The sequence below is a fragment of the Takifugu rubripes genome, chromosome 5 (assembly GCF_901000725.2).
Source record: "Takifugu rubripes chromosome 5, fTakRub1.2, whole genome shotgun sequence".
Taxonomy (NCBI): domain Eukaryota; kingdom Metazoa; phylum Chordata; class Actinopteri; order Tetraodontiformes; family Tetraodontidae; genus Takifugu; species Takifugu rubripes.
The window spans coordinates 9510618-9766565 of record NC_042289.1 but is presented as its reverse complement, the minus strand read 5'-3'; the positions used below and the strand labels follow the sequence as shown (position 1 = coordinate 9766565).

The 255948-nt window shown below is 44.5% G+C and overlaps 31 protein-coding genes, 1 long non-coding RNA gene and 2 other non-coding genes across 60 annotated transcripts; 14 read left to right on the top strand and 20 right to left on the bottom strand.

Moving 5' to 3' along the window:
- Window positions 1-8511: 8511 nt before the first annotated feature.
- ppap2d (phosphatidic acid phosphatase type 2D) lies at window positions 8512-21252 on the bottom strand. Its single transcript, XM_003964739.3, has 6 exons — window positions 20678-21252; window positions 12660-12817; window positions 12292-12578; window positions 12102-12159; window positions 10242-10418; window positions 8512-10028 (listed from the first exon to the last, which is right to left on the bottom strand). The coding sequence occupies exons 1-6, from the start codon at window positions 20889-20891 to the stop codon at window positions 9924-9926; spliced, it is 999 nt and encodes a 332-aa protein (XP_003964788.1). The 5' UTR covers window positions 20892-21252; the 3' UTR covers window positions 8512-9923.
- An 11001-nt stretch (window positions 21253-32253) lies between these two features.
- tmed1a (transmembrane p24 trafficking protein 1a) lies at window positions 32254-34681 on the top strand. The gene is made up of 4 exons (XM_003964738.3): window positions 32254-32574; window positions 33083-33180; window positions 33256-33442; window positions 33546-34681. The coding sequence occupies exons 1-4, from the start codon at window positions 32398-32400 to the stop codon at window positions 33762-33764; spliced, it is 681 nt and encodes a 226-aa protein (XP_003964787.3). The 5' UTR covers window positions 32254-32397; the 3' UTR covers window positions 33765-34681.
- On the bottom strand, window positions 33845-56750 carry dnm2a (dynamin 2a). 4 transcript variants are annotated; one of them, XM_029836546.1, is made up of 21 exons: window positions 56278-56750; window positions 50681-50754; window positions 50376-50525; window positions 50018-50221; window positions 49183-49281; window positions 48955-49115; window positions 48726-48868; window positions 48263-48398; window positions 47757-47824; window positions 47078-47216; window positions 45165-45251; window positions 44237-44307; window positions 43277-43328; window positions 41984-42016; window positions 40027-40137; window positions 38470-38579; window positions 38244-38355; window positions 37997-38158; window positions 37593-37816; window positions 37260-37523; window positions 33845-34548 (listed from the first exon to the last, which is right to left on the bottom strand). In XM_029836546.1, exons 1-21 carry the CDS (start codon window positions 56436-56438, stop codon window positions 34518-34520), a joined length of 2592 nt encoding a protein of 863 aa, XP_029692406.1. In that variant the 5' UTR covers window positions 56439-56750; the 3' UTR covers window positions 33845-34517. The 4 variants fall into 4 exon arrangements, with proteins under 4 accessions (XP_029692406.1, XP_003964759.1, XP_029692405.1 ...); XM_003964710.3 differs by lacking the exons at window positions 33845-34548; window positions 41984-42016 and adding exons at window positions 34906-37016; window positions 42194-42205; XM_029836545.1 differs by lacking the exon at window positions 33845-34548 and adding an exon at window positions 34906-37016.
- Window positions 39817-39915, top strand: mir199-3 (microRNA mir-199-3). The gene has a single exon (NR_105309.1). It is a non-coding gene; the product is annotated as a microRNA mir-199-3 (primary transcript).
- A 194-nt stretch (window positions 56751-56944) lies between the features above and the next one.
- On the top strand, window positions 56945-60520 carry qtrt1 (queuine tRNA-ribosyltransferase 1). The gene is made up of 9 exons (XM_003964737.3): window positions 56945-57234; window positions 57326-57394; window positions 57519-57657; window positions 57793-57987; window positions 58265-58403; window positions 58517-58592; window positions 58704-58813; window positions 59071-59155; window positions 59418-60520. The coding sequence occupies exons 1-9, from the start codon at window positions 56947-56949 to the stop codon at window positions 59568-59570; spliced, it is 1254 nt and encodes a 417-aa protein (XP_003964786.1). The 5' UTR covers window positions 56945-56946; the 3' UTR covers window positions 59571-60520.
- A 163-nt stretch (window positions 60521-60683) lies between these two features.
- kcnt2b (potassium sodium-activated channel subfamily T member 2b) lies at window positions 60684-85358 on the top strand. 5 transcript variants are annotated; one of them, XM_029836540.1, is made up of 30 exons: window positions 60684-61430; window positions 68828-68907; window positions 69239-69341; window positions 69606-69668; window positions 70365-70413; window positions 70742-70801; window positions 71493-71567; window positions 71812-71895; window positions 72273-72367; window positions 73146-73326; window positions 74438-74602; window positions 75148-75284; window positions 75720-75783; window positions 76292-76400; window positions 78535-78643; window positions 78762-78818; window positions 79422-79574; window positions 79653-79906; window positions 80236-80554; window positions 80631-80736; window positions 80816-80988; window positions 81420-81491; window positions 81625-81759; window positions 81843-81954; window positions 82141-82242; window positions 82359-82442; window positions 82508-82636; window positions 82858-83203; window positions 83949-84033; window positions 84130-85358. In XM_029836540.1, exons 1-30 carry the CDS (start codon window positions 61342-61344, stop codon window positions 84245-84247), a joined length of 3708 nt encoding a protein of 1235 aa, XP_029692400.1. In that variant the 5' UTR covers window positions 60684-61341; the 3' UTR covers window positions 84248-85358. The 5 variants fall into 5 exon arrangements, with proteins under 5 accessions (XP_029692400.1, XP_029692404.1, XP_029692402.1 ...); XM_029836544.1 differs by lacking the exon at window positions 68828-68907; XM_029836542.1 differs by lacking the exon at window positions 69606-69668.
- A 677-nt stretch (window positions 85359-86035) lies between these two features.
- LOC101076716 (C-factor-like) lies at window positions 86036-87958 on the top strand. Its single transcript, XM_003964735.3, has 6 exons — window positions 86036-86233; window positions 86380-86434; window positions 86553-86740; window positions 86823-86984; window positions 87078-87188; window positions 87771-87958. The coding sequence occupies exons 1-6, from the start codon at window positions 86090-86092 to the stop codon at window positions 87882-87884; spliced, it is 774 nt and encodes a 257-aa protein (XP_003964784.2). The 5' UTR covers window positions 86036-86089; the 3' UTR covers window positions 87885-87958.
- On the bottom strand, window positions 87642-90380 carry LOC101076486 (tripartite motif-containing protein 35-like). The gene is made up of 7 exons (XM_003964734.3): window positions 90318-90380; window positions 89566-90221; window positions 89318-89413; window positions 88993-89223; window positions 88887-88909; window positions 88694-88812; window positions 87642-88585 (listed from the first exon to the last, which is right to left on the bottom strand). Exons 2-7 carry the CDS (start codon window positions 90109-90111, stop codon window positions 88026-88028), a joined length of 1575 nt encoding a protein of 524 aa, XP_003964783.2. The 5' UTR covers window positions 90112-90221; window positions 90318-90380; the 3' UTR covers window positions 87642-88025.
- Window positions 90381-90520: 140 nt separating this feature from the next.
- Window positions 90521-94032, bottom strand: gipc1 (GIPC PDZ domain containing family, member 1). Its single transcript, XM_003964708.3, has 7 exons — window positions 93749-94032; window positions 92825-93368; window positions 92559-92744; window positions 92225-92405; window positions 91993-92105; window positions 91834-91915; window positions 90521-91762 (listed from the first exon to the last, which is right to left on the bottom strand). The coding sequence occupies exons 2-7, from the start codon at window positions 93122-93124 to the stop codon at window positions 91611-91613; spliced, it is 1014 nt and encodes a 337-aa protein (XP_003964757.1). The 5' UTR covers window positions 93125-93368; window positions 93749-94032; the 3' UTR covers window positions 90521-91610.
- A 1459-nt stretch (window positions 94033-95491) lies between these two features.
- On the bottom strand, window positions 95492-98501 carry dnajb1a (DnaJ heat shock protein family (Hsp40) member B1a). Its single transcript, XM_011604047.2, has 4 exons — window positions 98416-98501; window positions 97986-98334; window positions 97121-97704; window positions 95492-97041 (listed from the first exon to the last, which is right to left on the bottom strand). Exons 2-4 carry the CDS (start codon window positions 98194-98196, stop codon window positions 96811-96813), a joined length of 1026 nt encoding a protein of 341 aa, XP_011602349.2. The 5' UTR covers window positions 98197-98334; window positions 98416-98501; the 3' UTR covers window positions 95492-96810.
- A 1931-nt stretch (window positions 98502-100432) lies between these two features.
- tecra (trans-2,3-enoyl-CoA reductase a) lies at window positions 100433-104977 on the top strand. Its single transcript, XM_003964733.2, has 11 exons — window positions 100433-101036; window positions 101731-101782; window positions 101857-101901; window positions 102031-102134; window positions 102970-103085; window positions 103259-103364; window positions 103463-103535; window positions 103622-103665; window positions 103779-103836; window positions 103921-104009; window positions 104580-104977. Exons 1-11 carry the CDS (start codon window positions 100869-100871, stop codon window positions 104751-104753), a joined length of 1029 nt encoding a protein of 342 aa, XP_003964782.1. The 5' UTR covers window positions 100433-100868; the 3' UTR covers window positions 104754-104977.
- A 444-nt stretch (window positions 104978-105421) lies between these two features.
- samd1a (sterile alpha motif domain containing 1a) lies at window positions 105422-111523 on the bottom strand. Its single transcript, XM_003964732.3, has 7 exons — window positions 111030-111523; window positions 108209-108551; window positions 107888-108027; window positions 107712-107775; window positions 107120-107201; window positions 106854-106965; window positions 105422-106626 (listed from the first exon to the last, which is right to left on the bottom strand). The coding sequence occupies exons 1-7, from the start codon at window positions 111387-111389 to the stop codon at window positions 106480-106482; spliced, it is 1248 nt and encodes a 415-aa protein (XP_003964781.1). The 5' UTR covers window positions 111390-111523; the 3' UTR covers window positions 105422-106479.
- Window positions 111524-112307: 784 nt separating this feature from the next.
- Window positions 112308-125718, bottom strand: prkacaa (protein kinase, cAMP-dependent, catalytic, alpha, genome duplicate a). 4 transcript variants are annotated; one of them, XM_003964705.3, is made up of 11 exons: window positions 125468-125718; window positions 124884-125379; window positions 118250-118311; window positions 117585-117713; window positions 116663-116761; window positions 116503-116585; window positions 116291-116417; window positions 116122-116217; window positions 115494-115616; window positions 115181-115345; window positions 112308-114944 (listed from the first exon to the last, which is right to left on the bottom strand). In XM_003964705.3, exons 2-11 carry the CDS (start codon window positions 124927-124929, stop codon window positions 114819-114821), a joined length of 1056 nt encoding a protein of 351 aa, XP_003964754.1. In that variant the 5' UTR covers window positions 124930-125379; window positions 125468-125718; the 3' UTR covers window positions 112308-114818. The 4 variants fall into 4 exon arrangements, with proteins under 4 accessions (XP_003964754.1, XP_011602348.1, XP_029691781.1 ...); XM_011604046.2 differs by lacking the exons at window positions 124884-125379; window positions 125468-125718 and adding an exon at window positions 123191-123902; XM_029835921.1 differs by lacking the exons at window positions 124884-125379; window positions 125468-125718 and adding an exon at window positions 123204-123881.
- Window positions 125719-125909: 191 nt separating this feature from the next.
- asf1ba (anti-silencing function 1Ba histone chaperone) lies at window positions 125910-128625 on the bottom strand. Its single transcript, XM_003964704.3, has 4 exons — window positions 128226-128625; window positions 127666-127781; window positions 127109-127285; window positions 125910-126867 (listed from the first exon to the last, which is right to left on the bottom strand). The coding sequence occupies exons 1-4, from the start codon at window positions 128332-128334 to the stop codon at window positions 126676-126678; spliced, it is 594 nt and encodes a 197-aa protein (XP_003964753.1). The 5' UTR covers window positions 128335-128625; the 3' UTR covers window positions 125910-126675.
- A 1322-nt stretch (window positions 128626-129947) lies between these two features.
- crb3a (crumbs homolog 3a) lies at window positions 129948-133160 on the top strand. 2 transcript variants are annotated; one of them, XM_029836375.1, is made up of 4 exons: window positions 129948-130247; window positions 130489-130658; window positions 131768-131814; window positions 131918-133160. In XM_029836375.1, the coding sequence occupies exons 2-4, from the start codon at window positions 130580-130582 to the stop codon at window positions 132125-132127; spliced, it is 336 nt and encodes a 111-aa protein (XP_029692235.1). In that variant the 5' UTR covers window positions 129948-130247; window positions 130489-130579; the 3' UTR covers window positions 132128-133160. The 2 variants fall into 2 exon arrangements, with proteins under 2 accessions (XP_029692235.1, XP_029692234.1); XM_029836374.1 differs by having other exon boundaries at window positions 130485-130658.
- Window positions 133150-136101, bottom strand: tubb4bl (tubulin, beta 4B class IVb-like). The gene is made up of 4 exons (XM_003964702.3): window positions 135893-136101; window positions 134919-135027; window positions 134662-134772; window positions 133150-134569 (listed from the first exon to the last, which is right to left on the bottom strand). Exons 1-4 carry the CDS (start codon window positions 135947-135949, stop codon window positions 133512-133514), a joined length of 1335 nt encoding a protein of 444 aa, XP_003964751.1. The 5' UTR covers window positions 135950-136101; the 3' UTR covers window positions 133150-133511.
- A 912-nt stretch (window positions 136102-137013) lies between these two features.
- Window positions 137014-139714, top strand: LOC101075806 (zinc-binding protein A33). The gene is made up of 6 exons (XM_011604044.2): window positions 137014-137589; window positions 137791-137886; window positions 137975-138205; window positions 138285-138307; window positions 138377-138495; window positions 138589-139714. The coding sequence occupies exons 1-6, from the start codon at window positions 137218-137220 to the stop codon at window positions 139125-139127; spliced, it is 1380 nt and encodes a 459-aa protein (XP_011602346.2). The 5' UTR covers window positions 137014-137217; the 3' UTR covers window positions 139128-139714.
- Window positions 139715-140411: 697 nt separating this feature from the next.
- On the bottom strand, window positions 140412-141365 carry LOC105416467 (G-protein coupled receptor 183-like). The gene has a single exon (XM_011604072.2). It carries the CDS (start codon window positions 141363-141365, stop codon window positions 140412-140414), a length of 954 nt encoding a protein of 317 aa, XP_011602374.2.
- A 2715-nt stretch (window positions 141366-144080) lies between these two features.
- On the bottom strand, window positions 144081-149708 carry LOC115249900 (uncharacterized). Its single transcript, XR_003888515.1, has 3 exons — window positions 149612-149708; window positions 147844-148771; window positions 144081-146393 (listed from the first exon to the last, which is right to left on the bottom strand). It is a non-coding gene; the product is annotated as an uncharacterized lncRNA (long non-coding RNA).
- On the top strand, window positions 149195-173871 carry gcgra (glucagon receptor a). Its single transcript, XM_029836464.1, has 14 exons — window positions 149195-149476; window positions 164513-164653; window positions 165087-165183; window positions 165675-165782; window positions 165874-165968; window positions 166088-166182; window positions 166398-166539; window positions 167105-167264; window positions 167368-167428; window positions 167640-167709; window positions 168912-169000; window positions 169076-169220; window positions 169956-169997; window positions 170074-173871. Exons 2-14 carry the CDS (start codon window positions 164600-164602, stop codon window positions 170437-170439), a joined length of 1524 nt encoding a protein of 507 aa, XP_029692324.1. The 5' UTR covers window positions 149195-149476; window positions 164513-164599; the 3' UTR covers window positions 170440-173871.
- Window positions 173872-184528: 10657 nt separating this feature from the next.
- trnaq-cug (transfer RNA glutamine (anticodon CUG)) lies at window positions 184529-184600 on the bottom strand. The gene has a single exon. It is a non-coding gene; the product is annotated as a tRNA-Gln (tRNA).
- A 2661-nt stretch (window positions 184601-187261) lies between these two features.
- mrpl12 (mitochondrial ribosomal protein L12) lies at window positions 187262-189629 on the bottom strand. The gene is made up of 5 exons (XM_003964701.3): window positions 189429-189629; window positions 188398-188596; window positions 188246-188308; window positions 187984-188124; window positions 187262-187810 (listed from the first exon to the last, which is right to left on the bottom strand). The coding sequence occupies exons 1-5, from the start codon at window positions 189485-189487 to the stop codon at window positions 187694-187696; spliced, it is 579 nt and encodes a 192-aa protein (XP_003964750.1). The 5' UTR covers window positions 189488-189629; the 3' UTR covers window positions 187262-187693.
- Window positions 189630-189696: 67 nt separating this feature from the next.
- Window positions 189697-191127, top strand: LOC101075363 (methyltransferase-like 26 B). 2 transcript variants are annotated; one of them, XM_029836324.1, is made up of 8 exons: window positions 189709-189841; window positions 189928-189937; window positions 190000-190202; window positions 190324-190486; window positions 190564-190623; window positions 190697-190764; window positions 190836-190914; window positions 190989-191127. In XM_029836324.1, the coding sequence occupies exons 3-8, from the start codon at window positions 190003-190005 to the stop codon at window positions 191034-191036; spliced, it is 618 nt and encodes a 205-aa protein (XP_029692184.1). In that variant the 5' UTR covers window positions 189709-189841; window positions 189928-189937; window positions 190000-190002; the 3' UTR covers window positions 191037-191127. The 2 variants fall into 2 exon arrangements, with proteins under 2 accessions (XP_029692185.1, XP_029692184.1); XM_029836325.1 differs by having other exon boundaries at window positions 189697-189937; window positions 190324-190456.
- A 99-nt stretch (window positions 191128-191226) lies between these two features.
- On the bottom strand, window positions 191227-197921 carry hgs (hepatocyte growth factor-regulated tyrosine kinase substrate). 5 transcript variants are annotated; one of them, XM_029836323.1, is made up of 20 exons: window positions 197719-197921; window positions 196864-196948; window positions 196654-196729; window positions 196478-196570; window positions 196068-196191; window positions 195920-195972; window positions 195728-195796; window positions 195470-195594; window positions 195123-195207; window positions 194600-194698; window positions 194290-194385; window positions 194159-194197; window positions 193919-194083; window positions 193609-193819; window positions 193356-193528; window positions 193140-193280; window positions 192834-193017; window positions 192628-192764; window positions 192373-192555; window positions 191227-192298 (listed from the first exon to the last, which is right to left on the bottom strand). In XM_029836323.1, the coding sequence occupies exons 1-20, from the start codon at window positions 197753-197755 to the stop codon at window positions 192182-192184; spliced, it is 2292 nt and encodes a 763-aa protein (XP_029692183.1). In that variant the 5' UTR covers window positions 197756-197921; the 3' UTR covers window positions 191227-192181. The 5 variants fall into 5 exon arrangements, with proteins under 5 accessions (XP_029692183.1, XP_029692182.1, XP_003964777.2 ...); XM_029836322.1 differs by having other exon boundaries at window positions 195123-195234; window positions 197719-197920; XM_003964728.3 differs by having other exon boundaries at window positions 193609-193822; window positions 197719-197920.
- A 1407-nt stretch (window positions 197922-199328) lies between these two features.
- cldnk (claudin k) lies at window positions 199329-200366 on the bottom strand. The gene has a single exon (XM_003964700.3). The coding sequence runs from the start codon at window positions 200220-200222 to the stop codon at window positions 199575-199577; it is 648 nt and encodes a 215-aa protein (XP_003964749.1). The 5' UTR covers window positions 200223-200366; the 3' UTR covers window positions 199329-199574.
- Window positions 200256-204233, bottom strand: btr02 (bloodthirsty-related gene family, member 2). Its single transcript, XM_011604040.2, has 8 exons — window positions 204087-204233; window positions 203027-203299; window positions 202876-202953; window positions 202561-202809; window positions 202337-202484; window positions 202239-202265; window positions 200989-202166; window positions 200256-200383 (listed from the first exon to the last, which is right to left on the bottom strand). The coding sequence occupies exons 2-7, from the start codon at window positions 203294-203296 to the stop codon at window positions 201622-201624; spliced, it is 1317 nt and encodes a 438-aa protein (XP_011602342.2). The 5' UTR covers window positions 203297-203299; window positions 204087-204233; the 3' UTR covers window positions 200256-200383; window positions 200989-201621.
- A 163-nt stretch (window positions 204234-204396) lies between these two features.
- LOC105416466 (GTPase IMAP family member 6) lies at window positions 204397-205723 on the bottom strand. Its single transcript, XM_011604070.2, has 2 exons — window positions 205602-205723; window positions 204397-205451 (listed from the first exon to the last, which is right to left on the bottom strand). The coding sequence occupies exons 1-2, from the start codon at window positions 205618-205620 to the stop codon at window positions 204430-204432; spliced, it is 1041 nt and encodes a 346-aa protein (XP_011602372.1). The 5' UTR covers window positions 205621-205723; the 3' UTR covers window positions 204397-204429.
- A 930-nt stretch (window positions 205724-206653) lies between these two features.
- On the top strand, window positions 206654-210287 carry rsad1 (radical S-adenosyl methionine domain containing 1). 5 transcript variants are annotated; one of them, XR_003888594.1, is made up of 11 exons: window positions 206654-206940; window positions 207094-207227; window positions 207306-207510; window positions 207587-207952; window positions 208080-208143; window positions 208222-208369; window positions 208748-208802; window positions 208892-208995; window positions 209136-209300; window positions 209652-209752; window positions 209970-210287. XR_003888594.1 is itself a non-coding variant. In XM_029836881.1 (10 exons), the coding sequence occupies exons 1-9, from the start codon at window positions 206818-206820 to the stop codon at window positions 209278-209280; spliced, it is 1344 nt and encodes a 447-aa protein (XP_029692741.1). In that variant the 5' UTR covers window positions 206654-206817; the 3' UTR covers window positions 209281-209300; window positions 209652-210287. The 5 variants fall into 5 exon arrangements, 3 of the variants coding, with proteins under 3 accessions (XP_029692741.1, XP_029692742.1, XP_003964747.1); XM_029836881.1 differs by having other exon boundaries at window positions 209652-210287; XR_964558.2 differs by having other exon boundaries at window positions 206655-206940; window positions 209136-209752.
- Window positions 210288-210589: 302 nt separating this feature from the next.
- On the bottom strand, window positions 210590-212039 carry rasd2a (RASD family member 2a). The gene is made up of 2 exons (XM_003964727.2): window positions 211348-212039; window positions 210590-211266 (listed from the first exon to the last, which is right to left on the bottom strand). Exons 1-2 carry the CDS (start codon window positions 211844-211846, stop codon window positions 210752-210754), a joined length of 1014 nt encoding a protein of 337 aa, XP_003964776.2. The 5' UTR covers window positions 211847-212039; the 3' UTR covers window positions 210590-210751.
- Window positions 212040-214305: 2266 nt separating this feature from the next.
- Window positions 214306-222608, top strand: epn3a (epsin 3a). Of its 5 annotated transcripts, XM_029836338.1 has the most exons (12): window positions 214307-214621; window positions 214734-214784; window positions 216042-216794; window positions 218247-218365; window positions 219209-219292; window positions 219910-220005; window positions 220358-220441; window positions 220716-220824; window positions 221039-221182; window positions 221258-221323; window positions 221399-221635; window positions 221723-222608. In XM_029836338.1, exons 3-12 carry the CDS (start codon window positions 216197-216199, stop codon window positions 222010-222012), a joined length of 1827 nt encoding a protein of 608 aa, XP_029692198.1. In that variant the 5' UTR covers window positions 214307-214621; window positions 214734-214784; window positions 216042-216196; the 3' UTR covers window positions 222013-222608. The 5 variants fall into 5 exon arrangements, with proteins under 5 accessions (XP_011602339.1, XP_029692198.1, XP_011602338.1 ...); XM_011604037.2 differs by lacking the exon at window positions 214734-214784 and having other exon boundaries at window positions 214306-214621; window positions 221042-221182; XM_011604036.2 differs by lacking the exon at window positions 214734-214784.
- On the bottom strand, window positions 222567-224349 carry arl16 (ADP-ribosylation factor-like 16). Of its 3 annotated transcripts, none has more exons than XM_011604033.2 (5): window positions 224096-224349; window positions 223804-223859; window positions 223610-223729; window positions 223411-223526; window positions 222567-223279 (listed from the first exon to the last, which is right to left on the bottom strand). In XM_011604033.2, exons 1-5 carry the CDS (start codon window positions 224211-224213, stop codon window positions 223114-223116), a joined length of 576 nt encoding a protein of 191 aa, XP_011602335.1. In that variant the 5' UTR covers window positions 224214-224349; the 3' UTR covers window positions 222567-223113. The 3 variants fall into 3 exon arrangements, with proteins under 3 accessions (XP_011602335.1, XP_011602336.1, XP_011602337.1); XM_011604034.2 differs by having other exon boundaries at window positions 223804-223863; window positions 224096-224331; XM_011604035.2 differs by having other exon boundaries at window positions 223804-223873; window positions 224045-224240.
- A 9-nt stretch (window positions 224350-224358) lies between these two features.
- Window positions 224359-226209, top strand: fn3krp (fructosamine 3 kinase related protein). Its single transcript, XM_003964697.3, has 6 exons — window positions 224359-224597; window positions 224696-224847; window positions 224951-225042; window positions 225139-225221; window positions 225562-225684; window positions 225762-226209. Exons 1-6 carry the CDS (start codon window positions 224457-224459, stop codon window positions 226098-226100), a joined length of 930 nt encoding a protein of 309 aa, XP_003964746.1. The 5' UTR covers window positions 224359-224456; the 3' UTR covers window positions 226101-226209.
- Window positions 226210-227054: 845 nt separating this feature from the next.
- tbcd (tubulin folding cofactor D) lies at window positions 227055-244257 on the top strand. Its single transcript, XM_003964724.3, has 39 exons — window positions 227055-227517; window positions 227601-227651; window positions 227726-227823; window positions 227916-228017; window positions 228405-228551; window positions 228703-228758; window positions 229116-229248; window positions 229949-229994; window positions 230907-231039; window positions 231349-231485; window positions 231559-231619; window positions 231716-231790; window positions 231868-231962; window positions 236160-236316; window positions 237045-237102; window positions 237191-237220; window positions 237468-237553; window positions 238016-238096; window positions 238183-238256; window positions 238375-238492; window positions 238563-238623; window positions 238710-238732; window positions 238857-238888; window positions 238968-239030; window positions 239120-239193; window positions 239370-239451; window positions 239546-239664; window positions 239753-239844; window positions 239947-240087; window positions 240686-240769; window positions 241003-241161; window positions 241294-241432; window positions 242290-242411; window positions 242520-242597; window positions 242678-242764; window positions 242841-242928; window positions 243200-243306; window positions 243375-243459; window positions 243543-244257. Exons 1-39 carry the CDS (start codon window positions 227334-227336, stop codon window positions 243558-243560), a joined length of 3576 nt encoding a protein of 1191 aa, XP_003964773.2. The 5' UTR covers window positions 227055-227333; the 3' UTR covers window positions 243561-244257.
- znf750 (zinc finger protein 750) lies at window positions 232033-235520 on the bottom strand. The gene is made up of 3 exons (XM_011604032.2): window positions 235408-235520; window positions 232969-234179; window positions 232033-232889 (listed from the first exon to the last, which is right to left on the bottom strand). The coding sequence occupies exons 2-3, from the start codon at window positions 234162-234164 to the stop codon at window positions 232355-232357; spliced, it is 1731 nt and encodes a 576-aa protein (XP_011602334.2). The 5' UTR covers window positions 234165-234179; window positions 235408-235520; the 3' UTR covers window positions 232033-232354.
- Window positions 244258-255948: the final 11691 nt, after the last annotated feature.

Here is a 255948-nt window from a genome sequence, read left to right as displayed (position 1 = left end):
TAGCTTGTGCTAAATTATTTTGTGCATCCGAGCGCGAAGGCCTCGTTCATGAGCAAACACACTCCCATACGCAGTTCTTCTGTCATATGCATGTGCATGTATAGTAACATGATGAGCCATAGACCCGTCTGCCCACCCCCTCCTTACATGTGTCCCCTCCATGAAACTCCCCAAGAGAGGAAGCTTCAAGGCCTTGACCATTCAATCACCCTCTTTAAACCGCTAGAACACTAACACTGAAAGCACAACGCACCACATACAAAGCCCTACACAGAACGTGACAAATACTTTGTGTTACAGTGTCGATCGGTGAGGTGAAAAGAAACCGTTGAGGCCGGTGCAAATTTGTGTGCATATATTAAAGTGAACACGGAAATTCTCAGATCAGATTTGATCAGAATCAGTTTCCTGCCAGTAAAATAAAGCAACACAGCCAACATTAGGCGTTACAACAATGTTGTAAGAAAAAACAAATAAAAATATACAAAACCATACGAAAAATTATCCCGGCATCATTTAAAAAAGAAGAAGAAATGTATCTAATTGATAAAAACAATGACGAGATATACAATTAACTTTATTTTAAAGTTACAATTTTGTGTAAATATGACATATAAATCCTATTTTGATCACTCTGTGCGGGGGTGCAGTCATGTAATGTAGGACAGTGATCTGCAGCGGAAAACATGACTGTTTACTGCCCCCGTGTGGTTAAATGCTGACACGGTAGGATCGCGGCATTCGAGTTTTAGAAATGGACTGAACGATTACAATAACCACAAATAATAGATGCTCATTCAAGCATCTGTTATTATAATTAGAACATTTTACAAGGAAGGAAGGAACTCTAATTTTTTTTTTTTTAATTAAATCAGCCCTGGTTACATTTTTCTTTAAATTAACATGGAATTCATAGACGCAATGAACATTTTCAAGGTGATATTTGACCAAAACTTTAACATAAAGTTGTGTGATAAACTTTCTACTGTGGAGAGTGAAGGAAGACGAAATAAGGATGAGATAGACTCCAGCACAGGAACAGGAACAGGAACAGTTTGTGCTCACCTCCTGAACAGCCTGCACCAGGAGAAGCGCCATCATTCAGGCTGACCTTTCACATTCGATTGTATCCATGGGGAGAGAGCAATTTGGATAGTTGCTTCTGACAGCTGTCAAATAGCAGTGACACCTCAGTGGACTCGGACTTAAAGCAGAAAATGACAGAGAGCAAAAGCCTGATTTAAAATGGCTGTTTTGTTTGAACCACAAATATTCTCCTGATAAAGAACAAGCTGACAAGGAGATAACTGATAATCTTCGCAACCGTCTCTGCATGAAATGAATGATTATATTAGAGGCTCTGCTGCTGTCTGGGTTATGCCACTGTCACACTCTGGCTCAGAGGAAGGACACCATATGGAGACCACTCGTGACAGTTATATCATTAAATATGTGAGAAAATTAAGCTCACTAATCCCCAACTAAAACTAGGAAAATAGGAGGAGAGAGCAAAAGACTGCTTGAGCACCAAGATATAGCTGAGCAGTCACTCCAGGTGTCAACCATCATGTCTAACAAGCCACTCTGGATCCTAGCAACCAGCCCTAAACAGGAAACAGGTCCTGGGGCCTTGGAGCTGACACAAAAACAAATGCTTATTAAGCAGTCACGGCCCCAAACCACAAGGAACCTTTCGTTAAAACAACACCTCATCTAAATCAGTGAGCAGAACTAAAGCTCACCTTTAGTCATCTGCATTCCCCCAGCGTCCAACCCGCTGTTCAGACTGCTGGAGATGATATTTCCCTGCAGCCCAGGGTTCAATGCTACAGAGGCAGCTCAAAATGACAAATCAAGGCTGCTATTGCAAAGAAAAAGCAAACAACTCCGATGTTTTTCACAAACCATCACTTGTAAACATGCGCGTGCTGTATTTTATCTTGCTTCATGCAAACATCTTCAACTCCACATGGAGCAGGAGCAGATGGTGCTTCACCATAATGATGGAGGAAAGATGCAGATGTATTTAGCTTCACTGAGCTGTGCTAAAAGTTGCTGAGTGTTAGCTCAGACGGCCGGGTTGAAAGGAATAAGATAATTGCCGTCACTGAAGTAAGATTCATTTCCTTGTTTTCGATCTCCTCTTTTTTCCCCCTCGAGCGCGTCAGTCTTTTCACGGATAATTTCCCGTCTAAAACTTCCAATCTTGTAATAATGCAGGCAAATGCACAGCGATACACACTCACAAGGCTTAAACGCACTTGGAACAGATGTGGATTTATTTGTTCAGAAGAAAGTGTGAAGAGAGCAGAAATGGGCCTAAAGAGTAGGTCTGGCCTCATTCCTCTCCCTCTCCTGTCAATAGGCAGAAATGGATGTTGTGTAAACAGTGACGCAGGTAAAGAACTCACCTGTTGCACTACGTCATTTTTACAGGCGGAACCTGTGCTCTTAGTTTCCAAGTTTTATTTTTTCTTTGTGCACTCCTTCACACATTTTTACATAAAGACTTACTCATCGTGTCATGTATCTAAGTGGAATAACAGTGTTTGCCACGGGAGAGCTAGCCTGATCACCACAGTTCAACCCTTTTAGCACCACCTACTCGTCTTCTTTCGTGTCTTTATAAAGGTTTTGAACTGCTGGAGCACAACTGTGACTGTGGGAACACGGAGGCAAAAAAAACAGCAACACTGATCTCACCACAGGGGAGCGTTGTCCTATGTAAACGCTCTATATTGTAGTTTTAGAGAGCAAACACAAGGGGAGGCCCTCCTCCTGCAGGTCACAGAGGCACCGCCGAGGGGAGTTTAATAAGGAAAGACTCACCATGAGCCTTTAATTCCCTTCCTTCTAATGTGGTCATATAAACACCTTGGATAATCAGCTCACAGGCCAGCACGTCTTTGTAGCGGCATGTTTGTTAGAGCATTTCTGTGCTTTGGTGTGTATTTATGTCCTTCTGTTGTCTTTGGTGGGCGTGGCCAAAGAATGGCAGCTTTCCTGATGGATTCTACTTATTAGACAGAACTTTGAGACCCAACTGGGGAAGAACAGAAGCATCTGAGTATTAAAAGAGGCCTCTGTTATTCCTCCCCCCATACACACACATGCACGCACACACACGCACGCACGCACGCACACACAAAGTGCGGGGATAAAGCACAAGCCGCCCTGGTGCAGCACGCTTCATTTACACTGCATCTTCTCTGCTTCACTGAGAAAACACAGACCATCATCTGTGTCACTCAATACGGGTCTGTGTCTATCTCTTTAGCCCCTCTTCCCCTATCTGCCCCATTCGGCCTCTGCTTTGTGCTTCCATGCCCCTGTGAATTCCAGGAGTCCGGCAGGATATGCTCCCAAAACACACTGCCGTGTTTTAACCTTTTCAGAAAAGCTTTCATTTTATTCCAGTGTCGGTAAATCAGTTAGCACTGAAACGGAACCTGTTTACGGTGCTAATTTGTGGCTAAAATGGCAGCAAACACGACTGGCACAGCAAACGGACTGGGCTCTGCCGCCCAGACCTGCTGGGAAGTTGTGTGGAAGCGGACTCGTTATATCGGTTGATGCGGTTTCCATAGATATCAGGTGACGGTGGGTGGCTTGGCTGCGCTGTTGCTGTTGCTGTTCTTCCTCTCAACGGAGCTCCTACATAAACAGGGGGGAGCAGCAGTGACGCAGAGAAAGCAAAAAACATACACACACAGCCATGGCCAAGGCCCACACTTGTAATCTGTACCAAAGAATAAATTCCAAAGAGTCTAAACAGAACTGTCAGAGTAAATAATTGGAAATCTGCCTCTAACTGCTTCGCTTGTCTCCTCTGGCCTGGTTTTGTATGACAATAAGAAGCTGTCCTCTTGTCTCAGCGCCACACTTCAGCGTCTCCTCCTCTGTCGGTGAGGCTGAGGGTGTCTAACTCACACCGTCATTCCTGCCAGTTTGAAGACAGTTGTGGAAAAACTGAAGAATATTTTAAAATTTAACAGCCATTAGTGGTTTGGAGCTCAAAAATGGGGGTGCAGGATTCAGGGGTGCGTGCAGTCAAAGTCGAGAGCGACAGCAGGAGAATCTTGAGTAGCCCTGAAACAATAGCGGGACCCTGATTGGCTTCAGTTCACGTAGCTTCGCTGCGGTTTTAAAAATGAAAGCCTGTTGAACCAAAGCAGTTTGGAGGGGGCCAGGGGTGAGGCGGCTTTCTCACAAACGGTCCCACGTTCACATCCTGAACCATATATTTCCCATTTTCTCTGCAGTTAACACACAGGGCGTTCTCCATCTGAATTATTCATCCGGAGAGAAAACTGCAGGTCTTTATTCCGCTTTTATCAGAGACGGGATGGAACCACAGCTAAGAAAAGCATCATCAGCAGGGATTCTTTCAAATAATGTAATAAGAGCAATCCTTCATTCAGAGTGCAGCACCAAAGGAAAGATGAGTGTAGAAAATATAGCCACGCATGCTGGGGCTGTTATGGACACATTGTTCTGTGCAGTGGGCTCAGTGGGAAGCCTGGAACTCCCACCGGCACAGGCTGGATTTCACTGAGGGACATCTACAGCACAGGAAACACACAAACACAAGGCTGTCTGCACAGAAAACACATCCAGCCTGTTTGAGATCTTTCTACATTTAAATATGTTCCATTATTAAACAAGAATTTCATGTTGATCGCCATCTCACACAAGCAAGTCAAACCACCGTGACTTGATCTTGCTGATAAAGTCATTCAGGACAAAATAAGTGACTCACTACATTCAAAAACACCTCTCCTAAGGCATGGATATCCAGACACACACCCAGGCCGGCCTGTCTTCAAGGCCTGTGACACTGTGTGTGTAGTCATGGCTCCTTGAACATAGTAGTTTTATAGAAGCAGCCAAAGTCCGAGCCCTGCATAGCAGACCTTATTCACATGGTGCTTACGCTCATGTTGCGCAACTTGGACGGCCTGTTTAATCTGTTTTCCAGCTGAGTCTCCTGAGAGGCATCTCTGACAGAAAACAAACCTCTCTGTTCTCTGTTTCGGGCTCGGCCTCCGATTAAACTTTTGCAACTTGGGCCTCTTCTTGTGCTCCCCACTCTCCTGCTCGCACCATTTCTCGCACCCCCCCCCCCCCCATGTCGTCTGTTCCTCCACTCGTCTCTCTGTGCTCTCCTTTGCCATCATTTTCTCTGCTGTGTTTTTTTTTTTCCACCACTCTCTTCGCCCCCCCCCTCCTGCGATTCGTTGCTAGGGGAAGTCTGAGTATTTGGCCGGGCGAACCCGGAGCGAGCGTGTCTCGTTACAGCAGTCCTGCCTTCTGATAAAGCCCTGCATTGTGGTGGATAATCCCTCACAAACAATCAGGATTTTTATGCTGTGCCCTCTGTTATTTCTGCAGCCTCGCACACAAACATGTACACAAGCGTGCGCACACACAAGTGCTGGCATGCACTACACACTGAGCGGACTCGTGAGAAAGTATGCAAGAAATTTACATGAAATCACCCGTTTGGGTAAATTTGGCGGCGAGCTGCTTTCTGCGCGTACAGCATTCTTTCATTCCCGGCAGAATTCATAACTGCCGCACCGACGGCTGCGTGGAGATGGGAGCTGCCGCAGCCCTGCGACATGTCCCTTTAGTCAGAATGGCTGTCGCTGTCCTGTTCCGCTCACGCAGACCTTCTGCAGCTATCCACACTTGGCTGAGCTCTATTGTTAAACAAACAAAGCCTTGTGTTTGGTGGTGCTGCGGATCAGTGGGTCAATCAGGCGCTCACCTGAACATCTGGAGCTGGGGTGGAACGCTTCCTGAGGCAGGTAACAGCATTACAACCTGTTTCACAGTTATTCTGAGCTGTCATAGCAAAATTAACAGTGGGTCCAATTAGGCGGTTCTATTTGTGGTACTCAAGCTGAGTGCTCCCCAAAAAAAAAATACTTGGATTTATAAAGGATTTAGCAAAGAATTTCACAGAAGCGGCCTGAATTTCGAGATGTTTACAGCCGCTGTTATTTCAATGCGGACTGTTTTCCAGGAGGAAGGCAGCTGTTCGATGTCTAGACAAGTCGAGGCCTCTGTGGTTCCGTGTCTGGCGCGTTCTACCTGTCACTGTCGCAATTCCTCCTCTTCCAACAAGAGGTTTCCCTTCACCAGCTTTTCCACTGCCATCATCTGTCATCGGAGTCCGGGGAAGGAAAAGGAGAAGCGTAATTACAGGACGGAGGAAACCACAACTCAGCATCTTAGGTGTTAGCGCGTGACTGATGTTCAATTATAGACAATCATTGTAGGCGAGGCATCACAGAATCTGATGGAGGAAAATGACCACATGTTTACCAATGTTTTGAAGGCTAGAATAAGAAACTGGGCTTTTTGTTGTGGCTCAGCATATTATTACCTGCAATCAGTTACACGGGACAGTGGTTTGATTACTCCGTTGTTGCCTTCAGCTAACACGTGCATGGAATCTATCAGCTCTTTTAAGTAGAAATGTATAGGTGGATATACCTCAGAGGCCCTTCCAGTTCCCTAAAACTTCCTTCTATTGTCTAAATATCTGCTGTGTGACCTCTGCACACCAGGCATCTGTGTACTGGTGGGACACGTGCACACCTTCCCTGTTCAGACCGGTGGGTTTATTTTAGTAATAAGGTGGCTGTGGCCCTATTCCATGCTGCTATCACATTACCGCTGCATATGACACCTCGCGACTCTTGTTTTTGCTCACCTAATCTTGTTTTTGCATTCCAGTCTGCCCAGAGCAGCTCGCTGAAGTTATGAAACAAACAAGAATGCACACATGCACAAGAGACGTCTCCCATGCTTTAGGCCATACAATATAAGCAAAGCGATGCCATGTCTAGGTCCTTGAAGATAAGCTCGCCTTTATTGAAGAATGTATGCTTTTTTTGTTATGGTTCTGACGTGCACCTTCAACTGTCAGCTATATATTATCTCTGCTATGCAATGGTGTGATTAACAGGTGGACAATGACAGAAGAGTGAACATCTGACATCACAGGCTAACTTGACTCTGAACGCCAGGTCTAATCAGGTAACCTTTCCACCGATGTATCTTTCAATGCAAGTAAAGGAGCTGTGACCTTTGACACAGGTGCCTTCTGATCTCAAGTCTCATATGATCTTCTAGCTTCTCCTGTGTCACGTGCACGGACTGCATCAAATAGAATGGATGTGTACGAGTGTTGCGCAGGTAGATACTGTTCACCCTGTATGAGGAGAATGACAAGCGGCAGATCACAGCTATTTCCATTTGGCGGCGATTTTAGCCCCGTTATCAACCTGCAGTTTCCATCTGCTGCTCAGATCAATTCTGAGGTTGATGTTGGCACACAGTTAATCCCAGAAGAGCAGAGAGAGAGAGGAACAGGAAAACAAACGGACTCATCTGACCAGGACCAAGCAAACTAATGCCTTTGACAGACCCATATCAGGACTCAACAGCAGCTTTTGCATTCACTGATTCTCAGAACTGTGGGAGGTTTAAAACATCCGCAGCAGAAAGCCTGCACTGGAGCATAGTAAAGAGCCCAGTAATCCCGTTAAATTCTATTAAGAATTGGACACAATTGGATAAGAGGCTAGAAGAGTTTCAGAGACTACCTCTGTAATGCCTCAGAGACCCGCGGTGAAAAGCTCTTACTTAACCAAAAATCACCCCCCCCGACCACCAAAATTCAATCAATTGCTTCAAGCAGTTTTTACTTGCTATTAACCAAAAATCCGTATTGAATATTGTGAAGATGCTAAGAGGCGCCACGTTTACACCGGTAGCCTAATCGCCTGAATCGCAGGTTGTGGCTAAGCTTCATGTGCTGTGGTGATGTTATCCTCGTCAGACAAAAACACGCCTGTGTGATACAAGTGTCCTTTCCTCTGACAGGCACAGATATGGAGGTGAGCTACGTGCTCGCTGTAGTGCACTTATCTGCACATCTGACCTGCTATTTGTGCACCTGCCCAATTTTAATCAAAACCTTACAAGGGCCTCCTCTACACACACACACACACACACTGAAGAGTATGAGCTGCAATAACCTTCACCTTTTGAGATACTAGAGCAAACAGACTAAATTCAAACGATCACATTAGCCGAGCTGCTGTTTATCTGCGGCCTGTGTAAATACAGCGGGGCCCTTCTCCCCAGACCTCGATAATCTAAACATCCAGAATGTGTCCTCGCTTGTCGATCCCATACGGGGCCAAAGGGCTTAGCGAAGAGGACGCGCGGCGGTGTAAACCAGATGTCATGTTTGACAGGGTGTGCAAGCGCGCCGTTGTACCTGTCGCTCCGCTTGTTCAAACAAACCCAAACGTGAGACAGTAACAAAGAGGCCCTCATGGAAGGATGAGGAGCTGTCACATGGGGCCATGTGCTGCTCAGGAAGGACGGATCCTCTTACAGTATTATGAAACATAACAGCTCTTAATGCCACGACTGCGTTCCTCACCCCTCCCCCTTCTGTGTAGAAGAGGACACAGAAAATGGAAAGTTAAAAATGGTCAACATTCATTTTATTGGTTTGGTTTCTTGAGTACAGTGGTTATTTCAGCCTTTGTGGCATTCACAGACAGAAGAAACAAACAACAGTAATTGGGAACACAAAAATATAGCTTTCTGATAATATCTGTGGCTCAGTCTAATAGTTATAACAGACAGAACAGTAACTCTCCGTACCTGATCAACTCAACGGTCAACACATACGCTTAATAAAAACAGTCCGACGCTGGAACTAATACTTTTGAAACTCTGCGTGGTTTATAAAATGGAAGAGCTATTTACATTCAATTTGAATATTTATCATTTCAGACAAGGAAACAAAAACAGTTGTAGTGTATAAGTCTGGCATTAATAAAAAATAAACACTGATTATTCAAACTTGTGATAAAATATAGTGTCGATTATAATTACAATGCTCCATTATAAAGGTTCAAGTGCTATTAATGAAGATGAAGAGCAGGGCCGCCAGACCGGCGGTCCTCTCAGAGTGGTTGTAATCAAGGTGCAGCTCGGAGTATAAAGGGGGGCGTAAAGGGTAAAGTTTACAAAATTCAGTCAAATCTCTACCTCTGATACGAGTGGTTAGGTCAGACAGTCGAGGTGAGGGCGAACAATCAGACTCTTTTGCATCACTTCCTAGTTAAACAAAGTGGGGGATAACTTTGTAATACAGTATAAATACATTTTAGGTCATACACATATAAGGTTTTAACTGATTCAGAGCAGTGTGACTACAAAAGGGGCTCATCGGGCCACTGAAGGTAAAGATGGCGAGAAGTTGAAGCCAGTGCTTGTTCCTCATAGCAGCTGTAACAGAACAGTCTTCACATCTGAGGTCTGATTGGTTCAGTTCACAGCTGCTGGCCGATGCTTTCTGAGCTGCGTAGACGATCAGAAACAAAGAACAGCTTGATGGTATCTCTCCCTGCCTCGCCCCAAACCGAAGAGTGACCAGCTTTGTGCTGTCGGCTAACTGGATACAGTGACCACAAGCTACCATCACACAAGAAAATGAGTTCAACGTGGAAACTATCGACATTAGCAGCTTCTAACAATCGTTAAAAAGAAACGTTTTTTCCCCACACATACACACACTTTTATAAAAATAACTATTTAGCTATATAACTATGCAGTTCTTTATGTTGGACGGGTTCGACTTTGAGTCAAAATGTGCTTCTTTTTTATTTCACGTGTAAATGTTTGAGCCTGTTAGCTTTCTGTGTGAATGTCTGCATCCATATTATTACGCCTAAAAGAGCAAGCATGTTAGATTGTACTTTTTCACGTAATTGGAGCGGTTCCCTTACGTCCAGACGGACGCTACTCCTCTCTCCTTTGCTATCTAATTCTCCCTGTCTTTCTGTCATTTGTCTTATCCCGATGATTGTTGGAATAATGGCTTGAGCCTGCTAACAAACTGTTTGCTGGCTTGATAATGGACTCTCCAAAGACGTGCTAGTGGGAGACAGGTCTGGACGGGTGCAGGGTTTAAACATGGAGGAGATGTAGAAGGCCTGCAGGCAGAAGCAGAAAACATGTCAGGGAACATATACAGACCACACAGCATCATTTGTTCACTGTTTATCAACGCCACAAAGGATCAGTCTGAGGTAAAGAGGCAAGAGGCCGATTGTTTAAGCTAACGTAGTTAACAGAGGTCACACCCAAACAAATCCTGTGAAGACGGAGATAAACATTATTTTAACACAGTGCGTTTTGGAACGTACCACCCAGTATGCAGTGAGCCCCCCTTGGATGAAGCCCGTAAGGACGTCAGACGGATGGTGACGGTAGTCAGAGATGCGGGTCAGGCCAGTGTAGATGGCAATCATGACCAAGAGGAACTGTATGAGTGGGCGCAATAGGCGTGCTCCGCGCCACGACAGCCGCGCCTGCAAGTAAAACTGCAAAAAAAGGGATGTGTTAATAGCCTTACGATTAAAATATGATGTCATGTTTTGGTTTTGCTTTTAACGTTTTAAAAAGGTGCATGTTGAGTCAGTTAATACTGTCTATCTTTTTATTCTATCCACCAATGCTGACCCTGCATACACTAACGCTACGCTAACACTAGCAAAGACAGAGACCTTTAGGCAAAACACTGGCCTCTCTGCTACCAAGAAGGGAAATTGAAGCTTGGCACTGGTCCATCAAAGCCATCAAACCCCCATTTCCTCCTTTTGTTCATCTCCTGCACCAGTGGGACATTGAAGCCTGGTGCAAAGCTGGAGTCACAAAGCAAGTGTGATGCTGCTCTAAGAGGTGGCAGGTGCTCTGTTTGGACCCATCGGACACAGGGGAGCATGCGGGCCACATTCCTGCAGGGAGGCGAAGCCCCCCCCTAATGCAGGTGTCACCCTTCCTGCCTTAAACACAAGCAGCTGGCCACAGTCTGGGAGGCATGTAGCTACAGGTCTGACAAAACTCTCCGGGTCTTCTACAGGATGATCTAATTCTAGCTGGCAACAAACTGAGTCTGTATTTTCTCACAACAATTAAGTACCTCAGTACTTCAGTTCTCACTCTCCAGCAGCACTTTATCCTTGTATTCTCCCTGGCTTTTCTTTGTCTGTTTCACCCCAGAGAGCAGCTGATCTGGACACTCCTAAGATAATGTTTCATTTTCCTAACTCATTTGCATGTTCACATATTAAACAAGTTATGCTCGTATAACATAGCAAACAAAGTGTCAGTTACCTCAGATTTAATGATGTGAAATGCATGATGAGCATGATAACAAATTTGTTTTCCTGTCTGAAACTGTTGTTTCTTTCCCACAATGCACCAGTGGCCACTAGGCATCGCAGTGTGAAAGAAAGAAAAAAAAAAAGATGAAGAGATTGGGGGAGGCGGTTGGGGGGGGCATGAGAGGGTGTCTCTTTCTGAAAGAAGCCTGTCGATCTCTCAGCAGGCACATTAAACCCTCAACCCTCCTCTCACAGACCCATAACAAGGCTTCCTCTGTCTCCTTACTCCCTTCATCTATTCAAGTTCCCCACGGAAAACATTCTTCCTTGCTGCCCCCCCCCCCTCCCCTCCCCATCCCCCCTGTCTGTCAGTTTCACCAGCTTTCATTTTGATGCCTTTGGAGACTTGAAGCTCTCCTCCCTCCTGGTCAGGAAATGGAAACCTACAGTATTTAATAGCCTGTGCATCAACTGGCATTGCATTCTTTTTAATTATCTGGTAAAAGCGAGGGTTTCTGCCTCTGGGGAATTTTATTTGGTCTCAAATAATCAAAAGTGGGAGGTGTAAAATGACAATAACAAAGTAATTCCACAGCACATCAGATAATGAGGACTGGGCTGAGAAGTGGAGGGTGGAACATGGAAGGTGTTCTAGTAGGAGAAGGAGGTGCCAGGACACCTTCAAAGCACTGCCGAGATGCTCTTGAGCAGGTTACCAAAACCCCCAAATGCTGGGGGCCGGCGACTCATCCAGGGGGGTGCCCATATGCAGTGGGAATAGGCTCCAGCACCGTCGCCGTGACCCCGGAAGGGATAAAGTGGTCAAGGACAAACATCAGGTGAATACAAAGGTGCCTCTCCTGGTTTGTGAGGGTCTATTGATAAGAAGGTGTGACTTACTGCCAAATACAGCATGGTATACATCGCAAAAGAGGCGTGGCCAGAAAAAAAGGACTTTCTGAAAGAAAGCATGGACAAAACACAATGATGCAGGGAGTTACACATCAGCACATCTGCAAGATGCCAACTTAAAAACGTAAATCTGCACCTTTAGTAAACAGGCCTGACTATAGCTCACAAAAGCACACACCTTGCTTCCTCCACCAGCTTCTGCTGAGGCTGCCTGCAGGGGGCCTGAGCCACGTAGGTGCCGGGCGCGCAGTTGATGGACGCATACGTGATATTACAGACGGAGAGGAAATTGGGTCGCAGGCGTCCCACGCTGAGCTTCGCCATATTGGTGAGAGACTGGCCCACGCAGCAACCAAACAGGAAGCTGCCCAGCTCTTTGTACAGGCACGACACGTAGAGGTTCCGAACGAAGGCCCGCGAGTGGACGCCGCGGAATCGGACCCGGTAACATTCACCCAGTGCAATCTGCGAGAAAAAGGACGAGAAAGTGCACAGTTACGGCAACAGCTGGCCAAAGACACAGCGTTTCTTCCATCATTGTCTCACCGTTAGTCCAGTGATGACTATACCGCCAGCAATGAGCAGGCCGTCGGGGATGGCCTCCCTCTCCACGTAGGGATAGGTGATGCTGGAATCTCCACAGAAGAAGCCCCGTCGGTATGGAGTCACTGCCTTCAGCTCACAGGCAAAGAATGGGATGGAGGCTGATGAAATGTATAGGTGACAGGGAGGGGTGGGGGGGGGGGGGGGGGGGGGTGTGCGGGTAAAAACAAAAGATGGCTTGATGAATGTCTGTGGTATGTGCAACGAAGAGATCAGCGAGATACAGAGATGCTCCGGTCTAAGAGGAGCGCGGCGGGAGCTGCTTTAAAGAGTGTCAGTCATGACATGAATTCCAGATTCCCGCGGGTTGAAGCATTCCGCACACGATTCCAGGAGAGGATCGGGGAGAGGAGATGACAGGCACAGACGGGGAGAGGAGTGTGGCAGCGTCGAATTAGAATGAAGAAGGAGGAAGAACATATGAGGCAGGATGTCACGCACAAAGGTTAGAAAAACACCGCGTCAGACGCTGGATTCCATTAAACAGTGGAAGCCAGTGAAGTTCAATCAATCTGACTCGACTTTAATGCTCCGACATGTGCCCTTGTTCTCATTCCAAGCTGGTCAATAATTAAAAGAAGGCTTTTATCAGGTCAACGGGAGTCCAGGGCTGCGAAACTTGCTAGTCATTGCCGTTACACATCGATAGATTTTTGGTTTTATGTTAAGCTGCTGTAAACTGTATTTGGACCAAAGTTGGGTCATATTAACGAGGTACGACGGAGGGGTCGTGTCCCCCCCCAGGGTTGAGCTATAAGTATTTTACTTTGTATTGCACTGTAAACTGAAAAACAACTGTTTAAACTGGGCCAGCTCCATTCCACTGTCCCTTATCCCATGTCCTCTTGTCACCCCACGGAATGCAGAGAGGACTTGGACTAATGATTAACCAATGCCTTTTCCTGTCATCCCCTCTGGTTAGTTGGAGCGTGTCCAGGACAAAACAGGGTTCCTTCCAGAGATTCTCTGGCTACGTGACGGAATAGTGCACAGGATACAGACTTAAGAACAGGCCTAAGGGACTCAGAGACAATTAAACACTCAGCCTCCGAAACAATGGCAGGCAAAACATGTTTTTCAGCATCTAACTAGGTGCATGTGAAGATGTGCTCACTTCTTCACTTTATTTTTGGCATTACGTTTACGTACACCCTCCTCAGACTCACTCACTCGTTGTAGAATCTAAGAGCAAAGAACACAGCCGGGGCCATGCAGCAGAGATGCAAACACACCGAATGGAGAAATATCCCGAGGTGTTCGGGAGGGCGCGGTTGTGACCTGCAGTCACGCCGTCCTGGCAGAAAGACGAAACACTGATAAGGCCCAGATCAGAGGGGCCTTGGTGAGACGGTGAGGCAAGGAAAGAGAGATGGAAGCACTTTGCAGGCAAATGTGCTGCAGTGACAATGCTGCTAAGGGAAGCGGAAGAGAGACAAAACCTCCCACCTGCAGATCACAATCATCGAATTAAGATGCTTCCCTTTCTACACACAGCAAAAACCAACCCGGTGTTCATGTTGTGTACAGATGCTAAAATGTGAAACCCTCACATGTCGCTGCAAACGTCTCCTTGCGAAATGCGCTTTTGATTGTGTTTTGAGATTTGGCTCTAATGTTGCGCAATAAAGTACGGCACTTGACATTTATTGAGCAGTAAATTTCTTCAGATGTAACTCTGGTTGTCTCCATGGCGAGCAGAGATGTTTTACTGCTTCATTCACCATCCATTAGGAGGCTTCCCCATGTGTTCATCGGATTCCCGAAAGGCCGGACCGCAACAATCAATACTTTGCTGCACTCACGGAGCTGTAATGGGCAGATTCTCCATTACAGACATTCTCGAGTTTTAGAGGAACATCGACTTCTTAAAGGATAATTTTCAATTCATGTTGAGGGACTAATGGGAGCCATAAAGGGCTGAGCCAGATAGACGCTTATTTTATGACCCCGGGCCTGCCAGTATGAGCTTATGTTTTCCTATTTCTGCATGAAAGCAAATGTGGCACTAATGGCTAAAAACCAGGGATCAGTCTGCAGCAACAAAACTGTATGCAAAGCTTCCCCATAAACGTTTCCACCAAATGGACCTTGACCTCGCTACTATAAATTACAAGATCTACACTTACAAGCTGTGTCCCTGCCAAACTCTATGGTGCATCACCACAACAAGACCCCAAACATCCCAGAAACGGTCGCAAGTAAACCAGCGCACCTGGCCGAGGCGTGCACGCCAGCGAGAGGGCGAGGGCCAGAGGAGCAAGAGGAGGCGGAGCAGAAGGCCGGCTAACGCAGCCTGGCAAAACCGCGCTGTTCACTGGGCCTGACACTCAAAGCAGGAATGCTTTCAAACAGTCAAAAGAAAGAAAGGGGGAAGAGGGGAGGGAGAACGGGAGAAAGGAGAAGAGGAGGAATGAAAGCGGGGGGAATATGTGCCTCACTGTGAGAAACCGTTCTGGTTCTAATTTACACATCTATGGCCGGAGCCCAGAATGAGCTGTGAGAACAGAACAACAACCAAAAACAGGAAATAAAAAAAAAAAGTGTGGTTAAAAGAGGAGTGAGGAAGGAGAGCAGGCTGGTTGTTACTCATTGACATCACACTGGGAAACATCTGTTGATCAATACAGCCTCAAATCACCTAGTGACAAATGGGGCGAGGGCTGTGATCCAGAGATGATAAAAAAAAGAAAAGAGAGCGAGAGATGCGACAGAGGTTCCTCTGCGAAGAACAGCAGACGGAGGCAATTAGTGGTGTTTCAGGAATGTGAAGGTCAGAGATCCAGGTTCTGCTGGGACCCACTCTGTAAACATGACCCCACCCCAACCAGCAGAATACCCCTCAATACACACACACACACACACACACACACACACACACACACGGACAGACCTAAACTCACATATGCACCAAAACCACACTGGGAAGCAAACAAACCCAATACACAGCAGCCAGGCTAATAGACAACCAAACAAACTACCGCCAACACCTCAAAGGCAAGTTAACTAACTAAATAAAGCCCACAGAGGTAGAGCGCTCCACGCGCCACGCTCGCTGTCCGTGACCCACATTAACGTGCATACGTACATTATAGATTAGTGTGGCGGCGTGCCTTCAAAGCTACAGGCAAACCACAATCAAGGCCACGGCCCGCTCCATCGCTCGCGCAAAGGTTGGCTGCATCGCCGTTGGTCTTTACCAGAACGGGAGGAGGGGCAATTCATTACAGCGCACGTCCACGTCGGGGCTGCGGCTCTGGAAAGGTCTGAGCCAGGACGCGGCGCGGCCACGGCACCCTTCAGAGGTGGTCCGACCTCACTAGGCCCCTCGCCACCTTCCATGCTCCAAAGTTTCACAGGCCTTCTGTTTTCTGCCAAGTCAAATTGAAAGGAGCGTGCACTGTAAAGCCTTACGTGTGCACGAATCTGGGGCTGGCCTCGGTGAACCTGGAAGATTATTGGTGCAATTTCTGTCTACATAAGCTTTGGTTTGATTCACTGAATAATTACTCAGTGAGTCAGGTCTTACAAAGTCAAGCAAGTTAGCCAAGACATTCATGCCTCACCTGCCTGAGTGAAGAGGCAGTCTGAGAAGAACCATCAGGCAGGTTTGAGCACATTTAACAGAAAAACTGTGAGACAGACCCATTTCAACAGGAAGTGAAGTCATTCACACCAAGGCTATGATTATATCTGACAGCCATTTGCTTCTGCCAAAGCAATTACTATTTATGTACGTGAGTGTGTGAATAATCTTGGAATCTGAGTCTGCATGTTTATTCATGGTGGCCTCCTTCAGCGTGAAGAGCTGAAAGAGATGAGGATGATGAGGGTGATGGCTCAGCAAACCTCTAGCTTCAACCATAACCGGCTGAATAATTCATGGAATATTCTGTTTTGTCTGCCCTGATAGCAGCACAAAGAGGCCAATCAATAAAGAACAATGCACAGCAGACAAGGCGCCACAAAAATCTTAAATCTCAAGAATGCTCAGCGACCCTGATGTGCTCACTGGCTCCGACCTTTGACCTGATTTTGGAACGACTAAAATAATGAATATGGCTCCATGCGCTGAATATCACTGACAAGTTGTAAAACCAATGAAATTACAGAGAGAACCAACGCCAAGCATGTGTGGAGTGACACAGAGCACCCCAGGCAGGTTCTGGGTCCGCACCTCCTCTGTCACAGCTGGCCAGTGGAGACATGCTTCCCACGGCTGTTTCTGTTCTCTCCACACTCCACTGACCTGCTTCCTGGAACCCTGTTCTGGAGTTCAGGGCATCTGTGGGGAAGTCTAAAGTGGGCTGTCTGTCTCGGAATAAAGGGGGCCCGCCACTCTGGTATGTGTTTTGGAAACTTTAAAGGCGCTCTCAGGTGGTTTTCTTCTGCTGTACAGGTAAGGGCGGAGACACCGGGATGCAGGCTGCCTTAGAACGATGTGTGGGCTGTGGTCGAGACATCAGAGGGATCGCTTAGCGTGAGACGGGATGACTGCTGCAACGCTGAGTATGAAAGCAGGTGAGGTGCACGGGATGACTTTGTTGGGCCGTTTCGTCTGGCAGAACACATCAGAGTTCAGTTCTAGATTAGCAGGAAGCAGGAGAATGAGTGATGAGGGCTGCAGAAGGTGAGATGAGACAGGCTGATAAAAGACACGTAAGGACGGCTGACTGAGCCGCGGCGCCAACAGGAGAGCAGATAGAAGGAAGGAGTCATTAGCTCTCCGCCTGACCGACACAAGGTTGGGTTACAAGCGTATCCAGAATCAGACAGATACGGGACAATGGTGGGAAACCTCTCCAAATCCATGCTAGTTAATGAGCACTGGATAAGAGCACCACGTACACCTTTGGTCCTCATTACGGCTAATACCACTGGACCTCAGAAGATCCAGCTGCCTCATTAAAAATAAATTCTAATCTATTTGCTGCACATCTTTCCAAGAATGACGTCCCCTGTAGGACGTGAGGAAACAGCTGTGGACAGGATTCCCTCAGGCACTGCTGAACCTCACCTCTGACCCCCCTACTGTATATCCTAAAGCCCCCTCTCTCGTTTCACACACCCCATTTGCCCCCCCACCCTGGAGCAGTACTGGATCTCACTAGCCCCTCGGCCTTCAGGTAAAATTAGACTCTGCATTAAGCTGATGCTGCTGTGCTAATGGGCGGAGGAGGATCTACTGACAGCAATATGTGCGTCCCCATGCAGACGTGTGCTAATGGATAAACCTCTGTAGTCCTGTTAAAGGGGAGCGGGACACATTAAAACTTCAGCAGGGGAGAAAACATAGCAGCGCTTCCTTTACTAGCTAATGATTCGACTGCGGCTTCTTAATGCCGCTCCGCCTGTCAGCCGCAGAGTTACTGCTCGCTTCCCAACTCCAGACTGTTTTTGATCAAAAGTGGCAGCCCTAGAGGGGGTGTCCACGTTAGCAGCCACAATATCACATGCACAAAGACACACGTGGCTGCGCACACATAAATTCACACGCAGCGGTCGGAACTTCCTCCGCACACCAACATGCTGCGACACGTCGGGGCTGCCTCGCTCACTTGGCAGCCTTTCTAAAAGGAAAGAACAATAAATCCTCTCCGTTAAACAAGACAACCACATGACACACACACACACACACACACACACACACACAGACCTTGCAGGTATACCTCAGTCCCAAAATAGAATTTATCTAAAAAGGTAGGAGGAACTCAGGGAGGAGCAGAGATAGGAAAGATGGAGCCGTTTCCCCAGTCAGATCTACGAGGCAGATACAGGTGCTCTGGTTCTAGCATGCTGCTTCATGCTGCTGGAACAAAAACAACCACAAACACTAACCAGAAATCCAATCAAATCATATATGTTTAGAGTTTCAAGAAATGACCTTAATAGAAAAGCTTCTTCTTCTTAAGTCTCACATTTTAAACACATCTAGTATGAACCCATTTCCCAGTTAACCTTTACAGGAAGGTTAAACGCAGTGGTAATTATGATATCCTTCCTCCACTGTATAAGTTAACAGCAGGCTCAAGTGTTGCTTCCAATTATTTCCCAATTGCTCTTAAAAGAGTCAATAACTGGTTTTATTGGGGTGGTGAAAGACTGCAGGACCACCTGGGGAGCAACAGCAGAGCCTGGGGGGGCCTGTCTGCGCACGCTGGGCTGATGTCATAAACAACTTCCGAGCTCTGGCACAGCTGGACCCTAGACCCGGGCTTTAGACCCAGGGGTCGATGGTACCTGGCGAAACACAGCAACTCCTGGCTCAAGCACGAGCAGCAACGCCTTCGTGCACGTCACTGGAGCACAAGAGTCTGACCACGCTGAGGTTTTGGCTCACTTCCACCATCATTTCACTCATCCCGTCCTCAAAACTACTAATGCTCAGTCATGGTGCCCCCGCGCATCAGGTGCAGCACATGTGCAGACTGTGAATGAGGACTCTGGAATCTCTCTACAGCTGATAACATAATTAGTAATGGATGCTTCGGGGTAAAATTCCGCAATTCCTCAGCACTGAATGAGCCCTTGTAAAGATGAGTAATAGCAAGAGTTCAACTGTCTGGGGATTTATGACAGAGTTTCTCAGTGAAAACTGTGTTTGGCTTCCAGAGCAATAAGATAACGCTAGACGAAATGTACATATTTGCACTTTACTGCAAATATTCAAATGTGTGGCTTGAGCCAGAAGCTGCTCGGAACAATTAAAGGAACAAGGTTTCCCTTAATTGTTGTCCCATTGTGTACAGGTACAGGTACACAATGATCACAACAATTAAGGGAAACCTTGTTCCCTTCGCAGCTTCCAGTAGTGTATATATTTATATACTGTAAAGCACGCATATCCTCAGATGAGTCAAGGTCAGATCTCTGTTAACTCCCTTGATGGCCGACACAGCAGAGAAAGGCAGGATGCAGGCAGGGCCAGGAATCTGTAGGTAATCAATCAGCTAATGGGTGTTTCCAGCAGCATGTGTGTGACGACACGTTATACTTTCCTGTGTTATTCAACAGGGCTGTGGTCCCTATTGACTGTAAATAGGGACATTAAAGAAACGCTCTGTAAATCCAAGGTGAGCGTCTAAAACTAGAGAACCGTTCAGGCGACTGAAGATCCTAGTTTCAGAACTGGCGAGGTTGACCTACGGTCAGCACCTCCGTGTTTGGTGCTGTAATCGGGGTGGATCGGGACAGAACCTGGAGGCAGCTTCTGCAGTTTTTATGCAGTTTTTATGCAGATCCACTGGCTGTGGCTGAGCTGGGGAAGAGGCTGGCATCTGTTTGTCTGCCAGAACCAGTCTCAGGTGATGCTGACGCTGTCACATGACATCATCAACATGTGACATTTAACAGTGTTCACTTTCATGCCTTATTAAATATCAGACGGATATTGGAGGTGCCACAGCAGGCGAAACTGGATTTTTTTTTATTATTACCACAGAGAAGCTTGTTATAAGGTGGCCCCAGTTGTTACTAACACACGTTATTACCATTGTTTATTCTATAAACGTTGGCGGTTAAACTTACTGAATCCTAGGTCACCCTTACAACGATCATTAATTGGTGTTCCAACAGACCAGACCGGATTAAGGGGTCAGTGACAGGACCAGCACAGGACGTTTTAAACCGGATTCCCACGTTCCTCTCTGGAGACCTTTTGGAGGGGGGTTACCATGGGAACAGATGAACTTCAGGAAAACTCTGCGTTTTAAGTCCCACGTGAAACACACTTTATACCTGATTTTTTTCCAGGTTCCTTTTATAAAACTTCCTGCTTTGCTTCTCCGGAAGCCTGTTTTATCCGTTACAGTGCATGTTGACACGCGTGCGCGATCAAGGACCAAACAACCAGGTGCAGTACAACAAATAATATCCAATATTGACTTATGAAGGCCGCATTTGCTTTTGGCCCAGAAGCCAAAAACTTACACATGGAACTTTAAAAGGAAAAAAAAAGTCCTTACCAATACACAAACATATTACATCCAATCCGACAAGCATCTTCCTCTTGGTGCAAAACGAGTTTTCCTCTTCAGGTTTGGCAAGAAAATGTTTTCCAGCGCCATTCTCCTTCCCATCTCCGGCTCCTCCGCTGTCAGCTAACCGCAGCTGGAGCTCCGCGTCCCGGGGCAGCGTGTCGCTGTAGGTGCCGGTGCCGGTGGAATTCAACTTTTGCATGGCTTCGGCAAATGGACGTTCACGGCAGCTTTTGCCCAAACTAAGCTTCTTTGTAAATGGCTGTCGTCCAAAAACAAATGTTCCAAAGGTTTAGTTCATCCGTCGGCGGTGCAGCAAATCCATGTCAGAGCAAGTTTGACAGCAGCAGAACAGACTCGGGTCAGCCAGCCGCTGGGCAAAGTTCTGCTGCGCCTCCGTCACCAAAGCAGAGGCTGCTGTTATTTAGGAAGCAACAAAAACACAAACATTCGCCTCAACTTTAACCCAGTTAAGCGTCTCTGCCAACTTGTTCCAGGAGCGTGTTGAACTCTAGTCTGTTAACGTCCCGCAAGAGCCAGTGTTCATGCCTCCGTCAAGTTAAAATCCATTAACGCAGTATTCGGTTGAGGGACTTTCAAAATAAAAGCATCGGTGCCGGGAGCCGCGTTGAAGCATCGACTTTGGTCGCAGTGGGGACGAACTTCCGGCGTGGCTTCGACAGTTTCTGGAAACCTCCGCGGCAAAAATCAACCGAAATCAATATGTAACTGGGACTCACAAAAAGAGATCTGTCAAGTGTGCTGAATCGAACACGTTATGAGTCAGGTCTCCTGACCCAATAAAGCGATCCCACCATGGAAGGACGCGTCCTACATACCGTGGGGCCACTTTCGAGCCCCATTGGCACAGCAGATGTTGTCTGCACACATCCACACAGGAAAATATATATATAAAAACACATTATGACAATATTTTAACAATCAGCGCAACTTTCCTTCTTTTATCCCTATTCTAAATGGGTAATATTGTACTAAATTCGGAATTTTACTGATGCCATTGCTGTAAGGGAGGGAGGGGAAGTAATTTTATCCTGTTATGGTCTCAGACAGGGATTATTTTTAAATGCAAAGGGCCCAACACAGATCAGCAGTTCGATTTTTCCACAATATTGATGACTAATTAATTGATTTCTTGACTATAGCAGCTATATGTTCGATCAAAAACTTGTGATTTTTAAGCGCACTTGGCTTCTTAACCTTGTTTAGTCCCGTAAACTACTAAAAATGATATTACGAAAGTTTACTTGATTGTAATATTTGTGCCTTTAAGACCCCGTGTACTGCGAGTTTTACTGCCACCTGGTGGACAGATACAGTCACATCACGTGAGGGTGTACACAAGCCTTCATTGTAAAATGTAAGGCGCTTGAATATACTTTTATTTTCCTTTTTGAGAAATTGCTTACAGTCGATCTAACATGTTTGCCTTTTTTGGATAAATCTAATTCCAAAATGTACGGCAGACAATTCCGCAGTTTAAATTTTTGTATAGATATTTAATTTTCAAGGGAATACTGAAAAAAATCAAATGCATTCATAAATTAAAAAGTCACTTTCACAAAATCAATAAGCTGTCAGGGGAAATCGTTTTATAATATAAGTGCAGTATAAACTGACGCCACTAGGTGGGAGCACTTAACAACACATGTAAACCAGAGCCGAGCGAGAAATGAAGGTTCCTGAAAAGGTTTTATGTGTTTATTGGATAATGTAAACGTGGTGACTCAGATATGTGGGAAAATAACCCAGACTCCCTTCTGCACCACAACCACAACACCTCCCAGAGTTGTCTGCCTGAGACATAATCTGGAGACATGACCGACAGCTCAGTGGTGACTGTGACTCAGCTCTGCTGATGATGCTGTGTTGTGCAAATTGTAAAAAGTTTCAGAAAGTCAATGCTCACTGTTGTAGTCCGCGCCGGAAAAGACACCTAAAAAGCCCATCTGGACCCTCAAGAAAAGCTTCTAAAGGTCTCTCTGCCTGTGAGAACCATTAATGTGACTGTACCAGGAACATCAGCTGCTCAATATTTTCCCCACAGTGAAGCCGGGTGGCGGCAGTGTGGAGCTGTGCGGCCTTTGACAGGGTCACTGGTCAGGCCTAAGGGTGAACTAAAAGTTGTAGAGTAGAGGAGTATTCTAACTTAAAACTGAGACGCTCAGAGACCACTGTAAATGTCGTTAGGAGCTCCAGACCTGAGAATGGCTGAGGGGCACCATCCAAGCAAACAGAGCCCAAAAGGATCAGCACAGAAGGAAAGCAGGTTACCCTCAAATCCATAAAGTTGTATCCTCTAATTGATTCTAAAGGTGCTTCAGCTTTTTGGTTTTCCTATTTAACAGAACATCAAACATGAAAGAAGAAGGAAACTGGAACAAGTCTTATCCGGGCTGTAACTGAAGGAATGTTTTCTGATATCGAGGTCTGAATTGTATCATAGCTGTACAACTGTGGGTTGTGTAAATGCAGCCTAAGGTCATTTCTGATGTTTCTGCTCCATCGGGATAATCCATATCCTGATCAATTAACCATCTGATTAGCTGCACTTTCTACAGAAGTACATTTATTTCTGGTCTTTTCCACTCTTGCTTTTGATTGTTCCAGTTTCACTTTTGTTACGTGACAGATGTTGATCTGGGTGTGTGTGTGTGTGTGTGTGTGTGTGTGAGGGTGTGGGTGTGTCTGTGTGGGTGTGGCTGTGTGGGTGTGTATTGTTTGGAAACATGATACGGAGATTTAGCCATTCAGAATTTTTCCCTCGCATCACTTTCTCTTTTGCAGATGACCTGGAACATCCTCCGTCTTCGTAACGCTCAGATTTATCTGATTTTCCATCCTTCTCTGCTATCACACACCGCTTTTTCTGCTGTTATTATCATAAAGCCCACACACTCCAAATCACAACTGCATCAATGGCACTTTTAATTCATTTAAACTGATGATGATTAACGATAAATCACGTGGTGCCGCAGTCCGAAGACCCCCAACCCCCCCCCAAAAAACCCCCAAAAAACAGGGAAACCTTTATTAAGTTTCCATAAACATCTCCTGTACATTTCTGAGGTTTCTCATCTGTTGCACATAAAGAATATGGCGCTCTGCACAAAGCGTCTCTGCTAAATAAAAGCAGGTCAGGACATGTTGGGACACGTCTGTTTCACCACCAGTCATAAAGGTAAGCATGTAAAGGTGTCACGTTTTATACCAAACAATGACAAATAACCTCAACCAGAGTCCATCCTGTTTTGCTGCCATCAAACTTTCCCCAGATGGAGAAATTGAAACCGCATTTGACCTCAAAATGAAAATTTGGGCCTGTGAGGGTCAACAAGAGGGCAGGAGGCTCAATGAGTTACCCTGAAAATCGCATCGTGACGCCTTCGTGTTGGTTACACTTCCATAAATTCTTCAATAAGTCGATATAATTCACTCCTTCCTTTTCTGCCTAGTAGTAAATCTCGTTTCTCTGTTTTGGGTAAGTTGTGGTGAGTCGGATGAAAACGGGCCAACCCCCGGAATGAGGATCTGCTGTCTACCTGCTGCGTCTATTTTCAGAATGTATTTAAGGGAAAGTACCACCTGGATTCCTCTTTGCTGTCTTGCTACTCGGGGTACAGCAGAACACAGCCAGAATTCACAGCGTCACATGCACACTCTGCACTCAGGAAGCAAGCGCACACGCACACTGCTTGTCACTCGCGGCAGAACAAACTCGGCTCTTCACTGTCAACTTTTTCTCCGTCTCACTGAAAATGCCACGGTCCAGTCAGGATTGCCTCATCCACGTCCTCCTGTGGTGGCTCGTCCTCCTGTCTATAATCCAGGTCGCCTTCATCAGCTTCTTCTTCGCAGCTGGACAACGCGAAGTGGTGAGCCCTCTTCCATTTCTCTTCACACTGAAGTCCCGTTTGACTGGCAGCTCCTGGTCAGCACTGTGACGGAGCGCTAACACACTCAACTGTTACTGTTAATGAATGGAACATCTGTGCTGCAACTGGCACTAGAACATCTGGGCAAGCAAATCTGTTCTTTCTTGTGGGTTCGGTAGCAGCACAGCTGGAGAGAGCACAACCTCATTGTGGTCTGCACATGCTGACATTCCCGTAAGCGCTAACACCTGAACAAATACCCGACATTGAAGAAAAAAAACACAATGCAACACAAGAGTGTGTAACGGTGGAGATAAATCAGAGATAAGTCCAGAGGTTTGGTGGAGCCCATTTACAGAACTTACAGGCAGTTGTTTTCTCTGTTTTTCGACCTCAGGCTAAGAGCAGCATCACCGGAGGGCCTGAAAGCACACAGCAACCCCTGGTGGATAAGTCCACAACAGTAAGACTCGCACAGCGTGACAGTTTGTGTATTGGCTCTAAATCGTTTGTCAGGCGATGAACCCACGCGGTCTTGTGGTCTGGGTCTACTCTTGTCTGGGTCACGTACTGTGGATCCCATAGTCAAACCGCTGTTCTAAATTGTTGAATAAAAAACATAGCTGTGGCCTGAATTCAGAGAAAGGCAACCGTACAGAGCAGCTGTCCATTTTTCCACTTATGACAGGGAAGGATCGACTCTGCTCTAGATCTCCTCTGAGATAAATGTGCTTCCTCCTCTTTCAGCTGCCTCCACCCGACCTGAATTGCGCTTTGATCAAAGGTCAAATGTTCACCTACAAGGCTCTTAAAGGTATCAAGCTTGTATTTTCTTTGGCATAATGCTTTGCAAGACAGATGACATCACAATCCCCAAATGGCTGGAAACTTTTCCGTTTGATGTAAAGCATGTGGAACATCCCTGAATTAAAACAAAAACACTAATAGCGAATGTTCTCATCTTCAGTAAACGGCAAAATTAAGTGGACAGCAAGACATTCAACCAACGACCTCATCGAAGTGGACACGAAAGGTTTCAAAATCGTGGAGGCTGGGTATTACTTCTTAAACCTTCAGGTGACTCAGAAGACGTGCAATCGAACGAGAGGACCAGAACTCACCGTCAGTATCGAGTATAATGACCGGAAACTCCTGCTGGGCAAGATCAACAGACAGACATGCAGCACAGGCCTCCTGGCAAAGGTGGAGGCGCTGGCTCGAGGAGCCTTCCTGGAGATCACTGAAATCGCAAGCGAAGACATTGACGACAGTGAGGCTCTCACCCACCTGGACATCATCATGCTCCAGCCCAGGGCCATGGCCTGATGCGCAGGCTCCTTCAGCCGGCCTGGAAAGTAGTGGAATTGTTTCACGTCGACACATCACTACAAGTTTTCTGATGGAAGAAGAAATTCAGCGCTGAAAACCCACCCGATAAGTTCCTTTCGTTGGCTCCTTTGTTACCAAGTGCATCTTGTGGCGTCCCTCTCGCTCCTCCCTGAGGGGGTCGCGCGCAGCTCCTTGTTGCAGTCTCATCGTACCAAATGAATGTATTCATCTTGATTTGACACAGTCGTTGGCAGAACAGTTTTATTTGCACAGCAATATGCTACCAGATGGTCGGTTATGTATTATGTCATGTTATGTATTTATTTATTGTTCATTTCACTTGAATTTTCTATTTCAAAAAAAGCACAAAATATGGATTGTATTGATTTAAAATAGCAACTCCACGGTCAGGTCACCAAACCAATGATAATGTTCCAATACTGCTCACGACTTACTGGGATGTATTTACACTTTACTGCAACAGTAAACTCTGTTTTCTCATTACTCAGATTGTAGAATTTTGATGTCCCCAGTTGATAAATTCTGAATTAAAACCTGTGAGATTTCCTGGAGCAGAACTCCACACGTCTTTCACTACTGCCTTACACACTTTGACAGGTGGAATTATAACTTTTATCAATGAATGTTAGAACAAGATCTGCTTTCCTTACAGAGAAGGTCTTTTTTTTCTTTTTCTTTTGGGCATTTCGGTGATTGTCGCCATCAACGAAGCACTGCTTTTGTTCTTGGAATCTAAATCCAACTGACTGCAGATAACCCAACCTATGGATTCTTCTCACGCAGTTTACCAGATTTTCTTGTTTAAACCCTCCAACTTTTTATCGTGTTGGATTTTGCTTGATGTTTATTTATGATTTGGTACAATTGTTTCAAGGTATTTTCTCCTGTTCTATGATGATTTAATTGTGTAGTTGCTGTCTGAGGTCATTGTGGTTTCTTGAGCGTGCGACAGTGCATGAAGAGTTATGTTATGGTTTTCTTGTCTGTCTGTTTTAGTTACCGGGGTACATCACCATGGCAACACACTTTTTGATTAGTCATTTATTTGGATTTATTTTCTTCTGACACCATTTGGTGGTTGTTGTGTATTTGATGCATATTTAAACAATCTCAGTTTCAGGGGCAGTAGTCGTTTTCTCTGGAGAGATTCTTCAAATCACTTCAGTTTCATGTTTGATTGTGCTTCGACTTTCGGCGGTTTTGGTTTTTATTTACGTCTCACCTGGTTTTTTTCGTGGGGGTGAAGGGTTTACTTAAATTATTAAAATCTAGAGTGATAAATGGCTACTGATTGACTGATGTATTTGGAGCTCACTTTGAATTAATAAAGCCCACTGAATGGCCTCTGCTCTGCTAATTGCGAGCGTACTGCTGACGTCGCAGTGTGGTGACAACATTGCTCAATCTGAACGTGATTGTGACTCATTTTCAAGACCCTCAATGTGAAAGTGAAAGTGAGAATTCACGAGACACGACAGACCTCTGAAAAATGAGGATGTCAGACAAAACAGACCGAATAAATAAAGAACTAAATCGACTAAAGTGCATCACAGGAAAAAAAAGTAGCACATCAGTGTTTGTGAGTCATTGCAACCAACACGCATATGTTCCATGTCACCAGGGTTTCATCTTTTCCTAGCAGCTGCAGTATTAGTTCCGTGTCTTGTATCACTCATATTAGGAGTACCGCAGCTTTCGATTACCCCTGAGAAAAGTCTGAAACATGCTACCACCCACATTCTTATACGAGGCCGGTTCCACGCTCTGATTCTCTCTTCTTAATGTCATGCATCCAAGATTTGTGGTGGTTTCTCTTAATGGCACAATGAAAAAGGTCATCGTGCGTTATCATAAAGGGAGTTTCCTTCCAACCACGCTGATTTTATCCTCCTTCCTGTCAATATGTGACAAGTTTGATTTCACGTTTCCCAGGAATTTAAGATATGTGGGTTGAGTGAGTCAACACTCATCAAATGGTTCCCTTCGCCCTTCAGATTCATCACTTCTTTCAAGTCTCTTGTGCGTGGAGCGTTGTCTCGACATGCAGATTGTTCAAATCTGTGTGACACCCGTCATGAATTTGAGGTTGACTCATTTTCCAGACCATGAAAGTGAGAAGTTAAGGGAGAACACTGAGATGGCAGGACTGATCGATGACTGTAGTGGTGCCCTCCCTGCAACATGCTTCAAATAAGCAAATTTCAGGAGCTTTATTTACTTAAGAAACATGAGCGGGAGAAGAGTTATATGTACTGTATGTATGCTAATTTCCCTGATGGACACCCCCTAAAGCAGGGGTGGGGAACCCCCGGCCTCCGGGCCGTATACGGCCTACGAGACCATTTCTACCGGCCCGCAACGCAATAAGATTTTTATATTTTATATGTGCACTTATACAGTGGGACCGTTCGCTAAACTCCGCGAGCTGCGAGTAGCAGCAGTAGCGTATTTTTGCCTTTCGTATCCTGAAATTTCTTTCGTAACAAGAGGAAATATTTTACCGTTTTCTGAGATAAAACAGACGGTTATGTTATGTCCGAGTCAAGGTCAGGGTCAGTGAACACAGCATGTGATGTACGTAGTGGGCTGGACTGATTGACACGGACGAAAAATGCGTAGCGAAACACGCTAAACTCGACGAGTTGAAAGGACAGATGAGTTTGGATAAAATTAACGCTCTTCGCCGGAGTTTGGAGGCTCAACAAGCAGCTTTCACACGACCATGTACCGACAGAGAGAATATTATGCGTGCAAGTTTTGTGATGAGTGAATTAATAGCCACGAAGCTGAAACCTCACGCCGAAGGAGAGTTCGTGAACGCGCCTCGTAGCCGCCGCTGAGGCGCTCGCGCCGGACAAAGTAAAATTGTTTCAAAGCGTGAATTTTTTTTCGTGAATAACTATTGAACTAAGACATATATAGTTATGATTCCAGTGACTAACGGTATGTTTTTATGGTCAAGGAATCTAAATATGTAGTCAAAGTATATGTGGGACTAATATTTATGGTGGAAATCACAATATGCCAGGAATTGTTGCGCTTGGCGGAGGTCTGCGCTGTCCGAGTGATTTCTAGTTGTTATTATTATTGTCTTTATCTTTCTTTCTTTTCATTTATTTTCTTGATTATCTTGTTGTATTGCAGTTTTTGTAAGTAGAGGCCTCGAACAGGCCCTTACGGGTCTCTTACCTCAACTCTGCACCTCTTTTTTTTATTGTTTTGTATGATCATGAAAACATATTTTACTTGTTTGTCATTTTATTCTATTTTGTTTGGTGGTTTTATATGCATGTGTGCTAAATAAATAATTCAAACTCAAATGCAGCAATCATGAGACTTAGTAACACAGTGGTTATAGACTTTTTTTTGCGTCCCTTTGCGTGAATAACTTCAGAGGTTCGGGGAAGTTTTGCTGGACATCCCCACCAACATGTTCACATGCACTGTGCATTTAAAGCACCACTCTCACCCAGAGCTCGCCCACCTCCTGTAGCAGTTCCATGAAGGACATCCTGTTTAGTTTACAAATATAAGCCTGTAGGTTTCTTCAGACACAGCAAACAGTCACAGCTCTGCACGCTGATGTGGTTTGAACGAGAATGACGCATTCATTGGAATAACATGCTCGTATATAGGTGTGCTATACACACGTGGTCCCTCCCACCCATAAAACATAATGACAAAAGTCCTACAGAGGTAGGTTCAGAGCAGAAACTTTGTGTGGTTTAGTCTTATGTCTCTTTGTGGTATTGGAGCAAGTGTGACATGTGGTTATAGACTGACTGGGTGACAACACTTTCTGACCCACTGGCACCACTCAGTGAAGGTGAAAGCACCATGTGCATGTTCACACAGAAGCTTGAAATAAACCTCAGATGAATTATTGTAAAATACTGTATATATAATCTTGTACAAAATGAAACACATGCATAAATAGTGAGGATTTGGATTTTCTTTCTCAGTAGAAATATAAGGGTTCCTTTTGGTGTGTTATTTTCTAAAGTCAATCTTATCAAGTTTGGAACTGACGACCTTTACTTTCACTTTTTCTAATGCTGCTCTGCATAAAACACGCTCACCTGAAGGTTTATCGGTCCGGTTAAAGCCAGGATACACACAATAATCTAGGAATAAATACCACATTTGCTGAACAAAGAAACACCATACATCATCTATGCACCGAGCTTGTTCTTTAAGTTCAATGATTTATGCCGTAGAACTTGGAGATATCACTCACTTTAACAAACAGGGCAGGTGAAACACGATCAGATTTCTAGAACTGGACTGGGGAAATGTTCTACCATTCAATAGGAAGACGAATTCCCCGACACAGAGCTCGTCACTGACAGCACTTGAGCAGTGAATACACCCACGTCTGAGACAGAAACCTGGCGACAGAAGTGTAAAAAAAGCCTTCCTTTTGATGGAAAACGTATCCATCGTTTTAAATCACCTCGTGATAATGAGGATCAAAGCTCTAGGCCTTCACTTCAGGTCCGAGGTGCATCTCAGATGAGTAATGAGGACAGCATGAAGCACTGCATGGATCGGTTTGTACTAATCATTTCTACAATAAGCTCTCAACAATAAGCAGAAACGACTGTGGCTTCTTCGCTGCCCTCACCTGTCCGATGTGCAGCTGGTTCAGAGACAGAATAAGTCAAGTGGGAGTAAATCTCCCTGTTGGAAGGACAGACATTGGGATGTGGATTTCATCTATGGTGACATTTACCAATGAGGAGCTGGAAACGTTCCCCAGGTCAGCTCAGATGATGACGAGGGGCCATCCTGCAACAGAAATGAAAATAGACAATGTCCAACTTTATGTTGAGGCTTTTGTGGGCGCACGTACAGACAGAGGCACGGTCGTAATGGACGTAAACATAAATAACGACTGTTTTCATGTCAGTGACTGTGTTGCTGTTGTCAGTGGCAAAGGTCTGACGTTGGTGTAAAGAATTAAAAAAAACTGTTTCACAGTGTTCAACAGGAAACACATCATTTCCTTTCTTGCATACGCCTTTATTTGTCAAGCAGTGTAAAACCAACAATACGTTTCACCCTGCTCTGACGTCACATCTACTGTTCCACTCACGAGCTTCTAAACTGGCAGGAAACACTCGGCACAGTTGACCAATTACTCTTAAAATTAGATTAAACACATCAGATATGAAGATTTTAAAAAATACTGTAACCTACTGTGAGGGCAGGTACAGATTCAGCTGTTCGTACTCACAGATTGATGTCGGTAGAAAGAGAAGATGAAGAAGTGTTCTGTGTCCACACCATGGAATGCCAGGCTGACCTGTGCAGACAACAGGGTCTCTGCCCCCCTGCAGAGCGTGGCCTTTTGTCCAGCCTCGTAGGCACTGGGGGTCGGGTGGCACCGCTGTAGGGAGAGCATACATCTACCAGGCTCTCCAAGAGAAAAACAATGCAGTTGGTTCTGCTGGTGGGTGCTCGGTACTGATTTAACAGGGTCTTAGTCATAAATGGGGGCCTTATCATCATGGGGGTGTGAGACAAGTCGCAAAAGGGGTGTGCACTGCTGCGGTTGACTCAAGCAGGGAGTAGAACCACATCATCACTAAAAGCATTTTTAGAGGCTCTCACAGATGCACCCAATCCCTGATTTTTGCCATGAAAATCATTTATTTGGAGAGAAATCATTAGGTAACTAACAAGAAAGTGTGACATGATGGATCATATCAAGATTAGCTTGTGCTTCTATTTTTAAAAACTATTCTGAGGACTGCTTTAACAAAAGGAAGGCTTAGCAGATTAACATGCAATGGTAATAACATGAGTTTTCCTTTAGTTCCATTATCATAGTCCCACACCATATGTATCAAAAAGAAAATATTAGACATCCTATCTGAAATTATGTTGATTTGAGTTTGTTTTGTGTGTCTTTCTGATAAACTTCTTCTAGTTACTGTATTTGCTTTTAGAGCTATGCAGCCTTTGCTGGAATGGATACACAATCAACATGTGAGGATGATGGCTGAAAATGTTAATGCCTCTTCATGCACTTGCCATTCATAGTCAAGGCCAGGTGGCTCACACTGCACTGGTTTTACCCCTACAGGATAGAAGGCAACATAACATTTACAACTATTTCTGGGGGGAAAAAAATCCAAGATAGTCCCTCGGAGAAAGCAATGAGCGCCTAATAAGCCAGTGGAGTTATACACCTGTTATCATTATCTGAGGTGCTGTAAATGTTAAGTAGGCGCCCCTGCACCTTGTCACAGACCTTGTCATAACACTGTTGTGTAACAAAGGCGGTGACTCGACTCAGCATGCGGGTGGAGGAACCTGCTTGTGTAGACTGTAGAGGGATTTTCAAACCACCTGAGCATGACAGCGCACAATTACAGTCATGCAGTTGTATTTCTTTGCTGCACCTGTGTAACATAGAAGCTATTGTTGTGGAATAAATGGACTTTACCTGACGAGTGGAGGATGATGAGTGTATCCGGAGGGCTCTGCCTGCTGGCGTGCTTGATTCAAGCGGTAGATTCAACTTCGGGTTTGCGGCCCAATCAGCTCATGGATTTTACATTTCTCTTACCTGCTGGAGGCACAGAGTGTTTTTTCCAACCCACCTTGAGGAACAACGGCATAGAAGTTGAATATCAGGTAAATTAAAAAGGAAAAACCTTTTGGTCGGATAATGTCTAACTAACAAACAAAACAGCCGGACTTTGGAATTGTCCCTAGAGAGATAAGGGAAACTGTAGCTGATTTGAAAGGTAAGAGGTGAGGCAGGACGGTTCAGGCCTCCTGTACATGACCTCTTGACAGCAAAATCAGCAGAAACAAGTCTTTAATGTATAAAAAAGGAAAGGAAATATGATCCTACTTTGTACGACCCAAATCCATGTTAAAAGCAATAACTCAGCAAACCTGGGACTGAAAAGCCTGCTAGCGTGTCAATGATCACTGTGTTGCTTCTTCTTGTTAACTCACCGTTTAAGTATTTCTGCCCCCCTCTGGCAGCTGGAGGTACAGCCCTGAGCTCTGTATTCAGATTTATTTTGAGCTTTTACACTCTGACAGTGTTTCTACACACCTAAGCCTTTCAGTTGTAATCAGGGCGATGATGTATCAGCTTCCTGTTAGAACTAATCCCATTTTTGTCTAACAGGTGATAGCTGGGTCAGGCCTGGATGTGACCTTTACCCTCGTCTCCCCATCTGGGTACAACCTGGCCTCTGATTTCAGACGATCAGAGGGAATGCATATGTGGGCTACTATAAGTATACAGTAACTTCACTTTCACTATGAATATCTCCTCACTACAGCCCTTTTCTCTTGCAGAGTGGATTCCACAGATGAAGGAGATTATCGGCTATGTTTTGAGAACAAGTTCAGTAAAATGTCAGAAAAGATGGTCTTCTTTAAGGTGATTGTTAGCGATGCAGATCGAGGACAGTATGAGTGGGATGAGTGGTTGGAGGAGGCCTTGCCAGACAACCTCCTGGATTATAAACTACAGGAGATCCGGGTGAGGATTGAGAACTCCCCTACATACCTGGAGCATGGACATCAGGAGAGAAGTTGAAAACTCTCCTGACCCCTTTTGCTTTCATTTTTTCCTCCATCTGTAGGAGAGCATGGACTCGGTGTACCTAAATATGGAGAGGAGTCGCCAGGTGCTGTCCGGTCTGCGAGCCTTGGAGGCGAGGGATCGTTATCTTCTAGAAGACAACCTTTGGAGAGTGTCCTTCTGGTCATGCATCAACCTTCTTGTCGTTTTTGCTGTTGGCGTCATTCAGATCGTCACCGTGCGACGTCTCTTCCACTGTCCACAACACGTCCGGACATAGCCGCCGCTACCGGCTCAAGTAATAAAAATCAAACCCAAACTAATGCATTTAGGGAGCAAAGAGGATTTTAGCAGCTGTTCAATTTTACACTTCTGAAAGCTTGATTTATTGCATTTGTATTGTGGGAGCTTTTACATTTCAAGTAGTGAAATGATAAATTCCAACACCTTGAAAGCTGCACTTTCAGTGAAATGCTGTTTCCCCCCCCCATTAGAAACATTAGTACCCGAGTTTCGTCAACCTACTCACACACCAAGTTAACGTCAGAAATCTCCAAGGTAGAGTCATATATCTATATCTCTCTCTATATATATCTATAGATATAGATATAGATCTATCTATCGATATCTATATATATATATTGCAGCTGAACCGATTTTGTGATGAAGCAGCACATAAATACACAGATTTCTGACATATGTTCAGCTAAATCAAAATAGGCAACGTGTATGAATAATAAAAACAATATTCTGATGACAAACTTTACAACATGGCACTTGGACTAATGTTCAACCATTCAGACGACTGGATAGTGGGGTAGTGTGTTAGAAACTCAGTATCTTTACCTCAACATCTCCAATAAAAACATTTAACTCATAATATTTCCTGCCTGGCTTACTGTTAAGCCTCAAAATTTAAAAGGGAAGCATGGTTACTGCCGTTATTTTTCAGAGGCAGCTGAAAATAATCTAGTCATTGTAGTCCCGGTGTAGCCATAGGTTCGAAGTCATTCCCACCGCGCCCTGGGCAAGGTCACCACTGGTTTCGACGGGGAGCTGGGCGCCTGTTCAGGAAGAACCAACCAGCATTAATATGTAACCTTTTCAAATGCACTTTGATAAAAATTACAAACAGGATGCGCTGAAACGGCAAGAGCACTTGCTCTGAGAAAATAAATAAACTTCAAGACATTTCTCTGGAAAACTGATTCAGAAGATTTTCTATAGAGGTCTTAAATATACGCACGACTCTTTTCCCTTAATGGAATATGTTAATCATAAGCAACCCAAGGATTCCTAGACTTCCTCTGTTGGCTTTAATTGTCATAAAGAAGGAACTAAGAGTGAATGACAGCTACCCTATATCAGTAGGAAAAAAAGAGGAAAACACGAGACACAAAGAAACACCAACCACCAGACAGTCCCTTTTATTGTACACACCTTTATTTACTCCATTCTAAATCACTTCATGTTTAATCAAATCAGTTAATTGCTACCGAGGCACTTTATGCTGTCTGCAAAACAAAGAAACAAAGAAACAAACAAAAAAAAGGTTTCTGCAGGTTTCCAGCCACAGGAAGAGGATGAGACAAGATGAAAACAGAGGGAGGGTTTCCCCAACGCACTCTTTTACAGAACAGATGTCATGTACACTCGGGGCTTCTCAAAGACGGGCTGCAGTGACAGCGCAGAGAAACCACACACGCTTTCAGAAAAATCCCCTTGGAATTTAAAACCTGATGTTTCTACTGATGTTAAATAAATAGAATTTGCCCCGTCTGCAAATGTCACAGCAAGCCAGTCCATGAGAAAAATCACAAAGGATGGAAAGGAAAATAATCACACACACTGTATCCAGAGTCTGTAGTTGGGATAGATTTGTTTATTCATTCTAATGGGACTCATTTGGTCTCACATCAATCGTCTCTTTCGGGAACAGATAATTCAAGACAGTTTCTCTAGACAGAGTGTGCTCTGAAGGTACAAACACCACCACCTGCCCACACCTACAGCTGAGGAAAGGCTTCACCCTGCTTTACCAGTTCACCCATAGATGCCAAAAGTTGGCTTTCCAAAATAAACTCTCCCCAGAAAGCAATGACATGATCGCAAAATCCAACCTAAAGTGCCCCCCCCCCCCACCGCAGCATGATGGACAGTTAATCCTTGTGGAAAACCCCAAATAATAGTTTAGGGAATGCTTGGGAGCTGCTGTACAGAGCAAATCATCTCATGACACGACAAAGGTCTGGTTTAAATAATGCTTGAAGAGAAGGAAGAGATCGTACAGCACAAAGCTGCGTCAGGAATAAACGTCTTTCTGATCAACATGATTTTCCATTTGACAAGTGCTCCCCAGTAGAGACAATTATCTCCAGATTTGAATGCATGGAAGAAAAAAAAACCCACAAGACAAAAAGTTGATCCAGTTCCCTGATGTGTAATACAGCGGGCAGGCACCAGAAACATTGCTGTCCTTGACTTTTATGCTCCGACAGGGAAGAAAACCGAGGTATTTTTTGCTCTGGATTACATAAAATCAGCTGATGTTGGAAAAAGCCACCAAACTGTCCAGCCTAGGTCCCAACGTGACCAGACTTGAGGGCATTCAAAAGCCCCAATTTTGTTAATTTAGACACGTTTGTTACCTTAGCTGCTACGAGTTTGTGCATACTGTTTTAGTAATGTCATGAAATATACTGTTCTATGTGGCTGTAATAAGGCTTCATGGTAAGTGCTTGAACTATGACGATCAAGGTGACTGACATCTTTACACTGGGAGATCTGGCTGAAGCGTTTCTATGGCGATCATGTGACCCTTCCCTGTTTTCTCCTGCTTTCATTTTTTTCTCCCTTGATTTCATTTTTTTAAAGCTACACTTATGGTCGTGGAACGCGCCACCCAAAAAGAACAAAAATAAGGGGTGGGGAAATTTTAAATCGACATCACCAAATCCTAAAAGTGAGTACAAGATGTTTTGTTTTCAGTATGAAATCTAGTTAGAAAATAAAAACCCAGCAACACATGAACAACAGGATAAATGTTTTTTTTTAACAGAGCTTTGGGGTCTGGGTCAGTCTAAAAGGGTAGAGGCACAGGAGGGGAAGACCAGCCCTATTATATTAGGGTTATTTTAAGAATTGTCTGGGAACCCTGATAAAGGAGTTACTAATTAAAATGAACCCACAGGGACAAATCATTTAAATGCATCCTATGGACTTTCATTCTGCATGATACACCCAACCTGTAGTTAATTGTACTATTCAAGTGAATATGAGCTTTCTCTTGATCACTTGCAGTAATAAAGACAATAATAGCAGCTTAAAAACACATAATTGCGGCTATACAATGTGCATTTTACATGGTTATCAGTTGGCCTCTCCCCTCGAGCCCCTGCCCCAGCCTTCACTGTGCAGCTTAAGAGAAACGCACACACTTAAGTGGGCTTGGCTACAGGTTTAGTCTAGCAGGGAAGGCTCAGCGGGGCGGATAATGGTGGGCCGGTGAGAAGGTGCACCAGGAGGTCTCCGGCTGCAATGTGGAGAAAAGGTAGAGAACAAGGAGTGAGAAGAAAGACAGTACAGAAACCAAAAGAACCCAGTAGGGAGAAAATAGAGGACAATAATTAAATAAGAAAAGATAAAAGGAAACAAATAGGTAAAACAAAACCATGAAGATCACTGATGAGAAATTACGCCTGTGTCTATTGAAAAAGGGCGATGCAGCAAAAACATAACCACAGAAAAATGAATATAGACGATGATAAAAGCATACCTTGGTACACCAGGGGGGACACGAGCTGGTCGAGATGGGATCAGTGGGGGCGCACTGAAGGGATCCTGGCTGCTGTTAAAGGCATTGATGGGTGGCCCGGGTCGAGATGGGATCGGGGGTGCACCAAAGGCGGGCGAGGGGTTCAGAGGAGTTCCAAAGGAAGGAGAAGGATTCATAGGAGGTCCCGGTGTTGAGCCACGAACAGCAGGCGGACGGTTCGGGGGTGGGGCTGTTGTGGGGTGTGGCCTGCGCTGGGGAGTTGGGCTGCAAGGAAAACATGATCAAAATGAAACTGGCCACCAATACGGGCCTCAACTAGTGCTCCTCCCATACCTGGTTTCTGGAATCCAGGAATTATTTACAGGTGGTGGTACTGGCAGAGAGATGGTATTGGCACTGATGTCACCAATAATGTGCAGTGCCTCCTTGAGTGCATGATACATGCGTAACATTTCGTCCCGCCGCTGGGCCTGGTCAGCACTCTCCTCCATCAGGCTGTTCTGATCACCAGATGAGTAGAGATAGGCGGGTAGCTCGGAGTGGATGAAATCCTTAACCTACAATGAAGATTATTAGGGACACAATTGGAGGCGACATCACACAAATAAATGAATAAAGCTCAAAAGAAAAGGACAAACGCTCCTCAGCGCAAACGTATGCCCGACTAAAAAATTTGCTTGATTCAAATGGCCTCCTTTCTCTATGAAGAAAATACAGTGCACAACAGGTGGGCTCACATTGTTGATCATAAGGTGCATGATGGTCTTGGGCATGAGGTCCCTTATGGATTTGTTTATAATGCCGGTGTAAGAATCCACCAGGTTGCGGATGGTTTCCACCTGCCGCTCCAGCTGAGGGTCCATGGAGAACGTGTCTGCAGGGACATCTTCATTGTCGACCTAACAGAGACAATGTAGAAATGCAACTTAAGCTTAAGCGACTTATTCCCAGAGGGGACAACGGGAGCATTTGTTCATTTCATACCTGGTCCTTCTCTGGATAAACGCCAGCCCGAAGGAACGATGCTTTCCAGCTGTCCACATCTTCCTGAGAATCACAGGCCAACTCTATTTGACGGAGGTCTTTATAAACGTTCCTGAACACGTCAACAAAACACAAACCGATTTGGTCAAACTCACTCAATGCATGTGGCTCAAAACATCGATGCTTAAAAATAAGCAATAGATTTAACCATGAACTCAACCCTGACCTCTGCTCTGTGTTGAAGATGGCAAAGATGTGCTTTGTGGACATAAATCCCTTCTCCACATCTCTAATCTTCAGGTTATCCAGGGGCAACATGTACTTCTTTTCTTTCTCCTAATGTGGTACAGAGAGGAAAAGTATGGATAAAAAGATCCCACAGCAATATAAGACTTACTTCGCAAAATAAGCAATTATATACACTATGTATTGGAGATGGCGCAAACATGATATCTGGCATTTTCTGTGCGGATTGAGATCACAAACACGCTGGTAGGGTGGAGAACTATGTGATGACTTTTGGAGATAGAAGAGAGATTTAACAGGAGGAGCATGTAAGATGGGGCAGGGGTGCCAGCTTTGTGTGTTGAGCAAAAACATCTGGTCTCATTTATGTTAGCATTAACTCGGACCACGGCATAAGCCAGCAGTTACAACATCAAGTATTCCCTGTCCCTGCCCCCACCACACACACGCATACAAAGCCTTGCACTTTATTGAATGTGGAAAAAGGCAAACAAAGATAAAGACCCTGAGCCTTAACAAGCTAATAAATGCAGGCAAATCATACTAAAATCAGATGTGGCTAAATGCCTATATGCAAAAACACACTTGTGATAGTCTGACAAATCCCCCCCACCCCCTAGAGAAAAACACCCCTCGGCCCCCGTAGCAGACTATGATTTCCTGCAAATTCCAAAGTCGGTCCGCGGCTGGAACATTTCAGCCTGCCGCCACGTCACCTTGACTCAACCATCCGCCGTCGCTCTTTTCACTTTGATTTCCCTCCATGTTAAAGGTAACTGCTGTTAAATGTATTAATTCCTGTTGCTGCTTAGAAACAGTCCCTTCATTGTAAATGTAAACGATCAGCTCTCCAAGATGATTTTACTTAAATGTGGATACAACTAAAGTCTTAGGATGAACATCAAATGGAGAGTAAAGGGCTTAGAACATGATTCATAAATAAGTGTTCTAAATGCAATGGCTAATCAATAACACTATGATTCCTGATAATTAATGTTCAATAAATCAGAAAAAACAAGATTTGATTTTGCTGAAACTTGACATGAAACAAGAATGTGCGTACAGTTCAGTTGGGAAGGACGATAATTTGACTGCATTTAAATTCATTTATCAAATGTTTCAGAACACAATATTATGAGAGAAAGCACATTTAATATAAATTTGATTTAATATTCTTTAAAAATGTTTTCAAATACACAGCTTGTTCCATAACTGAAATTGTTGTGTGGTAATCTTTTCTCTCCGTGTCCTCTGTCCTACTGTCCTAGGGTAGTGACCTGCAGTTATCATGACCTGATGGTCCTTCCTCCCACCAGAGTCCTCTTCACTCCCCGTCCTGCCTGCCCAGTGTTCAGACTACCTGTTCATCAGACTAAAGCTGAACAGTAGTCTGCACATTGGTTAAGCTGGGTTGGGACACACACGCCTACAACCATTGAATTTATTGGGGTATTTTCATGGGACGCCATCTTCAGGGAGTCCTGTGGGGTGATTTCAGCTAATGTGTAAAGTTGGGAATGAACAACCCCTGTCTTACCTCCTCATCTTTGTACCAGGACAGGGACTCTGCAGTCAGGACAAACCAGTACTCCTTTGACCCTCCCTTCATGATGCTGATGTTGATCGTTAGCCAGCCCTTCCTAATCACCTGCAACGTAAGAAGGAAATATAGGAGGTCTAAAAGGCTGATTAGGAACAGAAAGGAGGCGGATGGATGGAGGGACAAGCCCTTTGCTTTACATTCTTTTGACACGTGACCCATCTTGTACCATTAGGACTGCAATGTAAAACATTTTAATAAAACCTTACCTTCTTACCTGGTAGACGACTGTAATTTTAGTCGTTATTGTTAATATGATGTTAACCCTTTTTTGTCTGCAGCGTCATTGTTAGTGAGAAAAGACAGCACATTACATAGTAACAGCTAAAGTGTGAAAGATAGAGCGGCAAGTACCTACAGCTGAAAATATAGAATAAAGCCCTCATTCGGAAACGTAACTTTTATATCAATAAACAGGACAAAATAACAATAACAACTGGAACTAAAAGTCATGCTAGACAGGTTACATACACTTACAATGAGCATGATATCTTGGCCACCCAGGGACTAACAAAGGTGCTTAGAAAAGTCCAAATGACCACTTTTTCACAAATTTAATTACCGGTAAGTTATTTGGGTGAATACCGAGACTTTTTTACCAAAATGTTTGCGGGTGAGTCAAATTTATCTAAATGAACTTTTTAAACTGGGCCAAGAAAGATCAGTTAAAGATCACCATGAAAGCAAATCAGGCTGTAAGATTATTACTTGTAAATATGGAAACACCACCTTTACCTTTTAGTCTATTACACTTGTGTTCCATCAGTGAAAATTTTATTCTGAAATGAGGGCTGCCAGGATACACAGATATCATCTTTAGACAATGTAAACTATCAAGCATGACTGTGTATGTACAATTAAATCAGGATAAGCCGGATTAAATTAAGAGGGGTTGAGAGGTGGCAAAGAGAATGTTAAAATCAGATCGTGTTACATGTGAAAGTGACGGCATTGAAACTGCATACATTAATTCTAATTGGTTAATTAGGCAGAGGGCAGAATGTACATCCAGAGAGGGAGGAAATGATCACAGAGGCTGTGTCGAGAAAATCACTGGTGGAAAATGGCAACGTTATGGAAGAGCTCTGTTGCACTCATTTTTTTCTTTTGACACAAAAAGCCTTTCAAGGTCAATTGTACAGGATGCTCTTGTGTGAGGTGGAAGCGTCACATCTATCTGATCTCTCTCTTCCACTCCCCGTCAATTAATAAAAAAGAGAGAAATTAGTTGTTTTGTTTTTTTAAATTAGTATTAGTTCAAAGACGCTAACACATAGAAACATATCACATAAGAGCTAAAATGGTGCTATTGCTTTGTCAAAAACTGGTCACCTATATTAAACGTACCCATACATTTTGTAAGAGCATTAAAATTAAGATTGTAAAATGCCATTAAATTTGCCATTAAATATGCTAGAAATAGGTTTTAATTAGACAAAGTGAAATTGAAAAGGCAGATGTGCTTTCAGTAAAAAAAAAAAAAAAATCTATTTTTCCAAATACAATGAATTTATTGTAACATGGGTTAAAAAATTAACGGTTCCCCATCCCCCCTCATTGTGTTGCCACTGACATTTAGTACAGTTGTAATCAGACAAACATCGGAGTCACCATGCATAAGGTAGCAGCAGGAGTAGAAACCATTAGACATTCAAACTGATGCCATCCACAGATGATGCCAATTCCATTTCTCTGGTCTCAATAATATATGTGGAGAAAGGGCAAAATGTTAGTAGCAGATGTGCACAATTAGATGTAATTACTGTCAAATTTAATTTAATTTATAGAGGAAATCCCTGCACAATGCTGTTTAGACAGTTACTAATTACTGGTAACTGAATGCAATGGTCTGGAGTAACAATTGCCATTGAAGTAACGTGTCTGAGGTCTCTACCTTCTCCTCATAGACTTCTCCTAGTCCTCCAAGCTGCAGAGAGGTACAACAACCTGTTACCATGAACCAGTCATTGTCGTTATCTTATTACAGTTTGTCTTCTCCGCCCTGTGCACATTGGCTGACCTGTGCCTGTTGGCCTCAGTTCTTCAGCATGGCTTACCCTTGCTGCCCCTGGCAGGGTGTGGATTAAATCTGTTGGGTACTTACCAGAATCTCACCCTGCAGTAAATGGAAGTGGTGGGAAAGTAAAGCAAATGGGAGTGTACAATGTGAGCAAAAAGGAAGGAGAGAGCAGGCAAGTAAGGATGACGATCAGGCAGTGGAAAGGACAGAAGAAGAATGAAAGAGGAGATAAAGAATGGGAGAGAGGGTGGAATTATAGGGTAAGAGATTGAAATAATGATGAGGCAGGCAAAGAATAGAGAAGGGGAGAGGGAGAGAGACAGCAATAGAGTTATAGTACATGCAATTAGAATTACTTCAAGAATAACACAATTTGGTCATATCAAATTTGTTGCTCAGCTGAAAGCATGGTCCATGCAACATTTTCAGCTTCAATACAAAAGGTGTTTGTGTGTTAATAGCAAGGTATCAAAACACCTGCGTGAATTTTGCAATAAATTTTTTGTGCTCTAAAACATGATCCCAACACTACATGCAAAAAGCAACTGTTAATAGCCATGGAAACAAATGCTTGTTTCAGATAGAAGAGAAGCAGTGTCGTCTATGGCCTGGCTTTAAACTACCTTTTCTGAAAGTGCCATAGCTTAAACCAAGCAGGCCTCTTATGGGTGCTTCAGGAAACCGATGTTATAAAAACAGAATGCACTTCAACAAATGTGACCGTAGTGCTAAAGCAAACAAACCAGCCATTAAAGGAAGAGCTTAATGTAAAATTAACTCCATGTTTGTAGCCAAACATTACTTTACGCTTTTAAATTAGAAAAAAAAAAAAAACCCAAAGGAAAATAAGATAACTTTTCCTTCTTATTGGTCTAAATTTCCTATCATGCTAGTTGTTAACAATAGAACAAATTCAGCGATAAAAAACACCGTAGTGAGGAAAATGCCACCTGGTCTTCCAGTTTACCGTAATACAATTGTATTAGATTTGGTATTGGAAAATCAGGCATAATGCACCTTTCTATCAATTTAATCATGAATTCCAACAACTTGATCAGTTTCTATTACCGGTATGTGTAAAGTACTTTCTTGGAATTAGAATTATAGAAGGGACTATGTAAAACTAGGAGTTGGCATGAGCTACAAAATTAAATGAAACAAACATACCTGGTTGGGTATGGCCCGTTTCTTGTTTACAGCAGTGCTCCTCTGCTGGGCACTGCCATCACACAAAGACAGAAACAGCAATTAATATGGGAAAAAAATGATATGAAAGTATTTAACTCCACTTAATAGTCTATAGAGACTAATAATAAATTGCTTTCATTTGTGAGATTTGAGGGAGACGCTGTCAATTCTTGCAGATACTGTAAATACCTCCCTAAAATCTTCATTTAGCCCACCTGTTGCTGCTGTGCCCTGGAGGGCTACCATCATCCAGCCTTCTGTAGTCAAGACTGAAAGTGATGTCACGAGAACCATTAAACAGCCCTCCAACATATTACAGATGTTCATATTCCCATGCAGAGGCGGAGCAGAATCCCCACGCATGCACACACTAAAAACTTGCTTTGTTATTTGGTAAATGGCAATAGCCACACAAAAGAGGGCTCCACTCAACTGCACGCTACTGGCACGGCTACTCTAGAGATTACTTGAATAAAGACACGATAGCTAAACCAGAACAAAACAAAGGCGTGAAGCACCACTACAATACCTGCAAAACACAAACTGACTTTATCCGTAGCACAGCTGCATGCAGGGAAGGGTGAGGATCTAATGTGGCCTTTAGCACAGCAGCATCCACTCCCCTCACAGGGAACATATGTTCTAATGAGGCAGAATCACTACCTGGCATGCCACATCACACTGATGCACAGCAGCTTACAACCTGTGGCAAATTACTATTCAAGTCCTACTTTGATTCAGTTACAATGGAATGTTGCAGATTGTGGGAACTTTCTGAAAAAGGGCAACTTAGTTTCACATGTATTACTGTTGATGAGGCAGAGTTCTTTTGGGACAATAACTAATCAGTCCACGTACAATGTGTAATTATTCAAAATCACGGTGCCTTCACTGAGGTGTAAGCTGAAATAACAGTGCTGGAGGGAGGACGCTACATACTTAGCAAAGCCAATGAAATCTTCATGATTGGTGTTGATGTAGGACAGTTCAATGTCAATCAGCAAAAGAACCTGAAACAAAATATGGGAAATCGTGAAAGGAATGAAAAGGTCTGATTAAATCACACTTGCAGAATCAACACTTACTGGCTGGAAATGTAAAACAAGTGAACAATATGAGGTAGGCTATATGGATTTGAACTGGATATCCCTTACAATTTTTCATAATAAATAGTTGATATTCATTTGTCATAGGAGCTATGGCTCACAAAATGAACGAAGAACAATTAGTAATAAAATAAACTTGTCTATCTTCATCCGGGGCCGGGTTGTGGAGGCAGCAGCTTAAGCATACTGTAGATGCCCAGACTTTCCTCACCCTGGAGACTTCCTCCAGCTCTTTCCTGGAGAATTCTGACGCGCTCCTTGGCTAGCCGAGAGACATAGCCTAGCTGGCCAAGAGGCATCCAAAACAGGTGCCTGAGCCACCTCAGGTGACTCTTCCCAATGCAAAGCTGTAGCGGCTCGACTCCGAGTTCCTCCCAAGTAAATGAGCATCTCACCCTATCTTTAAGTGAGCGCCCAACCATTTTCCTTTTGTTCACTACCCAAACTTCATGAACATCGGTGAGAGTGGGAGCGTAGACTGACGGGTAATTCGAGAGTGTCGCCTTTCCGCTCAGCTCTGACTTCACCATAACGTTCTGGTACATGCATAGCTACAGAGACTGCACCGATCTACCCGTCAACCCCACGCTCCATCTTTATACCAGCAAGTCCTACACCAACCCAGAGAGGGCAAGCCACCCTTTTCCAGTCAAGAACCATGGCCATTTATGAACGGCTTTTTACATAAAATGGCCAATAGTTATTCTACAACACAAACTGTATTGTAATGATTATCATGAATGACTGTTCTAACACGTCACCTGGTCCTTGGTCTTCCCCTCTCTTTCTCTCACGTGGGTGGTGACAATCCTCTCAGTCTCTTCTCTGAGTCTGGGGTAGGAACCGAGCTAAAAGGCAAAACAAATCAAACTGTAGTAATTAATGGAGAAACAAATGTGCAAACACATGAGCTTGAGTTTAGTATGACTTACCACTAAGTATCAGACAGAAACAGGAGAGTGAAGTGAAAATAAGTACAGAACAAAGAAAAAGGGAGAGATTGTCAAGTGACATTTCCGTGTCACACGTTTAAACACCTACAAACTGGCACGCAGAAGAGAGACACAGATGTGCAGACTTAAATGGAATGGCAATGTGTTTCTACAAGTTAATGAGGATCAGCCAGGGATTACTTGGTTAAGAAGAATCTGCTAATTTAGGATGTTAATTAGTGTAATATTTAATTGAAAGATGTATGAGAAGAGAAACATTGTTTTACTTTGTGGAGTCATCCCTACCTGATAGTGGACTTTTGCTAAGTACTGATATTCTAAAGAAGCTTAGGAAAGAAAAATGTTGGGGTAAAATGCAGGGAAAGAGTGAGTGGCTTACTATGCACCCCACTCCACAAGATGGCAGCAGAAAGCAGTTGCTATGGAAACATTCTACTAACGCTGTCTCTGCATCCCCAGGCTATTAAAATCACCTCCCACTGACATCACTCCTTTTTTTTCTAGGTCGTCAGCTAAACGAATGCCACTATTCTGTGTGGGTCAGAAGGAGGAGCTCAGTCAGGTTGATCTCAGCCCACTCTCAGACCAGATTAGGAATTCGTTGCAAATTGGAGGTTGGGAAAAGTTTTTATAGCTGATGCTGAGATCAAAAAACACATGGGAGCTCGCAAGTAACCATGTTCTGAATTCCTGATGTTACTAAAACATCAATGAATATTGTGGATGATGCGAACATTTTCCAAATGGAGTCGAGGTGGGACACAACAGGTTCGAGGCAGTAAGCATGGAGGGCAATGATGGGGCTGAATTTATTGAGGTGAGTGTGTGACAGAGTGACACTGACAGTACAAAGAAAAGGATTTCCTTTTCTTTTCATGCCATCTTTTTTTTTTTTTTAAAGTATGTCCCTGGTTACCTTAACGCCACATTTCATGACGAGCGTGGTGAGCTCGGACACCACAAGGTCCACACATTTGAGGCTGGGCTCTTTGAGTTTGAGGATCTGCTTTTTGACAATCGCCTCAAACGCCAGGTCAGGGGTGAAAAGCCCCGTTCTGAAAGGCCAGGGGGTCAGATTGTATTCACGTGGTGGGTAGAGGGGAGCAGGTAGATATTAAGGGCAGAGGAACAAGAGGACAGCCAGGAAAAAAAGAGAAAAGGAAAAGAAAGTCTTTCTTCAGTTAGTGGGTTGTCGTCAACAGATCATTTAAGCAACAAAGAAGGACAAGTCACAGGTTTTTCACATCCTCTTCTTTAAGCAGCTGTTCTGAAACTGGGTGAAAATGCACAGAGACAGACAGCCAAACACACAAAAAGTGAGAGATACAAAGAGAGGACTGCAAGTGTTTACAATTCAAGGCCAAAATTCTGACTTGAGTCGTCCTCGTGTTTTTTAAGAGTTATGTTATCTGAGGTGTGAGACCTGTAGCTTGTCCAAGAAACATCAGAGATGCATGGAAAGGTTGAGTTCCCATAACATCTACACCAACACATCACCTGTTAAATCACTCCACAACACCACAGCAATGCCTGCACAAGGGCCTGAGTAGGACATCAGGCAAGCTGGACAGAACATTTTTGGAAGAACTGATCTGATTAGCAGTAATGTGTAGATATTGAAGGAAGTTATTCAACTAATGTTCTGTATCAGAATACCCTTTGCCACACCCAAAACTGCCCCTGCCCCATCTCTCTGTTGGGTCAGGAGACACCTGCAGTACCTTGCTGGTGCACTGCCTGACTGTGTTGATGAGCTCCTGAATGACCAGATCGACACATTTGAGACAGGGAGTTTTCAGCTTAACGACCTGCTTTTTCACGATGACCTCAAACGCCATGTCTGGAGTAAACAGCCCCGTTCTGAGAATCCACGGAGAGACACAGACACAATGACACACAGATGGACCAGTTAAAACATGTGAACAAAAAAAATGTGTTAAAGAAAAAAAACAACTAAAAACAAAACCTTGATGATTAGATATACACAAAGACAAATGAACAGTTTTTGGGCAGTCAAAAAAAAACAAAAAAGACATACAGGTGGGGGAAAATGAAACAAAGGCGTGTCGTAAAATGAGATTTAACAGGACAGGTAGCAGTGTGACACATATTAAAACATTAGGTAACTATATTGGAGAAACCTTTGATAAGACAGGGGTTTTGGAGCAAACCGGAGCGTTAAACCGAACAGAAGAATCCCACATAAAAACAAAGCCCAGATAATGAAAAAAAGATTGCATTTTTAGCCTGTGGCTGCAAGACACAATTACAAAAATTAAATTGGGGTGCAATAGCGGCATCTCAATTCATAATGCAGGTTGATATTACATGAAAACCAGAAGACAAATTTCAAATTATTTGTGTGTGGAGGCTTCCTTTGTCTGTGTTCGTTCCACTTGCCTGATACCATGGACATTCTTAATTGCATGACTGATTTCTCGCCTCAACTCCTTCTCATCAAACACAATCTAGGAAAGAGGGACGAGATAAAAGAAACAATGATTTAATAAATCTAATGACATGTCAGCCTTTCCAACGGTTGCCATTTTTACTTAAGATAAGAGGTTGAAAGATTCTCGAAGTAGCTCTGTATTCACATTTTTGTTTGGACAAACTGACGTGGCAGCATTCTTCGTTAAAAAGGCACGACATGTAACATTCATTAAGACACCTCATGACACATTTTCCACACAGAGCAGTGTTTATGCCTCTATTAGATTTAACTTCTCTTGTGACACATCTCTAACCCAGAAAATGTTAGAATTATGTTCCATCAGCCTTAAAATTTCATTCTCGCCAACTGCCAAGTCAGAAGGAAAAATACCAAAAACTGTAGATTTAAGGAAAACAAGCTCAGAAAGACAGAACTTGAAGACCTGGTTTCCACTCCTTGACTACACACTAACCTTAAACAGTTCAAGGGGAAAGCGTTCATGGAAGATACGGTTGATCCTGGCACCACCCAACAGCTCATTTGTGTCCACTTGGTCCCCAGAACCCTCAATGCACTTCTCAAAGTCCACACCAAACTGTTGGACCATCCTGATAATGACCAAGCAAAATAATTACAGCTCCACTCAACAGTAGTAAATAAAACTATTTAGTAAGCAATTGAAAGTGATCAGTGTTAATGTAACCTCTAATATATATATATATATATATATATACCTCAAATATATGATGGCAACTTATTTTATTTCTATATTTCTCTTTCCTTAGTCCTAACTATGAGATTTCAACAACCTATGCATCGCTATACACCTAAAAGAAATCACAAAGTGGGGTGATCCTTGGAAGCCATTATTTCTAAACATGATCAACAGTAAAAGCATGAAGCACTTGTAGACAACAACAAGCAGTTACACTCACTGCAACAAGGCCTTGGTTTTGCGTGTTGGGTCATCTGGTCGAAAGTTCTTGTATTCCTCCACTTCCTTCTCTAATGACAACAGCTGACTCTGTAGTTTACTGCGCAGACCCGGCAGGGTGTCCCTAATGTGGTTGGTTAGTTGCTACAGGAAAACAGATGCAGTACAGAATAAATAGAATCATAGGGTTATAGGAATTCAAATCCGGAAAACAAAAAACAGAACAGAACCTGGTTAAGTGTCTTTTGTAGATGCGGCGTTCCCATACGCTCTGCTATATGTCTGTAAGCAGGATGGGAAAGGAAGAACTTCCTCTCTGCAGCCAGAGCCGCACGAATGTCCTTCTTCCCATCAATATCTTTCTGGCTGCGGTTCACTACGCCAATGTAGCCTGCGCACAAAAAGGGTCATACTGGATGCCCATAAACACTTAATTTGTAATTCTATATAATCCTCACCTCTGCGTAGAGGCAGCAACTTGTTTTCCAGGATTTCCTTTGCATCAGTGCCTTCGTCCATCAGGTCCAGTTTTGTTATCACACCAATGGTGCGCACACCTACGCAAGAGTAACTAAATGAGCTCAAACTGATTCGGTACCTCCTAATACAACTACAGTGGGACCTCTACTTACGAAATTAACTGGTTCCGGAAGTTGTTTCGTAACCTGAAAATTACTTAAGTAGAGACGCGTTTTCCATGTAAATGCCCTAATCCGTTCCAAGCCCCCAAAAATTTGGACATAGTTTTTTTTATAAATATCATAAAAATGCATTAAAACATGTAACAAATACATGTTACAATTAGATTACCGCACAATAAATGTAGGAATTCAGTGCAAGGCTTCTCCAGGAACAAAATGTACTTTATTACAGGCTAATCTTACATTAGCCGTCATTACTAGCAACGAACGTTAACACTTGTGGTAACACCGCCATCTAATGGAGAAACATACCAACACCCAAAATATATCCCGAAGATGACGAAGAAGACGCTGGGATACACACAAACTTGTAGATATTGACGTCCCTCCTAGCCAATGGGATTACAGGAAGATGCGATAGCCAATGGCAGAGCAGCTACAAGCATGTTTGCGTTCACTAAACTCCGCGAGCTGCGAGTAGCAGCGGTAGCGTATTTTTGCCTTTCGTATCCTGAAATTTCTTTCGTAACAAGAGGAAATATTTTCCCGTTGAGACGTTTCGTAACCTGAAAATTTTGCATGTAGAGACGTTCGTAAGTAGAGGTCCCACTGTAGTCCTTTTACTGTAATGATCAGGTGTGCTCATCTTTACCCTGCGGGTCCACTTCCTTGGCCATCTTGAGAGCGTCAGAGTTGGCCAGGTCAGTGTTAGCTGGAGTGACAGCCAGGATCAAACAGCTCTCCTTGGTGATGAACTGCAACAGCATGTCTCTAATTTGGTTTTCGATATCTATGGGCTGGTCTCCGACAGGGACCTTGGTCATTCCCGGGAGGTCAATCAGGGTCAAGTTCAGCACTGAGTCACACAGACACAAGTAGCAAATAGTACAAATGTATAAAATAATAAGAAAATCTGTTAAGGACTGATAATAACATTGTCTGGTTGTGTATACAAAATGCCAATGTACAATAGTAAAGTATACAAGAGAAAAGTAAAGAAAGTCTATTACCATTTGGGGAGTAGACCCTCAGATTAATTGGGATGGGAGAGATGCCTTTGTTGGAGCCTGTTATCCTGTCAGTCTCTGCCTCAATTTCTGCCCGTACTTCTTCGAAGTCCACAAACTTCTTTCCTTTGCAGTGTAAGAACTCTGCATATTCTACAAACAAAAGAAACGCAAAGAAAAGCCTGAGACATGGTGAAGATATGGTGCAAATGAAATCAAAGAGATGATTGGCAGCACATCAGAAAGTCAGCATAGCTTGAAAGACTGGGGATGAGCATATAGCTGTGCAGAGGACTGTGGACTCTCACCTGCATTACTGTTGACCAGCTGCAAAATGAGAGGTCTACGGGTAACGATGCCTGATCCTCGTGGAAGGAAGTCCCTGATTATCACAGAGAAAAAGGGGAAGACATTAACCACAACATGCATGCATTGTGTAAAGACTAAAGAATAACAAAATAAGGAATTCAGCCCACAAGTTGCTCTGTGTGACCTCGAATTAATTAGGAAGTATTGTAATTTCACACCACCTAAGTGTGTAATAGACACATTAAATGTGTCCTTCATCATTAGATGAATTCATTACAATTCAGTTTCATGCACATGACAGACCAAGTCCGTAAGGAAAAACCTCCCTATGTCATGTTGAGGACACCATTGCAACATTTATGGGAATTTGCTCTTTACAACTGAATCGCTTACACTTATTTTCATAAGTATGTTTTGATGCAGGTTTTTAAAAACTGGGAAAAATATTCACACCATTGGCACAATCCAGAACGAAGCCTTTGTCTTGGTATTCATTTGAAATCTTTTACTATTTTTCTAGACACAGCAGACACGACAATTAAGTCCTTTGCTAAGTTACATATTTAGCTGGTTTGTAAGTAATTTACTTGTGTATTTTGTAATTGCCCAAAAATAGTAAACATAGCAACTAGCATGTAATCATCATCCAAATCATCGTAGTATCAAGTATGCAACTTGCTTATCTATTATACTTTTGCACAACACAAAGGTTCATGTCTCAATCTAGCATTGCAGATGTCAAGTCTAACATGACGTGACAACATTTTAGTTAAGATTGACATTATTATAGCATTATTATAGCTGCTTTCTTCATCATAGAAGACTGCAATAAGATGGAATACAATGGCCAGTTCCAGAGTGATTTACAGCACACTAATAATGTCTCTCTCATGTCATTATCCTTTTGTTTGTTAAAGTTTTGTGTAGGAATTTTAACCTACATGGCAGTTTTGATCCCTCTTACAAGCCTCCACCCATTTTTCTTGCTTTCCTTCCCAATTCTGAAAGTGTCTCACATCTGGTGCTAATTACCACTCACAGTCCATGAACATCCATGTTCCTCCTCTAATACTGCAGGAATGAATGGGCCTAGGGATTCAATCCAAAGTTTGTTCTGAACATTTCTAACTTAAATAAGTTAAAAGGAGGAATGATAACACTTCAAACTGCCTGCTCTCCACAGACTACAGTGGAATGATGAAACAGTGAGGAACATTCTGGTAGTCCCTTACATCAGCAGAAAATAATGGGTTTGGGGTTCAGCACTGGTGCTGTGCCATGCACATGTGGAGCAGACAGGCATTTGTCCTCGTCCTGGACAGTACAAAACATTAGACTACAAAGTCAAACATGTGAGCTGGTTAAAACAGTTAATACAGGAACACATTTTCATACCGACACCTAATTAGATATTCATCTGATCATCTGATCTATTTACAAAAGAATTTATTTTCTGCATATGTAAACTTCCATTTTTTTCACTTTCTCATAATAGCATGAAAAAAACCAATCTAGACCTATTAGATCAGTATAAAAATAGTGGAATATTGTTACAATTAGCAAACGTCACAAAATAGCAAAGTGGAAAAGCAGTTCATGTCAAAGCCTCCCTTTATTACCAGTGAAATTAAGAATGTTGGTTCAATCAGAAACATATCGAGCCTCTTTTTATATGTGATGCAACACAGGATAAAGAGTAATATTCTTTCTTTGGTTGATGTTTCTGATTCTCTATCAATCTAAATAAACACTTTTTTTTTTTAAAAAAACCTCTTCCTGGTATGACACTGTGCACGTGTAAAATTAAACCACTCAATCTTCTTAGACATAATTGGATAAAAGGCAGTAGAATAGTGAAAAGAAGCAAGAGTCCAGGACTGCATTATTCATGTGCTGTAAATGATAGACGAAGCTGAGCAGATTGTGTAGCGCGTCATCCATAATGGATGACTAAGCAAAGAGCATCAGGCTGTGAGTTGCCTTGCCTCTATCACAAGAGAAAGGAAATGAGAGTAGGCCAGTGAGTGAGTGGGAGAGGCAACCCCTTCCCCTTGCTTGCCTGCACCTAAAGCCTGTCATTAATAATCTGCCACAGCAAAAATCTTTAAATATACAGGTCACCGATTCTCCATTTGCCTCCATCTTTCAGGAGCCTTGCTGAGCTCTTTCTGAAACATGAACAACAGCGTGTGAGGTCCCTGTGTTCTCTCTCGAGAGGATTTTGTGGACTGAAATGTGTTATTGGTTTGTTGGGACTTCCTACGAGTCTCTGGAGTGGCTACAAACATGTAATAATGGCTACCCACATTCTACCACCACAGTCTGCCACTGGGCAAGAGACAGCAGTGACAAAGCTTGCACTGGACAGCAGGGGTAGAATTAGCAATGGGAATCATGCTGCCAGTGGTAAAAGGCATTCAGAATGTTACTTCAGTGACATTCCATTTATGTGTGGTGACCACTGAACCACTGAATCCACTGTGGATCATGGTGAGTGATACATATGAGAACCCCAGTCCTAGTCCAGAGGCTTTTCTGAGAGCAACAAATTATTGTATGGTGTAGTATGAAACCTTTTACCTCTTATGCGTGCTTTTGCACAGGCCACAGACCCAATGCAAATGTGTTGGAGACCAACATGCACCTGCCCAGAAATTCAATTACACTCTGCTACAGTGGAAACAGCATTATTAAGTATACATTCCCTTCTTTGAGATAGAGATCATCACATTTTATGAAGCTTCTTAATCAATTACAATGCCAATGCAACTGTAGTGCATTTATTGTATGTAGTATAATTAATATTAAACCAAAATAGGCAACACCAAAGGCTCTGGGGCGGGGTCAACAGAAGTAGGTTGGGAGAGGGTCAAAGGAAAAGATTGCCCAAGGTGTCGTACGATTCGGAAACCACAATCAAGTCAAATCCAACAAAAAAGCTTCACAGATGAACACCGTGTGCAGAAGGTCCATGTAGAACTCAAGTGAACGCATTTGAGCACAGAAATATTTGAACTTCAGCTTTCTTAGGAACACTTGGTAGATATCTGATCACAACCTCCTCCCACAACAGCTTGCAAAGACAGATATGATATCTCCAGAAATGCTGGCAAAATGAGACCAGGATAGACATCCATGTCATTTTTACTGTGAGCTACTTATAGCATCGCCAAAAATGTATTAGAAAAATGATTTAAGAATTATGTAACTATAGTTCACCTTTAGTGTATAAATATTCAGCTCCAATTTTTAATAAATATTCTCTTTAATAAAGTAGCCTTTCAGAAAAACGAGGCTATATATTGTGTTTGTGTGACCGGGGGTCCCGTGAAAGCCTCAGACAGTTGCTGCTAATTTTGTATTTTTACTGAAAAAGTAGTATCTGTTAGAAAAATGTAAAATGTTATCTTAACTGCTTGTCAGGTAAATTGTACAAAATATTCCAATGCGGCACTCCTCAAATAAAGAAGTCCCAGAATAATCCAGTTAAATATCCAAAGTAATTTTAAAATAGCTTTCCCTCCTAATAAAACAGCTCAGTCACGATACTGTTTTCAATACGTATGTCCAAAAAAATCCACCTAATGCTGTATAAACAGTATCTGAGGGATTTTCTATAGGATGTATTATTCACATACGATGGCAGCCTAAATTATTGGCAGATTTATTTAGCAGTTCCATTTCATGCCAAATGTGCTCCTGAAATTGAACTGAAAGCATTCAGATTCTTCCTGATAACAAATTAGAATTCTAGCTGTGTATATGGCCCCATCATTTTTAAAGAATTACAGCTGCCAGACTTTACGGTACAAATCGCACAGGACTGAAATCAGCAAAGCCATATTTTCAGAACACTGGTTACAAATAAGACACAACATGTCCAGTAATTGACTGATAAACAAATGGCACATTTACAAGGGGTGGTAAAGATTGCTCCACCCTGAATGTGGAAATACGGGCTGGATTTTATTTCCTTTCTAGACAGTATGATAATTAACCTTTTCAATTTATTTATGGTGTACTAGAACACCATACAAACCAAGCATAACGATGGCCATGACGGTCAAATGTGGCAGACACCCTCAGATCTTAGAACAATTGACTCTACTTTTAAATACACTTTTGGGAAACAGACAACTGAAAAAAGGTGATTTGAGTAAATATATAGTATCAGCTGAAACAAGTTCTTCGATCAACAATGAGTCACCTTCACCATGCCTGTTGCCATAGTGATATGAGCGCCACCCATAACGTTTGATTACAAAGATTTGACCTTCTACATAACAGACTGACTTTTAATATTCAACCTTGCAAACCTTTTTAACAGAGTCAATTACAGAGACGGTAAACACGGAGGACTTACTCTCAAATATGATGGCTAGAATTTACAAGTATGTTTGCATACGCATCGACAGTCAAGTGTATGTTAATCCTGCCTACAAGCAGAGCCTTCGAGTACAAGGCCCTCAGACATATATTCAACTAGGTCACCATGAAATCTTGCACTCCAGCTCATTTTTGTCAAGTTCGCTCTCAGTGCAACTGCAAAGTCTCTCTCGTCTCAGTGAATGGCACTTGCAATCTAAATGAAGCGTGTAATCTTTCTTAAGAGCGCTCATATTATGCATTATGTTTACATCCAAAGCCATGACTGAATGCCATCATTGTAACTGATGCACTCTTCTCCTCTGTTTGGCTGGCCTACTTTTGTGTGTGTAATAATGTAATGGCTATGTGGGTTGGATTACACACACGATGTTTCTCAATGGGGTGGAAACCGGTCAAACATGCTCTTTTAGGAAAACTTGTTTTACGTCTTTATCTGCAGGGTGATCTTACTGGCTTCTGATGTGGGAAAGAACAACAGGACAAGCCCGTTGCAGTACAACGTCACCATACAGTAGAAAATGGAGAGATTTTAGACTGGTTTCCTTTTTCTTAGATTGTAACTTTTTTTTGTAAAACTAGCAACAAAACAGAAAGGCGACAAAGAGTATGCTGTGGTGTGTGGCTGTTTGGATTGAGAAAGTGTACTGTGACACGTCTTTATGTTTAATTTAAGCACCTGATAAAGCGAACAGCTGTGATCTACAATCCATAGTGAAAGTCTTGGTACAGTTTGGGCGTGGCATAGATCATAAACAGCAACATTATCAATATCAATATCAATACTGAAAACAAAATAGCACCTGGGAAATAACAATTTTACAAAGTACACTTTCAAAAAGGTTGATTTAATATAAACTACAGCTGTCAGATTTTATGTGTACTTAAATGGAAAAAAAGGAACTTATGGCAAACCCTAACTTACATTTAAAATACATTTAAAACCAAGTTTGACGACTTCCTTAAAACAGACTTCCTTGTAACACCCAGCGCCTGGTTCAACCATTAAACCATATTCTACGTAAAGGGTGTATCTCTAAAGTTGTTCTACTTGTATGCGTGCCGGGTTACGACAATTACGTATTTTGATGTCGCTGTGGCGTACTAGAGGAGTTACCAACGATCCCGCAGGTCAAATCCAACTATACAGTATTGATAGTAAATTCCACGAATGCCAGGTGATTGTAAATTAATGAACTTAATAACTTACCTGCCGACAAAATTTTCCAATACCGAGCTTTTGCCAGCACTCTGGCCACCGACAACAGCGATCTGAGGAAGGTCTAAATTGCAACTCTGTCCAATTGAGCTGAAAGCGTCCTGAAGTTTGTTGATCAGGGGAATCAGGTCTTCCATGCCCCGGTTCCCCATGGTTTCGTTCCCTAGAAGAGCTCCTTTAACTAAACGGTGACCACCAAAATTCTAGCCGCGACAATATTAGTGGTGTTAGCTTAGCATCAAGCTTCTATCTCTGATGGTCTTGCCCAAACTGCCTCGCCACTTCAACAGTTCTTCACCTTATACTTTTACGTGTTTACTACCTGCCTAACTTACGCCAATATCCTGCCTTGATCTTTACGATATAATAAATGATAGCCCAGTCAATCGGAAGGACGGAAAACTCGCAAAACAAAACTTCCTCTGCACAAACACCATCCGGTCTGGGCAGACGACATCCTATCGAAACCGGCTAATACGACCCGCCCCTTTGTATAAAAACTCGCACATTTTATTGGGTAAATCTGCTGTCTTTCACGTGAAGTGGTATCCTGACTGGCTGTTCAAAAGGCGTGTTTAAAGCTTGAAACAATTTTATTTAATCTGATTGGTCAACGCTCCTGTCAATTCCAGCAGCGGTTTGTCACGTGATCAAGACATCATGGCGTCTACCATAGAGCGTGGAGCTCCTCCAAATGCGTTAGGAAGCAATATGTCCCTCAAAAAAGCCCTTTCGGCAGCAAGTCCCCTCTCCCTACGAATTGTTGCTGAGTGCCCGGTGACAAAAGCAAGAGCCTGTGATTTAATACTACCACACGCCGCCGTGAGCACTCCGGTTTTTATGCCTGTCGGAACTCAAGGGACCCTGAAAGGAATCACAGTGGATCAACTTGAAGGTCTTGGTTGCCAGATATGTCTGGGAAATACATACCACTTGGGCATGAGACCTGTAAAATACCTTCTCTTATTATTAACTTTATTTCATTCCGGTTTGTGTCGTGTCAAGACTAAAGAAGAAACCCGTTATTCATTATCAACAGGGACCGGATCTGATCGAAAAAGCCAGTGGTTTGCATGGGTTCATGAACTGGAAGAAAAATCTTTTGACTGTGAGTGCACATTGATTACTATTACTTCTGACAATACAGTTATCCTGCTATGTGTCTCGATGTATAGATTTGTATATAGACTTATTAAAACGTGTAGTCTAATATTGTCTCCCAATATTTGTAGGACAGTGGAGGGTTTCAGATGGTATCCCTTGTTGAATTGTCTGAAGTTACTGAAGATGGGGTGAAGTTTAAGTCCCCCTATGATGGCAAAGAGATCCTTCTGAGTCCAGAGAAATCCATCAGCATACAGAACAGTTTGGGTATGCAAAATTTACATTTCTTTGAGGCACTTATGTCATTACACATTTATTTCATTTATGTAATTAACACATTTTCCTCTCACTAACGTATCTTATAAAGGCTATTTTGTTATTTTTATTTTCTTAACGTTCTAGGTTCAGACATCATGATGCAGCTTGATGATGTAGTCAGCAGTACAGTAACAGGACCACGGGTAGAGGAGGCAATGCATAGATCTATTCGCTGGCTGGACCGGTGCATTGCTGCCAATAAAAATCCAGACAGACAGAACCTTTTTGCAATCATCCAGGGAGGACTGAATGCAGAGCTGCGGAAAAAGTGTCTAGAAGGTAAAACTTCTGACTCTGTGGCAAATTTGATTACCCACATCCTTCCCTACATAGCGGATATTTATTTATAGAATTTAAATAGCTTGAAACCCGTGATTTGTCCTATTTCTGTTTAAGCTTCAGCTCAGTCCGTCTACAAATGTAAATTATGTTGCGTGATATTTTCACTTTAAGTTGTGAACAATACTAAGGTTTATTTTTAAACAGCCACCATTTTTGTGAAAGTTATGCTGGAAATTAAAGAATCGGAGTAAGATTTGTTATCTCCTTATGTTAGAAATGACTCAACGTGATGTTCCTGGGTTTGCCATTGGTGGCCTGAGTGGTGGAGAGGAGAAGGATGACTTCTGGCGGATGGTAACACTTAGCACTGACCACCTGCCCAGAGAAAAGCCTCGATATCTAATGGGTGTTGGGTAGGTCAGCTTGTGTTCTGGAGAAATATTAAATTATTTTTTGTATGCTTTAATCAGCTTTATAGTGTTTTACACTCTGGCATAAGGACATACGTGATCCTCATGTTCTGCAGGTATGCTGTGGATTTGGTGGTGTGCGTTGCTCTGGGTTGTGATATGTTTGACTGTGTATTTCCCACCCGCACAGCAGTAAGCTCTTTTCATCACATATTTTAATATATATTCTTTAAATTAATTTAGGTGTAATAAACACTTCACAAAGTAATAACAAATGTAACCGTTATTTTCCTTTATTTGCAGAGGTTTGGCTCTGCCTTGGTGCCGTGGGGATCTCTCCAGGTGAAACACAAACAATATGCTAAGGACCTTCAGCCGATAGACCCAGACTGCCACTGTCCCACCTGCAGGAGGTAAGTGAAGGTGTCATTGACCTGGTGACTCCGTTCAGCATATTAACATAACACTTTTTATATTAACTATCACCATATTTCCTCATCAGACGAAGTCATTTCAGTGCTTAACTTTGAAATGTTTAAAACTGATTTCTGTACCAAGCAAGAGATCCGTTAACTACTCACCCCCCCCCCACTCAGTGTTAATGATTTCAGGGCTGATTCATGTTCATGTACCCCGCTTACCTGTAAAATTGCAAGTTTTTGTCTTTCAGACATAGCCGGGCTTACCTCCATGCTCTTTTTAAGAATGACACTGCAGCAATGCATCACATCACAATCCACAACATTTCCTACCAGGTAAGTTTAATTAAAACTCTTTACAAAAATGATGAATATATTTTGTAATACATGGCATTGTAGATTGTAGCTAATTATTAGCTCATTTAGGTTCTGTTTTTGTAATATTATCTGAAAGATATTTGATAAATGAGCACAGTAAATGAAGCTCCAGCAGATCTTCAGTGTCCACATTGTCTATCTATAATTAAATGAGAACACATTTGGTAATTATAGTTATTAATGCTATTCAACAATATAAGACGAATGTTTATCTTTGCAGCTCACCCTGATGCGCTCTGTGAGACAGAGCATTGTAGAAAAGAGGTTCCCCGAGTTTATACAGGCATTCATGAAGCGAATGTTTCCCTCTCCTGATCAGTATCCCAGCTGGGCTGTTGATGCTCTCACCTCGGTCAACATCAAGCTAGAATAGGACCCGGAAGCTAGCTCTATTTATGAACCAGGTGTAAATTTTAAACTGTGACTGAAAGATTTTATGTATCTTCAGTTGCTTTTTAATGGGTCTCTGGCTTGCACCAATTTATTTTTGTATGTTTGTTGATATCACAATGTTTTACGATGTCCATGGATAAAGTTATGACCATTTTTTGCTACAGCTGCTGCAAATATGCCACATGTTTTACTATGGATCTTATAAATTCAGATTAAATTGATTTTAAATGAGGTTTAAAATGCACAAACTGTTTCTATGATGTGCTCAAGTGCTTTCTGTTGTTTCCATGGTTACGCAGCTATCAGCACCTATTAAAATGAAATGTTTTGCCTTTCTGTCAAGGAAATGTGCTGCATGTGTTTAGTCTTCTGCGTTCAATAAAGTATGCTTGTGTTAATACAGCCCAGTTTGACAGAGCAGTAGCTGCCAGTACAGTATTCACATGTTGTATGTGCTCGTGTCATGATGTCCACCAGAGGGCAAAATATTCCAAACAGGCCGAGGTTTAATGCACTCGCCATGGTCTGCTGAACAAGTGTTGTCATGGTTAACAGCAGTTCCAATCGTTTACAAAAGGGGCATGATTTCTGAAAGGTGAGACACAAACTGACGTATAGGCTTTAAATAAAATCGCAAATGTCCAATTCTTTGTATAGGCAATAATCCTCTTTAATCTTTTTGACCCGGGGGGATATTTGCTTAATTCTGTGCCTGGTGCATGTTAATGAGTCGAAGCTAATCTGAATAGAACCTTTTGTCTCTGGCCTGAAGTCATCAGCTCTCATGAGCATTATCATTTCTCATTTTCCCTCCGGTTTCTGTTTCAGTGTATGTCAGACTCAAACCTGTGACATCTAGTGGCAGCCAATATGCACGCACACATAACGGATGTAAATGACCAGTAGTTCTTAATTATAGCGTGGCCACAGACCGCTGTAGTAAAGTTGTTTCTTTTAGTGTGGGAAACGAATGTCTCTTGTATTTCAAGTTTTTACTCCCAGTCTTTGTTATTATTACAGAACCCAGACCTTTTTGTTATTCACTGAGAAATCACCAGCGCTCAGGCTTTAATAAATACTGTCGACATGATGTTTTGACAATTACATTATATCATTAATATTTAATAGGAGCCCTCTGTTTTGTCGGGTATGACAATATTTACAAACAGCTGAAATCACATGGATAACTTCAATATTTATAAGATTTTTTTTTCCGTATTAGGTTTCGTGTAACGCCAGTGGAGACAAATATAGTGCAGAGGCATCTTGACTTGTATTTGCTGCTTTTTTTTTCTTCTTTTTTTTAAATATTTTTTGGGGGGTTGGCCATGAAATGAGGAGACGCAACAGTGAAGAGTGATGGTACATTTGCAGCCGGTGCGCCCATGCGTAGCTCAGCCAGGGAGGATGCTGATGCTGATGCTGATGCTGCTGCTGCCAGAGAAGTGGAGCCTCCCCAACGCACCGACGGATCAAATCGACCTGTTGCCTCGGCGGGAGAAAAAGTGAAGCAGCATAAACAACCGTTTTCAAAAAGACAGATTTTTTTCCCTCCCCCCTCTCTCTCTCTTTTGAAAATTTTTGAGGGACGTCGCGGATGGTGCCATGAGATTTACCAATGCGCTCGTTATTAATTTCAGTTTTGAATAGCAGAAGGGAAAGGAGCGGAGTTGGTTTCGTGGGGAACCACCTCACCGCTGGAGAGGAGACGTTTGCGGTTTTACTCCTCTCTAGGCTCTTTTAGGAGGACCATGGTTGAACTGGAGAAGGAGGTGCTCCCCCTGCCCCCGCGGTACCGGTTCCGAGACCTGTTGCTCGGGGACTGGCAGACCGACGACAGGTAGGTAGTTGCTTCAGTTACGCACGGCGCCCTGAATCTGTTGCACATCATTGCGCCACAGAGGACACTAGTTATACTTTATCAGCAGAAGTCATTGTAATTTTGCTCAGTTTTCCTGATGTTTTTTTTTTATTACGGACGTGGTTATTTGGGTGTTTGAAAATAGAGCATCTGCAGGGATGCTGCAACAGGTTTATTCATTTTCCTGTATGTTTTGCTGAAAGTAATCACTCCTAACCCAAGCTATGGTGAAACCAAGCAGATTTACTTGTCACTAGAAAGCCTATTCCAGGGCCTGTATTTTAAACATTAGGGGAATACCTTTGGTGGTTTCAAATGATTGAATTAATAAATGAAAGAATAAATATAGAAAGTTATACCTACAATAACTGGTCCGTTTCTTAGTCCTCTTGTTATAATTTCTGGGACTTACAGTGAACCATCTGCCACCTGAACAAGCAATTTTTGAGTGGGCGATCTCAGAACTGGCAATTAACCTTTACTTACACTCCATTTGCAGGCCAGTCGAAGTGACATGCAATAAGATATGCAATGTGTAATTTGGCTATTTTATTATGATGGCTAATGGAAAACCTTCACCCCCATTTCATGCCTGATGTCTCTTGTTGCTGGGTGGAAATTCATATCACAGAATGTATGGTTTTGAGTAGCTGTGGCAAATTTCACAATTGCGAGCAGGGATGTGATCAATGCAAGCCATCCACTAATAAAAAAAACCCTGATGGATCCAGCGAGACCCTGTCAATATCAGTAAGTACTCTCTATTGCGACCCACCGTGCAAAAGCATCCAGCATTCGGGTTTGGTGATAACTGTTTACATATATGCATAAATATGTACAGTTAAATTGGTGTCTGAATTAGTAGCTTTTGACACTGCGGGTGGCTCAGGGACTACGACCGTGTCCTTTTGGCATCCTGAAATGTGACAGCTATTAACCAAAGACTAATGATGCCAGGCTTGTGTGAGGTACCTGATTACAGAGACTCATTGAGCTTTTTGTCAATTTCTAGAGGAAAAAAAATCTATCATTTTTACAGCCTGAGAATGTTTATTGCTCAAACAGTTTGATGGTTCTGTTGTGTGACTGCAACAGATGAATTCTATCTTCTGAAGACACAAAATGTTCAACCTTGGCATAAAGAGAAATCAATTTTGTATTATTTTGAGGATTGGTGTAGGCATTTTGTGTGGTCTACCTTTCTTTGGTGTACTTATTTACATGGTGGTGATCTTCAAAATGATTTCCTGTGGGCCTTTATCAACACGGGAAAGTGCGATAGAGAGAGAACGTGAGAGCAATTGTCGAAGGTTGTAGATGCTAATCTTAATACTTGGGGAGGATTAGCCACTATGAAATGGACTGACTGAAATTCAAACCGGAACTGTGATTAAGAGTGACAGAAAGCTTAATTAAGGAACAATCACACTGAGTTTTCCTGCCATGGTCCATTAACCAAGTCCTTCAATAACATCAACGCAGAGCCTCAGCTGCACTGGTATAGCCTGTGACATCCCAGGATTAAAAAAAACATACCCTTAATCAAAATGTCAACGTGTGTGCACGTAATTTATCTTGGTAATTCACCGCATTTTCACCTGGAAAAACGTACCCTTTATGCCCTGTTTCAGACTAAGCATCCTTTTGTTGTGTGTCCAGTGTTATGTTTCCTTATTCACAGTTCTCATGTCCTCACCAGTACATTTGCCCACCTCATGTTTGGCTCAAATACCAATGTATTTCTCTAGAGCTTTTATCAAGCAGTTCAGTTTGTTTTTTATATATATATATAATTGTATATTTCATACATGCACACAGGGATACACACACACACCTTGACTAACTATAAATATATTGGTCTTTGTTTGATAAAGCTGTACTCAGTCTTTCTGAAACAAACTGTATTATTCACTATCTTGACGTTAGCAGTGTAGTTCCCTAAAATCAAAGTGGTTTAAATTACAAATGTGTCAAGGGCCAAAAAAAGTCTGACCATTTGTGCAATGTGCACACGCGTCACTTACTTTCCCACAGGCAGTCTGTTTTAAGAGCATGCCAGCAGAATAAACAATGCAGTACGTTTATAGTCAGAAGAACATTCATGCATTGATTTCTACCTAATTTAGCCTGCAACAATCACTGTCTCCAGCACCGCGGAGCAATTTACCCTTCTTTTCAAAGCTCATAGCTGCTTTTGTTGTTGTATAAAAGCACGCGGCTCACAGCTCAGAATATTTCAGAAGAAATTGTAGGATAGCACTAAGAATTCTATGTGGGCCCACTTCTTCAACTTAGAAATTAACTTAAGCAATGGGATTTTTTTTTAGAGAGAGAGAATATCGATACATTCTACATCACTCTGTCTTGGTTATCCTCTGACCTGTGTGCTGCTCTCCAATGCTTCCAGCCAGACGTTAATCTGGTGAGGCCAAAGAAAAGCATGATCCATCAATACTGTCAATATTCATAGCAATTGAATGATTTGCCTTCAAGGTTGATGCTGGAGTTTTTAAGCGATCCTTGTTATTTATCATAGAGTTTAGAAAATCGTAGCTATTTCTGGCAAAAAATTGAAAATCATGTCCTAACAGAGCCAGCAGCTAGCACAGTTACTACAGTATATTAGCAGCAGAGAAATGGTGCGTATGATAAGTAGAGCAATACTGTGAAAAGGCAATTCTATCTGTTCAAAGCTGAGCGTGTGGGGGGGTGATCAGAACCATGCAGACCGATTAAGACTATGCATGATTTGTGTACCGTACACCTAATCTCTCTCATACACACACATATATATTTCTAACAATTAAATCATTTCTGTTAAAAGTATCTAACTGCAAAAATAAATTTAGTGATTTCAATCTCTCAACTGGAATGGTGTGACTTGTAGCATGAAAGGCCATTATTGTCGCTTAGGCATTGTTTTTCCAGAAGCTGTACTCTCATTAAATCTGAAAAATCGAAAAGGTTTCAGACGTGGCCATTAAAGAGGGAAACATCCAGTGATGGCACGATGGGCGGATGAATGGCTCATATGAAATCTGAGCATGATCCTACTGAAAAGAGAAAAAATGGCCCTCTCTTTACGAGGCGATCGTGCAAAATACAAAGAAGACATAGCCACACACGATCGCTGTCCTTGTATACTCATAAGTACCTGCTCTGAGTACTCTTGCAGCCATGGGGAAGACCAACATGTGTCAGGGCACTTCTGGGCTTTATCGCTCTTTGATGTTGTTGGGATGCGCCTTGTTTTTAGCAGAGTTTGGATGCTGCTTTGATGCACAGTCACAAACCCAGTCGTTGAGCAGTCACTTGCAGCTGATACACAGCAGGGGAAAGAAATTAAGATTATATTACCCTTTTTATTTGTCTTATTTCATCTTTAAAGTAATGACATCCACGCAGATTTATATCACCGTAATTTAATCAAATGTTTAAATGTCTGGGCACATCTGAGGCTAATGTAATCTGGAGGGGTGTCAAGATAAAATAACATGGGATGGGCTCGACAGAGTTCTGCATCAATAAGGCAAATTTGATTTTGTGATTGAGATAAAATGATAGAGATGAAAGGGTTAGTTTATTCCCTACATAACCATAATCATCTTCAAAGCAGCCATGATTGCCAGAAGGGATGACGCAATGCTCTATTACATCAGGGAGCAGGGGTTAGGAATGGCTGAAGCACTTCCAACAGTGACATAAAAAAAGTGTGACACTATTAAAACCTTGGCTTTGTTTAGAAATGAGCTCCAAGGAGCTTCTCCGGTGCATTCTTACTGCCAGTATCCCGCAGGATGCATTTCATATTTCTAGAGAAAGATAAATGCACGCTAAGGTTACCAAACAGTGGCTTAATCCTGTTCTTAGACTCTACAAAGCTGAATTGAAATCTAAAATATTGAGGGCAATAGCCTTTAAGATACTCATCCCTTCATTGTTTAAAATGTGTTGACTGAAATAAGAAATTTTCAAAAGTAGATTGCCCCATCTAATTTTGGTTGCTGTGAAGCTGGCAGCTGTATCTTGGCTTCTTTTCTTCCCACTGAGTTTTTGTTGTCCTCATTATTATAGTATTTTATTGTTGATTGCCCCTTTTTTTTCTCCATTCAATGGTGGATATTTTTTTAAGCTGTACCCTCTTTCTCAGTGGGGTTTCCTGTTGAACAACCCACCTTAAATAATGCAGTGTGCCAAGAAATAAACCTCTTGTGCACACCTGTTAATTTGATCAAGATGGCTCTAGTTTCTTTGGTGAAAATACAGGTTCTGCTTGACAAGACAGGCAAACAGTTTTACCATATTTGTGTGTGTGTGTGTGTGTGTGTGTGTGTGTGTGTGTGTGTGCGTGTGTGTGTGTGTGTGTATGCATGTTACTTTGTGTACATGTATTTGGGTTTCTCTATTCTCTTTAACTGTGCCATTAGATGCCCAGTGCTGTGTCATTATGGAGCACAGGCATGGGTGGAAGCAGCAGGAGAACAAGGTTTAGCACTCCAGGTCTCTAATAGATCCTCCTCCGCACGTTCCTCTATGCCTGTCTGTCTGTCTAGCCATATTTCTGTGGTCATCTTTCAGCCTAAAATGTGTATACACCACACAGATGCAAATCTTGCCTCAATGTGATACAGCAATGGGTTTCTTTTTTCAACGTGCCATTTTCTCAGCCATTATCTAAATGGATATTTTCCTTGTGATTTTGATGATACTCTGTGGTTATTGCCCAGAGGAAGTCTTATATCATTTGTTCCAAAATAATGTTCTTTATTGTTTGTATTGTTCTTTCCTCCTCATCCTCCCCTCAAAGTAGAGATCTTGACTTCCAATCTATCCCACAGCTCAACTCTCTATTGGGATATTTTTCCTCTTTATTTCTTTCCCCTATTGTGCACTCAAGTGGAAAAGCTCTGGGTTGAGACAGATCAACGAAAAAAATGACCTGTGAAATTTCCATCTTCTTGCGGGTAGAGATCACGGCATCAGCTCACATTTACCAGACATTTGGAACTTTGATAAATGTAGAAATTGGCCTGGATTTCAAAATACTTGGGGTAAGTGGGAAGTTAATAACAAATGTTTTTCAGCAAATGATATGAAGAGCCAATTTTATTCACATATGAGGTCACAGATTACCACGACTGCTAACACGATAATATTAAGTGTTTGTATTTTTAAGATTGGTTTCTAATTACTGACACAAACGTTACAAAACCTCTCTTCACTGAATTGGCCACCATGTTATCCTGTTAGCCTTGCATTTATATGTACATATGCACACACACGTGCCGTGGACTCAAATTTGTGTGTGTGTCGTAGACACAGAAACATTTTTTTAATTGTTTAATTGCTATTTGCATGAAAGAACCCATGCGGTCACATTATCGATAAACCCAGTGCCACTCGTCACACTCCCACATTTTTGTGCAGTTTTCACAGTGGTTTTCATTTAGAGATAGCTACTCAAAAACAGAGAAGAAGTCTCTTCTTTATGTTCTCCCTCCCTAAAGTAAAGAGGGGTGAGTGTGTGCATGATTATATGGGTGGGCCTTCTAGTCCTGCCACCTCTCCCATAGTGCCAGCAGCATGTTTCCTCCACAGGCCTGGGTTCTCTGAAGGGTGGAGGGCCACTGGGCGGGGTGGTGGTGTGCTGTTGGGCTTGTGCGGCCTTTTACCTGGCTCTGCCTGTGCCAGGAAAGCCGGTTTCTGGTGGCGTTGCAAGTGTGTTTTCCTTGACAACCTGGTGCTCACGTCTTTTGCTGTAGGGGTTCTGTCAGTAGTCCTTTGTTGTTCTCCCATGGGACTAGGATCATGTTTTTCCATGGTTGGAGGTTTGGTCTGTCCTATTATATGGGGATCATGGGATCAACATGGTTGGATGGAGGCGTCTCATCCTCGCTAATCGGTATACCAAATGGCAGATTAATACACAGCAAACAATATCTACTTATACACGAGCATGTACTCATATGTGAGTAGACTCTAGGTTTTTATCACATTTTCTGACAGATTTCTGTGTGTCCTGAATTTAAATTTAGGTTTTGTCCATTGTAACTGCATTTATCTTGACTGTTATTTTCTTAATTTCTAGTTTACTATCATTGTTACCGACTGTTGTTCTATGATATATATACAGATACAGAATATGGTTGTTTAACAGTTGTTGTTGTTGTTGTTGCTGATATAAAAAGGCATTAAGATGCCAATGCCAGGACAGGTGGAAACAAGATAAGAAAGGAAATCCCCTTTCTCCGGAGATTTGTGCAGTCAATAAAAGGTGCGATGGTTCACCTGAGGAACACAATTGTTTGTGCATTTGTTTTTTATTTTCCCATGATTTTGAAAGAATCAATTAAGATCCAAGAGAGTTTTCAGGACAGGACAGATTCTCAGCTTCAGTTACTGAACAAGATCTACAAGTACGTATTTGCTCATCTCTACTCATGGGTGAGAGAGGCAAAAGACAATGAATCCAGTGTTGCCATAGCAACAATAGTGGGACTTTTTGCCAGCCCCAAACATTGCTGGGAAAGTGTGGTATTGGGTTTGGTCTGTATAAGTGTCTAGCACATGCTGTGTTGGTCTAGCATCACTTGGGAACCCTGGGGAGACCCCACTCCACAGTTCTCTTTGTCTAGACATGAAATAGATATTACAATTCTCCTCCATCAGTATCGTGCCATGAAAAGACCTCCAACATGCTGATCCTAATTTTTATGCTCATTCCCACTGTGAAAAAAGGAACTACCAAGAACTCTCTGCTGATGTGGTGAGACAGGAAATGCAGTCATTTTCTGTACCGCTGGTTATGTGAATGTCAACTGAAGTGTATGTCTCGACATCTTCCCATGTCAAACGGGGGTGGGAATGGCCTAATAAGTCTGAGTCAGGTGTATTCAAGACCATTGTGCATGTGTGCGTGACTGTGCCTGTGTGTCTAACACCAGGGTGCCGGGATGAAAAAGGGAGAAATAGCAGTAATTATGGCCTCCCATGTTCAGCAGAAACATCAGAGGGAAGTAATTTGTTGGACTATATTTAATCAGTGGAGATAACGAGACCAACTGCAGCTGTCTGGACGTATGGGTAGGCCGACAAGCAAAACCACAATTTCCTCCAAAACCCATTAGTCTTTAATATGGCGAGTCACTCTGTTTTGTTTCCATATTTCCCATATTAAAATAACCATTATCCACTTTAATATCTGCTTTACATATTTTCCTTTCACCACCTTTATTCTCTTCCCACCATTTCTTTCCTGTCTGTCTAATGAGTGCAAAAGCCTCTCTATATTCCCCCGCAGTGCTTTTTTTCTTCCCTTCTCGCACCCCCTTATACGTTATGTGCCTGTCTCTATGTCTCTCATTTTTTTCTCTTAGGGTGCAAGTAGAATTCTATGTGAATGAAAACACTTTTAAGGAGCGCCTCAAGCTTTTCTTCATCAAAAACCAAAGATCCAGTGAGTTGTATTTACTCGGAGTCACCCTCTCTGTGTTTGTAATTTGTTAGCCGAATTTTCCTGCGGCTTGACTTCTTACATGAGCCACTATGCCATAAATTAGTTGTTGTTGTTGTTGTTGTCGTTGTGGCTATTCATTCAGCCAGGCATCCACTCCACATGCATCCTGTAATTACAATTATATATGTCTCATTTTGGTGAAGTCTTTGTGTTCCTTCTTGAACTAAATCGTCATTTTAAAAAAAGAATTGGAGCTGCATGTTAAGAAAAGAATTGTTATATAGTAATAGTAGTATAGCTAATACAATAATTGAATCTTTTTGCACCATAGGTTTGCGAGTGCGAATGTTTAACTTTGCTCTGAAAGTGCTGAGCTGTCTCCTCTACATCGTCAGAGTGCTACTGGACAATCCTCAAGAGGGAAGACAGGACTGGTGAGAGACAGCAACTTACTGATGTGAAACAAAGCCTGCATGAGTGTGGTGGCTTGATAACAGGATCAAGTCAGTCAGGTCAATAGCAGAGATAGCGTTGGTATATCCTGCAAAAGGAATTGTTGTAAGATGGTGGTCAGTGGAGACAGGGAGAGAACGAGCAAAACAATCTTATACTGTATCTGGATTCGTATCACTCCGGCTTTTTCAGAGAGAAGCACAGGTAATTGTTTCAATCGCTGTTTTTGCGTTTCCTCCCTGCAGTGTAAGTGGAGTAAACTGCACCAAACAAAACGCATCATCCCGCATCTGGACCGAATTTGATTGGTAAGCCTCTAATTAGAAGCGATGGTCACATGGCCTGCAGACAAAGATGATGAAACCACACACCCCGAAGCATTGACTGACTCGCCAACACTAGCTCCTTGGTCGGAGACATCGTATAACACAATCAATGCAACTTTACTTAAATGACACAATTCACAGTGCTGATATTGAGCATTACAGATCCACATTCATTTATCACAACCCAACCACATTGATTACCTGTCAACATAATATGTATGTAGTGCCTGTGTAGCCTAATCAACAACGATCTAGTCGAGATGTAATCTACAGCAGCAGGGAGATGGAGAATAACCAGGAAGTGGACCTAAGGCTATGTTGTGTCTCCAGCTCAGGGACCTATTGATCTAATTAGTGGCCGGTGACACTGGCTAAGCTCTAGCTCAACATGAATAAGGGGCCTGACAGGGCGAGTTTGGCAAAGAGTTGAGCCCACTTCCTGCTCCCAGGTAGCAAGAAACACGAACCAGCAAAAAAAGACCAATGTGGTGTAAATTTGGGTTTAAAAAAAGACTTTAGGCATATTCGATTTGCTGTTTAGTTAACATTTTCTATCATGCCATGGATTTTCTTCATAATCTTTTTTTGAGTTTCTTTGTATTTTTCAGAAAAAACATTATCTTTTATCCATTTTGTTCTTTTCCCCACATCTCTTTTTCTTTTCCCTCTATGCTACAGGAAACTGATCATCTGGGTGGATAGACCTCTACCATTGTGGGCGCTGCAGGTCAGACATTAATAGACTCACTCCTGAATCTAGTTTACTTACAAGCATGTCTTTTAATCAGATCTGCATTGTGTTTATTTATTCATCATTTTTTAATAAACATAAAATTAGATCACAATAATTACCCCTGCTGTGTGACTGTGCACATTTCTGCACACCATCATGCCTACTAATTCCACCTACGCTCTTCTATCTCACTGCTGTCACTCCTTAATTTCTCTCTTTGGTCTCTCTCCTATATTATCTTTGTGCCATTCTGTGTTGGAACACCCCCCCCCCCCCTACCCACACACACACACACACACACACACACACCTCTTCTTTGCAGGTGCTTGTGGCTTTGATCAGCTTTTCAGAAACAATGCTGCTTGTCTATCTCAGCTACAAGGTGAGTTACTCAGCATCCCAGAAAGGCCAATCTTATGTCTTTTGTGATGTGTTCATGCAAACGGGAGTGAGAGCATTTAAAACAAATTGCTAGGGAGCATTGTTTGCCCATCTGCAACCCTTCAGCTTAAACATTTTGCCTTTACTACATTTTTTCCTGTTGTCTACAGCTCAAGACATATTATTTATACCTTTGCTAATTGTTACCATATTAAAATGGGTATTGTGGTGTGTATATAGTATTTTCAGTAAGTACTAACACTAGCAGTCTATATTCTAGTGCTTGAAATGTAAATTTCTCAAAAACAAATGATAAGCTTGCCAGGCTGCCAGGCTGTTGGTCATTTGCAAAGGTGTGGCCCAAGTAATGAAGCGGTGTGAACTTCCTCCTCCCTCTTTAGGAAATGACACCCACACTGCATTAGGGGACAGATCTGTCGCCCTGCTGTTGGTGCATGTTGCATAAGCTTATTAAAAGGTTCTCGCTGCAGATTGTAGGCAAGGCCTGACAATTCAAAACTGACTCATTCATGTGAACATACTCTTCCAGCTGCACTTGTCATGTTGGGATCAGTCACAAAAGTGAGGCCTACAGTATATAAAAGACATAAAAGAGCCAACAGGACTGACAGCAAAAAGGATATGTGAGAATAACAATGGAGATTTCTGACTGTGTGTTCTTTTGGTTCCAGGGAAATGTTTGGGAGCAGGTCTTGCGCGTTCCCTTCATTCTGGAGATGATCAGCGCTATTCCCTTCATGATCACTGTGAGTGGAAGAAAATGGAAAAGAAAGAAGGAAAGAAAATGACTGATCACTTAACACTTAATAAATACATGCATGCTGAAGTCCTATCGCCTCCTCTTATAAAAACTTGGCAAATGCTGGCACATTGGGAACATCACAACAAGGCACACAGGCAGCCGACACGCTCACACATCCCCTGTAAACGCTCCAGATAGCATCTGAGAGGAGTGACAGTCAGAAGATGAAGGCTTTATCATTTTGACAGGTGATTTTACCGGACTTCAGAAACCTCTTCATCCCGGTATTTCTCAACTGCTGGTTGGCCAAACACTCTTTGGAAAACATGATTGTAAGTGAGGAACAATTAACCTGTCTTTTCTTTTTCACCTTTGCCAACGTGTCTTCGTCGTTTTGTTGATGCACCACCTCTTTCTCTCAGTGCTGTTTCAATTAGCCATCTTTTTATAACACAGAGGTGACCAACAAGTGGTTGGGCTCACACTGAGAGCTTTTTACCGGAGCATTTCCACATTTCCAGCATTCTAAATGAGTCACCCTTTCCCATCCATAATTTGCCATTTTCATATTTGGTTTGTAATGAATGCTTTTGGGGGGGGGGGGGGTGCAACCACAAATGCTCTTTGTCAGTTTTTTGAGGCTTTTATGAATGCATGCTTTTAGCAGACAGACATTTTCATCCACCAACTCATTTCGGTCTCTCTACAGAATGATCTTCACAGAGCCATTCAACGAACGCACTCAGCCATGTTTAACCAGGTGGTGATACTCGTAAGCACACTGGTCTGCCTCATGTTTACATGGTAGGTATCCTCGCCACTAGTCTTGAATTATTTTGAGGGATTGGCAGTAACAAGTGAGGCAAGGAAAAGGACAAAAAAAAAGGAAAGTGGCAAAAATGTGGCAAAATGTTCTAGCGCAACAAAAAAAGATATGGGAGATTATGGTAAATGTCGCTTCTTTATCATGGATTGAAAAGAGCCTGAGCAGAGAGGTAATTTACAGCGATGATTCTGACAACGCTTCAGTGCAGTGGAGGATGTGTCAGATTGCTGCGTATCTGGTGTGAAATCCTGGGCTAATTCAGAAGATCCTACGCACAGAATGAAATAGGCTTTGTTTTTAAGCACACAAGGTGCCCTAGCTTGGACTTCCACAGCTCGCACACCATCTGTGTTTAAACCTAATGTGTTGTTCGCTCCAGTAACCCCCCCAGTAATGCCTTCAAACCTAAAGGACAAAACAAACAAAGCATTCTATAAGAAGGTAAAAAGCCAACAAGAGTTTCCCAGAAAAAGCACGTCTACTGGAGCCTCTTCCGTATTGGACCAAATGTCAATCGCTGTTTTATTGATTAACCCTGGCATGCTGCCTTATTGCTTGATATTATTAAACACTATTAGAACTCACAATTGAATGGAAATGAGTAATTAATCCAGCCAATTACACAAGGTACAGTAATTAAATAGCTTATTGTGCTACCTCAAAAACACAGTTTGGACACTTTTCTTTCCTTTTTGATTCTGTTTCTCTTCCTTATTCTCTTCTTCTTCTGCATATTTCTAAACTGGCTTTGATCAGCATCTGCGGTATCCAACACCTGGAAAGAGCAGGCAATAACCTGACCCTGTTCGACTCCCTGTACTTCTGCGTGGTCACCTTCTCCACGGTTGGTTTTGGAGATGTCACACCGCAAATTTGGCCCTCGCAGCTCTTGGTGGTCATCATGATATTTGTAGCGCTCATTGTGCTTCCCATCCAGGTAGGAAAACTGTAATAACCTGTTCTTCTATTACAGACAGGCTAAATAAGATACATGACAGTGGTTGAATATAATGGAATTTCCTTGTCATCTAATATAGAGGAAGGCACAAATGGCCCTGATAAATATGAATAGGGAAAGCCTTCAGAGTATAGTTTAGCAGATTCAGCCTGAAAAATATGTTGACTGCACTGTATCATGGTTGTTCCTCATATTTATCCCCAAGACTTCTCACCTAGAAGTTTGTTACCTGACTAGGAGGAGATGCCTTTATGTGTTTTGCACATTTCAGTCAGACTAGAGCCTCTTTAGGCACCGATTTAGCCCAAAACAAGGCACCTGATTTGGCACTTGTGTCACACAAGCACTTTATGCAGCTTAGGGAATGCCTCCGTTGGGCCAACAAGCTTTTGAGAAAAACAAAAGGTGTTAGCAGGTTCTACAATGGTCTGCTCCAAAAGAAGTAGCTATCTGTGAATCACCACCCTACCCTCTCCCTATCTTTCATCCATAAATACCTCTTGACATTTACAAACTGACCCCCCTGCCCCGACACCCACCCTGTGTGCTTGTACATGTGCATGAGCTCTGCCATGACTGGCCTTCAGGCTGGACATCAGAGATAAATGATGATTTAAATGTTATACTCGTAGTATTTCTCTGGCTTTTGTGTACTTTTGATCTATTAAAAAACATTAAAGGGACAATGAGATTTTTTTAAAGCCAATTAATCAATTACCTGTAATGGAGTAATAGTTCAAAATCAAAATCCTGTTGAGTTTCATTACCATGTGTTCTTATAAAGGACATTTTCTGAAATTAAGTCACCAGTCTATTTATATGCTCCCTGTAATTGTGTCAAGAAACAGCTTGATGTTTTGGCTCAATCCTGCTCTGTCCTTAACCAATTAACCAAACTCTGATCTCAAGTTTAATTCTCCTGCCACCAAAATCTCAATCTCTAATTCCCTCTAACACTCTCTCTGATTAATGTGAAACACTGTAGGCTAGTTACAAGGTATTGCTTTAGCGTTACCACCTGGCTTTCCCCTGCATTGTCACTAATTGAATTCCCAGCTGCTAAATGTGATCTATTATGCTGTGAATACAGTTTGAGCAGCTGGCCTTTCTGTGGATGGAACGGCAGAAGTCTGGGGGGAACTACAGCCGCTACAGGGCGCAGACAGAGAAACACGTGGTGCTTTGTGTCAGCTGTCTCAAGATCGACCTCCTCATGGACTTCCTCAATGAGTTCTTCGCTCACCCACGGCTGCAGGTCTCTCCAAATGTTTTTTTTTTAATAGGGCAGGAGGGGGTTCCTGTGTTTGTCATCTATGATCCTATTCAAACGTCCAGTGCAGCTGAGGTTAGCATAGAAGCTGTAGTCATGTTGGACCAGCATGTGTGTTTGCTTGCAGGTGTATTTAATTTTCTCTTTGAAAAATGGAGCCTTTCAAATCAGTGTAAAAACATGTTCAGTTCTAGATGTTCAATTTGACTTTGACTGATGAGATAAACCATCATTCAGAGAAAAAAAAAGGATTCAGGCGAGTGACTCAAAGGTTATGTTTATCTATCCATCCATTCTTGTCTTACCACTTATACCTGAACAGGGTCACGGGTGGGCGGACCGTGGCCTATTCCAGCAGTCACCTGCAGGCATGAGGCAGGAATAAACCTTGCATAGGTTGCTAGTCGATGACATGGGCATGTGATATAAATCACCATTGTTTCTATTATTAATTCACACCTTGCATTAAGCCCTGTAAGCTCAATTTACAGTCTGTGTGTGTGTGTGTGTGTGTGCGTGTGTGTATGTAGGACTACTATGTGGTGATTCTTTGCCCAGCGGAGATGGACGTCCAGGTTCGGAGGGTCCTTCACGTCCCTTTGTGGGCCCAGCGGGTCATCTACCTACAAGGCTCTGCCCTCAAAGACCAAGATCTGATGAGAGCCAAGCAAGTTATAACAACAAATATGTCCAACATTTAAAGAACACACTGGCCAGATTTCATATGTGTGGATTATCTTCTACCCATATACTGTACATATTTAATGATTATAAATGTAGAACCTTTCAAAGAAACATGTGTAGGAGCTACTAAAACCCAACGTACCCAGGGCTCTGATGTGATTACAATTTCAGTTATAGTGCGAGTGTCCTCCAGCTTCATATTACAGGTGATGATTCTGAGCTTTGCCACAGGGAAAGAACAGGCCTGGGTGTTAAATCGCTCTATCTTCTCACTGATAAACGCCAAATTTTTTGAAAGACACAAAGGTTACATAAGTATGTTTGTTTGCTTTTTCCTCATAACTTAATGAATTTCTCCTTTTCTTTCTGCAACAACACCTCCTGCTCCTGTGGCCACATGTTCTATCTATTCCTGCAGGATGGATGATGCTGAGGCCTGTTTTATCCTCAGTAACAGATTTGAAGTGGACCGGATTGCTGCTGTATGTCGCTTCCCTGTATTGCTGTAGAACATATTCGGTTTTTATGTACTAAACGAAACGGATTTTTGAGTTCTGCTTCCTGAAATATTTCCAGCAATATTGACTTCATTTCTTGAAAGGACATTGCTTAGAATTTACTCGACGGGCTTGACCGCATTTCTACATTTTAGCTGCTGTAAAGTTGAAATATTCTTTTCCCTTTTCTCTCCAAAAGAGTAAATATGCAGTTCCAACGGCTTAAACTGGGAGTAAAAGGAACACAATTTAATCTGTGCCAAGCAAAGAAAATGAACTCCACATTTCAAACTATTATTATTCTGGAGCTTGTACCATCTCTACATAAGACACACTAAATAAAGGAGTTTTTGCTTTGCATGCCTCTCTATGGGTAAAAGCAAATTAAGTCTGATGCTAATGGGTTTGTTCATTCTTTATTTCTTCACTTCCTTATCTCACTTCATTTTTAACACATCTACCCATTCATTCCTTCCCTTTCCCATCTTCTCAGGATCACCAGACCATCCTCCGAGCCTGGGCAGTGAAAGACTTTGCACCAAATTGCCCCCTATATGTCCAGATTCTCAAGCCAGAAAATAAATTCCATGTAAAATTTGCAGGTAAGAACAGAAATTATATTTGAAGGGGCTCCCCGTTTCAGTTGCATGTAACTGTCCTTTCTGATAATTTGGGGGGTTTGAGTGATAATGTACTTTAATAAAAGCATTGCCTTTTCCCATCAAACATCTGATAGGTGAGAAGGTATTTTCATTTAGTAAATGTCTGAAAATGCAAGCTGTGGTGTCTTGTGTGCTCAGTCGTCCATTCAGAATCCGTTTCTGCCTGAATTCATGTATTTACCCTTAAAGTCTCTGCGACCTGCAGAACACCACAAGACCTCCCTCTCCTTCTGCACACAGCGCAGATAGATTGACTCATTCTTTTTATGCTTAACAGAAAACTCCAATCAATCAAATGTCAGTAAAAGAAGCGATAAACTCCTTTCTTTCTCATTGTCTCCTTCATACAGCAGCTCCACGCTCTACTGCTGCTCTACACATCCCAGCTGTCTCATCCAAGCATTATTAGTTTGCTTTTTTTTTGGAAAACGTTCTTTGCAACGAAAATCTCCTTTCGCTGATGCGCCTGCCTCTGTGCAACCTAAGTGGCCATGCTGTCCTTGCACTCAATACATTTTTGCCCCTGCAGAGCTATTAAAATTGAAGCATGGGCTGGGTTTTATTGCGCGAGGAAAGGGATTTTTTTAGAGCACAGAAAAAAAACACAAACCTCACATTCACCCTTTATGTCTGTTATTAACTGTAAGCTGTCCACATTCATACTTCTGCCTCTGCTCTTCAAATCAGGTGGCCGTAAACATTTCAAGTGGATTATTGTGGTGTGTTAGCGTCCACTAACATCGCGGCAATCAGAGCAATGATTTAATGCTTGCAACAGTAATAGTGAATCAGAGCAAATTCAAACACCAAGAACAAAGAACATTGCCAAAAGCCAGGCTTGAATTCATTTAAAAAATCCTACAACGGATACAAATAAACCTTGCAAAGAATTAAAAAAAAAAACAACAACCTGATTTTCATTAGCTTAGCAGGTACTCAAAGCAAATAGAAACACCATGTAGTCAGAAATGATGATTACAAAAAGTGGGACAACAAAACACGGAGCGATCATTTGTACACCTCCGTGCATGTGCATTGATGTTGCGTGTGCTGAGATAGGTAATTGGTTTCCCTCATGGTCTGGGTCAAGGTAAGTGGTTGAACTAGCGAACAATGAACAGGATCACAGCTGGTTACATCTTTAAAGGGGGCTGTGGAAATTGGATTCCCATCATAATTACAGTATATGTGTTGTGGTATTAGCATTGTAACCCAGTGTGAGTTAAAGAACACAGACGGATACCAAATACTTCCATGTTGTCTTTTTTTAATTTGTAGGCTTCAGATGCGGATTTTTCATCAAAAAGCCTCTACTTCAGAATACAAGCAGGGATGTTGGGTTGCCTGTTAGTGTTCGAGCCACATGACGTACTGTTGTGTGCCAAAAGAACGATTGGACGTCACCAGTAGATCCGCAATCAGCAGCTGTAATTGTCACAGCTGCTCAGCTTCAGGCCACATTCATTTACTGAGGGGCCTGCTGTAGCTCAGCCTGTCAGCTGATTGAACGTGATAATTCAAGCTAGGCTCTGACATTTGTTCCCTATTATATCCCTAATGGGGACGGCATGTTACGGTTTTAGGACCTTACTGGACATTATAGGTTATCAAGTCAGCCATAATATGCTTGTTTGCTTATCAATGAAGGTAATGCAATCAAGAATAGCACAGCAGGGAAAAACGGGTGCTCCTGTGGTCGGAATCATTGATTGGTTTACTACAAGCATTAATTGCTCTATTGGGCTTTTTCTTCACAGGGGCTGTTTAAACAAAAGGACCATTGTCAGTGTTTATTCAGTTCAGCTCGGTCTGCCGCTGCATTAAGTGATTGACGGTGCCAGGGAAAGGCTGCCGCTTTGTTAGGTCTTCCTTCCATTCCAGCAATGAACTTATTAACAATTCATGTTAATAGAAATTACAGGCGGACGTCATTAATTCACTCCTTCCCTGAGGTATCAGTGTGCAAATCTAATATATATAAGGCTAAATTGCTGAGACTGCTAGATTAAGAAGATGGATACAACAAACAAAGGTCTGTTTATCTCTTTATTCAGCTTCTTTTCTCTCCCTGCAGATCATGTGGTGTGTGAAGAAGAGTTCAAGTATGCCATGCTGGCTCTGAACTGTGTGTGCCCGGGCACTTCGACACTGATCACCCTATTGATTCATTCCTCCAGAGGACAGTGAGTTTTTGTGTTATATGTTATCTTCCTGTGTTGTTCTAATGTCTCTTCATCATATTTATTATAATAGCTCTATCATAGTGAACAAAAGTGAAGTGAGGTGAATTTATTCATTTAGAACAGCGCCCCAAGATACCTTCAAGCAGCGCGCAGGAGGCTTTCAAGCTCTCAGCAGGTAGGCTGAATTAAATCCAGGAATCCTACAGCACATTTGTCTCGGTGAAAATCACCGTTGGCTTTCACTATTTTTTAATTGTGGGATACAGCTTGCAGCTAATTTCTGCCACTCGAGTTTCTCTTTCTTTTGTAGGGATAAATAAATCGGGCACTTGAGAACGTCAAAAGGCCTTTTGTTCTCTGAAGGACAACATGGAAACTGACTTATCAAATATTATGTAAAGCCAAAATGTGAAATGTTCTAAAAAAAGACAAAAAAAAGTCAGAAGACTGATCTTATACAATGGTGGATTCTTGATTCCTGGTTTAATTTCTTTAGCAGCCATGACAGCCTAATGCTATTGAGATAAATGGGGGCCACTTAACGGTGCAAATGTGCACATATGGAACCCATTGTGCTGACTGGCTGTCCTGCTGGAAATCTGTGTATTGAGTGAAATATTGATTAGCTGCTCTAAAAAACATTGATATATTATCTCACAAGCTATAGCAGAAAATCATCTGTAGTAGCCTTCGTGCTGATTGCCATATGTTTTATGTTCTATAATGTAAAACGGAGTCTTTTCCTAAATGGGCAATGAAATGTCTTGATCTGTTACAGGGAGGGAGGTGCGTGTTCAGCAGACCAGTGGCACCGCACCTACCGGCGCTGCTCTGCTAATGAGGTGCATCACATCCGCTTGGAGGAGAGTAAATTCTTTGGGGAGTACCAGGGCAAAAGTTTTACATTTGCCTCCTTTCACGCTCACAAGAAGTATGCCGTACTGTGCAACGCCCAGATGTGAGAGTGGCCACGTCCTGTGCAGACCTGACCTTGTCTCTGTGGTTGCAGGTTCGGCGTATGTCTGATTGGAGTGCGCAGGTTTGACACCACCAACATCCTGCTGAACCCCGGTCCCTGCCACATCATGGGGGCATCTGACATATGCTTTTATATAAATATCTCCAAAGAGGAGAATTCAGCCTTTGTCAGGGGCCAAAGGGAGCCATCATGGGGAGTCACAGGGGGAAATTCCAGGGGTGTGCACCAATCCATCTACCATGGTCTGACCCGCCTACCAGTGCATAGTATCATTGCCAGCATGGGTGAGTGAGACTGTGACTTATGCTTTTTCACCTTTGTGCTGTTTTCCATGTCGGTCATGCAAATGTGTCATTAAACAGAATGAACTCAAGTACCACAATTATGGAGGTTTTACTTCGGATATCTTTGGGGGCTAGCTAGAAATATTGATGGATTTCATAAGGAAATATCAGGCTTGCAGGTGACACCTGATAAGGGCAACTGGCAAATAAGGTGAAATGTCAGGTGTCAAAAACGCCACCTTGTGGTTGATAATGTAACTGTCTGACTACATGCTTCCACCTCTAATATTTAACCTGGCTGTGACGATAACGATGATCGTGTGTTTCAGGCACAGTGGCCATTGACCTACAAGACTCCAGTGACAGCAGCCCAGAAGGCCAAGATCCAGGAATAGGGCTGGGCAGCAGAAGAGGGAGCAGGAGTAGCTCCAGGACTGATGCTGGTGGCCCCAACACTTTGGCCCTGCCTATCATGGGGGATTCAGAGGAGAGGAGACACAGCATAGCTCCTGTCCTGGAGCTGGTGGACAGTGTCAACAATCCCACCTTTGACTTACTGGGAGACCAGTCAGAAGACGAAGGAGGGGACGAAGGCAAGGAGGACAGTGACAAAGATGAGAGCGCACATTGGTGGGGTCGGCACAGCGAGTAAGGGCAGAAAAGGTTTGTTTTCAAGTGAAAGTTGATCTGTCAAATCAAGCTAAATGAGTATTTTGTGCTGCAGGTGGATGAAAGGATACCCACCAAATTCTCCATACATTGGCAGCTCTCCCACTTTATGCCACCTTCTCCAAGACAAGATGCCTTTTTGCTGCCTGCGCATGGACAAGGTATAGGATTTAAAAGCTTATATATTTTCACCTGGCATATTGCTTGTCACCTTCCATAGTCATTCTGCTTCTTTTCCAGGCTTGTCAGCATACCCTTTTTGAGGACGCTCGCTCCTATGGCTTCAAAAACAAATTGATCCTTGTGTCAGCAGAGTGTGCCGGGAATGGGTTGTATAACTTCATTGTGCCTCTACGAGCCTACTACCGACCCAGAAAGGAGCTCAACCCAATAGTGCTTCTACTAGAAAGCATGTGAGTACGCGCGCTTTTGGGTTTTGTGGGCTGTAATCTTGATGCTAATGAACATAACTTAAAAATAAGAAAGTCATTAGTTGGCCAACATCTGAGCCCATTCCTCAAAAACAATGGGAGGCGGGTTCCTCCTTAAGTACCCAGCTGAGGAGAAACATCAGGCCCTTTAGGGTCTCTGTAAGTATGATTTGTGAGATGCTGAATATTGTCTGGACAATGTGCCATCTTGGTTTTGTGATTGATAAAGGCAACCAAAGGGGAGTTCCAATAAAGGGGCAATAAAATGCTGCGTCACCTCTGTGCAGTGTTGTTATTTCCAGCCTTGGCTCAGGCTGTTGCAGCTCAGGCTGCTTGTGGCGACTGCTCTTATTTATGCTACACATACATCTCTGTCAGAAGGAAATAACATGTCGACTTGTGTCTGTTTTCAGCCCTGAGGCAGATTTTCTGGAGGCAATCTGCTGGTTCCCTATGGTGTTCTACACAGTGGGTTCCATCGACAAGTAAGGCAGCTGTGGAACTTTTCTGTTTTCACGTATCCCCTTCCACTTTGTCCTAACTACCCTTAAACTACCCTTAATTGATTCTCGCCAACAATAAAAGTTGCTATGACATTTTCTGCCGTTTTCCCCTTAGTTTGGATAGTTTGCTACGCTGCGGAGTGACGTTTGCCAACACCATGGTGGTGGTTGACAAGGAGAGTTCTATGATAGCAGAGGAGGACTACATGGCTGATGCAAAGACCATTGTCAATGTTCAGACACTTTTCAGGTCTGCTTTTGGACTAGAACACTATCTTGTGAGCAGTTTTTCCATTTCTCTTTTATCTAACTACTTGTAATTCTGCTCTGCAGACTGTTTCCAGGTCTTAGCATCATCACAGAGCTCACACACCCGGCCAACATGCGTTTTATGCAGTTCAGAGTCAAAGATCACTATTCTCTGGCTCTGTCTAAACTGGAGAAGGTAAAAGTCAATTACTATTTACTAATGTTTATATATGCAATTCTTTACATTCAAACTTCATTCTCTTCCAAAGTGTTAGATTTTATCCAATAAACACTGGTTATTCCTTACGTGTGTGTGTGTGTGTGTGTGTGTGTTTGTGTGTGTGTGTTTGTGTGTGTGTGTGTGTGTGTGTGTGATCCACAGAAGGAGAGGGAGAAAGGCTCCAACCTGGTATTCATGTTCCGCCTACCCTTCGCTGCAGGGAAGGTGTTCAGCGTCAGCATGTTGGATACTCTCCTTTACCAGGTATCTTGAACAGAACTCGTCACTCAGACTCGTTACTTAGACTCGTTACTCTACTCGTATCTCTGGATACAGAACATTAATTCCAAAGCACATTTAACTGTCTGTTGTTTTCCCAGTCTTTTGTCAAAGACTACATGATCTCCATTACCAGACTGCTCCTGGGTTTAGACTCCATGCCGGGCTCAGGATTTCTCTGCGCTGTGAGTGGATTATCCACCCGTTTTAACTGCAACGACATCAGCTGACTGCACACTTTGTTTTACAGATGAAAATCACAGAAGATGACCTGTGGATTCGCACATACGGCAGGCTTTACCAGAAACTGTGCTCTACAAATGGAGATATTCCCATTGGTATTTACAGAACCGAGGCACACAAGCTTCCAGTCTCTGAGGTTAGCGTCTACGACGATGTTTGTTTTTTATCACAGCGTGCAAGCTGTTAATATCTCGCTGGGATCAATGAGGCAGACTCGTATCAACAGCCTTTTATTTTAAAGTCATGCAAATACCCCTCAGGCGCCACAGTGCGGATTGACATGAACTAAAATGATGATGTGAGATACAAAGCTCCCCTCTTAGGTTGATGACATTAAAGCCTGTGTTTGCGTGACAGTCCCAGGTATCCATCACAGTGGAGGACTATGAGGACACCAGAGAACCCAGAGAGCCCCTGTTGTCACGCACAGGCGTTCATCGGAACTCCACCTCCTCAGAGCCCGTCTCCACCTCCTCCCACTCCTCAGACCACCCGCTGCTGAGGAGGAAAAGTATGCAGTGGGCACGAAGACTGAGCAGGAAGGGGGGGAGGAGCTCCAGTGCAGCCAAGGGGGGTCCAGGCAGTGCAGCCGAGAGAATCAGCCAGCAAAGGCTGACCCTGTTCCGGCGTTCCGAGAGGCAAGAACTCAATGCTTTGGTGCGAACGAGGATGAAACACTTGGGCCTTTCTCCAACTGGATTCAGTAAGTAACTTAGTGGCAAACAGATGAAAACACACCCCGAAGTACACCGCTATTGTTTTGTTCCCTGAATCGTTCTGAGCGGTATATTTGAAGCAATACTGTAATCTTCACCAAATTTGTGATCCATCTTGGCTGCTTTATTCAATAATTTGTCTTTGCAGACATCAGCCATGCATTGACAAACTCCCTAAAGTAGTAAATATTGAAGAATAAATCAAGAAAAATGAACTAAAACTAAAGAAATTGAGGTGAAAATGAGAACCCCCTTTCAGGGGATTGCCCAGGGGCAAAGATGAGCTGTTCATCACACCTCTGCGAAGGCAGAGAATGCTTAACAGGCTTCAAATAAAGACAAACAGACGCATAAAATAGGAGCTAATAAAGAAAAGAAAGCAAGCACAAACATGTTTTTGCTGTTTTGTTTTTGTCGGAAGTTCATTATTATCACTAATACAGAGCTACGCTACAACATTTAAGATAAACAATCTCACCAAAATAGCCCATCAATACAGTAAAACACACATTCAGCAATGTGTATGATTGGCAAAGGTGTCGATTTACATCCAAGCCATTTTACGAGCATGTAGGGATTTTATTCCAGGACATAATTTTAAAAAATGTACGGTAATTCTTCCTGATACGTGGTGTGTTATCTGCCCTGTCCATACGGATGTCGCACAGTCTGCGGCGTATCCTCTGTCTGTTTTATTTCCTGCTCTGCTCACCCCTTCGTTCCCTGTTTCAGATGGGATGACGGACCAGGGGAACCGGCTGTCTTACATCCTCATCAACCCTTCTCCAGATACCAGACTGGAGCTGCACGACATTGTGTGAGTTCATCCCACTAAATGTTGTGGCTCACGGTGAAAACTCAACACAGCTGCAAAATGACAAACCCTGACCAAAGTTCTTGGGCCCCTGTGCAGGTACCTGATCAGACCGGACCCTCTCTCTCAGGTACCCAACCAGAACACCAACAGGAAGTGCAGTGCTGGACTCTCAGAGAGCCACAGGTTCGAAATGCAGGACAGCACCCATCTGTGATGGACAGAAACAGGATAAACACACTGCCAATTGTGGAGAGGAAGGAATGTAGCCGGATGACCCCGGACCCTCGTACTCATGTCGGGTCACCTTGCATGGACCTTTTGTCACAGCTGGCAATGTTTTATTTATGCACCTTTTCATTTCTAACTCTGAGCGCCGCGGACACAGAAGTGCATTTAATGAAATAGTGTAGGTATTTATATCTGTGTTCATGTGCATGTCGTGCGCCGTGTGTGCAGTTTGTGCGGACTGAGGTGGACGAATGTGAACAATAAGTCTCTGGATCAAGAGCAAGACACTGCCAAACCTCTGCGGGTAGCCAAAGGAGGCGTGAAGAAAAGAAAGTCAAAGGGTGTATTTCTGTGTCCCCCTCTGTGTCGGTGTGTGTCGTCACAATGTTGTTTAGTGTAACTACAAGCAACGCTGAAACGCTGCAGCGCACCCACCTGGTTAGGTCGATTGTAGGGGGGAAGGATCTTCATGAAGCCTTATGGGAACTTTTTAACCTGCTGCTAACATAAACACACTTTTGTTTTATGTTCACCAGCAGTGGAGAAATCCAAAGAGCACCAGTTTCACTAATTTACATCCAGCATGCAACATCAGTGCAGGGCATTCGGTCATGTTACTGTCTAGGATGTTTGTGTTATTGTCTATTCGAGTTCTCTTTAAACCAACCTGTTTTGGTGTTTATTGTTCCCTTGTGTTTTCTTGACAATGCCTAGTCTGCAGTCAGCCATCGAGAGTTGCATGACCACCTAGATTCCATTCATCATATGCACCTTAGAAATGCAGGGGATGGAGAAAATAACTATAAACAGCAGAAATGTCTTCAATGATTTGTAACCTTTAGAACTTGACACTTGGTGTATTTATAGATGATTACTTTAAATATTTACTGATAATAAAGCTGTTAACTAAATAAATATATAAACTGTTAACTAAATAAATATTTGCTTTTCAGACAGGAAATGCAAATTCTAAAACTGGAGAATCCAGATAAAAACGTTTATCCTCTAAATATTTTATTCAGCGTGGTGCGACAATAAAAGCATTCCTGTTGTGGACGTTCTGCCGATGGTGGAACTGACACGCAGGAGACTCAGATGACTTGTGTTGAGATGAAGTTTACTGAACCTGAGTGACACCAACACGGCAACAGTTCATGCATGCAGTGCAGCAACAATTCTGATAAGATATTCATACCGAGTTTTACAAAGCAAATGGAAGGTCGCTGGCTAGTGTCAACCATACGTGGTGCCAGCCGGTCCGTCTTTCACGGTCCCAAACAGAAGATGCTAACCTTGGACCCGACAGACTCGTCTGGCGTGTTTGTCTCCAGCATTGCTTTGTCTCTGGGGAAAATGGAAAACAAGATATGATCGCTGAGAGCTCAGAAGCTCACACAATTAGAGTTACTACAGGACAATTTAGAGAGAATTTCAATTTCAATTTCACATCTGTTAACAACCTTTTCCTCAAAATTTATGATTTAACTGAGTAAAGTTAAATTTAGGTTCAGCGTGTTGCCTTTTCCAGAATTGTTTCAAATCGGGTGACTTTCTGGGATAAAACGTCTTCTCTGTACTTCTCTGTCTGGTCAACAAATGAAAAATTGTTGTGCTAGTTGGTGCTGTAAAATGGGATTTGTCTCCAGGGCAATGGCATTAAAGCAGTCCATGACTTGAACACCACATACATGTACCGGTAGTTAGAGCACATATTTGGGCGATATTATAATGGCCAAAGGCGGAATATCTTTAGGACCTGGGTGTGGCTGAACTAAACACAAAATCTTCTTTGAGCTCTGGCGGAGAACAGCAGAAACAGGCAGAGGAAATGGAAGCAGGGTCGATAAACGTGCTGATCACAGGAACCAACAGGGGCCTGGGCCTGGAGATGGTCAGGCTAATGGTGGAGGGAAGCATTCCGGTGAAAAAGCTGATCGCCTGCTGCAGAGACCCCGATGGACCGAGGGCTGAGGTGAGTCCCGAGCTTCTGTTGCTGTCAGATGGCTCACAGCGTCTGCAGTGCTGCTCTCTGTGGCACTCAACAAGATTACTGATTACCTTCTGGGCCATCCAGAACCAGGTGATCTCTTCTTCAAACCTTTTTTTTGTTTTTCATAGGCTCTGCAAACACTGGGAGAGCAGCATCCTGATATCATTTCCATCGTCCCCCTGGGTAAGGGTTAAATGCTGCTATATCTACTCACCCCACACCCCCACCCTGACCATGAGAGTTGTGATTAAGTTTGAATACGATTGCTGTTTCTCTACTTCTCTTTGGCAATCTCCACCAGATATCTCTGACATTTGTAGCATAAAAGAGTGCGCCCAGCGGGTCGGCGCTCTGGTGGGGAGCGAGGGGCTAAACCTGCTGGTGAACAATGCGGGGATTATAAATAGATCCCCCCTGCTGGAGTCCAGCTGTGAAGATATGAGGACTCTTTTCAACACCAATATTTTAGGCCCTATGAACATGATTAAAGTAAGCAACAACACAAGGTAACCATTTTGTCGTATCCAAATTGGGGGAGCTAGCTAACTTTCACCCTGGGGATCATCTTTAGGAGTTCCTGCCTCTTCTCCGCACAGCAGCAGAGAGCAGTAAGATATCAGGGATGTCCATCAGGAAAGCAGCAGTCGTCAGCATTTCCTCGCTTTTGGGTTCAGTTCAAAATGTCACGAAAACCTACGAGAACTTCTCTGCGGTCCCCTATCGAGTCAGCAAGGTCAGTGCAACCCGTGTGACTGGAGTGAAGCATCTTTAAAAGCTTCCTTTTGCTTTTTAACGTCTGATCTGAGCTTCTGCTGCATCTGCTCAGTGCGCGCTGAACATGCTGACCACGTGCGCCGCGACGGAGTTCAGGAAGGACGAGATCTTGTTTTCTTTGCTGCACCCTGGATGGGTGCGCACCGACATGGGAGGAAATAACGTGAGTGACCAGTTTTCATTGCTAAACAATAAGGAAGTGAGGTCCACCCAACAACCACAATGTGACATGTTGTTTTGTTGTTTTTACTTTCTATTCTTCACTTGGTGGGAATTTTGACTTGAATGTAAGTATATATAGATATAGTTGTGAAGTGTTTCCAGGGAATTATCACACATTGTGCCCTCTCTTTATGTTGCCTCGTTAGTGTGACAGGTAGCTTTGTAAAAATCAGTGTACTGTATATCCTAATTATACATCTGTAAACTGCCTATTATCTTCATTTTACAAACCCTAATTCACAGGTATACATTACTGGTTTGGTGCAGCTGCAGCAGCACATATGAGGGCTGGACTGCAGTCTTTTTTGTTTCTATGGAAACAATTTCCAATCAAATGGCAAATGTGAAGTTATTTTCCTGCTCTCTGACACATCGCATGACACTGCACAGCCGATCTGATCGTTCATTTTGTCTTTATTGTATTTATTTGTACAAAGATCAGCTGAGTACCGGTATGTTTTTTATTCAGATATTAACTGACTGAGACCTGTCGATTGAAGCAAAACTGTCTGTTTCCCTCCAGGGATTGATTGATGCTCCGGAGAGTGTGCAGAAGATGTTTGACCTAATGGCTTCAATGACTGAGAAGCATAACGGCTCCTTTCTGGATTACCAAGGTCAAACTATTGCTTGGTAGCAGTGAATGTCCACGTTGAACATCTGAACATCATCAATCAATCATGAAATAAAGAAGAAATGTACCGATCAACTCATGTTTGTGTACAGAAATCATTGAAATCCGTTCGATAATCCCCGAAATCTCAAATTTCCCCGTGAATCACCACGTCGAACTGTTCCACACGGCCACCTTGGCTGGGCAGATTTTTAGTGGTTTGGGGTTATTGCCATTGATGTTGGCGCCGGGGCAGAAGAAGGGGTACATCCTCTCGGTAAAAAAGTCATGGAAAGTGTAGATGTGTGTCATGCTGACAGGGTTGGAGAAGATCACCTCTCCGGAATCGTAGTCCAGCTGCACCCTGACGCGGGTCAGCTCTCCCTCCAGGAGCAGGGTGGTGCTGGGCCTGGTCATGGCCGAGTACTCGCCCTCATAGTGCGAGATCATCCAGAAGCCGCCTTCAGGGCAGCCGGAGATGTGTCCTTTCCTGTCGATGGACTGCTTGACCACCCCGAGCATCCAGTCCATCTTGTCGTCAACCGTCACCTCCCAGGCGTGGCGGCCCGACGTGAAGCCCTCTGAGCCCAGCGCAAACACAAAGTGGCCGAAGCGTTCGGGGTTGTCCGGGAGCTGCTGGAGGGACCCACTGTTGCCGACGCTGGTCAGATCTGTGGAGAGGGACAACCAGCAGTAGGCGGTGTTGGGGTCCAGGGTGATGGGAGCTGAGAGAGGAAACGGAAACACACGCTTGGTCATGTGCACGTGCACTGATTTCCTCTGGCGGTGCGTTCACTGGCAGTCCAGATCGATGAGGTAATGTTCTCACTTACTGTACTGCACCAGATCGGCCATCTTCTCCCAGACGTGGTACTTGAGGGAACTGACGTGTTTGGCCACATTGATGAGAGCCCCTGACACCTTCTCTGGCTCTTTCTGAGGAATCTGAGCTCTGAGCAGCAAAGATCCAGGCGGTGATAATATCGAATATCGAACATCGATGCAGAATATTGTAAAAATGTTTACCTTTTCTTTGTGTTAGTGTAATTCTGAAAGGAGGAGGAGAAAAAACAGACAAAAATGACCAGACGACAGATCATTTCAGAGGAGGAATATGGAATAATCCTGCTACCTTGAGGAAGAGGGCATCGTTTGAGGCTATCTCATTCTCGACGGCGATGACGGCATGAGAGAAGGTGAGGATGCAGCTGGAGATGCTGTCGGTCTTCTTCTTCACCAGCTCCTTCTTCTCCTCGCTCTCCTGCTGCAAGGCAGCCAGGCGTGTCGACTCTTCCTTTTCCAGGAACTCCCTCAGCTGCCCAAACGCCTCTCTGATCTGCTTCTCCGTGGCCTGAGTTTGATTCTACAAAACAAAGAGGGAAATGCGTCAATCGAAAACTGGTCGGTCACGTCTGCATGTTTACACAGCGGCTCCGTTCACTGGCTTCTGTTTATACCTTGATGTGCACAGTTGTGTCATCACACTCCTGTTTGGCTTCATAGAGGCGTCGCAGGTGTTTCTTCAGAGGGACCAACTCCTCCTTCATGTCGGCCTTGAGACAAACAAGCATCAGACAGCACACAGTTAAGTTTGGTGGCAAATGTGATGATAATCGGCAGGAAGAGTTAAATATTAGCGGACTTCCTGGCAGCTACAGAGGGAACACGTTGTTCCACAAGGAGAACAAAGTGGAGGATAGGTTACCTTGAGGTCTTGGGCTCCCTCCTCCAAGGGGCACACTCGGTGTCCCTGGTGCTTCTTGGAGGTGTGACACACGCAGCAAAGAGCTTCAAAATCATCCTGGCAGAAGAGTTTGAGAACTTCCCCGTGCGCCACACACATCACGTCCACCAGCTCCACCGGCTCCTCTGACCCCCGTGCCCTCGCCAGTGCTGTGGCCGCACCCATCCTGGTCTCCTGCTCCCTCAGGAAGGTGTCGGCCACGTTCTTCAGCGCCAGGCTCACCGTGGGTTCTGTCAGAGAGCACTTCCTCCTGCAGATGGGACACTCGCGCCGCGCCTTCTTCTTGTTCCAGAACTGCTGCAGGCAGGCTCGGCAGAAGCTGTGGCTGCACTTCAGCACCACGGGGTCTTTGAAGATCTCGCAGCAGACGGCACAGGACAGCTCCTCTTCCAGCACGGAGCCCGAGCGTGACGAGACAGCCCGAGGTCGCGTGACCGGAGCCGCTTTCGGAGTCTGGAAGAACAAGAGCTTTCCAGGCTGAGAGGACGCTCGGGGGCGCAGCGCCATGCTTGGTTCCTGACGGCAGAGGGGTCCTTTGGGAGCTGCGACTGTTGAAGAAAGTACGCCGTGACAAAGACGCGCTCCTCGGTGGACGCAGCGGGAGTCCGCAGAGCAATCTGGACACAGTTTATGAGCAACCAGGGTTATAGATCAACAGGGAGAGGAAAAACAGGTTCGCTTCACTTCCAGTAAATAAAGGTCGTGCCGCTGACCCCTCCCCCAGAGTTCTGGGAAAACCAGACCACTCCAGCCGAGCCGAGTTTAAGGATCTTAACTGCAACAAAAAAGGATCATTTCCTGATGAATTCTGCTGGAGGTTCATTAAAACACAACCTGGGACCGACTGCTGGTGTTTTCCGCACCGTGTTGATGCAGAATTCCCCCTCCCCTGAAGAAGCAAAGAAAACTCTGTTCATATCGTGGTTGCACTATAGTTTAATATTGAGGAGTGTTATACAAAGCCTTGATCATTTTCCCCCAGTGTTACAGTGATCGAGCACCAGTTTTATTCCATTCTGATGAGAGAAACAAAACTAGGAAAATGTCGTCACAAGTTAAAGAGAGAAAAGAAAAATGACAGACTTCTTCTAAGACGCCTGATCACCCGCTGTACATGGGCTCAGGCCGTTTCTACGAGCTCAACTTAACAAAAATGTAACAAATGATGACGGTTTTGTCTGCAAAAGTCTCAGCGGTTGACGTGACTCCGCTTCCGGGTGCCTTCTTTAGTCACACGATTCAAATTCTTCATGTTACACAAACCTTGACTGAAAATAGACACACGCGTCACTTTATATAAAAGACTAGCTATAAAAAATAAGTCAGCACATGCCACAGACCTGGACACCCATCTCTCCACCTTTGCCTTAAATAATAATAACACTGCATAAATGGAGGAAACGAGCTGCCCTTTCACAGCTCTGACCTACAAGACAGAAAGCTACACTTCATTATGGCCCGTTTTTAATCCTGATAAAATAGAAATTGAAAGAGGACCAGCACTAAAAACAGAGAAATGACAGCACATGCTCTGTAAAACAGATCTGTAACAGCAAGATGGAGGTTCAGGCACGCACCGGAACCACCTTCATCTGTGCAACAGCGGCGCCTCTACAGCAGTCTCTTCACTTTCAGAACTCAGGTACAGTGTAGTGCGACGCAGTGCATTGTGGGGGAATATCACATTTTTGTTTGACTGTCCTGTTTTTTTTCCCTTGACTTGTTACACTGCCGGTAACCACGACGACATGCAGGGCCACACGAGGGAATGTTGGTCAGCGTGCTCGTAGTCCGAGGGTAGAGGGAAAAAAAGCACTTTGGGAGAGGTGACGGTCCTTTTAACCTGTGAGCGGCATCGTGCTCCTTGTCTGGACCCTCCTGAAGCGGTGATCTCGAAGTTAAAAAGAATAAAGGAGTATACAGGAATTAAACTAGACGGTACTGTTTCCTAGTGGCGCTGCTCGTTAGGAATCTCGCAGGGTGTTTCACGCCCGTAACGGCTGCAGTCACACCCGCCCGACCTTGGCGTCCCCGATGGCGCCCCACACGTCGAAAACAAACTCGTCTGGGAAGGCGAAGTCTCCCAGGGTCTCGTCCAACGCTTCGGCGAGCTCGTCTGGGTTCTTTTTATCCTTCCCCAGCTCAACCATGGTGGCCGCTGAGGACAGAGAAGACAGTGAGTCCACACACACTCGCACGCCTGTGGCGGCCGGAGGGCGACTCCCCTACCCAGCTCGCTGTCTCTGATGCCCATGTAGCTCTCCAGCAGGTCGTCCACCTTCTCGATGGCCTTTTCCTCGAAAGCAGACGGCTGGAGGGAAGGAATAGCAACACAGGGTCTCAGGGACCTGCAGCTCTGAGGAACACTCACAGGTGCGGGCTACTCACCAGCTGCTCTACAGTAGCCGGGCCTTTAGAGCGCAGCCGCAGCGTTCCCCTGCCGGTCCCCAGCTGGACCCCAGACGCTGACTTTGACCCTCCAGACCGCTGGCTGATCATGTCTGTGAACAGCATCACGACAGGGTCCCGTCACTCTACCGGCCGGTCAGCAAATCTCAACGCATTAACACGGCAGAAACCAGAAGGTCGCCGCGAGTCTGCCTGTTTCCTTCACACCTACCGAAGGCCTTGAGAGGCTCCACCAGCTTGATGGTGAACATTTTCCCTTTAGGAAGCTCCTTTAGCATCTTGGCCACCTCGTAGTGGCGACAGCCGATCAGGCGATGTCCGTTGATGGACTCGATCATGTCGCCCACGTTGATGACCTGGATCTGGTGAATGACGCTGCCCTCGCGGATCCTCTGAAAACACCACAGCGCTGATAAATGCTCCGGAAACACCGAGGTCATCGGCACATCCGATTTCACACCAATTATCTCCCAACCAGGCGGTGTCAAACCTTTTGTTGTCGACTCTCAAAGCACAATAGATCAATTTGTGCCAACGTGTCTCACCTTGATGAAAGCGTAGCCGGCTCCATTATCGGTGATTGTCAGCCCTAATGCGTCCTCTCCTTTGTAAACCTCAATTTCCTTTTTCTGTCCTTTTATGTGAGCAAAAATAAAGTCTTCTAGTCCGATCTGCCCTCCCAACAGTTTTTCCATGTCCACCTTGTGAGTGTTTAGGGTGCAAAACATAACCTGTGGACAGACACAAGATATGTTTTACAGTAAATAAACCTGTTTTTACTCCAACTGCCATGGCCGCCTGGCAGGCTCACCTCTGACGGAGGGATTCCAAAGGCCTCACCGATCTTGGCGTAAAGCTCCCGCACGTTACTGAAGCCCTCTATGCGGCCCGTGGGGCTGCCGTGGGCGAGCTGCGTGTGGAAGATGAGGCGAGGCCGCATGCTGCTGGGTGGTGGAGGCAGACCTTCCGATGTGGCGCCTTCTCCCAGCCCCACACCACCTCCGTCCAGGCCGTCCATGCCCGACACATTGAGACCTCCGCGGATGGGTTCCCCTTCCTCGTTCTCAACTAGCGGGGACGCTTTCTTCCGTCTTCCCAGACCCAGAGGCATAGTAGTCCAGGGGAATACAGACACAGGGGAGGGGAAGGGAGGAGGCTGTTCCAGGGATTTATGGGCAGTTCAGACCAGCATACACCTGTCTACCCAAATCAGTGTCACAGTAATTGATGTTTACGCCACAGGAATGAGATGATCCTCAGGACCAACTGGAAATGCACCTCAACCAGGTGTGTTCCTGAATCCAAACATCTGCCCAGTTTTCACGGCTGTTGCCAACCTCTGCAGTCTGTCGGGGCTGGAAAAAGACACATTTGCTCTTCAACGCTCCGCACCTTCATTGCAGGATGCACTTTAGTGTTAGCAATACGTGTAACATTGTTGAAACTGAGCATTCCCTTCACGGTGGACATCAGGGATCGTGTTTGCCGCTAGCTTTAAGGAATATTTTGGGTCTTTACACCACTTCTGACATCCTAAACAGACATTTACCGGGTGGCTAACAACTTAGCATGTAGCTACTCGCAAGGAGAGCTAATTAGAAGGGGAGCTGTTAATCCTTTTGTAGTTAATTACAGCAGAAGTGTTGGAAGAGAGCTGAGGTTTTGTCTGCTATCTTGAGAATATTCGGTGAATAAGAATAGAAAATAATAAAGAGCGGAAAGTAGTAGTTCTTACCAGGGACTTTTAGCCAAGTGTCGCTAGCTCTTCCGGCTAATTTAGCCTGCTCATATGTAATGCCGTCAGTTAAAGAACGAAACAATTAAATTCCTGTGCGAGAGGAAGCCCGACAATCGTGGCTGACGATTCCCTAGAAGACAGCTCAGCCTGGTCGGACTGATGACGATTTAAATACAGTATAGATGTGTCGGTATGCTGCTGTACATTAGCTCTGCAGCAGCCCAACAGGGCGGAACTGGGACGCCTTTACGTTCCGTCGGAAACCACAAACTCCAAGTGGCGGAATTCTTTAAACGTGCGTGGCAAAAGAATGGATTTGGAAAACTGACGAGAGCGCATTTCTCTACGTAATTAAACCATATGATGTCAGGCGTGATGTTATCTGTACATTGGAGACATAAAAAGAGGAAGGCCTTGTATTGTATTCACTACAAAATAGACGCTTTCTTGACTGCTCTACAAATACGAAATAAATGTAAAAGAAACGTTGGACTTTTTTTATTTCAAAGTCGCTTGACACAAGTAATTTGAAGTGATATTCTGGAAATACTTCTAAAGTAAGTCATTGAGTGCCTCTATTTGTATCTCTTTAGCCGTCTTGTTTGTTTGCATCGAGTGACTGATAAACACAAGTGAAGGCGCATCTTTCTGGCAGTGAGCTTGAGTTTGGGAACTATAGTAAAAACCGAAAAGTGTAAATATAAAAGACGTGCTTGATTATTTAAAAAAACAGGCCTGCAATTCTAGAGTTCACTAGAGCAGTTCTTGATTGAGGACACAAGGGGGCCGACGCTTGGTCATGTGGTCTTGTCAAGTCACTTTTAACAACAAAGGTCTATTTCCGGTTACACCTCCAAAATAATGAATCTTTTAATGATGGCCGCTAGAGGGCAGTTTACGTTGTTCGAGATAATTACATTTCATTTTAGATGAGAACAAACTTTCTTGTCTCCAGGAAACTTACGATTGAAAGCCTACGTCCTGTAAAATCCTGTAATTAGTGCTTGTAGATAAAAAAAATTAAAAAACTTGTGTAGTGTTGGCACGTATGAAAACTAAGACTGATATGAAAGCAGCTAATTTTGAACCACTAAAAAATATATGGTTTAATTTATCTTCCATAACCATGATGTGCGTGAATACAATATCTAATTATTCAACACGTAGTAACCATTTGTTTACACTGCAGTTTCTACGCGTGACCACTGGAGGGCAACTGTCAAGACATGCTCAAGCATAGTCCAACACGATATATCTGGATCTATACGTATAAATTAATTGTAGTTCCTTACAATGACCACAAGAGGGAGTATGAGTGACAAGGCTATGAATTAACTGAGTGCTGTGGAGTTGGACGAAGAACTTCCGGAAATTATTTTCATAATAAACTATACGAATAGATAGTTCATATATATATATACTCATGAAATAATGCGGCTAAATTGGGACGAGAAAGGAGTTGAAACGAAAAACAGTCAAATTAAAATTGTAACTAAATACTGATTTGTAGTTTATTTGTAATTTTCACAATGGTAAATTAAATAAGCAGCTGTGCAATGTTTTCTAGTTTTACCTATGAGTTTTCAACAGAAGCTTTTTAAGAAAACGAGTGTTATCTAATTTAAACTTGCTGAGCATACTTGCACTGTTGGCAGACAAAGATTACAGTTTGTCTGTGTTTTCAGATACAGCAGTGGCTTGTTGAGGGCCCGGCTCCACCTGACAGAGAAGGGACATTACTTGCTGGATCTTTGTCTTTTTAATGTGGGAATGTAAATAGTCACCACACGTCTTTTTAGAAATCCCCCAATTATCAAGTCATTAAAAAAAAAATGTTAAGAAGAAAAGCATTTCAAACCTGAGGGATTTCATAAAACAACACTAAATACTGTTTTCACTTTAAAAGGAAAAGTATTCTGTACAAAAAAGGAAGAGATTACACATCTCTACATTCATGTGAATCACATGTTGGTATCAATTACAGATCTCGATCTCCAGCAGGAGTGAGATGACGTCAAATCATGAACAAAAACACAAACACTGTGAACAATGAAAACATCACAGAATAAAAGGGCCGACGGCCACTAAAGAAGAAGAAACCAATTAGTGACAGCGAGCTTGACCTCTGCATTTAACCTGCCCTTTACACCAGTAGTGAAGACACAAGTCAGGAGCAGGAGCAGTGGGCAACGCGTCACTATTATCATTATTGGGGGCCTTCCTCTGGGCCACCAGCTGATCACAGTAGGCAATATTTATGCATACTCCACCTCGGAGCAAATGTTGGTAGTGAAGGAAATCAGGGAAGTGTTACAGACATGTCGTAAACCAACCTAAAAGGTGTTAGTCGATATTTGAATCATGCTGGAGAGAAGAGAGAGAAATCCTGCAGCAAACAAGCACCGATGTCAGATTAGAGCATCAAATATGCTGAAATCTGGGCCAACTAAAAAGGCAACAAGTGCTGAAAGTACGTTAGAATTTCAGTGATGCTCAAACACACACACACACACACTCACACACACACACACACACACGCATGAAAACTAAACCACCTCAGGGAAACAGCATGAAGTAATCAGAGTTCTGATTATTACGAGTGCAGGCTCAAATCTTTATGCAATGCAACTTCGATGGTGTTTGAAATCAACATCTACATTTAATCAAAGACGCGCGCAGGTACATGCGTCCCTTCTGGGGCCGCCTAAAAAAAAAATTAGATAAAAAAATAAATAAATAAAACAGAGAGTTTTGTCGTTTAAAGGTATCAAAAGTCCCGTCCTGCTGAGTCAGGTGGCTGCAGCCGTGCTAAAGCAGCGTGCTGCACCCGAGGTATTCGTTTCTCAAGACATTTCCCGACCCAATACTAAATCCTTTCACACACTCACACACACTTCCCCCCTAAATCTCACATTGTGGCACGTCTAAACTTCAGACCCTGAAAAGGATCAACCCAAAGTAAAAGCAGTTGTTCGGTCAGTGTAAGTGCATTTCCAGTCCACCATGCGTCTCATTTGGAACAGTTTCTGTTTTCTCCCGCACCTTCGTCACATTTGACATCATTTTGGAAGAATCTTCTTCAGAGTCTCTTGCGTGCTTTGGCCCAGTTTGTCCGGAAACATGACGGTGAAGTCCAGGATCATGTCACCGCGCTTCTCGGGGCACCGCGAGAGAGGGAGGCCTTCTCCAGAGATCCGCTTCTTCATCCCGGGTTTGACGACGTCCCTGGAGCTGACGGTGATGGTCCGGCCGTCCAGCGTCGGGGCGTTGACCGTGCAACCGCACAGCGCCTGCGGGGAACAGAAAGCGAGGTCATTAGACGCCAACCCTCCTGTCAACGTTTACGGGACATTTCAGGCGGTCGCTCACGTCTCTGAGGGATATTTTTGCAGGATAGATGATGTCGGAGCCATCTCGTATGAACACCGGGTGGGGTTTGTCCTTAACCACAAACACCACATCTGCGGGAATATTGGTGGGAGTTTCATCGCCTTCCCTGGGAAAGGTGATTTTCGTGCCTTCCTTCCAGCCACGCTTGATGTCCACCATTAAAATCTTGTCCTCGCTGTGGACCGTGCGGCCGTCTGGACTCAGCCTCTTCCTGGAAATCTTCATCTTTTTCGTGCAGCCTGAAAAAACCTCCTCGAGGCTCAGCTTTAGCTCGTGCACCACGGGAGGGTCCTTCTTTTTCGTCTCTGCCCTGTGGTGGGCTCCCGGGGTGGCTCGGAAGGACTTCTGAAAGCCCCCCATGCCCCCCAGTCGCCCCCTCCCGAAGGCTCCGAAGGGGTCACTGACGTCCATATCGTCGTCCCCATTTTGCGGGAAGAAATGATCGAAGGGGTTGCGGCCGCCGAAGAACTCGGCAAACATTGCGTGAGGGTCTCCATGGAAGCTGTAGCTGTAGCTTGGACCGCTGTGTCCTGCAGCCGCACCACCAGCTGTGCCCTTCAACCCTGCCAACAAAGTTATGGGGGGAAATTAAGACACTGACACTGGTTATTTCAATAGCTGATGCTGACAAACGCGCATTTAAGGGGGCAAATCTGCATATTTTTGCAGCAGGTCCAACTCAAATGATCATTGCAGTAGTTTCTCCACCAGAACCCCTCACAGATGCACATTTACTCACAATCAGAGCCTTTAAAGTGGACACACACGGACACACACACGAGGTTTGTCGGTGCATTGAGCAGCATTAGCGGATCAAGTTATGCACAGGAGACATCATAGTTACCTTCTTCTCCAAAACGGTCATAAATGTCTTTTTTCTTTGCATCACTGAGGACGTCGTAGGCTTCTGCAATTTCTTTAAATTTGTCCTCGGCTTCAGGAGACTTGTTTTTGTCAGGATGATAACGCAGGGCCTGCTTTCTGTACGCCTTCTTTATCTCGTCGTCGGAGGCACCTTTAGGTATCCCGAGCACTTTGTAGTAGTCTTTACCCATCACAGCCGCCGATCACGATCTCGGGATTCGGGATTTGTTCCGTTTCAGCGACATATGCAGTAGATCCATATGACAGGCCTGGGACGGACAATAGCGGGGCTTCGGGTAAAGCTGCCTTCGCTCGTCTGAATTTCCTCACTGTTCAACAAAATAAAATAGTTAAAGACAAATTAGGCAACGCTACAGCAGCATAAAGCAACGTGTACATGCTGGAATGACCCTGGGCTGGAATCAAGCTAGCGAAACTTCTGGAAGGACCTTGCAAAACGTGCGTGTGTGTGTGCGTGTGTGCGTGTGTGTGTGCGTGCGTGCGTGCGTGCGTGCGTGTGTGTGTGTGTGTGTGTCAGCACTACGGAGGCGAGGGGTTTCACTCACATCTACTTCCGGTTTAGTTCCGACAAGAAATATTAAACAAGAGCTTTGGAGAAGGAAGCGCAATGTTGTTTTTATTTAGACACGTTATTTCATTAATTTTAACTTTCTTAAATATTTCGTAAATATTTGCCACAATTCTGCCTCGGTCGAATCGGTGTTTATATTAAAAAAGACTGAAATATCTAATCTTTTTCACTTCCGTTTGCGCATAACCGTAAAAGGAATGGGCGGAAGTTACAGTTTATCTTTGTCCATCCCATAGTTTATCAAAATGAATGAATTGAAATCAACATTTGTGGGGTATGGCAACAGACTTGCATGATTTGCATTTAATGTATTCTTTGTATGGCTCCCAAAATAATTTATGATCAATAACCATGCTCACAAACGGTTTCATATTTAAATTTCAACTTTGTTTAATACAATTTAATTTCACAATAAGCCCCAACACCACCAAAAAACACGTCTTATTTTCATTCATGGTAACTTGTTAAGATCAAACCACATTTTTAGCACCATCAACTTTTAAAAATGTATTTCATTCCTCTGCACACATTACAGATACTACTAGTCTAGCTAAAGTACAGATGTAATTTATTATAATTATTATAAAGTATAAATAACTGAGGCCCCAATACCAGTCCTTATGGGATGCTCTTCTCTAAGGTGATTCAGTGTTGTTAATTTTTACAAATCTATTCTCATAAAAATATCTGTGAGACAAACGGTGACCGGAACGACATTTACATGATTGCAAACCTAAAATATGCATTGAATAATATGCTACGTATATTACTCTTACCTTTTTGGGAATGATTAATTGCAAACCATTTGTAAACTGACCTTTTATTTTAATTTTTATTCATTTGGGGTGAACACAGTCCTATTTGATTGCTTCCATTAATGTGTTAATCTTCATTAAAGGACGACAACTCAGACCTCTCTCCAAGCACCTTGATTCTTATCAGAATCACAGTCCATAAACTGCCAACTCAACCAGCAACCCTCCTAGCGAGGCTAACCCTCAAATACAAGCCAGTGAAACAAAATACTGTTCTATAAAACTACAAATAGACGACAAATAGATGTCTCTATATATATATAATATTAACCCTGAACCCTCCAAGGCGTCCATTGCCATTAGCTAGTAAAGAGAAAACTGGAATGAATTCCATGTCTAGTTTGGTGTAGATCTAGATTCTGTCATGTAAGGACAGTCATTAGCACATTATGATTACGTGTGTGTGCGTGTGTGTGTGTGTGTGTGTGTGTGTGTGTGTGTGTGCGTGCGTGCGTGCGTGTGTGTGTGTGTGTGCGTGCGTGCGTGCGTGCGTGCGTGTGTGTACAGATCTGCGTGTCCTTGCTTGCACATCTGTCTCCCACCCTATTTCCTGTCTGCTTCTGCACCTGTCAATACACAATAAAGACAAAATATTCACTCTGGGGCTCCACCCGCTGTGAAAGCTTCGTTTCACTTCAAGGTCTTAAATAACAATCAGCGGGAGATGGACACAAGTCAAAACACGACCACGTCAGACACACTCTGACACTGGTATGGATGTCTCACTGTTTAAAAATAAAGCAAAAGGATATGGATGTGCGCTGCGCGATGAAGTGCACGGCGAAAGGCATCATCCATCTCAATTCAGTTGGAATTGCTCAAACTGTGCGATTTAAACTCCTTGTTTTTACAGCACCACGCAGGTCTTAACATAAACATGTTTGTCCTTTCGCTGGAGGTCAGAAAAAGATATTACTGACACGGGAGGGGGGGGGGGGGTTGTTTGGAGCAAACCCACGGATCAGACTAGTGACTGGGTCCATCGCAAACCCACGGATCAGACTAGTGACTGGGTCCATCGCCGGGTAACCAAATGAAGACTGGAGCCGTCAGGAGATGTGTCTTATAGGTCTAAAGAGCCCACATTGGTATTCGTGGCTGAAGCTCTGTGTGGCTCCCCAAGGTTACCAAGCTGTTGCAGAGCAAATCAGGCAACTTATATTTAGCCGTGCCAATGGTGTGCTGTGGATTATGTCTTGGGCCTCTCGGGTTTCGTCTTCACTGCATTTTGTTGAATGAGTGTGGTTTGTGGATCACAAGTGCCTGTGAAGTGACCATCGACCATTTTCCAGGGCCAGTGCTCTTTTCATTTCTCCGTGCTGGTTTCTCTCACATATTTTTCTGCATTTGGGGGTGTTGGATACCCCAGAAAGACTCTATAGAAGAGACCCGGGTGAGCAAGGCGGCATTACAGATCATTTCAACAGCCCGCTGAGGATTGGGATCAAACGGAATCATGGATGTTCTGGCCTTGGAGGCAAAGAATGTGCAAGGAGCTGAACCGGAGAAGAAAGCAGCGCCGCGGCCGAAACCAAAACCACCCAAAAAAGCCAAAAGGATTGTTTACTTTGAGGTAGAGATCATAGACCTGAGGACGAAAGAGAAGCTGCTCCTGCTGGACAAGGTGTGTGTGTGCGTAGACTTTTGAATTACTCGTATTTTATAAAGGCAGTAGTGATTCCAGGAGGCTGTTTGCTTTAATGCTTCCATGATACAAGCTGAGCCTCTTTCACATACATCCAGGAGCGTGTGGCAAATCATCACAGTTTATCGCCTACAAGTGGATTCATTTCTAAAAGTTGCACTGGTGAAGCCAAAGGAGACATATTTTTCCGAGTTGCGCAATAGGGGTCATTACTAAGAGCATTTCATGATACTTCACACACGTGTATCCAGGTCAAGTGCGTCCATTATCGGTCATGTCTGTGCTGCGTGTGGTTTACGCTGTAGAGGTGCCAATTTCCTCGTAGTATGTCAGGAATTGTTCTGATACCTGTCACATTACATGCTGATGCAGCAGAGACGTAGCAGGCAGGCTGGTACACAGCGCCAGCAGCTTGAGGATATTTTCGGAATCCCAACTGGAATTTGAAAACACGAAATGCATTCTCAAATGGGACTGATTACTATAATTAGAATCCTATACGGGCCTTTGTTATTCCAACTTCTGTTGTTAATCTTCAACAATATTATGGGGGATTGCATGAAACGTTTTTTTACTTACTTAATGTGTGGCTGCAAGAGCAGCAGCAAAGCGTACGGACCGCCGTCCAACCCTCATTTTTAGATAAATGTGGTTTATTTTGAGTATTTTGCAGGTGGAACCCACTGCGACTGTTTTGGACATTAAATCTTTGTTTCACAAGTCCTGTGAGTAGGTTTAAAACATTCCCGCACAAAACGAGTCGCTTGCACTAATAACCACATCTTTTTCATCCTGACAGATCCAAAGTGGTACCCAGCGAGACAGTCCCTGCGCCTGGATCCCAGTGGGTTTGATTTTTGCTTGTGTTTTTTTTTTCCAAAACATTGTCTTTCCCTCAGTGATGGTTTGATGGCAGATAAGATTATTGGACCCTATTTGGACTTATCTGTTGTGGGTCGTCACGTTTCCCCAGAATCAAAGTGTCTCCGGGATGAGGAGGTTTTGCAGACACTTCCTGTCGGAACCACGGCCAGTTTTTACTTCAGTGACCTGGGAGCACAGCTCACATGGGGAACGGTGAGCACAGTTTTGAGATGCCACTATAATCAGCTTTACCTGCTGGACCCCCAGTATGTCCAAGCAGAAAAGATTCTCAGAATAATCATTAAAAGACTGTTTGACTAGCACACTTGTTGGTCTGCTTAACTTCTGGATATGGCTAGCACACTGTGACTAGCTTAGCAAAAAGAGTTTTGTGATTCAGTATAAATGGACCCACTGAGGAGAGCAGGTCTGGTTTGGATTCTTTGCACTACTGCACCCATCTGTCCTCTGTTCCAGGACATATAATCTCATGGCCCCATTTCTCCCAACGGTGTTTATCCCCGTGACCTCTCACTTGTCTTTCCCTGCCCCTCATTACTCTGCTCTGCCCACCCACTCTCTATTCCCGGTCCTTACCATCCAGCCCCCAGTGCCCTGCCAAGTTTCAGATTGCCACAGAAGCGTGCAGTGGCCCTGGCAGAGGCCGCCAGGAGGCACGCCGAACCAGAGCTCTGTTCAAGGTGCTGATTCGGGGATTGCTTTCATTTCCAGCCGCGCTGCCTCACTTAATCATCTCATTTGCGGAGAGCTGGTATTATAAAAAGTTGAGGGCGCCTCAGTCGCTTCATTTGCACATGTTAAGTATCTCTGAGAATGTTGGCAGTCTGGAGAAGTAGCCGACAGTTTTAGACGGCCTTGACAAAGCAGTTGTAACAGAAGCCAGAGGCACGCTGTTCTATCCTGCCAGATATCCTCATTACACAGCTGATCAACATTCTGTAGGTTCCTGGATTCAGTCCTAATTGCTCGGCTCTCATTAGTTTTTTTCCACGTGTGGTTATTTTTCATTGTTTCTGCTTTTGCTCAGGTTTTCCTAGCAGAGTGTGCTGGCCCGCTGATCATCTACCTGATATTCTACTTCCGTCTGCCGTTCATCTATTCTCCAAAATATGACTTTACCAGCAGCAAGCACTGGGTCGTCCAGTGAGTGTCAGCTTGCTTTCGATTTTGACTGGCGCACAATCCCGAGTTTGCACTGATAATCCGTTTAACAAACACCCGGGACGTGTTCCTTTAGGATGCAGACTGAGGACAAAGGGTCTGATGAATCACTCCAAGCTCAGCATTGTATGTAAATGTATGTGCCTGTTTTACAGCTTGGCCTGCATGTGTCACTCCTTCCACTATGCCAAGAGGATTCTGGAGACAATATTCGTCCATCGCATCTCTCATGGGACCATGCCTCTCAGAAATATATTTAAGGTGAATGAACTACTAAAGCCTGACATTCAAACATGAGTATTGTTACACATTAACCTTCCTGGCTGTGCTGATTTACAGTGTATATCTGTCTCATCCAGAACTGTGGCTATTATTGGTGCAATGCAGCATGGATGGCATATTACATCAACCACCCTCTCTACACAACACCCTGTAAGTGCAACCCAGCGTGACTCCTGATGGAACATCAACATGTACTCTCATGTAAATAATCTCTTGTGTCTGTGGTATTTTGTTAGATTATGGAGAGCAGCAGGTGAAAATAGGACTGTACCTTTTCGTGGTAAGATTTGTTTTGGTCCTACGGTACATTTTAATTTTTGAGTTCAGTAAATGATTCATCTAACCCTTAAAAGTTCTTGTTTGGATAATGCGGATATTGTTTTTCCCTTATAGTTCTGTCAAGTCGGAAATTTCTCAATCCACGTTGCCCTTCGTAACCTCAAACTACCAGGTTAACATTTTATAAAGGAGGCTCCAGTGTTCACTTCCATTAGTCTGTGTCACGTATGTAATATAGTTTTCTGAATCATTGCAGGTTCAAAAACAAAGAAAATTCCTTATCCAACAAAGAATCCCTTTACATGGATATTCTGGCTGGTCTCTTGTCCAAACTATACATACGAGGTAATCTGACACATGCAGTTTTATTCAAGAAGTGTGCAAAAGGTATCTCTGTAGGTGGGAAATTATGTTAGCGATAATGAAAATTATATAGCAATTCTATAGCTGCTACGGGGTATATATTCTTGTACGATTCTGGTAATTCTACCAGCTGCTACTGGTGTTATTATATTCTGTTTCTGAGCCAACCTTGGGGAAAAAAAATCAATCATCCACTAAAAAATTCACAACATCATCACTAACGTGACTAACCCTTTTTGTTTGATATTGAATGTGTCAAATTAATTATCTCCCTGCTGCCTTTATCCAGTATTTACCTCTGTTCTCCAACTTCTGTTCCATTTGGTTTTGTTCAACGATGCTGAAGTCGTGGTCATGATCTTCATCAGGATCTCATTTTTCCCAAAATAACTCGCAGTTATTGCGTATTGCTGCCATCTACCGGTCATGTGTAGTTATGACAGCATAACTCTAAATTTTGTGTGTGTGTGTGTGTGTGTGTGTGTGTGTGTGTGTGTGCGTGCGTGCCCACACGTGCGTGCGTGTGTGCGTGCGTGTGCACCTTCCTCACAGCTGGGCTCTTGGATCGGCTTTACGGTGATGACGCAGTGTGCGGCGGTGGCGTTCTTCACTCTTGTGGCCTTCATCCAGATGACAGTGTGGGCCAAGGGCAAGCACCGCAGCTACTTAAAAGAGTTCAGAGATTATCCAACTCTACGCTCCTCCATACTCCCCTTCATCCTTTAGAGTCCAGCAGTTAAAAAATGGAAGTTGCTCCACGTATCTCTCTCCTCAAGCATGGGGCCTTTTTGTGGCCCCTGACTCTAGACATGGATACTAAAGTGTGTGAGGTTAATGATGCTGATAAACTGTTGAATGGTACAACCCAAAAACCCATCCAGACTTCAGAAGTAAGGTAGTCTTAATTTAATATTATTTGAGAGCTTGAATAAACAGATGCTTGTTTGAACAGATTGCATTTATCTTATTTCAAATATTTGTTTTCATAGGTTTTGGTAAACAGGTTGCCCAGTGATAGATTGTCCAAGTGAGACAGCCTGGAGCTGAAAAATCTGCAGTCTTTTTCATTATTTAACTAACTTAATTCATGACCAAATGTGTTTGTGAGGCAGAAGCAGAGAGGAAAACTGTCGATAAACATGGAGAAATAAGCTATGAAATAAATATCTATTCCATAATGTTATAGCGAAGGATTGCTTGCATCTAAAAAGCTAAAATTCATCCCTGCAGATACCATAATGACATATGTCCCACTCTTGTTTTATCTGACAGTGATTATTTATTAACTGGCCATAGCTTCTCATCACACAAGGCTGAGCCACTGAAACCACAGCAATCCTTCTCGTGGAAATGTATCATTTTATTTTGGAACACAAACCTCACAAAACAAGGGAATGGACAGAGAAATGAGCTTTATTTGTGACTCACAAAGAAATGTCTGTATTACACTTAAAAGAGGGATACACAGGGGATGTGGACTATTTCATGGAATGTTATAATACAAGATGCTGACTCAGGTCGAAATATGAACAAACTCGGAACATAGTGTTACCCGATGTTAGCAAAATATTGCATTGGATCAACATATTTGCTCTTTAACCAGGCACTGAGCAGTTATATTAAATGTAAAACAATATATTCAGTATTACAGTAACATTTACAAGATTATTACTTTATTTTGCTTGCATATAAAAGCAAATTTGATGAAGCTACACCTTCCCTAGTTGCATCTTTACCTATTCCCAAAATGCAATTAAGTTAGATTAGATTAGGATTTATACAAGGAAGAAAAGTGGAAGAAAAATGCAACGTCCTGTGTCCTCAGCAGGTAGAAAGAAATGATATTGTTTACATGTTTACATGTCAGAGATGGTGAGGACACAAACCTGCGTCAGCAGAAACTGCTGGCACGATAATGTGGGAATCGAGTGAGGCCAAATGAGCGACGATCCCCCGGCATGCTGATGGCTTGATTCAACTCGCGTGGGACAAGAAAAAAGCAAAGTAGATGAGTTTATACTTCACTTCTGGACGACGACCCGACCGTTCCTGGAGCGAATCGGACTCTTCCTGCCGCGTCTGGGAGGACGTCTCGATGCAACGACTTCCACGACTGATTTATTGCAAGATGATCGCCGCGCCGCCGCTTTACAACAAATTCTGACCGTGGCAGCCTTCTCCCTCCTCGACACCTCCCCCCAACCCAAAAAAAAAAAAAAAGAATCCCCACGTAAAATGGAAAACCATTAATTAAAGGCCACGATGAGAGGTAGGATGACTGTCCTTCAGTTTCTGGTCATTCTCACAGTGAAAAGTCCGATCCACCATCACAGTCTTCTCACTCTCCCACTCTCTACATACAGTGGATATGAAGGGAGGCGGCCGGATCCAAATGGAAGCGTCACTGCGTACGCGCTCGGATCAACGCGGCGCTGCCTGCTGGATCACGACCTCAGACGTCCTCGTACTCCAGAAAGTGGGTCCTCTGCAGCACCTTCACGTGGCGCTCATAGATTTTAAGTGCGGGGCCGAGGCGGATGGACAGACCGGTCAATACGTCGCTGCGCTGCATGAGCAGGAGGGACTTCCCGTCGATTTCCTGATGGGACAGAGAACATATGAGAACAGTTCAAAATGGATCCAAGCTAAAATCATTATGTCTGTTTAGCAGGCTCGTGTGAGCAGAAACTTAAGTTAGCTGCAAAGAACTGACAGTGGGTCTAATCCTGCTGCACATGCTACAGCCGCCGCCCCTGAACGTGCACCGGGGAGAAATAAAGCTGCCTTTCAGTGCCCTCTGCTGCAGTTTTGAGGTGGTGCCCTTACTTGTGCTCGGAAAGCTACAGCCTGCTCTGGGAAGCCAGCAGCCGAGAAGTAACTGGCCACGTCTGCCACAGTCCACTGCAACAGGTTCTGGCTCATTTCCTTCTTTACAGACCTGCAGGATGATCGGGAAAGATGAAGAGCGGGGCGGTTTTTTTTTATTGTCTGTGTGTATTAAAAGGAGGCGTTTATGCATGAAAAACGGCGTGACTGAACATGTTCTAGGAAATTTACAATAACGATGACGTTATTTAAAGGAGGATACTCACACGTCGTCGCCGTTGTCGCCATTGAGGAGATTATTTTCTGCTGCTGTGAGGGGGGGCAGTTCTACCTTACTGTTAAAAGTACCTGTGAACAACAACAGAGCTAACGTCAATACAAATATTAACAAACAGGATAGTGAGTTGTTTTAGACACCCTTATCTGCACTAACCCTGGGTGGCATTATTTAAATTATTAAATGATGAACCTGCTACTGAGTAGAATAAATGCTATAAAAATCCCCCCCTCCCAAAAAAGTGGCAGTGGTAACTAGTTTAAATCCCACCCAGATGTTACATAATTCACAAATGCAGCACACATCAGTCGATGTTCACATCTGATGTGTTTGTGGATGCTGCAGATGGCAGCAGCCCAGTCACACCACATTCCCGGGTTTTTTACAGTATTCCAAACATTCCCATCGGGCCTCGGGGTGAGCAGGAGGCTAAATACCTGCAACAGCCACGGTAGCACGCAATACCTGCCACAAACTAATTTATTCATCCCCTGGAGAGATTAGTCTGCTCTTACATCCAGGCTACATGGGTGTTTATAAAAAGAAATAAATAAAATGCTTAAAAACAAATCCTTACGTACAGTTTTCTGACGGCAGAGGCAGCGCTTGCTGCTTCCCATCGGAAACGTTCTTGGTCTCGTCCGGCTGTACCACAAAAAAAAAAAAGTGGACAAAAACAAGGTGATAAATGAATTTAAAGGATCGGAGGCAGAAAAATTGATAACTGATGGATAAAAATGAGCGGTGAGGAAATTACCAGGCCCGCTGCGTAGTCTGGAACCAGCTGGTCAGAGGAAGGTCCGATCTCTTTAGCCTTGCCTCCGTCATCTGTCTTCGTATTGTTCTTGGTAGCACCGGGGGTCACCGTTACCGGCTGCATTAATGGCTTTGTGGCGGCTGCAGGCACAGAGTGAACTGAGATCAGCAATCCTTGTTTTATAGGAGCCCCCCCCCTCCTCAAACTACAACCAGAAAACAAAAGCAAACTAATAGAAAATTCTATTTGTTATTATAAACTCATGCAACCATATCTGAATGCTGGGCGAGCGTATTAGACGGCGCGTATCAGCGTGAATACCTTTGTCTCTCTGCATTCCTGGGTGCTGGCACTCTGCTGGGCAGACAGCAGAATGATAGGCCCAGTCATTGTTTGTGAGGGCCCTGGGGCTGGACGGGGGCAAGGAGCTGGGCCTCTCACCAGCCTTCTGCAAAGAGACGGGGTCCGGACCCAAGCCGGGGACCGGCCCAGGCTGGCTGCCAGGGGGGGAGCTGGGTGCAGACACGGCTTGCACGGAGGGACAGCGCGTGGACGCCTCTTCATATGTGGAACAAGGAGAGGGTCCTTCCTGCCCATCCCTGCTTTCCTCGGCTGCCTCCTCCTCTACATTACTGTCCGTGTCCATCGCCATGGAAGTGTCCGCCTGCAAGATAGAGCCATGCCGTGTAGGTCTGAGTGTTTATGTTTCATATTCATATTTCCACACGCTGGGGTGCCCAGTTGGTGCTTACAATGCAAGAAAACAAAAACAGCCCACATTTATTTATGAACCTAAACAAGCTCAAGTGTGAGCGAATGTGAGGAAAAGAGGATAACCAGACAGAAACTTCACGGGAAACCCCCCCCCCCCCTTCAGTATCAAACTGCAGGCAGCAGAGCGGGTCACGTGAAAACGCGCTCATATAGATGTCGCAATTTGCCCGCTGTGGTTTTAAATGAACGCCTGCCTCGGAATGCCGGCGACGCTTTCTGCGCAGCGCTCGCTCCGCCGCCGGATCGCGAGCCGCTCGTCCGCAGACGTGTCTCCAGCTGGATATCGCGCCGTCTAATTGCAGAACTCTCTTTCTAACGTGCACTCGCCCCTTTCAGCAGGGCTTTGGTCGATGGCGCCCCGAGTGAAAAATTACCTGGTGTGCGACTGCGTGTCCAAGACCCAGCATTGGAGCACAAGAGCGCACTAAAGCCCGCCCCGCTCCTGAGAGAAGAGCCGCTTGTATGGCAGTTACCCATCGCGCCGCATTTCGCACAAGTTAGACACGATCGCGATCTCCCCCCCCCCCTCCTCATTTCACCGAGTATCTCCGCCGAATCGAGGTTCGCACAAAAGAAATGGTATCCGCATCCAGGTCTTTCATGCCCCATATGATTTGTAATTCTCGCATGCGGGAGTACAAAAGGGGTCGGTGGGAGGCGTTTGGGGGTTTTTCTCAAATTTCCTCCAAAGTGCGCATGTAGTTGGAAGCCGTGGACCTCGCCATTGTGTCTGTGGCTGCGGAGCGCTCGACGGGGCCGAGTCACGGTGAAGCACAACAATACGGAAACCAAGTAAAGTCCCCCAGTGTAGCCACACGGCACGCCGATCGGAGCGAGCGCCCCTCGCCCCGATCGAACCATCCACTTTGACTTTGCTATATGTCAGAGATGTGGATGTACGGCATAAACGGCCGTTCAGAAAGAGCAATGCGAATGTGTCCGTTATCGGACACGTCAGACAAGACTTGACCCTCGCTTTCGGCTAAAACCTCGCTGACAATCCACGTGAAGTACTCCCTTCAAAGTACTCCCGACCAATGATTTTTAATAACGATGCGCACGCCATTAAGAGAGCGAAGTCAATTTGATCTCAGCTTAACCCAGATCGGATAGAGCATCCGCCAGCTAGCGCAACGAACAGTTTGCTGCCGCTTTATGTTAGTTCAGGTCTCACGGTGCACTGCTACATTTAAGGTGGGACACACACGCACATTTCACCGACGCGGCCTTTCTTAAAACGCGGCCAACAAATAGTTTCCAGATATGGGGAAGTGAAGACATCACCGCACGGGACGAAGGGGACCATAACCGACGACGCTGCATTAGACGTGACCGTGCTCGGCTGCGTGTCCGACAATGGATTCACAGCTCTGACTTTATGCACTGCGTCGGCGGTGTTCCAACAGCCGAGAAACAGACTGTTTGATTTCATGACGTCAACATAATTTGATGTTGATTATATTCAAACGTCAATTTGGGGGCTTCTTTCCACCGGGGGGGGGGAAATGGGCATGTCTTTAAGTCAAACACACGGACTGATTTGTCGACATAGGCGGACAAAATACGCGGCTGGACGTGCGTCTTTTTTGGTCCGCCACGTCTGTCTTCATTTTCCTCGGAAATATCATCAACAACCCAGAAAGGTCCCAACGTCCCCCATAGGGCTCCTATATCCGCGGTGTTTGAGACTTTTTCCCTTCACCCACTCCCACATTTACATGCCCGGGAACGAGAGGACTCATTTCCGCTTTCCGCTTTCAAAATAAATGTCACATGAAGGGAGACATGAGCGACGCGTATTATTTTGAAGGTGCGCTTGTCCGACTTCCTCCCAGCTGTCTCTCGCGCCCTGCTACCTTGACAAAGCCCCCTCCCTTTCGCGCAACGCTGAGTTTGGGGCTCTAAAAGCGCTTTCTGTCGCCGATAATGGTGGCTCGCTTTATTGCAGACGGGCAGGGCGACGTAACTTTTACCGTCACGCATTCGGACGCTCGCGCCGCCGCTTAAAAGTGTTTGACAATCGACGCCGTGATGCCCAAATGTTCCCCACGCCGAGTACGCGCGCACCTTCTGTTTTTTTTCCCCCCCCGTCTCCACCTCGCCAGCGCTCGACCGAGGTTCCAACCGACGCTCCCCGTCTGCGGCAGTTTTGGGTGCACTTGCAAATCACTTCCCTCCCCGCTCGCCATTTACGCGCAGAAGGCGTTATTATTACCATTCTAATTATTATTGTGGAGAACCACTCAATAATCACGCCGAGCGTTTACCTCCCCCCCCCCCCCCTCCCCAAGTTAATGTGACACAGATGTGGCCGTGCAATGAGATGCGAGGTCGTTAAACATGCTTTCTGGCATCAGCCTCGACATACCTCCAAATCCTCCTCGTCCTGGTCAGCAGGACCGACAGCGCTGTCCCCATTGCTCAAGTCCGAATGACTGGCTTCTTCCAGCGTACTCCTTCTTGCAGCCGGCAACGTTACATCGTCTTTCTTTCTGCTCCTCCGCTGAACCTTGGCCGCGTTTCGGTATGAAATAGAACCCTTGTAGTTAACTTTAAGCACGGTTTGTTCCTGAATCAGTTTTTCCAGTTCAGCGCAGGTTCGGTCTGGCTCGGACCCGTGTCGTCTCCGGACCATTCGGCAAATTCTGTCCAAGTCTGGCCGGGCTTTACGCGAACGCAGCGAGTCGATGGTGTCGAGGATCCACTCGCGGTACTTTGATTCGGACATCCTTTTTTTGCTCGGTGGGCTCGTTTTCTTCTCTCCTACCTTGGTGCGTCAACCCTGGACGCGAACACACGGTGTTTTTCGTGAGCCGCGGTCCGAGCCCAAGTGAGAAGCGGAAACCTCGCTGTACGCCTCCTGCGTTTGCGTGTGCGCTTAAGGTGGACTGAGCGAGTTGCAGCCAAAAGTTTCTACTCAAGTAGGGATTTAAGGTGGAAATTGCGGTCCTGGACGTGGACGTGCCCGCGTTTTCGGGCCCGCGTCTGCAGAATGTGGCCCCTTTGATTCGGCAGCACGAAGTTAATCACTTTTTAATCAGTCCGAGCAATTAGAAAGCTACAAAATACACCTTAATAACGGTTGGTTGGTTAATAACTGTTGGTGCGTTGGTCGGTGACTGTTGAACCAAATTTTAGCCTTTTGGATATGATCTTTAAACGAGGAATAGCATCACCACTGGTTCCCAATAGACGTACTAATAAACTTAAAATTAAAGGTCCAAATGGGTCTTTTGACCTTTTTTTCCTCTATAATTCCACGTTTCCCAACTATATTTTCAGCGAGTCGTTTGACTTGTCAACTGAAGGTTAATGACTCGCTAGGATTTTTATTCTCTAATTAATTTTTATTTGCTCTTTCAGGTTCATTGGTTGATCTTCCTTTGCCTGTCAACGGCCGGGATGACCCGAGTGGCTCACAGCAACAGAGACCGACTCCATTTTCTGAAATTTTCCATTTTCACTGCAGATGGAAAAAAAAAGTGCCTGAATCTGTCATAATTGATTTCTGTGCAATGTGACAGGGTGGATAAGAATCCAGATTACTCACCAACAGACACATTAAAGCGGCGAATAAGACCAGGATTTGCATGTTATAAAATACTGTGACTGTGTCAAAGAGCTCACACAGACCCACACACACACATTCGTCTTAACAAGTAAAAGTTTATTGGAATGATACATTTTGCAAAATATTACTTTATGTATATATATATATATTTAACATACTCATTGTTTTCTAAGGGTATCTGTCAAGTTCTCCAGTTAAGACTCTTCAAGGCAAGGATATACAGTATTGTTTCCCAGAAGGTACATTAGACTACACAATCACTGTACCCAGGTCGAGAGGAAAAGATTGTTCAGTTTTTGCATGTTTGCCGGTTTGTTTGTTTTTCTTTGAAAATACAACTAGAAAATATGAACACAAAACATCTTGGATGTAAAAAGTGTTGTGTTTGAATGAAGAGCATCAGGAGTCTGATGGAAATAAAAGGAAAACACATGAGAAAAACCTCAGAGTTAGTAAAGAGCAGCTGATAGAAGCAAACCAAGTACAGTCGAAAGGTTTTGTGTGAGTGTGTGTTGGGGGGCAGAAATCAGTGGAGCACTGCAATTGGATTAAGGGGCTGTGCCTTCAGAATAGAAATACAAGATATCAAATGTGCTCTCTTTAAAGCATTACACTGCATCTTAAAAATGTTAAATTATTGTGTTTTCGGTTAATTGGCTGAGCGAATCAGGCGTACTGTGCTTCACGACTGGTAAAAGACTGTACAAGATGGTCGGTGATCAGCTCTACTGCTTAGTGCCATTGTTGGTGACGTCGAGGGTTAAAAGTCAACTCCAGGAGACGCAGGATGAACCAAGCTTTATGCCAAACACACTTCAGGTTGTGAAAAAGTGTGAAACATTTCCATCAGACATGTTAAGACATTCGGAGGGGGCGGGTCCTTTTGTCTCAGAGAAAACGGCATCTTTACAACGGGAACCCCCCTGAACTTATTCAGTCTGGAAACATTCAACAATCAATGCAATGCTACAAATGTTTGAGGATTAACGTCTGATTCTCCAAGCTTTTTTTGAGAGATGGACAAAGTCTAGCACCTAGAGACTATATGGGAGGGTGGACGGGGAGGGGACAAGCATCGATCATCAACCCAAAACACATTTTCATATTAATGAACCAGCAGTAAGTTTTGGTCTGCGATTGTCTTGCATCCACAGAAATAAAACTTCAAAACAGGACGGCTTCCTTGTTTAATCTACTACATAGAAAGCTCTAAAATGGAAGACAAAGACAGTCGTCAAATCAGTCAGCAGGAAGTAGATGTGTGGTATATACAAGAGCAAAGGACGGGGGGAGGTGATGAGTTCAGTGAATCACCAGAAACCTGTCATATTAAACACAGACGAGGGCAACACTGGGCCTCGGTCCACCCTCCCAATCAAGGAGCCCAGGAGCTCTTTTAATAGTTAAGTCTTATTTAGGATGTCAGCAGAATAAAGAGCAGTGATCCGTTTTCTTTAAAAGTAATATTGTACAAAAATAACATGCACACTTTATTGAAATACTTTGCTACTTTTTTTGCTTCTTAAAATGCTCTACCGTTGCAATCACATGAACAGAAACCCTGCAATGTGGTCGTCTTACAAATCTGAATTTATATTTATTCACGCCATCTCGGTTCGGTTTCACAACTGGGAGACGATGTCAAATTACATTAACTCAGGAGTGGGACCACAATGTTAATCACCGCTAAATCACAGTTTTCAAACTCATCTTTGACAGCTTCCTATTGCGTGAGCAGAGATAAAATAAAAAAGGAAAAACTGATCACGGAGGACTCTTAAAGTGGTTCAGCTAAGCGAAAGACAGACTCGCGGGTACCACGAGTACCTGCGTGAAACTTACTGTGATAAAGAACTTTGATTCTGATCCGACGCGGCTGCTCCTCCAACACGGAGCAGCGAGAGCATCCCCTACCCGGTAATCACACCTCGATAAGCAGACACGGATAGGTGCCGAGGGTGTTCACGCTTGAAACCCAACAGGCACGAGGGCTGATGTCACCATGGCCAAAGCTCTGCACGAATGCTCCCAACACGGTTTTCCAACCAGTTGGTGTTGTGGTAGGCACATCCGAAGGACTCGGTATTGCTTAGACGGGTTCAGGGTGAAGAGGCGGAGGGGGAACCGGGTATAGAGATACGACAATCACTCAGAGGGGAAAAAAAAAAAACAAGAGAAATTCAAGAGGGCCCGTTTAAAATGAGCCGAGCAGATTCAGTACCTTGAAAGAAAATGCCTCAATCTGCAAAGATGGAAAATGGTGTCGTTAGATCATCATAAAAATACAAGTATATGACAGCAATGATGCGTGGGTGTTCTCCTCGAGCCCCTGCCACAACCGCTAACCGGGGATAAATAAAATGAAAAGTAACAGTTGAGAAAAATTCTGAAAAGGCAACACTGCTGGTTCTGTTGGAGCTTTCTTTACTTTTCCTACCGTTCCACTGGAGGGGGGGGGGGGGGTTACATTGTTTTTGCCATTACAAATAAGCAAGTAAGCAGTCCGTCTTATCATTAAATTTCATCTGACCCCCTTTTTGCTTTCACAAAACCAGATTTCTTAACTCTGCAGCTCCTGGATGGAACCTAAAACTCAGCAAACTCCTTTGCACATTTCTCTGTGATAGAGACTCGGATTTCCTCTTCCTCGTAGTCGTCAAAGTTGCTCGTGTCACCGGGGCCTTTGCACTTAGGAATAAAGGGTGCTTCCACCTAGAAGGTGCATGACAGTGTAAACATCAGCATCATGCAGTCTGGTGAAAGATTCTATTACAGTAAACAAATCTACACCCACATGCAGTTATATGTATTTGGATATTTATGCATGAGTAGACGTTTTTTCTTTATAAAGTAAACTCAACATGGGGTTTATTTTGTGTTTTCTCATTTTTATTTCAACCATATGATCATCTAAATCCTTCTCCTTGTATTCCATACGGGTATCTTACCTTTCTCTGGTAGATGGCGATCCAGTCAGTGGTGGCGAACCACTTGTGGCCCTTGATATCATTGACTCCATTCCTGAGGTTGCCAAAGCGCTTGGTTAAATCCACTTGAAGCAGGTTTCTCAACAAATCCTTTAGATCTGAGCTGAAGTGAGATGGGAAGCGAACCTGAAAATGTCCACAGCAGCATAAATGAGCGTCACCAAGTTCATCAATAAATCATTTTAACTTTGTCAAAGGCTCTAAAATGATTACCTCATTTAGTGTAGCATAAGCACAGTATATATATTTTAATCTACATAGGTTTTTGACTCACTTTCCCCGATACAATCTTCTCATAGATTTGAATTGGCTGGTCTGCAAAGAAAGGTGGATAACCGGCAGCCATCTCGTATATCAGCACTCCCAGAGCCCACCAGTCCACGGCTTTATTGTAACCCTGGAAAAATGAAGGAAAAGGATCAACAGATAAATATTCTTTATCTTTCTTGCAGAGGTGATGATTAAACCATTAATGCCAGCATTTAAAACAAATAGTACAAACTATCAGTGTGTTTAAATTGCTGTGAATCTAATTCTTAAACTTTGACGAAAGCAGTCAGGGCGCATGAAGGTGTGACGCACTTTCCGACCACTAAGGGGCGCTGTACAACTATGATTCCAGTTCCGCTTCAGGGCGCAAATAAACTCTAGAAACGGAGAACATCCTGTTTTGGATTTCTCATCAGATGTGCCAGTATGGATTATGCTTTTCATGTTGGATTACAAAGCTTCTCAAAGTCATATTACATCATAGCCAGGCCCATGACATGGTTAATCTACAGCCCGGCTATTTACTGACTCTCACCGTAAAAGAAAATAACCCAAAATATCCATAACTTGTCCAAAATGGATCAAGTTACATGTGGTTCCGAGATCTCCTCTCCTCTGAACTAAGCACTGACCTTACTGAGGATAATCTCTGGTGCCAGGTACTCTGGAGTCCCGCAAAGCGTCCAGGTTCGACCCTTCACCCTTTTTGCAAAGCCAAAATCTGTTACCTGAGAAACAGAAAAGAGAGCGCTGTTGAAGGTGCACAGCGTCACTAATTATCACCGTTGGCTCAGAACCTACCTGTATGTAACCTTGCTGGTCGATAAGAAGGTTCTCCGGCTTCAGATCTCGGTAGATGAGATCCAGCGAGTGAAGGTATTCAAAGGTCAGTACAATCTGGGCTGCGTAAAAGCGGGCGTGTGGTTCGCTACAAACAAAACCGTCACACAGTATATTATACAGAAGATTAGGATCACTATTAAAAAGAAATAAAACAAACAGAGTCCTCTTACCTGAATCTACCGATCCTCCTTAAGTGTGAGAACATCTCCCCCCCAGGTACGTACTCCATTACCATATACAGATTACTGTTATCCTGCAGAGATAGCTCAAGTCTCACTCTGACGAGCAAGGTACAGATACAAACTGACAAAATGAGGGATGGATCCATACCTTAAAAGAGTGTTCCAGGCACACCAGGAAGGGGAAGTTGACAGCTTGAAGGATACGCTTCTCATTCAGCGTGTGTTCTATCTGCTTCAGCTTCACTACCTGGGAAAAGAGGGAAGGACTCTTTAAGTCAACCACTAACTGCTTCATTAAGAAATCAGATTTGATATCGGCTCAGATATAGTTAGGACAGTATGTACATTTTATGTGCTTTATTTCATTAACAGCAGAGAGGCAGTTCATGATATCCAACCAATTTTGTGGTATGAAGGGAAAGACGTTAGAGAGACGACCATCGATTATGTCAAGAATTTGAGGCTGTGCTGGGTTCATTCAAGAATGGAAAGCAAAGATGAATGATGCTGGCCAAAGGATTTAAGGCAATTTGTACATTTATTCTCTCTTTATGGTGAGGGAAATGGTTTAAGAGTGGAAGGAAAACGTCCAAAATGAAAAGGCAGGAAGCAAAAACTTGAATAAGATTCAATCAAAGAAGAACAAGCAGGTAAAGACAAAATCTTGGATGTTACCAGATATTATAGAGTAATATAATTAAACTGATGAACCACAAACTACATAATTAAATCACGTAATAGGAAGTTGAAACTGAGTTAAAATGCACTTTTTTAAACAATTAAAAAACAACTACAATGCCAAGCGAAACATCACCAACATAACTAGTATTCACAGAATAATTTATTACAGAATACTTATTTTAGACCTTCTACAGCTCATCTCAAATCGCACAGGGTTATTTCATCCAAGGGGGATTTGTGCACTAAAAGGTCAGCAGGTAACCCGCAGTTAACGCTTAAAGGGCTCCTAAAACATCAGTTATCACCACACAATCTTTTAAAAACAACTAATCTAAGAACGTCCAGAATAAACACTTGAATTGTTCTTATTGGATCAAGACGTTTGGTACCTTCTGTTTGTCAAGTATTTTCATGGCGAAATGTTGTCCCGACTCTTTATGTTTGACCAGCATGACTCGACCAAACGAACCAGTTCCTAAGGTCTTCAGACGCTCAAAGTGGTCCAATGCCGCAGTTTGCTAAAAGTTGGAAAAGTGAAGAGAAGAAAAGCATATTACAGTCAAAACCGAAGGAAAAATATTTACAGGCAATTATAATCAACTGAATTTACGTTGTTTGGATATATTGTTAAGAGTATAAAGGTTTGCTAATGTAGTATTTCCCCAATCCCTGTTTATCATGTGAGGAATAATCCAAAGCGATACGATTTCAAACACCCCTTCAGTGGACTGAACCATTTCTCCGGAGCCTTTTGACTTTATGACTTGCTCCCATACGAGTCAGCACATCTCACCTTAAATCAGATGTGACTTCACCTCAGTTCATTTATCTGCAAAGTTTCCTTCAGTCACAAATTGTGGAATTCGAGGAATACGAGTAAGAAAATGTAATTCACACTATCCCAGCAGAGGGCGTCCCTCCTAAATAAAGCTTATATTATTGGCGGCATTCGTTTTCCTCAGGCTAAATAAACACTCAAAATAATAGCAAAAAGTGAAAAGTCAGCATGCTTTTGCATTAAAATACTATCAAAGTCTCTCTTGAACTCTTTCACCTGTGCTGGATTCTCCCATTTCTTCAGGAAATCTTCTTTGGCTTTGGCAAGAAACTCCTTCACTAAAATGAGAAGCAAACCGTATCAGCGAGGGTTCAAGATATGAGGAACAGTGATGAGTTACATCTTAACACGGGGGTACACCTACAGCAGACGTCTGCACCATACACACTTTATAAGACCTCGCATACAATCATAAAATGTGACGCTGTGGCGACGATCAATATTGATTCCGCTAATGCTGGACTGAGTATTGCAATTAACAATCCGTGCTTGTGTAAGGTTAATTATTGAAGCAACCACCTTTCCGAACAACTCAATGGTCCACTTATAACCATCTGGTCAAAATGTATTGATTTTATAGTTCCCGCTTTAAGCCATCAGAAGTCAGGTATTTATTTACATGTATGATAGGATGTTTCCATCAGTCTTGCTGGTAGCTGGATTAAGCTAAAATAAACCACAGGAAGGCTTCTGAAGAAGCACCAGCAAAATGCTGCTGAACGCATGTCGAAAGCAACATTTTCACCAGAAGGTAGCGTTAAATATTGGACGTGAACCTGTGCTGCCTCTATTGTACAGTCAAAAACTGGTGATGGAGAACGAGCAGTTTTGATCCTTAGCTCAGAACAAACTGTGGCTCCTGAGAGGGGAAAAATGACCAACTGAACGTTTGAATTCCCATTTGATCCAAAACTGGAACAACCAAATTATATTTAACAAAAAAACAAAACAATTCAAGATAGAAGGATTGTACATTGAGGCACAAATAATGTCCAAAAATACACTATATCCACATTTATGCTTGTTCTCTGAATGCCTCAAATGGCCAAAACAGGGCAAATATACTGTAGATTGTCCAAACCCGTCATTGTGAACATCCCTGATTGAGTCTTTCATGGCTGGAACCATGATCACCAGCCTGTGACACTGGGTGAGCATGGTGGGATATTAAAGATATTAAAGCTTACATGGGAGATCTCAATAAGGCTCAGGTCTCCAAAAACCTAACCCATTAGTGTGTGATGGATTCCCACCTTCTCTGAGGACACACAGACATCCAACTCTATTTGCTGTACTACAAGATAAGTGACTTTAAATATAATTCACTCGAAACCAGCCATTTGGCAGCCAGCTCAGAACACGTACACGTATCACGCCGCAGATTGGCTGTTTGGCTCTGTGGATTAATACAGCAGCGCCCTGCAGGCTTTGAGGCAACAGAGGATTTACTGTGCTGAGGGAAACCAATGTTTCATAACACATGCAAGCAGGGACAAATAAAATTACATTAAAGTGTTCTATACGGTTGATTAATGTGATGGCATTTGGCCTCACTGCAGCCTGTTCTCCTGTTGATTTCAAAAAGAAATTGAAGAACTATACATAAACCGACTAATCACTATAAAATAGATGTGGCCCATAATCTGGTGTGAATCATGGTTTTGGGTGAAGCTGCTACACATACAGTAGGTATGAAGTGCACGTAATTATCCAGGAAAGAAACGGAGAGGGGCCTGTGGACAGATTTATGTTGCTTGTCACATGAAGCGGGGATGATTGCTGCCCTGAAACTTTATGAGATTTATCATCGAGCTTTGTGGGAACGCGTAGATAACTCGTCGTTCCTCTTTGTTATCTCCTCCATAGGCTTGCGTTCATGATGAGAGCGACCAGTGAGAGCCCTGCTCCAGACACAAAATGTTTAAGGAATAATAGTTAAATGATCCAATATTACAGAAAAACGAACACACCAAGGCTGTGATTGCAAACACTTGTAATTAAAATGAGAGAAAAGCCTGATTGTGAGCCAACTAATGTGATATCCTGTCAATTCTCCAAAGAGAAGGCACTCCAACAATGAGATGGGAGACGGCCAGCCTGAATGGCAAAGTTCACATAAACATGTTGAGAGCGCTGAGCTGCTCCCACCACTCGGAGCTGAAGCAAACTGGTCAACAGGGAGGAAACATTTCCTGTGAAAGCTGCTCAGCCTCTGCTTCCATGTGCAAGCCGAGCTGCGCATGTAAAAACCTGCCGCTGGTATGAAGACAGACGTCACAACGGTTACTTCTACCTGCAGGTCATCGCCAAAGACTCAAGTCAGCAGCTGTCTGAATTCCTTACCATCTGGGAGGACTATAGGTATCTCAGGTGCTGCGCCATCTGCTGAGCGTGACCCTGATTCACTTGAGCGCGAGGATGACTCCCTCTTCCCTGCATGTCTTCTGGAGCTCTTCCTGTCACACATTAGCTCTGCAAAGTCTCCCCCGTTCTTCTTCCTTTGCCTCTATTCCTCGCAGTCACTGACTCATGACCTGTTCGCTCCCTCCGAGAGCACTGCAGCCAGATCAGAAGCCCCGGTCATCCGCGACAACCAGAGCAGAGCACCCGCCGACCGGGGTCTTTCCCGTAACCGTCACTTTGCTGGGGACCGGGTTCAGAAAGAAGCCATCACATCCCCAGCATCAAATCTAATGTAACCTGTGTGAGCAGTAGCAGAGCTCTAGATAGACTCACACTGATCAATTGGACCCTTACTTTGGTTTGTATCAATATTTATTCTGTGCAAAGTACTCTCTGCTGTTCCCTCCCATGTCACACACACACACACACACACACTATATATATTGATCTAAACAGGAGCATAATAACCAGAGGGAGGGGTGTAAAACACTAGCTGGTATATGTAGCCTGATCCAGAGAGGAAGTCCTATGGAAAACTAGGCTTGATTGACCATCAACAGCCAAATGCAACTGCAGAAAATCTGTTCCCAGCCAGACAAACTAATCTGCTGCCAGAGAAACTTCCTGAGATGATCAGTTTTCATGTTTGCAAATCCAAAACTGTGCCACTCTCAGAAGACGCTGGCCGAACAGGAACACGCAAACCGGAATGAAAGTAGTTCTGAGCCCAAATGAGTCCGTGTAGTGCCAGGGTTGCATTGATCTTCCTAAAAATCAATGGCACATTTCTCCCCGAGGCACTGCTGGCCCGCTCTGACGCAGGAGCAGAGGGGTAATATTAGGGCAAGCTGACCGACATTTAACTGAAGCGCGCCAAATCAAGCCTCGGTCTAAATCAGGCCTCGTAGGAAGAGCAGAAATTCCCATGTGATTCAGCGGAAAACAGGAGGGGGCAAAGATGCCTTTGAACAGTTGCCTTCACTTGTGTAAAAGGTGAAAAATGGCAGTTTTTACTTGGATGTCCCCCAGGTGTCACCGTCCTGTGACATGGACGTCCAGCCGTACGGAAGGACAAGGACAGGTTACATTACATCCAGTCCGATTCAACTGAAACATTTATTTGACACTATTGGATTTCAATATCTGGTTTTGTAAACATTAACGCAGCATCACTTTTATGCGCCAACTGTCATTTCTATTCTCCAAAGTTCAGCTTAATGCATTTTAAATGTGTTTCAGTTGGAAGTTTGAACATGTTTATCACGGCGGGGATGCAGGAACAGAATGATGAGCCGAGCAGCACTTTCACTTTGTCCAAGTGCACGAGGAAAATGGGCACAGACCGATTCATTCAATGTCCTTGATGGGTTAATTATATCTTTTTCCAAAGAGAAAAGCAAACCAATACTGTGACCTTGGACTAATATCAACTTAGTACTGGTACCAGTCCTCCAATCCACTTGATGCATATAAAATAAGGGTCTTCTGTATGCTATGGACATACATTGCTGCCTTTTCATCAGATCCACAAGTTCACCTTTGGATTATTTCCCATTTAACAACATTTATCTGAAAGAAGAATTTATATTGGACCCGTCACCAAATGATGCTTGGCTCACACATCAGACAGAGAAGACGGCTCCTAAATTTGGCTATGGTTTACGGCAGGGACGTGTACTGGGCACGTAAAGGCAAAGATTTAATTGGAAGTTTGGTGAACCTGAAGCAATATTGTTCACGATAATCCAGCATCCAAGCCATTCTGTAAGATGCCAAGGAACGAAAACAACATCCATCTCTAAATGTGTTTTTGAGTCAATACAAAAACAGCAGCAAAACAGGTCCACTAAAAATGCACCATGTATCTCAATGACCTTGACACCCAAATCGCTTACTGGGAAACGTTTTGTCAAGTTTTTAAAAATGCTTTTGAATGAACCATTATGCACATGAAAGGGGTACAATGGCTAGGCCCAAGGGCACAAAAGGTCAACAGCGTAAAGGGCAAAAAGTAAAAGATGATTAACTGTCATCACTATGGAAGGACATGAAAGTGTGTGTTTAATCAAACTCTTACACTTGTATACTACAAGTTGAAAAACTGCATTACAGTAGAAATCTCCAGGGCAAACAGGGCCCCCCGAGCTAGCATGCTAGTTAGCCACACGCAGGGGTAAGAGGACTGGTAACCATTATAAGCCTCTAGTGTATCGCCTAAAATTGGAGACAGGAAGTGATGAGCAGTGCAAACAAATCCTTAGCATATTACACAAGCCAGCTGTGTGCAGAGCAAAGTCACAGTCAACATATTTACAAATACAGGAATTGCACTTTAGAGGCTCATTTTTTATGCTATGATTTTAAAAAAAACACTCCCAAAAATAGATGGCACCACCTGGATAACAAGATGAGTCTCTCCATCTGGATGTCTCTTACAATAAAACATTTATTAAAAGATATTTAAAAAAAGAAAAGAAAGTAGGCAGTAGTGCCAATGGACAGCTAAAGGAAAATGCACAGATGCACGCAGAAGTGCTGACAAAAATAGCAGGAAAATCAATATCTGTCCGTACAAAGAACAGCTCCTCAGCTCACCGAGATACATAAACGTGCTGGAAACAGAGCTGAACAGAATAAGCAGATACGCTGTTAATCGTGCAGGGCTGACTTCACTCCACGGTGGATAAAATATTCAATAGTATGTGGCGACATTTAAGACGGATGCTCCCGTTCAGTTCTGCAACGACAACTCACACCAGCAGCAAACCTCTAGCTCCTCTTGCGATTGGTTGCGTCTGCCTTCTCCACTGCTCGTGTCACCCACGGCAGACCCAGCGCGCTGAAACAGCCTCCCCGCCAGCCTGTGAATAACAGACATCATACATGGCAGGAGGACAACGGCCTCAAAACAGGCAGAGAAATCCAAGGGCCCGGTCCAGTCCTGATGCGCTCGCGCTGAAGAAGCTTCAGAGGCGGCAAAGAACTATGCAGTTCTTGGGGTGGATCTTCCGTGTTCCTTCACTTCCTGCTGCAGTTCAGCGCCTGTTCGCTCTGCTTCCTCCACTGGGTTAAGTCAACACTGCAGTTAAAAGGAAATACACCCTTCGGATCCGAGCACGGAGCCGTTCCATTTTTCTTAAGACACCAAAGCAAGCTTCCGTTTTATCCTTTAAATTCTCACTGCTCCGAGGAAAATTACACTCCAGTGCGCAGTAGACGCCCACATGAGAGGGACGTGGAGCACAGTTTGTGTATAAATACACAGAAATCCTCCGTTTCTCCTCTAGTCACAGGCCGTGTCACAACGGTTACTGGGGCCGTGTTAATAATGCAGCGGGGCTGGAAGCCATACTTCACACTTACTCACTACCAGCAACAAGTAGCTGACGCTCATTTCGCAGATACCGTTACAGACTTTGCACATTTACAGCATTTACGGCGCCATAGGGAAAATCGTGGCAAAATGGCAATGAAGAGCGGAATCCAAACACTCTGTAATTTACACAATCACAAGAGAAACAGATTCAATCACGAGGGTCCGAGTCAGATTGAGGTATTTACATTTAATTGCCCCTTTTGATGCACTTCCTACACACAAAGTAAAGTTGTAAATCCAAAAACCCAATCCGTGTGTTTGATGGAACCAAAGCGTCTTTTTTCCTCCGATACATGTTAACATGAGCACACATGCACGCACACAAACACACAAGCACCCTTGTTCTAAATGCTGCCATCACATGATATTCAAGAGACTCCTCAACACCCGTCTCTCCCTGGAGAGGATCACCCTCGTGCATCATATGATCCTTTCCTACTATTATTCCTTCTCTCATAACAGCCAAATCGCGTCTGCTCTTGTGGGAAGGCTGAAATCCACATTGCATTAAGATCTAACTACTTAAATGGAGTTAGCCACTGAAGGTAATAAATACATGTTCTGCAAAGGGGCACAAGGCAGTAACAGGGTGATGGTTTGCACAGTTTTTTTTTAACCATCATTATCATTTAGCAATGGAGACAAGGGGCTAAAAAAAACCTTTTAAAACCCATGACTGGCAAAGAGACCTGTGATTGTTGTGTAACTTGGCTGTTGTTGGTACCTCAGAATATAACCTTGGGCTTGTCATCACGAGTTTTCCCACATATCAGCGGAGATAATGAATAACATCCTCCACTGTTCGCTCAAGATGAAAAGATGTCGTCACAGCGTCCACCAATTGATGTATTTTATCAGGCAAAACGTACTTTAAAGTCACGCACGTCGAGAATAACCTAACCAGCTGAGACTGGGCTGGTGCGAGTAGCATAATGGTTCAGTCTGGGGAGTCTTCTTAAGACTATGGGACTAAACTGGTTCGAGGGAACACAACTAAACAATATGATGACTGCACGAAACCGCCTGTTGCTCAACCTTGGCTACAGGTAAAAAATAAAAATAAATACTCACCGCTCTCCATCTCATTGCCCTTCTTTGTGGTGGGCGTGTTGCCCATGATTGCAGGCTGATGGTGGAGTCCCTTGACTCGGTCTAAATCTCCCTTGACTAGTCCTTGGGTGTCGCTAACAGTTGCACTGCTAAAACAGCTGCTGGAAGCACTGAAGTTGACAACTAGCCACTAGCTAACAGCTACCATTATTAAATGGCAAACGAAAATCTTTCTCCAACGCGATTCGTCCGAATGCTTCGTGAACTCTAACCAAGCAAACAGCTATATTTAAATGTGAGGTTAACGCTAATGCGTTAGGTTAGCCTGCCCAGGCTACACTACTTTACAAGAGATGGCCAATTAGCTTTGCAGGGTTAGCTTATCGGTCCCCGAGCAAGGCGCAGGAAGCCAAAGATCAAGACGTCAATCGATGTTCCTCATTGGAAAAGATGTCTTGGTTGATCCAAGTTATAGTCCAAAAGATGGAACTGGTCGTCGAAAGTCGGTCCCGTCTTCCTGCAAAACAAGCTAATGTTAGCTTTTAGCGTCCCTTGCAGCAGTCGTATGCTGGCCTGAAATAATCAGGTGTTCCGTTTGGACAAACCTTCGCAGGACTTCTAAAGTAGTTGCCGTCTTGTTCACTTTTTATCCAGACTTGCTTCATTCACATAAACGCATCTCCATTCGTTGCAACACCAGGATCAAGTGTAATGGCTTCCTGGGACCAACCATCTAATAGTCGATTCCTGAGATCAACAGACTCTTCCATTAATCTTCAGACCGCACGGGAAACTCCAGCCATCCATTCGGTGAATCCACGCCTCCCGGCGCCTCTGATTGCTGCGAACGCGGCCACTGAATTGACAGAATTTGTAATTCAGGTGTCGATTGGACGGGCGCCATTACGGCTCTCCACGGCCCCGCTGCCATTGGTCCGTCAGACAAATGTGTCCCGCCTCCAGATCCGCTGAGAACTTAACGCCCTGGACTCGAATCGTTCCCCCCCCGCCCCCAGGAATGAGCTTCGCACAAGATATTCCACACAATTACAAAATAGGCTGACTTTATTTTCCAAAGGCCAGCTGAGGGACATCATATAGACGAGTCATTGGATGAAACGTTAACATGTGTTATTTTAACTCAAACCTATTACTAGTATCTATTCATAGGTATTTTACAATATGGCCTATTTATCTTAGGCATTGATAATGCATCCCTTCAAAGTTATCTCTTGATGAGACTTTGAAAAGAAACACCATTTCTCCTTTATAAAGTCAACACGGATCCAGGGCAAAACCAGAATTTTCATTCCGACATGTTTATACACATTTTATTTGAACCACTGAAAAAGGAAGGAGCAACAGAGCAATAAAAACCCAATACAAAACTCCAAAATCTAAATGGGAAACTATTTATAAGTGCAAAGGGAATTTTAACACAAAATCTAACTACCGAATATTAAATTCCTGTAAAGCAGCATATTGCTTTGGTGCTGAAAGCCTCTTAAGGAGCACCGACAGACAGAAGGAAGGTGACTCTCACATCTGACTCAATTGTTTTACAGTTCCATACACTTCCATGAGTTCCATTACTCCGATAATACTCAGAACTTCCCATCTACAGGTAATAGGCCTATAGGCGAGAGGTTCAAACCTTCCATGTAACCAACACCCAACTGAAGCTCACGGAGAGTTCGTTTTTGAAAAGGGCAGCTGTAAGGCATTATTGTCTGTATATCCACACATAAATGTCCATGGGCATCCATCGGGAATAAGGTTCTGTGCTGCAAATCTTCACCTTTGGGAAAGGCGTTTACAAGCAGTCCATGGAGTTATCTGGTAGCAACCCCAGGGGTGGAGCTTTGCCAGGCAGGCAAGACGGCGGAAGCATGGAATTCGATGAGGGGTCCACATTTTCGGAGTCTTCCATCCGCTCTGCACAGCCTTCCCAGTTGATATGGAATCTGGTGACGCGTGGATTTGATGCCAGAATATTTCTCTGAAGCTGAGGATGAAATAAACCCAAAACATAATTCATTTCTCACCCTAATGGCTATCACACTCATAAAAAATATTTACCAACTATATTCAGTGAAGAGAATATAAAAGTAATATGAGAAAATAATCCAAGACAAGCCTGAATTTTACAAGTAGTGCACTATACTGCCCAGTAATTGCTTTTGTTTTTAACCATCGTTAACAAATGAATCCAAAACAGTACAAAGTTCTGGTTTGCTGGTACTGACCTGTGTATAATCTGGCTTAATTGGTGGATTTTCACGAAGCTCTGGGTCTGTGTATTCATTGTTCACATAGTAACCAATGCGGATAAACTCCTGGCCACGGTATGTGCAGGTGATCAGTACAACAGTCACTCCAACAGCATCACTCTCAGGAATCAAGCCAGTATTTGGGGCATCAGCCTGTTAAATAGAGCCACATTTAAATATACAAAATACACATCTCTTTGAAAAATAAGCATTTCATGATTTATGATGACCAGCAATATTGACATTAATGATATAAACAAAAAGTCTGATAAGTGACATTAACCTCAAAATCACATCTGGTATAAAGTGGGGGTGAAGCTGTATTGTTAAGAACAACATAATAAAAAAATGTACATAAAATGCCATACTACAAGATTTAAATGCTACAAATTGCTCTGGTCTGGGTTCTGTAAATAATTGCTTATGAGCAAACAATCCCCATGCAAACACACTGACAATGGAGTAGTCAAAAAAGAGCAATTACAGATAGCTAGCTAGAGAGATCATGAAGATTCTGTCCAAACCGAACACACCTGAAACACAAACATGTGTCTCCCAGCAGGTACTGGTCCAACCAGGACAGAGTCCAAGATCTGGTCATATTCTTCACTCTCTGCAGAGCCCACGTAGATGATTTTCCACTCAAGATCTATAAAAAGCACAAGGCGCCATTTACTGAAACAGCTGGTTTATTTAAGCTTTTGCCAACCCTAACCAACCCAAAATTTGCAAAACGTCAAAAGTTCGTGAAAATCCACCAATTAAGCCTGGTACTAAGGCCTTAGGTTGGCTATAAACACAAGATAAATGCATATATAAAAAGGCAAAATTACTAGTTTACAGTTTTGTTTAATGCATCAAGATACTATTTACATGAGAAGCCAATGGAAAGCATGAGACGAATCTGCACAAAGCCGTGCAAGTTTGTGCAGAGATCCAAGTTACCTGTCAAACAACGTTATATTTAACGCCAATGCACCTTGGTGAGCTCAGCACTTGGCTATGGCGTTAGCCGTTAGCAATGGGCACTAATTAAACCAACCGAACCGCTTTCATTTACTGGGTCTGCAAACGAGTCTCTGCTGTTGCCTACCTTCCGGAAGGTCCTCCATGCACTCAAATGTTATCTCAAACTGAAAAGGGTTTCCAAAGGGGCTCGGGTTGTCTAGGACAGCCACATTCAACACCTGCACCTTCGCCATTGTTACCGAAGCGCCTTTGACGGGCTAACCAAAATCAAAGGTTCAAAACCAGTTTCCCGGCAATTCTTTAAAAGCACCACCACCGCTGCAGTAGTTAGCGAAGCCAAAGCATTTAGAGCGAAACACCTTCAATGCAACAAGTTTAACCAACATATAGACGTCCAAGGACAAGCAAAGTCACCACTATGAAGATAATCAAATCTTTTAAGATTTGAGAAAATGTATCGTTCTTCCTCGCGCCCGCTACTTTCTTTTTTCTACCCACAATCCTCTGGGTCTACGGCAAGCGTGAGGGTCATATTGGAAATTGGCGACAGAAACGCAGGTTTAGTGCCCCCTTGTGGCACAAATAAAAATGAGGCGAAGCATTCGGAGAGAACAGAGAGAGAGATGAGGTCTGAGTGGTCGTCAAAGGTCAAAGTGATTTCAGAAATCTGGAACATCACCAAAATTTAATCAGCCCTTTTCCTGCAAATTCATGAAAATCTGTTCTTTTTGGGGTTGTTTTACTAAGAAACACTGGTCACACATTGGCAGTGATAAAGAAAAAATGACAAGAAACTAATGATTAAAATTGAGAAGGAAATTAAAAATAAAAACCTGCTTTTTCTTTACATGTCTGGGGATAATATAAACTGTATATAGCCAAAAGAAGGTTAAATTCTAAAGGGTTCAATTGTAAAAATGTGTATGAAAGTGGTGTTTGAATAAAACGTGCTATTGTAATGATGTGGCAATGTTGTATCTCATTACAACGTTGACAAAAGAAAGCATATCTTTGAAACATTAAAGGTAAAAAATAACAGAATACAACTGAACAAAATACAACAAAATGTGAACTTGCTAATAGGCCCACACATACTGAGAATATATGTTATATTTGTGGCTTGGCACATAAAGAATTACAGTTAAGTGGAAAACACTTTTCCCCCATTAATTAATACACCAAACAAAAACGAACTCTTTAGGACTTTTCCTTTGACAAAAACTTGAAACTCAAAATCTGTGGTAATATAAACTGTACACACTTCAACCTCTCCTCAAACACTATATTCAGGTCTTTAGGTTGAAGTGTAGTATAAATGCAGCCTTTCAGATGCACTTTGACACTTTCAGTGAAAAACCATTAAAAATAACCTAAAGATCTGTCCTGAAAAAGCATATATTTCCTTGGCCTTTCCGAGTCTGTGAAGGAGAGCTTATTTGAGGATTAGAGTCCACCGAACCAGCTGGTCGCCCATTTCATCCTTCAAATATCTCTGGAATGCTGATATCCTTTCTGATGTTGGGTAACATGAAACCTGTTGGAGGCGCTACTTCATCCCAGCGCCACCATCAAGCAGGTTGCTAGGTAAGAGCTGGGCACCAGTACAATAAAACATTGTACTTCGGCAGGTTGGAGCATGTGACAGCGGTCTTTCCTCGTGGTTTACTTAACGTGACTTTAAACCGGCTGTCGGAGGTTCACTGGGTGAACCAAATTCTTCCTTATTTCTGAAACGCAGCCTATTTGGACGAGTTTGTCGGTGGGAAAAGAGGGAATCGACGCTGTTCTGCGTCAGTGATCTCCGACCTGGTACAAAGGAGCGTCTGTGCGTCCGCTGCAGGTGGGTAAACGCGCGCAGGTAAAGTAACACGAGACGGAACCACGTGACCGACGGTGATCTGAGGAGTCGACGGAAAAAACTGCTTTACATAAAACACTCGCTGGTTGTTCTGGCGAAACCGTAGTAACGCACTGGCTGTGTTATAACGCTGGAACCTTTCTTATCGTCAAATGGTGCCCGTGCTTTCATCGGAGCAAAGCTTTTATTGCCGTTTTGTGTTTGACAAGGTGAGGCGGAAGCGACAGGTAAGAGGCTCGACCTGCTCAATGGTCCACGTCTTTGATCACCTGGACGCCCTGATCGTGGGTATGTGACTCTAAATGTTTATTAGTTTATTAGGAACATCTTTCTCCAGTGTTTTCCTTTCTTTTAATATTTTGGCCATAATTGCCCTTCTGTTTTCTGATGATCTGAGTATGCTGGATGATGATTCAGCATCACTTTAATGTGACAAAGTGCTGCGTGGTGTCTGTGCTTTGACTCAAGCTCAGATAAGAGTTTCGAACAGCATCACTGACAATAATGTATGGCCATTTGTTGTAGGAAGGCCATAAAGTTGAACGTTCAGGAAATGGACCCCAGCTGATGCTCCAACTTCCAGGTCTGCCCTCACCTGGCCCCATTGGTCACAAGAAGAGATGGCAGCATGTCCAGCCATACCCACAGCTGTGGTTGGGAGTATTTTACTACTGATAATGAGTACTAATCCTGTGTGGGGTGAGTCAGAAACTGTCCCTCCATCTATAACCGCAGGAAGTAAGATGTCTTTTCTGATGACACCAACACCAACACTAACACACGATGAATAACAATCAAAATGTTCCAGGACACATTGTAAGCATCCACAAAACAAGCAAATAAGGACTAAAGAAATTATTCAGGCCATGCAGCGTGGACATGCTGTTTTGTTTTTAGGTTGTTTTTTTCTGTTGTTATATTCGCTTTCATTCTGACACATTGCTGCTTCAACTCTTGGATTTTGTTATCAAGTTGTACTTGCGTCCTTGGAAAGTTTTCTGTTTACCCAAGTGAATGATTGACTCAGAAGTAATAAGGGAGGGTTTTAGCTTCCACAGCACATTGCTCACTCAAGTGAAACTTGGCGCCCTTGTGACTGAAACCATGTTCCAAATATCTTTTGGATGTTTTGATACAAGTGCATCATTTCACATACAGTAGCCGCAGTGCACTCTGCATTCCACAGCGCGCCTGCCTTCTCAGTCACTCTGGTGGTCAAGTAGTTACAAGTCTGATGCCATATCAGAGCGGTCACGTGGCTTATCGTGGATGAGAATAGGAACTGACTGGACTTCTGGTATGCTGCATTAAAGTTAAAAAAAGAAGCTTTTACTATGCTGGTTGTTTCCCCTCTGTCTAGGAGAAAGCCACCACACTCAGATGATGTTTGGGTTTGGATAATTGCACTGCCTTTAGTGCTATTATTCATGTTATTGTCATGTTATCTTGTTGCTTATTGACTAACCTGTAAGTACTAATGCTGTCACAGTCAAAGGCATTTTTCAGATCTGATGTTTTGAGTGCTTATTCAGTCAAAATCCATGAAAGGTGGAGATGAATCGTTTTTAAAAGCATGCTTGAATCTTGGTCATGACCGAGGTGTAAACACTGTTTATGTGATCATTTCTTTGCTTAATAGATTGAAAGGCACAGAGAGTTGGGTGCATGTTGACGCTCTGCAACCCGGTCACTCAAATCCAATATTGAAGTAGTCCAAGCGTATTAAAATAGTTTGGGTAATTAATTTAGCCTGCGCTCGGTCAGCAGCTTAACCCGACCTTCTACCTGATGTTTTTGCTCTTTTACAGGGAATTACACAATCCTTGAATACAGGAGCAGTTCAAATGAGACTAATGTGAGTGGAAAACTCTCTATCATAACCAGTTAATGATATCTGAAACCATTCATTCTCCCCAGATTGAAGAGAGTCTTTTTTTTTCCCCCTTGGTCATTTCCAGGGGGTCAACATTGCAGCGATCGTGGCCCCTACAGTCACCCTGGGTGTCCTGGCCATCGTCCTCGCTGTTCTCGCGTGGCTCTTCTTGGTTGTGAAAAAGAAGAGACAGACTGAAGGGACGTACAGACCCAGTGCTGAGGAACAGTCCGGTCCCGGCTGCACTGCGGCACCAGACGTCCTGAAGTTACCAAAGGAGGAAAGACTCATTTGAATTTAGCGTTTGAACAAATTCTCTCCGGGACGTCTGTGAGAGGCAGCCGTGTGAAGTGGCGCTCGCCGCTGCAGGGGCATGATCAGCTGGTTTCCTGACATGCTCTGCACATTACCTACGAGACACTTTTAAGGAAAGCACCTGGCTCTTTGGACGCGGCGGGTCTTGAACATTTCTTCTGCACGACATACATGAGTATTTCGGCAACACTGTTGTTAGTTTACAGAGGTTTCCTCTTTACAGAACTCCTTCATCTACTTGATTTAGTTTTCTATGAATCCGTAACACCTGCAAAAATGATCTTTTACCTGCTGATTTCACTGCAACAAAGCTGCTCTTCAGTCCAGTAATGGATACACTGTGATTATTTGTTGTATCAATTTTTTTTAAGTAGGCCATTTTTTTTTGTACCTTTAGTATTTTATCATGATCAAATATTTAAAATCACATTATAATAAGTCATTTCTTCTGATCATCGATGCAATAAATAACACACCCTATTCAAGTAGATGTGTTTGAACTGAACGTGCTTATTTATGTTGTCAACTGGTGTTTATTAAGTAGCGAACAATTGTAATGCTCTAAAACTATTGTGTCATGGCTCTTCTGTAGATAAGATTTTCACTTTTCTATTTAAAACAATGTCTTATCTCTGCAAAAGGTACATTTAGGTTTATTATGAATTTAACTTTTGTAAGAATATGTTTAGGTTAATTAAAATGAGTACTTTTGATTTGCATTTTCTTTCAGCTCCACAGATACCGAGTTGTACTTAAACTCAGCACTTTGGTGAATGAAACTGGCACATTCAGTGAGAAATCCTGATAATGCTGCTGACTAACTGCGCAGAATCTGTGTTTCACTTACCCAGGCTGGTTATCTCCCTTTTTCCTGACTACACGTGCAAGTTCTTCCAGTTATCACATTGTTTTTTAATTATTTCACTTAATTTTGACCAAAATACAGTATGTTATGTGACAAAAAATGTACTGTCACTCACAAAAGAAACTCAGACAATAAAATGGCCTTTCACGAGTTTATTAATCCTCCAATTTCAAGGCTTCACAGTTAATATCTTGCCTTTTTCCATATAACGTAGAGACGGAAAGGATGCAAGGATGCCATTTATTCAGTGCGTTCACAGCATGGAGGAACATGTAACTGAGAATTTCACTAATGGCAGTTAGCAGAACTAGAACAACAAAACATATCATTTTTAACCTGCGGTGAACAGAAGTATGGAAATGTTACAGAGGTTTCTGCGACCAAAGCCCGGTTTCCTCGACAGTCGGCACAACACAACATATATCAGCTTTTAAATGGGGTCGAAAAGATGTACGGAAATGTTAAAGAATTTAAACAAGCTGCTGCCTGGGCTGTGGTTTTAGGCCACTTCCTCTTCTCCCTCCTCCTCAAACTCGCCCTCCTCAGCAGTGGCGTCCTGGTATTGCTGGTACTCGGACACCAGGTCGTTCATGTTGCTTTCAGCCTCGGTGAACTCCATCTCATCCATGCCCTCGCCGGTGTACCAGTGGAGGAAAGCCTTGCGGCGGAACATGGCAGTGAACTGCTCGGAGATGCGCTTGAACAGCTCCTGGATGGCGGTGCTGTTGCCGATGAAGGTGGCGGCCATTTTGAGGCCGCGGGGTGGAATGTCGCAGACGGCGGTCTTCACATTGTTGGGTATCCACTCCACGAAGTAGCTGCTGTTCTTGTTTTGCACATTCAGCATCTGTTCATCCACCTCCTTCATGGACATGCGGCCCCTGAACACTGCCGCCACAGTGAGGTAGCGCCCGTGACGTGGGTCGCAAGCCGCCATCATGTTCTTAGCATCGAACATCTGCTGCGTGAGCTCGGGCACAGACAGGGAGCGGTACTGCTGGCTGCCCCTGCTGGTGAGGGGGGCAAAGCCTGGCATGAAGAAGTGCAGACGGGGGAAGGGCACCATGTTGACGGCCAGTTTACGGAGGTCAGCGTTGAGCTGGCCAGGGAATCGCAGGCAGGTGGTTACGCCGCTCATGGTAGCAGACACTAAATGGTTCAGATCACCATAGGTGGGGGTGGTGAGTTTGAGCGTGCGGAAGCAGATGTCATACAGAGCTTCATTATCGATGCAGTAGGTCTCATCTGTATTCTCTACCAGCTGATGGACCGACAGAGTGGCGTTGTAGGGCTCCACCACCGTGTCAGACACCTTGGGGGAGGGCACCACACTGAAGGTGTTCATGATGCGGTCGGGGTACTCTTCACGGATCTTGCTGATGAGCAGCGTGCCCATGCCTGAGCCTGTGCCACCACCTAGAGAGTGAGTGAGCTGGAAGCCCTGGAGGCAATCACAGCTTTCAGCCTCCTTTCTAACCACATCCATGACCGAGTCCACCAGCTCGGCTCCTTCTGTGTAGTGGCCTTTGGCCCAGTTGTTTCCAGCTCCACTCTGGCCTGTAGTCAAAAGCACCACAGTTCACCCATTTAGAAACAACAGACCAGCCATTGTAATAGAGTGCCATCTTCAGCTTCTTTTTTTTTTTTACCAAAGACAAAGTTGTCGGGTCTGAAGATCTGCCCAAAGGGTCCGGACCGAACAGAATCCATTGTCCCGGGCTCCAGATCTACCAGGATGGCACGGGGCACGTATTTTCCCCCTGAAATACCACAAAGTGGACTATAATGTCATGGAAGATTCATAGCCCTGAAATCCCTGGGGATTTATTTCTATACTGGGAGATTTCAGCGGACACGACAGCAGATTTTTCAATCCTCGTTCACTTTGCCTGGATGTGGTACTCACCTGAGGCCTCATTGTAATAGACACTAATCCTGTCCAACTGCAGATCGCTGTCGCCATGGTAGCTCCCGGTGGGATCAATGCCATGCTCATCGCTGATAACCTCCCAGAACTGAGAAAAATGGCCGTGGAAAGAAAAGAGAAAACCAAAACCAAATGGTTAACTTAAAGAAAAAACAACTTCCATCTATCAAAAACTGCATCTGGACATTTTATTTTATGGAAAATTAACTGTCAAGCACATCTAATCTGATAGAGAAATGACTTCAATTAAACAAATACGATGCCAAAATGACGAGACTCCAACACTGGAAAGAAAATAAAATTCATAAAATTAAAGATTTAATCTTCAATTGTTTTATAGATAGCCTATCTTATAGATAACCTATCTTATCATTCTTGTGGGGGAGGGGGTGCTGCTACTACACGCCTCCGTAGTTTCCCAGAAATGAGCAGGGTTCTATTTTCTCCAATATGTTATTTATTTAGGTATATGCTGCAGAGATTACTCAGTGATCATTATTTTCTTTATTTTTTAAATGAAAATTAACAACACAAGAGTGACGCACTATCGCCCCCTGTTGGCCAGTCACATTCGCACTTTGCTGGCAAAAATGCGTTGGAAAATAAAATGAAACGGAGGGGAAAATATGCAAAATGCAAACTTTTCTTTAAAATCTCCTTCATAAGCCAGAAATCATTATAGCCCGGCGACATACAGCATATGTGCATCTATAAAATCCTAATCTGCCATCGCCGTGAGCCGACAAAACCACTTTATTATTAAATGCATTTCATTTGAATCACAATCACAACAGTTTCAAGCATCGTCGCTTCGATGCGGTCACCGAGTTCCCAGCCGGTTCTGGAATATTCTGGCGTCTTTAGGCGGATCCTCGCAGCGTCGTCGACACTTTAAAGCCGGTGCGAAACCGAATAAATGAGCTAAATAACAAACAGAACAATCGAATACGCACCTTGGCTCCGATCTGGTTTCCACACTGACCGGCCTGTAAATGCACAATCTCGCGCATTTTTGGACAGCTGAGGACCGATATTGAGTGAAGGATGAGGCTGCTATCTGTCTGTGGGAGACACAGAAAATGATGGCTCCTCTGGTCGATTTTTCAGGATTGGATGCTCCGCCTCTGAGAATGTTTACTGGGCAAAATCGGTGGTGCAACTTTACGTCATCACCATGGCAACGAAAGACCGGAGGAGAGAGAGGGGTCGAGGAGGGAAGGGGGATGTTGAAAAGGCGGATGTGGGAAAAGCTGTAGAAGCCTTGAGCTTTTTATTTCCCTCCACGTATTAACTTCACCTACACCCCTTCAAACTCCTCTCATGCACCATCCACAAATATCTTTCTTATATATCATACAGTAACAAACCTTTTACATTTAGCAACACGAAGGACCTTTTTTCATTTGCTTGTCTTTTGTTCTGTGAAAACTGTGCACAATATAACTTGTGATCCTGTTGATTGTGAGTCCTTTAACCAACTACGTGAATGATTTTAACTGTTTTGCTTCAACAGAAAACTCAATATAACTGTACCCCCAAGGCCTTGCTCACGTCTGCAGGCCTTTACTCAGAATCAAGAGCACATCTGAATTTAGACCACTAAACTGCACTAAGAATAACAACTTGCCTTGTCAAATGGGGTCTTTTAGATTTGCTGTTCACCATACTGACTAATCTATTTTTAGCTGACCTCATTCTTACATTGCTTGGATTCCAAAAACAGAAGCCTCTTGGCTGTTTAATTACTCAAAACACTGATTTTGTTCTTATTTTTAACAGGCCCTAAAAGGCAGCTGAAGACACTCGGCGGACTGATGCATGCCTCTGTGATTTCAAAATTGATCACCAGCTCATGTGTCAGTATTTACCGAACAATGGAGATAATTTGTTGTCGTGCATGGTTGACAACTCCAAAACAATCTTATGTAAATCCTGAATGTTGGCATTCCACGCCAGCAGTTAAAAACCAGTTTCAACGTCTTTAACAGCTGTCCAATAGGGCTTTATTTCCTGCTTCCTTGCACTGTGTAACTCCTTTTTTTTTCTCCACACCGATGCATAATTTTAGTTACTCCCACAGAAGTCCTGTCCGTACAGGAAAACCCACCATGCTCCACTTCATGTCAGGAAGAATAGAGAGGCAGTCAGCGTGTTCTGAGGGATTCAGCTGAGGGCTCAGCTACGGGAATTATGTTCTCATCAGTGGAATCATCGAGGACAACCTGAGGACGTGCGTCGGTTTGACCTGTAGATTTATTGAATTGCAAGGCGGTTAATTATGTCACTTCCAGAGGAGGACTTGATGTGCCCGATTTGCTATGAGATCTTCACTGACCCCATGTTGCTGCCATGCAGCCACAGTTTCTGCAGAGGCTGCCTGAAGCGCTGTTGGGACACGGGCTTACGTGAATGTCCAGTGTGCAGAAAGAAAGTCAACAAATCTAGCGCTTCCTCCAACTTGGCTCTGAAAAATGTGTGCGAAGCGGTTATGCTGGTCAAAAAAAAGAAGCTGAACTGTAACCTGCATGGGGAAAAGCTCAAACTGTTCTGCGTGATTGACAAGGAGCCCATCTGCGTGGTGTGTCAAACATCCAGGCGACACAAGACCCATGATTGTCTGCCAGTGGGAGAGGCCGTGCAGGAGTGCAAGGTAACTGTACAAAACACACAGTATCAATGCACTGTAATTAAAGTTTAACCTGTAAAGGTGTTTGTGGTAACACCCAGAACTAGAATGTTGACTCGCGAGTCTGCTCTGTGTGAATTATCTTTGAGTAAAAAAACTGGAGACATTTAAAGTCATGAAAGGAGGTAAAGGATTTGACCAGCCATTTGATTTCTGATTTTTTAGGATGAACTTTCTTCATACCTCAACACCCTGCAAGATAAACTAGAAACTCTCAATAGAAACTATACGAGCTGCACGGGCATGGTCCAATATATCAAGGTAACCTATGGCAACAGAGATTTCAGTTTGATAATGGAATTTTAAACAAGAGTAACAACAATAATCAAAATTTGTGGTTATCTCTCAGGAACAGTCAGTGCAAACACAGACAATGATAAAGGACCAGTTCGGGCAGCTCCATGAAGTCCTCCATCGGGAGGAGTCCAAAAGAATAGCATCTGTGAAAAGAGAAGAAGAAACGAGGATCACAGAAATAAAGGAAAAGATTAAAGAGCTTTCTGCAGGGGTGCAGACCCTCAAGGAGTCCATCTCAGTCATCCAGGGTCAGCTGAAGGAAGACGACATGCTCTTGTTGAAGGTCTGTATAATGGAAACATCAAATAGAAACGACACATTTTTAATCACCAAACATGCACCGTTTCATCTCTTCTATATAGAATTTCAAAGATGCTCGAAACAGGTAGGTCAAAAAGTTTAAATTATGCTCGTTTGAACACCATCCCAAGAGTAAAGGATTTTATTTCCACAGAGGAGAAAGCACTGCGCTTGGTTCTGATGACATGTCGGGTTTATTGCTCGATGTGACCAAACATCTCTGCAACCTCAAGTACAGCATCTGGGAGAAAATGCTGGATGACATCGGCTACAGTGAGTCAACTTTATCTACACAAAACATAGTTTTGTGTGTAGTTGTGCTTAAGAAAATAACCTTCATATGTGCTAATTTTCTGGCATGCACAGCTCCTGTGACATTGGACCCAAACACAGCACACCCCTGCCTCATCCTGTCTGGCGAGCTTACTTCCCTTCATTATAAAAAAGAGTCCCAACATTGCCCTGACAACCCCGAGCGCTTCCACATGAGCGCCGAGGTCGTCGGCATGACCGCACTGGGTTCAGGAAGTCACCAGTGGGTCGTGGAAACAGGAAGTAATCAGGACTGGCTTCTGGGTGTGGCCTCTTTGTCTGTATCTAGGAAGGCCGCGGTCTCCGCTCGGCCGGAGAATGGCTACTTGGCTTTATGTTTTCGGGATGGTGAGTTCAGGGCAATGACTTCTCCACCCTCTCTGGTGGGCATGACAAGAAAGCCCAAACAAATCAGAGTGCATCTGGATTTCAACAAGGGAAGGTTGTCCTTTTCTGACCCCAAGGACGAGAAACTCATTTATGAATTTACACACACGTTTAAGGAACCCGTGCTTCCATATTTCTACACCCAGAGCAGCTTTCCATTAAGAATAATGCCAGAAAAGGTACTTGTCACAATGTTACGGCAATAGATGTTTTATTCTGAATGAAAACAGGATGCCAGTCTTGTCAGGGATGTATAAAAGTTTAATTGCAAGGGTTAAATAATTTACACAGACAGTGAGTTATTCACTTTATCCATTACGCCGCTTCTTTTTCGTCCTGGTGTTTTTACAACGTTTTTTTGTAACCAGAAAAGAATAGAACACTTATTTACACTATTAATGTTCAAATAACTGCAGGCGGGTGATTGTGGATTAAAATCACATAATTTAAATATAACAGAATGTGGAAAAATATAAAAATATAATTTTATGTCACTCTGGGCGTCTATAATCCAAAGCACTTTATGAATTACGCTGGGAGTGGGGGGATTGGGGGGGAACTGTTCTGTGCTGTTTGTTAATGTATTTGTACACAAGATGGCGCCAAAAACAAACATATAGTTGGAAACTACTACTGTCTACGTCACTCCGGCATATGGCATTTAGAACATTTAGTACATTTAGTAACGTTGATCTTTCTATCTGGTTGCTTATTATAATGGATCACTTACTGTTTGTTTTTTTGCAAGTAATTACACAGAACAGAGATTTTTCATTAAACCTTTTGCAAATAATAGACGTTTATTTTTTATTTCCTTTATTTCCACGTAAATTCAGCACAGACAGAACTGGGTGTCACTTTTTTCTCTCCAAAAGGAACTTGTGGTTTTGAAGTTTATATCTACATCACAAAAAGGTCCTCTTTCAAATGCACAGTGTTCTTACCAATGTTCCCGCAGCCAGTCCGTCGGGGCAGCGCTGTGTCTTCCTGCTAAAATCCATTCTGCATTTAGTCGGAATATATTTAGACAAAAAGCTCTCAAAATTCAGAAATGTTGTGCTTAATAAAATCTGAAATTTTATTCTTAATAATTCCACTCAATTCTGATTAATTTAAGAGAGTCACCAAAAAGTGTTGAACGTGATACTGGAGTCACATCTTCCATCATCACAATGTGATGAAAAAAAAGAAATACATTTTTCATCTGGCTTTCTACTTCCCCCTTTTGTGAGTCAGTATAGAGAAAAATACACTAGTTTATATGTAAAAAAAAATCATGCAAAACATCACAAAGGAATGGAAAATTCTTAAAACTATAACAAAAACACAAACACACACAAATAAAGTTATAGGATCATTACAAGCAAAATTGCTCTTTTTAAATGACAAGCATGTCCTCTGACATGAGAGCAAAGCCCTTTCTCTTCTGTGAAGACCTCAAATCTTCTAAGCAGCATTTATTATCAACAGGTGCTAAGACCTGGAGGCTCTTATGCAGTTGGACTGTTGTTGCTCTCTGCCGGATCACGGCTACAGCACTTTGTACCACAAGTATCAGAGACAAAAGGAACCTTTTTCAGACGAGCTAGATAGATGAGAGGCTGGATGGTGCTACTAAGGTTAAGAAAGGCAAAGCCAACTGGCTGTATGTAGCAACGAAACACATCAGGGGAATAGTAGTCCTCAAATGGAAACAGGGCTACAGGCGGAAGGTAGTTAAATACGATGATCAAAAGGATATAGAGCACTGTCTTGAATGCTTTCTTCTTTAATGGATGCATTTCATCCTTCCCTACACCAGGGGACCTTTTAAGTGCCCACAGGATGGATGCATTGCAAATAACCAGCCACACAAATGTTGCCAGGATCTCACCAGTGAACACCTTCTCAAAATCTGGCAGTCCTCCCACCATCTTGGCCGCCGAGTAGGCAAAGGTGAGGCAAATCACCAGCACTGAGAGGCTTAATCTGTACTTAATGTGCTTTAACTGCCCAAATAAAACTGGGAAGAGCACAGCCACAAACCGATCTAGGCAGATACAGGAGAGAAAGAGTGGTCCGCTGGTGTCTTTCACACCGTAGGAGAACTTGACGGCTGACCAAACATGCTTGCTGTGCCAGTAGTAAAGATTAACAAAGCTGAAGGGGGTCATGACACCAAAGTAGATGTCCATGAACGCCAGGCAGCCTAAGAACATGTCTGATGTGGAGGGTTCTTTCCGGTTGTTGATCAGGATCGCGATGACAAGTAAATTGGCGGGTATGCCCACCACAACATTGATACACTGCAGGGCCAGGTCAAAGAGGACGGCCTCTCTCTGATGGTCACAGCCATCGAACACACTGAAGGGCCTTATTGTCACATTCGTATCAGCGGTGAGGTTGAGCGGCAGACGAGTTGGAGATAAAGTCGGGATGAGGAGTGAAGTTGCATTCCTCTCCATGATGTCACAAGTCCGGCTCTGAGGGGAGAAGAATAAGAATATTCAGCTCTGTCAAATTAAAGCCATGTTTATTATTCATCAAGGGACTTGTTTATTTGAATCATTCCCTCTAATGCTAAGAGGTTTAATCTCAGCAGACTAAAAGTTGCCGCAGAGCAAACCCAGAGAGCAAAAACTTGTTACACTGTCAGGGATTTTCCTCGGGCTGTTATCTTGTTATTGCATCTGAGCCGACCGTCCTCCGGGAACCACGCAGGGACATCTAACTCACTTAAGGGGACTGGTACTAAAGCACCACCCTCTCCCAGCAGCATAAAAGGGAAGCTGATCCAGAGGTTCAATGGTAAAGTTTCTGTTCCACGTATAGACAGTTGTTAGTCAGGCCAACAGAAAGGTACAATTTCCTGGAGCCCTTGAAAGCCCGATGCTGATATTATTCCATATATTAAAACCCTATCTTTGAAACCAAACGCGATAACCGGTGGTGTTAGCCTTCAGACAAACAATATCTGACATCTGCATCGCTGTCTTTCCCCTCAGGAGGAAAACAGAAGCTTTTTCGTGCATTTCTGTATGTATGCATACAAAAATTGTTCATCGAACTTACATATAAAGTTTTTTTTTTGTCTGCCTGTAATGAACAAATTCTTTTAACCTCAAAGAGACGCACCAAGCGGACTATTACAACCGGAGGCTGAGACTGTTCGTACAGGACTCAAGGGGCCCTGACACGTGGGCTGGTGGACCTTTACTCCTCGTGTGGGTGGTGTTTCTCTCCTCCCTTCACGGCTGAACCCACCTCAGGCCACACGCTCTCCAGAGGGACTAATCACGCCGGGTGAGGACTGAAGCGGTTTGCACCCCGGAGAGGGAATTCTAATACAAACACCCAAATTAGTTTTTAAACGGTGAAACTTTTTTTGTTCTTTTAAATGGCAATTAATTTTACGCAAATACTCAGATACGATGTGTTCAATTTTAACGGTTGAGGCTAAATTAAAAAAAAAAAATGGAATCAATATCTTAGTATCTTATGCTGAATATTTTAATCTGGTGTCATACGATGTTCATGAACATTGAGAATAAAAAATAAAATAAAATGAGATTTTTAAAATGTCTAAAACTCAAACGAAAAAAAAGATACCTGCCTAATGCAGATCTTTTTTTTTAAAAAAAAAGAAAAACAAACAAACAACCAAACAAACCAAAAAAAACAACCCCAAAAGAATCTTTGTACTCACTGGAGCGGGACGTTCTCCTTTGTGGTGTAAATGAGGTGAAGTTCACACCAACTATTTCTCATTCCTTTATAATTTTTCTGACGAGTCTTTGATTTGACGTTGACAAAAGGGGAGGATCTAATAGTTTACAGACGAACTGTAACTCCGAGAGACCGTGATTCTCCCAGGTAAAGACCTTTCCCGCAACAATATTTGACTACAACGCGCCTAACTTGGGACAGTTCTAAAGATGTACTGCTGCCTCTGGAGTGGAATATGCAGTTTTATGGTTGTTCTATACTCAAATGTTATTGGCCATAATAAATTTAGGGCCACAAGGATCCTCCCTGTCCCCTTTGCCCCTGATCATCACAGCATCTCCATGAAAAGTCCCAGGACTTCACACTTCACTCATTTCTCAGTTCTAGACTGGTATTTTCTCCGTGTTCCATAAGGCAGCACATATATTTGTCACACTGTCTAAACCATCTTCCCTTGTCAGACAGGGAATTAGATGTGGATTCAGGGGGCATCTTGGGAATTTTCTGATAGGGCTATGGATTTCCTGGAGCGATGTGCGTCATCGAGAGTCAGCTCTTATTTCACTCAGCTTTACTGGAGCACAGGTGCACACGAACAATACTCGGGGCAAATGGTCAAAGATGTCTACTAATGCACCAGTATATGCCAGGAAGGAAAGCTGTGGAGAAACAGGGAAATATCAATTCCACCAAGACATTTTTTCTGAAAAGAGGATATTTTAGCTGGTCGTCATGACTTTGAAGGGCTCTTTGTGGATAGAGATGTAGTTTTAAGGTTAAGGTCACGGTTAAGCATTTTGTTGTGATGGGTATGGTAAGGGCCTAAGGAATACACTATGTCAATAAAAGTCCTTACAAAGATAGAAATATGGCTCTGTATGTGTGTGCGTGTATCGGTGTGTATGTGTGTGTGTGTGTGAGAGAGAGAGAGAGAGAGAGAGAGAGAGAGAGAGAGAGAGAGAGATAGTACCTGTATGTCTTACACCCTTTTGGTCTAGGGGGCAGTAGCACCCTGCTTAGCGACAGGACAGAGGAGCACTTCTACAAGAAAACATGGTTTGAATGGAATAACTTGAAATCTTTGAAGGCATGACATTATATTTACATTGTCTTAAATTTCCCAGGCCAGGCAGAGATCTGTAATGTCTCCCCTTCAGTAAACATTGTGTCTAATTCCAGAAGCAGGTCTATACTTCCAACCAGATAAAACATCTGATTTTGTTTCACATTTTGGTGCTCAGCAGTGACAGTTGGCCATAAACATTAAAAAAAACCAACCTTTCGATTATACGCCTTCTATTCCCCTATTTTACGTTTTGGTCTGCTTTTTTGGGGATATTCTGTTCCTCCATTACTTTTTCTGAGATCTGCTTATACAGTAGGAACACATTTAGACAAAAAGCCACCAAAAATCTGAAATTTTATTCTTAATAATTCCACTCAAATCTGATTAATTCAAGAGAGTCACCAAAAAGTAACTGTTGAACATCACACTGGAGTCACAGCTTCCAACAACACATTGCAAAAAAATAGAAAAGAAATCTCTCCCCTGGATTTCTATTTCACATTTCAGCAGTCAATAGGCAGTTAAATCACTAGTTAATATTAAAAAAAGCAAACAAACCATCACAAAGGAATGGAAAATACTTAAAACCATAACAAACCAACATGCACACGCTCAAATATAGTTATAGGGTCACTACAGGCATAATTGGTGTTTTTAAATGAAAAGCATCTCCTCTGACATGATGCAGCATTTATTAACAACATGAAGGCCCCAAGACAAAGAAACAAATTCTACAGTGAAGTCAGATATTGTCTTGAAATGATATTTCATCCCGTTTCTGTGCTCAAAGCCCATCTGCTGTGGTTTGTAGCATGTGTAAGTGAAGAAATGGGCCAAGAAACTGAGATATAAGAAGGTTTTAACTACCCAGAGTGAACCGAGGAAGGAAAAAAGTAGAATATTTCAATCGGCACCGCAGTTAAAGTTTTGTCTCTATTACACCATTATCTACTTTAACCACATGTTGTGCTCTCCAATATCCTGTTTGTGGGGCGTGGAGAGCAACTTAATTTACCCAGTAGTGGCAAATGGCCTGTACCCAAAAGACGAATGGGCATCCTACCAGACTTCCACTGTTGTTATGCCAAATGTGTAATAATCACCATAATTATCGCCCCACAGCCCTGGGGCAACTAACCAACAAACAGACAACCCAGAGTTTCAATAATAATAATTAATAATAATTGCACTCTAGTGCAACATTTAATGGAGACGATTATGGAATCAAATAGCCGTCGGTTTTTTTGGCTCTTAATGGGTGCAACAGGCACTAGATGGGAGGAAAGACTCAGGTCTCCACTGTTTAATTCACAAAAACATAGAGTAAATAACCCTTGTAAGGGCAGGGATTAGGCCCCATTGAACCCTCTTTCACATCACCTCAGTTGTCATTTTGAACTGTGCTGTATGCAAGCAAGAGTCAGCATCAGTTTACAAACAGGAGGCAAAAGGGAGAGCACAAAGGGTGTGCTGTGTGTGTGTGTGTGTGTGTGTGTGTGTGTGTGTGTGTGTGTAAGTGTATGCGTGTGTGTGTGTGTGTGTGTGTGCGTGTGCGTGTGTGTGTGTGTAAGGAGATAACACTATTACTTTTACTCAGGGACAGGCTGCAACACTATTGTACGTCCACAGAAATAAACACCTGCTGCTGTTCTCAGAATAATTATACACAGGAGTAGAGCTGCCCTTTCGGTGAGAACAGAGATGCTTCGCTCTTTCTTTCCATCCAAAGGTTGTTGTTAAGGTCGAATGATGCCCCGCACTCTAGTGCAACGATGCAAATATTTTTAGTAACGTGGGTTCAACCAGTAAATATACATGTATACACTGTATTACAGAAAATGCATCGAACCCTTTGAGAGAAACTGACCCCTATGTTGAGCAAAAGCGTTTCCACAGTCATGTAGCAGTTTATTGCAACTTTCAGAATGCACATGTTTAACAAATGACTGGAATATCAGTGTGAGAAAGAAAACCTTTTAAAATAAATTACAGCATACGCAGTGACTTTCATTTCAGCTGTTTGCACGTCAGTCGGCCCCATAGGTGCCGGCTGACCCCCCATTAATGATGGAGAATGATGTACCGCTGAGCAGGCTGCACTTTACACGATATAACATGTCAGCGCCATGGAGATTGTGCCTCGCAAACAACTGTTTGTGTCCTAAACAGGTAAAATGACATGTTTCTGAGGATGGTTCTCCGACCTCTGACCTTTATATCCCGCCCAGTCTGAACGACTCTTATGTCCAGGTAGGGGCCATGCTTTGATTTTCAGGGGGGTCATCTGTTCTCTCTGTACCAGCGTGTGTCCATCCAGGCTGGAATCCCGCACTTGTCATCCGGCTGTCGGAGGCAGCAGAGTGAGAACAAAGGCGACGGGCTTTCATCACGCCTACTACGTTCTGAACTACTGCCGCTTCAGCTGGGAGATCTGTCTGCACCACACTCAAATGGACGCAGTCATCGGGCGGTTGTCCACGCCTCGAGCTGCGTGCTTTGAGAATGTACGCGCGCTGATTAAGAAGCGTTATATGCAACTGTAGCTGCCCCACTGCGAATTCTGTCAGCGACAGAATAGTTCATGGATGTTTCTTGATTAGCTTCCTGATACATCTTTGGAAAATTGAATCTTGTCAGAAAGTTTTCGGACCCTCTCGCTTTTCAATTCCAAATCTTCTGTCAGTGATTTACAGCTAGTGCCCTAGAATGACAAAGGAAAAAGAAACAGGATTTTTAAAATTGCTTTCCATATTCATTAAAAAAAACAGCAAGTCTAGCCTCCAGTCTTCTTGGCGGTGATGCCACAAGCTTTTTGGATTTAGGGATATTGTGATCTTCGTCTTTGCAGATGTTCTTAAGCTCTGTCAGGGTGGACGGGGACACTCAGCCAATTTTAGGAGCTGGACCGTTCAAGGACATTCACAGTTGTCCCTAACTCGCTCCTGCTCTGCTTTGAGTTTAGGGTCTTATTGGAATGCGAACCTGAGGTCCTGGATCAGGTTTTAGTAGGAATATTCCTCTACTCTACATAATAGAGTCCTCAAACCGGACAAGTCTGCCAGTCCCAGCCTCTGAAAATGCTAATGCAGCCACCACCATGATTCATCATGTGATGATACTCGACTGGGGATGAACTGAGCCTGGTTTCCTCCGAATACAACGCTCAGATTTAAGGCCCAATCTTGTTTCTCACAGTCGGGGAGACCTTCTGGTCTCGGTTTTTGAAAACGGATGCACCCTGTACGACCCCTGAACCATTCAGTGGATCATTCAGGACGTGATGCGTGAAATATGATGGAATCTTTACTTTTCTTTTGTGACCTACAAGTCCTGCAATTACAGTAGGTCTCCAGTAATTGCTGAGAAAGAATAGGGATGTTTTGGGCAGAACACAAGCGCCTGGAATTAGGTTAAAAAACAAAACAAAACATGAGGAGTTTATCTATCTAAATGCCAGAGCGACCCACATGATCCTGCGAAATTAGAACTGAATGGGTCAGAGTCAAAGGAGCGTAACCAGACTCTGAAAACAAGCTGGTGTCCGAGGGCCAGTCGGGACCAAATGCACAGCTGACCCAAATACACAAAGCTCCGCTCACCTGTTTATTCCCTCTGCCACCTTGCTTTTTCATCACAGACTCACACCGCTCTCCTAAAGCCTTGTTTTGTCACATACAAAAGCTGTAAAAGGACTTTATGTGGAGTGATTTTTATTTTCCCTGCCACCAAACAGGTAAGTATTGATTATGTTAGCTATTTAAACTGCATACGCTGAATGTTCACATTATGGTTCAAATGATCTTTCTTTAAATATTGAGCTTTTAAATTGTTATTAACACATTTAGCCATGATGCAGATGCTACTTCTATTCCAGAGCAAGTCTTTATATGTGCTGTGGCTGCAGATTTGTGCCACATCTTCTTATTATCATGTTATGCAAAGTAATACATTATTCTTTATGTGAAAATTTTACATTTATCTCTGTGAATAGCGGTAGAGCTGTTCTAGCATGGACACCACGCCACCAACAAGGTGTTCACTTTCCCTGATGCTGAAGCCAGTCCGTCTGTTGCTGGAGTGGTCAAGGCTGTTTACACCCCAGTGTTCCCTCGGGACCTCAGGATGCGATTTCACGCACAGTTAGAAAATACCTGCCGTCTATTGTGCCGAGCACCTTCAGAAACAGCTGCTCCTCCATGAACGGTCTACCCTCGTGTAACCAGTGTCAGTGATTTTATTTTGCTTCAGAGGAAATTCTGTCTAGTAGATCATTGCTCCAACTCTGCAGAGCCTGTTGACACATGCAGTCCATAAACAGCCCTTAGTCCTGTTTATGGTCAAAGTTCATGTTAATATGTGTGTGTGCGCGCGAATGTCCGTGCGTGTTTTCCAAGAAGAGATACCGGCAGTATTAATCAAGTGCAATGATCTACAATAGGAATCCTGGATTACCCCAGAATAGACTGCATTTCTTTCTTAAACTAAGCTCTTTAAATTAGGAGAGTAACGCATAGGTTACTTTAATATACTGGATTACAGTAGATATATTAGTCCTGAAATAGTTAATTTATGTTAGCGAGAAGCATACGTTCTTAATGAACCAAGAATATACTTAATTTTTAATTTTTTTATGAATTGGAAGAAGATTAAATGATCAAACATTTGCTATTCTGTGTCATGAAGGCATCAGATCCTCCATCTGTCCCATGTGACTAACACTCTGGCTTTGGACCTTCTTGGCTTAATATATTCTCATTTGAGAATTGAATAAACCGATTACAATGAAATTTTAAGAGGGCGTTATTCAAAAGCAACGTACTAAAGCTTAAATCAGTACAGCTGGGAAGGTCATCTGTGGTGTTTGCTTTGAAAGTCATTAGATATGGTTGGAGCATCGAGAAGCCTCCTGGGTGCTTCTGTTTGCTGGTCATCCAAGCATGTCCGTGCTGGTGAGGGACCCCCGGTGGACCCCAAAGTCAACGGAGCGAATATATATCGACTTGGTATTCCCCGGAGCAGCTAGAAAGCTAAAACTGTGGACAAAAGATGGATGGGAGTCTCATTCGGCAGCCATCTCCGCTGTGAGACAGAAGGTGGAAAATCCAGTGAATAATTCAGCTTTATAATGTTACAGTAATAAACGCTATAATACTATCAAAGCTGGCGTAAGCCGCTGCCAGTTACTATGGCGATGTGCTGCACTGCTTCATATATTTTTGGATGCGGGGCTGGTTTTAAAGTATTATAAATTGCCCCTTTGATATAACCCTTTAGATTTATGCAGCCCCTCTTGTGCGTGTTTAGATTAGAGTTAACAAACTGGATAAGTAAATCAATAAATGTTTATGTCAATTTGCGCTCTCGCTCCCCGTTTCTTGAACAGACACACACACTCACGCAAGTTCATGCCCCCCTCTCCCCCCCCCCCTTTCTTCCCCCTCCCTCCCTTACGTCACTCGGGTTCCAGGAGCGTAGTTTAGCAGCGGCTCAGCACGTCCCACACAGCCGGCGCTGCCAACTACAACTACAGCCCAACTGTCTATTCCACTCCCCCCATCATATTATATTCATGTTGAAAATTATCCCTTTAAATTAACTTATTTGCAGCCGCCGCCAGGACACAGGACTTCTTACTGAACCTTAATCAGACGGTATCCTTATTATTATTTTAAAATAGTCTTTACTCTTTTTGAAGTCGGATTGACTCGATCGACGATTTTTGATGATGAAAACACAGCCTGAACGACACGGTGAGGAAATAAGAGGAATCCTGCGCTATTAACGGTAAATAATTGTTTATTGAATTATTATTTTATTTCTTTTTTTAGCCATTGACGTCTCCACATGTTCTTCAAGTGAACTGACGCGCAGTTATTTACGCCAGTGCGTGAATCGATCCCAAGTTTTTAAACGTGTCACCTGAATTTCCAGCGTGGTTCTAGTCATTTCCAGCCACTGCAGGTAGACGCTGCTGCGACTTGTCGCCGAGGCTCAAAAGCTGTGTGTGATATGTTATCTCAACCTTTCTCTATCTGGAATCTGCACTTGGTGCTTTGCCCAGTCTGACAAACGCATGTTTGTGCTGTTACTTTGATGCCAATGACGGCAAGAAAAGTAAAACCACAGTTACGTTCGCGCAAGGGACGCGAACGAAGGCGCACGCCAACTTGTGGGCTTCTGCTGAAAGTCTTGCGCACGTCTTGTGAATTATTCAGACTATTCCAGGCAAAACTATGATCATAAATAAGTAAACAGTTTGAACAAATATTAAACATGGCGTGTTGATTTTACATTTTTTATGCATTTTACCTCAAACTTTGCCAGCATGTTGTTCTGCAGAGGGTCTGAACCCTGGGTATAATTTAATGCTTTCTTTTATTGCATGAACGTCATGTGTATTTAAAATACCCGTTAGACACTTTAAAGCTGCTTGTCTTTAAGTAGCTCTGACCCTAATGAGACCCAATTGGGCAGGATCTGGTTTAAAAACAATTTAGCTCCTTTAGTTCACTCTTCTATTCCCTTGTGGACACCAATAAATGTGTTCTCCACAAACACGGCTAAACAAATTCATTAAAGGAGCGTCACACAGCCCCACACACAGGTGCACCCATACCCTGAATGAATGAAGAGGGGGCTGCCTGGGAATCGTCTGTACTGGTAATTTGCAAACAGCCGTGCAGGTGCTTCAGCGCATACAAAACACACATTAGTGCATTTGGGACGAGTAATCTGCTGCCTGCCATGCAGTTCTACAATCAGCGGCACCAGAGTTTACCGGGCACATATCAATTGTGCATGTGGATAAAACACTGAGTGATTTTATGACGGTGTTATGTCGGTCAGGCATTATGCAGGTTATTGCAAAGCGATTATTTTTCATGTGCACGCAGCACATGGCACGTTCAAAGCAGCGCTGCAACTTGGTGACCCAGAATGTGAGTCGGTCTCAGGGGGCTGAGACCAAAAGCATGCTGATGATGTACGTCTGCACGAGCCTGTTCTGATTCAGCGCATGTTCACTGTTGCGGAGAGGCTGCTCCGCTGTCACCTGGTTAGGAAAAACATGTCCTTTATGCTGAGATCAAGTGTTAATGTAACTGTTTTGGTCTCTAAATCCCTGTCCATCTGTGTCATTTCATGCCCGGAGTGGAATAGGATCAGTACTGGAGGATTGCTTTAAAATCTGTCCACACTTGGTCATGAAGGTATGAGATTACCCAGGAGAAAGCGCTCTTAAGGTGTAATGCCGCATTATAGATGCGCTTCCCTCGCTCAAGCTTCGTGGTCTCTAAGGGAGAGATGTACAGGTTGGGTGGTAAATTCATACTGTTCATTCAGTCCCCAAAACTGATATTTCTGGACTAAAAATGGAGATTAAATCAGCCGGGAAGGAGCAGCGAGGCTATAGGACTATCATCCTTTCAAGGCTCATAATAATCAATTAATAATAATGTGTTTTCTGTTGATCCCTGTAATGTCAGCTCAACTCTTCTGCATCAAATATAGGCCGGCAGCACATTTGCATAAGGGGACAGAGATCAGGAGTGTCATACCAAACTGCACACTGCGCTGGATCATTCAAAGACATGGAGATGACACGATTGCAAACACAAATGCCAGTGGCGCCATGCATGTCAAAAAGCTATACGTTCATCAAATATTTGACCTGTGCACTGATTGCTGAGGTCTGTCTTGGAGGAGAGATCAGCGTCATGAAGCACCTGTCTGTGTTACGATTCGAATATAGTCAGGACACAACGCGAGAAACAAATCAACGTGACAGATGCACAATGGATTTGAACTTTACTGCTCATTCAGGCTTTACATTAAAGTGACAATTACAGAATTATGGCACAGATTGCTTTGACCTTTGATTTATGTGTTTGGGATGTTAAGTCCTTAACGCTGAGTGCTGACACAAGGGAAGAATTAAAGAGCAATAGTAAGGAGACTGCACTGAATGGTGCCCTTTGGTGGTACACAGCACCAAGGCGCGAGGGAGCGTACGTGTTAGCAGCCATCAGGTGACAATGGGCGCCCCGTTAGGCTGGAGAGGCTGGAATTTAAACTGGCCTCTGTTGATGGATGCAGGAGGGATAAGAATAGCCCCCGCTACAAAGAGCTGTCACTCTGAATCGCACAGGTCCATCTGGACACCGCCCCTGGGCTCCACTTAGCTCCACTCATAACACATTGTCTTACCCACATATGAGAGTATACATTTATATACATCAGAGTATATAGGTGACGCCTACACACAGGGATTCTTTACATTGCACTCTCAACATTTACTTTGATTTCCAACCACTTCCACCTTGTCCAGGATATGATAAATTGCATTTAGGCGGAAGGAAATGAAGCATTTCTTTTATTTGTTGAGCCAACGTTTACGTGCAGATGGACGATGTTTATGCGGCATTGACCAGGAAGGATTAGAACCAATCCCTTCCTGTGAGTGGCAGGAAACATCCAGTGCTTATTGAATAGGCATCGACTCTGAAGTTGCTCCGAGGCACAAGGAGATGGCTGAGGTGGCCTCAAGCTTTCCAGCACGTGCCAGGTTAAGCTGATAAATTAAGACTTGATTTAATCACCCCAAGTACACTGCACAAAGAGTGTGCCTGTAACAAAGCAACTGTTGCTTTAATGAAATCTATCATATAAAAAAAGCCCCTCAAACAGGACAGGAAATCTAATTATTTTTTATAGCGCAATAAACATTCTCCATTTAGTTCTTTCACTCAGCAGAGCAGCTTTCATTGCTGTTGGCCGCAGCAGAGAGAAGAGGGTCTTCAGGCTTCCCTGCAGTCTGCCTTCTGATGCGGGTCTCCGGTAGCATCTACTGGTTCTTATCTCAGGACCAGCAGCAGAATCAGATATGAAATTGCACATTCTGTTGCTTCCTGGGGCTTTAGTGACAGCTAACAATCTCCTCCCTGCCCCTGCGTACAAATCCAGACAGTCTATTGACGTTTCTTGAGCGGTTGAGGAAAAAAACATTAGAATAATCAGTCGAGAGGCTTTGGATCCTCCTCAGTGTGGAAAGGCTCCGTTGCTTCTCAGACACTTAGAAGGAATCAACACTCAAGCTTCAGCTTTTATCTAGGAAAGTGTTTTGGGTTTTTTTAAATATTTGAATTTGAGTAAGTGTGTTTCTCTTCGGTGTCACAAAACATTGCGTCACACGTGCTAAATTTAATGGTCCAATTAAAACCTGTCACTAAAGCAACACCAGGCGGGAGAGGCTTGGATCTATGAGATGTTCTTGATGGTTCAAATGTAGCTGGAATAGAGTCACACAGCGGGGAGAACATTTCTTTTCATGTGTAATTTACACTGTAATTTACTGTGGAACTACTTTACAACATGGAAGTCTTTATATTATACTCAAAATAGCGTTAAAAAAAAACAATTTTCTCAAGGTGATTGCTTTTCATATCAGTTTGGTTCGTTTGTGATTATTCCTGAAATAATTAAGTGAAACACATCCGCTGGAAACCAAGAACCAACAGCAAACGGACGATGCGTTCCTTTACGGAATGTTAGTGGCTGGATTTTTACAGAATCCTTTTAAAAGCAGGGAGGAAAAAAGTCTGTCAAGACTGCGTCAAACTTGTCACGACTGCAAAGAAAAGAATCGTGGTGTTTTTGACGCCGGCAAAGTTTTACGTTATAAAATTAAGTATATGCATAAAAAGGCCATTTCCAAATTGCTGACTGTGGTAAATGAGGATAGAAGGAACACAGTGGTGAGCCAAGTGCATTTGATATCTTAATCAATAGTCATTGAGTGTGATCTACTCTATGTAAATATTATAGCAAAGCTCTCTGGTGGATTGCACTCCACAGACAATTAATCTGACCATTACATCTAATGGCAGCAATGTTTCAGGCAAAACCTTAGATTTATATCCCGTAGAAGTTTTTATCTTAATAGGCAGTCGTGACTTGAATTTGTGCCTAGGAGTGGTGTATTCAGGTTGGCTGCCAGTAGAAGATGGAAGCATGTCATGTTTTGAAAGAAACCGTTCAATCACGATCAGTGTGGCTTACACAATTACTCACTAACGACCGGCCCACATGCTCCAGCGTTGCCGGACTAGAAGCAGCGTGCACGTGGAGTCTCAGGGGTCAGTGGGGATCAAGCTGCACGTCAGTTTTGAGAATGTGTAAGGTTTTTCAGATGTGCTCAGGTCAGGATGATGTGTCTGTTAGTGGGGGAGTTAACCTAGCGTCCTGTGGGAGGTGAACGCCACTTCAGCACACGCTAAAAGATTTTCATGCTGAGCAGAGACTCAATGCAAAAGGCTTTTCTGAGGCGGATCAGAACACAACCAGCTTTTGCTTTTCTCCAAACTGTGTTTAAACCCTAGAGGAAGTAACGTATCGAGCCATTTTATGCCATTGCTAAAAATACCCCCCACCCCACCCCAGTGTGTGTGGGTTGGGGGTCAAGTGTGGTTCCATTTGCTCCACAACACAGCCTATTATCACAGTACAGAGCACAAACAACGGCCTTTTTTATCTCCACAACTGCTCAACTGAACACGGCCACAGTCGTGGCCGCGTCATGGGCTCCAGCTCACCCAGTGTACCTGGCGGCTTTTCTCCAGTCACAAACAAGCATCAATAAAATATTATCCTTCACACGGTTCAGACTCAATCTACTTCATAAAGTGTGACAATTGAGTGTTGCTCTATTCTAAACATTTGTGTTTGCATGCAGTAAAGTAGGTGGAATCGGGCCGATCAGCTCCTTTCGTCATGTTTACAGCCACTCAGACGTGTCCCGTTAACTCTTATTGACCTATAGATCAATGCGCTGGAGGTTATTAGCAAAGTAAATAAACAACACTCACCTGATATGTTGACACATCTGAAACAATGCACCACATTGAGAAGTGAGCAGCACGAGTGTGTTATGTCTTGCACCACAGCGTCTTTATCCACATTAATGCACTTTTAACTCGACAGCTGCCCCATTTGCTTTAGATAAGTGCGCTCTCTCTCCTTTAAGGGGATCACACACACGCTAAATTCCAAATGAAACTACACAGAATGACACTGGCAGTTTATTGTGCTCATCTCATCACTATTGTTACGCCCAATATAAAAATTGCCTCATTAGCTAGTGAATATTCTCGTTCCATGAATTAAATGATCCGAGCTGCTGTTTGCGACAGTCAGCACGTAATTGCCACACACTGAGCTATAAGCTTATTGAATGATCAAATATTCATGCAACACACATACCCTAATGTGAGTGATTGATATAAAAAAAAACAACTAATGTATGTTTTTGAATGTGTATTTTCCTCCTACAAATGATGAAAAAGTAGGGTTGTTTCTTTTGCTTCCATCACCTACTTTAATCTTACCCTTATTCTGCAACGGGGGGCAACATTTCTCACTCTTTCTGGACACACGTCAGAGCCAGTAAAACGGTTTTGTGGAGAACCTCTTTTCTTGGTGTTGCGTAACTCTCCGGCCTCTTTGGTCCTGTGTAGTGATTCATGCCGTCATCTTCGCTCCTCTCGAGCCCAATCTCTTCTGCAAAGAGCTGCCATTATGCTCCGCCCGTTACCGAGCTGTGTTGCAATAAACCACATGTATCAAATATTCATTACGCAGTAGCCCACTGCTGCTATGCGTGCCCTCCACCGTCATTTACACAGGTGGGGGTATATCAAGAACTCAAGGCGGGCTCGCATATCACCCAGCAGGTCTCTTGTGTCTCCGAATCAGTGCGGAACCTCTCAAGTACAAATAAAAGCCATGGCGTGACGATCAACACTGCACTCACGTGGTGCGTTTTCTACACGATGGGTCCGTTCACGTCACTGAATCAAAGACCTGGTGATGATGAAGCAGCGTTAGAAGCCAAATCAAAATGCAAATCCACATGGTTTATGGGGAACAAGGAGATCGCCTGTAAGATAGAAACGAGCGTGACTGTGCGCCTGATTACTTGCTGTCTACCGTTTATGTTGACAGCCAACTTAATGCCTCCAAAAGCTGTTTTTGGCATTGGACTCGCTTGAAGTCCAAATGTATTTATTTCGACACATTATTTTAAGAAACAGCGGCTGCTTGGACCTGCACTATTTCTTACCACATACCTCTTACCACCTACTATTTATGTATATAATGTATATATGTCTTATTTTGTCTTATTTTATTTTATTTAACTTATTCTAGTGTGGTCTTCTTTATGTTGATTGTCGCAGCGTCACACCATGACACATTCCTAGTTTGTGTAATACTGTGTATTACATGAACAATGGCAATAAACCTGCTTCTGATTCTGATTCTGATTCTAATTCCTATTTTCACTGTTACAAAGATGCACTGCAGCTACCTCCAGTATCATCTTTACGTGGCTACGCCTCTGCAGAGAAACCTGTGCTTAACATTCTTGCCCTATATTACATCTGAAGCTGCGCTCCTACCCTCGCTCCACTCTGACGCTCGCTGTAGCGTGACAAGTTAATATCTTTGCGTCGCGCCGCACTTTCTCATGAATGAGTTAAGATGTGCATGTCATTCCTCCTCAATAACGAGGAGCGGGATATGTTATTTTAGTCTTCGTAGTGCACACGGCAAATGCTGTAGGTCTCCCCTGGCCATATTCAGCCTCTGACATAGTCTGGGTGCATTAGCGCTCAGATCTGCACTGATTTGGGATTCTGTTCTCGTGATCTGGAACATTTGTGTGGATAATTTACTGTCAAGTGGCGCCAGGTAATTAATTGATGAGTAAGGTCAACAGTTGAACTCATAATGTTTGATGAGGATCTAAATGACACTTGAAACCTATTAAGGTATCTCTACAGCCCAGAACAAAGGTACGAGGGTAGCTGTGACACACGGGCCTTTGGCCGCCGGACTGAATACACTCAGGGCATCTTTTCAGTTTCCTGCTGTTAACAAGCAGCGGGAGCTAAGAGCTCTTTGGCTGTGCATGAAAACAGTCACATTTCCCATCGTCAGGAGAGGACACGAGACGAAGAGTTCTCAATGATCGCATTAACTTCGGCCCATGTTTGCGCTGGAGAGATGAATCGCGGTGATGTGGCAGGTCGTAATGTAACTGAGGCGATCGAGCAGCTGATAAGTTTCTTTGCTTTCTCTAGGAGAATAAAGTTCATTTAGATTAAGCGTGATTCAACAAGGGGAAATAGAGTGTGATAACACGGGCGGCAAGATAAGGCGTAATAAGGAGCTGAGGGAAGGAGAGGAAATAGAGAACATTTGCGCTGATTTTACTGCAGAAAGACTGAAACCTCTTGGACGTCACCGGACAGGTTATTGTTCTGATGGCAACGCGTCAACATCTGTTGAGCCAGAAATTGCGTTGATATGCAAAATTTACTGCAGCTGGGATCACATTGCTCACCTCCCATGTAGGATTTATTAGCGTTCCATAAAAGCTATGATTTAAGTTAATGTTCGCGTTCCATTTCTCCCCCCACCCGGCTGCAGCCAAGCCAAAGGTGCAGAAGGAGAATGCTGATACCTGCTGCAAGAGTCGACCTTACAGAAACACGGCCCACACACGACATTAAATAATCTTCTTGTCACAATATCTCTGTGGGTTCTTGACTAAAACCTGCTTCAACGGCGACCTTGATATCTGACCTCAGGCCACCGACGCTTAATCACCTTTCTCTGTGCCAGCGTGAGTGATTGTGACGCCGCGACGAGTAAAGAAATGTCTTCAAGGTGCTCCAAAGCCAATGTGCCCGCACAATGAAACAAAATGCTTTCCTGTGCCAATTACTGTCAACACACTCCCACATCAATCTTGTCCAGTCCGCTGCAGTAATTGTTCATCTAAAGTCCTGTGAGAAATGACGGCTGTGGCCTTGCGGTGCCCTCTTACACGCTCTGCATGTCGTATGTGTACAAAGCGGATTAAACTTCATTATTGGATAGAACAGGATGAGTTTCTGGTCAGTGCTTATGATGGTTATCTAGTGAGTATTAATTAACACTTTTCAAACAGCCCTTGCCTGTGTTCCTTTTAAGCAGATCATTCTGCAGAATCCTTTCATCCAACCTATAGCTGATAAATGGTGTTTCTCTTTCTATTTTGGCAGCCTGGGCTTCCGTTGCTAAATAAGGTTTAAGAAAATCTGCTTGTATATGCATGGGGTCCAGCTTTTTCCTTGAGTATAACAAGGGATTAGTGTACATAAACACAGCTTGTCAGCAGCCATAAGGGCTTGTCATGCGACGGCGTCTTGTGCAAAGGTTGCGGAAGCTACGGTGTCAGCATCCCTTGCTTTTTAAAAAAAACCAACAGGTCATGTAGAGTTGGTGCATAGAATTTAGACATAACTCTGCTGACAGTCTGCTGACAACATTTAAAAGGTTGGAAGTAATACTGTAATCTCCCTAGATGTGGAAGGAATTCAGATCATGCTTTTTTATTTCCCCCTCCCTTAACGTTTGGTATTTTCTACAGTCTGTCAGCAGCAGCCTGAGTAGTGTGAGAATGAATCACGGCCATTCTGAACATCCAGATGTGGGATCTGCTCTGCAACGCTGTCTGTTGTCATCAGGCCACAGTCGTGGAGCGTGTGATTTGATCTTACCCCTTGTGATAAAAAACAGAATGACCAAGCATGTTTTCCAGGCTCTGCTTTTGTTTATTTCTGCTGTCGCCCCCTTCTTGGTCTTAATTGGGACTTTTGGGTTTCCTCTGATAAGAGTGTTTATTTGTCCCACAGTGACTTTGGCCCCTGAACTGGAGCTGCTATATAAAGATGAATTCCACTCACACATCATTAAAAGTTAATGTCGTAAGTAAAAGCAGTTGTGTTGTGAGGGAAAGCAGACCCAGCGCATGAGAATAATTTAGCTCTGATTTGGTCATTTTCAGTAATTTAATTAAAGCTGCAGTTATGTCATTTGAATCATTGAACAAAAAGGGCTTGTTTTACAAGTGTTGAGCGGCAAAAATGCAGCACCTGGCCCCTTGCTCACATTTCAAACTGAAATTCTTGTTGTGAATGTCACAGGGAGATTTATTACTCTGACAAAGTGGCCATTTTCGCTGAAAGCGCAATTATTTAATTCCTTCGTTTTGTGCTTTATAGGCTCTTTCTAAAATACAGCAGAGACTCACAGTTGGACCCCACTGCTTTACATTTATTCCTGCTCCTCCAGGAGTGTTGGGCTGCATTTAACAGTTGTTGAGCGTTAGATGGGCTCAGTCACGGCCTTTTTATTTGATGCTGAGGAGGCCTCAGGATGCAGGATGTGCGTCTGAGAGCTTCACCTGCAGAAAAGATGTGGTTTGCACCTGAGATCCTGATGAATGAGGGACGTTGCATGTCTGAGGCTGTCGATGGCACGGCTACCATTTCATAGTTTATATTAAAACTAAATCAAAATTAACATAATGTGGAGTGATATCCTTTGCCATTCATTCAGACATTAGCAACAAAAACCGGCGTTAAGATTTTCTTTGCATTCATTTTCTGTTAATCTTTACATTAATTTATTTCCAGTTTCATAGGTGTAACTGTCATTGAAGCATTTAATGAGTTAATACATAGTTCATTAAAGTAGGCACTTGCTTGTGGTTATGTAATGCCCCCCCTCAGTGTTCAAAGCTCCTGATGATGCATCACTTAAAGGATTCATGTTGAATGTTACAGCGTCTCAACAAATGTGTCAGCCCCGATGATCCAGGCCGACTTATTTCATTTCAAATATAGCTGAAACAGAGTAGGATGCGGCTGATGATGAAAGGCTCCCGATGGGGCTGTTGTTGCATCACAGCCTGCGGTTCAGTCGCACATCATCCAGCCCGTTCCTCCTCCACACATGCCAGCTGCTGTGCGGCACATGCACACGCACTCCTACAACACAGGTACTGGTTAAATTTTAGATATAATTGTTAGTGTCTCCCACCTACGTCCACGTAGGCTGCAACCTCTGGGGAAGAAATGAACATGAGCTTTAAAACCAGGGATACACAGCTCACAGAGGAGGCTTTGGCACCCAGCTGCAGCATCGCTGGAGCCGTGACAGGGGCCGCAGATGGACTGAACCCTGCTCCCCCTCGCACGTCGTAACAGAAGCAGTGACAAACATTCTGAAGCGTGCAGAGGTCAGCTGTACTACACAGCTGCTGGAGTTTGAACCGCTGGGTTTTGCTTTTTTTCAGACGCTCCCCACTCTTTTCTGTCACATCCTTTCTCTTCCAGTCAAAACAGTTTGACATTTTTAGCTGCTGAAAGACCTCATGCATATTGAATACTGACTGAAGCACTCCCTCAGCACAGACTGTTGGCACGCTGTGCTTGAGATTTGCATAAATCACATGAAATATGTTAATTCTTCGGGTTCCTCCCACTGGCACATTCAAGTTGTATATTTAAGTGCATTATCCACTCGACTTACTATATGTGTGCCAGAAAAGAAGACACAAAGAGAAAGCTCATAGATGTCGAACAAAAAACAAACAATTTCACACCGGTCTTGTTTGCTTGTACATGAAAAGGTTCAAATCCATGTTAGTGTCGTCAAAAGGGCACGCGCTTCAACCTGACATATTTTACAAACATCATTTAGTGGAGAAACCCCAGCAGGCATCGGATTAATTGAGGAGAAGTGCCTGTCATATCTCCAACAAATCCAACGGACCTGACAACTAAATCCCATAGACAGACTGACCAAATTAGGCCACGGCCATTTGGTTGTTAGCGAGTGGAGTGTGTATATACAGCATGCTTTAACAAACCCGCCCTGGATTATACAGGCCTGGAAAAGGAAACATGTTCGCAACCTCGTGTTGAGAACTGTATATGGATTCTGGCCTCCCAGTAACAGGAGGTCAGGATATAAAGTTTTAAGGGGGATCATATGTTTTCCTTCAGTGTCTTTATTAAACATACAGAAGAGTGGGAATAAAAACCTCCCCGAAAAGACATTTTTAAGATGTCCGAGCCCATTGTTTATGCACACGTGTGGGCTTATGTGCAAACTGCTGCCCCCTGAGTTCAGGTGAAGAATGTGTTTTTATTGCTTTAATAATGACACTTGTGTTCCCTAGGATGAGGAGGTTAGGGCTAATTAACCTTTAAACTGTACCAATAAATGCCAGCCTTTATTATCAAAGCATTTACATTAGAAATCTCGGCGTTTGGAATGATGCATGACGCAGCTGCTGTCAATGTAAAAGCACATTAGAGATTGACTGGCAGTTCCCCTAATGAGGAGATACGTTTCCTCTTTGTTGCTATTTGGTTATATTTCTGCTGGGAAAGGTTTCACGGCTGTTTGTGGCCACTCCTGTCTGATCTCATTTATTACCGGACTCTGAGTTTTATCTTTCATCGGCATTCATTTCCTGTTTAGTCACATTTAAAGGCGATATATGTAAATCCAGCTAAAACGTCTACTACACGGAGCTGCCACGGCACAGGACGATTCCAACACTGTAAGTTTATTGTCTGTTGATTAGGTTTATGCTTCACGCTCGATGGCAGGTGAGGCAGGGTCCTTGGTTTGGTTCTGACTTCTGAATGATAATGAGACCTTTCGGTTCAGTACCATCAGGCATCTGTGAGCCCAAACAATTGTAGCTTCAGCTCAGTGGTAACTGCCAACCTTGATGCCGAAACCCTGCTGAGTGTGTGGTTGGGAGCGCGGCGGAGAGCCGAGCAACAGACCAAAACATGTACACAGCAACGTTCCTCCTCTTTTGAGAGGAGAGTATTCTGTATGAAATACTGTTGTCAAGTGATATAAGAATTTCATATTAACACGGGTCCAGGTTTTGATTGCTTTACATCAATTTCTTACATATGACTCCTTTAAGTTTTCACGTCGTTGCACAGTGAGACAGTGATCAGCACGCTCACGCTCGCGTTCCAATTAAAAATCTTTTAGATGGCACCATAGATTAAACGATCTTCTACAGCAATGAGAAGTTCTACTATTCCTTTGGAATGATGGAGATCACTTGTGCAAAAATAGGAACAATAAGGTAAAAAAAGAACTTTAAAGTTATGATCCAGAAGAGACAATTGGCCGTCAGAATCAGAGCTTCTGCCTGTTTTCTGACATATTTCAAAACGAGATGACTGGGGATGGTTAATGGATGATGTTCTGCATGTTTTCCCCCCTTTTGCTGCCACTTTTAGAAGAAAATGAAGATAGATAAATTACAAACTCCATTTGTAATCCATACGTAAAAGGCTCGGAAGGTTGCAAGATGAAGTCAAAGTCAGCTGCATTTGGGGCGCTCCATAACGGCCTGCGGCCCAGGGGCATCTTTTGGAACGGGACAGTTATTGTGTTATCCAAGAGGTTTGTTTTTAATCCTCGCTGCCTCCCTCTGCCTGTATTTCTGCCCGCATACTCTCTTTTTGTAATTTTATTTGTTGGGCAGTGTAATCAAATGAAACGTAAGTACTCTTGAAAAACAACAGTAATGGTTAGTGACCATTGTATTGAGTCACCCAGCACGCACTCGAACGCACAGTGGATTTAACAATTTTTATTTTTTTGGGGGGAAGGGGGCAGGCTGGGAATCTGCGTCATTCATTTGTAATAGCCCACGCAAATGTAAATAACTGATCATTATTAAACAAAAAGCTCTTCTTTCAATCAAATGATACAATAAGCCTTTGGTGCTGTTGTTAAGGCTGCATCCGTTCAGTCGATGGTGTTACGAAGCATCGCTTAATAAGTTCAGCTTCATTTTTCTCTCTGATTTCTTCTCTGTAACATCCTTGGACGGGCAGGTTTGTTTGTTTTAGAATGAAAAAGGCCAAAGGAAGTAGACCCAAACAACTAAAAAGCCCCCTCTGGTTCTCTCTCAATCCGCCCTCTAAATCAGATGTGCAAGCAGAAAACAAGCTTCAGGTTATTTCCCGGAACACGGATTTAGCTGCAGCAACATGTGCTTCTTGAAGACCTTGGCTGGTCTTGTTCCACAGGGCTCCGACAGGATATCACAACAGTTGCATGTACAAGCCTAATTAGTCTCACACATTCGAGCCATTAGTTCTACTCCAGCTCTCACTAAATAGCTGATGTGATTCCCATCATCCTGCATCAAAGGCATCCAAGCAGACGTGCTGTACGTGAGAAAGCTGCACAAATAACAGGGGAGACACGGGAACATTCATCCTCGGGGTATTCTGGGTTTTTTCCTCTCCTGTAGCTGTGCTAATACTCATTTGTGAGGATTTACTCTTCAGCCTGGAGGCCTTTGAATCCAAAAATATACACACAGCAAACGCACTGAAGCAGATACAGCACCCACCTTTGATGAGACACATAAAAACAAGGTGTCAAGGCCAAACAGAAACCCCTGCAGCATCTCCTGCCTGACTGCAGGATGCCCTTTAATTGTTTTAACACAAAACACAATCTTCTCAACCGTTTAATTAGTATTTTCGTGCGCAGATTGCAACAATTGGTCTTTTCAAACTCACTCAGCAACAGGTTCAGACAGTCCCTGCCCCCACCGCGATGCTGTTTCAGGTTTGGACACGGTAGCCCAGTTTGGTCATCTCTCCCGTTCTGGGTCTGGTTAATCATTAGTGCAACTTGGTGCTAAGTTGCAGAAAGTGGCGCGGGCAGATTGGCGTGTTAAGCAACCCGCATGTGTTTGTCAGATGGCAGGGAAAGTAGAAGGGAGGAGGGAGGGAAATCCTTGGAAAATGGCGTAACATCCGCGGTGTAAGCCAGCGCGTGTGCTCAGCCACATGCGTGCCAGCTGGACTGCACCTGTCATGCGGAATTATATCCAGTATAAATTGGAGGAATTTTAATAAAAAATGAACCCAAATCGCTATAATAAATGCAGTTTTAAAGGTTGTTTGATGCAAGGTTTTGACAGAGAGTGTGTTTTAATCCAATGTTCGGTTAAAAAACAAGTGTCATTGTGACCACCAGTCCAGACATGTAGCAACTCCCTTTGGAGCCCTGGGTAATCAGTCAGTCTGCACAGCTAATGCTAACTGCATCCTGTGGTCATTACACTGAACAGGCCATTTGGAAAATGCAGCTTTTAGCGTTAGATATTATCTGAAGTCTGGCCTCCAGCAGAAGCACAGACCTATAGAGTGGGTCTCCACACAGCCAGTTCAGGCCAGATTCTTAAATATTTAAGAACAAGGCGTTGTTCCGCTGGTATATTGGACTCTACACGTCTGTCAGGACGCATTGTTCTCTTATCTCTTGGGTAAATAGCTGAGACCCTTTTAAAGAAAATTATTCCAAACATGTCAACAAGCTCTTCTTCCCCGCCAAGAGACAAGGAATGGAATGGAATTTGAAACGTTTTAGCCAAAAATGTTTCCATGGTCAAGGTGTTTTTTGCAGAAACGTTTCAGATTTCGTTCCGTTCTCCAGCTTCGGATGAGCTCAGCGGCGTTTCTGGCATCCGCCGGCGTGCAGGTGAGTGAGCCGCGGAACACAGGCTGGACCGTCACCGGCAGGGAGTCACTGAATGAGCACGGCTCTGCTGTTTGACTTGTTGTCTTGGAAAGACCATTTTTCTGCATCAGTGACGCCACAGCTTGGTATCAATCCCTCACCTGGCTGCAGATTAGACTGGTGGTGCTCTACAGGGACGTCTGCTCCCTTTTGTGACTGTTGAGGCTACAGGTATCACTGCCTCGCTCTCTTGGCTTGTTTCTCTGTCATCCTTTCCTCCCAGCATCATTGTAATGTGATAGATGGGATCCAGCCTTTTCCTGTTTTGGACTTTCTGTTTGGCCGAGTTGAGCTGAGGTAGCAGAGTGTTTGCAGTGAGCTTTTTGATGGATTGTGTATCTTCTTGTCATCCAGGCAGTGTGGCGAGCGTAGATAAGCCCCCCCCTCAGGGTGAAAACCCTTCCCTAGCCTGCAGTAACCCCGTCCCAGCACCTTTAAGGGATGTCACGGCTATTCCTTCTTTTGGCAATGCTCCTTGTCTGCTCCAGTATCCAGGTGGGTCTTGCAAAAACATGCACACATAACATCCTTCCAGAAGTAAACAGTTTTAATGCAAGTATGTGGACTTCCATTAGGCACTGACTTTACACCACGGGGGTGGATATTGTTTCTGAGGCTGTGTTGCCATCCAGAAAGCCCCCACATAGACATAATATAAGAGTGGGACACAGTGTCCCTTTGATGGATTCTAGTCCACCATGTGAATGGGTTGTTTACAGCTACTGTATATATGAAGTGAAGTAAAATAAATGAATGCCAGTTCACTTAATGTCACCATTTCATCTTCGGTAGTCGCATGTAGCCACGTGCTCAACGGTTTTGTCATCCACCTGCTCGTGATGCATATAATTAGCCCGCCGACGCTCAAAGATAAAGGATTGTTTTTATTTCACTTACATTTTTTCCTCTGCGCACAATCGTCTCTTAGGTGTCTCCGGCCGAGACTCTGGATAAGCTGAAGGAGAGCTGGAAATTGTACACGATGGAATGTGATCACAACAATAGCCAGCAGCCACCGAGCACTGGTGAGGGCAGAACGCCGTGACTCATTTCATGTCTCAACCTGCCGCGCTGCAGGTCTTCATTCTGGAAACTTTCACATCAGGTTTTTTTCCCCCCATTATAAGTGAAAGGAAAGTTATGATTGTCAATTTCAAACCTCCTTTGATGTGTTGCAATGAGAATAAAGGGATTTTTCTAATGCTCAGATTCTACAGATTCTATAGTCGCAGGTCGGCCGGGCGGCTGTAATTCCTGTGTGCTTTTCTAGAATTTTGTATACTGGTTTGCACCCTGCCCCTATTTTCCATTTGCATGAGCTCATACAAGGAGCTCCTCCATCAACCTAAAGGTTTGCTGCACAGAGAACCCTGGCCCCCTCTGGTTTTGTTATGATCTTTATAGACCAAAAACACACAAAAAATAAAAAATCCCACGATTCATACAATCTTCTGCTTGGACTCCTGAACTAAAGGATGGAATAAACCACCCAAACCCATTTTCTCTTGATCTCCAGGCCTTGTGTGCAACAGGATGTTTGACAATTACGCCTGCTGGCCCGACGGACTCCCCAATACCACCGTCAGCGTGCCGTGCCCCTGGTATCTTCCTTGGCACCATCAAGGTAGGAAATCTGTGGATGCAATTACCCCCTGAACCTCCTTTCCAGGAAATCATGTGCGTGTGCGTGTGTGTTTGTGCATGTGTGTGTGCAGTTCAGCATGGCGTGCTGTATCAGGAATGTGATGCAACTGGCCAGTGGGTGACAGACAAGAACACCAGTGAGTGTGATTCCAATGTACCACCTCGGGTAAGAAACCCACGATTCAGATCTCTGCATGGAAGTGATTTCATATTTGATTTGAGGAGCAGAGTGCGGGTACAAGGTTAAATCTGACAACTAACCCGTGTTTTTGTATTTTTTTGCAGCCATATTATGGTCACATTCAGATCATGTACACAGTGGGCTATTCCCTGTCACTGGTGGCCCTGGTGTTGGCACTTGGCATCCTTATATTTTTCAGGTAAAATCAGAGAGGGACATAAACACAAGCAATGAACACAGTAGAGGATTGGGTTTAAAATAAAGGAGCTATTGTTATTTGCAGCACGGTGGAGAATTAGCATGTTAGCAATCTCATGTTTATCTATTAACGCTAACCACTTGTCTTTGTATATAGACAGGAAGCAGCAGCTACAGCTAGGCTTGAGGTGTCTAATACAACCTGTTGTTCATCAGGAAACTACACTGCATGAGGAACAACATCCACATGAATCTTTTCGCTTCCTTCATTCTGCGTGCACTGTCTGTCCTCATTAAGGACGCCCTCATGGACACCAACGAAAAAATTTCGCACTGGTCAACAACGGTCAACAACGAGGTGAGGATGATAACAAGATTGCACATATATGATTATGTGCATTTATGCATCATCCATCCTTTGCAGAGAGAGTCAACAATACGGGTTGTACCAAGTTATGCTAGCAGGGTTGCAGTCTTCCCGCTGTGATGGAGGGGTGCTGGAATCTGAGCTGCTCGCTGAGATGAAAGGAGGGGAAAATGTTTGGAATGAGAGTTGTGTGCTCTTCTTCAGGAAGCTATGATAAAGGGAAATGTGTTTGAGCCTGCAGCTGCGCGTCGCGGCGCTCCATTACTCATGCGCGTTATCTGCTCTAACAACAACATTGATAATGGCGCGTAAAAAATCTATTAAGTTCGCCCAAAGATCGCTCCAAAAGTCCAAAATGCATGTGTAATTATGGCCGTCTGAAAGGGGAATGGGAGCCATAAATATAATTGCAGAGGTGAGGGACGGGGTGATGCTTTTACGTGCTGCTGAGTGGTTGCCGCTGTTACGCTGTTGCCACAAAGCAAAGCTTAGTCGCAGTTTCCCGAGAGACGCGCCTTTTCCTCGCCAGTGAAACCTGACTGTTGCGTCGTTGCAGACGATGATTTGCTGCCGCATCGCCTTCGTGATGATGCAGTACAGCATCATGGCCAACAGCTACTGGCTGTTGGTGGAAGGCATCTACCTCCACAACCTCCTGGTCATCACCGTGTTTACCGAGAGGAACTACTTCAAAATCTACCTGTGCATTGGCTGGGGTGAGCTAGCCCCCCTGTGTGTGTGTGTGTGTGTGTGTGTGTGTGTGTGTGTGTGTGTGTGTGTATTTTACAGTGTATTTAGACGGCCCTCATTTCTTCCCAGGAATGCCGCTGCTGTTCCTCGTGCCCTGGGTGATGGCTAAATACTGGTATGAAAACCACATGTAAGTCTGCATGGCCTCACTCTCCCACAGTGCTGGTGCACGACTGTTGACCAGTGTGAAACGGTTCACGCCGCTGATATGAAAACCACGTCAGGGCTGCTGTGACGGCCAGGACAGCAAAGCTTTTCCACAAAACAACAGACTGAGCCGCGGCTGTGAGATATTTCTGGCTGGTTCTCATGAATCGTTCCCTTCTGTCTTCTGTTTCCAGGTGCTGGGAGCTAACTACGAGCATGAATATCTGGTGGATCATCCGTTCTCTCATCCTGCTGGCAGTTGTGGTAATTTTGTTTTCTCTTTTTTTCCTTGAATTTGTCCATTTAAAAGTCGATGTAAAGATTGACAACTGCGGCGGAAAGTTCACCAAATATTACTAAAGACATTATTTCAGCTTTTCCCTCCTTCATACATTAGAACACTCGTTCTCAACTTGTGGGTCGTGACCCAAAAGAGGGTTGTGGACCCGTTCTGGATGGGTCCCGGACAGCTGGTCCAAAAAAGGACATAGGACATTTAACACGCATCTGATGTTGGACATGTCTTTTATTTTGAAAGGCACGTAAACTTCCCTTTGTTGACGCTCACTTCGAGTTTGTGTTGCGAGTTGGTAGGATGGCAAAGCAAAAATATGACCTGGGGTAATTTAAATGGGGACAGAAACCCCAAATGTGGGTCGCAACGTAATGACCATGGGAATCGTGGTTCCCGGAACGACACCAGTCGAGAACGCCTGCAATATGCAATATTAAACACACCTCACTTATTCATGAGGTGTAAAAGGCTGTTGATGCTTTGGGCTAACATGCAGTAAACAGCTTAAGTGTTAAAAGGTGTGTTAAAGGTAAAGAAACCCCGACTCTCCTCCCTGTGGGAACTATGGCGCAGTTCAAGCTGTGGTCAGGCACCGTATCGGCTCGCAAAGGTCAGCCCTAACCTTTTACATAAGTCGTGGCTCTTACATCAGGGCCGTTATTTAGGAGCTCTGGCATTTTCCATATATTAATCATCCTGCTAAGTGGCCTGTATCCCACAGGAATTCCTGTGTTTGAGTCCTTACAGGGACGGGAGGGACAGCTCCCGGTCTGTCCTGCGCCCAACTTAGAGGAGGAAAATTAGCCGCAAGTCTTCCTCTGTATCCAAGGAAACCCTAAAGAACTCTGCCCTGTATTACAGACAATGTCTGGCATCATTTCCAAATTAAGCTTAATTTTCTGCTTTTTCTGCTGTAATGACCTTCAATAATAAGACAGTTTTAAGGTCACCTTATTACATAAGAGATTTTCCAGTGGTGGATCCCCTGTGGTTCTTGAAATGCCAATGTGTGTGTGTGTGTATGTGTGTGTGTGTGTGTGTGTGTGTGTGTGTGTGTGTGTGTGTGTGTGTGTGTGTGTGTGTGCAGGCAAGAGGCCTCCATCAGTTCGTCCTGGTTCGTTACCACTATAAAAGACAGGTTAATTAAATTTGGTCTCGCTGTCTTTCACAGATAAACTTCCTCATTTTTATCCACATCATCAAAATTCTGGTATCGAAACTTCGAGCCCACCAGATGAGATACACCGATTACAAATTCCGGTGAGTCCGAATGGATCCTGTTCCCTCTCATCTTTCTGGAGATTCACCTGGCGCCTCCTTGACTCCACGTCTCAGGTTGGCCAAGTCGACGCTGACCCTGATCCCGCTGCTGGGCATCCACCACATGGTCACCATCTTCGTAACGGACGAGTCCACACACTCTACGATCAGCCTGCGCCTCACCAAGCTCTTCATAGATCTCTTCTTCTCCTCCTTTCAGGTTCGACATCACTTGTCATGGAACACAGCCGTTAGCAAACAGCTTGTCACGATAAATCACAGTGGTGTGTAGCGTTGGCTGGTGAGAACCGACTCATTTTATGGCACCGCCGTTTTTGGGGTGACGTGAGCGGCGTCCAAACTGGTCATCTAATGCGCCGTCTTCATTTTCCAAAGTCGTTCCGGTTTTAAGTTAACGCGATTAAGTGGAAGATGAGAATTTTATTTATCGCCTAATCAAATCAAAACCTCATCGACGCTGCGGCACGCAAACGGCAGCTCACAAAACAATTGTTTGATCTTGCCAGCACGCCCGTTTTAGTTTTTTTTATCTCTCCACCAGACAGTTGAGAAGTGCTGTATTTACTAATGTGTCAGGGGAAATGACATTAGCATAATGACGGAGCTGTGCTGCTAACGGGCTCTAGCTGGCTGTGAAAACATGGTGACCTTTTTGCAATTAGGACACGGATGATGTTTGTCAAAATTACAGCCAACCAGTGGGAGAACTTGTTCCGTGCAGAGAGAGGGAGAGAGAATAAGAAGAGCAAAGTCAAAGATGACAGTTTTAGCCAGGAGCCTTAACCTACAGTACATCCCTAAATGACTCTGCCTCGCACATGTTCTGTGGTTTAGTCGTGACGGCAACACTAAATGCATCATAGAAATTCATCGTTAGTCTTTTAAGAAAGTTTGTATCCACCGTCATGTCACTCATTGCCGGGTGTCTCCACAGGGTCTCCTGGTGGCCATCTTGTACTGCTTTGTGAACAAAGAAGTGAGTCTTTTTTGCTCTTTTGCACGTGCCAAACATCCGCCGTGCGCTCGGGACTGATCTCAGCTACTTTCCTCAGGTGCAATCAGAAATCCTGAAGACGTGGAAGCGCTGGAAACTGGGGAGGAACATTGAGGAAGAGTACCGCCACACCTACAGCAATACCCACAACACCAAGACAGGCAGCTTGCTGAACCACGTCTCCCAGCTGCCCCACCTCCCAGATGTTGCCAAAACCTCCCAACCCATCTGCAACCCCGAGGAGACGCACATGCTCGTGGCGGAATGCTACAACGGCTCGGCCCACGGCGGCGTGGAAGAGCACGGCCCGCCCACGGCGTGTGAGGGGAACGTAAGCAGATGCACGCTGGTGGAGGACATCAGCCTGACAGACAGGGCGCCATGTTGCGAGGGTCATCGGGAGAACGTGGAGAGTCACATGTGAGGCGTGAGAACTCGATGCAGAAAATCATTGGGCCTTGAGCTCTTGCCCGGCTCTGACGTTCTGCCCGAAGAGCTGGACGCGAAGAGCTGGACTCAGTCATCTGTCGGAGAATCTGCCAGGAGATGAGTGTCAGCGGGAGACTGAGCAGTCCTCTCCGCAGCCTGAGAGGTGCAGGCAGCCGTGCCTGATGTGCACGGTGCTGGTGATCATCACGTTCCGAGAGATGCATCAACATCTTCACACGGATGTGTCACGTCAAATAAAATCGGTTATGGATCATGGGAACAAACCAACAAGAACAATTCTACAAAAAGGACGAGGAAAAAACGCCACGGTCCTGTTTTAACCTCTGTTATATTATTTTTGTAATGGGTGTTGGTTGTGTTGCTTCGTGGTACTGATGGTTAGCAGCCGACAAACACTCAAAAAGTGAGTCAAGAACATGGTAGGGAACAGTTTTGTTTTTGTATCGTTTGCTTTGATCCAATATTGTATTGTTCTGTCTTTAAGGACCGATGAACGTCAAGAAAAAAAAGAAAACTTACGCAGTGAGTTTAAGACAATGTTGGCGGCCCCCTGGAAAATGGCAGCTTTCACCATTCCTAGCTAATATCTGTATCATACGCCGGTTATAAATAAGCTAACGTAATATAGCTTGCGAAACTTTTGTGTTTAACAGTTCAGGCACTTTTATACAGGCCCACGTCCACTCGGGGATGCACTGGTGGAACAGCTGCGGTTCGGTGCTATGAGAGCTTGTCATCAGGATATTGTCAGACTCCTTATATACACTCGCCGGTCACATTACTGGGTCCACGTGTTCAATTGTATGTAGCAAAAAAAGCTAATCAGCCAATCTCATGACTGCACATCCATGCCTTGTAGATATGAGAGACCAGAAGAGAATGGGCTGACTGGTGTGACACGATCGAAAGGAAACAGTGACTCCAGCTCTTGTGACAAGCAAGGACTCCAGAATACTGTCTCTGATGGGCCACAGCAGCAGAAGACTGCACATGTTTTTGCTAAAAACAGCAAAGTGAGGCTCCAGTTCTGGCTCGCTCACCAAAATTGGACAGTAGAAGATTGGAAAAGAACGCCTGGTTTGACGGGTCTCGATTTCAGCTGCAACACTCGGGACAGTCGGGACAGCCTGTGGAGTAAACAACATGAAAGCATGGACCCGTCCTGCCTTCCATCAATGGTTCTGGCACCTGCTGGCAGCGGAATGGTGTGGGGGATATTTTCTTGGCACACTTTGGGCCCATTATTGCCAAACGAGCGTCGTTTAAATGCCAAAGCCTACCTGAGTATTTTTGCTGAGCATGTCCATCCCTCCATCAGCACAGTGGACCCTCTTCTGATGGCTAATTTTAGCCGAGGATGGTGCTGTGGGGCACTTTTGGACGTGGTGAAACGGGAGATTTGCATCATAAATGTGCAGCAAGCTGGAGCGAAATGTACCTAATAAAGTGGCCGCAGAGTGTATATATGAGTAATAGATGAACACAGCAGCGCGCACTGTCTCATGAGATGACTGCCAATGGGAGTAACTGGGTTGAAGGATAAAAATGCTCAGCCATGAATTTTAAAGGCGCGCGTGCAGAGTGAGGCGCGAGTGTTCCTCTGAACGCCGTCACGCATGCATATTGTGCAGGATTTGCAAGCTTATCATATTAATCGTGTGAATCACTGGTCAGGAGTTACGGGAGGGCAGATCAGTGGGTGGAGTGTTGGAGTTAAGAAGTCAGGGCGCCCGTGCTCGTGCCAAGCTGCTTTACAGACCGTGTCTGCGCGAACAAAACCTTCCGCATCCTAGAATTAGAACAAAAACTCCTCGGTTTTTACAAACCTTCAGAAACCGCAGTGGTATATTCGTTATCAGCCTTTTTTTTAGAGCGGGACGCCTCCCGCCGAGCACAACTGATCTTTGAGTTGCTATTTGTTGTGACAGATCTAATGCAACTCGAGTTTGACATGTATGGCTATTTGCACAATGTTAATTTATAATCCGTACATACAGTCTTTGAGTGTGTGTCCATGCAGACGATTGCTTCAAGTGTATTTCCTGATGTGTGTGTGTGCAAGCGTGCGTATTTTCTGTTTGGGGATGAGTTTTAAAACAGGATGTTTTAGAGAGGTCAGAGGTCAATGCCTGCATGTCCATATAAAGCCGTGCGCCCTTCCAGGATTGCAGACGTGTGCACTGTTAGCAGAGGGGGAAGTTAGCCTCTAATTGTAGTGAAATATCACAGAACAGTCTGGATCATGAATATTTACGTGGTGGTTTAAAGCCGCCATGCTAGCTCCGCACAGCTGCCGTAGCAGCTGCAACAGGACTGATAACAGCATTGATTCATTTATTGGAAAATCTTCCGGAATTGCAAAACAAATCACGTCGTTTTGGCTCATAACAAAGTGCAGAAAGTGCGTTTGTGAAAGAATGCTGATAGCCTCTGACCGAGTTGGGTGATTGTACGGTGAGTTTTTGTGTTTTTGTGGGTACTTGGTTGAGTTTAGCTCCCGCTGACAACTGACAATTCATAAGAATTTATCCAAATGTTTTCGCTTATAATAAAACAGGGTTTTATTCGGTGCGAGCCAGGAGACTTTACCACTTTAAACCAGAAACATGTGTTAAATTCTCAAACCCTTCCTTTCCCCGTGTGCATCTCTGCATGGAAAACACATTATGATTCCTTCCAGTCATTACAGGGTCCGGAGCAACATTAGAGCATAAAAACCAGTATTTTGTTTTGCAGATAATAGCTTTGCACTTGTACATGTGCCAGGTGCCGCCGCCGCTGTTACCGCCGCTGCTGCGAGGAAAGATTGAAGGCTGAGGTTGTTTCACAGCAGCGTCCATGGAGGATTGTATGGGTGTAGGAGCCAGTGCTGAGGCGCTGTTGATGCTCAGAGGTGAATTCAAAGTGTTCTTGCTTTGCGTAGACGGAAATGTGTTTGTAGCCTCGCGCGTCAACGGTGGAATGTTGTGTACTTTGGAAAAAATTCATATAGTGTGTACACGAATGACTGGCAGATTTGAGATGAACACATAATGTTGTAAATATCTGAGGCTGTCGTGATAACTCGTGATAACGGGACCACTCTTTGTGGTCACGTCTGAATGTATTTAAAGGGATAGTTCACCCATTAATGAAGACTTCCTCGGAATGAATCGAGTATAATTTCCATCATGTGTTTATCATAAACATGCACTGGTACACTTCCTGGTTTGTGGATGCTAAAACAAAATGGCTTTTAAACCTAAATATTCATATTAAGTTTCCTTTCTGGGTGAAGTATCCTCTTAAAAGAAATCTTAAATTATTCTGTTTCTGCTGTGATGAACCAATCATTAAGGCCCGGCCGGTGTTTGTGTGTACAGTTTTTCATATATTGTGTCTGCTTTGTCCTAACGGTGGAATAAAAGAAAGAAAAGAAAAATATTTCAAGCTATTTCCCCTTCATGTGGGTAAAAAGTAAGTATCAGAGCGTGCACGCTGAAACCTGCTGGCCTCCTGTGACGGAGGCCGCGGGGGTCAATGGGCCACGCAAACGAGTTCAAACGAGACGTCGGCATTGATTCGGTCTCAGGAGAATCTTTAGGTCGCCTTTAGACCCAAAGATTCTCTCTGTAGAACTACAGCAAATACAGAAAATAGATATAACGAGATAAATCATTTAGAGATGCAACAATTACAGGGAAATTATGAAATGGGCCATTTATGGGATTGCCACCGACGATAACGTATACCCACACTCTGGCAATCAGCCTAAAGAATGCTGCTTGACCTCATGGGATATCAGCATAATCGCATTTCCTCCGGGTTTGGAATGATGGGCTGCAGTGGACACGTGCGTTCTGCGCTCTGCAATCCAGAAAGAAAACATGAATTGGTACGAAAGGTCAATGAGAGCCTTGTTTCCTGCCGCCCCCTGAGGCTTGTTAAATCGGCTTCCATCCTGCTGTGGAGCAACAGATTATTGGGAATGGTAGTCCTGCACCCTCAGCTCCTGCCAGCGGCGGCTGAGCGGACAAAACCGCTGATCAATTTTTTAAATTCATACACATCTGTGGGTCTGAAGGCAGCCGTGCTAGCATGGCTAAATTGGTTAGCCCTGATGTAAGTGAACTGCGACAAAGCGCTCCGGGGCCGACGGGAACATTTAAATGATTACATCAGTACTCTGACAAAGCTCACATTGCCTGCATATATAAATGATAAAGTGTGTAGAGATATAATGTTTTATCAGTTAGAATCATCACGTCCGTCCATCTGTGGGACAGCCAAGACATAAACTAACGACACTTGAATGCACCACAGCTCCGTTGTTTTTAAAGCACCACCTTCCCTTCTGGAATTCATAAAGTTCACCGAATAACTTTACATTTTTTACTTTACATTTTTTTACTTTAACTTTACAAAAAACTCTTCATTGACAGTTTGTGTCTGGTACAAGGATGCATTAAAGGATGCAGGGAGTGCACACGTTGCAATAGGAAGACCTTTTCTCCTTGCACACACACGCACATACACACACACACACACACACACACACACACGCACATACACGCACGGCCAGCCTTTTCTGAAAGACCTCGCCCCCACTGCAACCTAATAGTCATTCGGAAGTCTTACGTCGGGCGGTGTGGAGCTGGCTAAATGAAATTAACTCGATGTGCAATCAGATCAGGGCCATCACGCACACAATAAGTACAACAAGTCCAATATCTCCGTTCAGAGGGTGAACGAGTACGTTCTAGGTCCAACGTGCAGAGTCAAAGACATAAAGGTGACCTCTCGTTAATGTAGAAACCCTTTGAAATCAAAAAAGACTTGGAACCCCTGGAGACAACTGCCTGCTGCACCTGGGAAGGGTTTTTGAATATTCCAGGTTGCCAGGGAGAGCCGGGGTGAGGCAACAGGTGTTCCACTACATGCAACATGCAAATATTAGCTATTAACCAAGCAGGGGACGTCCTGATGTTTAAGCTAGCGCTGAGCACAATAAACGAGTTTATTTAAATCAGGTTTGCGGATGTTAAACAGGTCAATTATTATATTTTAACAAAAAAATGTGCTGATCTTGTGACTCTGCCTTAAACTATCAAACACAGCACAATCTGGAATGAACAGGCCTCAGAAGGCAAATGGCACTCGATTCAGGACTTGATAGGAGAGGAATTTTATCAATTTCCCAATTTGATAACTTAACTCGATGTTTCCAGCCGCAGTGATGAAATAGATGCTGAAAATGAGTGAAGCAGCTTTTATTTTTAATGGGATAAACGTATATAGTGAATGTGGTGAGCACCTCAAGTGGCCTCCATACGGGATTCTTTCTAAAACATTTTCTCTCAGCTGCTGAATGGAAAAAAAAACAGAGCAGAGGACAAGTGGGGGATGTGGCAGGCTGATGGGAAAACCGCCCCAGGACACGATGCCTTTCTCTAACATTCCAGACACTTAGATTTGTCTGCGCTCCTGCGGCGTTTTCAGCGATGCATTAATCGAATTTAAATATAAGAATTAGAGATGCAAACATCTTCAAATCTCATCCGTTTCCCCCCTCACAGATTTTCCTGAGACTACACAGGACTGGGCGACTGCCCGGGGTCTTAAGATTCTGCTCTCCGCTCATCATCCCGTGCGCCCCGAGGAGCCTGTGGCTATTTATTTGGACTTTATTTAGGCAAAAACGCTCCACTAACCACTAGTGAAGAAAAACACCCCCCCCATCACATTTCAGTAAGACAGAATTCCGACTAGTAGATTTACTCTGAATTGCAAAGAAAAAGTCAGTCCTGTTATCTAACCACACACTCTGTGTGTTGATATGAGGTAACCATGGTGACGTAATGGCAAAGACAGCCTTTACTGTAACCCAACCAATTTTAACGCAGCAAAATCAGATGTAAGAACTTCTCTCTTTTTTCTCCAAATTGGTAATTTTCTGCTGGAGATCAATCAATTATGCTCTTAAATGGGCTATTATGGGGGTACTCAGAGAACTTTCAAAGCTTTCCGGGCGACTTAACGACTACGAGCATAAAAGCTTGTCAAAGAAGACCATTAAAACGTGGCAAGTGATGACGGTTTGCACAATAGAGCAACGAGGAATTGGCAAGGAAAGGCTAATGACGTCTTTTAAATTCACTTTTCTTTTATTTAGTCTTGATGAGCACACTTAAGTTTGGGTGTTTGCTCTCGTTTGTTTCTACCTTTTTATCACATCAGCTACATGGGGAAATGCCGCACGTGTTGAGTCTTAGAAAAGTGGATTCTCTTCAGTGTTTTAAATAGCAGAGTCGACAGTAGTTTGTTTTTTATAGATTTACAACAATTACATCATTGTCAATGGGATTTATATGCAAACCATGAATTATCCAACTGCACTTCCTCTCAAATGGTCTTCAGCTAAGACAAAAGGCCATGTGACACGGCCGGCCTGACATGTGGACGACCCCCCCCCTTAATGGGTTGTTCTGACCAGACTGAGATGTTCTTATCCCGGTGTCACATCTGCGGGTCCACCCCTCGCCTGGAGGGCCCAGTGACTTCCTGCTCACAGGTTTCACCAGCTCATTGATGGTTCTATTAAAGAGTTAAGAGGAACATATGATATGCTATTCCTGGCTCCCATTGAAGCGCTAAGAGACTCTTACAGGGAATCGAACTGCTGTGCAGACGGCTGCAGAGTCAGGAGACACTGAGGCCCAATTAAAATCCATGTCTCACACATGGAACAAAGGGAAAAAGTGCTCCCAGCTCTGCGACTGAAGCATGTGTGATGCGTCATTGCTGTTAAATGTAGCACTTTAAAAGTAATTTCTTTTTTTGGACACAAATACACTGGAGATTTTATCTCTATAGAGTTTGTCAGGTCAGGTTTACCTGCTAATCCATAAATTTCCAACCCTTGGTTCCGTATCATCCGCCTCACCAAATACTTGAACTGTGAGCAAACAGTCCCTCTGTGACTCCATGTTTGCATCGGCTGTAAAAATATTAGCAAAAAGATTCTGCTTTTCTGCTCAGCTAAAGTTCTCCTGTTCCAGTGTCTATCAATCTTTCCTGTCCATCCCCCGTACCAAAGTGCACGTCCCCGCAGGTTAGGGCTGCAGAAATCCAGATTTATTGTGTTCATACATCTTCTTTTCATTGTTTTGGTTTTTTTTTTTAATAGTGGATGGAAAGATAAGACGTTTGATTATAGGCAGAGAATGTACTTCCTGCTGCAATGCTAATATAAATGCTAATATCAACCAGGGTGAATTTGACAGCGGTCTAAAAAGACCGTGAGAGCCCTACAGAACTGAACATTCAGATGGGCCTCTGGTGACAGGCTGCAGGACAGGTCAAAACCCCTGACCTGTCAGCATTATCTAGACATTCCCAACACCCCCCCCACCCCCGATAAAAACTCAAGTTTGCTTTGCTCGTGCCAGATACCAAAAATCAGGGAATCTTCAAAGCCCCTAGGATTCCTTCTGGAGACGCCAGGACGTCTACACCAACCCCCAGGACGCTTCGCCCATTGGACGGCATGTATAGCTTAAATTAAGGACACTGATGAAACGTTTACAGATAAATGAAGAGGGGATTCTGCAATTCCCCAGTTTGAGCTTCCAGTGGAACCAGAATCCACCAGCTCCGTGAAGAAACCAGCACAAAGGACAAATTCCCAACAGCTGGAACGCTGCAGCTACACTCCCCGCAAGCAGAGACCCACGTCTGCTGTTGGTGATCGTTTTTCCGAGCTTAAGTAACGTCTGTCTCACCCCTCGTCTTCCGCTCCACATGCGCCCGAGAGGCAACACAGGCGAGATCATTTAGAGCCGTAAGTGTGCCTATAGCCCAGTAATGTATATGGATGTCAGGGAGCCTATGGGAGCGTAAGTTTATGTGTGAAGCCTGAGAGCCTCTCACACAGGCCCCATCCGGCCCGACTTTACATTTAACAACAGGGCTCTCCAAGTTTACTCTTGGAGGAGTTATACTTCATCTGACATCATCAATCATCAACAGGAAACAGTTAAGTAGTTGGCGCTGAACTGACCCCCCAGTATATTTACTGGAACACCAACCCTGAACCATCAGCTGGCATCGTGTCAGCGATGTGGTGTGTTGTTCTTGGTGTTGGACTCACCGGTGTCAGGAAAGTCGTCCTCCTATAGGAGTTGGGTCAAATCCCATCATCTCCAGTATCAAAGCGCAATTTAACTCTGCTCGCTTTCAGTGTTATTTGCAAGGGCTGATATATTTGAATATGAATATGGGGAATATGAATATGGGGACCTGTACATCCTGTCACGATTGGAGCGATCGGCGCATCGTCCCGCCAGGGTGGGGACCTAAAGTCAACAGAACCAGCAAAACATTGGAGCCAGAATGCTAAAGCACCACTTAGTGATTTCAGTTTACAAATCTAGCCCCCTTTTTTTTTAAAGCCAAACAGGAATATATGCTGATGGCTTGTAAAGGTGCTTGTTGTGCCAAAGGCTTTCTTCACCAGGTAGGAGGTAACCATGAAACAAAGGTCCCTGGAATGAAACGCTGCAGAGATGTGATAAAACGAGAGCGTCTGATTGGAGGAAGAAGCAGGACACTATTTATGCCTCGCCTCACTTAGTTATCTATGGGTGCTGCCGCCCGTATATGGATGTATGGTGTTAATGTTCTGCCCCGAGGTTAAGTGTTTCCAGTCTGTGCTGTTTAGAGGTGATGGAGCATCCACGGAACCTGACAGGCGGTCCCAACACGCACACACACGCATACACACACACCGCGGGCCGCTTCCATAATATATTAAAACAATGAAAAGTTTAAAAAAATCTATCCAACTCATGAATAAAAGATGGCGAGACAGCAAAAACTCTGATGAGAACTTGCGTTTAGAGCGATCGTGCTGCTCTTTGAAAATGGGTTCGCGCGGCATTTTTATTGCCAGTTAATGTTTGACCTGCAAGACAGTGTGCGGCACACTCCCAGGTTTGTCGTAGCAGCGATGGAAGGGTGTGTGGAGAGCTTTTGCGTGTGTGTGTGCGTGTGTGTGTGTGTGTGTGGACTGCACAATTTGAAAAAGGTCAGACTGTTTTAGTTATAAATAAATGTAAATGCCTTTGCAGACGCATTAAGGAGGCATAAATCTGCATTAGTTCCATGGCCTCATTGCAATTAACAGAACTAAAACTAGTTAGCATAAACCCTAAAACTGAGGAGGAAGCAGCGATCAAACACTGTCGGAGCTCATGATATCAGCGTTCTTTAAGTTACTTATTGCTTTAGAACAGGCTATAGACAGTTAAAATGCATCCTGACCCCCACCCTGGTGCCAGGAGCAGCCCTTCGGCACCCTGCAGTAGCTGCACAGATTCACCTGCTCTACTGTTTCCAGCGTTTTTAAAACCAGGCGACAGCTGCGTTGCAGCCTGGTGTGGTCCTGCAGATGTTTACAGGGAGATGGCTGAGGATGCATCAGAAATCCAAACTTTGAAAAACTTAACATGATAAACAAACATGGAAGAATCCTCAGAGGGAGCCTGAGGGGAATAATCCCTCTCCCAGGACCCACAGTTGTGCTCTAGATGTCACGTACAGACTAACAAAAATACAACTGTGCCAATTCTGTTTACAGTAAACATGATACAGCATGGAATAATAAGTAAACAAGATGACTGATAATATTGATTTAGAATGAATGAGATTATTGGGATTAAGGCAGACTCATCCGGTCTGATTGATTGATACTGTAGATACGGATTGACTGTACATAAAAACCACTTTAGATTTCAACATTAGAGAAGAGTCGATGAATAAATGTTCATTACGTTCAATCAGGGGAAGTGTGAACGATTGTTAAAGTTAGCTTGACTGATGATACCACTTGAGAATGGTAAACGCTGTGTAACTCAGCAGTATTAAAGAATGACAGTGCTGCTCATTGCAGAACGACTTCAGGGAGTCTTTTAATTATGCTCAATGATCCTCCACGTGTCATTAGCATAATCTAGCATAATTAGAGCTACAGCTTCGTGGTGGGATCATAGCATCGTTTGAGATATTATTGCTAAACCTCTGCTGCTCGGAGCCACTGAAGACGCAGCATAAATAACAAATAATGGAGAGACATAAATGCAGCATTAATTGCAAAACATTTAAATGACTTAATTAGATGCAAATGGGGGTGCAGAAACAAAGCGGCCTGATGTGTGATAATGTGTGTCTCTTTGATATTAACGTCAGTATCTGATAGCAGAACTGACTCATTTCAGTCATTCGTCACGTGTTTATTACACCATCAACATCATTGTCATCATCATCATCATCATCAAGGAGGGCGTAATAACACGGGACATTTATCACTGACGTTCTCTGTGCAGACCCCTACAAACCAGGTGGGTCTCAATCCATAATTCAACAGCTTTATGTGGTTCTATTGCAAAGTATTTCAGGTTCTGATATAATCTCCAAATTTAAAATATCGCATGTTAAAAGAACCATATATCACCTACTGTGATATTTAACGAAGCGTATGAGTGAAACCTGCATAATGCATTAAACATTGCACTGCAAATAATTGTGCAAGTGCAATTGTAAATGATTCATTGTGTGTCCAGGTCCCTGCTGGTTTGGAGCCCAAACTTACAGGGACCAACAACATGACTAGCCAGGAAAAAGCAATCCATTTCCTCGCTGTTCTAAAGTTCTCAGAAAGGCTGGATAAACATGAAATTGGCCTTAAAAGAATCCCCCCCCCCCCTAAAAAACACAACAGCAATGATAATTTACTCTCACAGCTTTCAAGTTGAGGAGCGGTTTGAGTCGTGAGCCGAGGGGAGCCGGGGGAGAAGGGGGCAGGTTGTAATGATTCAATGTTAGCACAGGAAGCAGCTTTGACTCTCAGCTCAAGAGTGAAACTCAAGAGGTCCTATCAGGAACGGAGGAAAAGCGAGGAGGATCATCTCTGTCTGATCAAACAGGCAGCCGTGATGTAGAATTCTAACACTGTGGATGTAGCAAATTACATTTAACCCCCCTTCCTTTTTCACAGAACCTTTAGTTTTGTGTGCATGTCACAGTATGGAGTCTGTGTGTCACATTACATCCACAGTAAAACGACTCAAAACACAACATGAAATAAATCCTCCTGCAGCTGTGTCTCAGTGAGTTAATGTGTTGTTTTGTTTTGTTTTTTTTAAAAGATGGGGCATTGCTGCTGGCCTTCCTTGTGCTATAAAAACTTTAGTTCGCTCCTCGGCTTCCACCGGATGTAAACACAAACACACGCAGCTACATAATCGCATGTGCTAAATACAAAGTCAGGAGTTCAACCCAAAGAGCGGACCTCTTTGACATCCGGGTCTCTGACGTTAACCTTAAATCCGTGCTCCCGCAGCCCTGAGCGTGTTTAAGCCGAAGCCTCGGAAGTGTGCGGATGTCCTCCCGATTTGTGGCGTCTTCACAGCATCACTGAGCCAGAGGGCACCCTGCAGGACCACATACACAAGCAACAATACGCACATCCCAAATCACATTCAAATCCAGCTCAGTCACGACTTAAACCTGCCGGGAATTCACTGACTCAGTAGTTGCTTTTGTTTTGGAAAATCCGTGATTATCTCTGCCTCATTAAGTATGTGGGGACATACATTTGGCCGACTCTCTATATTCGGCCTTTTGGTCTAGGTTTCCACTGGCCTTTTGCCCTCTGAAATGGCTTATTTTACAGTAATTGAATCAGACACATTCAAGAACACAACTGGAATGCCGAGAAGAGTAAAAAAAAAAAGAAGAAAAGACCAAGCCGATGCGTTAAAAACGAGCTCCACATGCTTGCAAAACATCCCACAGGCCGACCAGAAGCGCCAAAGCAAAGGACATAAATCTGTGGTTTAAAGTCCGGTCCACCGGAGCAGTGACCTCTAGTGGAATACTCGCCTCAGAGTCCGCTTGGAGGAGAAAGTTCTGGCTGTAATTGGAGCCGCTGTTTGCTTCCGGAGGTTTTGAGGCTCTAAAATAAATTCTCGTCTGTGCTGCTGTCAGCTCATGATGGTCATGAAGCACTCATTCTAATAATGGAAATCTTAACCTGCATTTGCAAACTTCAAAGACTTCGCAGCAAAACTGTGACCTTTCAGGCTCTGAAACAAAAAAAGCTCTGCATTTCATTATCGAAAGGTCAAACCACATATTTTCTTTGGTCCTTATCCCACCGGGAATCCAGAAAATTCAAAAGCCTTTTCATAATTTATGATCTAAAATGATAGGCCAGCACTCCCAGCCCCCCCCCCCCCCCCCCCCCCCCACCCCCACCCCCCTTCTCTGGGCGCACGTCCACTGCAGAGCCGCGCTGGTCGTGCCAGGGCACCGGCGTCCCCCCTGACACGATGATGGCTCCGTCAGCTCGGGCCCGTCTGGATAGCGTCTGTCTCCACCTCAGCAGCAGACCTGCTAACTTGTTCTGATGGAACGCTGAGGCGAGCAAAGTGCTGCTGCGAGGTAATTCATCTTTTAGCCTGGTGTGCGTTTGAGGGTGTGTGGCGGCTCCTCTGCTCCCATCAAGAACCCTGGCAGAGATTTTATTGGCATTTCTTTGGCTGCTATAAACACGTGTGGCGTGATGGAAGGAGGTTTTCGCACGCGTGATTAGTAAATATGTTATAAGCAGTACGTGGGCACAATAAACTGCAGGATATGAAAACCGTGACCCCACTAGACCTTTGCAGCGTGTGTTCAGCTGTGCTGCCCTGGGATGAAGTGCTCGTGCACTCAAAGTGGAAAAATATCCTTTATATACACAAGCCAAGGCTACTGTTTCGATAAGCTGGAATCCATTTATAAATCACGTCACTTGCAAAAGAATTCAGTGTTAAGAGAAGAATGGCGCTATAAATGTTGAGTCTCACGTGGCCTCACATGAGTCTTTAAAAAGAAAGTTATTAAAGAACCATTATTGATATCATTAATACCATTATTATCAATGTGATTATTAGCAATATCATTATCATTAATACCATTATCATCAATACTATTATTATCAACACTATTATTATTAATATCATTATCATTAATACCATTATCATTAATACCATTATCGCCAATACCATTATTATCAATACTATTATTATCAATACCATTATTATTGTAGCATTGCTAGAAGCAGCATTATTACTATTGATGTTGTTCTTATTATCATCGGTATTTAACCATATTTTAAGATCTTAACCATGCTGTATCATCATGGATGGACATGCAGGCAGGCAGGCAGGCAGGCAGGCAGGCAGATAGATAGATAGATAGATAGATAGATAGATAGATAGATAGATAGATAGATAGATAGATAGATAGATAGATAGATAGATAGATAGATAGATAGATAGATAGATAGATAGATAGATAGATAGATAGATAGATAGATAGATAGATAGATAGATAGATAGATAGATAGATCTGAAAGACTGTCACCAAAATGTCCCAGTGGAAGCCACATGCACACACAGAAACGTGCATTCCTTGACCTTTTTTGGCCACATCTGTGCACTCTGTTTGCACCACCTAAATCAAACATGGGGCACAGTGACGAGGATCCACTTGCCGTTCTAGACATCTGTATACGAGGTTGATCATTTCCACCGCTAAAAAGTGAATAAATGCTGGTTCCATCATGTCAAAATCCAAGTGCTGGAACCCGTTTGGGTCAGTTGTGAAAATAAATGTGAACTCACACCTCAGCGCACGCGATGACAAGGTGTGCAATGACCCACGCACAACCTTTGAGACTGTAACAGCTCCTATGATGTTTACGCCATCCAAGAGCCAGGTGCAGCCAGGTCCAACGTTACAAAAGGAGGGGGCAGTAGCTCACTCTGGGGGGGGGGACAGGTGCTTCTAAAGAATCCAAAAAATGGATCTTCTTGTTCCCGACCATGTTGTCTTGATCACATTCACGTACCTGTAGGAACAGTGGTGAAGGCTAGCATGTTGCTTCATTTAGGCTGACTAATTTAATTAGAAACTCAAGAAAAAATTATGATTTATTACATATCATAACTTTGTTTGTCCCCTCGGGACCAATAAAGGGAAGGTCCTGCCGAGATTTGAACTCGGATCGCTGGATTCAGAGTCCAGAGTGCTGACCATTACACCACAGAACCTGCAAACTGGGCCCGTGTTTGTATCTCTGGGGTCGGATAATCAAGTATCAGTTTACATAAAACATTCCATGTGTTGCTCCATGACCTGCTGAACAGCTGCTCATCGCTTCTTTCTGATGTATTTCACAGATGACGTTTTCTTCATGAATTAAATATTGTTTCTATTATTTCTGTAAAGGCAATTTTGCCAACATTTGTTCTATAAATATATTTAATATCCCGACATCAAGCAGGTACAACTGGCTTTATTCACACAGCATAAACAACATTTAGGGAAATGAATTCACCCGTGTGATAATGGCAGCAGGAAATACAAATTTCAACCCGGGGGGGGGGCTCGTCGTGGCCTCGGTTGATTGAGCGTGAAGCATCCGAGCGAACATACTCAAATAATCAAAGTAATTTCAGCAAAGTGAATCATCAGCATAACAGTCAACAGCAAATAAACACTGTCCAATTTCCAATAGCCTGCATCCTGCTCTCTGGACGCCGCTCTTTACTGCACTCAAGTACACTTAATGCAGCCCATAAACTATTTGGGGGGAAACGTGTGACGTCCTCCTGCTTGGCTTCAAGCGAGCTGCAGCGTGACTGACCACCCTGGTGCTCCTGTGTGTCTGTGCTGACGGAGGGCAGCAGCAGAGACGTGTGGAAACGCTGCTGACGCCTGGAGTCCTGTCCTGTGTCCAGACACGCTGCAGTTTTTACTGAACTCCAGTTATGCGCTCCTCTCTCTTGGCTCACGTCGGGCTGGTGTCGCCTCGGGGTCAAAAATGACCCGGTCACCACATTCAACAGCAGAAAAAAACCTCACAAAATGATTTTTTTCAATTTGAAACTCCATGACTTCTCCTAAAGTGACCCCACAAATAGAGAAAGAAACATAAAAATCACTTTGTTGTTTACATTTGCGTCAAAGCTGTACAGCAACAGAGTACATTGGTTGCTTCAGGGTCATTTTGGACCTGCCAGTTAAAATCACGTTCAGAGTAAGTTGCACGCACACACACACGCACACACACACACGCACACACACACACACACACACACAAACAGAAAGAACAGAGAAGAACAGAGGAACCTGATGGATCCCATAAGAATGACAACTTTCACCTGCGGGTGGAGCATATAAAGCCAAATGTGCAGCTTCAGCAAGGTCAAACCAGGAGGAACAGGAGATGGAGGAGGGACAGGAGGAGTTACCTGGAGAGGAAGATGGGGGAGAAGGTGACCCAGAGCTCGTTGCATCCTCTTCAGACGTGGAAGAATTTCTCCAAACTGAATGAGACACCTTTTTATCGAGGAATGACAAAATGACCCGGTCCTCATCGCCACTCATTGACCAGGGCAGAATGGCATCACAAAACATGCTAAACACGGTGTTTGCAGGTTTGCTGGGACAGTTTTCTTGTGTTTGGCAGCGGTGGAATCCCCTCAGCAGCTCTCTGGGAGGTCTTAACCTGCACAGATCGTGTGTGATTTACATGCATGCTGTAATCTGCTCCTCTGCGCTTCCTCTACAGCCCATCCCGAATGTGCCAGGAGCTCAGTGGGGTTGTCTTCTCAATTATCCTCCTCCCCTCTTGGAATCAATCTATTATACACATATTTACAGTGTGAGTTTATATATGTGAAATTACAGTTTATTAATCTGTTTCTGTGATGATAATAACAACACTTATTTTCTCTTGGTACCAATATTTTCTTGGTAGAAAGTCAGGCTTGCAGAAGATGTTTGTTTAAAAGCACGTCGGGTACATTCTTGAAGTAGCTTTCCAGAGTTCTTTCATGAAATAAGTCGGTCTCGGATTGGACGTGTTCCTGTTGTCATGGTTTTACTGGGAATCTGACAGATGGGGATGTTGTAACTGTTGGTTTCTCATCTTTCACACAACTGTTTTCCACTTTCAAAAAGGGATGTTGACTTATTTAATTACATACATCCATTCAGCAGGTTGATGTTAATATTAAACGCTATAATCAATACAAGATCATGGAATTTGGGCTCCTTGCTCTGGGTTTAGTTTAACTATCGTATCTGTCATTCACAGGGCTCTCCTTTACTTTCCTGTTTGATATTCCGACAGAGCACATACCATAAATATTTAAACGGCTTTGTTCCTCCTCCCGTTCTCCATATTCCCAGAGTTCTGCCGAACAACCTGCATTCAAAAGACATCACAACCGGATCCTGGCAAGTGACAGATGAAGGCCTTGAGAATGTTTTAGTAGACCGGCTTTACAGGATACGTACCACCAATGGTCGTTTATATTCATAAATAAATACAAGTTTAACTCCAGGTTTCTCACAGCAATATAATTACTGAATATGGTCAAGAATCTGGAAGTCCTTAGCAGAACACCCATTCTCTATTATGTTAATGGATTATTTGATCTCTAGCTCATTTATGGTGTATACAGATTAGGTATTTTACGATGTCTGCGATTGAGTTCTTAAAGATCACAATTCGATTGCAACTTGAGACGATTTTTCAATCATTTGTAAAATATTAACGGTGAAAGTAATGTTGTGACCCCTGGTGGCTTACGGTAGTACTGCAGTAGACTCCACCATACTTGTTATAGTCCCAGTATTTCCATTTATAGACGCACCGATTTGACAGTGGAAAATACAAATGGGAAATAAAAGCAAAACCTGGGTTTTTTCCTTAAACTTTAATATCATTATCAAGAATCCTATACAACCAACCCACTCCTGTACCTACAGTATGAGGTGTTTTTCACAGGAAATGGTACCCGTGTCCATACAGCACATTATTTTCTTTTTTGTAAAGTTGAACAGACACAACAACAGAAGAATCGACAGATGTTCCTGGCACCAGTGTTTCTGCAAATCATGTTTGCTACACAAGGGATCAGACGTACATGAGCAAACAAATGAGCAAAGAATCAGCAAGGCAGCCATTTGTCCAGGCCGTAGCGCCACACTTGATGCTGTTAAGAGACAATAATAATGTCTGAAGGCAGTTTTCCTTTTCTCCAAGGATCCTCCATTTTTACATGTAAAAAAGACAAAATAACAGAATGATGGGTGAAGTGCGACGAGCAGTCGAATGAGAGGAGAGCTCGGATTTACTCCAGAACCACAGTGCCACCTGCTGCCTCCAGGGCTGCTTTCAGTTTCTCTGCCTCGTCTTTGGAAACATTCGCTCGGATTTCCTGGGGAAGAGACTCCACTAGTTTCTTAGCCTAGTTTGGGATAGACAGACAAAACAGACAATATGAGGACGCTACATTCATTGATACAATGATATTGTATAACCTGAAACACATGTGTAAAATTATCAAAACCATATTTATATTTACGATCCTCTCCACATAATATGACAAAGCATGCTGAATGCTTCACAAGCATCACATACCTGCACTAGATTCAAGCCTTGGATGCAGTTCTTCACTTCCTTTATAAGTTTCACTTTGTCAGCGGCCTTTAACTCTGTCAACTTGACCGTAAAGTGAGTTTTCTCTTTTTTAACCGGTACGACATCTTCCTCTTCTTCCACCTAGTTCAGGGGGGATGGTAGAGTTGCATTAATGTCTGCTGTAATTACAGTAACTGGAAAAAAAAACCCTAAATAGAACTTTGTGATTTCTTTTACAAGATAAAATTAGATCCAAGGTCACCTGGGCGACAGGAGCTGCTGCAGCCATCGGCACCATCCCAACATCCTGAATGTTTAAAGTTTTCTGCAACCGACAAGAACACGGCACCAAGTTTTAAGTGACGTGGACGTAGCGGGTTGTGGTTTGGACTTAAAACACTTGAAGGCACAAACCTTGAGGAGCTCGTTGAGGTCCGAGACCTCTAATAAAGTGAGGCTGGCTATGTCGTTGACTAGCTGCTGGATTTTAGGCGAGTACTGTTTGGGTGCTCCATCTAGAGGAGGTGCGGCGATGGCGTCAGAATGGCAACCCTGACCGGTCTTCAGATGTCGGACAGCACACAAAGATGGGCCCTGCTGTTGAAGATGTTGCCTGAAAAAAAAGGATTTTACTGTCAGTGGAAAACCTTCAACTGGGGAAGCATCCTGATGTATACGTGTGCAATTTGTTTAATTTATGGTTTTTGTTATTCGCCACCGCCAAGATGAGCCACGACAACCAGTTTTTAACTTTTTGTCCTAAACACTGGTTTAAGTTCACACTGCCACAAATGAGTCTTTTTAATAGCATTATTACATTATTTGTTTGCTTTGGAAATAAGTCAAGCTCCCAATTTGTCCGCAATCTTTGTCATGAACTTTAAATTTTCATTTATATCATGTGGTCAAACCTGTAAAATATCCTTCATTCAACATATACAGTGCATACGCAGCTATTATTATGTACAATTTATTAAAGTGGTTTACAGTGGTTCTTGCTGTCAGGATGAGCACCGCCACATAACATCTACTCATATTAGGCATCTAAACTTAATGTCCACCACTACATGCAGAAATGACATCTTTTTCGGATGGAGACCTTGAAAAACAGAAACCAACATAGTAGAAATAAATAATAGCTGTCAGAGACTCCTCAGCTAACATCAAAAACCAAGACAATGATTGTTTCATGGGAAATGTGAAGAGGTTAAATGAAACACTGCAGCTGTCAGCTAACGTTACAAAGCTAACGTTGCTTAAAACATGCAAGGTTATTTCACAACGGTAAAACGTGAAGCCTCGTTTTTAAAGCGCAACCAAAAATCCTGACTTTGACTATCAGAATCGCAGGCTACATTCATCTGGTGTCTCTGCCCTTGAACCACTGAACCACTGAACCCCCGCTGTCTGGACCGGACCTGCCCCGGCGGGCTGCCTTCACCTACCGCTGGATGTTGGCGGCGGCCCGCATGGCGGTCCGGAGGCAGTACCTGGTGCAGTACATGATACCGTTAACTAGAGGCGTTTGTCCCGGTGTCCCTCTAAAAACGGCAGTCTTTCGCAACCGGAGAACTCCCCGTAATTCAAAAGCACATGGCGTCCCTTCACAATTTGACCTGCCCACAATGCAATGCGTGAACTTGGAAATACGGAAGCCCAGAAGGGACATGAGTAGCAGAATCAAATATATCCATCCCACTATCCATGCTCTGTGTCACTATTCTAATCGTATCAGATGCAATGTCGGACACTGACCCATTTGCCGTCACGACATTTTATTTGTAAGTTATGAATATGCTGTCTGAAAAGGGTCGTATCGAGGTTCTTGGGAGGAGCACGGAGGGAATCCTCTTAACAGGTTAATCACCTCCACCCATCTGTTGTTCTAGTCACGATCAGAATCCAAAACATGCTTTTTATCTTCTGAACTCTGGAAACAAGCAGGAAAAACAAGGTAAGAAGTAAATTTGAATAAGTGATGACAGGTTGATGCGACCACCCGGTTATGTCCTCCAGGACATGCTGCTGTCCCCCCAGGCAGAGAGGAACTGGGAGAGCCTGTGCTGTGTGCTGGAAGATGTCCTGGAGAACCAGTCCCACAGGCAACTGTTTGCACTTGAGTTGGGCTCTGGAACTGGGCAGCACGTTATACGTTTTGCCCAGAAGATGCCTTTTGTTACCTGGCAGCCTTCGGACATCACACAGGAGTGTCTGGACAGGTTAGTGACCTACAGAACAAGTCTCGTGAACTGCTGACCTGCTTACAGCAGCGCAACGACTGGCTCCATGACTGAAGTGGCTGTGTAGAAGTCAGGCAGCGTTTTGCATGTTTGCTTGCAGCATCAAGGCGTACATCGCTGCGACCCGGCTGAAGACGGTGCTGCAGCCGGTGCAGCTGGATGCCGGTCAGCCGTGGGAGCAATGGGCAGGGGTGTCCCGGGGATCCTGTGACATCATCGCTGCCATTAACCTGGTGCAGTACTGCTCCTTCAAAACAGCACAGGTTCACCATATAAAAGAAAAACACACCTATTTGTCGATGATCAAATACCCAGTTCTTTTTATTCTGAACTCTTTAAGGGTGTCTTTACTGGAGCGGGCCAGGTCCTCAAGCAAAACGGCCTGTTGCTAACATACGGGGTATAAGTTTGATTATTAATCATTCAATAAAACGGGGGGGAACAGCAGTTTAACAGCACTACACGTGTTCCAGGTGTTCGCTATCAACGGCACCATTACACCGGCATGCAATGAAAAACTGGATTCAGAGCTACGGAAGTTGTAAGCATTTAGCTCCTTTCAGGAATAATGCACTATAACGTGGAACTGATTATGATTTTATGCTATTCCAGAAATCCAGAGTGGGGTCTTCCTGACATGGATGTCCTCAGACAGCTGGCCTACACCAATGGGCTGCGTCTGGAGCGGATTGTGAGTCAAATACCGGAGTTTGGAGCAACGTTGTCGTCCAAATGTGGCTTTCATGTCTACTTTTTCATTTTCAGATTGAGATGGAAGACTTCTTCAAATGCCTCATCTTTAGAAAAACCTGAAGTTAAGTCGACTACAATGAGCAGAAAAGCACTTTGTTACTCTGGATTTTAAATGTACTTGAATCTTATACTCCAACTGTACGTTATTGTCTTTAAACTTGTACAATAAAGTTAGAATACACAGATGCTGCGAGTGTGATGAATACCTCTTCAAATGCTGTTATGAAAATAAATAGATGAAACCACTGGGCAATATGAAGAAATGTTTATTAAATATAGCTCTCAAAAGAGATGAGTATAATGGAGTAAAGTCAGATCAGTATGATGGACTAAAGAAGCTCAGAGGTGGAAACAGATCACTGGTTGTGCGATGCATCATGCAGCACTTTAAAGTCCTTCTATCCTTTTTTAAAAATCCCTTACTAACCGTCATTGGTTACAATTGTTACACACATGGCTGGAGGCAGTCTGCACTTATATTTCCACTGACGTCCTATTGTTTCATTAGTGTCAGTGGTGGTAACTTAAGGTTTGAGAACCATTATTTCGTTGGTTTAGTCTGTGTTTTCAATCGCTAAGTTCTACTACCCAGTTAATATTCTAGTAATCCCACAGTGATCCCTGCACAGTTGATGATCCAAAACATAAATACCAAGCCAGGATAGGGTAGTGCTGGTTATATTAACATAATCTGAGGGAGGCATGTTCAGCGCTTCGTACTTTCTTACCGATTATAACTTTTTTATTCCCCCCAATCTCAAAACTCCACGTACAAATGACAGGCTGCAATAATTCCTTGCAATTCATGGAAAATAATTAAAATTTAACATGCAAATTCTTGTTTATAAAAATATGAGGGCAGAGGATGGTCATGTCCCATTTTACTTTTCTCCTCAATTATTATTTTGTTACTCATTTAACACTAATACCACAGCTGTTTCTGAGCCTGTTGTTCATTTAATAAGGGAAAAACTACATACATATGAGCTGGGGCGGTGGGCACAACAGGGGTCTGCCTTGCATCATTCTCCCACCCAGGAGGGAGCAAATACAGCAGTTCTGCAACATCATCACAATATTTTTACATTGCCACATCACAGCGAAGGAGGGACGAGGCGTGGGAAACGTTTCCAGAGGGGGTCATCAAAGTCCAGGGATACAGAGGAGAGAAGTGTAGTGTGTCAGACATGCCAGGGTGGCTGCTTTCAGTCAAAGGAGATGAGCTGAGCCTCTGTGCTGCCGAGCACAGCCTGGGGAGCCTGCTGCTGTTGCTGGGGCGGCAGCTGCTGCTGTTGCTGCTGTGGGCCGCCAGGGGGAGCCACCTTGTAAACACAAGCGCAATTGAACCCAAATTTAGCTTGTTTAATGAGGCTTATAATCAAATAGGCAGACTGACCTGTTGGTATATGGGCTGCTGGCCTGGCATGTAGGGCTGTTGGGGGGGCATATTAGGGTCCTGTCCTGGCAATGCTGAAATCATATTCTGCATGCTGTATGGTTGGTAGCCCATGTAGCCCATGCCATTAGTAGGGACAGCCTGGGACATTGGGGGCATTGACTGGGCCTGCGAGACCACGTTCTGTCAAAAGGAAATTTGTCTTTACATATACTGTCAATAAACTGGTCAAAATATTGTGCTGTCAAATCAGACCTGATAACCCTGCGAGGGTGTGGGTTGGTAGTTGGAGTATGATGGACTAGCATTGGGAGGACCCTGAGCAGGAGGAGGAGCAGCCTGTCCATTGTTGCCTGCCGTCTGATACATGTACGCATTGACCATATTTGGATCTGGAGAAAGATGGCAGAATAACGTCAAACAAATAATGCATTGAAGCTAAACATTTATGTACTCCTCACCTGTGGCAGCTCCAGGCATAGCTTGGTACTGCGGTGTAGCCGTCTGCCCAGGCTGGCCCATGTAGATGTTGTGCATAGGCGAACCCTCCACAGAACCTGCTGGACTGAAGGTGCCTGGGTAACTGGGTGGAGGACCAGGTTGGTACACCACCCCTCCTGCCACATTGGGTGGCAAAGACTGCATCTGTGTTAACATACAGCCAGTCAGATGTAATCTGTAAAAGCTAGTAAACCCCGATTTAGATTTACCAACATAACCTTCTATGCTGTTGGATCATTTTATACGATGTGAATTAGTGATTGTACCTGGGCATAGGGCAGGGAGAAAGCAGGCATTTGGGCTCTCATCTGGATCGTGTGCTTCTGCTGCTCCAGACGCATCTGCCTCTCCTTCTCCTGCTCCTGGAGGCGCTGGATGGCCAACTGTCTTTGCATCTCCAGATACTCCTGCAGTCAAAACACACCCGTGAAAAAAATGTTTCTCAACACCCGATTTATTCAGGGGAGAGCCTCCTTCGTCACCTGCTTCTTTTGCCTCATGATCTCCAGTTTTTGTGCGAGCTGAATCTGCCTCTGTCGCTCCGCTTCCTCTGCGGCACGACGCAGTTTCTCTCGGTGTTCATCTCGAAGAGCGTTGAGAGCAGCCCGAGCATCACGCACCTGAGCTAGCTTGTCTTGTAGCCCTTCGTAGTACACTGGTGATGACAAAAGAGATATACTGGTCAGAGAGTGGTCCCAGGATACTATACAGATGCATAAGTAGACCAACACTAACGTCGCTTTTCATCAAGCTGGTTGAGGATATCCAACAACTGAGGGTGCATGTTGTTGATGGACTGGAAGAGCGAGAGCACAGCGCTGTCATTGGTGATGCTGCGTCCACGCATGTGGTTGCTCTTCATGCGGTTGAGAAAAGTGGTGACGGCATTCTGCAGAGCTTTTAGAAACTGCTCGTGGTTCTCCTCGGACTCCCCATTCTGATACTGCTGCTGAAAGCGCAGAGCAAGAACGGAGACTGAAACATCTGGGTCGAAAACATCCGCAACACGCGATCAAACATCTGCTTGCTGCACACTTCTTCATACCTCCACTATGTTGACTGGCTGGGCAGGGACATGGCTCTCAACAGGCTGGCTGACGGCCGGGGGGGGTTCAGCCAGTGGCACGGGAGCGGGCGCCGAAGGCGTTGGACTCTTCCGGGCCTCTTCTTGTTTCTTCTCCCAGTAAGTTCTGTTCAGGTAGCGGGCCAGCTGGAAAATGTGACATCATCGGTAAGCTTCACATCTGTACACCACGACACTGATGAAGACTACGGGGACCGGTACCTCAGGGTCTATATCTTCAGCCGATGGAGCGGAGGAGTTCTGGAGGGGATAAAAAGATACTTCTGTCATTCGTTAGGCCTATCATGGAATCGTGGTTATGATGTGGAGGCGTAAATAATTCAGCATCGTACCACAGGGGGTGTGTAGAGGGTACTGACTGGTGGGGCGGAGGAAGTCACTGGGGTGGGATCAGTTTTTGGATACACTGAGTAAGAGTTCTTCTGCCTCTGTGATAGAGATTTAAAAAAAGAGCAATGCAGAATATGCAGGGTAGCAGCAGAGAATAGTGCAAACAGAAAATAGGAGGATTATGTAGCGTTTTAGGATTTCAGAACCAAGTTTAAACATACTTTCTACTGACAACGAGGTGTGTAATCTGTCGTTCCAACAGCAGGCAGTAAATCCTAAAGTGTGGCGGAAAGTTTCAGCTGTGAGACTCACCATCCGCTCCTTCTCCTCAGCTTCACTTTGGGAAAGAGCAATGGCGAGCTGCAGCTCCTCCTCCTCCTGCAGCGCGGCCTCGTCTCTCTTGGGTGGCATCTGGTGACGGAACAGGCAAAATCAAGATGCAGACACGAGACCTTGGGGTTGGTTGTGACTACGTTTGGAAGTTCCTGTTTCTGGCATGTCTGACAGTTCAAGGCGTTGAGACATAAACTCGGTAGCTGGTTCTTTGTATCGAGGCCAGCCCACAGGGTGGTCACGTGTCCCACACTGCCTCTAAATATGGAGCTGCACTGAGGACACTCGAAGTGTTGTCTGGCTGGAGTGCTCAACAGCAAATTTGAATTGGAAAGATGGAGCAAAGTGGAAACGTGACCCAAATGTGTGAAAGGTCAATCCAAGGAGGTCAGAAAACTTTCTGTACATTTCCTTTATTCTTTTTTTTTTTTTTTTTTAAATATTCATCTGTTGGAGATACTTGGAGTCAGCAAAAGCTCATCACAAGTTTCCACTGAGGTACCTGTGACTGTTGGGACAGTGGGCTGGTCAAGTACTCAGGAGGAAGCTCAGCAGAACCTGCAGGGGGGGCTTTACTCTCAGCTTTCCTAAGGGGAGGAGAGAGGGATGGGTGGCTGGTGAAGAGAGGGATCAGGGAGGACAAACAATCTTTTAAATCAGAGGAGAACATGGCACTTGAAACAACAAAATCTGCCTGAACAAAAATGAAAAATGTTAGCACACGTCACAGTTTTAAGACATTTATAGAGATCATGAAGACAGAATAACAATGATGCATTAACATGCTAGCATCACAATTAGCAAGCATAATATACATAAGCAATCATCAGACTGGCTCCGGACACTCACTTGTTCAGCAGTTCGAAACACGGCTCACACACACGTACTTCCTTCTCAATGCCAAACTTTGGGATGGTTGAGTATTTAGATGAGCATTTTCCACAGAAAATCTGGCCACAGGCACGACAATGGTGCTAAAAACGGCAAGAGAACAAATTCAGGTCAATTTCAGCGCATGGGCTGACAAACTGAGTCACGCTGTTGCAACTAAAGGAAGGGAAGCCAGAAAATCTCTAAGCGTCCTACTTTCAAGAAAGCCACACCTACCTTTCTTGTCATAACTCCAAACTGGACCCTGCACCGGTGACACTCCTCTGCATCAACCCAGTCTGGGGCCTGGGTAAAGAAAAACACATGAGATTATACACACAAAAATCAAAGTTCCAGCAATTTTGCTGCATGACATGACTCTATTTCCATGTAGTGCCTCAGTGGATTGAGACAAATGTATTAACTCACTCTTTCAGCAGCAAACATGGCATCACTCTCCTTAAACTCTGGGAAAGAATGACCTGAGAGAAGAAAACAAACATTTAGTATGGGAGTTAACCATTAAAGCCGCCTTCATTTTAATGGCTGTCAAGGAAAGCTTATTTATTCCACTTACCTTCCACTTTCATGATCTGATAGGTGTCTTGGACCACTTTATATTTGGGCTCATTGCGGAATGCATGCGCCCAGGCTTGAATCAGATACAGGATCTTATTCCTGACATTTGCTTCCGTCTGTTTCTGAAAGTAAAACCACATGAGAAAAGGACACTCTTCTGTCACAAGGCTATGATGTCACCAGGGAATAGGAAACATGTTTCCATGTTTATGTCACATGACCTGCCCCAAAAAAGATCTATATCATCTAAGCCAGGCTGAACGATCGCAGGAGGGTTGAGGTTTTAAATCAACTTCTTTTATACAATATATCATGTCACCACAACAGAAGAATGAAACAGAAGGGTTGAGGTAATTCCAAAAGAGCTGATTTCTGAGGTTATAGAGGGCATATTCAAACAAAGACCACCTTAAGTAAATCCTTCAATTCCTCCATAGTTTGTTTACAGGCCACCTCATCGTGGACTGTTTGGCCACAGTTTTTCACCACTGACTCGAGCACCTACAGAATGACGTCACATAATTAGCCGGTGGACATCTCAGCAAAAACAAATGAGGTATTAATTGACAGATTAATTGATTTACCTCAAGTGCATATAGAGCAACATGGGGATTTTTGTCATTCAGCTTTTTCTTAATGGCCCCAACCGCATACTTGGCTCTGCAGGAACAAATATATATGGATGAGAACAAAAGTCAAAGTACCCACTAAAACAGCTCAACATCTTTAAAAAGGCATCAATATTGTGGTTCACATGCCAAGAGAATTAGACTAAAGACGACTGAATTACTCACTGAGCATCTCCTTGACGAATTAGATCACAGATTTGCAGAATGGACTCCCAGTCGGTTTCCAGCAGCAGCTGGCTGGTGGCCTTATCTGCACAGATGACTCAATCTTAACCCAGATTTTATCATTTCATGTTTAGGTTTAATGTCCAGAATTCCCAGAGCTGCTTTTCTTTGTGATAAGATGGATAACATCGCATATCACGATCACTGTGTCAGCTGTATTTGATGGAGTCCATTTCGTTGTGACGCATATTAAGCTACATATGTATATATATGCATGTATCACATATATAATCAAGCCTATGGACGGTGTCCTACGTAAACACATGATGTTTAGCTTAGCTAGCCTAATTCTACCCATAGCAGCTAATAAAACTGGTGTGATCTTTTTAAACTTCAAACACCAATTTAGGTTAAGGATCTATTCTCCTGAATAATAATTGTCATGTAATTCCTTTGTTGGACGACGTATTCGTTTTAAATGTACATAATAATGCTTGTTATTCTCAGTTTCTTCCTCGGGATGATTTAATGCCGACGTTAACATCAAGGCAACTTAGCATAGCGAATAACAAGAGTGTAACGCCAAGACAATGTAAGATGAGGTGGCTTTCGTGACACGATAACCCTACCAAAGGCCATATAAAGCTCTGGTCTGGTTCGTGGTCACGTTGCCAATCTAGTGATCCAATCCAGGCCTTACAATGGTAAAAATGTTGACGGAATCAAACAAAATTAGCGATATGGCCCGAGAGCCACAGCCCCACGTCTGTCAAAACAATACGCAGAGAAACATCGTACTTTGACTCATACTTGGCTAATACCCCATTAAACTGAACAAACACTGGATCACCGTACCGAGAAGCCGGTCAAATGTACCGCCACCTTTCCCCATGTTGGACAGAAAGCCTTGAGTGTCTGTCGAGAAGTCCCGTGTAGTCAGGAATCGAGGTATTTTCCGCTGCTGGTAGCCTGGTAGCCTGTTAGCCTGTTAGCTTCTGCGTTAGCCACGGAGCACAGCTGTACGGCGCTTCCTTCTTCACACTTCCGCCGTGGAGGCGACACCTGGCGGCTCATCGCGAATAAATCAGAGAATTGGAAGATAATTGAAAGATTAGAGAATCAAGGTAGTTGGATAGCGGTGTGGCCATCAGAACGCAATAAGAGGGCCCAATTCGTTTTTTGTTTTTTTTGTTATTGTTATATTTACAACTCTCAGGTTGGGCAAGAAGCTTAGACTCGAGCTTAGGTGATACCGGAAGTACCAGAAGTACAGTTTTGAAGGTGGTTTGTGATCAGCCCCTTTGTCTCGATCCTGACAAGATCAGAAAGGTTTTGATCGTCATGTTCTCCGCTTTTCTGCGTCCCAACCGCAATTCTCTTTGCACCACTAGAGGATGCTGTTGGGCCTCGACCTGTCGGGCTTTCACTTTTATAGAGTTAGAAGCTTTTATAGAATAACAACATACATTTCGCTGCAGCAGAAAACTTCGAGTTAATAAAGAAGAAAGTTTGATTTGAAATATTTGAAATTAAACATTGAAATTGTTACAATTTTAGCCAATATTGAAATAAAGTTGAACTATAATTGTGCTATATGTGCAAATGAACCTTTCTGGTATATTGTAATGGATATTAAATTGAATACATCAATATTAATAAATCTTTAACCATGCTAATTAATGTTACATTTTATAGAGCAAAAATGTATTGAATCGTGACCCCGCAGATGTCTTACTGTGGAATACAATAATGAATCTTCAAACGTTATCTGTGCAATGGATTCATTGTCACTTTAGCTGTCGCCTTTAAGATGCCACAATGGTTAATTTTCATATAAATAGCTCACTTTGTCTCAGTCTTCGCCTTGTTTTCACCATCCCATACAGTAGAATAGCAGCATTAGTCTTAGGTCATGCATGAGTCACTACCTGGCACTTCAGACACTGGCAAACATTGTTGCCGTGGTGCTGTAATGAGCGCCACTGTGGTGATCAGTATTCTGTTGGTCACAAATTTCTAATCATCAGATTACAGCTGTGCTACAGCCAAAAAGGCAGCGTGTGTTGTTTTGGAAATACAGGCTGGAAAGAATGAATGAACTATTAAATATTAAAGCCTTATTAAAGCCCCCCCCCCCCCCACACACACACACACACACACACACACACACTCAAAGCAAAGTAGGAAAAGAGCTGAATGACCTGAACAATGCCTGATGAATAAAGATGCTTTTAAAGGGGCATGTGACATCACTGCGCGTGACCACCCACACTCAGATCAGTGCTACCAGCAGAGCTAATTCAAGGCCCGTTACAATTTTTAGTCTGTGAAGGTTATTGAATGATTACTTTTGCCCTTGAACTGGGTGTGATGACAGGAGGACATTGAAGCCCCCGCCATGATATGGTGCTCCAAATAAAGTCATGCACAATTGTCACAAACACAGACACTATGGATGCCCAGAGGAGGATTTAGAAGACACTTTATTGTATTTTACACTGACGGAGAAAGAGAGAGAGAGGTTATTTTAGGATATCTGGTATTAAAGGAGTTCAATTTGAGCTTCCTGCATCATTTCAAAGAAAAAGGCAAACAGAATAACATTAAATATAAAATAATTACAAGAAGCAAAGTCAAATCACGGGGATTGGGGTTGTCGCATTTTTTTGTGTGTGTGTGGGGGGGGGGGGGGTTCTGGGATTATTCAGCGCCTAGACATAACCTTTGACCTGTGAGGCGGGTGCTCTACGAGGACTACTTTCTCCACTGCTAAAGGTGGGAGAACCTGTCAAGCCAGGGGGACTCGACCCGGCATAGAGGAGAGAGCCCCCGATGAGGAGCAGGGCCGACGCCCCCCAACCGATGTAGAGGGCAGGGCCAAGCTCTCGCTTGTGCGGGGCCGCCACATGTGGATCATAGAAATCCCTAATGATGGAGTGGGCTGTCCAGCACACGGGCACGAGGTAGAGGAACCCAGCGATGGCAAAAAGGGCCCCAGAGATGCGGGCGAGACGGGCCTTGACGCTGTTGACGCCGATGCATTTAGTGCACTTGACTCCGAGGACCCCGAGGGCCAAAGCCATACCGCACATCAAGATGGAGAGCACGGTGAGGCCCCGGGCAGCCTGCATGTCGCTGGGCAGAGCCAGCATGCTGTCGTACACTTTACACTGGATCTGACCGGTGCTCTGCACGATGCAGTTCATCCAGAGGCCTTCCCAGATGATCTGAGCCGTAACGATGTTGTTTCCGATGAAAGCGGTGACTCGCCACAGGGGGATGGCGCAGACTACTGCCCCACACACCCAGCCCACAATGGACATGATCAGACCCAGCAACTGCATGCCTGTAGTCGCCATGGTGACAGCTTTTAATGAGACGGAGTTTGTTTGTTTTTTTGTTTGTAGCAGATCCCACAAAGAGCTTCACTGGAAAAAGAGTGTCTTCTCAAAAATGGGCCGTCAGTCTTTGGTCAGGCGGCGTTCCGGAGTTCAGCTTGTGGTGGACAGTTGATCCCTGACTTAAACAAACACATAAAGAAAAAAACAGATCAGTTTGAGATGAGTTCTGAAGAAAAGATGCATTACAAACATTTACAGCTTGTTCATTTCTTTACACTGAGCATCCCTGTTCCGGAGGAGACAACTGGAGCGTATAGTTAACATAAATATTTGGTAGCAGACTAAGAGGCCCATGTTTACAGAATTCCAACCAGAACGCAGAGAGAATAGCAGCCTTTGACACGGCCGTAGGTGTCGAGCTGCGCCGTGCCCAGGGAGTGGATTATCTCAGAAAAACATGAGGCGAGCCGGAACACAAGCATCTTTCATGTAGGCCCATAGAGTGGGCCAGAGGGTCTGTGGCATCCATTTAGCACAGCTATCCCCAATTTAGCCTCCCCACGTCAAAAACCGAAAATGTCTTGATGGATACAAAAAATCCTGCAAATCTTCCAACGGGACCTCTGTGGACGCCAATTAAAAGTTCCCCAAAGGTGAAAGAGGCCCCAACCTGTATACACAATGTTAATTTGCAAGTGATTATTGTTAACACTTTACACGCCTGCCGGTACACTACAAGAGCAACGGATCTGAATCTGACATCTAGATCTTTTACTATACTTACCTTGATCAGGAAATCACAGCTCTTTCCTGGATCCTCAGCTCAGTGCCGTGGCTGTTCTGGGTCTGGATCAGCTGGAGTTACCAAGGATGAGTCCACTGGAAGGCCTGAGAGCAGGTGAGCCGGTAAGGCGAACCGAGGAGTAGGGAGCGGATCAGCTTCCTCAACCGGGGGCCGTGACTGAAGACGGGTCTTCCCTCCGAGACGCCGGGCTGTGCTGCAGTGGGCAGGAGCGTGGCCCCTTGTGTCGGTGTGTGAATGAGTGAATGTGTTTGAGTATCTCCCAGTGCCTGGTGTGCGAACACAATGGCCTGCTGTTTCCCTGCGCCCTCCCTCCCGATGCTCCTCAGCGTCTGTCCAGGCCCAGTGGACCCTTGTGTCCATCCAGCTCACCCAGGCTTTTCATGCTCTTTTTGCCCAACGTTGACTCGCTCGTTCATTTATGAGAGCTCTTCTCTTTCACCCTTCTCCCGCCTTTTCAATCTGTTCTTGGCTTTAACTGAAGTTGCTTGAGTGCACATAGTCGGCCTGTCGCTCATTGTCCTGACAGGGAAAATGTCTCAACGATTTGGAATGAAATTACATTAGTAACAAAGAAGTAAACACGGCGAGCTGTCTTGATATAAAATAGAATATTTAGATGCTACAGAAGCTTGAACAGATGACTAGTGGTGCTGCGTTTCTGCCACCGTGCAGGCGGCCTGGACTGAAAAATGGAACCAGCCTGTCGGTAAACGTGTCCGTGAAGGTGTAGATATGAACTCCCGATTCTGCGCAGTAGAAGGACACCCGTCCCTCTGTGTGGTCCAGGAATATGCCCACCTTCTTTGGTCGGGGCTCCACAGCTAACGGGGTGGCAGGAGAGGTGTTGGCGATGTACTGGCCCCCCGTCCTGAGGCTCAAAGTCCAGAATCCATTAGCGGGGCAGACCGTGAACTTCCCCTTTCTGTTTATAGCCTGTCTGACCACACCCAAGTTCCACTCGACCTTCTCCCCGACCTCCACCTCCCAGTAGCACCTCCCACCGCTGAAGCTTTCTTTGGCCAGCACGTTGGCAACACGGTCGAAGCGCTTCGGGTTGTCTGGAACCTCCCGGAGCTTGTCTGTGTGTCTCACCTCCTTCCTGTCATCTGAGACAAACAGGAAGGGGTGGGCCGTCTTTGCACTCAGGTTAACGTCAACTGGGAAGAGAGGTTGACAAAATCATCCTTGATCCACGTGAGTTCATTCATTGCGAGGTAAAAAAGTCTCACCTGTGTATTTCTCTAGTCTCTTGAGCTCTGCCAGGAAATAAAAAGACATTAACGTCATTGATGCTGGATGAATAAATGGTAAATGTTGTTTTACCCACCAGATTTGGAGAGTCTGTTGACTTCCATCTTGATCTTTTCCCATACGCCTGATAGCGTTCGCCTGGTGACCCCGACACATGGGTCGGTTTCCAGGGCAACCTTGGTCCAGTCTTTCATCTGGGTGATGCACAGAGGGGGAGTCATGTGCTGCAAGACAGGAGACCAGTATAAATCACTACCACCGCCGCTGCCGGACTGGTCCGCGGCAGATTAACGACCTCACCACAGCGACTTCCTTCGTGTCTTCGCTTCGATCGATGGTGACGAGAATCTCGGGACCCGGATCAGCGGTCCCCGTCCGCAGCTCCTGGACCTCGTGTTCCAGTTCTTCCACCAGCGTTTTCATCCTTCTCTCCTCCTCTTTCTGTCTCTCTTCAATCGCCGCAACAACGGCCTTGTGACTCTTCTCCATCGCATGGACGAGGGCGGAGAAAACTTTCTGGCTCTCTCGCACCTCCTTGAGGTACGAGATCTGATTGGACAGCACCGGGCATCGTTATTTAAGGATATGCAAAGTTTTTAAAGATGTTCATCGCACCTTTTGGAGCTCGAGGGAATGTTTTAACCGCTCAATCTTCTGCAGCCGTTCCTGGATCATTTGTTCGATGTCTATAATCTGCGACAACATGAAATATACAATATAATTGATTTTCTGGTGATGTGGCCCACAGACAAATGCAGGGACGGACCGTTTCATCATCTGGTGGCTTCTGCGGTCGCGTGTTCCTGTATTTATTGGAGACGTCTGCTAGGATATGGTTGACGCAGAGGTCCGGCTTGTCTGGAAACACTCTCTTGCAGTTGGGGCAGTACTTGGACTGGTGTCGTGTCCAGTAGCGGCAGAGACAGGACAGACAATAGCTGTGTCCACAAGGTATGGTCGCCGGGTTGGTGAAGATGTCCTTACACAGAGAGCACAGGAAGTGCTTCTCATCCAGCAGGCTTAGCGTAGAGGCCATACTCTGAAAACAAAATGCTCATTTCACTTTGTACTCTTTATTTGAGTCTTGTTTTGGAACTCATGGAGACTTTTAAAACGTCCAACAAACCAAGATGTGTTTATACTGCATGCGAAATGGCAACACATTTGTTTTATTGGTTTATATCCTACGCATTGATTCACGACACCGAAGAACATTTGAAACTGAAATGATGAAAATGAATAATATATTTCGTCTTTAATCAATTATGTACCTGCAGCTACAAAAGCAGCAATTATTTTTTTCTCAGCCATGCAGCACTCTCGGTGACATCATACTCTTGAGTAAAACAGCATTCTTTTCATAACATTGAATGACATTCATTACAATGTTTTTAACTACACTGAAATACAAATTCAGCCCACATAACAACAGCCCATAATAAAGCCTGGCCTGCAGATGATGCACACTCAGTGGTCAGATACTCAGTTACCCAACATGTTCTTTGTATTCAGATGTTCTTTGTGTACAGAAACTATCAAGTGTAGGATGTGTAGTAAAGAATGTAGTCAAACGGGTAGCAGCCAAATCATTTTTTGCATCATCGGGTAACTATAATGCAGAAATCACAACAATCAGCTTCTGAAATCCAGATTGTTTTTAATGGGATTTGCGGGCTCTGCCTTGATTCATCTGTACTCTGACCTGGGAAACACTCAGATTACGTAACACATTCATCAATGATCCACGGCTCTGACTGTTGAATAAGCGTGCTCTGTTCAATGTAAGAGGAAACACAGATTCTTTTTAGAACAATGTGGAGTCTCACCTGTCTGGATCAACGCTGTCGCCGGTCCACACTGCTGCCTTTCACGGTTTTAGGCAATAGTATATGATACGACAAGCTAACCGACACTAGGGATCGCAGCACAGGTGCACTAAGGTGTGGGTTGTCCAAGAAATGGGCAGAGCTTGAGTCACTGGTATTTACACGTGAGGCTCCACCCTGAATGTTATCTGAGCTGAACTTCAACACAACAGGAAATGTTTGACAGGTCTTTATTTAAAGAACACTTTTCCACTGATCACCGTTTGTTACCTTAAGTAACACTTTTTTAAATCCAGTTTTTTAATGATAGCTACACGTCGTTAGAGCCTCTCATCCAGGGCCATCATGGTCGAGGGGTGGCGAAGAAACGATTGATGAAGATGGCGTTAAAGTTGAGTCTGGCCGGAGGAGCTACTCTGTTCTCCATGTGCTTGATGGCTACCTGAGCTGTTCCTCCTGCCGATCCACCTACAGCCCCACCAATTATCCCATACAGAACCATCCCACCTGGCCCCTCTATGGATCCAAACAGTGCCCCCACTACAGCTCCTGCAACCAAACCTGTCCCCAGTCCCCTGGCCAGGGAGGTCCTCAGCCATCCGTTGTCCACCTCTGCCTTGGCTCTTATCTCTGCCCCGACAGTGTTGGTGTAGGCATCCTTGTGTTGATACAGGTCTTCAGGGATGTATTGCTTCTCCATCTCGGTCCAAGCCTTTTTGATCTCCGCTGCCTTCTGCTTGCGCAGCTTCTTCTCTTCCTTCCTCACACTGTCCTCGGCCTTCTGGAAAGTGTGGTTGCTGAAATAACCTCCTCCCAAAGACGCCACCATCCGCTCTATCTTCTGCAGCAGCTCTTGGTCTTGGCTGCGATCCCTCCAGTTTTTGCTGAAAAGGTGGAAGCACCCGCCGTACTTCTCAATCAGCTCTTTTAGGTGCCATTCGGTCTTCCGCACCCTGTTCTCCAGAGCAGCTACCTCCACATTTCCTTCATAGCCCAGAAGAACCATGCAGTGCCTCATACAGTGCTGACCAAAACGTTTCCTCATCAGTTTGGGAGCTCTCATTTCATTCAGAGAGATTGCCTCTATGTCAAAGGCAACAAGGAATGCATGGGGACCAGGGATACATAAACATTTAGACCTTCTTAACTCCATCTTCCTTTTGGGTTGAGATATATCTTTATCATAGAGGTTCGGTCCGTTGATAACAACCACTCGTTTGCCAGCCAGCTCTCCAGTATTCTTCCTGCTAACAGAAATACTGTGGATATCTTTAGCAAAAACCTCCCTCCCGAGGATGACGTTGGTCAGAATAAACTGTGTGGGTCCTCTGCTGCCAACCACCATGAGTCTTAATTCTTGAGATCCTGAGAAAAGTCAAAGCAAACACGTTTGTATTACTCCAAATGGACTTTCTCTTATTGGCCATTGTTTTGCACTCAGTCTTTAGCATGAAATGGCTTCAAAATAAAATCCTTTTGTTATTAGTTCCAATGTTTCCACTTAAAATCACTCACCCTTCTTCCTTTTATCCATTTTGCTGGTTTACGGCACAGATTTGTTCCTTGGATTTGGAATAGCGTCAATCTTCCCAGCTTCTCTCGGGTCTGAACTCATCACCATACTGCTCTTTGTATTTGATGATGACAGTGCCCACTGTCACTATAATCAACCCCCCCCCCCCCCCCCCCCCCCCACACACACACACACACACCACAACCACCACCACCATTCCCAGCATCAAATTTGATATGAAGTGGAAATTGTCCCCGGGCTTTAAGCTGGGAACAAATACGGTCCCTGAGATTCAGAGGGAGATCATTTGATCAGTTATTAAATACATCTGCGTCCTTTTCTAATTTAATTGCTTTATTTAATTACATACATACAGACAGCCATTATCAACTCTTTTCATACAGTTATGGCAAGAGCTGGCAGATAATTATTCACAAATAAAAATTGAGTCATACTTTTTAATCAAGAATGAAAGCAAAAATTGCCTTGCATTTCAACAATGTTCAGTAATACAGCTATGAAACCTTCACAGTGCTGATTTTTGTTTGAACTGCTAAGGTCAGCAGCAATTCTAAAAGGTGACCCTACAACATTATGTCACTGTCACTTGACCAGACTGTTATTTATTTATTTCCTGGGAAAATCAATAGCTCATTAAATTGGTTTGGCTGGGACAAATGCATACATTTAAAAATTGCCTAATCATTGTCTACAGTAATTACAAAGCTGCTGTAATGTATAAAATGCAATTCAAAATGTCAAAAAGAGCATATTCTCAGATTTTCACGAATCAAAATTATTGATTCGTGAAAATCTGTACATATATAACAGACAGATACACAACAAAACTTTTTTTTTTTTTTACCAATATTTAATTACATTAAGCATGTAAGAAGCTGGTAAAGATCATATTTATTTATATCCAGTGAGCAGCAACAGCAAATGAAGTGTGCAAAATTAACTGCTAAAGAGAACTCGAAATGACCGTCCATTGTTATATACTAATAACGGTGAAACAGCGCCGCCGTGTGGCCAACCTCAGAAACATCACGTGATATTATGTTATTCTGACGTCACCGCAACGCGGAAGAGCGCTGACCCGACGTCAGCTGCGTCCTTGTAAGGGTTGGCGTTAACAACGGGACCGTGTGCTCACGTGGACGATCTCAGAGCACCCGCTATTAAATTTCAGTCAGTCAGACGGGCTCTGCAACCAGAATGCTAAAACGAACATTGCAGTCAGCCAGACGTGTTCTCTCTCCGGGCCTGCGCTTTCTCTCTCACGCGGATGGGATCGAAGACCGCTCACGTCTCACCGATCACGCCTCCCTCTACGTGCACGTGAGCCGCCACCGTCAATTTTTTACGTCCCGCACTCCTCTGCCAAAGCAAAACCGTGCACCGAATAAATTGAATTTGCATTTTCAATCTAATACAAGAAGACACGTCGTGCCTAGAAAGTTTATATCAGGGTGACCTCCCTTTTCTCCGCAGTGGCCTTACTGCCTCCGGAGATGCACCTACTGCAACTTCAATAAGTACATATCCAGAGAGAACAACGAGCCCGTGATGGCCGAGTGCCTTCAGAGGGAGGCTGCCAGCCTGCTGAAGCTCAGCCAGGTATCCCGGTATGGTCACTGGTTACAACTACGATGCAGGTGCCATCTTCCACTCTTCTGCAGCTTATTGTTGTTTTCTCCACGCAGCATCACCTCTGTATTTTTTGGAGGCGGCACGCCGAGCCTGGCTCATCCCTCAACCATCGCCGCGCTGCTGGAAACCCTTTGCAGGCACGCGAGTCTCGCGGGTGACGCAGAGGTCACGCTGGAGGTGAACCCTACACCTGTGGGGACGTCCAAGCTGGAGGACTACCGTCGAGCTGGTGTAAACCGATTTTCTATCGGTGTCCAGGTGAAAATACGCAGAGTGTAATGTTTAGAAGAAGGACGGCCCATTGATTCATGTGATTTTTCTTAAAACATTTCAGTCCCTCCAGGATGACGATTTAAAAGTTCTGGGACGAGACCACACCTCACTTCAGGCTTTGCAAACCCTTGAGAGGGCCAGGAGCCTCTGCCCCGGCAGGGTGTCGGTGGACGTCATGTTCGGGCGGCCCGGACAGAGCGTTGAATCCTGGGAGAAGGAGCTATCCCAGCTGTTGAGAGTGTGTGACGACCACGTGTCTCTGTACCAGCTGACCTTAGAGCGAGGCACCCAGCTGTTCAGACAGGTGGAGCGAGGGGAGGCGACCCTGCCTGCCGAAGGAGCGACGGCAGAGATGTATCGGCGCGCCAGGGCCATTCTGCACCAGCGCGGCTTTCTGCAGTACGAGGTTTCAAACTTTGCACGAAACGTAAGCAGGAGAGACGGTTCAATCCATACATCGGCCCCCGCGCGAGCGCACACACACACACACACACACACACACACACACACACACACACACCCAGGCGGATGACGTTTGATGTTGTGTTCTGCAGAAGGCCGTCAGTCATCACAATATGAGCTACTGGCAGGGAAGACAGTACATCGGTGTTGGTCCAGGTGAGGTCAGAGGTCAATAAAATGGCACTATTGCCCCGGTGGATTACGTGAGCTTTTTTTTCCCCCCCCCCGAGACAGGCGCACATGGCCGATTTGTTGTCGCGGGCCAGGGAGGTGATGTCCGTGAGGCCAGGACTCAGACTCTGGAGCCTAATGTGTGGATCTGGGAAGTACAGCAGAGGGGACACGGGACACGGAGGCGGATTAAACTGGACCATCTCGAGCTGTGAGCTCTTACACTTACAGGCCGTGGTGTTGCCCGCAATCATGACTCCATGTGATTGTCACAGACGGAGCTTCTATTTCTACCACGTGAAATGTAGCAAACACACATTGGGCAGGTCCGGCCGTGGGATGTAACATGATGTGAGGGACCCGGTGTCAGAGATCACCAGACATGTGTGCGTTCTTGTTCTTGTGAAGCTCCGTTATCGCCCACTGTGTGAGTGTGTGTGTGTGTGTGTGTGTGTGTGTGTGTGTGTGTGTGTGTGTGTGTGTGTGTGTGTGTGTGTGTGTGTGTGTGTGTGTGTGTGTGTGTGCGCGCGTGCGCCCCGCTGCTATTAACCATGTGGCTATGCTCTGATGGAAAACGTTTGTTCCACAGATTGGAGGAGGTGCTGGTGATGGGAATGAGGATGACAGAGGGCATTAGTCACAAGGTGAAACCATACTCCGAGAAAGTGATGATAATATCCAGGAGTCAGAGGTAAAGACGGGGAATCAAAGCGTTAGTGTTTATTTTCTGCAGCACTGGGCGCTGTTTAGCCCACAGCTGGGGCTGCGTGACGTGTTTGGCACGTCCCTCGACGTGCAAGACTTCCTAAAGAGCAGGAGACTCATTCTTGATCACAGGTGACTCACCATTATGTTATTACGTAATCCACCTTGGACTATGAAACGCGTGGGATTGCGTTAAATTAACTCTAATAATTGGCAGCTTTAGTTGCAGCCTGTTTATTTGTGTCTGACCCTCTGTTATTTCCTCCCGTCAGAGGTCTGCGCTGCTCCTGGGAGGGTCTGGCCTTACTGGACAGCATGCTGCCCGCGTTGCTGGTAGAGCTGGAGGGACGAGTCCGAGTCTCTGGGCACGCTAGAGGACAAACCACTCCCGCCGCCACGTCACCGCGCCAGCGCTAATAATACCAGAGAGCGTTCAGGTGCTTTCAGGCAATCAGTCCTTTCCCCACATAAACAGTAATTATCCTCCCGCTGCCCAGGGAACGGATTTAAATTATTTGGAAACACGCAGGTAAATGTGAGTGCATAAATAAGCAGCCGCCATGCCCTCGCTGAATGGATGCACGATTCTGTCCATCCTGTCTCCTCTGACGAGGTTCCTCTGGTGTTGGACAAACCTCATTTGTCTCAGGAGGAATGTCCTCACTGAAGTTACAGCTCGCGGCAGCAGCGGCCGCGCCGGAGCAACAGTGTTTATTGCTTCATTACAATTTCTCCGTGCGATAGCTCGGTTTCGTACCTTATATTCATTTGTGTTAATTATGTTTTAGTCGTGCAGATCGTGAGAAGCCTGCAGCCATCCGTACTGGAGACGGGAAATGTGATGAAAAGTCTTTTGAAGCTTTCCGTGTACCAGGCCAGCAGTCATCTGGTATGGTTGCTGCCTCGGACTGGTTATTTTTAAGACTGTTTTATTTCGTAACAGCACCACGCAGGGTAACACGCAGGGTTTTCCAGCCTGCTTACCGGTACCTTTGGGAGAGAGTTATATCAGAATAATACAGCCCTCATTCCACAGTGATCACGATGCTTTCAGTGTAGCAGATGGAGCTTGTTCAGTTGTTGAAATTCTTCTGTTTCTATGACAGAAATGCGTCTGAAAGTGACAATAAGAGGGCTGAAGGACACATTTGCCCTTATTTCCATCCCAGAAGAACTCAAATGAAATAGCAGCTGTGTAACCATCCAAGGCCGTGATGAATAGAAAAGCTCTTACAAATGTTCTTTCTTGACGGGGAGGATGATTTGGAGTCTGCGGATATAAATGGAAATTCTGCTCAACATCAGGGCGCTGAGGCTCATCTGAGCTCTCTCCATGGTGCTGATTTCAGAGTTCAGCGTGTCCCTTCCTCTCGCCCACCTCCTGCTATTCAATAAATGGCTCCGGCCTATTTCTTTCTGATAAATATTGTGGTGATTCATGAGTGTAAATTGCTGGCAGTGACTGAATGAGCGGGCTTTGTCACACATCGGCCCTCACTTACGCTCGGTGTCGTGGGAGGTTGACGACTCTGAGCAACCTCATGTTTGACAGTTGCAAGTCATTTAATGGCTGCTGCTGACTCATCGCCTCCCTCACACTAATATTATTTTTATATCATAACTTCAGATCATGTGGACCAGTTCATGGGTCTAATAGACATGTGTGACCCATTCAGTAGGATATGTGTAAAGAAGAAAGGACAGAAAGAGCACTGGAGATTAAGAAATTGTTATATTTTATTTAGAGCATAATCACAGTAAGTAGTTCAACTACAAAAAAATAGTAGATGAACGCACCGGTCCAGCCAGGTGCTACAGAGTATAACTCCTTACATAATACAACATTGCAGTGTACTACTACAATTGGGTTTTCGAGAAGGTTCAGGATTCATTGAATCTGACACCTCTCGGGTTTGTTATGTTTGGTGCTGGATGACAGCACCATCCGCAGGTCGCTGGTGAAGCTGGGTCGGCGCGCCAATGGGTCCACGGCGGCGCAGGGCGCCCCGAGCGCCCGAGCCCGTGTTCCTCTCCCCCTTTGGCTCGTACACAGCGACTGGTAGGAGACGATGGATATGAGCTGATGCCGCGACGGGCTGGTCTCGTCGGGCAACCCGCCGAAGGACGCGAGTTTCCTGAACGCACCGTCGAGACCGCTGCCGTCTTTCGCGGAGGTTTCGAAGTACGCCGCATCCTCACCGAGGATCTCCGTCACCTGTGAACGCCTCACGGCCCGAGGTGCCTTCAGGTCAGCTTTGTTGCCGCACAGCACCGCCGCGATCTTTGCGGGAGTCTTTAACTTGTTGAGCTTTGCTTTGGCGGCTCGGATCTCGCTGAGCAGCTCACAGACTTCACTGAAGGACTCGCTGTCGTCCAAACTGAACACAAGCAGAAAGATGTCACCTGAAAGAATAGAATATCACGTTAGTGCACAATCACAAGTTAAAGTGTAAAACATCGTTTTCCACAATCGTTTCCCTTCACCTGTCAGGATGGATAACCTCCGTTTGGCTGGGAAGTTTCTCTCGCCAGAAGCATCCAGCAGATCGATCTGGTACGCTTGCCCTCTTATGTAGAACAGTTTCCTGTGAAAGTCCTCCGTCGTTGGCTCGTAGCCCTCTTCAAATTCTCCCCCCAAAAACCGCTGCAGGATGTTGGTTTTACCAACTTTTGGTGCGCCGAGGACGACCACTCTGTGGCAGTTCCTGGGCTTTGCCAGACCCAATTCCAGTAGGTCCACGGATCTTTTAGGCAACCGGTCAGTGGAAGTGGACGACCTGTCAGCTGTCTTCTCCTGCTGCCTCCAGTTCATTTTGACCGTTCTGGCAACACCCATGCCGGTCCTCGAGATGTTGCAGACTACGGCGTTCTGGGGTAGCGCGCTCTGCGCACCTGGGTGCGTAATTGGTGATTGCCCGGTGAGAGAGTTCAACATTTTGAAGATGCCATCAACGGGGAGGTAAAACTTCTCTGTCGTGTTCATCTCCTGTTCACGAGTGTCTCCAGACACCGAGCGGCGACCAACTACCTAGTTACCCAGTCCCTCCATGTGCGCACCAAAACCGAGGCGAACGGCAGCTTTTATAGGCTCGCTCGGAGCGAAAGGCTGTGCGTCACAGCCTTATCCAGGCGACGCACTCCTTTTATAGAAGCATAAAGCAAAATGCACAACCTAAAAAAAGACTTCCACACTTGCGCTTGTGTGAATTTTCTATGAAGATATGTGATTCTAGATTCTTTTAGCGGCATACAGAGATGAGCTTTTGACGTTTGAGCTTTTGGCTTTCGAAGTGCTGCCGATAATCCGATTGATGTTTTATTCCGGCCCAGAAATATAATATATTATTATATATGTACATTAATTAAATTATGTGAATAACACCAGGAATACCCCAGATTTTAATGTATTCTCCCTTAAACGGCTTTAAGAGCCCCTTGCGGTGGTTTCCTCATTATGGGCAAATAAATGCGTCTCTGCGTAAATGCCCTGTAGCCATGGACACATGCAGGTGAACACCAATTACCTGTGTTCACTTCCTTCTGTTGTCATAGCAACCGTGTTCATTTGTTTTTATTTTAACCTAATTGTGCTTTTTATTTATTTATTTTCCATTACCTAACAGGCAGTACTGTTTTCCTGCAGCTCAGCCCACTGAAGCCACGTCTCTGTTGAAACTTACTGTATCTGCATGTATCCACAGTCATCACGATGCTGTGGGATGCATGGAGTCAAGGTGGAATCCTGGAATACGCGTTCATCTGCATCAATAAATGCAGCAGCCACTGAAGATTTCGCCTCCTCAGTCTTGCAAACATGTTCGTCTCGGCGTCAGGAACACTTCTGTATCAGTGGTGCGACTGCAGAAGGACGACGCGAACAGCTTTTCCTCCCATCTTCATCTCAGTAATCAGTTCTGGAAAATGTGTCCTTTCCAACGCTGAGCCACTGAAGGATGCTTTGAATAGAATGATGTGCTGAACAAGCTGCATTCATCAAATAGTCTTTATTCATACAAGGGATACGATATTCTGGAGCTTTTAAAACGCACCAACTTTTATTCTTGTTAAGGTCATATGCTTTTCTGTTGTGTTCTTTACAATATCAGAGAACAATTCAATGAAATGGCCTTGGTTACGGATATATTTATTGCTTTTTCCTTTGAAAATAAAGTTAAAAATAAACACTGATCTATCTATCTATCTATCTATCTATCTATCTATCTATCTATCTATCTATCTATCTATCTATCTATCTATCTATCTGCCTGCCTGCCTGCCTGCCTGCCTGCCTGCCTGCCTGCCTGCCTGCCTGTCTGTCTGTCTGTCTGTCTGTCTGTCTGCACAATAGCGTCTGGAAAATGTGTAGTCCCTTTTACTTCCACTAGAGAGGAGCAGAGAGACACAGTCAGGCAGGCTTGACTGTGGTTTGGGAAGTAAGAGCATTTGTCTTTTTTCATTAACTTTGACTCTCTCCTGTGTGACGTAAAGGGGCACTGATGTCACAGGCCTCACTCTCCTCCCCCTCTATTTTCCCAGTCCTCCCCTGTCTCATTCTGCCTGACCTAATCAGGCTTTTGTTGGGAAACAATGAATGCCCGGGCCTGTGTTTTCATGAGAACTAAAGACATGTGGTCCCAGAGAGGAGGGTCCGAGGAGCCATATATACTTCAAGACACTCATGATTCATGTGAAATGCAAACATAAAGGACATTCAAAATAAAGAGCTACACAGGACAGTCTGGTATTACACATTTTATAATTCAATTTAAGAAGGATATTTTATTTATCGCTTTACTTTGATTTACTTTGATTACTGCCCCACCTTGTAATCTAACCCTTGGTCTACCTCCACTCAAAAGTCTTAGCATTGTTGCTTCAAGGTGGAGCTGGTATTTCCTGTCTGTCCTGCTCAGTCAGGCTGAACCAGGATCAACCATCACCTTCCTGTTCCACCAATAATGATTATCCTGCTATGACGTGACTCTCCCACCATGTCAAACATTCAGGTGACCGTTGATGAACAGTTTACAGAGATTGGGCTCAATGCAGAGTGAACACAGCGTGCGGGGGGGGGGGGGCAACCATACATTAGAGCTGATGAATAAATAAAGAGCAGCGATGCAACGAGGAAGCTACAGAAAAGCAAATGCTGATAGAAGTCTTCTGGGAAAGAAACATAAGGGTCAGCCACGCTGTAAGGTTGCGCAATTATCTTAAAAAAACAAACAAACCTATAAGCAACAGTTATATGGAATGTTTAAGTAACTTATAGTGTTTTGTAGAACATAACGAACTAAATGCATTTTAACAACACGCAGCTCGGTGTTCACTTTTTTTTCTGTTTTATTTCCGTTTCACGGTGAGTCAGGCGCGCTCCCGTTTAATGCACACGCAGTCGTTTCCGCGCAGGCAGTGAAAGGGTTAAGCCAGTGAGCCGTCCTCCCTCCCTTTTTTCTCTCTCTCCCTCTCTGTCCATCCATTTTTACCCAGTGTGAATGTGTGTGTGTTGTTTTAGGGAATCGGTCCATCACCAAACCCGCTGGATTGCAGATAAACACACAACTTCGGCCTGGTAACAAAGCTGCACGTAAGTTTGGCGTCCGCTCCGGGCGCGCACGGCTGTTCGCAGATGTTTTCCTCTGCGCTTTAAACCTCGGTGGACCCCCCCCCCCCGTCTGGATCCGACGGGACATGTCGACTGGCGGAGGCGTTTCTTCCCCCCCGAGCTGGGACCCAACTGACGCGCTATGACATGAAGGTAAGGAGGGAAGTGGAAACCATTTCCGATCTGTACTTTCGTAGGTTTGAACTTTTCAAGTCTGGAACAGCTGAGTCACGGTCTCACACTTCACCTACCGATTTACCGACAGCAAACACACGATAATGGATTCCAGGGTCCTCGTATGGGACAGAAAGGACAGGTTAGATCCAGCTCTCTCTCTCTCTCCATGTGATTATTCTAAGGGTTATCATGAAACATATCTGGGCGAGCAACAAGGCCTGATCTGGGTTTAGTTTAGACTTTTCCCTTGTGTTAAAATAAAAAAAGTTCTATAGATTATCAGGGGAACGACAGTAGAAGCACTTGTGTCAAGGTCTTTAGCAAAGATGGACAGTATTTGTGTGTTCCATTTCTCTCTTATCAGCCACTTATTGGATAATATAGTGTCTCTAACACAGTTCATTTATCTCCTTTGTGATTGTGAGTGGAACAGGAACAGAGGTTGGGTGAGAACTAACTGCTTTAAACAGTTTGTCATTGTTCCACTTTGTCCTTCCAGGAATCTGGAGATAGTGAGGGTGAGTTGTCAGCTTGACCGTCAGACTGTGGTCACCCCTGGAGATATTAGCTCATCTCCAGCGGCGACCACAGCCTAGGCGGTGCTGCCGGGGCCGGCCTGGGCTCTCAGTAACACTCTATTTTCAGCGCGGAGGGCCTTCTTTTATTCATAACTTTGCAATCACGTCAGCTGAAGCTTTGTGCAGAGTTTAGGTGGCCGTCTTCCTTTTATCAACGCAATCTGAGTTTCAACACTGCTTTCATGGCACAGAAAGTCCTGGCAGCTTAAGGAAGGGATTGATCGTCCTTGTTCACACGTCTCGGTTCTCTGTTAGGCTGGTAAGGCAGATCTGGGAGTGGAAAGTTGTCAGGCTGACTCACTGTCCTGAAGATAGTGAAAGCAAGCCCATTGTTCAAGGCAAAACGTGGACACGTTACGTGGAATGTAAATATATTGATTCCAAAGTTAAAGTGGCAAAAGTCAGGTACGGATGCAATGTTGGTCAAAGGCATCTGTGTCCCTGTGGGTGTTTCCGTCAGTGCTCTGAAGGCTGCTGTGATGTAATCAGGCCAGAAAAAACAGGACAGGTGGAGCCACTTCTGTAGTTTCTTGTCATGCTCCAGGATGAAGATTTCAAGGAGGAAGGTGCGAAACTAATATTTGTCTTACAAGGAAGGAAAAACTCCTTTTATGAGCTGCACACTGCATCACTCACACAGATCCCTTCAGGAAACCTGAGCCCTAGATCTTGTGTTTCACGCCACTCAGAGGTTCAGAGTTCCTCCTCTCTCTTATTAAACCCATTTGACTTGTAAAAACTAGAACCAGAAAGAGCAGCAGCACTGACAGTAGAACATCTGACACAAGCCTATTACAACAAGTGTGCTCTTCCCACAGGATCGTGGCTGAAGACGTCTATGAAGCTGCGACACGCAACAACCAAGCTGCATTTCTCCACTGAGCAGATCTGAGAAGTACCATCTGAGGTGACCCAGGAGGGCGGCCTGCCGCTAGAACTTATCATCAGTCAGAGGTGAAACGCTACCGCCATCATGCAGACGTCATCCCTCCGCCGGCAGATGAAAAACATGGTTAACAACTACACTGAGGCCGAGATCAAGGTCCGAGAAGCCACATCCAACGACCCGTGGGGCCCACCCAGCTCGCTTATGGCTGAGATTTCCGACCTGACCTTCAACGTGATGGCCTTTACAGAGGTTATGGGAATGATCTGGAAGCGACTCAATGACCACGGGAAAAACTGGCGTCATGTTTATAAGGCGCTGACCCTGCTGGACTATCTGATCAAAACGGGTTCTGAGCGGGTGACCCAGGAGTGCCGGGAGAACATCCCCATCATCCAGACACTCAGAGACTTCCAGTACATAGATCGAGATGGGCGTGACCAGGGAATCCACATCCGGGAGAAGGCCAAGAACTTGGTGGCTCTGCTGAGGGATGAGGAAAAGCTAAAGAAGGAGAAGAGCCAAGCTAGTAAGACCAGGTCACGTATGGCAGGGGTCACCAGCGGCTCCAGTTCTGGAGCCATGCCTCCTCCGTACCCAGGCACTCGCGGTAGCCAGCAAAGTTCAGCGCGGTACCACGAGGATGGATTTGGCACGTGCAGAAGCTCACAGTCTGGCTATTACTGTGAGTAGCCATTGTGGACTTAAACGACACCTGATATTTACATTTTGTCGTGATCAGGAATTAACATGCTAGCACAATGTCACTGTTCCCGTATTTATCTGGTTCCGATGTGATCCATCAGTTCATGAGAGAACACAAACCACAGCAACTACATTCCTACTCTGTCCACCTATTGAGATACATGATGGATATCAACTGATGTACAGAGCTGATTCTGTTTATTCCACTAGCACATTCAACCAAGCCTGGAAATTTTTTTTTTTTTTTCTTCTTGTAAGCGAACACATGTTACAGTTTTGCTCTTAGATTGTGGTCAGACACCTACATTCCTTTCATTCTCTCGTTCGCAGTCATGTCGGCTTAACTAGATTTACAAAAGACAAGAGGCCGTGATAGTGCTGCTGTCTAACGTGAATCCCCAACTGCACAACCAGTTCAGCTATAGAAATGCGGTTGGTGATGTTTGGCTTTTTGCTGATTGTGCAGAGCAATACAACGTACGTGCTGGAATTGCGCTGTGAACGCTGCACTTTGTACGATGGTTCTGCCAGTTTGTACCTCAGGCTATATTTTGGTCTGTGGTGTTTGTTTATTGGGGAAAAAGTGTTAGCGGCAGTAGAACTATGGCTTTGAGAGCACCGGGTAGGCCTGTGATGTCTGAGGCCTCTTTATTATGGTGTAAACAGAGACAGGCCCACAGGTAGTGTCTGGCTGTTTTACTACCTGGACATCAGAAAAAGTTCTTCTATTCAACCTTGTGTTCCCACTTTGTGCCGGCTGCAGCATGTGCTGGTAAAACGAAACCTCTAACCCTACTCTTAAGTAAAGAAAAATCTTCTGGGGGTGTCTTACAGACTTTTAACCGAGGTGCTGTAAACACCTTTGTGCCCTTGGTGTGAGGCCATGTGCAAACTACGGTAATTAATTACAGTGCCCAGCAGCAGAGTTTCTCTCTGTTCCTGCGATGCATTTCGGACGTAATGAGGGAGGACACTGGCACAGGCTTTTAAAATGGTGTGTGTTGGTGCCAGGGTGGGTGGGCAGCAGCTCACTGCCGGCATGCGCTCCATCTCAGGCCCTGGAAACGATCAATTTCTGAGACGTGACCTACTGCCATCTTTTACAGCCTGGCACCCAAACTGGTGCCCCGCCAAACCCCTCCTCTCAACCAAAACCTGAGTCCTGGAACCCACCCAGTCTATTCAGGGGCCCCTTTAGCACCCTAACTCTCCACACAGTCTCACCATTGTTCTTAGTGCTTGCAGTCAGGCAGACCATGGCAAGCCGTGCCAGGAAAGGCCCAAAATAACAGCCACATACAACAGTGCCAAGCTCTATTCTGACATTAAAAATCACTTTAAAATGCTTTTCATTTTCATCTCTCCCCCATTTGTCAGTGTTTCCGTACGAACCGCTAATCCCTTTGGCTCTGCTCTTCCTCCACCCTTGTAGCCCCGTCGTCTTCTCCTCAGCTGGATCCAGACTTGGAGCAAGCTCGGCCCGCAACCAGCGGAGAAGAAGAGTTGCAGTTGCAGCTGGCCTTGGCAATGAGCCGGGAAGAAAGTATAAAGGTAACTCTAGTGCGCACGCACACACACACACACACACACACACACACACACACACACACACACACACACACACAAACCCCAACTGTTTCATCCTCGCCGCCCATGTGCAGACTTAAAGAGACACAGAACCGATGTGAAATGCTCTCCCCGCCCCTCTTTGCCAGGCCCCATAACCGAAAGTGATATCTTCGTCTCAGTCTGTGATGTGGTCAGTAATGGCGCTTTGTCCAATCAGGTCAAAGAGGAGCTTTATTCTAAGGCATGCAAGGAAACTGTGAGTGAGCAAGTGAAAGGCCAGACAGGATGTGCACATTGATCCGCTGCATTACACAGTCCTCCCTGTCTCCAGTGCAAGGGCACTCACTGCTGCCTTTGGCCTCTGGGAATATAATAAATCCTTAAAGCTGACTTGACTTTGTGATCAATGAGGCTCCATATGGGTGATATTGCCTGTTCGAAATGACCTCAACTTACATATGTTTGAGAATCGCAAAGGCGACATCAGATATTCTGGATCGGGACTGCAGGAAAGAATAACATGGTCATTAAATATGATGCTGATGTGACTTGTGATGGTTACAAGAATATGACATTTTTTCCCTGATCATTTGCTTTCTTATTGCAGACAGAAACTCCTACCTTCACATTTGAGAGATGGTTGCTTTCATCTCATTATCTTTTGTATTTGTGTTTAAGGGTGGGGAGGGGATGAAATGGCATAAATTACATTTACAACAGGCTGTTGTTTAATGCTAGATGCTCCTCTGAGGCGCCTCTGCACACATGGTGCCTTAAGGAAACAAACAAACAAAGTAACACAATAAACTCCCTGCTTGATCCTAGCCACCTCCTACCGTGCGAATGGATGAACAGACCCAGCTCCAGATTGCTCTGAGTATCAGTGAGGAGGATGCCAAGAAGGTAAAGGTATACAGGCAGCAGGGAATACTGCTCCTTCTTCTCCTGTTGCTCTTTACACTGACATCAATTAAGATGGACAAGACATCACCACTTCCTCCCATTACAGAGAAGTAAGGCTGATAGAAGAGCTGCCAGCTCTTACTCGCGAGCTCATTTGCAGCTAGAAACTGTCAATAGTGATGACGAACTGGAGCCGTGGTGAAAAGATCTGTCAATCCCTCTGCTCAACCCAGACGCCAATTAGGATGTTTTGTCCCATATTTATTACTTCGAAACACAATATTGATATGCTGCGTCCTCACTTTTGGGAGCTTCATGTCTTGTCCATCCTGATATTCACTTAAACTAAACTCGCATCCCTGTCCAGACCCTCGCATGCACAGTATTAACTCACTCTTCTATCCATCTTCTGAACAGCAGGACACTCTCCCCAGTAACTAATCAGATGCAGCTTCATCCTTTAGCTTCACTAACATCCGGATCTCTCCTTATAGTCCATTACGGTGAGACACTCCTGGGTCTCAGGAGACTTGGCTTTACTGGGAGGACCGGCAGAACTGCGTTGTCCATGAGAACGTCCGAGAACCGTTGCCATTTTTATTGACCATTGTCTTTCTTCTCAGACACAGCCAGTCCAGCAAACACCAGCCACGCTGGATCTGGATGAAGAAAGCCAGTTCCAGTTAGCCCTGAGCTTGAGCAAGGAGGAGCACCAGCAGGTACGGTCCCTCTGAGGCCAGAACACACGGTTTCAGATCCGTCGCTGTCCTTAAATATTACATTTGAGGCTATTGTGTCAGTCTGTTATATTCTCTCTTCATGTTTCGCTGCCTTCTTGTTCTCTCTGTTATTGTTCCAGCATGACGCACAATAGAACTCTTTGAATAAGCACCGATTTAGCTCTTCTCTGTTTGGCTGTAGAGTTTTCTGGTTCGTTCTGGGTCACATAAAAAAGTCTGACTGCTTGAATTTGATATTCAAGCCATAAATATCAGATGATGTGACAGTATGTGAAGCTTGGCGGAAGCTTTGACAGCCAGAAGGCCACCATGTGTCTGTGTCGGTTGACAGGAGGAACTGAGCCGCCAAGGAGACGAGTCGATGCTCCAAAAAGCCCTGGAGGAGAGCAAACGTGAAATGGATGCTAAAGGCGGGGTATGAAATATCGGGGTGTGGGATATGTCAGTGGGTTGATGCACCGGATGTAATGATTTTTGGCCTCGTCAGCCATACAATCTTCAGAATAATGTAGAAATTCTAGAGGGTACAAGATGCGAGTCGCCTTGGTTAAATCAGCATCATTTTCAACATATATTTTTAATTACAGCAATAAAAAAGTTACTGATTGGGTTTTTTTTACAGAAAATGCTGCATCATTTCTGCACAGTGATGAAGCATTCCCGAACAGATATTTTGTGCTTGTGCTCAGAATGCCTTCATGGACCTGGTAGAGGTTTTCGCTGTGCCTTCAGTGCCTCCCAGTGACCGCCAGTGGAACGCCTCCCACCCTGTGGACACAGACCCCTGGGACTCCCTGGGTGAGCCTGCAGTGGTCCAGGCAGCCTTTATTTCTACTGAACATTACATTTGTAGATGAAGCTCATATTAATGAAGACATTACCAAAACCATTCCACACTATACCTGAATTTGATTTCTATTCATGTATTTACAAGAGAAGACTTGTTCGTGTTCTAATTAAAGAGCCATGCAGATGTAGAAGTCTGATTCTCTTTAACTGTCTGTTACAAAAGAAGACAGCAGCACCACCCGGAGGACAGATCCTCCCTGGATCACACAGCCAGCCTCCAGTAGCCCCCCTCCTCCATGGGAGCCTCCAGTTGACGTCTCAAACTTGGGTGCTGTAAGTCAAGAATGGACCCTTTCTGGAGACAAAGGTGGGTGCATGTTCTCTTGTACAGCTCATTGGATGTTAAATTGAACACATTAACCTGAAATTGCTGTTTTTGTAGCCTCCACGGCAGTAGACCCCTTCTCATTGCTATCAGAACGTTCCCCCCGAACAGGAAGTCCCACAGGTAAACACACTATGTTGCTCTTCTTTCTATTCATCCTTCGCTTGGGTACACTTGGTTAACTTTGACCGCCTTTAGATGGCGATTTGTTCGATGAAGCCATGGATGGAGGTCCGGTGAATGAAAACGGCCGAGGTGAGAGCAGCCCTGAACCCTTTGACCTGTCACGCCTCGGGGACAGTCTGGCTGCCCACAGCCCGCGTAAATGCCGGACGCCTGAGGCTTTTCTGGGTCCTGAAGGAGCTTCTTTGGTAAACCTGGAAAGCTTGATTCCAGTAAATGCCTCAGCCAAGACCACAAACCCGTTTTTATCAGGTAACTATCGGCCCAAGACGGAGCATTTTAGTTTTCAGTGTCAAACAAGGGATCAAATGATGCGCAACAATCTTTCTTTCTCTTTAGGCTTAAGTGCTCCCTCGGCAACTAATCCATTCCAAGCTGAAGTGCCCAAATTAACTTTGAATCAATTGAGCTCCACCTTGTCAGTTTCCCACGGCACTTCTCTACCATACAGTACCTCCTCGCCATTGCCTATGAGCCACCAGCCCGCCAGCCTCCCGTCATCGCTTACTCATCCCACCCAGCCCAGTGTGGACCTGCCGGGGGCCCTCCCAGAACCTTTGTTGCCCTTGTCTTCTGTCAGTAATGATGGATTACAGGGTGCACAGAACAATCAAAATCCTTTCTTATGAGGACCAAGAAAACTGGAGTAAAATCTTTAGAAATAAAGGAGACATCAGTAAGGAATTCTCTTCTTGTACTGCACTCTTAATTACAAATGCAACTGCAACCGCAGAGGACATAAAACAAGCCATCCGCGATTGTTTAAAGCTGTGGTATCATGTAGCGACATTGAGACTGATGCAAGCTGGGTTTGCTCACCACTACAATAATGGAAGCCTGAGAGTATAAACAAAACTAGACAGCTGCATCAGAAATCAATACACTTTGATAAAAACATTGTCACTGCATCATAGTAACATTAAAATGAGGTAAAAGCATTGCTTAATTAGTCAAAAGGACGCCAGCTGTCTCATTTGTTAGTAAGAATGGTATTAAAGACAGTTTTTGATTTACAGGACATGTCCAAAACAGGTCAGTGTTCTGATCACAAACATTGTGTCCATGTTTTAGTGTAGCATAATGAATTGCTGGGGTTAAATAGGTGAACCAATAGCCTGAGATGAATGTAAAAGCTGAATTTACGCAGAGGCAAGTGGCATCATAAACAAGTATAAATTAGTTATTGCTGTTGAACAACTGCCTTTAATCAAATACAAGGGTGTAATTACAATTCTGCCTCATCCTGTTGTGTTTTTTTTTAACCTCAATGAGGAAAATATTTCATTTGAAATGTTCATATTGATGCACTCAGTAGACTTTACTGTATGTGTTGTGACTTCCAACATGTTTATCAACCCTGTAGTGTAACAGCAGCTTAGTTATGTGATGTTGCTCCACAAGTCATAGATGGAGACTCCATGATCACAAGGCCAGGAATCTCTCCATTTCACCATTACATTAGCACAGGATATAGTTACTAACTAACTGTTAGTGCTGATTCAACTAATTTAAAACAGCCAGTCATTGATGTCATAATTCCTTTATCCAATTTTAACCGTGTACCAAAGGCACAACAGTATTTCTTGCTAATTTCTCATCACATCTGGTGACTGCATCATTGAAGACAACCTCAACTGTGTGTGTGAACAATCTTTACACACTAAGGATGCTGATGGCACACGACGTGGTTTGAAGGCCTCGTAAGGGACCTGAAGAACAGATCACGTAGTTCACTTGATGGTGATGGACTCCAGCCAGTCCAGTACCTCCTTAAGTCCCTGTCCTGAGTGGGCACTGACTTCCAGTACTGTAATTGGCTGAGGTGCAGAAGCAATGATTTCCTCCATTCTGATCAGTGACTTCATTTCTACGAGGCTCATGGGGCAGGGCATATCGCTGAAAAAATGGAAAACCATAAACCTACATATACACAGTGATATTAAATGCTTGCAGGGAAGAATTTTAATGTTAATGTCAAAACACAGGCTTACAGATATAGAAATATGTGTCTGAAATGATAGTCTCACCTCTTGTTGAACAGAATAAGCACAGAAACGGTGTGCAGCAGCTCTGCTGAGAGCACAGTCAGTAGCTGGATACAGGACGAAGATACCTGAGCAATGTTGCCCGAGTCCACCATGAACTGTGAAAATGTGCACAGAAAGATTTAGGGGTGTATTTTTTTTTTTTAAATGATTACGTGCAATAGATAACATGCAAACATACAATTACAGAAGAGCATTCTTCAAAGTAACTTGGCCATATAGGTCCCATGCAGCCACCCAGCTCTCTTACTGTCACCTTCTTCTTCTTCTTCAATGTCAGGTCGGTCAAGTTGGTTCCTACCTGTGGAAGTTTAGAAACCACCTCAAGGCTGCTACTCAGAGATAATGATGAAAATGTCTTCTGCAGTTACTCACTGTGGGAAGAGTGGAAGGAGGTTCTCCCAGTTCACCTGACATGTGCAAATTTAGCCGTACATAATGTAAACTAGGAAAAATATCGAAGAGCCAGAGATGTGGTATTGAACTTTCACATCTAAACTGTTAGAGATTCGAAGTTTTATTATTAATGTTATATTATACTAATATTAAACTTGCCCAGCTATGTTATTGCATACGACAGCTTGTTAGAGGCTAATTTAGCTGTTAGAAGCCTTACACACTTGGTGGAGATTCTAGATCGGAAACTGACGTGGGGCACAAAGGATATTTTGTAGACGTTTAACCAGCAACGTCTTTCCGACACCAGTCGCTCCAAGCAGCAGACAAATGTCATTATTCTTCATTTCTTTTTTCCGGCAGGAGCATAGCGACGACAGCCGTAGCATGCTAGCATGTATTTGGAGTCATTTGGCACCATGGCGACACACACGTGATCGTGTTGGTTCGCTGTAATAGGGCGAGGCAGAAATCAATCATTACAAGCTCTTTTATGATTGGTTGTTGGTTTCACTAACCCGGAAGTTAAACACGTACGCCGCCACTAGGTATTGGTACCTTACCTGTAGGCGTTACTAGCGATAAACACAGAGCTCAATCTATTTCTCTTTCGTTGCGTTTCGGAAATAAGCATGGAGGCCAAGTTAAAGAAGGAGTTGGGGACCTCGATGCTAAAATCTACTGGTCACTCAGGAGGAGGGTGCATCAGCGAGGGTCAGAGTTATGATACGGACTCCGGAAGAGTGTTTGTGAAGATAAATCACAAGAGCGAGGTAAGCACAAGCGTTTATTTACTGCGTATGCAACTTGCTGTTATATGTTTTGGTGCTATTATATCTGTTGAATCCTTATTTTTTTCAATGTTGCCCAGGCCAAGTTAATGTTCGATGGAGAAATGGCCAGCTTGGAAGCAATTTTAAAGACTGAAACTGTCAAAGTCCCCAAACCCATGAAGGTGATTGAGCTTGACAGAGGTGGATGTGTTTTTGTGATGGAACATGTGGACATGAGGAGTCTAAACAAGTAAGACATCAAACATATACATTTCTTCAACATCACTATGCTTGAGAGATGTACTGAAAATATGTAAATATTGTTCTAACTAACTAAAGATGTTCTATTAAAGGTACTCAAAGGACCTAGGTGAGCAGCTGGCAGACCTGCATCTTCACAATAAGAAGCAGCTGGAAATATTAAACAAGGAGCAGCAGACAGTGGGTAAATGAACAAAAAACATCTAAATTCAGAATGCAATGTAACATTGTGGCAGTTTCCTGATCAAATTTGCTACACCGATATGTCTAATTTACACAGGGAAAGGAACTGGACATTCAGAGGTGGCTGCTGTTGAAAAATTTGGCTTCAGTGTAGCAACATGTTGTGGATATCTACCCCAGGTAGTTTTTTATGTTATGAATTCAAGACAGCTCTTCAACAGCATCTGCTCTCAGATTAGGACTGCTCTTTCTCCTCTGCTCTCTTCGTTCCCATCCTGTTTATATCCCTATTTACTTCTTGTACTTGTCCTAGGTAATTTAGTACAAAGATAGTATTTTACTCACATAGGTTTCAATTGCATAGTGGCCTTATTGTTTCTTTCACTGTAATGCGCTTGGCACAAAAGTATCTACTAAATGACTAAAATGCAAAATGAAATGTATTATATAATTTTAACTAACAGTGTGTTGTACCTGATAATTCTACTCTTATAATAATATATTTTTCTTCCTTTGCTAGAAAAATGAGTGGCAAGATGACTGGGTGTCATTTTACACCCAGCAGAAGCTGCAGCACCAACTGACCATGGCAGAAAAGTCTTATGGAGACAGGGAGGCCATAGAACTCTGGGCCGAATTACAGGTGCACTACCACAAGCAAATTGTGTAATCCTTGACTAGTAATGTGAAAATGAGACATGGTATCCATGTTATTTCCAGCGGAAGATCCCGCAGTTTTTCAAAGATGTGGAAATTGTCCCTGCTCTTCTACATGGTGACCTGTGGGGGGGTAATGTGGCCGAGTCTGCCGGGGGACCTGTCATCTTTGACCCAGCCTCCTTTTATGGTCACTCAGAGTTTGAGCTGGGCATTGCAGGAATGTTCGGTGGCTTCAGCAACTCTTTTTACTCAGCCTACCATGGAAAGATTCCTCAAGCGCCAGGCTTTGCAAAAAGAAATCAGCTTTACCAACTCTTCCATTATCTCAATCACTGGAACCACTTTGGTGGTGGCTACAGGGGCTCTTCAATAAGGATTATGAAAAATCTTGTAAAATAACTGATCTTGTAATTATGTGCTTCAAAGTCTTAATATTTAATATTCTGTATATATCAGATGATTAGGTTTTACAAAAAATACCAAGTGCAATAAATGAGATGTTATGATTGCTTTGTTCATTATTATCTGCTAGTCTACATGATATATCTCAATTTAATTACACCAAAAAAACAGTGTTAGTACAACTGAGCCACAGAAAATCGAAGAACATTTTTGTAAAGTTTTATGTTGCAACTTTGTCATGAGGGTAACTGATTCCATTTAAAAGTATAAAGTAAGTAAAAGTACTATTGTCTGTCTCCACCAAAGCCATCCTGCAAGACTTTAAACCGAGTGTGTCTCTGAAGCAGAGGATATTGTTGGTGTGTGTCAAAGTAAATGGCCTCCTTAGCCAGGTAATGTTAGCGTTACAGCGAATGGTAAACATGGCAGAACCTGCTTGAGTCAAGAATGAATCAATTAAAGTTTTTAGCGACACCATTTAGAGGCAGTGGAGATGATTGAACAGACATAGCGGAAATTAAAATTAATCTTGTTAACACAAAAAATACTTGCGATGATCCCACATTGGCAGGAGCGCCTTGCCCCAGTACGGTAGGCGAGAAGGCTCAAACGCGCTAACTGTACGTTACCGGATTAAATTCTACACAAATAGAATTAAACATGGTTCCCTTTCCATGTGATGCGTGTTTCAGTTTCAGTTGTATTTAAAATTAGCTTGGTTAATACATTTTAGTGCTCTTTTCGAGAGTGATTACATGTATACCAAAGTATTTCACAGTAGATTTAACAGGGGTATTATCAGTTGGTCATAGGAATATTTTGTGAAGTTTAATATTAGATGCTTTAGAAAAAAATCCCTTAATTGAGAACTTTTGGAATTTGATGAGAATTTTCTTCAATATGGTCACATCACTTCGCGGTTAGCTTCGTTTGAGCCTTCTCGCCTGCCATACTGGGGCGGAGTGCTAATGTCAATGTGGAGGCATCGCTAGTGACTTCTGTGTTTACAAAATCAATTATGATTCCCGCCCTGTCTGTTTAATCATTCTGCATTACTTAAATGCTATAGCTAAAACTTTAGTGTATTCATTCTTGTCTTAAACTGTTCTTCCATGTTTACAATTCCGCTCTAACGCTAACATTAGCTGACTAACTACGCCATCGTTTACCTTGACAAGCGGCACCCTTAGCCTCTGCTTCAGAGACACATTCAGTTTAAAGTCTTGCAGGATGGATTTGGCGGGGACAGACAATAGTTGTCCGGATGGCGACAACGGAGACTCGGACCTTGCGATAAAAGCTTCTGTGTTGGGGGGTTTCGGTCACATCGACGAAACGAAAAAGCTCATCTCCAGCTTACCAGAGGCTCATGAGGAGATGCTATCAAGAGAGCTTGCTACAGAGAGGTTTGGAGGTAAAGCATTTCCATCCAGAATCAGCTTTTTAACTCCAAATGCTTGATCTGGGCTCATCATTGTGCCCAATTCCCTCCCCCAGGGATAATGAACCTGTATCAGGAGCAGCCTCATCTGCTGGACCCGCACTTAGGTACATGTAACGATAATACACCTAAACATTTAAATACAGAAACGTGTATGCAAGTTTTCTTCTTTTTGTTTTAGACTGGATGGTGGCAATGATCCTTGAGTTCATCAGGAGTGAGAATTCTCCCCCTTCACTTGTCCATTTGTGCTTCAAGTTTCTATACATCATCTCTAAGGTTAGTTAGAAACAATTTCTTTTGCAAAAACCGTTTTTGCTCAATGACTGTTAATGGCTAGCCTCTTCTTCTATGCTTTATCCCTTGAACAGGTTAGAGGTTATAAAATCTTCATGCAAGTTTTCCCGCATGAAGTGGCAGATCTGCCGCCAGTTTTGAACCTGCTGTCTCAACAAGATCCCAAAGACAACGAGGTGAGACTGTCCAAACCTTCAGCATTACAGTCTTGGTCTTGTACTCCACATGGCTCCCAAGGTAGATGCTTACAATAGGAGGACATCATCACAAAGGATTTGGCAGGAAACAAAATGTGCTTTATTGTGTTAATCATTAATGTATTTATGGGATGGAAAGCATAGAGATGCAGACTTTCCCTGTAATGCCAGTTTTGCCCTTCACAATTGGGAGCACAATTCCAAACCGTTCTGACAGCAGCGTAGAAGCCATTGATGTTAGCCGTGATTGTAATAAATTATTATGAAGCTGTTGTTGCCGAATGTAATGTTTGCTAACTAAATTAAAGAGCTTGATTTTTGTTTAAACTGCAGAATTTAATCATTCCGTGCACTCCTCCTTTTCAGACTTGGGAAACCCGCTACATTTTATTATTGTGGTTGGGCATGACCTGCCTGATTCCATTTGATCTTTATCGTCTGGATGGCAATCTGAGGTCAGATGGCAACCACAGCGGAGAACCCATAATGGATCGCATTCTGGCGAGTGCAAAGGTAAGCAAAGTGTTTGACACATTGTTTTGTGTCGTTTTGAGATGTGCTCTGTCTCTATCTTCCTTGCTAAAATGGCGACTCCAGTCGTTGTGGTTATGAGACAGTCTAAATCATTCTTAGATTATGAGTTGTCATTTTTTTGTCTTTCCAGTCCTATCTAACAGTTGCTGACACTCCCAGAAATGCTGCTTCTGTACTAATATCAAGGTAAATGTGTAAAGTCCCTGTTTACTTGTATAAGACACCTATATTTTTATTTTGTGATGCCACCTTTACAAACCAACCATCATAGGGGCTAGACTTGAATAGATAATATGAGCATAATTTTGTATAACAGTACTATAAAAAGCAATTATTTGTTATGTATACTTACTGCTTAGTTTGCAATTTTTGCATCAATAGGAAACCCGCTAAATTATTAAATTACCCATAAAAAAGCTACACTATTAATCGATTGTAGTTTGTGTGCCAGCCAGTAGAGGGCAGCTTTCACTTTGGAATTGTTTTTGACATTTTTGATGAAACTGCGATTCACTTTCTTGTTTTTTGGACATGATGGAGCAGGTTCGTGACACGTCCTGATGTGAAACAAAAATATCTTGCTGAGTTTTTGGACTGGAGCCTAACCACTTTGTCACAGACCGGTGACAAGTCAATAACAGATATCATGGTATTGGATGGAGTCCTGCAGTCACTGGTAAACACACATAAAAACGTTGTTCACTTGCAGCTGATGTTTGAATGTTCACATGCACGTCAGTGTATGTAGCAGCAATCTGCATGTTCTGACTGTTGTGTCATAACATAAAAAGTTTTAGATTTTACACCAAATGTGGGTTTGGAAGGTCTAAAATGTTTTGTATGGGAGATATCTGCCAAATCCTATTGCATATGATAATAGATAATTTACACACAGCTTGAAGCTAAACAGTTGCTCAGTTATTGTGATTGATCATTCTAAGACTTGTTTGACCTCGAAATATTTTATTGCTTCAGAAAGAATTTCAAGAACTGTTATGTTAAAAGTTGTTATTGAGTCTTTATAATTTTCAGGAACATTTGAAAAGAAATTCCTATTAGCTCAGAAATTCCACCTTCAAATGAGTATATTGCTATTTTATCAAAGTTTCATAGACTTGCAGGGTGTATTTTACACTTGATGACTGTGTGAAGTGAGTCCTTCTATGTGATGCTCAGGGCAGCCAAAACTGGTTTGTTCAGATTACGGCCCTTCAGAAGCCACAATTGCTTAATGCTTCTATCTAGATTGGGGCTAATTTGCCAGAGGGAGCTAATGTTTTATAGAGAAAATTGTCCTTGTTGCAACACTGTTTATGAAAAATGTCTGAAATTACTATTTCCTAAATCCTGCCGCTATTTTTCTTGTGTTTTCCCAGGCCAGGCTTTTGAAACACGGCAAACGTGACGACCTACTTCAGCATGGTAAGTGTCCCCAGCAGTGTCCCCAGCAGTGTCCCCAGCAGTGTCCCCAGCAGTGTCCCCAGCAGTGTCGCCTCAGCCAGCGTCACTTCTTATGGCCTCTCTGCACACTGTTTGTGTGCTTCCATCTGCAGCTGTGCATTTCAAGACCACCTCGTCTGAATAGGAATTAAGTAGAACTGAGTTAGGGCTGTCTTTTATTTTGCCTAAAAGATAGGAATAATTTGAAACATTTTAATTTAAATGTGCTCCATCAGAGGGGGCAGTATTTATATCCAGTTATATTTAACCTTTAAAACACAGCACATCTCCTGCTGTTCTTTTTCTTTATTAATGAGCTGTTAATAACTGGAAAATCACATCTGATCAACCAAATAATTGGCAAAAACCAAATATGCATTTCACAAATGTATCGAAAAAGCATAACAACTGTTCCTTTTGCCATTTAGTAGTCGTATTCCCCGAAAAACCAACGAGTCTGTATATTTCAGACCAGTGCACCTGTCTGGAAATGTTATAATTATGTCATCATTTACTGGCAAGTACAGGCAGGTTGCTCTTAGTTGGGTATCAAGTGTTGGGAAACTGTAAATCCTGCTTTTTATTTGGACACATTCTCCTTTATTGACAACATACTCTAATGCATGTTATTAATAAATTGTGCAAATATATATGATAAAAGATGATATTTGGCTCCAAAAAATGATGGTCCCCTGGAATTCCTGCCTCATGGATATATTTCAGATGCATTTTAACTGTTCGTTTGATCATAAATGTTCACTCTACTTTTGGATGTTGACAACATATAAAGACTTAAAGAGGGCTGTGCCTCTCCTTAAGCTGAAATTGAAGTGCAGAAGTGCCTCTGTAGCCAGCATTTTAGTGTTTTTTTAACATCATATTCTTGCTGTCCAGCTGCTACAGTGCTGCAGTGTCTGCAGAAGAAGCAGCTCTTGGAAAGCAGCCAGTCCACGCTGAGGAAGCTCAGCATTAAACTCATCCAGAGGCTCGGACTCGCCTTCCTCAAGCCGCGGTTGGCTCCTTGGAGGTCAGATAAATGAAGGGGAGAATGGTGTTGGTTTTCCTTTCAACAAACAGCAATTATGATTACCTATACATACAAGTAACAGTTGTGTATCTTCCTCGGCTGTTTTCCTTTCCTCTCACGTGCACGTATTAACACCTCCTATCGCAAATACACACCCCAGCTTATGAGGTAGGTCAGAAATAGTAGGAGTAACCAGAGTGGAATGGTATTAAAGGTGGAATACCGCATCAGTTTGCAATGCCGCAGACGCTAATTGATGGTTTTCATGCTGTTGTCTTTCTTTTTACAATTGTTTCGTGTTATGTTCAGGTACCAAAGAGGCAGCCGCTCATTAGCAGCAAACCTTTCCTCATCCCAGCCCAACGAAGAGGCTGTATGTCCTAAAGTGGAGACACAGGCGGAGGAGGAGGACTATGACATTCCGGAGGAGTTGGAGAGTGTGATTGGTGAGCTTTAGCCTCTTTTTGCCTTTAAAAACAATCTTTTAGTGGTTCAGCTGCGAGAGTTTATTTTTTGCAGAGCATCTGCTGATTGGATTAACGGATAAAGAAACCATTGTCCGCTGGTCTGCAGCCAAAGGGTAATCATATGTTCAAATATCCCCCGGAAAGTATAAACTGCTGATTTAAAAAAAAATATTGCTCTTTATGTTTTCCGTGATCTGTTTCGTCTCCAGCATCGGCAGAGTGACGGGGAGGCTTCCTAAAGAGCTGGCAGATGACGTCGTTGGATCTGTGCTGGAATGCCTCAGGTATGGCTCTACACACTTGTGTGTCGAGCGTGTGTGTGTGTGCGCGGGCCTTAATTTCGCTGTGCTGTTTTTTCAAGCTTTCATGAAACCGACAACGCCTGGCACGGAGGCTGCCTCGCCTTGGCAGAGCTCGGCCGCAGAGGCCTGCTGCTGCCTTCCAGGCTGCCCGATGGTACGTGCGCTTGGATTTCCTTTGCAGTTGTCATGGCGGACGTGTCACAATGTGCTGTTGCACAAATCAGTCAGAGTGCTGTATGTTTATTTATGTGGCACCATATTTTTGTAAGACATGGAACATATTTAAATATTTGCTGTCTTTTTAAAAAACTGTTACAATCACCAGAACCATTTAGAACAAGATATAACTTCCACATCATTTATATACAGTTGTTGTATTTTTAAATAAATGTTTCATCTTTTCATAGCCAACCTTGTGGTCGTGCTCATAGTCTTGTGAAACCTATAGCTACAATATTCCACCCTCTCAGTGCTTGGCAGAAATGACTTGATCTTTTTATGATGATGCTTATGATGATGATCTGTCCTTAACAGATTGTTTAGCCGTTAGCAGCAGCGAGGCCTTCTCCTCAGGCGCCACTCTGGTGTTTTAGCTCTCTTGTTTGCTTGGTTTTTAGTGTGATCACTGTTTGCCCGTTTCAGGCTTGTTGTTTTAGTTTTGTGTTTGGACTTTGAGCTAGAAATTCTTTCCTTCCTACAATCTTCTGAGGGTTGGTCGGCTGCAGTGAAGTTGCATGAGGAAGCAGCAGTGCTCGCAATGGACAGCTGGCAGAGGGCCAGTGCCGCCGACTGCCGCTGGTCAAATGGATCGTCCAGCTCCACATCTGGCCTGTCCTGCAGTTCCTCTAACGGGTTGGGGACTGAGCTCGGGCCCAAAGGTCGCAGGCAGAGGTTAAGGGGCAGCTCTTCCTTTTTTAACTCCTCTCCATCTGAGCTGTCAGGACTGTCGCCAGACTGGTTCCGTTTTGAGAGATTAAGTGGGAGCAAATCTTCCCTCCTGTCACCGCTGGCTTCTTCCAGTTTAGGGTCAGGATATGTGTCGGAAATGGGCACGGGGGAAGTTCTGCTCTTCTCGGCTAGTCTAAAATGTGAGAAGGAGGAATGAATTAGATACCACGATGCAACCATAGTAGTGCTTTGTACAGAAAAACATTCCTTACCTTCCATCCAAATGCTGATTCCTCAACTGAAGCAGGCTCTCTGCAGGCTCCGTTTGCCTCAATTCGTCTTGTTTCGCTGCTGTAGGTTGATCTCCTGTGGTTGTCTCGCTCACTTTGGTGTTAACTGAATCCTCCGTGTCTTTCTGGACAATGTGCTCCTGACTGGGTCTGTCAGGAGAACCCAGGGCAGAACAGCCCTCTCTAGGACTTAACCTGGTCTCCTTTTCTGTGCTTTGCTCGCTCTTCTCTTGTGCAAACGCCTTATGACTGTCATGAGTGGAGTGCGAATGCATGTACTGGCCTTCGTAATCCTTTGGCCCAAAGGCGGGTCCGTACAAATCAAAAGGAAGATATCTGGGCCCCGTTAAGGGCATTTGGAGTTCATACGGCCTGTACAGGGTGTAATGCAGAGGAGGGCCTGGCTGCAGAGGAAAGTATCTGTACGGATACGTTGGGAAGATGGACGTCTGAGGCCTGTGTGGAGCTACAAACTCTGGCTGGAAAGAAGAGTTTGGCTCATTGGCGTAGTAGTTTCCTGCGAGGTAGTATGGTGGGCAGATCGCCCGGTCTGGTACGAGATAGGAAGGGTATTCAGAAATGGCAGGAGGCGAGAAAGGTTTCAAAGATGAGGGAGGTGTCGCCCAAGGGAAGCCTGGGTGATTTGTAGGAGCAGGAGCTTGCGGGTCCTCTGATTGCTGCGAATGCAATTTAAGTCCTTCTCCTCCGTCGTTTTTGGGTGTGACGAGAGAGAACGCAGACGGGCGAGGCAGGTAAATGGCTTTACTGTCTTCCGTGTTCTCCTTCTCTGTTGGTGTATTTGGGTTTGTCACGCTCTGACTGTTTTTATTGACTGTGCTGTCACACCCAGCTTCTGCCATTTCGTTAGCATTGCCATCTTCGGATAGCTCTTTCTCACCGACAGTGCTCTGAACTTTTGGAGGTGGACTGGGACACTCCTTAGGTTTGAGCGGCGGTTTTTTAGTTTCGGCCTTGGCCTGTCGGTTTGTTTGTCCATTTTTCTGTGACACCAGGGAGATGGAGTTCTTACACAAGTTGTATTTCATGTGGTTGAAGAGGTGCGATTTCTCATTGCAGGTGAAAGGGCACTGGAAACACTGGTACTTGAAGGGTTTGCCTGGCGGTCGAGGGATGTAATGAGGCCTTTTTGGCTTGCGTTGTGCAGTGTCCATCTTCATCCAAAGCAATATTTCCTGGAAGAAAAATGCAGCACATAGTAGTTGAGGAGTTGTTTGCAGTCACGGTTTCCTTTCAGATTCTCTGAGTCATCATATGTGACACTAAAACCTTGGATACTCTTGGTTTGCTTGCAACATTTTCACAGATTAGAGTCCAAGGTAATGAGGCTAATGGAGCAGTTTGACTGGTTTGCAATTTCATCGGAATTTTTGTTCTGCACTGCGTTTCTTTATCTGCAGCCGAAAAATCCCCAGCATCTCCAAACACCGCACCCTCGGGCCAGCGATTTTTAAAGCCGTCGTCTCGCACAAATCCGGGAAAGCCGTATTCCTCTATGCAAAAAGATGGTTTTGAATAGCTGCACTGGAATCATTGCTCGGTTTTTGTTTAAATGACAAGTCAGCTCTAAATATCTCTGTTCCTAATCACTTTGTAATTGACTCTCAGCCCAGTCTGAGAACTGCCAAGGCAAGAGGTAGACAGGTGTTGGCCAAACTCGCAAACTTGGAACTGGAGGGCAAGTAGGGACCTGCTTTCCCTAACTAAACTCTGCCTGTGGGAACCACCAGCCACCTGCTTCCCATGACCGAACCTGCGGGATGCAGACGCCGTCATCGGATGAGCTCATCAGCTCTGGGGACATGAGATGTAATTCTTTAATCATTTTCACCCAGCCGGCCGTGTGAATCATGCCGCGCGTTTGCAACATGTTGAAGTGAGAGATCACCTAAAGCGGCGGGTTACGCGGCACCGCGGAGCGCTGCGTGGAGGAACCTGCTTGTCATGCACTGTCGCAAGAAGTTGTCGCTCAAGTTTCTGTCCAACCGTAGCAGCATGCAAAGCCACTCCCTGAAGACCAAAATCATTCTGGAAATCCCTTTTCTACCCAATATTATCATCACAATACTTCTTTTCCTTGTTAAATACATCCACGTGGGGTATGAACATAGGTGATAAGTATTGACTTTTGTTTTTTGTTTAATTTCTGGGAAGGTCTATTATTCCAGTCTATTATATATATAGTATTTTGAGCGGTGCTTTACTTTAGCGAGGCTCGCTAGTTTTTGCCACTTTCTGCGGTTTTTTTTGTCATGATTTATTTGGGACTAATTACATTTTATTTAACTATTATTGTACCAGGATGTACCTTTAGCTTGCATTTCTTTCAAGGCCAAATAGTCTCTCCGTATTCCTCTGTATCATTGTTCCTAAACAAAATGGAATATTAAAATATTAATCTACCTGCTGCTGGATCCGTTGTGGCACCTCTTGCCTGTTTGAGAGCAGAACTCCTGTTCCAGCTCAGTCCGCTCCAGAGCGCAAGGTGTGTGATGGTGAATGTATGACAAGTGTTAGTTGCGTGGTTAGTTCTTAATTCTCAGGGGTGTTTTCACTTGTGGGAGGAGCCTGAGCTGTAACAGCAGGGCCCTCGGGCGGCATCGATGTACCTGATATAAGCAAGCCTGGGGCCATTATTTACATGACAAGCTGGGGTCGGGGCTGTGACTCTGACTTCCATGGCCCTGCTTCTTTTTTCCAGGTTTGTGGAAATAGCCACACAGGTGGTGGTGCTTTTATAAAACCTTTGTTTTTAACGGCTTTTTAAGTGAGGCACAGTAAGAACCTGGTGGGATCCTGTTGATATTTGCATACGTACTGGTTCCCTCGGCTGAACGCTGCAGCTGAATAGACTGCAAGGGAAGCACCTGCGTCAGTTATTACATTTAAATTCTATAGCTTTTTGGTGATCGATTCACACACAAAAACAAACATAATTACTTTATTTAAGAGCATCAACATTTGCTTAAGCCAAAGCAAATTTATAGTAGATAATATTTGCTGTAGCATAAACTTTCCCACTCAGCTGTCAAACCAGTCTTGTGTAGTCAACAGCATAAGACTGTTATTACAGCTTCAATGCAAAAATTGTGTGGACTCAAGTGCAAGTTTGCTTTTGATGGAGCCACTCATCCGTTTCTCTTGTTTGCCTGCAGTTGTACCACTTATTGTCAAATCCCTGAGCTACGAGGAGAAGAGGGGAGCGTGCAGCATCGGTGCCAACGTGCGCGACGCCGCCTGCTACGTGTGCTGGTCTTTCGCCCGGGCGTACGAGCCCAAAGAACTGCAGCCTTTTGTCAATCAGATTGCCAGGTACCGCTTCCTTTATGAGAATGATTGGCTGAAAATAAAGATTTTAATGGCATTTAAACATCCACCTCAAACACTAATGTGAACAAAATACAGTTTTCTCTGAGCTCATATTAAAGAAAGCCTCAGGTTTAAAGGCTGTGCATAAACGGCTCAGCAATCCTTGTTAGATGTGAACGTTGCCTAGAACCAGTACAGGTTCTTCTCAGCAGGAAGGATGCCGCATCATCTACTCAAGCGTGTTCCACCTGTGTCAATAGTAACGGTTCTTCTCCTCCTTTGATGCCTTTGTTTGTGCGTGCAAGTGCAAACCTGCGCACGGTGACTGTGCGGACCAGCTCTGTTGCGTCAGTTTGAATCCCCGCAACTATCGCTCTCATCAGCAGTCGCGACAACACCCTCTTTCCCTAGCTTACAGGATTGCCAGGTTTCGCCTGTTGCTGTAGGTTTCGGTGGCAGTTTGGCTGCAACGCTCAGGACAAGCTGGTTCCTGCTCCCTTCATCACATCTTGACAATAACTTTGTGACTAAGGGGCACACAGACGCGGTGTCATTGCGATTTACGCTAACAGCTGAAATCCACATCAGCACATGAGACTGACGACCGGCGTCATTGGGTGCTGGGGGGGGGGGGACATCCTGTCCATCACAGGACCAACACATTCACCTCACGCCTGCCAACACCATCAGTTCTCTCTCATCACCTCGACCCGTCTTCCTCTTCTCCGCAGCGCTCTGCTCATCACAACCGTGTTTGACCGCAACATAAACTGCCGCCGCGCCGCCTCCGTGAGTTCACCTCCTCCAAGTCCTGCCGTCACAGAGGTGCCGCTGCTGTTAATTGACATTCATTTATACATTTTTGTTTTTGTCCCAGGCTGCTTTCCAGGAGAATGTTGGCAGACAGGTTTGTAATCACAATATGGAGGCTGGCTGTATTGTGAGAGAATGACGATGATTTAGTTTGTTTGCTGCCAAATACCCAAGTCTTGCACAAACACGTCTCTTTAGTGCAAGTGCTGGAGCAAGAATGGCTACAGGGCATAGCGTTTGATTTGCTAACCATTCCTAAACAAGTCAAATCTGACAGAATAAACACATTAAGACCAAATCCTGTTTTTTATACTGATGATGCTATGATTGTGTCTCAAAAGGGGACATTTCCTCATGGGATCGACATCGTTACTGCAGCAGACTACTTTGCTGTTGGGAATCTGACCAACTGCTACCTGAACATCAGGTAGGAAAACAAAAAAAAGGATTTATTATTATTATTGTTACTGAATTGGTTTCCACCTCAGCCTGCTGGGAAGATGGTGTGTAATTCAGGGAAGCTCCTGTCATAATTTGCACCCGCATCAACCTTGCCCGTTTTTTCCCATTTGTCTTGGTTGGAGATTTGTTTCCATAGGATTGTAAGCGAACCCCCCCCATCCATTAACTCTTGGCAGTCTGTTGATGCCCTAAATGAATCCTATCTTGAAATTACCAGTATGTGAGGAAAAAAATGAGAAAAGACCACTAGAGCTAACATTCACACTGTGAAGGAGGAAGCTAGCCTCAGGGTATGAGTGACAGCGAGGCCAAATATAGAAACAAATTATTATTATTTTCAGTTTTCTAATGGCGTGGATGTGCTGAGTGCAGGATAAGTTCTTGATTTTATTTTTTTTAGCTAAAGGAAACTTGATTCTGTTGTCAGTGTCTACATAGCTGGTTTCCCAGAATACACCAAGGCCATCATAGATCACCTCACAGTCATGAAGATTAACCACTGGGATGAGTATGTTCTTGTCTTTCTTCCATTCTTTGGAATATCCATCAGCTAAAACTGTGTGTGAACCAGACTTTGTGACCCTTTTCTTCCAGCATGATCCGCGAGCTCTCCAGCAAAGCGCTCCACAACCTGACGCCTCGAGCTCCCGATTATATGGCTGAAACAGGTAAACAATGTTGCTCTACCTGTTCCCCAGGCAATGGAGAAAATAAAACACACATGAGAGAGGACATGTGATGGTTTATCGCACCTGTTCCGTGTTCTTCCTTCCTTCTTTGGCCCAGTGCTGCCACGGCTGCTGCCCCTGACGGTGGGTTCTGACCTCCTTAGCCGCCACGGAGCCATTCTGGCCTGTGCAGAGATCACACACGCTCTTTACAAAGTGGGCCTCCAGTCCAACAGGTAGACAGTGTGGGTCAGCGAGGAAGTGAGGGAAACCAGACAAACATCAATAATCCTCGTTTTCGTGCAGGTCCGTGTTGGACATGATATCTCCAGAATCTGTGCATGGTTTTAAAAGCATCCATCAGACAGTAAGTTTATCTCTCCTAGCTGACACAAGACTTCTCAAAGTGTGTTCAAATGCTCCAGCTGAGCGTAATTTCTTCCTTATTTTCAGCTGTTTGAGAGAAAGTTTTACAGGTAGGAAGCGATGATCCTATTTCTGCATCCCGCACTCATAAATAACCCCAACTGATCCCACAAATACTGCTAATATTACTGCTGTCACCTCTGTAATTTTCTTGTGTGTGTTTTGTTTTTGTAGAGGTTTTGGGGGAGAACTCATGAGACCAGCAGGTAAGTTGTTTAATTAAAAAGGTTTTGCTGACTGAAGTTGAAAGGTCTTTTCTAATGTCCTGTTTGGTTCTCTTCACAGTTTGCACTCTCATAGAAAAACTGTCCTTGTCCAAAATGCCCTTTAAGAAGGACCTTGTTGTCGGTAGGTGAATTAAGAGAGTTCACGCTGTTCTTCTTCATACTCTGCATCTCTTCAAATGATCTGACGTAACCCGGTGTTCTTTTTTCCAGACGGTTGGCAGTGGCTCATAGACGACACCATCAAATCCCTTCATCTCTTTTATAGTGTGAAGGACAAAATTCTAGTAAGCTGATCTTATCGTCACAGATGTTTTTCCTCTGCGATTATATTTTAAACAAATTGATCACCCAGACCCACAATCCTTCCTTGTTTTGATATCGATGGCTGTATTGCAGTTGGCTTGCATGTAGCGGCCTCCATTGTGATGGAGATGTGCCCGTCTTTTCCTCCCTGCTGCAGGCTGCAGTTGTGTCAGCTCTGTCAGCCTTGTGTGAAGAGTTCTACCAGGTTGAACCGGGCCAAGCCGACCCCCAAATGCAGGGTAAGTGGAACTTTATTCCCAGGTTGCACTGGTGAGTTATGGAATGTAACCTGTGTGTCTTTATCCGCACGCACACACTCACACACCCACGTAGACGTCCTGATTTCTCACTACATTGACGAGCTGAAGAGTCATCAGATGGCAACCTGTTTCGGCGCAGCCCTCACCCTCGGGTGTCTTCCCAGATTTATGATCAGTGGAAAACTGACACAGGTATGTCAGAGGATGAGCATTTCTAATTGTGCTTTTGCATCTACTTCAGTGTGTTTACATCCAGAGGATGGCATGTTTTTAATGATAGATCCTGGAAGCTCTAGAGCAGATAAGCATCACCAGAGAGAAAGATGGTGCGTTTACAGAGGCCAGGAGAGCGGCTGTCACAGCTGTAGCTCAGTAAGTGTCGGCATATATCATCGATTTGATCAGCATTCCAAACTTTTCTTACAGGTTGGAACTCCAGGGGATAATGTTCATTTCTATCTCACCCTCCATCAGAGTCTGCGTGAAAGTAGGCGCGCGTGTCCATGGATCCCCAGACTCCGTCTTGTGCCCGGAGAATGTAGCGCAGGTGTACGGCTTCCTGCACAACAGCATGAACGACTACACGGTAGACAGAAGGGGCGACGTCGGGGCCTGGTCAGTTAACGTCCCTGCCAATTCTCCGTGCACCACACATGCAAGTTCTCTTTTAGTTTGCCTCAGGGGTTATGGACTGCTGCAGCGCCTCGGGCCTGCGCTGCCGTCTTTTGTCTCTCAGGGACATGTACTCAAGACACAGATGCCTGTCGCTCTAGTAGCTCCAGGTCATGTGTACCACCAGGAATGTCACCAGGCTTGTTGCTTGTCTTCATGGGATGGGCTGCTTTCTGTCTTCATTCTTTCTTCTGTATTTATTTTATTTTTGTGACACATTTATTTTTCTTTTGAGGAATATGAGACTTGTGCTCTAGTTTCTCTGTGCTGGGCCATGGCTAAGATGGGCACTGTGTTTCAAGGTGTAACATGAGAAACCTTTCACGGAAACAAATTGTGCCCCGCAGCATGAAACTGATTTGACAACCAGACAAATGAAGCTGAAAAATCCTAAAACTGACATTGCTAAACTGCTAGAAGTTGTAAGGTATTGGTTTGGAGGTTTTAAAGGGCTGTTTTTTTGTTTTAAAAAAATCAGATTCAAGTGCTTTTATGACCCACATCAATATTCGGATCGGACCATTTTCTGTTTGTGCCCTAGGGTGAGGGAGGCCGCAATGACGAGTTTGATGGAAGTGACACTGCTGGTAGCCGGCACCGCTCCAGAAATCCTCTCACCAGAAATGTGAGTGTTAAATCCACACCACACAGTGTCACATCTCGCACAGGTTGTTTTCTATCTTTCCGAAAATTCAATGCACCAGCTAGTTTTTTGGAATAAAAAGGGGCACAAGAACAACAACCCTCAGGCTCCCTGCTGAGACAATATGTGACAATATTCCCTCCTTTAGTGCAATAGTAACAGTTTCCCTATCAAAGCCTGTTTTAAACTTTGAGGACCTTTCTCTTCTAATGCAGGGTGCAGCGTACGATGTGCTGCCTGGCCCAGCAGGCAGCAGAGAAAATTGACCGGTACAGAGCTCATGCTGGGAACATCTTCCTTCGCCTCCTCCACAGTGAGCAGCCTGCAGTGCCACACATCCCCCACAGGGCGGAGCTGTTGATTATATTTCCCGCGTGAGTCATCGTGGCATCAACTCGCTGGTCTTGGAGCAGCTTTTTACCAGCAACACTTTGGTTAAAGCCACAACCTTTCAGTGCATAGTGTAATATTTATCGATCCGTGATTGCATGTGTGATGCCTTTCAGCGAGACTCTGACCAGTCTGAACTGGCTGGCTCCATCCCAAGCTTTCCAGCACATCACCAAACTGCTGGGTCTGCCTGACTTTCAGTACCACATCCTGCTGGGCCTTTCTGTGTCTGTAGGAGGGATCACCGAGTCCACAGTAGGTCAACGGTGGCACCGCAACATTTATGAAAGAAATGGATGCTCCATTTTCTAGCAACAATATTGATTTAGAAGTAGTGACAATTGACACTATGGCCAACAGGGAGAGCCAGGCAGCTACATATGTCTGCTCCATTTGTCAGCTGAGCTTCAAGTAATGATCCAGAAGAAGTTCTGGCAGTGCATTTATGGTCCTAAAGCTTCAGAACTTGGCATCAGTTGTTAATTAACATCTTGAATACAGGTCAGCACTGCTCTGTGGCTGACCTTTTGCAATTTCTGTGGAATCAAGGCTTCCCACCCCTCCTACAGTATGACCTCATCTAAGAAAAACAAGTCATTTAAAAAATATGTTGCCCACAACGATTTGGTTATTTTTAACTTTCAGTGCTTGTGGATATAATGAAAATAATGAAAAATAAGGATCGAGCCTAGAATAGCAGCAGTCAGGTCAGTGAAGTTGAACTCTCCTGCCACCGGGGGCTGTAAACATATTCCCTTTGAGGCTATCTAGTTCTCATCTTACTCTACCTCCTGCTCAAGCTTTTCTCTAGAACAGATGCATCCTCAGAGACTGGAAGGAATGATATGTTTTTGCACATTGCACATTGGAAACTAAGCTGCAGTGACACAAGGGCCAAGATTGCCATTCTCACACCGCGGGCCAGAAAGAAAGAGGACTTTCCAGGAGCTGTCTCAAAGGCCCACCTCAGGGGAAGAAACCATTAGAACCACAAAAACAGCATCATAAACAATTTCTCCAGGCAACCTGTGTAGTGTGGGCCCTGTTTGAGTGGAAGGGAAGGAGGACACACTCATAAAAGCACAAATGACATGTCTGCTGCTTCCCTGCAGGTGCAGTTCTCCTCCCAGTCCTTGTTCGACCACCTGAGGCAGATCCAGAACGATAAAGCCACCCTGGAGGAGTTTGCATATACATTGCTGCGTATTTTTAAGGATAACCTGCACAATGACAGGTACACTCGCACTCTGGTTGTCTCTTCCTTTGCACTGTCCATCGCATCTTTTCAGGCTTATTGCATTGATGGAATCACTGTCTTTTCTAATCACTTTTACTTTTCTAGAGTCTCGATCCCTCTTGGCAGGATGCTTGATCTCATACTTACCAATGGCTTCTTTGAAATCTTTACTATGGAAGAGAAGTGAGACTCGTTGAAGCCTCTTTGGAGTAACGTTTGCCTGATGTCGTGGGCAGTGCTTTTAAAACTCATTCTTTTCTCAGTCATCCGTTCTGTGACGCGCTCGTGACTGTTTGTAAAGAATTCAGGAAGACCAATGGCATCTCCAAACTCCGCACCACTGTAGCGCTGTAAGTGTTCGCCTTGATGAGGATCCACTCTTGACTGTATAAATCGATGCTGACGGTGTGTTTGGGTGCTCCCCAGCTTCAATGGGCTCCTCCAGTTCAAGGGCGAGCTGAGGAAGAGTGTTCTGACCCAGCTGCTGATGCTGCTCTGCCATTCTTACCCCATGGTAAGTTCACAAAACGCCTATACAAATCCAGAAAACTACTTAATAATGTTAAATAATAATGACCAGAGCTGGAAAAATGACCTGGAACTATTGGAACGGTTAGAAATTCATTGTCAACCCGTTGTTGGGTTGTGACTTTCATGGCATTGAGAAGAGAGCAGGTGAGGCCGAGCAGCTCTTCATGTTGTGGCCGGTGTAAGTGGGTTGAGGAACCCTTGTGGAGAAACCAGGTCTCACTCAGGACGGACATGTTCCTCGCTCCTCCCTGCAGATCAGGAAGCTGACGGCCAGCGAGATGTACAACACGCTGCTGACCTACGACGTGCTGGACCCAGAAGTGGTGGAAGAGGTCCTGGTCCTGCTGAGCGAAACAGACTGGTGAGTGGTCTGCACTGAAGACCCTCTGAGTCTTGAGGTGTGATGCTGACACGCGCGGTGTGTTTCAGGGAGGCTGACCTCGCCACAGTGCGGGCTTCCAGGGATCAGGTCTGTGATTTGTTGGGAGTCCCCCGGCCACAGCTTATGGCTAAGGTAAATACCCGACAGCAGCGAACTTTATTTTATTTATTTATCCGATTTGACTTGGGACTGATTCTTGTCTCTTCTGTTCGCAGAAGACTCGGCTTCACTGATCAGCTGTAATGACCCGCTGTTAGAGTTAGTCAGCCCGCATCAAATGGATCACATCTGCTTTTCTAAAAATAAACAAGCGCAATCACAGCCCTGCTCCCTTGCCTCTGCAGCTCTCAACTCTCTGGCTCTCTGCTCACTCATGAGAGCCTCCGATTCTTTTCCACAGAAATGAGAAAACGCAGAGAAATGAAACTGGAACTGTCCCGACGTGCACGCTGGAGGCGACGGTGACCGTTTACTGCTCTGCGGAATGTCGCCGGGGGCCTCGCTTCCCCCCTCGGCTCCCACGCAGACCCACTTTCTCTGCATGGGTGACGGTGCCCGGCACAGGAGCAGTCCCAGGGCTGATAGCGGAGCCTCCCCAGTTGCCTGTGGAACAGTGGCCGTTGTGTCACCGTCGCTCTGTGCCGCCTGATTCAGCCTCGTCTTGCACTGCTACAATAGGCGCATTTATTTTAGAATGAGGTGGTATCCTGTTGCCTATTGCACATTATAGTAATTGCTTTATTAAATTGGTTTCTGTGTCGCTGCAGCTTGTTTCAAAACTGAATTAATGGGAGTCCTTTAGCTGAGCCTGTTCTTTCGCAGGAAATTGCTGAACTGTTGGTTGTATAAAACAGCCACCTCCGAGTTAGGTGCCATGAGCCTGTGGATGCCATCACAGCCTGCCATTAAACATTTGATGTAAACACCTAATTGCTGTGAAACCATTAATTGGGTGCCAGTAATCACGTCATTATTTTCCGAATTTTCCATTTTCAATTACACCGATATTTGCCTCGGGGCACTCGTGTGTGTGACCACTATGGGCGGTTTCGCTCGCCTCTCGCCATCTTCATTAACGAGGCCGCGTTCACTCCTCCTCCCCCACGGGTGCCGTCGTGTTTGTCTGCCTTCTCCAATATTGCACAGCCCATAATTCGACTTTAATTAATTCCCAGCCTGATAGGAATTCCTGTCGTTCCCAATGAAAGAAACGGTGTGTTCCTCTCCAGGCGGATTGATGGTAAAGCTACAGTGCTCGGGGTAGAGAGGAATGCTAATAATTCTAAAAGGCTTATAGTTCATCACCAGTAGCCATGGCAATTCTTCCCACACAATGGTGGCCTTTTAGAGGAGAGTTGGGGGGGGGGGGGGGGGGCTGCTCCCTGGCTGACTCAGTTCCGTGTGATATTAGGAAAGACCTCTTTGCACTTAACACTACTGGTTATTGTGTGATTCAGTGGTATCGTTACCAGTTTGCTCCAGTCTAATGGTTAAAATTTTACCGAGAGAAAGTTGTGGGTGGGTTGTTTTTTCTTTTCTTTTTTTTTTTCTTGTTGGCTTCATCTTTTGCGTGAAATGTGTTCCGGCGTCATGCTGCACGTTCCAGAAGTTCAAAAACTCCTGATTTCGATTATTCTTCCTGCTCGTTGGGAGGACAATGCGAGTGCTTGTGCGGCTCCGTTCGCAGACACGTTGCCGTTCTTGCTTGGAGGGAGAGCGTGTGTTTCTAATTCTCCTCATGATCCAGCGATTAGTATCAACATCACACGGGCATGACAAATCACACCCCCCCAATCAATGACTCGACTGTGGTGGACATGGAGGCCAACGTGACACCCGCTGACCCCAGGATGACCTCCTGTGCATTTACTGGTGCTCTCTCTCTCTCTCTCTCTTTCTGTGTCCCCCTCTCTGTCCAACCAGTAACCATCTGGGTCAACGGAAGCTGGAGCCCGTCTGAGTTCAAAACGGGGCAAAAGACGAGGACGATCTGCTTTCACTGAAGGATGCTCTTGAGCGTCGGCTGCACTCGCGTGTTTTCACCAACACAGGCTCGATTTTAACTAATTCCACAAGTGGAGCACAATGACTTCAGCAAATTCCTTGTTCCTGGAGCTGAGACTGAACACCTCTTAATCCAAACAGCCGTGAATAAAAAAAAAAAATCTACTGGGCGTTTTATATATTTCAAGAGTCTCCACCCTAAATGGAGCTATTGTCTAACAGTATATTTTATTATTCCCAGGTGTTGCGCCTGCTTGGATTTCCTGTTTATGGCCTCGGCACCTGGCGTAGGAGCAACAACCCTCCTCCAGCTCGTTATTCGGGTTCATTAGCCAGACGGGGGTCATAATTACCCTAAATTTATGGAGCGGAGGCACTGCGGGGCAGCTGTTCCAACTAGGTTTTAGCTCGGGATCCCCTTCAGCACTTATGGAGTTCAGGCGTATCATTGTAAACTACTGGCATCATTTCCATTTCCATAGCGTTTCGTATGGCGGGAGCCCGCGATCGAGCAGCCTGAGCGGAGATCGTAATTACAGCGCCGGTCGAAATAGCTCATCTGATAATTATATGATTGATAGAAATAGCAGAGATGCTGTAATTATCATTATGACAGCTGATGTGGTCTCCCTGCGAGGAACCACATGTCTCTGTAACTTTCCACCACGCCATAATCTGCAGCACACCAGGCGTACGCTCTCTGCCTCGGAAATGACCACGTTGCCTGGAATTATAGTCATTTGGAAGCGAAGGCAGCTGGGCGCATTTGGGAATGTGGGCTAATTGCTGAGTGTGTCTGTTGAGAGTCCACAGGTCAACGGGCCGACCGCTTTTAAGCGCCGGCGCGCGAGGGTCCTTGGGCGAGGCGGTTTTCCTGATCGAGCGCAGCCACACGCTAAAACAGTATCGGTCGTGTCACGGGGCTGTTGCTCCTCTGCTTTTGGCGAGCTCGTTCGTCCGCCGTGGTGTCGGCGCTGTTGAAACGTCTCCGGCCTCTCTGTCGTCACCCCGGCCTCGGATGAACCTCAGGAGCCGAGGTCGGGACTTTGTTTGCGCAGGACCGCGCGCTGCTGCTGCTCCCTGTCGGCCGCCGCTCCTGTCGAGTGGCGGCTCCGACCTCGGAGAGGCTCCGGCCTGCCTGTCGCGTGGACGGCGGCCAGAATGAGCTCATCTGTGACGGCGTGGGCCTGCTGCGCTATCGTAGGAGCGCCGTTCTTTTCTTGACCTCTGCTCCGGGAAGGGGGGGGGGGGAGGAAGATGCCGGAACCCACGGATCCTGCGGGAGCTGTTGTGAGGTTGGCGTGAAAGTTTGCGAGCGTGACGCGGCTCCCGGAAGCCCTGGCGTTGACTGACCACTGGCAGCGTGCCGCCCCCATGGCGCCTGCTCAGCGGCGCAGCCTGAGGCCTCCACTGTTCCCTATGGAGAGAGGCCCAGTTTGTCCTGGACACACGCCAGCTCCGTGCAGCAGGGGGCACGGCCGGGTCAGCTCTCCGGGGTGGTCCCGCAGTCCGTGCTTGTGCGAAGACGTGTGCGATGTGTTCGGAGCCACGATGATTAGCGGGTGTTTTGTTTGTGTGTGGATTCTATTGTTTTTGCTTCAGCTGTAAGCCTCCGCGCGGCAGCTCGCTGTCCTCGTCAGGCCTCCGGTGCATCCTGGGAGTTTCGAGGCTGACATTAAAGATTACGGCTCCAACGTTATCAACTTTTATGTGAAGAAAAATACTGAGGAGGTGGGGGGGGGTCGTCCTGAGGGACCGGCACTGGGTCCAATTCCCTGCCTCATTGTTGTCTAAAGAAGAAAGATGTGGTGATTAAATCACATTTCCTCCATCTCAATTTATAACTTTATTTATGTAGCATCCGTTATACTCAAGACTGTCTCCAGGGGCTTTACAGAAACCCAGAGCCTAGCCCATGAGCAAGCAAGAGTGGCAGGACAAACAACCTTTTAACAGGAGGAAACCTTGAGCAGGACCAGGCTCATGAGGGGAGGGGGGAGACCCTAAATGAGTGAGGGCACTGTTTTGTTGGTCCAATCTGGAAGTCAGGTGACACAACATGAGCGGGAGCGCCCCTCTGTTTCCTGATTCCTGGGGAAACTTTTCCTGGTGACCACAGATGAAGTTTTCCAAGCAAGCGGCACGTTCGACAGGATGGCGGAGGAGTTTTTTATGGTTTCTTTTATTGCTGAGGTTTTGGCTGACACCGCACAGTGATGAACAAAGAAACAAAGGAAACAACTCTCTGAAGAGAAGCTGCATGTCGCAATAGCAGCGCACGCAAAGTCAAAAGCCGCGCTCGGGAAAAACCGTTTGAGGCGATCCCCCCCATTTCTCCTGCAGCCTGACATTCGTGCTAATGCAGGGCTAAATTTAGCTGACGTTAGCAAACGCGGCTTTCCGCGAGCATGGCGACCAACCTCCTCTGAGCGTTCGCCTGCCGGCTGTGCACAACCCTGCTCCTACTCGGTCATCTCCCACGTTAACGCAATCATTCTGTTCTTAAGTCAAAGCACACGAGCGCAGGGGGCAGCCAGGGGTCACAGCCCGGGGAGGCATATCTTTTTACTCTCCCTCCTCCTCCTCCTCCTCCTGCTCCTTCGCCTCCAACTCTGCGCCCACGCCTGCCACGAGCTCGCCATTTGGAAAGCATTAGATCACTCAGCTTTGAGTTTTCTGATCATTAGAAAGAGGGTGGGAGGGGGCTGCGCGGAGACTCACCATCATCATCATCAGTTGGCGTTCAGTCTATAAGGAGAGTTTGTGGGAGTGAGCACAATATGAGGCATGTGAGAGGGAAAAACCTGGAGAAGGTTGGGCTGCTTTCAGAAAAGTGATTAAAAACATCTGTCAGCAAACGAAGGCTCTGCTCTGGACCCGCGGGCCGGGCCTGGATCTGCTCTCGGTGCTCGGCAGCAGCATAATCTAACCATCCCATCAGAAGTGCACTCGGGCCGATTGAGTTCATCCAACATCTCCAAAATGGGGTTGGACGGCCGTGGCTGTTTTTCTTCCATACATATATCTGTGGAACTTGGCTCCAGTGCATGTTTGTGTTCTCATTTTCTTTTCCCAGGTGATGAAAATGTCACCGCTGTTCCAAAATCCACTTACTACGAATAAGAAAGTCAACAGCCAGCATGAACATGAACGCTAAGCCTGTTCAGTGTGTGTGTGTGTGTGTGTGTGTGTGTATTGGTAGGAGTACTAAAATAACCCCCAGTCTTTCCTTTTTTTTAGCTCAGTTCAGTAAAAGTGCTTCACATCTCCTGAACTCCGCACCAACTCTGCGTGACACGACAAAAGAGTCGGAATGTTTTTCTCCCCCACCAGACGTTCTGCTATTAGCGGCACTAAAACGGGCCACAGACAGACTTCAGTCCTGGGGCTGGAGCATGTGACGAGGCCGCGGCCATGAGTGGATCTGATGACGCTCCGTCGGGATCTGAGGCCACGTCGGATCTTGAACTTGTGACGTGCAAACAGCCGTAGGTTCCCGACCCACGGGCCGCATCACAGGACCCATAAATCACATGATATAGTGCTTATTGCATTCTTATTGCCATGGTGACCGTTTCTATACGCTCCCCTCATGGGATGATGCTTATTTCATCCGTAGCAAGGTAAAATAGTTCAGGTGCTCTCTGCCGCGTGCATCGGAGGAAGAATCCAACATGAGTTCTATCCACGTCCCTCCATTCCCTCTCCTCATTGGTGCATAGCTTTAACATGTGTAACCAGGCTCTGGCTGTTGTTTAGTCTTGTTTGGTTAACCGCCCGTCTCTTCACTTGTGACTTCGGCCTCCCGAGACAAGCTTCACGCCGTTTGCTCGTTTTCTAAGGACGATTTTTTTTGTTGTTACTGTAGCAAACTTCGCGTCTTTCAGCGACGACCCAAATTACAGGGCTGGAAGTCGGTGCTTTCAGGTGGTTACCTTTGCTTCCTTTAAAAGCTTTCAGCAGGTCATGCCTCATTTCCTGCCGGCCCCTGCTGATTACAGCGACCAGCGTGCCAGGCTTGTGTGTGTGTGTGGGGGGGGGGGGGGTTGGGGGGGTATGTACATGATGAATGTTGCACCAGTTGCAGCGCTGCTGTTCATCATGAAGCACACACACACACTCTCACACACACGCATGTTTCGTGTAAACCCACCGTGACAATGAACCCAAACATGTCTGAAGGCCAACATGACAACCTTGACAGGGTCCGGACACGTTGTCGTTAGCGTGTGTGCGCGTTTGGCTCGAAATCGTCACGTCGGGAATGTCTTTGAAAGCTGCGACAGGAAAAAAAAGGCAAGAAGCTGACCAGGTGGGCCTCTGAGTGTGTGTGTGAGTGTGTGGGGGGGGGGGGGGGGGGGGGGGGGGGGGGGTTCCCCCACAGGCTGCTGCTGTGGTCATGGCTCCACATCAGCCCAATAACAAATTACCGCTACGCTCTGATAGGAGGAATTTAGATTTCCTCTTTGGCCGGCTGCCTACCTCTATTTTAAGAGCCAGACTGCTGGTGGGGGGGGGAGATTACACTCCTATATGTTTAATCATTCCAATCAGAGATGTGGTGAACAGGAAGTACCCTCCCACCCCCTACATACACACTCCAAAACGTGCCATCATTGTTCTGATCCAATTGTTGGCTAATTTCAGGTGCCAAGGAAGAAGGCGGGATTTTTTTTTTTTTCGGGGGGGGGGCTAAAAGAAGGACACTGCACGTGGTCGCGTAGAAAAAACTTCAAGCTCCAAAGGTCCGGTGTTATCATGTTCGCCTGCGGTTCCTTCGACAGACGAGGAGATGAAATTACAGGATGTGGCGTTCCCAGATGAAACGATCCCTCTTTTCCCGTCCGTGTGGCTAAAGGAGGGAAGGTTGAGGATGGAAAATGCGCGTGCAGGGGCAGCCGCACACGGCCAGCGAAAGGGTCCTTCTGATGCGGGGAAGCGTGGACACGTGCCCACCATTTTGTCTCGAGTAAACAACGGCGATGCGTCAGCCAGTAAAAACAGGGAACAGTCTGGAATTTTAACAACTTATTGGCAGTTTCAGCCTTATCTCTCGGTCGCCTGGGGCGGGAATTCTAATCATCCCCTCTGGTCCTGGTGAGGTCATAAACTGCGTGCCTTGAATGGCGTTCATAACACCGCAAATGAAACGTGCGTTCCTACATTGTTGACATATGTCAGTGAAGTCATCGCCGGGGTTCTGTCAGCACACCAGCCCGAGCCAGTCGGTCCTTATCGGGCCCCTCCTCAGCGAAACGCTGTGATGAGGCGGCAGGTTCCTGCATGTGGGTGGAACAATGACGACTGTCAACAACAGCTCCACGTCAGTCGTCAGCCACCTGCTCCATCTGGGTTCAGCCCAATTCATAATAATGTGAGAATGAATCCACCTGAGCCCGATCTGAGCAATTATGTTGACACGGAAACGAAAGCACACACCTGGGCAAACTGAGGCATGATGGGAAATTACTCCAGTACTGTTGCCGTTGTTGCTCCTTCCACGTTAAATGCATTCACTTGGCGGGGAAAATATCCGGTTTCTATTTTTTTGTGTGTTTTCTTCGGGTAATTATTTCTGTTTTTGTGTTTTTTTCTGTGGTTTCAACCCAGAATAATTTTCTTTTCTAATTCTGAGTGAGAGAGCATTTAAAATGCATTCATCCCATAACTTAGAGCTCAGATTAATGAAAACAAACATGACCGCCTGTTTAGTTTAATCAAGTTTTACTTTAATCTGGGTTTTAGACACTGGGAGACAGTTCTGCCTTTAAGCCATTATAGGTGGAAGTTTGTCAGCTTTACACAGGCAATTGGGGGGGGTCATGTGTGTGAACCTCAGCTTCAGTTTAGAGGTTCTGGCAGGATTTCGAACAACTTGGAAATTTGGGTCTGATCATTTTTGGAAAAAAAGAACTCTAAAAAAGCGGGGGTGGGGGTTTACCACGAAAAACATTCGGGGAAAAAAAGTGAGTCAGAAAAACAAAGCAAAAGATAAATTACTGAGAAAAAACTGTTGATTTTTTCTCAATGTCAATGCAATGTGCATCCATAGTAACGGTAACGGCAAACACTTTGGGCCACAGCTGTTGGCTTTCTGCTTTCGAACCTAATTTTCTCTGTAATCATAAACCCAAGATGCCTCAATAAAGTGAGTCATTCCACTGAAACTCTACACGCTAGCGTCAGCAGTTCACTCTAACGGGTGATTCATTGTCTGGGGGGGTAAATGGGCAGAGTCCAGGTTTGATGACAGAACGGGAGCCATATCATTGCCGTTCAACTCTGCTGGTTACTGTTGGTGGTGACCTTTGACCCCCCTCTCTTTGCTGCCTCTTTCCACCGTATTCCGTGTTTATTAAACAGTCCTGCCACCTGTGTGTACAAGAGGAATCTGTGGAATACCTGAGCTGACAGCGTCCGAGGAAACACTGGCGGCAGCAGCGGAGGGAGAGGCAGAAGGTTAACCACCGGCCTTCTGCGGTTTCAGGCATGCCTGACTGGACCGTGCGGGCTGCTGGTTCTCTCATCAACCAGCCTCTTTTTCCTTCCAAAACTCTCCTTTCCCCTTATTCCACAGTGCTGTGCCAACGGGGTTTTTGCCTGGAATTGGCTACTGAAATAACCCGGGTCTTGTTTTATTTGTCAGGCATTCGGTAAGAATTCCCCGTCCAACCCACAGCTGGCTTAGGAATGTCTTGCGACTCCCCTCTCACGTCTCCCCTCCATCAACTCTCGATCCCCCGCTCTCTTGTTATTTTTCCTCACTTTCTTTTCCCCTCTACCCCCCCTGTTTTATCTCTTCCCCCCCAGCGCCTCCCTTTCTGCCCGTCTGCTCGTCTTTTCAGGCGTGCCAGTCAGGCTCTGGGGAGAAGAGTCTGCGAATGCCAAACCTCACAAAATGCTCGCTGCACACACAAAGAGTTGCTGTGGAGATGGGGTCAGATTTGGCTAAATTGGATTTGCTCACTGTCTCCCTTACTCGTTTTTATTATTCCTTCTCTCTATCGTGGCCCGTTGTTCTCCCCAGTGTTGCTTTTTCCACTCTGCCCTACCGTGAATCTCATTTTCCCCCGACCTCTAAACCTATCAGGTGTTTGCTTTGCAAAACGTTGACGACAGGTCTGATGGAATAACGGACAAAGGTACGTTTTAACCCGTTTTAGAAGCAGCACAACTTCTATGTCAGATCAATCACACATGGAGGAAACGTCTGTTTGCTGGAGTTCCTCCAACCTACTGGGATACACCGGTGCCTTCCCACTGAGCTACAATCCATCCACCAAATCCACTTAAGTGTTACATTTGTTAACAGAACTGTACTCAGCCTTTGGTTTCGTTGAAAAAATCCTGCTCTTTCTATGTTTCTGGCCAGTTTCCATTTGTTTTCCATCAAAAAACTTGACACACGCGTTGGCCTGTGTGGATTTATTGGTGATTTATACATTTTAATGAAGCTGGAGGAACGTAAATGGTTTAAACGCCCATGTCAATGCACAATAAGTTGTACCCCCAAGCAGAATCTGTCATCGCCCTCCCTGCCTTATATAGAGTCTATGGCAGATTTCCTCTTGCAGAAAATGGTTTGCATTTGTTCAAATCAAAGCTCCTGATAAGTCACAGAAGGAGAGCTCGGTCTCTGCCAGAACGCCTCCGCTCAGCGTTGCAGAAAGGAGTGCCCCCACCAGAAGAAATCCCTTCGGAGCACAGCCTTTTTAAATTACAACAAAATGGCGACCCCCCCCCCCCCCCCCCCCCCCACACACACACACACAAACACACACAAGTCTGATGATTTACAGGAAAGGATCGCGGTCTTCTTCACGTTCCGCCCTGGGAACAAAGGGGGTGTTGTGCTTGGGACTCGGAGGCTTCAGCAGACGCAGGTTTATGGACGGGCTGAGGTCAGTGTCAAGGTGTGGTAAACATCCTTTCTTCTGAGGAATACGTGAAATATAGAACCTTTATCATCCTTTAGGTACACCAGTCCTCTCTAGTCCCGCCTCTGCACTGGCCTCCCAGTTATTTAAAGAAATTCCACAGGATGATTAACAAGAGTTCCTCCACAGAAATCGCTTAATACAATTATGAATGGACCCCTCTGGTGAATGCTTCTGGGCTTTTGTGCTCCAGAGGTGCTCTCGCTCTCCATCGCTATGCCATGAAAGCATTGTTCAGCCCTGTCTGTCCAACAAAACAGCAGAGGAGTCCAGCATGAATAATACGGCGTCTAATGCCTCATGAAATATACATTGTGTTGCTCTGTGCAGTTCCCAGCCGTTGGCACGTAGAAGATCGGCCTTCCCGGGTCGGTGCTGAAGCCAAAGAAGCAGATGCGAAGGATGGGACGTGCAGCGTTGCACCGAGATGAGCCCATTCCTGGGCGGCGTGCGATTTGCTCATGACAAACACGGACGTCTTTGGAGCAGGTGTGAAAGACGTTGGCTTGCCTGTTGGCCAGGGCAGAAAGTGGAGGGGGGGCTTGAGAACATTCCAACTTCTCTATGCAAATACACCTGAGACCATTTTTGCATATATTTGTTTCATGGGGGTGGGGGGGTGGGGGGGGGTTGACAGCAGGTCATACCTGCGGTTTCTATGTCTGCAGGGAAAAACACTATCGGCTCCAGAAGCGTCTAAAGCTAAAACAGATTTCACCAGGAATCAATGGACACTTGGACAGCATTTCCAGTTCATGAGGATAACTTGAATCCGGCCCCCCAGGACTGGCGTTGCCCATGTTTATGGTACGGCAGCGACAGCCAGCCTTGTGTTGCTGTATCTTTGTGTCCCGAGACTCTGAGAATAGCAAGCTTGTAGCTTTTAATCGCAGCCCACAGCAAGCGCCTCCTCTCCCCCCATCTCTCACATGTCCCCCTCTCCATGAAAGATATGCAGGTCCTTTCCTAGGTACACACGCAGGTTTCAAATGGGGCCCCTGCTGTCCGAGGCCATTGTTGGCGGGCCGCAGGCATGCTTGGACACATCAGCTGAGGATCAGATTGCTTTTGTTGGGCCAGTCCCAGGGTCCACGCTGCTCCCCACAGCTTCAAAGAGCCACGTCAGTGTGCGTTAGGGGAGATGAGAAGCGGAGTCAGCAGAGTGTGAGCAGCGGGGGCCACAGTGCACCCTCAGGACGACACCATGTTGTCTTAGCAGGCGAGGGAGTCACACAGCCCCCAGAGGGGGGGGGGGGGGGGAGAGAAGGAGATGCAGCAGGGAATCTGCGCGCAAAGGTGAAAACTGGCAGAAATATACTGAAATATACTGTCCATGCCCTCGGTGGGCTGATTCGATATTTGGACATTAGATAAGAGGGACAATAGGACAGAGGTGAGGCAGGTTGGGGGAGGATGATGGAGGTCAGGAGTCACCACACAGGAGGCAAAACATCCTCGACAAGCCTCCCAGGATCACATCCCATGGTGTCATTACAGCCCGACCTGAACATCCTCTCTCCGGTCCAAACGCAGCAGCTCTCTGCCCCCGGGCGTCTAAACGGCAGCCAATCACGCAGCGGCTGCCAAAACGCCTGAGCAGGACGTGATGTTATTTTATGTGTTTACACGCGCCAGAGACAAAGGATGACAGGAAGGAGAGGGAGAGAGCGACGTCTGCCCGGTGGCTGCTGGAGCCAGATGTTTTTAGAAACAGTTTTTGACGTTGTTCCTGCATTTTTCTTCCATTTTTGAAAGGAGAGGATAAAGAAGCCGAGTCACTTGTGCATATAGGAGAGAAAACCACACATTCTACTGAACTAAACAAACCGGTGTGCAGCGCACCTCCTCGTGTGCAGAGAGAGCGGAGTTTCATCCACAGGTGTGACTCCTGACCCTGCTGCTGTCAACACTTCGGGGCCTGATGCCTCGACCCGGGCATGGACAGACATGTCGTCCCTCTCCTGGCTTTGTCTGCTCACCTGCTTCGGTGGATACAGTATCCGCCTTGTCAAACAGCGAACACGTGCAGATGTTTAATGTCCTTTTAACTTGTCACACACAATGGTGCGGTTGTGTGCTCGAAGTGTGTGAAGCGGCTTCCAGCACAGCGTCACGTGGCGGATCAGGAGTAATGACGGGGGGACGCAGCCTAATTATCGTTGGACATGATGTCAAAGTCCAAGCATCCACTGGCAATTCACCAGTCAGTTTCCTTCATTTATTTTCTGGACAGCTCTCGCTGTGCACAATGATAACATTCTTGGCAAACCTAGAAGTCACAGACACACACACACACACACACACACACACACACAGAGGTGAGCATCCATTCAACCAGCAGATGATTCCAGATGTTTCCTAAACGGATGAAAGGCAGGGCAAGCCTTTGCAGACCTGCGTTAGACTCAACTAACAGTTGGATGCTGACCAGCTGGAATACTCCAAGCAGTTTCCTCCTCGCTGGCCCCTCCTAGATGTGGGTCCATATTTGTGATTTATCTCTCCAGGATTTGCCAGGCGTGTGGGGAGTACAAGAGGGCTGACATCCCTATCACGGAATACAAAGCCCCGGGATAAAAGGCCAAAAAGGATGAAAGGAAAGCCCCAAAATAAAGAGAGCATTAATGTACAATATGTGCTGCTGCAGCAGATCAGCAGCGATCTCATGTTTGGCGCCGTG

Bases quoted from the DNA above. Each gene is read 5' to 3' on its own strand.
- tubb4bl (XM_003964702.3), bottom strand. From the start codon at position 135,949: ATGCGCGAGATTGTGCATTTACAGGCCGGTCAGTGTGGAAACCAGATC. The intron at 135,028-135,892 runs GTGCGTATTCGA...CATTTTTCTCAG, and splicing joins GAAACCAGATCGGAGCCAAG to TTCTGGGAGGTTATCAGCGA. The intron at 134,773-134,918 runs GTGAGTACCACA...GTGGTATTTCAG, and splicing joins CTATTACAATGAGGCCTCAG to GGGGAAAATACGTGCCCCGT.
- asf1ba (XM_003964704.3), bottom strand. From the start codon at position 128,334: ATGGCGAAGGTGCAGGTGTTGAATGTGGCTGTCCTAGACAACCCGAGC. The intron at 127,286-127,665 runs GTGTGTTCGGTT...TCTATTTAACAG, and splicing joins GACACATGTTTGTGTTTCAG to GCTGATGCCCCAAATACTGG. The intron at 126,868-127,108 runs GTCAGTACCAGC...TTTCATCCTCAG, and splicing joins TTAAGCCAGATTATACACAG to CTTCAGAGAAATATTCTGGC.
- gipc1 (XM_003964708.3), bottom strand. From the start codon at position 93,124: ATGCCTCTGGGTCTGGGAAGACGGAAGAAAGCGTCCCCGCTAGTTGAG. The intron at 92,406-92,558 runs GTGAGACACGTT...TGGTGTTTTCAG, and splicing joins CCGGCTACGCTTTCATCAAG to AGGATCCGCGAGGGCAGCGT. The intron at 92,106-92,224 runs GTAGGTGTGAAG...TGCTGTTCACAG, and splicing joins GGAGCCTCTCAAGGCCTTCG to ACATGATCAGCCAGCGGTCT.
- ppap2d (XM_003964739.3), bottom strand. From the start codon at position 20,891: ATGCAAAAGTTGAATTCCACCGGCACCGGCACCTACAGCGACACGCTG. The intron at 10,419-12,101 runs GTAAGTCACACC...CTTTTTTTGCAG, and splicing joins ATACCATGCTGTATTTGGCA to TTTTACTTGCAGGCGCGGCT. The intron at 10,029-10,241 runs GTACGTTCCAAA...TTCTGCCTGCAG, and splicing joins GGCTCACTGCATACTGGGTG to GCCTTCTACATCTCCTCCAT.
- rasd2a (XM_003964727.2), bottom strand. From the start codon at position 211,846: ATGAACACGACAGAGAAGTTTTACCTCCCCGTTGATGGCATCTTCAAA. The intron at 211,267-211,347 runs GTGAAGGGAAAC...CTATTCTTTCAG, and splicing joins GAGGTTATCCATCCTGACAG to GTGACATCTTTCTGCTTGTG.
- gcgra (XM_029836464.1), top strand. From the start codon at position 164,600: ATGTCACGGCTATTCCTTCTTTTGGCAATGCTCCTTGTCTGCTCCAGT. The intron at 167,429-167,639 runs GTAAGTCTGCAT...TTCTGTTTCCAG, and splicing joins TACTGGTATGAAAACCACAT to GTGCTGGGAGCTAACTACGA. The intron at 169,001-169,075 runs GTGAGTCCGAAT...TCCACGTCTCAG, and splicing joins TACACCGATTACAAATTCCG to GTTGGCCAAGTCGACGCTGA.
- tbcd (XM_003964724.3), top strand. From the start codon at position 227,334: ATGGATTTGGCGGGGACAGACAATAGTTGTCCGGATGGCGACAACGGA. The intron at 228,018-228,404 runs GTGAGACTGTCC...CCTCCTTTTCAG, and splicing joins AAGATCCCAAAGACAACGAG to ACTTGGGAAACCCGCTACAT. The intron at 241,433-242,289 runs GTAGGTCAACGG...GCTTCCCTGCAG, and splicing joins GAGGGATCACCGAGTCCACA to GTGCAGTTCTCCTCCCAGTC.
- LOC105416467 (XM_011604072.2), bottom strand. From the start codon at position 141,365: ATGGAGAGGAATGCAACTTCACTCCTCATCCCGACTTTATCTCCAACT.
- epn3a (XM_011604036.2), top strand. From the start codon at position 216,197: ATGCAGACGTCATCCCTCCGCCGGCAGATGAAAAACATGGTTAACAAC. The intron at 220,442-220,715 runs GTATGAAATATC...GCTTGTGCTCAG, and splicing joins AAATGGATGCTAAAGGCGGG to AATGCCTTCATGGACCTGGT. The intron at 221,183-221,257 runs GTGGGTGCATGT...CTGTTTTTGTAG, and splicing joins GACCCTTTCTGGAGACAAAG to CCTCCACGGCAGTAGACCCC.
- tmed1a (XM_003964738.3), top strand. From the start codon at position 32,398: ATGATGAGTGTATCCGGAGGGCTCTGCCTGCTGGCGTGCTTGATTCAA. The intron at 32,575-33,082 runs GTAAATTAAAAA...TTTGTCTAACAG, and splicing joins GCATAGAAGTTGAATATCAG to GTGATAGCTGGGTCAGGCCT. The intron at 33,181-33,255 runs GTGGGCTACTAT...TTTCTCTTGCAG, and splicing joins CGATCAGAGGGAATGCATAT to AGTGGATTCCACAGATGAAG.
- tecra (XM_003964733.2), top strand. From the start codon at position 100,869: ATGGATGTTCTGGCCTTGGAGGCAAAGAATGTGCAAGGAGCTGAACCG. The intron at 101,783-101,856 runs GTGAGTAGGTTT...TCATCCTGACAG, and splicing joins ATCTTTGTTTCACAAGTCCT to ATCCAAAGTGGTACCCAGCG. The intron at 101,902-102,030 runs GTGGGTTTGATT...ACGTTTCCCCAG, and splicing joins GTCCCTGCGCCTGGATCCCA to AATCAAAGTGTCTCCGGGAT.
- prkacaa (XM_011604046.2), bottom strand. From the start codon at position 123,317: ATGATGTCTGTTATTCACAGGCTGGCGGGGAGGCTGTTTCAGCGCGCT. The intron at 116,418-116,502 runs GTAAGAGGACTC...TTTTGTTTGTAG, and splicing joins AGGAGGATCGGTAGATTCAG to CGAACCACACGCCCGCTTTT. The intron at 116,218-116,290 runs GTAGGTTCTGAG...TCTGTTTCTCAG, and splicing joins ACCAGCAAGGTTACATACAG to GTAACAGATTTTGGCTTTGC.
- crb3a (XM_029836375.1), top strand. From the start codon at position 130,580: ATGGCAGCATGTCCAGCCATACCCACAGCTGTGGTTGGGAGTATTTTA. The intron at 130,659-131,767 runs GTGAGTCAGAAA...GCTCTTTTACAG, and splicing joins GAGTACTAATCCTGTGTGGG to GGAATTACACAATCCTTGAA. The intron at 131,815-131,917 runs GTGAGTGGAAAA...GGTCATTTCCAG, and splicing joins GCAGTTCAAATGAGACTAAT to GGGGTCAACATTGCAGCGAT.
- fn3krp (XM_003964697.3), top strand. From the start codon at position 224,457: ATGGAGGCCAAGTTAAAGAAGGAGTTGGGGACCTCGATGCTAAAATCT. The intron at 224,598-224,695 runs GTAAGCACAAGC...AATGTTGCCCAG, and splicing joins AGATAAATCACAAGAGCGAG to GCCAAGTTAATGTTCGATGG. The intron at 224,848-224,950 runs GTAAGACATCAA...GTTCTATTAAAG, and splicing joins GACATGAGGAGTCTAAACAA to GTACTCAAAGGACCTAGGTG.
- LOC101075806 (XM_011604044.2), top strand. From the start codon at position 137,218: ATGTCACTTCCAGAGGAGGACTTGATGTGCCCGATTTGCTATGAGATC. The intron at 137,590-137,790 runs GTAACTGTACAA...CTGATTTTTTAG, and splicing joins AGGCCGTGCAGGAGTGCAAG to GATGAACTTTCTTCATACCT. The intron at 138,308-138,376 runs GTAGGTCAAAAA...TTATTTCCACAG, and splicing joins TTCAAAGATGCTCGAAACAG to AGGAGAAAGCACTGCGCTTG.
- arl16 (XM_011604033.2), bottom strand. From the start codon at position 224,213: ATGCTACGGCTGTCGTCGCTATGCTCCTGCCGGAAAAAAGAAATGAAG. The intron at 223,860-224,095 runs ATATCCTTTGTG...TACATTATGTAC, and splicing joins GCTGGTTAAACGTCTACAAA to GGCTAAATTTGCACATGTCA. The intron at 223,527-223,609 runs GTATGTTTGCAT...ACATTTTCACAG, and splicing joins AAGAATGCTCTTCTGTAATT to TTCATGGTGGACTCGGGCAA.
- rsad1 (XM_029836881.1), top strand. From the start codon at position 206,818: ATGCTAAAACGAACATTGCAGTCAGCCAGACGTGTTCTCTCTCCGGGC. The intron at 207,511-207,586 runs GTGAAAATACGC...AAAACATTTCAG, and splicing joins GATTTTCTATCGGTGTCCAG to TCCCTCCAGGATGACGATTT. The intron at 208,803-208,891 runs GTGAAACCATAC...TATTTTCTGCAG, and splicing joins CAGAGGGCATTAGTCACAAG to CACTGGGCGCTGTTTAGCCC.
- samd1a (XM_003964732.3), bottom strand. From the start codon at position 111,389: ATGTCCGAATCAAAGTACCGCGAGTGGATCCTCGACACCATCGACTCG. The intron at 108,552-111,029 runs GTATGTCGAGGC...TCTATCTTGCAG, and splicing joins AGGACGAGGAGGATTTGGAG to GCGGACACTTCCATGGCGAT. The intron at 107,776-107,887 runs GTAATTTCCTCA...TTTGTGGTACAG, and splicing joins CAGACTACGCAGCGGGCCTG to CCGGACGAGACCAAGAACGT.
- dnajb1a (XM_011604047.2), bottom strand. From the start codon at position 98,196: ATGGGTAAAGACTACTACAAAGTGCTCGGGATACCTAAAGGTGCCTCC. The intron at 97,705-97,985 runs GTAACTATGATG...CTTTGTTGGCAG, and splicing joins TGACCGTTTTGGAGAAGAAG to GGTTGAAGGGCACAGCTGGT. The intron at 97,042-97,120 runs GTGAGCGACCGC...TGTTCCCCGCAG, and splicing joins CAAAAATATCCCTCAGAGAC to GCGCTGTGCGGTTGCACGGT.
- hgs (XM_011604041.2), bottom strand. From the start codon at position 197,755: ATGGGGAAAGGTGGCGGTACATTTGACCGGCTTCTCG. The intron at 194,699-195,122 runs GTACCTCAGTGG...TTCCGTCACCAG, and splicing joins CACTGTCCCAACAGTCACAG to ATGCCACCCAAGAGAGACGA. The intron at 194,386-194,599 runs GTGAGTCTCACA...TCTCTATCACAG, and splicing joins CTGAGGAGAAGGAGCGGATG to AGGCAGAAGAACTCTTACTC.
- mrpl12 (XM_003964701.3), bottom strand. From the start codon at position 189,487: ATGTACTGCACCAGGTACTGCCTCCGGACCGCCATGCGGGCCGCCGCC. The intron at 188,309-188,397 runs GTTTGTGCCTTC...TGTCGGTTGCAG, and splicing joins ACCTCAACGAGCTCCTCAAG to AAAACTTTAAACATTCAGGA. The intron at 187,811-187,983 runs GTATGTGATGCT...ATCCCAAACTAG, and splicing joins AAGGCTTGAATCTAGTGCAG to GCTAAGAAACTAGTGGAGTC.
- LOC101076716 (XM_003964735.3), top strand. From the start codon at position 86,090: ATGGAAGCAGGGTCGATAAACGTGCTGATCACAGGAACCAACAGGGGC. The intron at 86,234-86,379 runs GTGAGTCCCGAG...TGTTTTTCATAG, and splicing joins CCGATGGACCGAGGGCTGAG to GCTCTGCAAACACTGGGAGA. The intron at 86,435-86,552 runs GTAAGGGTTAAA...AATCTCCACCAG, and splicing joins CATTTCCATCGTCCCCCTGG to ATATCTCTGACATTTGTAGC.
- dnm2a (XM_029836545.1), bottom strand. From the start codon at position 56,438: ATGGGGAACCGGGGCATGGAAGACCTGATTCCCCTGATCAACAAACTT. The intron at 42,017-43,276 runs GTATGTTTGTTT...ACCTCTCTGCAG, and splicing joins AACGGGCCATACCCAACCAG to CTTGGAGGACTAGGAGAAGT. The intron at 40,138-41,983 runs GTAGAGACCTCA...CTTACGTTGCAG, and splicing joins GAGAAGTCTATGAGGAGAAG to GTGATTAGGAAGGGCTGGCT.
- kcnt2b (XM_029836540.1), top strand. From the start codon at position 61,342: ATGGTTGAACTGGAGAAGGAGGTGCTCCCCCTGCCCCCGCGGTACCGG. The intron at 69,342-69,605 runs GTGAGAGACAGC...TCCTCCCTGCAG, and splicing joins CAAGAGGGAAGACAGGACTG to TGTAAGTGGAGTAAACTGCA. The intron at 73,327-74,437 runs GTAGGAAAACTG...CTGTGAATACAG, and splicing joins TCATTGTGCTTCCCATCCAG to TTTGAGCAGCTGGCCTTTCT.
- btr02 (XM_011604040.2), bottom strand. From the start codon at position 203,296: ATGGCCTCTACGCTAAGCCTGCTGGATGAGAAGCACTTCCTGTGCTCT. The intron at 202,485-202,560 runs GTGAGGTCGTTA...CCTGTCTTGCAG, and splicing joins ACACGAAGGAAGTCGCTGTG to CACATGACTCCCCCTCTGTG. The intron at 202,167-202,238 runs GTGAGACTTTTT...CTCTCTTCCCAG, and splicing joins GAGACTAGAGAAATACACAG to TTGACGTTAACCTGAGTGCA.
- qtrt1 (XM_003964737.3), top strand. From the start codon at position 56,947: ATGGCGTCTACCATAGAGCGTGGAGCTCCTCCAAATGCGTTAGGAAGC. The intron at 57,235-57,325 runs GTAAAATACCTT...CATTATCAACAG, and splicing joins ACCACTTGGGCATGAGACCT to GGACCGGATCTGATCGAAAA. The intron at 58,404-58,516 runs GTAGGTCAGCTT...CATGTTCTGCAG, and splicing joins CGATATCTAATGGGTGTTGG to GTATGCTGTGGATTTGGTGG.
- cldnk (XM_003964700.3), bottom strand. From the start codon at position 200,222: ATGGCGACTACAGGCATGCAGTTGCTGGGTCTGATCATGTCCATTGTG.
- LOC101076486 (XM_003964734.3), bottom strand. From the start codon at position 90,111: ATGGCGCTGCGCCCCCGAGCGTCCTCTCAGCCTGGAAAGCTCTTGTTC. The intron at 89,224-89,317 runs GTATAAACAGAA...TTTGTTTTGTAG, and splicing joins ACACAACTGTGCACATCAAG to AATCAAACTCAGGCCACGGA. The intron at 88,586-88,693 runs GTAAGTGAGAAC...TTCCTCTCTCAG, and splicing joins GGCCGATCTGGTGCAGTACA to CTCCCATCACCCTGGACCCC.
- znf750 (XM_011604032.2), bottom strand. From the start codon at position 234,164: ATGAAGATGGACACTGCACAACGCAAGCCAAAAAGGCCTCATTACATC. The intron at 232,890-232,968 runs GTAAGGAATGTT...CTCACATTTTAG, and splicing joins AATCAGCATTTGGATGGAAG to ACTAGCCGAGAAGAGCAGAA.
- LOC101075363 (XM_029836324.1), top strand. From the start codon at position 190,003: ATGCTGCTGTCCCCCCAGGCAGAGAGGAACTGGGAGAGCCTGTGCTGT. The intron at 190,203-190,323 runs GTTAGTGACCTA...GTTTGCTTGCAG, and splicing joins ACACAGGAGTGTCTGGACAG to CATCAAGGCGTACATCGCTG. The intron at 190,915-190,988 runs GTGAGTCAAATA...TTTCATTTTCAG, and splicing joins GGCTGCGTCTGGAGCGGATT to ATTGAGATGGAAGACTTCTT.